The sequence below is a fragment of the Phytophthora ramorum genome (genome assembly GCF_020800215.1).
Source record: "Phytophthora ramorum isolate Pr-102 chromosome Unknown Phyram_PR-102_s0009, whole genome shotgun sequence".
Lineage (NCBI taxonomy): Eukaryota > Oomycota > Peronosporomycetes > Peronosporales > Peronosporaceae > Phytophthora > Phytophthora ramorum.
In genome coordinates, this window is record NW_027150655.1 from 232,653 (window position 1) to 503,838 (window position 271,186).

General features: G+C 55.3%; 76 protein-coding genes across 76 annotated transcripts; 40 read left to right on the top strand and 36 right to left on the bottom strand.

The window, feature by feature from the left end:
- Nucleotides 1–6,807: 6,807 nt before the first annotated feature.
- KRP23_9804 (uncharacterized protein) lies at nt 6,808–18,846 on the top strand (the record flags this gene model as incomplete). Its single annotated transcript, XM_067895405.1, has 1 exon — nt 6,808–18,846. The coding sequence occupies one exon, from the start codon at nt 6,808–6,810 to the stop codon at nt 18,844–18,846; it is 12,039 nt and encodes a 4,012-aa protein (XP_067741626.1).
- A 134-nt stretch (nt 18,847–18,980) lies between these two features.
- KRP23_9805 (C-factor) lies at nt 18,981–19,769 on the bottom strand (the record flags this gene model as incomplete). Its single annotated transcript, XM_067895407.1, has 2 exons — nt 18,981–19,577; nt 19,638–19,769. The coding sequence occupies 2 exons, from the start codon at nt 19,767–19,769 to the stop codon at nt 18,981–18,983; spliced, it is 729 nt and encodes a 242-aa protein (XP_067741627.1).
- A 1,610-nt stretch (nt 19,770–21,379) lies between these two features.
- On the top strand, nt 21,380–25,618 carry KRP23_9806 (Eukaryotic translation initiation factor 2-alpha kinase 1; the record flags this gene model as incomplete). The annotated part of the gene is made up of 1 exon (XM_067895408.1): nt 21,380–25,618. One exon carries the CDS (start codon nt 21,380–21,382, stop codon nt 25,616–25,618), a length of 4,239 nt encoding a protein of 1,412 aa, XP_067741628.1.
- Nucleotides 25,619–25,881: 263 nt separating this feature from the next.
- Nucleotides 25,882–26,463, top strand: KRP23_9807 (uncharacterized protein; the record flags this gene model as incomplete). The annotated part of the gene is made up of 1 exon (XM_067895409.1): nt 25,882–26,463. The coding sequence occupies one exon, from the start codon at nt 25,882–25,884 to the stop codon at nt 26,461–26,463; it is 582 nt and encodes a 193-aa protein (XP_067741629.1).
- Nucleotides 26,464–27,799: 1,336 nt separating this feature from the next.
- On the top strand, nt 27,800–28,294 carry KRP23_9808 (uncharacterized protein; the record flags this gene model as incomplete). Its single annotated transcript, XM_067895410.1, has 1 exon — nt 27,800–28,294. The coding sequence occupies one exon, from the start codon at nt 27,800–27,802 to the stop codon at nt 28,292–28,294; it is 495 nt and encodes a 164-aa protein (XP_067741630.1).
- Nucleotides 28,295–28,470: 176 nt separating this feature from the next.
- KRP23_9809 (Inversin-B) lies at nt 28,471–29,529 on the top strand (the record flags this gene model as incomplete). The annotated part of the gene is made up of 1 exon (XM_067895411.1): nt 28,471–29,529. One exon carries the CDS (start codon nt 28,471–28,473, stop codon nt 29,527–29,529), a length of 1,059 nt encoding a protein of 352 aa, XP_067741631.1.
- A 376-nt stretch (nt 29,530–29,905) lies between these two features.
- Nucleotides 29,906–34,795, top strand: KRP23_9810 (uncharacterized protein; the record flags this gene model as incomplete). Its single annotated transcript, XM_067895412.1, has 1 exon — nt 29,906–34,795. One exon carries the CDS (start codon nt 29,906–29,908, stop codon nt 34,793–34,795), a length of 4,890 nt encoding a protein of 1,629 aa, XP_067741632.1.
- Nucleotides 34,796–35,802: 1,007 nt separating this feature from the next.
- On the bottom strand, nt 35,803–36,714 carry KRP23_9811 (Myb-like protein J; the record flags this gene model as incomplete). The annotated part of the gene is made up of 1 exon (XM_067895413.1): nt 35,803–36,714. The coding sequence occupies one exon, from the start codon at nt 36,712–36,714 to the stop codon at nt 35,803–35,805; it is 912 nt and encodes a 303-aa protein (XP_067741633.1).
- A 1,405-nt stretch (nt 36,715–38,119) lies between these two features.
- Nucleotides 38,120–39,181, top strand: KRP23_9812 (Myb-like protein G; the record flags this gene model as incomplete). The annotated part of the gene is made up of 1 exon (XM_067895414.1): nt 38,120–39,181. The coding sequence occupies one exon, from the start codon at nt 38,120–38,122 to the stop codon at nt 39,179–39,181; it is 1,062 nt and encodes a 353-aa protein (XP_067741634.1).
- A 902-nt stretch (nt 39,182–40,083) lies between these two features.
- On the bottom strand, nt 40,084–41,915 carry KRP23_9813 (uncharacterized protein; the record flags this gene model as incomplete). The annotated part of the gene is made up of 2 exons (XM_067895415.1): nt 40,084–40,344; nt 40,416–41,915. The coding sequence occupies 2 exons, from the start codon at nt 41,913–41,915 to the stop codon at nt 40,084–40,086; spliced, it is 1,761 nt and encodes a 586-aa protein (XP_067741635.1).
- A 687-nt stretch (nt 41,916–42,602) lies between these two features.
- On the top strand, nt 42,603–44,142 carry KRP23_9814 (4-hydroxyphenylpyruvate dioxygenase; the record flags this gene model as incomplete). Its single annotated transcript, XM_067895416.1, has 4 exons — nt 42,603–42,938; nt 43,033–43,119; nt 43,192–43,686; nt 43,786–44,142. 4 exons carry the CDS (start codon nt 42,603–42,605, stop codon nt 44,140–44,142), a joined length of 1,275 nt encoding a protein of 424 aa, XP_067741636.1.
- A 772-nt stretch (nt 44,143–44,914) lies between these two features.
- On the bottom strand, nt 44,915–46,454 carry KRP23_9815 (4-hydroxyphenylpyruvate dioxygenase; the record flags this gene model as incomplete). The annotated part of the gene is made up of 4 exons (XM_067895418.1): nt 44,915–45,271; nt 45,371–45,865; nt 45,938–46,024; nt 46,119–46,454. 4 exons carry the CDS (start codon nt 46,452–46,454, stop codon nt 44,915–44,917), a joined length of 1,275 nt encoding a protein of 424 aa, XP_067741637.1.
- A 546-nt stretch (nt 46,455–47,000) lies between these two features.
- KRP23_9816 (uncharacterized protein) lies at nt 47,001–47,696 on the bottom strand (the record flags this gene model as incomplete). Its single annotated transcript, XM_067895419.1, has 1 exon — nt 47,001–47,696. The coding sequence occupies one exon, from the start codon at nt 47,694–47,696 to the stop codon at nt 47,001–47,003; it is 696 nt and encodes a 231-aa protein (XP_067741638.1).
- Nucleotides 47,697–48,814: 1,118 nt separating this feature from the next.
- KRP23_9817 (putative vacuolar protein sorting-associated protein 13A) lies at nt 48,815–65,674 on the top strand (the record flags this gene model as incomplete). The annotated part of the gene is made up of 4 exons (XM_067895420.1): nt 48,815–63,664; nt 63,736–64,529; nt 64,603–64,689; nt 64,765–65,674. The coding sequence occupies 4 exons, from the start codon at nt 48,815–48,817 to the stop codon at nt 65,672–65,674; spliced, it is 16,641 nt and encodes a 5,546-aa protein (XP_067741639.1).
- Nucleotides 65,675–65,761: 87 nt separating this feature from the next.
- Nucleotides 65,762–68,251, bottom strand: KRP23_9818 (Diacylglycerol lipase-beta; the record flags this gene model as incomplete). The annotated part of the gene is made up of 6 exons (XM_067895421.1): nt 65,762–66,368; nt 66,442–66,544; nt 66,623–66,793; nt 66,875–67,031; nt 67,114–67,881; nt 67,949–68,251. 6 exons carry the CDS (start codon nt 68,249–68,251, stop codon nt 65,762–65,764), a joined length of 2,109 nt encoding a protein of 702 aa, XP_067741640.1.
- A 214-nt stretch (nt 68,252–68,465) lies between these two features.
- Nucleotides 68,466–69,328, top strand: KRP23_9819 (Ras-related protein Rab-21; the record flags this gene model as incomplete). The annotated part of the gene is made up of 2 exons (XM_067895422.1): nt 68,466–68,514; nt 68,574–69,328. 2 exons carry the CDS (start codon nt 68,466–68,468, stop codon nt 69,326–69,328), a joined length of 804 nt encoding a protein of 267 aa, XP_067741641.1.
- Nucleotides 69,329–70,210: 882 nt separating this feature from the next.
- KRP23_9820 (uncharacterized protein) lies at nt 70,211–71,119 on the bottom strand (the record flags this gene model as incomplete). The annotated part of the gene is made up of 1 exon (XM_067895423.1): nt 70,211–71,119. One exon carries the CDS (start codon nt 71,117–71,119, stop codon nt 70,211–70,213), a length of 909 nt encoding a protein of 302 aa, XP_067741642.1.
- A 1,469-nt stretch (nt 71,120–72,588) lies between these two features.
- On the bottom strand, nt 72,589–74,151 carry KRP23_9821 (uncharacterized protein; the record flags this gene model as incomplete). The annotated part of the gene is made up of 1 exon (XM_067895424.1): nt 72,589–74,151. One exon carries the CDS (start codon nt 74,149–74,151, stop codon nt 72,589–72,591), a length of 1,563 nt encoding a protein of 520 aa, XP_067741643.1.
- Nucleotides 74,152–75,056: 905 nt separating this feature from the next.
- KRP23_9822 (Neutral alpha-glucosidase AB) lies at nt 75,057–78,119 on the bottom strand (the record flags this gene model as incomplete). The annotated part of the gene is made up of 1 exon (XM_067895425.1): nt 75,057–78,119. The coding sequence occupies one exon, from the start codon at nt 78,117–78,119 to the stop codon at nt 75,057–75,059; it is 3,063 nt and encodes a 1,020-aa protein (XP_067741644.1).
- A 150-nt stretch (nt 78,120–78,269) lies between these two features.
- On the top strand, nt 78,270–79,530 carry KRP23_9823 (uncharacterized protein; the record flags this gene model as incomplete). Its single annotated transcript, XM_067895426.1, has 4 exons — nt 78,270–78,318; nt 78,383–78,590; nt 78,659–79,430; nt 79,510–79,530. 4 exons carry the CDS (start codon nt 78,270–78,272, stop codon nt 79,528–79,530), a joined length of 1,050 nt encoding a protein of 349 aa, XP_067741645.1.
- A 1,294-nt stretch (nt 79,531–80,824) lies between these two features.
- Nucleotides 80,825–81,919, top strand: KRP23_9824 (uncharacterized protein; the record flags this gene model as incomplete). The annotated part of the gene is made up of 1 exon (XM_067895427.1): nt 80,825–81,919. One exon carries the CDS (start codon nt 80,825–80,827, stop codon nt 81,917–81,919), a length of 1,095 nt encoding a protein of 364 aa, XP_067741646.1.
- A 60-nt stretch (nt 81,920–81,979) lies between these two features.
- On the bottom strand, nt 81,980–82,483 carry KRP23_9825 (Myb-like protein J; the record flags this gene model as incomplete). Its single annotated transcript, XM_067895429.1, has 1 exon — nt 81,980–82,483. One exon carries the CDS (start codon nt 82,481–82,483, stop codon nt 81,980–81,982), a length of 504 nt encoding a protein of 167 aa, XP_067741647.1.
- A 1,084-nt stretch (nt 82,484–83,567) lies between these two features.
- KRP23_9826 (Protein REVEILLE 7) lies at nt 83,568–84,230 on the bottom strand (the record flags this gene model as incomplete). Its single annotated transcript, XM_067895430.1, has 1 exon — nt 83,568–84,230. One exon carries the CDS (start codon nt 84,228–84,230, stop codon nt 83,568–83,570), a length of 663 nt encoding a protein of 220 aa, XP_067741648.1.
- A 3,487-nt stretch (nt 84,231–87,717) lies between these two features.
- On the top strand, nt 87,718–88,518 carry KRP23_9827 (putative transcription factor; the record flags this gene model as incomplete). The annotated part of the gene is made up of 1 exon (XM_067895431.1): nt 87,718–88,518. The coding sequence occupies one exon, from the start codon at nt 87,718–87,720 to the stop codon at nt 88,516–88,518; it is 801 nt and encodes a 266-aa protein (XP_067741649.1).
- Nucleotides 88,519–88,776: 258 nt separating this feature from the next.
- Nucleotides 88,777–89,514, top strand: KRP23_9828 (Pre-rRNA-processing protein ESF2; the record flags this gene model as incomplete). The annotated part of the gene is made up of 1 exon (XM_067895432.1): nt 88,777–89,514. One exon carries the CDS (start codon nt 88,777–88,779, stop codon nt 89,512–89,514), a length of 738 nt encoding a protein of 245 aa, XP_067741650.1.
- Nucleotides 89,515–89,604: 90 nt separating this feature from the next.
- On the bottom strand, nt 89,605–91,215 carry KRP23_9829 (putative prolyl 4-hydroxylase 3; the record flags this gene model as incomplete). The annotated part of the gene is made up of 1 exon (XM_067895433.1): nt 89,605–91,215. The coding sequence occupies one exon, from the start codon at nt 91,213–91,215 to the stop codon at nt 89,605–89,607; it is 1,611 nt and encodes a 536-aa protein (XP_067741651.1).
- A 460-nt stretch (nt 91,216–91,675) lies between these two features.
- Nucleotides 91,676–92,986, bottom strand: KRP23_9830 (VIP36-like protein; the record flags this gene model as incomplete). Its single annotated transcript, XM_067895434.1, has 1 exon — nt 91,676–92,986. The coding sequence occupies one exon, from the start codon at nt 92,984–92,986 to the stop codon at nt 91,676–91,678; it is 1,311 nt and encodes a 436-aa protein (XP_067741652.1).
- Nucleotides 92,987–93,224: 238 nt separating this feature from the next.
- KRP23_9831 (VIP36-like protein) lies at nt 93,225–94,475 on the bottom strand (the record flags this gene model as incomplete). The annotated part of the gene is made up of 1 exon (XM_067895435.1): nt 93,225–94,475. One exon carries the CDS (start codon nt 94,473–94,475, stop codon nt 93,225–93,227), a length of 1,251 nt encoding a protein of 416 aa, XP_067741653.1.
- A 1,747-nt stretch (nt 94,476–96,222) lies between these two features.
- On the top strand, nt 96,223–99,210 carry KRP23_9832 (uncharacterized protein; the record flags this gene model as incomplete). Its single annotated transcript, XM_067895436.1, has 1 exon — nt 96,223–99,210. One exon carries the CDS (start codon nt 96,223–96,225, stop codon nt 99,208–99,210), a length of 2,988 nt encoding a protein of 995 aa, XP_067741654.1.
- Nucleotides 99,211–99,648: 438 nt separating this feature from the next.
- On the top strand, nt 99,649–101,598 carry KRP23_9833 (Cleft lip and palate transmembrane protein 1-like protein; the record flags this gene model as incomplete). Its single annotated transcript, XM_067895437.1, has 1 exon — nt 99,649–101,598. One exon carries the CDS (start codon nt 99,649–99,651, stop codon nt 101,596–101,598), a length of 1,950 nt encoding a protein of 649 aa, XP_067741655.1.
- Nucleotides 101,599–101,789: 191 nt separating this feature from the next.
- On the top strand, nt 101,790–103,188 carry KRP23_9834 (NLR family CARD domain-containing protein 3; the record flags this gene model as incomplete). Its single annotated transcript, XM_067895438.1, has 3 exons — nt 101,790–101,972; nt 102,031–102,909; nt 102,988–103,188. 3 exons carry the CDS (start codon nt 101,790–101,792, stop codon nt 103,186–103,188), a joined length of 1,263 nt encoding a protein of 420 aa, XP_067741656.1.
- Nucleotides 103,189–103,216: 28 nt separating this feature from the next.
- KRP23_9835 (uncharacterized protein) lies at nt 103,217–104,617 on the bottom strand (the record flags this gene model as incomplete). Its single annotated transcript, XM_067895441.1, has 3 exons — nt 103,217–104,128; nt 104,206–104,406; nt 104,486–104,617. The coding sequence occupies 3 exons, from the start codon at nt 104,615–104,617 to the stop codon at nt 103,217–103,219; spliced, it is 1,245 nt and encodes a 414-aa protein (XP_067741657.1).
- Nucleotides 104,618–104,732: 115 nt separating this feature from the next.
- KRP23_9836 (uncharacterized protein) lies at nt 104,733–105,815 on the bottom strand (the record flags this gene model as incomplete). The annotated part of the gene is made up of 1 exon (XM_067895442.1): nt 104,733–105,815. One exon carries the CDS (start codon nt 105,813–105,815, stop codon nt 104,733–104,735), a length of 1,083 nt encoding a protein of 360 aa, XP_067741658.1.
- Nucleotides 105,816–106,682: 867 nt separating this feature from the next.
- KRP23_9837 (uncharacterized protein) lies at nt 106,683–107,492 on the bottom strand (the record flags this gene model as incomplete). The annotated part of the gene is made up of 1 exon (XM_067895443.1): nt 106,683–107,492. One exon carries the CDS (start codon nt 107,490–107,492, stop codon nt 106,683–106,685), a length of 810 nt encoding a protein of 269 aa, XP_067741659.1.
- Nucleotides 107,493–108,684: 1,192 nt separating this feature from the next.
- On the bottom strand, nt 108,685–109,443 carry KRP23_9838 (uncharacterized protein; the record flags this gene model as incomplete). The annotated part of the gene is made up of 1 exon (XM_067895444.1): nt 108,685–109,443. One exon carries the CDS (start codon nt 109,441–109,443, stop codon nt 108,685–108,687), a length of 759 nt encoding a protein of 252 aa, XP_067741660.1.
- Nucleotides 109,444–110,371: 928 nt separating this feature from the next.
- On the top strand, nt 110,372–112,198 carry KRP23_9839 (Peptide-N4-(N-acetyl-beta-glucosaminyl)asparagine amidase A; the record flags this gene model as incomplete). Its single annotated transcript, XM_067895445.1, has 1 exon — nt 110,372–112,198. The coding sequence occupies one exon, from the start codon at nt 110,372–110,374 to the stop codon at nt 112,196–112,198; it is 1,827 nt and encodes a 608-aa protein (XP_067741661.1).
- A 2,851-nt stretch (nt 112,199–115,049) lies between these two features.
- On the top strand, nt 115,050–115,397 carry KRP23_9840 (uncharacterized protein; the record flags this gene model as incomplete). The annotated part of the gene is made up of 1 exon (XM_067895446.1): nt 115,050–115,397. One exon carries the CDS (start codon nt 115,050–115,052, stop codon nt 115,395–115,397), a length of 348 nt encoding a protein of 115 aa, XP_067741662.1.
- A 2,002-nt stretch (nt 115,398–117,399) lies between these two features.
- KRP23_9841 (uncharacterized protein) lies at nt 117,400–118,404 on the top strand (the record flags this gene model as incomplete). The annotated part of the gene is made up of 1 exon (XM_067895447.1): nt 117,400–118,404. One exon carries the CDS (start codon nt 117,400–117,402, stop codon nt 118,402–118,404), a length of 1,005 nt encoding a protein of 334 aa, XP_067741663.1.
- Nucleotides 118,405–119,712: 1,308 nt separating this feature from the next.
- KRP23_9842 (Anti-sigma-I factor RsgI3) lies at nt 119,713–151,553 on the bottom strand (the record flags this gene model as incomplete). The annotated part of the gene is made up of 4 exons (XM_067895448.1): nt 119,713–126,694; nt 126,758–141,524; nt 141,624–149,096; nt 149,165–151,553. The coding sequence occupies 4 exons, from the start codon at nt 151,551–151,553 to the stop codon at nt 119,713–119,715; spliced, it is 31,611 nt and encodes a 10,536-aa protein (XP_067741664.1).
- A 410-nt stretch (nt 151,554–151,963) lies between these two features.
- Nucleotides 151,964–152,459, bottom strand: KRP23_9843 (Phosphoglycerate kinase; the record flags this gene model as incomplete). Its single annotated transcript, XM_067895449.1, has 3 exons — nt 151,964–152,209; nt 152,278–152,339; nt 152,420–152,459. The coding sequence occupies 3 exons, from the start codon at nt 152,457–152,459 to the stop codon at nt 151,964–151,966; spliced, it is 348 nt and encodes a 115-aa protein (XP_067741665.1).
- Nucleotides 152,460–153,357: 898 nt separating this feature from the next.
- Nucleotides 153,358–154,242, bottom strand: KRP23_9844 (Interferon alpha-inducible protein 27-like protein 2A; the record flags this gene model as incomplete). Its single annotated transcript, XM_067895450.1, has 1 exon — nt 153,358–154,242. The coding sequence occupies one exon, from the start codon at nt 154,240–154,242 to the stop codon at nt 153,358–153,360; it is 885 nt and encodes a 294-aa protein (XP_067741666.1).
- Nucleotides 154,243–154,912: 670 nt separating this feature from the next.
- On the bottom strand, nt 154,913–155,584 carry KRP23_9845 (Interferon alpha-inducible protein 6; the record flags this gene model as incomplete). Its single annotated transcript, XM_067895452.1, has 1 exon — nt 154,913–155,584. The coding sequence occupies one exon, from the start codon at nt 155,582–155,584 to the stop codon at nt 154,913–154,915; it is 672 nt and encodes a 223-aa protein (XP_067741667.1).
- A 529-nt stretch (nt 155,585–156,113) lies between these two features.
- On the bottom strand, nt 156,114–156,533 carry KRP23_9846 (uncharacterized protein; the record flags this gene model as incomplete). Its single annotated transcript, XM_067895453.1, has 1 exon — nt 156,114–156,533. One exon carries the CDS (start codon nt 156,531–156,533, stop codon nt 156,114–156,116), a length of 420 nt encoding a protein of 139 aa, XP_067741668.1.
- Nucleotides 156,534–157,416: 883 nt separating this feature from the next.
- Nucleotides 157,417–158,058, top strand: KRP23_9847 (uncharacterized protein; the record flags this gene model as incomplete). Its single annotated transcript, XM_067895454.1, has 1 exon — nt 157,417–158,058. One exon carries the CDS (start codon nt 157,417–157,419, stop codon nt 158,056–158,058), a length of 642 nt encoding a protein of 213 aa, XP_067741669.1.
- Nucleotides 158,059–158,459: 401 nt separating this feature from the next.
- Nucleotides 158,460–159,341, top strand: KRP23_9848 (uncharacterized protein; the record flags this gene model as incomplete). The annotated part of the gene is made up of 2 exons (XM_067895455.1): nt 158,460–158,722; nt 158,780–159,341. The coding sequence occupies 2 exons, from the start codon at nt 158,460–158,462 to the stop codon at nt 159,339–159,341; spliced, it is 825 nt and encodes a 274-aa protein (XP_067741670.1).
- Nucleotides 159,342–160,866: 1,525 nt separating this feature from the next.
- On the bottom strand, nt 160,867–162,312 carry KRP23_9849 (uncharacterized protein; the record flags this gene model as incomplete). The annotated part of the gene is made up of 1 exon (XM_067895456.1): nt 160,867–162,312. One exon carries the CDS (start codon nt 162,310–162,312, stop codon nt 160,867–160,869), a length of 1,446 nt encoding a protein of 481 aa, XP_067741671.1.
- Nucleotides 162,313–163,578: 1,266 nt separating this feature from the next.
- Nucleotides 163,579–164,988, bottom strand: KRP23_9850 (uncharacterized protein; the record flags this gene model as incomplete). Its single annotated transcript, XM_067895457.1, has 1 exon — nt 163,579–164,988. One exon carries the CDS (start codon nt 164,986–164,988, stop codon nt 163,579–163,581), a length of 1,410 nt encoding a protein of 469 aa, XP_067741672.1.
- Nucleotides 164,989–166,234: 1,246 nt separating this feature from the next.
- Nucleotides 166,235–167,377, bottom strand: KRP23_9851 (uncharacterized protein; the record flags this gene model as incomplete). Its single annotated transcript, XM_067895458.1, has 1 exon — nt 166,235–167,377. The coding sequence occupies one exon, from the start codon at nt 167,375–167,377 to the stop codon at nt 166,235–166,237; it is 1,143 nt and encodes a 380-aa protein (XP_067741673.1).
- A 1,130-nt stretch (nt 167,378–168,507) lies between these two features.
- KRP23_9852 (2-acylglycerol O-acyltransferase 2) lies at nt 168,508–169,920 on the top strand (the record flags this gene model as incomplete). Its single annotated transcript, XM_067895459.1, has 6 exons — nt 168,508–168,711; nt 168,783–168,925; nt 168,996–169,138; nt 169,217–169,392; nt 169,460–169,563; nt 169,635–169,920. The coding sequence occupies 6 exons, from the start codon at nt 168,508–168,510 to the stop codon at nt 169,918–169,920; spliced, it is 1,056 nt and encodes a 351-aa protein (XP_067741674.1).
- A 66-nt stretch (nt 169,921–169,986) lies between these two features.
- On the bottom strand, nt 169,987–171,048 carry KRP23_9853 (uncharacterized protein; the record flags this gene model as incomplete). The annotated part of the gene is made up of 1 exon (XM_067895460.1): nt 169,987–171,048. The coding sequence occupies one exon, from the start codon at nt 171,046–171,048 to the stop codon at nt 169,987–169,989; it is 1,062 nt and encodes a 353-aa protein (XP_067741675.1).
- Nucleotides 171,049–171,630: 582 nt separating this feature from the next.
- KRP23_9854 (E3 ubiquitin-protein ligase UBR3) lies at nt 171,631–178,824 on the bottom strand (the record flags this gene model as incomplete). Its single annotated transcript, XM_067895461.1, has 1 exon — nt 171,631–178,824. One exon carries the CDS (start codon nt 178,822–178,824, stop codon nt 171,631–171,633), a length of 7,194 nt encoding a protein of 2,397 aa, XP_067741676.1.
- Nucleotides 178,825–178,995: 171 nt separating this feature from the next.
- KRP23_9855 (uncharacterized protein) lies at nt 178,996–179,615 on the bottom strand (the record flags this gene model as incomplete). The annotated part of the gene is made up of 4 exons (XM_067895463.1): nt 178,996–179,162; nt 179,233–179,365; nt 179,449–179,478; nt 179,601–179,615. 4 exons carry the CDS (start codon nt 179,613–179,615, stop codon nt 178,996–178,998), a joined length of 345 nt encoding a protein of 114 aa, XP_067741677.1.
- A 7,983-nt stretch (nt 179,616–187,598) lies between these two features.
- KRP23_9856 (uncharacterized protein) lies at nt 187,599–190,010 on the top strand (the record flags this gene model as incomplete). Its single annotated transcript, XM_067895464.1, has 1 exon — nt 187,599–190,010. One exon carries the CDS (start codon nt 187,599–187,601, stop codon nt 190,008–190,010), a length of 2,412 nt encoding a protein of 803 aa, XP_067741678.1.
- A 14,435-nt stretch (nt 190,011–204,445) lies between these two features.
- Nucleotides 204,446–205,597, top strand: KRP23_9857 (bZIP transcription factor 1; the record flags this gene model as incomplete). The annotated part of the gene is made up of 1 exon (XM_067895465.1): nt 204,446–205,597. The coding sequence occupies one exon, from the start codon at nt 204,446–204,448 to the stop codon at nt 205,595–205,597; it is 1,152 nt and encodes a 383-aa protein (XP_067741679.1).
- A 1,150-nt stretch (nt 205,598–206,747) lies between these two features.
- On the bottom strand, nt 206,748–208,001 carry KRP23_9858 (bZIP transcription factor 1; the record flags this gene model as incomplete). Its single annotated transcript, XM_067895466.1, has 1 exon — nt 206,748–208,001. One exon carries the CDS (start codon nt 207,999–208,001, stop codon nt 206,748–206,750), a length of 1,254 nt encoding a protein of 417 aa, XP_067741680.1.
- Nucleotides 208,002–210,760: 2,759 nt separating this feature from the next.
- KRP23_9859 (bZIP transcription factor 1) lies at nt 210,761–211,894 on the top strand (the record flags this gene model as incomplete). The annotated part of the gene is made up of 1 exon (XM_067895467.1): nt 210,761–211,894. The coding sequence occupies one exon, from the start codon at nt 210,761–210,763 to the stop codon at nt 211,892–211,894; it is 1,134 nt and encodes a 377-aa protein (XP_067741681.1).
- Nucleotides 211,895–212,799: 905 nt separating this feature from the next.
- KRP23_9860 (bZIP transcription factor 1) lies at nt 212,800–213,531 on the top strand (the record flags this gene model as incomplete). The annotated part of the gene is made up of 1 exon (XM_067895468.1): nt 212,800–213,531. One exon carries the CDS (start codon nt 212,800–212,802, stop codon nt 213,529–213,531), a length of 732 nt encoding a protein of 243 aa, XP_067741682.1.
- A 2,727-nt stretch (nt 213,532–216,258) lies between these two features.
- KRP23_9861 (Ankyrin-1) lies at nt 216,259–219,696 on the bottom strand (the record flags this gene model as incomplete). The annotated part of the gene is made up of 1 exon (XM_067895469.1): nt 216,259–219,696. One exon carries the CDS (start codon nt 219,694–219,696, stop codon nt 216,259–216,261), a length of 3,438 nt encoding a protein of 1,145 aa, XP_067741683.1.
- Nucleotides 219,697–220,487: 791 nt separating this feature from the next.
- Nucleotides 220,488–221,744, top strand: KRP23_9862 (bZIP transcription factor 1; the record flags this gene model as incomplete). Its single annotated transcript, XM_067895470.1, has 1 exon — nt 220,488–221,744. The coding sequence occupies one exon, from the start codon at nt 220,488–220,490 to the stop codon at nt 221,742–221,744; it is 1,257 nt and encodes a 418-aa protein (XP_067741684.1).
- Nucleotides 221,745–222,844: 1,100 nt separating this feature from the next.
- KRP23_9863 (bZIP transcription factor 1) lies at nt 222,845–224,119 on the top strand (the record flags this gene model as incomplete). Its single annotated transcript, XM_067895471.1, has 1 exon — nt 222,845–224,119. The coding sequence occupies one exon, from the start codon at nt 222,845–222,847 to the stop codon at nt 224,117–224,119; it is 1,275 nt and encodes a 424-aa protein (XP_067741685.1).
- Nucleotides 224,120–224,553: 434 nt separating this feature from the next.
- On the top strand, nt 224,554–227,925 carry KRP23_9864 (Ankyrin-1; the record flags this gene model as incomplete). The annotated part of the gene is made up of 1 exon (XM_067895472.1): nt 224,554–227,925. One exon carries the CDS (start codon nt 224,554–224,556, stop codon nt 227,923–227,925), a length of 3,372 nt encoding a protein of 1,123 aa, XP_067741686.1.
- A 344-nt stretch (nt 227,926–228,269) lies between these two features.
- On the top strand, nt 228,270–231,776 carry KRP23_9865 (EF-hand calcium-binding domain-containing protein 6; the record flags this gene model as incomplete). Its single annotated transcript, XM_067895474.1, has 1 exon — nt 228,270–231,776. The coding sequence occupies one exon, from the start codon at nt 228,270–228,272 to the stop codon at nt 231,774–231,776; it is 3,507 nt and encodes a 1,168-aa protein (XP_067741687.1).
- Nucleotides 231,777–231,812: 36 nt separating this feature from the next.
- Nucleotides 231,813–233,423, bottom strand: KRP23_9866 (uncharacterized protein; the record flags this gene model as incomplete). The annotated part of the gene is made up of 1 exon (XM_067895475.1): nt 231,813–233,423. The coding sequence occupies one exon, from the start codon at nt 233,421–233,423 to the stop codon at nt 231,813–231,815; it is 1,611 nt and encodes a 536-aa protein (XP_067741688.1).
- Nucleotides 233,424–233,513: 90 nt separating this feature from the next.
- KRP23_9867 (uncharacterized protein) lies at nt 233,514–234,067 on the top strand (the record flags this gene model as incomplete). The annotated part of the gene is made up of 2 exons (XM_067895476.1): nt 233,514–233,589; nt 233,685–234,067. 2 exons carry the CDS (start codon nt 233,514–233,516, stop codon nt 234,065–234,067), a joined length of 459 nt encoding a protein of 152 aa, XP_067741689.1.
- A 140-nt stretch (nt 234,068–234,207) lies between these two features.
- On the bottom strand, nt 234,208–236,208 carry KRP23_9868 (Long chain acyl-CoA synthetase 7, peroxisomal; the record flags this gene model as incomplete). Its single annotated transcript, XM_067895477.1, has 1 exon — nt 234,208–236,208. One exon carries the CDS (start codon nt 236,206–236,208, stop codon nt 234,208–234,210), a length of 2,001 nt encoding a protein of 666 aa, XP_067741690.1.
- Nucleotides 236,209–236,457: 249 nt separating this feature from the next.
- KRP23_9869 (putative feruloyl esterase C) lies at nt 236,458–237,306 on the top strand (the record flags this gene model as incomplete). The annotated part of the gene is made up of 1 exon (XM_067895478.1): nt 236,458–237,306. The coding sequence occupies one exon, from the start codon at nt 236,458–236,460 to the stop codon at nt 237,304–237,306; it is 849 nt and encodes a 282-aa protein (XP_067741691.1).
- Nucleotides 237,307–237,797: 491 nt separating this feature from the next.
- On the top strand, nt 237,798–239,795 carry KRP23_9870 (Long chain acyl-CoA synthetase 7, peroxisomal; the record flags this gene model as incomplete). Its single annotated transcript, XM_067895479.1, has 1 exon — nt 237,798–239,795. The coding sequence occupies one exon, from the start codon at nt 237,798–237,800 to the stop codon at nt 239,793–239,795; it is 1,998 nt and encodes a 665-aa protein (XP_067741692.1).
- A 3,460-nt stretch (nt 239,796–243,255) lies between these two features.
- Nucleotides 243,256–244,090, top strand: KRP23_9871 (Acyl-protein thioesterase 1; the record flags this gene model as incomplete). The annotated part of the gene is made up of 3 exons (XM_067895480.1): nt 243,256–243,483; nt 243,558–243,791; nt 243,857–244,090. 3 exons carry the CDS (start codon nt 243,256–243,258, stop codon nt 244,088–244,090), a joined length of 696 nt encoding a protein of 231 aa, XP_067741693.1.
- A 204-nt stretch (nt 244,091–244,294) lies between these two features.
- Nucleotides 244,295–245,344, top strand: KRP23_9872 (Acyl-protein thioesterase 1; the record flags this gene model as incomplete). The annotated part of the gene is made up of 5 exons (XM_067895481.1): nt 244,295–244,526; nt 244,603–244,652; nt 244,710–244,799; nt 244,884–245,024; nt 245,099–245,344. The coding sequence occupies 5 exons, from the start codon at nt 244,295–244,297 to the stop codon at nt 245,342–245,344; spliced, it is 759 nt and encodes a 252-aa protein (XP_067741694.1).
- A 5,182-nt stretch (nt 245,345–250,526) lies between these two features.
- Nucleotides 250,527–253,231, bottom strand: KRP23_9873 (UDP-glycosyltransferase TURAN; the record flags this gene model as incomplete). The annotated part of the gene is made up of 11 exons (XM_067895482.1): nt 250,527–250,566; nt 250,635–250,900; nt 250,969–251,143; nt 251,209–251,290; nt 251,417–251,471; nt 251,532–251,652; nt 251,723–251,899; nt 251,965–252,293; nt 252,356–252,565; nt 252,632–252,758; nt 252,852–253,231. 11 exons carry the CDS (start codon nt 253,229–253,231, stop codon nt 250,527–250,529), a joined length of 1,962 nt encoding a protein of 653 aa, XP_067741695.1.
- Nucleotides 253,232–253,399: 168 nt separating this feature from the next.
- On the bottom strand, nt 253,400–254,419 carry KRP23_9874 (Protein REVEILLE 1; the record flags this gene model as incomplete). The annotated part of the gene is made up of 1 exon (XM_067895483.1): nt 253,400–254,419. The coding sequence occupies one exon, from the start codon at nt 254,417–254,419 to the stop codon at nt 253,400–253,402; it is 1,020 nt and encodes a 339-aa protein (XP_067741696.1).
- Nucleotides 254,420–255,459: 1,040 nt separating this feature from the next.
- On the top strand, nt 255,460–256,365 carry KRP23_9875 (uncharacterized protein; the record flags this gene model as incomplete). The annotated part of the gene is made up of 1 exon (XM_067895485.1): nt 255,460–256,365. One exon carries the CDS (start codon nt 255,460–255,462, stop codon nt 256,363–256,365), a length of 906 nt encoding a protein of 301 aa, XP_067741697.1.
- Nucleotides 256,366–256,482: 117 nt separating this feature from the next.
- KRP23_9876 (uncharacterized protein) lies at nt 256,483–257,049 on the bottom strand (the record flags this gene model as incomplete). The annotated part of the gene is made up of 2 exons (XM_067895486.1): nt 256,483–256,887; nt 256,960–257,049. The coding sequence occupies 2 exons, from the start codon at nt 257,047–257,049 to the stop codon at nt 256,483–256,485; spliced, it is 495 nt and encodes a 164-aa protein (XP_067741698.1).
- A 222-nt stretch (nt 257,050–257,271) lies between these two features.
- On the top strand, nt 257,272–260,262 carry KRP23_9877 (Kinesin-like protein KIN-14Q; the record flags this gene model as incomplete). The annotated part of the gene is made up of 1 exon (XM_067895487.1): nt 257,272–260,262. The coding sequence occupies one exon, from the start codon at nt 257,272–257,274 to the stop codon at nt 260,260–260,262; it is 2,991 nt and encodes a 996-aa protein (XP_067741699.1).
- A 212-nt stretch (nt 260,263–260,474) lies between these two features.
- On the top strand, nt 260,475–264,440 carry KRP23_9878 (uncharacterized protein; the record flags this gene model as incomplete). Its single annotated transcript, XM_067895488.1, has 1 exon — nt 260,475–264,440. The coding sequence occupies one exon, from the start codon at nt 260,475–260,477 to the stop codon at nt 264,438–264,440; it is 3,966 nt and encodes a 1,321-aa protein (XP_067741700.1).
- A 1,860-nt stretch (nt 264,441–266,300) lies between these two features.
- KRP23_9879 (putative ribosome biogenesis ATPase nvl) lies at nt 266,301–266,720 on the top strand (the record flags this gene model as incomplete). The annotated part of the gene is made up of 1 exon (XM_067895489.1): nt 266,301–266,720. The coding sequence occupies one exon, from the start codon at nt 266,301–266,303 to the stop codon at nt 266,718–266,720; it is 420 nt and encodes a 139-aa protein (XP_067741701.1).
- Between the last annotated feature and the right edge of the window lie 4,466 nt (nt 266,721–271,186).

Here is a 271,186-nt window from a genome sequence, read left to right on the forward strand (position 1 = left end):
ATGGGAACGACGCCGTTAACACGACAGGTATGCCCTGCGGGGTTCTTCTGCCCGGAAAGCACCAAACGTGCATCTCAATACCCGTGCCCAGCTGGAACGTTCAACCGTCTTGCGGGGCAAAAGTCTGATATTTGCCAGGACTGCCCTGCTGGGAGTTATTGCCCAACAGGAACCTCGCAGCCGCAAGCATGTCCTCAGGGCTATTACTGCCTTCAGGGAACGCGCACCATGAACCAGTATCCGTGCCAAGCTGGAACGTACAGCGGTCAGACTGGTATGATTAGCGGTGATCAGTGCAACGATTGTCCGCTTGGTAGCTACTGCCCGGAAGCTAGCAGCACCCCAACCAATTGTCCGGCTGGCACATACAATCCTCAGACAGGGGCAGCAGGTCTTCACGAGTGTCTTGATTGTCCACCAGGCTGGTCATGTCCTCACGTTGGCCAAATTAACTACGTTGATCGCTGCACACAAGGCCACTACTGTCCTAATGGCACAGTACTCGCGTCCGACCACCCGTGCCCCGCCGGAACATACACACAGAACATTGATCTCATTCGTTCGCAGGACTGCACCATTTGCCCGTTGCGCCATGCGTGTCTTCAAGGCACAGGAGGCACAACCCAGACAATGTTGGATTGCGGGGCCGGCTTCTTTTGTCCGAATGGGACGGCGCACTCTAACCAATTTCCGTGTCTACCAGGCACATGGAGCTCCAGTACGTCGCTATCGACTGCAGCAGAGTGTGATATCTGCCCGAAAGGCAGCTATTGCCAAGGTGGCAAGTCCTCTATCGACGGGAACTGCGCCCCCGGCCACTATTGTCCTCTTGGAACGTACTCAGACTCGCAGTTTCCGTGCCCAAGCGGGACGTACACGGCCAACACATGGCTATTCGAGCCGAGTCAATGCGATGACTGTCCTCCAGGCTACTATTGTCCGGCTGGGTCTGTCGCACCGATCCCTTGCAAAGCTGGGAGCTACACGCCGTTGAATAACACGAAGACAGTAGGCCCGGCAGATGCATGGCCTGCGTGCACCACTTGTCCGGCCGGGTCCTTCTGCATCGAGGCCTCCGTAAACCCCAAACCTTGTGGCAAGGGCAAGTTTTCCACGAGCGGATCAAAAGCGTGTTCGGCGTGCGAGGCTGGGTACTTCTGCAACAGCGAGACGACGAGCGCGGCCAACATGAGGTCGAATGCGTTGGGCTGGTCGTCACCCGGAGCGCTGTTCGGGACTTGCTACAACGGAACGTACTGTCCGTCGGGATCGGATAGTGAGCCAGCACTGGAAGCGGATGCGTGTCCGCCAGGCTACTATTGTCCGACTGCGACGCCATCGCCAATTATCTGTCCTGCTGGGACTTACAGCAATTTCACCGGTCAAGACAGCATGAGTGACTGTACCCCGACACCCGCGGGTTACTACAGTCTTGCAGGTGCATTATCTCCTGCAGGAGTTTGTTCTCCAGGTTTCTATTGCCCACTGCGATCGACCTCTCAAACTCAGGTGCCATGTCCAGCGAGGTACTACCTCAACCGAACCATGGGCCAAAGTGAGGAGGACTGCGCTCTCTGCGTCTCAGGATCGTACTGCCCCATCGGCACCGCCTACCCGATCACATGTTCGGCGGGTTACTACTGCCGCACAGGAATTTCAAGTCCAGAGCCGTGCCCGATCGGCACCTATGCCAATGCTACCGGTCTACGAACAGTGGATGACTGCCTGCCGTGTACACCAGGCATGTACTGTGACTCCACAGCGCTCACCATTCCTCGGGGACTTTGCGACCCTGGATACTACTGCACCTTGGGCGCGTATACTTCAGCTCCGATGAACTACGAGTCCACGCTCTTTGGTGTGAGCAACCGACATACTGGTGATATGTGTCCGCAAGGCGCCTATTGTCCGCTAGGTTCATCAGCGCCAACGTTGTGTCCTCCTGGGACGTACAACAATTTCACTGGACTCGAGGCGGTAGGGCAATGCGTTCCGTGTCCACCGGGTGATTACTGCGAGACACCAGGGCTGCTCTTGCCAACAGGCAGCTGTCACCCTGGCTACTATTGCATCGGAGGTGCCGCCGTTCCGACACAAGTGGAGACTCCAGCTGGGTCCTTCTCGCTCGAGGGTGCCACCGCTCCGTCGCCGTGCCCACCAGGACAATACAATCTCTACCCAGCTAGAGACCAATGCGTGGTATGCCCTGCAGGTTTCTACTGCGGGTTGCCAGGTACCAAGACACCGACGGTGTGTCCCACTGGGAACTATTGCCCCGAGGGTACTAGTCTGCCTGTCAAATGTCTACCTGGAACATTTGCGGGCATTGAGGGCCTCGTGAAGCTAGACCAGTGCAAACCATGTCCGAGCGGACAGTTCTGCGATTCCTATGGATTATCTACATCGAGTGGGCCGTGTCTAGCTGGCTTTGTCTGCGTCGGAGGCTCCCCGGTTTCCAACCCCATGGACCAGTTGTATGGCTATGTGTGTCCCGTGGCGAGCTATTGCCCGGAAGGTAGTGGAAGTGCTATACCGTGTCCGATGGGCTCGTTTCGAGCTGCTACAGGAGGTAAAAGCCTCGCCTCGTGCTCCATCTGTTCCGGTGGGAAATACTGCAGCGCGACAGGATTGACCGCACCATCAGGATCATGCAGTCCCGGGTACTATTGTGCTGCGAACGCTTCGTCACCGACACCTACGGATGGTTTGACAGGCGCGATCTGTCCTGCGGGGTCGTACTGCTCCAAGGCAAGTTCTGCTCCTAAACAATGTAATGCTGGCACGTACGCCGCTGACAAGGGTCAAGACGTGTGCGACGAGTGCCCGATGGGATACTTTTGCGACGGCGTGGCTACCAGCACGTACGCAGATTGCCCTGCAGGTCATTATTGTCCTCCAGGAACTGCCGAAGTTCCCGTTCCGTGTCCTATTGGAACGTTTAGCAACACCATCCGACTTTCAAATGTGACCGAGTGTCAGGAATGCACACCGGGGTCATTTTGTGAGACTTTGGGCTTGGTGCAGCCGACAGGACTATGCGCTGCAGGATCCTGTTGCCCACCACGATCAGAAAACAAATTCGGCAAGAATACCGCGAATGACACACACGTCTGTCCTGTAGGTGCCTACTGTCCAGAAGGCACGTACTTGCCTATTCCGTGCCCTACTGGGACCTACTCAAACGATACGGGGCTTGTCAAGGCGGGGGATTGTGTATTTTGCGACGAAGGCGCTTTTTGCACCGACGCAGGACTAGTACAGCCTTCAGGACTGTGCGACGCTGGGTATTATTGCAAGCGCAACAATACGCGATCAAATCCTTCCTCTGGTATTGTGAAGGCTGTGACGAGTACCATGGATGGCGCTGAGTTGGTTGTGTACTTCGGTGGAGAGTCGTGTCCGACTGGTTCCTATTGTCCACAGGGTTCTACCAGCCCGATACGTTGCCCTGAAGGGTCCTACACCAACACCACAGGTTCACCAACGTGTCTTGCGTGTCCAGCAGGATTCTTCTGTCCGCTAGGATGCGAGGACTACCTCAGTAACGTTTGTCCGGTGGGACACTACTGTCCCGAGAGCACACAGAGAGCAACCCAATTTCCGTGTCGACCAGGGACTTTTGCGAACCGAACCGGATTGCAGAATCTCTCGCAGTGTACGCCAGCACCAGGTGGGACATACATCGATGGATATGCTGCTGTGCAGCCGACGGGCAATTGCCGAAGTGGTTTCTACTGCTCTGGCGGATCTCCTACCGGAACACCAGCAGAAACCACAGCAACCGGCGGACCGTGTCTTCCAGGCACAAACTGCCCCGAAGGCTCGGGGATCCCAATTGTCTGTGCTGCTGGGGCGTATTGTTCGTCGACTAATACAGACGGAGCATTGCCGTGTGAAGAAGGGTTCTACTGCGTGCAGGGATCCTACACAGCAACGCCCACAGGCCAAAACAACTCGTTAGGCATGATTGGTAACGTGTGCAAGCAGGGTCACTACTGCCCGAACGGTACCAGCAATCCCATTCCCTGTCCGCCCGGCACATATTCAGAGACTACGCAGAACGTGAACGCAAGTTTTTGCCTCGCATGTCCTGCCGGGTTCATCTGCAGCACGTCTGGAATCGTGATCCCCAGCGAGAAATGCCCGCCTGGTTTCTTTTGCACCGGCGGAGAGAGTACAGCCACGCAGTTGTGCCCGAAGGGGTCTGAGTGTCCCGAGGGATCATCCGAGCCACGACCGTGTCCTGCTGGGACTTTCGCCGATGAAAAAAGTCTCGCAACATGTAAGTTGTGCCCGGAGAGGTTCCACTGCGAGATCGGAAGTATCACGCCGGTGGAATGTCCTCAAGGCTACTATTGTCCACTACAAACGCCGTCGCCAACGAGGTATCCGTGCCTGGCAGGGTCCTATGGAGACAAGCCTGCACTTGCAAGTGCGAAGGAATGTGCGCAGTGTCCACCAGGGAAGTTCTGTTCTGGATTGCCACCAACGAATTCGACGTCAGGCCCGTGTGCACCAGGTCATTATTGTGCTGGAAACACTACGACAGCGGAGCCGGTTGACGGAGTAACTGGGGATTTGTGTGATGGTGGTCACATATGCCTCGGAGGAGCGTGGCTGCCCGATCCGATCGATGGCACCACAGGTAAGATTTGTGACCCGGGCTACTATTGTCCTAAGGGCTCAAGCAGCCAGATTCGCTGTGCCAAAGGTACTTACAACAGCTTTGAGAAGCAGAGCTCATGTTTCGTGTGCCCAGCCGGCGGGTATTGCGATACGAATGCTACGTCTCCAGCGCCATGCCCTCTTCGTTATTACTGCCCCGAAGGCATTGCGGATCCTCTGTTTTGTCCAGATGGAACTTACGGGCATGAAGTCGGTCTCATGAACGCGACCGAGTGCGCTCCATGCGGAGCTGGTAAATTCTGCATCGCGGGAACGATCACAGCTTCATGCACGGCCGGGTTTTACTGCAGACTGCGAAATGATCAGCCGAATCCAACGGCGACAACATCGAATGTGTCAAATGCTGATGTTGCGTGGAGGACAAAGCTTGGAGGACCGTGCCCGGTTGGCTACTATTGCCCAGAAGGAGTGCTCGATCCTATTCCATGTCCACAGAATGCGTCACGCCTCGCGACTTATGGTATCTCACTAAGCGACTGCGACGCGTGTCCTGCAGGAATGTCCTGCGATGACGGCTCCAACACAGTTGCTTGTCCTGCTGGATCATACTGTCCTTACGGGGTCAGTGAACTTCCATGTCCTGCTGGCACGTATAATAGCGAGAAAGGCAAGGCAAACCTGGAAGACTGTCTTCCATGCGACGAAGGAAAGCTCTGCAACCGAACTGGGATACTGAGCCTCACGGGTTACGATTGTCCTCCGGGTAGCTACTGTCTTCGTGGCTCAAGTGAACCTCAACCATGTCCTGCTGGAAGTTATCGAGCTGTTAAAGGCGCCAAAAGCTCGGACGACTGTGCGTTGTGCACGGCGGGCTCGTACTGCGAAGCTGGATCAATCCGTCCGTCCGTTTGCAAAGATAGTACGTACTGTCCGGTGGGATCGGGATCGCCGCTGCTGTGTCCGGGCGGCAACTACTGCCCGTATAACACTACGACGCCAGTAGCGTGTTCTGAAGGATTCTATTGCTCACCCGCCGTTGGCTCGCCTTCAATCTGCACGCTTGGCCACTACTGTCCTAGTGGAACCACAGCACAGATCCCCTGTCCGCTAGGATATCTCGGTCGCACGACCCCCTTGGACGGAGCATATACCTCGCAGTTTTCGTCCTGCGAAGCTTGTCCTCCTGGAACATTTGGCATTGACGTCAATCGAACTCGGTGTGACGAATGCCTAGAAGGCTACGTGTGTCTCGGTGCCACCAACTCCAGCCACCCAGGGAGCAGAGATGTTGACCAGGGTTATCCGTGTCCGCCAGGTTACTATTGCCCAGCAGGCAGCTCATCTGAAGTTGCATGCCCGAGTGGAACGTACCTGCCGAGCTCTAAAGCCTCCAACTCGTCCGAATGTCTGCTCTGCCCCGAGAATTCCTATCAAAATACAGTAGGCCAGTCAAGCTGCTTGCCGTGCTCTACGAGCGCATTCGCAGGACCTGGAGCCACCAAATGCACTTGCGTTGGTAGCCACCGCGCGTTCCAAATGACCGACGGATACTGCATTTGCGAGCCGGGTTTCGAGTTTTACGACCAAGACATGATCCTGCGTAGTGATGAAGATGGAGACGTGGATTGCCAGCCTATCGTGTACGACCGCTGTAGTAGCAGTCAAGTACGTTCTGATGATGGATCGTGCGTGTCTGCAAGCGGCAAAGCGTGCGACGCCAGCTGCAACAATGGTACCGGCACATATGTATCGAGTCTTGGTGTTTGCCAGTGCGACGACCAACCTGACCTCGATACGGTCTGCAACAAAAAGTGTCGAGATGAAGCCACACAGATTCAGGTCAACAGCACTACAGGCGAGCTGCAGCTTTACGATCCGCTCACTGGAGAAGTAACCCCCTTATCGGGCGAAGACACTACATCCGGCCTTGTGTCCAAAGTATCATGTACTGCAGGTAGCAACTGCCAACTGCACTCGATTGCAGTGTCCTCATCGGGTTTCTCGGGGTCGTACGACCTCCCGTCGTCCATTTCAGATGCTGCTTCACGAAGACGACGGCGATTGACTACCGATTCGGTCTCTTCTTCGATCGCAAACCCGATGGTTTGTTTGCCAGTGGGAAGCGGGCTATTGTTTGATTTGTCGGTGCCGCGTTCATATCCGATTTACCTGAAAGACTCCATGCTCAACACCAATCCAAGCTTTGACTATGGAGCTTTCCGTGCGCTGGCAACGAAAGCAAACACCAACGCTAGCACCGTATCGGCGTTCGCATTCTCGTTTACGGAACCAGGCACTTACGTGTTTGGGAACTCGCTCAACGCGGCAGCTCAGACGATTGTGGTAGTGATGAAAGCTGGTACCAGCTGCCCGACAGAGGCCGCCATCGTGCCGCTGAACGAGAAGAATCTGATCACTGTCAGCGCTAAGCGCCGCACGGATGATTTCATCTTAGCACCAGACTGGTCGCTCATCGTGGGGCTTCTAGGTGGGCTCTTTGGCGTGGTTGTAGCTGTCATCACCGGTCTGTATTACTTCCGTGTCAAAAGCTGGACCAACACGGCTGTGAAAAGTATCAGCGGATATCGCGCTAAGAGCAAGCAGGTTAACCTCGCCGCGATGCACTCAAAAGGAACAGTGGCGGTGAATACAAATGATAGTCCTGCTGGCGATGGCGATCTTTTGGCAGCTGAGCCATCAACAGCTCCAGTGATGAAGCTTCAGCTCGGGGGCCTGGAACCAACTAAAGGGGTTGCAATGGAATATCACGCAGACTTAGGGCGCTGGGATGAAGAAGACCTGGACCTTCGTGAACTCGTGGATCGACTGCAATTTCACCATGAAGCAGTGACAAAAAGCTTTGAGGATCAAAAGGGAGACGTAAAACAACTGATGCAGCACCTCCAAGCGGAGGCTATCGAGCTGAAAAGGCTGTTTGTAAATGCGCTGGTGGCCTCCGACTTACTGTCTTCATCACCTGGTGCGAAACGCGATGATAGAACTGAATTATCAAAGAGCGAGAATGAAGTGGCTGCAGAGCTCCCGGTGAGTGCGTTGAGTGGACGTCCTCGATCACACAGTGTGGCAGGTAGAGAAAAGTTTCTGTTGGAAAACCTCGAGCGTGATCTACAGGACCGTGAACAGTTTCTGCAGAAGAAGGCGACAATGCTGGGTAGTGTGAGCGAAGGACTGCGTGAGATCGAAGGCTGGGGCGCGCAGCTAGCTGAGCTGACCAGTGCGATCGTACAAGAAATGTCCTCCCCAATCGATGACAACGCACCGGAGCGAACGAGTACAAGCGACGAATCTTGTCTTGAACGCGCGCGCATGGTGCTTGGTGACCTGAAGTCCTTGCTAGGGTCGGATCCCATGGCTCAGACTTCCTCCTCGCTCATTCATCTCGCGGAGGCCGAAAAGGGTAGACGTGAAGTCGGCAACTTTGTTCTGGAGGTATCGCAGCGATATTTCATTCCACACCCCGGAGTTGCAAGTACGGACGCGGACAACTCGGCTCAGAGGTTATTAGGATTGCACGATGACGCAGAGAAGGCTCAAAACAAAGAAGACGAGGCGCTGTTCGTACCGCTGCCAACTCTGCAAAAGTTTGGAGCAGCTCTTCCCCAAGTACTCGCTACGCTTGATGATCTCGAGACAAGCTTTCGTCGCGAGTTGGATGCCGTCCGGGAGGAACAGAACCCGGTCAAAGAACGCACTGTTCAAGCGCAAATGCAAAGCCGCCTGAGCAAACTAATGAAGGAAGTAGCAGCCGGCGCCAAGAAGGTCAACGACAAGCTGGAAAAGGAAAGCTCTCGTGCTGGTAAACTCCGACGCGGAGCTCAACAGGCAGAAGACGCACTCAGCAGAGCTGTAGGCAATGCAAAAGAGCAATGGAGAGCAGCTGATCAGGAGCAAAGAGATCGTGTTGCTGCCGTGAGCGCCAAAGAAGTCCGAGAAACACAAGCTGTCATTCCGTCGGCTCCTCCGACCGCAGATGAAAAGGCTGCCGCAACACTTCGGGATGACACACTGTTCCAGATAAAGGAGCTGCTGGTTGGGCTCACAACTCACCTTCGAGCTAATGGAGTGCCCTCGATGGTCCCCCCAGATCAATTGGCACCGGGACAAGCAGTAACGAATTTGACCGACACGCGGGTATTAGCTAAACCAAAGCGCAAAATCGAGAATGAAACACAGCAAAGTGCTGCAGAGTACGCGTCAGCACTCGATGCTAGCTACCCGCAACTTTCGGCAGTGGAGAAGGAGCGGTTGCTTGACGACTTCGCTTCGGACCTGCGTCAAATTCAGTCCTCAATGAGTGTGGAGGCTACGCGCACACAAGCAGAGCTAGCAACGAGGCAGACAGCAACTGAAGTACTGCGTGAGGCACACAAAGCACAAGTGCAGCGTCGCGAGCAGGAAGATGCCTACGTTCTGCGTGCACAACATGACGAGGAAGCGCAGTCGCTTGAGTCGCAGTTCCGAGACGAGGAGCTCGCAATCGAGCAAGAGTACCTCAAAGAGCTGTCAAACCTGGAGATGGAGTTCGGCAGTGGCGGTGACGGCGACTTTGCTGAGCCGCCAGAGGGTATGTTTGAAGACTTTGACACAGCTATGGGAGGTGATGAACGCTTCCCTCCTGAGGTAGCCGAAGATGCAGTGGTGAAATCTCAGCTTGAAACGCTAGGAGACGACGATAATGCCGATATCATTGCGCAGTTAAACGACGTGTACTCGCAGGCTTGGAATGACCGTGTTCGGATCCTGGCAATGGAAGACGCACTTCGAAAAGAGCAGCTCAATGAACGTCTTCGTCGTAGGCGAACTGCTGAAAAGGGAGAACCAGAAGAGGGTGGTGCTATTCCGTCCTCGGATGAGGCAGTTCACGAGTTGTTGCTGGAAGCTGCCGAGCTCAAGGAAGCAGTGCTAGAAGAGGTCGTCAAGAAACAGGATGACATGGACGCTTTGCAGCAAGAAGCGGCGATTCGAGCGGTGGGCGAGCTACGGAATCAAATACAAGAATGCCAAACTCGTAGTGCCCAGCGCAGTGATCCAAATAATGACTCGCAGCAGCTTCGAGGCGAGGTCGCAGAGTTGACAATTGCTGCCAGGCAAGCAGCTCAAAACGACAAGGAGAAAGGTGAGCGCGTGATTGCAAAATCCGAAGCTGAGCTCCAAAAGCTTCAGCTTGAATACGATCGCGACTTTGTGGCTTTACGAGGAGAGATTGAAAACGAAAGGCTACGTCTGGAGGTTAAGATGCGAGATAGTGTGTCGGCAAAGCGCCGGCGCCGAGGCACAGTGGAGGGTGGCAGAAGGGAAGCAGACGAAGAGGCTGAAGGTAGCAGCTCTGATGACGAATTGGAGACGCAACTGGCAGACTTTACTGATCAAGCCATTGAAGGGCTGAGAGAAAAGCATTTCCAGTTGCAACAGGAGGTCGAAGGCCACAAGGCCCAAGCTGCCGTCGCTGTAGCCGTCGCAGAGGCTCAATTAGGCTACCTTGACGATCTGGAGAATACCGATAAATCACTTTCACTGCCGGCGAAGGCCACCGATCGGACGGAGACACCACGCAGTCGACTTCAGCTAACAGGGGAACTGCTGGAAGCTCTCGCCAGCCAAATCCCAGGGCACATCGATGAGCAAACCCAGCAAGCATTTGATGAACTGCATGCTGACTACGTTGTGGCGTGCACGGAACGCCGACGAGACCTTGAAGCCGATGCAGCAATGCGCAGAGCAAAACTCGTGGAGAAAATGAATCGTCGGCGGCTTGAAAAGGAGCTCCACAAGCCTGGGCTGAAGTCAAATACACAGTCTACAGGTTCTTTGCCTGACTCACTTGATGATCAAGAACGTAAAGCACTCGCGACTATCGACGACGAGTTGCAGACAGCATTGGCAGCACTTGACGAGAGCGAGAGACAGACTGGAAAAAGGCTGGCAAAGTCTGTGGCCTCTACCCTGCACACCAGCGGTAAAGCGGTTGAAGGGAAGCTTCGCGAGTGCCGACAACAGTATGAACTGTCAGTGAGCAAACTCAAACCAGGCGACGAAGTGGAGTTAACGAGGCTAAATAATGCCGTGGTAAATGTGTTGGACGCGTTGGAGGATGACGCAGTACAGCAGGAGAAGGCGACAACACAAGCGCGGGAGGCTACTGAACGCGAGATTGAGCGTCTAAAAGACGAAAGTGCGAACGCGTTGGCGGCGCTTACCAATGCTCTAGATGCGGAGAAGCGTCGCCAGGAGCAACGTCTTCAGCAGCGAATGGCACAAAGACGCGAGAAACAACGTAGCCAACTTCCAGCAGGATCCTCGGAAGAGGAAGTCGCTGAAATGAACGACGTCATAGCAAAACAAGAATTGGTGGAGCAGCAGCGACTGGAAGATCAGCTCGAGTCACAAGCGCAGCTTGCGTTTGCCGAAGAGCGCGGCAAGCAGCGTGAGCACGAAGATCGATTGTCACAGCAGCTACGCGATGTTTGTGTTGCAGAGGCCGCTGCTGTCGCAACGAAAGAGGCTATTGAGCAGGCTCGAGAAGAGTTTACGAATAGCGGAGCTGGTAACGATGAAGAGTTGACGGCTTTGATGCGACTGTGGACGGCTAGAAAGCCTCGGAGGCCCTCCATCAAAGAAGCTACAGGGATGATTGTGCGAAAACGAAGCGTGGTGGAGAGGCTAGCAGCACTTGCTGTGCCGTCCGTGGTGAACAGCAGTAGTGATCGAGTCGATAGAGACAAAGTTGTGGCTGACACCATGACAGCAGCAATGGAGCAGCAGATCAAGGCTTTGAGTGCCGATCATCTTCGCGCGTGGCAGCAGCGGCAGCAGGAGCTACAAGACGATGAAACTCGACGAAAGGCTGAGCTGGAAACCCGCTTGCGTCGTAAGCGCGAAGCAAGGCTTCATGCTGGGAGTAGTGACGGAACATCGCATCCGATTCCTGGAGGTCGTGAAGATGAAGAAGTGCAGCGACAGCAGCTCGAGACTGCTGCAATCGAGCGCAAATTTGCTATGGAGGCCGAGGCTGATTCAGATCTCGAGCAACTGGTTGCAGCAGTCCAAGCGGCAGGCGCTCAGAGCACGGCAGACGTTGAAGCGCTGCTTGCAGCTTGCCACTCGAACTTTGAAACGGAGACCGCAGCACTACGCGATGCTTTGCGTGCTCAGCGGCAAGCGCAGCAAGATGCACTGCGCAAAAAACTGATGCAAAAGCGCCGTGACAAACTGCAAGAGCTCGAGAGCAGTGGTAAGAAGCCTGATCCAAGTGCACTTGCTGCTTTAGATGACGGCTTGAAAGAAGAGGAAGAGGCGGAGCTTCGTGCCATTACCGACAATGAGACCCAACAGCTCAGCGCGCTGCACGATCGACTCCGTGGCGAAGTAGGAGCAGCTTTTGCTGAAGCCGAACGTAAGGTTAAATCACGCTGTGATGGCGCGAATGCTCGACTCGCTGTCAAAGAAGAAGAGCTGGATGGTATCTATCGGGATCATGAAGAAGGTAGACGTGCGCTTCGTGAGGCATTAGGCGTGGAGCAGCGAAGACAGCAAGACAAAGTTTTGGAGAGAATGGCGCGTCGACGCGCTGAACGACTTGCGGAGTTGAAGCAAGAGCATCCGAACGATTTAACAGAGGAAACTGTTCAGCAAGCGATGAAAGTGCTCGACGACGAGCACGAACGCGAGCGGTTGCGGCTGGACGCAGCGATAAGTGAGCAAACTACGCAGGCACTTCGGGACCTCGATGATAAAACTCGCGCGAAAGAGGCCGCTTTGCAGGTGGAGACACGACGCCTGCGTAGTGAAGCTGAAGCTGCTGAGGCTGCCCGCCAAGCTCTAGCTGCTGCTCATATCGCAGAAGCCGAACGAGTCACACGTGAATTCTACGCATGCTTGGGTCATGAAGGTGACCTGGATATCGATGGACTCAAGATGCAGGACCGTCGGCACAGACTCGAACAGCGTCTTGCCTCGAAGCGCGTTCGAAAAGCCCAGGTCTCTTCGTCTTCATCTCCAACGAATGCAGAGCCGACCAGTGCACAACCAAGAGAGGCCACGACGTTAGTACTATCACCCGATATGGAGTCGGCCGTAGTAGACGACCTGGAACGTGAGCTGCAGAGGCTGCATGACGAGCATGACCGAGAGTGGGGAGCATTGCAGACTCGAATTGATGACGAGACTCGGCTGCGTAAGGCACAGCTAGCAGAACGACTGCAACGCAAGCGTCAAGCGCTGCGCGATAACACCACGTTGTCTGCTAGTGAGAGAGAGAGAGCAGAAGCCGCTCTAGATCGAGAAGAGGAACGTGAAAACATGGCGATTGGTGCATCTGCCGCCTCAGCAACTCGGTCACTTGCGTTGACGGTGCAGCACACGCGGGAGCAAACTGCTGAGACTTTTGCGGAGGGCCTTGCTTCAAGCAGTGACGACTTGGATGCGTTGTTGGAGGTCACTCGAAGACAGCACGAGGAAGCCCAGCGGACGTTGCGCGAGGCACTCGAAACGGAGCGCCGTAAGCAGGAGCAGCTACTCCAGGAACGTCTGCGCCAGCGACGAGCTGCTAGAAAAGAGGGAACCGAGCCTATGCTGAAGGAAGAAGAGGAGGAGGCTGAGTTGACACGAGAATTGGACGACAAGCTTTCAGCTCAAGAGAACCAGGCATGGACAGCACTCCGTAAATTCGGGAAGCAAGAAGTCGAAGCCATATTGGCACCACTAGAAGCTGCAACAGGACAGCGTCTTGATGCTGCCGATTTAGCAGAACGGAAGGCTCGAGAAGAACTGGAGCGTCTTGCAGGGGAGCACGGCCGTCACTTAGCAGAGCTGCGTAGGAACCTTGACGCTGAGAAACAGCGCCAGCAACTCGCACTTCGAGATAAATTACGCCGTAAGCGTGAGCAGCGTCAAGCGGATGGTACTGCGTTATCCGGAGAGGAAGACAAGGAAGAAGAACATCAAGCGATGGAGGTGTTAGAGGCCACGTTTGAAGCAAATTTGGCCCGTATGGAAGCGGAAGCTCGTGACACTCATCGTGAGAAGGAGACCGAGTTATTAGCACAAGTGTGTGCGCTTTCTGCCAGCAGAGCGGCAGAGGAAGCTGCTCTGACGATGTTTGATGCTGCACGCCTTGAGGCTGAGCGTGTGAGGGCTGAATACGAAGCAGCTCTAGCCTCAAGACGGCAAGGTGCGGAAGCCGATAGAGTTCTTGGTCGAGATGAAATGGCAAAGCGGTTGGCTAGGCGACGGCAAAAGCGACGACAGGAACGAGCTCAACAGGAAGCACGTCATGCTGACGAAGCTGCTGGTGTAGCGAGGATGACTCGTTCAAGTGAACAGGTATCCAAAGAGCTCGAAGATGGTGGCTCAGTCGACCGAGAGATCGCTAGCGTGCAGGCAGCTCATGCCCGTAGTGTGCAATCTCGACGTCAGCAACTAGATACAGAGACGGCAGCTCGTAAAGCCGCGCTAGCTGCTCGCCTGGAGCACAAACGGAAGATCAACGCCTCATCTGCAGACAGTGAGCAAGCTTTGATGCTGGAAGAGCAGCAGGAGTTGGTGGCCATCGAGCAGGATCGGGCAGCTAAAGAAGCAGAGCTAGAAGCCGAAGCTGCGCGTGAGAAAGCACGTCTAGAGAAGACTTTGCGCGAAGCAGATGAACACGGCGCCGCAGACATTGAGCGACAGCTAGCGGCGTGTAAACTTGCCCATGAAGCGGAATCATCCAGGCTGGAGGAAGCGCTTCGTGCTGAGCGTGCGCGCCAAGAGATAGCGTTGAAGCAGCGGTTGGCGGCTAAGAGGCAGCGATGGAGAGCTGATGGTTCAGAAGCCAAGAACGAAGAAACACGAGCTACAGAAGAGCAAGAAGTCCAAGCCGCGCAAGCCGGGTTAGACGACCAAGAACGTGCTGCACGACAGCAACTAGCGGATCGCCAGCAACACGAGTTGGAAGCCGTAGCACGCAAACTTGAGCAGGAGGCCGAGGTCCAGCGTCGAGCAGCCTTCGATTTGCAAGCCGCTGCAGAGCGCGAACTCAAGCGGCTCGAAGAAGAGCATGCTCGCGAACGACGCGCACTACAGGAAGCGCTACTAGCAGATCAGCAGAAGCGTGAGGCGCAACTGCGCGAGAAACTAGCTAAGAAGCGAGCTGCACGTCAAACAAAAGGCGGTGAAAAGCAGCAAGAAGATGCAACTGGTGCTGGAGATGAAGTGGCGATGGCCGAGCTGCAACAGGACCTTATGCAGGAACAAGCTGCGGCGTTGGCGCAAGAGCGTGAAAGACAGGACGCTGCAATGCGCAAGGCTGCCACGGAGCTGCAGGATGCAGCGGCAGCAGCTGCTAAGGCTGCAGCAGCTTCTCGACAGGCTCAAGAAGAGGCGGCACGTGTAGCAGCCGAGTTCGACAAACATCGCGGTGAAACTCAGCAGCTTGAGGAAGCGCAGGCGGCACAATCCAAGCACAAACTTGCAGATCGCTTGGCTGAGAAGAAGCGCAAGCAGCAGCTCAAGCAGCAACAAGCCGAAAATGACAAGCAAGACAGCAGTGCTGACGACGCTGCTAAACGTTTGCAGGATGAAGCAGAACGGCTGCGACTCGAGGCTCAGATTGAAGCTCAATTGGCGACGTGCCGCGAGACACACGACGCTGAATCAGCCAAGCTACGAGAGTCTCTGCAAGCCGAGCGTGAACGTCAAGAACGTGCGTTGCAGGAGCGGATTGCTCGGCGAAAGGAGAAGCGTGCCTTATCTGAGGCTCAAGCATCAGCTAAGGTCGACGTGAAAGCCGTAGAAGAGACCGAGAAGAAGCAGCAACAAGAAGAGGAGGCTGCTCTAGCCGCAGCTTTAGTAGCACAAGAACAAGAGGCCTGGGAAGCAATTCAGCGCAAGCAGGACGAGGACCTGCGCGTGTTACAGGAGCTCAAACAGCAACAACAGCGCGATCGCGCGGAGCATCAGCACCAATTAGCTCAACAGGAGATGAGTCGACTACAGGAGGAGCACGAGCGTGAGTTGCGCGCATTGACAGTATCACTAGCCCAAGAGCAGGCACGGCAGGAAGAAAAGTTACAGCAACGCATTGCTCAACGACGTGCTCGTAAACAACGCCAGGAGGAGGAAGCTGCAGCCAACAACGCTCAAGAGCAGCAGACTAGCTCCGATGCTGAGGAAGAGGCTCGACTTGCTGCAGAGCGAGAGAAAGCCGAGGCGTTGGCTCAAGCCCAAGCTCAAGCAGAGGCCGAGGCGGAGGAGAAAGAACGACAGGAAATTGCTGCGCGCCTGGCGTCGAAGCTAGAAGAGGAGCGTGCCCGACAACGGCACGAGAGAGAAGAGCTCGAAGCGCGGCTGGCACGCGAGGCCGAAGTGGAGGCTGCAAAACGCGCGGCAGCGTTGGCGCTACAATTTCAGCAGCAGGCAACCGAGACGGCTGACAAGATGGCTCGCGAGTTCGACACAAACCTACGTGAGCTTCGAGAGACGCATAGCGCTGATGGTGCGGCGCAGAAAGCCCGACTCGAGTCTCGAATTGCCTCCAAGAAAGCACGCAAGTTACGTGAGCTGGAAGAGAAGCGCGAGCAGGAGCGGCAGCGTTTACATTCACGACAACAGCAAGAAGCCGAAGAAGCTGCCAAGGCTGAAAAAGAGCGCGAAGAAGCACTCGCTGAAGCAGCAAGACAGGCAGCCACTCCTGTTGTCGAAGAGAAGGCAGATGAACAACCACAAGTGGTGTTGTCTCCTGCTGAAGAAAAGGCTGGCGCCAAGATCCGAGCAGCTCGGCAGCAGCAGCGTGATGTCGCTGCAGTGCAACAACTTTTCACGTATAGTCTTGTGCCATTGAAGCTGTCACTGCTCGGAGCAGTGGAGTTGGTGGTTGGAGCCCGGCACGAGCGCGAGTTAGCAACCCAACTCGCAGAGCTCGCAGCAAAGACAATCGATAATGTCCGCCGAGCGTTGCAAGCTGTGACCCAGCAAAAAGCTGCTCGAAAGGCACAGGCTGTACAGGAGGTCTCGAGTCGACAAGGCAATGCTGATGCGGAGCAGAGTGAAGAGATGAAGGCGGAGACGGAGCGCGTACTCTCTCACCTCGACTCGGAGTTTGCAGAAAAATTGCATGAGGCGGAGCGAGCGGCGGCTGAGGAAAGCGAGGACACCAAGCGCCAAGCTGAAAAACGTCTGAGAGAGCAGCAGATGCGTGAGGTGGCGTATCTGCTGGCCCACTTCGACGCTCAACACACCGCAGCACTTGCCAATACATCCGCGGTTGTTGCGCAACCTCTGCAGCAGCAAGAGCCGCAACCGTATATGCTGAGTGCTGCGCAGCGTGAGGCTGAGGACCTCGTGGCCGAACTTCGTGCCCGGTTGGAGCTGGAAGCGGACGAGCGCCATCGTGAGCTTGAAGCGGAGAAGCGCTCAGAGCTTGAACGCGTAGCAAGAGAGGAACAAGATCAACTCGCACAAGTGGAGGCACGAGTTGCTGCATTGCTAGCGGAGGAACGAGCCGCGATGACGCAAATACTGACTGCAAGACTGCAGGCGTTAACTGCTGGTAAGACTAAACAGCGCGAGTCAGCGGAGCGTGAACACTCTAGACAACTTGAGCGTTTGACGCTGATGCTCGAAGGCCGTGGGCAGCAGCAAAAGACACGCGTTCGAGCTCGGATAGCCCAGCAAAAAGCTCTGATCGAAGACGAGTTCCGCCGCAAGGCACAGATCATCATCGCCGTCATGAACCAGCGACTTGTCCAGGAGAAGGCGGGGCTTCGCCAAAAGCAAGATCTCGTCACTCCACCCCCGGTAGAAGCAGCATCAAACGTCCAGCAACAAGGTGCAGATGTTACCCATTCAATACTGACCGCAGAGCTGGCTAAGCGCCTTGAAGACGTGCTAGAAGAGCGTCTTGCCAAGATTGAAGCTTTGGTGGCAGATTTCAAGCGCAACGACCCAGAAGTCCATCCCGAAGAGAGCAGCAGCCCGAAGCAGAGCAACCCCGAGGAAGAGATCAGCAGACTGAGCGCCTATCGACTCGCAGTGGCAGAAGCCATGGCGACAGGCTGTCGCTACGGTAAACAACCGACCTTGGACAGAGAGAGTTCCCTTGCTTCATCGTCGTTTGGAGTGCTGGACGCTAAGGTGCTGGATGTCGTGAAGCTCGCACAAGTCTCTGTCAACCAACTGGACGAGCGTATGCGCGCGCGACTCGACTTTGCGAAGTTGCTGCTTCAAACTGCGTCGACGAAAGAAGACTCAGCGATAGCTCTGACTGTGGTTGACAGCTTTGGTCGTGGTGACAGTGGCGGTGGAGACTATGCGAGCTTTTCGTCGCAGGATAACGATCAAAGGGAGACAGGAACGCTCTATCTATCGCTTGCTGCGTTACAAGAGCTGTCTACGGGGCAGTTAGCCGTCGTGATACTGCACGCACTGGCACAGGCTCGTGCGCACACGAGTGATCTAACTGAGCCCCAGTTCATTTCGCACCTGTATGCGCTCCTGGTGCGCTGCTATCAAGGGCTATTTACCCATGTTCAGCAGGAACAACGAGCTGCTTCGACAGCAAGTTCTTCTGGTCAAGTTGAGCACAAGAGGAAAAGCATGACTAGTGGTGAGGCGGGCAAAGGCGTCGGTACCAGCGACAAAGGCTTTAGTGGGCAATGGCAAACACGGCTACAGGAGATGGAAGGCTTTTTGACGCGTATGGACACTGGGAACGCAGCACCGGTGTCGAATCTCGCTATCAACCGATCACAGAGCAGCAGACTGACACTGCTGTCTGAACAGCGAGAAGAGCACAGCACAATTGCTTCCAGTGAGACTTTGCCTGGCCTGAGCACTGTTCTGTGGCGGCAAGAACAGGTTCAACTACTACAGGAGAAGCTCGACACCGCCGAAAAGCTGTACCTACAGGTGTTGCGTCAGCACGAGCAACAAACGCAGACAGTCGAGTACTGGCAGGATCTATTAGCCGAGCAGCGTGACGCTGAGTACGAGGAGGAGGCTTTCGACGAAGAAGACGAAGGCGAAAGCGGAAAAAAGCGCAAGGATGATGAGGATGCTGCAGAGCGACAGCGGCAACGCGAAGAGCGAGCCGAAGCAGCTCAAAGCGAGCTGGATCGAGCCACGCAAGCTCTTGAGGCGACGCGCAACGAGCGAGACGAGCTGTTCGCGCAGTGTCAACAGCTACGTGATCAGCTCAACGTGCTTCGAGAGAGTCGGGCGTGAGCGATACGAAGTGAATTCATGTTTTTGATTGTTATGCAAACGTGTTGGAAGCAGCTTGAGCAGATTCGAGTTGCCTTTTGCAGCTGCACCGATCGGAACGTCGAGATTGCAGCGACATTCAGCCTTCATCTGCTTCACCACGGCAGCTCGAAGGTGCCGAACGTCTTGTCAGCGTTGTAGAACTTTCCAGTGTCCTTCATCGTCAAGTCGTCCACAATTTTGGCCATCGACGCGGCCGAGACAGACGCCTCCAGCCAGCCCTGGTGGTTGTTCATGTCGGTGGCCACGTAGCCAGGATTGAGCGTCACGAACACGATGTTGCTGTCGCGCAGTCCGATGGACAGCGAGCGCGTGATCATGTTGAGTGCGGCTTTGGAGGGGGAGTAGGCGTACGAGTGGCCGAAGAAGCCGTGGTGCTCCTCAACGTTGCTGCCAAGACTTCCCAAGAAGGACGAGACTTGAGCAACGGTGGCAGAGCCGTGCTTCTTGGCCGCGAGCTCCAGGTTGGGTAGCAGGGCTCGCGTCACGAGGAAGGGGCCGACAGCGTTCACCTCGAACTGGCGCATGAATGCGTCCTTAGTCGCCGACTTGAGATCGTCCTCGATGTAGATACCGGCGTTGTTGATGAGCAGGTCGATGGGGACGCCCTCGAGTTCATGGGCGGCAGCGAGCACCGAAGCTTCGTCGCTCGAGTCCAGCGTGACAGTCTTGAAAGGCGAGAGCGCATCAAGCTGTTCAAAAGAAAAGTTAGCAGCAGCAACAATGACATTCTACGCCGCGTAGGTGCGTACGTCGTCGGTGTTGCTGTTGGCGCGGACCGTGCCAATGACGTTCCAGCCGCTCTTGGTGTAGTGCTCGGCCAGAGAGAGGCCGATGCTGCGCGTGCTGCCCGTGATGAGAACCGTCTTCTTGGTGGTCGCCATGATTCGAGGTGGAGGTGAGTAGTTGCGTGGCTTGGGGGCTTCGAGGCGTGTTTGGAAGTGAGTGAGCTGTTCGCCAGCAACGAACAGTGCAGCCATTGCTGGCGTCAGAACTTCGACGGGCGTCAGGAAAAGCATCTCACTGACTCAGTCAGTCACTCTGGTTGAATGACGTGATCTTGCACTCTGAGTGTTGGTCGACGCTGCGGTGTCGCAAGGAAGGCGCTGGTCGTGTGCTTCGTCCAGTGAGGTTGCACTGACGGTGACAGCCGCGAGCTGATGCCGCGTCCTGCAATCAACTGGGAGGGATACAGGACTAGGAATGCGGTCACCGTTGCGACCCCACATCCAAATCTTTTGCTGTGGAACGAAGTGAAGCGTTCTATGACTGGGCTGCGAGCGTTTCAGTTAATCATTGATGCCAACGCCACATTTCGAGCGTTCATGCCGATCTCCCCGCGTGCTTCCCGTTATGAGACGGCATTTTTGTTGTAGAGGGCCCTCGGATTGCCATGTTGAAAGCAGGAGCAAGCTTGAGCGGTTGCCGATTGCCGATTGCCGATTGCCACCACTCAGCTTGAACGTAACGTTGTTGTAAGGGGTCCAATAGGAGCTTTCACGCAAAGATGTGGTCATCATTCATTATTACACTATGGCAGCGCTCGTCAAAGACGCCCTTGGCCTTTTCATAGTGAGCCGGCCCAAACTGTATCTCGTGGATCTCGTCGTTACTGAGCAGCAAGCAGCAGCAACGCGAACAACCGTCTTCGGCGACTATAGTACTGCGAATACTCCGCGTCCAAGGCCATCGAGTGCGTGCATCGCTTTCCTGTACACCTTGGCTCTCCAAACTCGCGACCAAGCAATCGGACTCGTAGTAATGGTAATTTCCGAACGGATATCGCGCGGCACCACTTGTCAACTGGTCAGTCGACTAAAAGTCCCAAGTGACGAGCACACCAAAGCGCCTGGACGATGATACGCCTGCTGCGACAGAGCCTCCGTCCGGATCACTGCCGCGCAGCAAGAGCAACGCAGCGGTGGATTCTCGGCTTACGGCACCGGAGAGCGAGCGCGCAGTCTGGTTGCAGTGGAATCAGGCTGCTTGGTTTCCCTATTTTTCGACTTTGACGTTCTCGAAGTTTCTTGGAGCCACGACGACCCACAGAGGCCAAGATGGGTTCTCTTCAACCAGCGCTTGCTTCAACGCCGCGGCCTATCCATCGCCCCGGCACCAGGTGCGAGCTCTATTACAGAACAGGCGAATTAGCGCCCGCCGCGTCCGCGTGTCGTCGGAAATTCGGCAGTCAAAATTCACAATTCCGACAGCTGTTGCACAGCCGTGCGGCACCCCTCGTCCATCCTCCGTAACGACTTCTTCACTGAAAACAAACAGAGGCGAGCGTCAAAGCGGCAGCAAGCAAGCGTCGTCGTCCTCTCCCCCTCCTCTCGAGCGAGTCCGCAAGCGCGCGCTCCTTCGGCTGCGGCGTCCGTGGCCTCGTCTCGCCCCTTGTGTCGGCAGAGGACGCGTCGCGTGTCCGTCCGCGGCCACCGAACGCGGCGCAAAAGAGGGAATTTCTGCTTGTTTTTAGTGTTGTCGTCGTGTGTGGACCATGAACAGGAGTGGCGGTTCATCCAGGCTGCTGCTCGTCAGTGTGTTGCTGTTGCTGGGTGTTGGAGCGACATCTTCCGCCCTCCAGACGCCCGCTTACTCGTACGCAGCAAGTTCGTCCCCCGACGTGGTGGTGGCTGGAGGCCTGGACGGCCGCGTCTACGCCGTGAACGCCTGGTCAGGAGAAGTTTTGTGGTCTTTCGACTCGGGCGGCCCCATGGTGGACTCGTCCCAGTGTCTCCGAGCCACACCGAGAGAGATGCCGCCGAACTACCACTCGAGGGAACGAGCGGAAGCCGACGTGGACGTCGACGGAAACGTCCACGTGGCGAGCGGCGAGGAGGTGGAGGACCGCTCGGTGCTTCAGCAGCAGGCAGCGTCGGCGCAGGCTATGGCTGCTAGCGCATCCTTTATGTCGCAGTTGGTGCCGTCGTATGACGGCAGGCTGTATCACTTTGCCAAGAGCAAGGTGAAGGAGCTCGGCATGACCATGGCAGATATTGTCAACATGAACGGCCCGGTACGTGTCGCGGTGGGCCCTACTGCGATTGCGACTGGCCCAAGTGTGGACGCATCTGCAGCTGATATTTTACTGTTCGGAGAGAAGAAGCTCGAGATGTTCACGCTGGATGCAGCAAGCGGCTTCCGTCGTCCGTACTCGTCTTCCGCAGCAGCGACGGCCATGTCGAGTGAGATCCTGTTCGGCCGCTCCGAGTTCACGACGCGTGCGGTGCACTCTCGTAATGCGTCGTCGGCGCGGTGTTTCAAGATTTCCGAGTTCTTCCTGGACTTTGCACATCAAGCGCACTGCTCTGTTGGTGATGGCGGCCACAACATGGTTCCGGAAATTCTCGTGATACCGAAGGACCCCAACTCTGCATTGGATGATGAAGGCTCCACGATCGTGGCGTTCGATCCCTGGACGAATGAACAGTTGTGGGAGTTTGAGATTCCTGACTTCGACGTACTCGCTGTGTACGGTGTCTCGACAACGCGTGGAGCGACGTTTTACAAGTGGAAGGTGGATGGACCGTCCTCGACCGCAACGAAGCGAGTTCGCACTCCAGCCCAGGTTGCGGCAGGTGGGTTCAACCAACACGATCACCACATTGATGCAAGCAGCGCTCACCAAGAGCCAATGGATACGAACCAAGAGCAGGCAAAACAGGATCCACGAGTGAACAAGGAATTGGTGCGTGTGGTTCCACGCACGTGGGAAGCAATGGAGTCGCGATTCAGACTCCGTCTATTGGGGGACAATTACTTTTTGGAGTCCAGTGAAGATGACGGGGTGGCGAACCATGGTAGTGAACATGTCAAACATGGTAGCGCACCCACTTTTCACGGGAGGCAACCAAATGAAATTCGCGACCTACATTTACATGAGGAGATGGATGCTCGTCGCCGTCAACGAATTTTCTGGGAGCCGATTGTAAATGACGGCAAGCAAGGTGTTTTCATCACATATACTCATGTGGGTGCTATGCTGCTTGGCGTAGCAACTTGCGGCATGTTGTTGGCTTGGGGCTGCTACGTAAAGGGCCTGTCAGCTTCATTGGCTCAATCCGCGATCAAGACTATGGACCAAAGCCAGTTCTTCACGTCTCATGTGCACCGACTCACCATTCAGCGTCCAGGAGAAGAGGATATTACCATTTCAAGTGTTATAAGTCGCTCGCTCATGATGAACGCATTAGGTGTGGACGGCCAAGTGCCGCTGCTGGAGAACGGTGAACCCGTGAGTGTTCTGTCGACGGAAATACGGGCAAATGTTGACCCAGCGACTGAAGGGATGCTTATGGAGAAGTTTTCACGTTTTGCCGCCAATGAAGCTGCAGCAATCCTTCTCAATGGCAGCCGCGTCGGCGGGAAGCAGAAACTGCTGGAATGCGACCCAGATGCAGACTCCAATGCAACGACGGTGACATCTTCCTCCTCTTCGTCGTCTTCGACGGACATGATTGTCAGAGGTATCTCGACATCATCTTCTACTGTTCGGCTTTCCGGTCATGGATCATCTCCAGGAGGAGGAAGGTTGACTCTCCCATACGCTGGGGATAAGAGTCTGACCGAAGACGATGTCTCGGATGTTTACGAAGTCAAAATGCTGCCTGTGAGCGAAGACAACTCTGAGTTTCTATCACCTGATATTGATGATTTGTTCGATAACGGGCGGTTTGAGCTGGCAGATTCGGACGATGATATCTTCGTTGAAGAGGAAGAATCTGCAACAACGTTGAACGGGGCAAAATCAATAAGCTCATCTGGAGAATCAACTACTGGAAGCTGCTGCAGCGATAGTAGCAGCGGTCATGCTGCCAGTAAGGTTAGCAGAAGCGCGGGTTTGAACTCCCTAGATCGCGAAGATGAGACCACCGATGAAAAGTCCAGCGACGCAAAATCGAGCGTTCAAGAATCATCTGAGGTCTCCTCGTCTGATTCTGATGGCTCTCCAAATGAGGTAGAGGCTTTGTTCCCGTTCGTGTGCCAGAGTCGATTTTTGAACGAATTTGAAGAGCTTTCAGCAATTGGCAAGGGTGGCTTCGGCCAAGTTATGCTCGCTGAAAACCGCTTGGATGGACGCAAGTACGCGATTAAGCGAGTTGGGTTGAACCTGAAGAACCAGACTTCCAAGACCTTGCAGAAGTTCTTGCGCGAGGTTAAAATCCTTGCTCTGTTGGACCACCCTAATATCGTACGATACTATCAGGCGTGGCTGGAGAAGGTTGAAGAGAGTGATAAGCGAGTGTCGTTACCACCATCTTCGGTTGCTTCGGATACCAGCTCGTTCGGTGGCCTGGCGAATGCGAAGAACTACTCAACGAGCAACTTGCTTGCACCGATTTCGGAGCTCGAGTTTTCAGGAAATCAGCGGCAGTTGGAGACGTTTTACAGCAACGACAGCATGATCAGTGAGAACGATGATGACGACGGGTTTGACTGGGAGAGAGGGTCGTCTTCTGGCGTCGAAGACGTCTGGAAGGAAGAAGATCTTGTGGTCCAGAACAAGCCGCGCTCGAGGAACCCGCCGTCTCAGGTGCCTTCTTCTCACTCCCCGGGCGGTCTCGGTAGTGACGAAGACTCTTCGTTAAATGCGACGGAAAAGTGCGACCACTGGTTATACATCCAGATGCAGTACTGTGCTGGCCGCAACTTGGCGGATTATCTTGCAGTACCAACTCGCCCGATGGAGTTATCAAGGATGCTCAAGATTTTCGTCCAAATTTCGAGCGCGCTGGCACATGTGCATTCGTGCGGGCTGATTCATCGCGATCTGAAGCCAGCGAATATTTTCGTAGCCGACACAGAGAGGGACGAAATTAAGCTTGGAGACTTCGGTTTATCACGCTATGCTGCAAACGTGAACAACCTTAACACGTCGACGACACTGGATGACTCTCAGCAAGGAACCCCTTCGGGTGGATTGAGGGATACTCCCTTGTCTACGTCAATGTGGTCGAACATGTCGGAGAGCAACGAGGTCACAGCGGGTGTTGGCACATATTTGTACGCAAGTCCGGAGCAAGTTGCTGGCAAGAAGTACAATGCCAAGACTGACCTCTATTCGCTGGGAATGATCCTCTTCGAGCTGTGCCATGACCGGTTCGGAACGACAATGGAGCGGTATGTTACCCTTCGTGATGCACGGGACAGCAAGTTCCCCACCAACCTTCGCGCGGCAAAGAGGTGCCCTGAAATCCTGGAGATGCTTCGCAAATTGCTGAGCCACGACCCAAGCACACGACCAACCACAGAGGAGGTTGTGCAGTGGGCGCAGATGATGTATGAAACGAGTCTCGCTCAGAAAGCGATGGAGGTGGTGCGGTCGCCGCGCAATCTGGACATGGCGCGGGCTGCTGCTGGGCACCTGATTCCGGATATCGAGCATTTGATGACCGGTGCCTCTATCGAGACCGTCATGTCGACCACCTTCTCGCTCAAGGTGGAGGCTATGAAGGAGAATTCCGCCGGCGAGGAGGGCGGCGAGCGCCGCTTGCCCAACCATAATTTATTGAAGCAAGTGTGCGACGTGATCGCCGGTGTGAGCAGCGGCAAGGTCGAGATCAAGAAGTGCGGACTCCACATGGAGAGTGAGGGGGTGACGATCCTCGATTTCGAGCTGGACCCTCAGGCTGCGCTCAAGGACGCGCCTGACAGCGACGTAGAAGGGTCCGTAGTTCTGGCCATCCAGGCGCTGGATGGTGTGCAGATCGTGCGTCGTGTGAGCAAGATCGACTAAGCCCTCCGCGCCGAACGCACGCCAAAAGCAAGAAAGACGCAATTATGAGTTAGTAGTTCAACCGAGTACAATAAAAAAATACCCGACCTGGTCAAGCAGGCATGAAACACATCACCGTACATGTCCTTGAGTTCACTGTTTCGCCCCACGTGTGAGTCAGTGTATACAAGACGTATACAAGGCGTATACAAACCACTTCAACTTGCCGTTCCGCAATCGATGAGCATTTTCCCTCTGTGGACGCCTCGCTCCGACACTTTCCCATGTGCGCCGCAGCTCCCACCCCTGTCTCCGAGACCGCCAGAGCACCAGTTGTCGACATGGAGATGCTCTACGAGTCGTGGGGCTTCCAATACGCACAACAGATCGAGGCTGTTCTTGAGGCTGCTCCTCGTGTGTGGCGCTGGCTGCAGCAGCAGCTTCGCAAGAATGAAGTTCCAGTCGCCAAAGAGGAGCTGCCGCCTTTCCTCCAGCCCGTCGTGTTCCCGCTGAGTTTGCAGCACATGGACTTTATTGCGGACAGCTTCGCTGGTACCAAGACGGAGCTGCAGCTGATTCACGGCGCTGTGGACGAGGCCAAGACGGAGCTGCAGCGGGTTCGTGACATTGTGGACGAACTCCACAAGCGGGAGAAAGAGCGCGACTTGAAGCTCGATCAGCTACAGCGCCAGGTGAAAAACATATCTGCTAAGCCACAAGAAGCACGCAATCTGTCGCCTGGAACAGCAGCTGAGAAGGCTGCCACGATTGACAGCGAGATGAAGGCCAAGTCGCGAGATCGAGGAGCGTGCGCTTCCAGTGATATGTCGAAGCTGAAACTCGTTCGACTGGAAGCTCCAGTGTAGGAGACTTTTGGTATGACACTGCCGTGCGTCGAGCTATGAGTTCACTTTTGGGTTGTTTACCAGAATTCTGGATAGGAACCACATGGACGACATCATGAACTACTTGAAAAACTTCTTAAGCGACAGGTTAGTGGCGGTTAATATCCATGCGACGGCATTTACTGACACCTGATCTGTCTACAGATTATCAGATGTGCTTGACGAGGCTTCAACACTCGCCAGTCAAGAGCTCGCTTCTGAGGATCAGCCTAAAGGCCATCAGGAGGATCCACAGCACGCTAGCCAGCTCCTGCAACTCTATCAAGTAGCAGCTCGAGGTGACCAATGCTGATCTCCTTGAGTAAGCCGGAGGCAGCGACACACTTGGGCAAGAGAGATAAGTATTTCAACGACATCTCTCAGTCCAAGAGTGAAAAACGAGATCCATCTACGTTTTCCTTACCCTTCTGCAACGACGATTACCTTCTTGCTTCTCCCCTAGATTGACAATGTCACCAGACAAAATGTTTTCCTTCCAGCAACAGCGCCACTTCTCAACGGAGTGCGTCGAGCCCGGTGCGAGATTAACGCGACAACATTTGCGTTGTGTGCAAATATGCAGCCGCCGTCCTCACCAAACGACTAAACGCCTTTATGCGGTACGCACTTCTGGCTTGACACGAACAACAAGGACTTCGATGCGAGAGGTTTGCGTAGAAGCAAACTGTTTCCCTTGTCCACAGGCGTGACAAGCCACGTCCAACACTGCATGACCTTCGGCGAACTTCGTGTCGACAACCTCGCTCAAAGGATGCAAACTTCCAGCGTCACAACTCAACAAGAAGCCAACCGAACAGGCGCACTCAGCTCTTGCGTGATGAGCAAAATAACACCGCGTGTTCCCTATCAAGGTTGCAGCCACTAGTTCCAACGGCTACATGACGCGTTACTGACAGCTCTGTGTGTCTCTGCGTCGTCAGCAGCAACCACCATCGACAGCAGCGACCCAATCAAGCTCGATCGTCGCCGCGCACAGAATCGCTCGAGACAGTTGCGATATCTCCAGAAGAAGCGCCAACATGAGAGCGATCTCAAGGCTGCTGTTCGGAACTTGGGATCCGAGGTGCAGCGTCTGCAACTATGTCTGCGCCAGCTCCAGAACATTGAGTCACATCGTTGCATCTGCCCCATCTCAGCCAACAGCCCGTCGCTTTCAACACAAACTCCAGCCACCAATATGCAAACCGCTCGAGACCTCGTCCATTGCTTCCGCGCCGGTTTTCCAACCACCCAACCCGCGCCGTGGTTGCCAAATCCCTTGTCAGACCAAGAGCAAATACGCTTCGTCCAGCAGAAAATGCGCCACGACCTTTTACACAACGAACAGTGTGGGCAAAACTCGTTCCTCGAGCAGTGGCGGCGCTACACGACAAGCTTCGGCTCTCTCCAGCTGCGTCCCAGCAGCTTCAAGCAGATGACCGACTGCGTTTGTCACGTGGAGCTCACTCTGTCGTTGCGGATCATGTCTGCGAGTATCCAGCGCGTGTTCCCGCGTCTGCTGCAGCCTGAGCACTCGGTACTTCTCCACCGACTGAGAGACCAGCAGATCCATGTACCCATGACGCTGCAGCTGCAGTTGGACGCCCAAAACCGCGTTGTCCGCTGCGACTCGTGCCTGGACTTCGTCAGCGCCTTGCGACCGCTACTGAGCAGCTACGAAAGCGTAGCCACCGCGCTCAAAAGCTCCCGCATCTCTTCTATTGGTCATATTGGCCCCACCTCCACCAACAGCTGCAGCACTTCCCGCGACGCACGTCTCGCCCTCTCCTTCGTCCTTGGCCCCATCGAGTGAGCTCGTGCCACCTCAGCCTCGTCTAAAATCCGCGTCTTTTCAACCAATGGTAGCATTTTGATAACTTCTTTACAACTATCTAGTTTAACGTGTCGAAATGACTACACCGTACCACGTCACCAAACCACCGAGCTTCATTCCTCCTTTCGCTCCCTCGGCCAACAAGTCGCGAAGCCATGGCGGGCAAGCAGAGCCCTATGCGCATGTTCATCATGCTGCCCATGATCTTCCTCATGGGCAAGATCGACTTCGAGAACGAGATGATTCTCACAGCGGCGCGCACGTCCTTCTTAGTGTGCCAGGTCACCGCCATCCTCGTGGGGCTCTACCTCAAGCAGCTCATCGAGCGCAAGCACGACACGCGCAAGATCTTCATCCCGGGAACCAAGTCGCCCTTCGACCAGTCGCCCAACTACGCGGAGCTCACGGAGACGACGTACGAGGCGCACGAGCTGGCCAAGGCCAACGAGTTCCTCAAGCAGACGCTCATCGGCGCCGGCATCTCGTCGGTCATCCACTTCAAGATGGGTGTGAACCACGTGGTGCTCATCCAGAGTGTCATGATGCCCATGAACCTCTGGGACAACCCTCTCGTGCAGGCCTATCTGCTGGGGCGCAGGAACGGCCGCATCTGGAACGAGCGCCTAGAGGGTGAGTCGGCGGAGGACGCGGCTGCCGCTGCTGGAGCTGACGCGACGCCTGTGACGGCCAGCGCCGCGTCGTCCTCTACAGACAAGAAGGAGAAAAAGGACGCGACCCCCGAGGAGGCCATTGCCGCGGCGCTGGCCGCTGGCGCGGACGCCGACTTTGAGGAGCTCTGGACGGCCGTGAAGGGCAAAGTGAATGCCAAGACGGACGAGGACCAGTGGACGGCCCTTATGGTGGCCTGCGGCTCCCCCGTGGACACGGACGAGTTTATCCACAAGGTGGTGAAGGCTGGAGCCAACGTGCTGTTGGTGGACGGAGATGGGTGGACGGCGCTGCACTGGAGCGCCTTCCACGGCCGACCGGAGGCCGCGGGCGCCCTGCTGTCGAGTATCTCGGCAGCTAAGCGGGAGCAGCTGCTTGCTGTCAAGGCGTCCGACGGCCGTACGGCAGCGGAGGTGGCGAAGGGCGAGGAAAACGCCGACGTGGTCGAGATCCTGGCCAGCTTTGCCAAGGGAGGCGATAGCAAGGACGAGTCGACGCTGCGCCAGCGGAAGGCCGGCGCGTCGACGGTGGAAGACGTGGACTAGACGAGTGAGCGCGCGATCGACTTAGGTCTGCGGTAGTTCTCGCTCCTTGAGCTGCACTCGCGTGCATTCATTTGTAGACGGATGACGGAGCCCAGCGGCTGTACGCTTCAACCAACTGCTTGAAGCGGGCCTGGCTGTTGCTTCGCGCTGAGAAATACATATCGAGCTTTTGAAATGAGCTGGTGCAGCTCGTCTGCACCATTCATGTAAGTGGTGGCTTTGCTGCTGTGGTGTAGTTTCAGGCGGTTGCACGGCGGTTGATGTCTGCGGTGCATTGGCGACACTTGAAAAGGCGGAAGGTGTCGGCAGTTAGCACCTCAGAAACCTACTTGACCTGGTCACTTACTCGTCGGCGAAACCTCTCGGCTTCAAGTCAATGGAGGGTGCACGCGCGATATCGGCTGATGCAGCGCAGGATATGACTCTAGACACGACTGATACACCTCCTTGTTCCGGTGCACCGAATATGGTGGACAGCTCGTCGACGCCGCCATCGCCCGAGTTGATGCTCCGTCTGGACGATTTGTCCCAAGACGAAGCACGAGACGATCGACTTGAAATCGACGACGACGACGAGCACAAGGAAAGCAACGACGAAGAGGAGTCTCCGCTGCAGCGACCGGTTCAGTCCCGACAAGACCGAGATGCAAAGCGCATGGAAACCAGACTGCAGCGAAACCTCAAGCAGCAACAAGCACACTACGCCCGCCAGCGGGAGCTTTTTGCGGTGATGCGGGCAGAAGGATCCGCCTCAGAGTCAGGAAGTCCGTCGTATTCGAACAGTAGTCATTCGCCGCATTCAAGTGAGGGCCAAGAGATCCTCATTAAACAGCACACTAGCTACCCCAAGAAGCTAGTCGATGCTGCCAAGGCGAAATTCCGATCCCAGAAGGAGGAACTTACGAGCATTGGCACACTCACTCGCCAGAGCACCCGCTTCGCTCGCAACGAACGACCTCACCGCCAATCTGCGCCACCGGAAGATGATACAAACGATGACGACGACAGCCATGCTCAAAACATGCTCCGTCGTATCAAGGAAAAGGCTCGAGCCGAGTTTCACCGCCAGCGTCTAGCTTCTGGAGAGAGTTCCACCGCAGATGTTACTTCTGGAGCCCGACCGAACGCACCAACAGCATTTTACGAGGAGATGCAGCAACAGGAAGCGTCAAATGATGCGTTGCGCCGCCAGTTGGAGCTGCTCCGTCGACTACAACTGGAGAACAATCGTTTTCGACAAGAGTCACGGTCGCTACGAGAACGAAATGGAGCGCTTAAAGAACGCGACGAGATCCGAGAGCGCGAAGTGAAGCGTTTACGTGACGAGGTTCGCGAGCTGGATGCAAAAGTGCAGCGTGATCAAATGAGCCTGGAGACGGCAGCCCAAACAGCACAAAAGCTGAAGGCCACTCAAAAGCGGCTAACTGCTGCTCATGCCGAAAACCGTGATCTGCAAGCTGCGCTACAGGAGGTCCGTGAGTCACACGATCGGCTACAACATGAATCACAAACTGAGATTTCAGAGTTGGTGCTGGAGGTTAAACGTTGGAAGCGCAACACGAAGCAGCTTCGCCAGCAGGAAAGTCGTACCGGGGAAGAACTCGAGTTCTACAAGAAGACGATTGCTTCCCTAGAGGGAGAGATCGCTGAACGGCGCTCTCAGTTGAAAGACGCAAAGCACGAGGTTGCCGAGCTGTCTGCGATTATTGATGATAAGACTGCACAATGCGAGTCTGTGGAGACATCCGCGGCAGATTGTGTAAAGCACATGGAGGAAGGTATGGAGGCATTGCAGAAGACACACACGCAAGAACGTGAAAAGCGCAAGAAGATCGAGAACGCGCGCAGTAACCTGCAAATGCAAATGGAGCGCATGCAAGCAGAGAATGGCATGCTTCTGGATAAGCAGAGAGAGCTGGAGCGCCAGTTGGCTATTTTCCAGGAGCATTGGAAGGAGCGCAAGCTAGCGTACCAGGAACAGCTCCAAAGGTTTGTAGCTCAACTGGAAGAACACGTCTCGAAACACAAAAGCGACGCTACTACAATAGGCAGCATTCGTGAGGAATGTGAAGCAATGGAGGCTCGGTTATCAGAGTCTGAGGCAGCAGCGAACGATTTGAAAGTTGAGGTTGCCGAAGAAGCGCGCACCGCACAAAAGCAAGTCGAAGCTCTTCGTAAGTATGTCGAAAACGCTCTTCATACGTCTACGTCTAGCCAGGCAGATCCAAGTGATGCAGCTGATGCGGCACTAGCGACCCCAGTAACCTCTGGACGATCAGGCCGTGAAGAGGTCTGGCAAGAGGTGCCAGAGCTGCAGGTTGTTCAGGCCGCAATTTCCGCGCTGCGTAATGAAACCATGAATATTGTGCACGAATTCCAGCGAGCGCGTCACCTCGTTCGACAGCAAGGAAGCAAGCTGACACTAGCGGTAGAGCGTGCAACAGAGCTGGAACATTTACGAGCGGATGATGCGGCAAAGATGAAGGAGCTTCGTGAGCAGCGTAAGTTGGCTGAGCAGGCGCACGAGATTGTCAGTCACGAGAAAATGGAGGTTCTGAAGTGGAGCGAGCAGGCTTGCGAGAAGAGTGAAGGGCTGGAAGCAGAACTGAAAAAGTATGGCCAGTTTGTTCTCCGCTTTCGAAAGGAGCTGCATCACGCGCTGGAAACAGAAGCGTCCTGGGATGAACCTGAGCCCGTGAGTGCTGAGCCATTAGCCCGGTCATTTTCCGCTTTGGAAAAGGAAATTGATGCTCTAGTTTCGATGAGAGATCACTGGAGAGGCGAAAGCGACAAACAAGCCCGTGATATGCGTGAGACCCAAACCCAACTACAATCGCTGGAGAAAGAACTTGTTGCCAAGGCTGATGAGTTTAAACAAACTCTTGACGAAGTGGAGCGCGTTCATAGCAATAATGCCAACGAGCAAAAGCTGCACTTCGAGCAATGCATTGCAGACATGGATAATGAGCGAAGCACTTTGGAGAGTAGGCTCCAGGAGGAATCGGTCCGACTCGCTGAGGTCAAGGAACACAACGCAAAACTCCAGCAGATAGTGGGCGGCTTCGAGGAGGATCTGCCGGTATTTGCAACGATCCTGCATCTCTTTGTTCTGGTTGTGCAACCATTAATTCTCCAAGTTAGCGATTTACTCGCTCAAAAGCGGCTGCTTTGGCGTGAAAACGCTGACTACGCTCAATCTCACGAACAAATTGAGTGCATTGGCCAGGTGCTCAAAGAAATGATTCCAGCAGCTGCACCAAACCAGGAGAAGATGAAGGAGCGACAGCGTCGGCGAGTGTTCCGTCGTGTTGTCATTGCAGTGTTTGCCATGAATCGTTTTACGCATTTCAGCGCTACTCCGACCAGGTTTAATGAGCAGAGCGCGTATGGGCTCTGTGCACCGCTCAAGGTAACAAAATCCAGAAAGAGAACTTGGGCGTTGTCGTCCCAGCCTACAGTCATCAAAATACTGCCCCCTAAGGAGACATTGTCAACGCTTTCGCTTCGTCCACTGTTGGAGCGGCTCAAGAAGATGGATGTCACTGAGAAGGTTGCAGACGTTCTGGAATCGAACTCGACGTCATCGGGACACATGTCGTCTTCACTCGGCAATTTGATTCTGAAGGTAGTGATGGTCATCAACCCGGCTTCAAAAGAGCTCTTGGTGGCCAATACGAACGGAGCTTTTCACTGCCAGGCCTTGCTTGAGCGTCGACGACGCCAAAGTAAAAAGAGACTGGATCAGCGCGACGATATGATGGCTGAGTGCGATGGAACGCCAAGTTTTGAGGAGGATATTCCAACTGTGGCCTTGATTCGCAAGCGGATCCTGGCGCTTGGGAAGCGCGTCGAGGACTTGCATTACCAGCGCAACTCGCTGCAGAAAGAGAACTATGAGTTTCAGTTCCAACTCGATCAGCAGGCAAATAGTTTGAAGGACATGGAGGTTCTGCTGAAGAAGACGGCGGATCTACAGGATGAGATGGCTGCCTTGCGCAGTCAAAGTGACCAAGAGATACAGAGGACGCAGCAAGAGCACCAGGCCAAGGGCGAGGAGATGCAGCTTAAGGAAGAAGAGTTGGTTCAAGCACAAGCGAAGATGGAAGCACTGCAACTCGAGATTGCCGATGCTGAAGCTCGAATCACTCTAATGGAATCTGAGAAATCTGCGCTACAGCGTGAGCTTGACCAACTGAAGAGCGTTTCCGTCGAGGAAGAAGTGAAAGCGGACAAATCCAAAGTAGCCGCGCGTCGGCAGGAAGAAGAATTGCGCAGCCTTAAGCAGGCTGTTAAAAAGGCGCACGAGCTCTATCAAAAAGTGAGCTGGCAACTGGAACAAGAGGTTCAGGAGAAGGCGACATTGCAGACGGTAGTGAACCATCTAAGGTGCCAGCAGGAGAAGGCTGAGCGAGAGCTCCGTGAGGAGAAACTACGCGAACTGGAGAAAAGTTTCAACGACGGCAGTGACAGTGAAGACGATGACTTGGATGAAAAAACCTCGGACTATCCCAGGGCACAGGCAAACACATCGCGCAGATCGAGTGATACCACGAGGTGTGCTATCAAATGTGAAGCACCGCCGGCGAGGTTGAAAAAGAAGACTTCGTTTGCAAGGGTTGAAGTCGATGATCCGTACCGGTGCGACCAAGCACCTATTGGCACTTCTCCACGACGACGGTGTGAGAATAGCGTGGCCGATATCTCAACTCGAAGTGAGTGCGCAAGTCCATCAGCATCGGTGTCGCCTCTACCTTCTCGAATGGGGGTGAACTTGTCTCGCCAATCGGAGGAGGTAGAAGATTTCCTTATTGAGTGGCAACAGCTCAACATGTCAAAAGCTTTGAGTGATACCCTGCCGCAGGGTAGAGGGGTTCGTTTCCAGAGTGGCGTTAGCGATTCCAGCGCATCCTCGCCAGAGAAGTTTTCGGCTCCTTCGTGGGACGTGGATCACCAAGTACAAGCTCAGAAGAGCAAACGGCGCGTCGAAATTGACAAAGTCAACGCTGCTGTACACGATTACATGGACCGCATCGATGACAAACTAAGCAAAATGTACGGCATTCCGCCGTCATCTGCTATCCAGCGCCGCTCCTCCAGTCGTAGTACCAGCGAGAGAGGTGCTGGCTCACCTACTGCTGGTCGCACTCGCCTACGCATTAAGTCTTCCCCACATGACAACGGATGGAAAGCTTCCGGCAGCAGTCTCAAGAGCGACGAAATACGCGTTCAGCAGCATCAATCCGCCCTAGAGACTTACGATGACTAGTGTCTATGGATTGAACTCGTCGCGATATCCCTTTGCGTGCGAGTTGTGCTGTAGCACTTTTGGATCTTCACGCTACCGATGTTTTTTTCTGCTTCAGACGATGTTGCTACGAAAACCTCTTCATTGAATAATGGATAATTTGCCAACGCCACTATAGCAACTAAGCTTGACGATCTGCACAAGGAGTTCCAAGCACATGCCCTACGGTTTGTTTAACAGAAGTCACGTGGACACTTTCTTGACCACTAAGTATCGACGAAACGCGAGCCACTCTGCATTGGAAGGGTGAATGATCTACAGCAATAGGGCCAGACTGGTTTGGTTACCATTTCCAGGGCTACAGACCTCATTCTCAAAAAGACCTCGAGCTTCGCACCCAAGACACTTTGCCAAGTTTAACATATCGCCGGCGTCACACGTGGCATAGAGCTCGCCCTCGTCACAAACTACATGTACACGTACTCCAAGATGGGATGGTTTATTTTGCTTGTCCCGGTTCACTAGCTCAACGAGCTATCACCCTACAAGATCGTCACTGTGACGCGTTGACGCTTCTATCGAACGCACCAGGCGTTCCAAGGCTGGATGCAATCTATGTTATGTAGTGAGCAAACTCAACCTCGAATGCTGTTCCACGTGTACACGTATGTAGATGGCGATCAGCAGACACGGGGCTTCCGCGGTAAAGCACTGGTACTCACACATGACTTGTGGGCCAGCAGGACACACTCTCAATATGAAGTTAAACGCAGAAAGCACCTGAATAAAATGCACTTTAGACTTTGGCAAGCGCTGTGAGCGAGATGGCTACACGCTGTTTTCTGGACCTGAAGTTGAAGGCAAGTGGTAATGGCTACAGCGGGCGGAATGGGATATGACAGCGGGCGTTGGATTGCAAACTGCTTCTTATCAATAATTATTAGGCATGGCGGCGCGTCCGAGTGCAGTGAAATGCGCGCCGATACGCCGACCGCTTGATCTTCAGGCTCGAAGCAAGCAGCATGCGCTTAGCTCTCCTCAGGCCGAGGCTGCGTCGTCATCTCTTCCACCGGAGGCTTCTGTCCGCCGTGTGCGCTGCACTGGCAATTGCACTTGCAGTCGTCTGGCCGGGTCTGAGGCCCCGTCTCCGCCTCAGCGTCAGGCTTCTTCTCAGCAGCGGCGGCCTCCGCTATCTTCTCAGCGATACACTCCTCCTCCGTCTTCTTCTCCTCGTCCTTCTTTGGGGGCTGCGCCTTCTCGGTCTGCTGCACCTCCCCACTAAGGTGCAGGATCTCCGCCAGCGACGGCAAGTTGTTCGGCGACCCTTGGCTGGCCACGTCCTCCGTTGACACTGCGGCCATCTCCTCCTCCGTCGCGTCCTCCGTCGCCTCCGAGTCCACCTCCATGGGCTCCGGCTTGTCCTGAATCGTGGCCTGCTGGGCCAAGATATTCAGCAGCTGATCGTTCGTGGTTCCTGCCGCCACGGCCGCCGCCGCCGCCGACCCGGGTTTGAGCTGCAGGTCGGCGACGCCGTAGGGGGATACGATGGCCTTGGGCTCGCCCTGGACGGCGGCCTTGGTGTCCACCGGCGTCGGGCTGCCGTCGCTTGTGCTGGTCTTTTTCTGATTGCGCAGGCCGCGCTGGCGACGGCTGATCTTCTGGCGGTACTTCTGCGCGTGGGTCATGGTCTGGCGCGGGGTCTTGGTGCCGATGAAGTCGGCCACCTTCTTCCAGGGCCCGGCGGGGAACTTTTCGAGCGCCGCGAGGAAGCGCTCGTGCTCCTCCTTGGTCCACATCTGGATCTTGCTCTTGGCCGACATGACCACGGCGCCCGCCTTGGCCTCCGTGGGGCGCAGACGGATCACCTTCTCCTTGGCGCCGTCCGTGGCGTCCGGCGCCTGCTCGAAGAGCTGGTTGTACACGTTGCGCGAGATGGTCATGGTGCCTCTGCTGCTGCTGGCTGCCCAAACGATAAGTGGTGGATGAAGCCTCTGGGCGGATTCCGCGTATAGGGTTACTAACGCCAGCGATGTACCCATTCTACCCGCAATATTTGAGAACACGACGTGGGTTCAAACTGGATCTCTGGTGGGTACAGAGCTGATGGCTTGATATTTGTAAGATAGTCCGACGTCACGTCGGGTAGGCAGTGCGAATTGTGGCATTCGGGCATCGGAAAGGAGGAATATGGCTAGGCAAGGAACCTTGTTTTGGAAATAAAGTGCACCGTCTTCTGGCACGTGCAGTGGGTGTCACCTTGCTATTGGCTGAAATAGCTAATGGATTGATCTCGTCTGACAGAAGAGCTTTCAGCTTGTCTCGCTCCGAGTCCATCGGTGGGCTCAGAATGTGGGCACGCCACTAGCACTCTGAGTTGTCGTGGATTCTCTGTGGTGCCGCGATGAAGTTGTCCCGACGTTGAAGCCGCGGAAGGTGCTGGCTGCGAGCGGCTATCCCTTTGAGCGAGGCAAATCGCCGATTCCATCGCCGCGGGAGCAACGTGGTGGCAAACTGCAACTCGCTGCGATCACAAGCAAAACATGACGAGGATGTCGGACTGCGCACACCGACTCGGACCGAGTCTCGGTGGCCGAGCGGACCCTCTGGTCCTGCAGCTGAAGGTCGAACGAGCGGATTTTCTGGGCGCGCGTACGAGCTCAGGTGCTACGATAACTGAGACAACTGCTCTGGTCGAGAGTGTCGACTCGAGTCGAGACCGCTGCGCCGGCCTGTCGCGGCCGCGCTTGCATTGGCCGTCGGTAAGGAGAGGGCTCTGCCTCGGGGCAGACTTGTTGGCTTGTTGCCGCGCTATTGCTCCGCAGGGCCAACGCAAATGGGCCTCTGGAGCTGCCTGTTGGCTCGGCTACGTGCCACACGGTACCCATTTTCGGGTCAACCCATGCGCCGGACGTAATGTACTCATTTAAATGTTGAGACAACAAACCCATAACAATGGTTACTTGGATGAACTGATGTAAACGAACTCCGTGACGAATCGATGTAAGGTGCAGCAGCGTTTGTCGTCCCCGAACCACCAGGATGTCAGCGTAAGCTCGGCTGCTCCAGTGTCCGCTCTGCATCGAGCTCCATCGCCTCGGACCGAAAGCGTCCACTTGGGTTCCAAATACACATAACCGAGACGGCCAAAATGAATCCACGTCCCATCCCCCCGGCGAGTGATCCATCAAGCGCTAAGTGCGATCTGCTCTCGGCTCTCTCGTGTCGCCGTTGCGCTGCACTGGCCCTCGGGGCAAAGCCAGCCAATTCTCTCTTTCCCTCCTCTTCCATTGCATGCAGCGGCGCCAGGCGTGTGGGTGCTAAGAGAGACGCGGGGAGAGCCAAACCATGACGATCTCGGCCAACGTGCGCAAGGAGCTGTTCGAGATGACGAACAGCGAGGGCAAGCTCATCCGCATCAAGCCCACGGAGGCCAAGGCGGGCACGACCGTCTACTCGTCCAAGCAGAGCCAGCCGCTCAAGATGTGGACCCAGGAGGAGCACGAGAAGTTCCTGGAGGCCATGGAGAAGTACCCGGCCGGCCCCTGGAAGGTCATCGCCGCCTTCATCGGCACCAAGACGACGCGCCAGACCATGACCCACGCGCAAAAGTACCGCCAGAAGATCAGCCGCTGGCGCCGCGGTCTGCGCCACAAGGGCCGTAAGCAGCAGCAAGGGGACGACCAGCACAGCGAGGCCGACGCCGCCGAGTACTCGGCCAAGGAAAACCTCTTCAAGGCCATCGAGTACGTCTCGGGCGATGAGCTGCCCCACTACGCGGCGTCCGTGAGCCCCACGCGCTCGCTCACGGGTGTACCCGGCCACGAGGCGCCTCGCAGCGAGCTCTTCCGGCTGGCCGAGTTGGCCTCCATTGAGGTCATGAAGCAGGAGCCCGTGGCCGTCCCCAGCTCCCCTCCGGACGTGGAGATGGCCGACATGTCGAGCCCCATGGCCATCAAGCAGGAGGTCGTGGCCCACCCGTCCGTCGAGTTCAGCGACAAGATCCGCAAGATGGAGTGGGATCAGAGTGGCTTGATCCGATCCAGTCCCGAGTGGTGCATGCAGAAGACCGAGGTGCGGCTGAGTCCGCTACGAGCGTCCCCCGATGGGATCCCCTTCCCGGCGCGCAAGTTCGGCGGCGTGCTCAGTGCCATCACTGAGATGAGCTACCAGAACGCGCAGAACCGCGTGCCACTGCCCCTGGCGATGCACGGCATGCTGTCCCCCATGCGTGTCCCAGGCGCCGAGGAGCGCAAGATGCAGCAGCAGCAGCAGCAGTGCGCGTTCCGCCTGCCGCCGCTCAATGTCGCGAGCGGCCAAGCCCCCAGCGTGTACTCGATCCCCCCGCTGCGCTCGAAGATCGACCCGAGTGTGTTGAGTGGCCGAGCCTACTATACGTCCACGAACTAGTTTGGATGGGTGGCTGTTGCCCGACTGGATGGAGAGGAGGAGAGAGGCAGCGAGTGAAGAGCGGGTGAGATGAAACAGAGAGTGGTCGGAGCTGGAACGTGTTGTGTGGTATTTGCTGGTGCTGAAGCAAGAGAGGACGACACGGGACAGCGAGGCGATTCTCCGTGGAAGATGGACAAAAATACGAGAAAAATGAAGCAAGACGAAGACGGAGACTGCAGCGGTCAGAGCCGAGAGGTGGGGCGACGAGTGATCGCAGCTCGAAGCCGCCTGCTTGTGCGTCGCGTGGAGACTTCAAGGGGTTTACGATGAAGTTGGAGCGTAGAGCGGCGGCTGAAACGAGCGGGCGGATGCACAGCTTTGTGTCACGTCAAGTGTGAATTGTAAGCGAAGTCGGACCGACCGAGCGAGCATGAGGAAGAATCGCCCGCAGGCATGTGGAACTTGCGGGCGATTGGCGTCGTCGATGGACAAGTGTGCAAACTTTTGATTGTGATTTTTTTTAGAATTTTTGGACGAAATAGGAAGGAACTATTTAGCAAACCGGGGCGAGGTGACACTCGCGCTGGTTTCCGCCTTGGCGGAGCCAAGACATCAACAACAAGAACAGCAGTATGAGAAAACGAAATAAAAACAGCATTGTAACAAGCACAGCGGCAGTTCTCCATTCGCGTATGTGTCACCCTTGCGTCGGCTTGAGTTGGTGATAGTGGCATCGATGACTCTTGGTCGTTCGTCTACAGCTTGGAGCTTCGACCGCCCGTGAGAACGGGTCCTTGCTGAGTCATCAGATAAACATCTGAGTGGGTCCCGTGAGCTCGACCCAGTCGGCTTTACTCCACGACGGAAAAGTTGAGCACCATCCACGGTCACTGTAAATCTAGGAGCTGTATTAGACATACCTAATTGCTCGAAGCTCGGGTGCGCTTCGAGGGCGACATCTCGTCGCTCTTGTTCGCCCGCTTCTTTTTGCTCATCCGCTTCTTTTTGGACTTGCTCATCTTGGCCTCGTCGGCTTTTCCACCGGCGTTGTCCATGAAGAACAGGCTGGCAGCGTCAGCGACCGCTTCTTTCGTTGTAGCAGCAGACACATCCGCGTCCGTTGCCTGGCTGGGTTTGTCCAAGTTGCCTTCTGCCACTCCTTGCAAATAATCCAGGTAGCTCTGCAACACCAAGGCGATTGAAGCAAGTTAGAACCTGTACGCATCTCTCAAATAACAAGAAGTTTACTCACCTTCTGGATAAGCGGTAGCTCACCGGCTGTCACATCCGTCGAGCTCAGCAACATGTTGATCATCTGGGCACGGTCGGAGTATTTCTTCCACAACCGCTGCGTGGCCTTCTCTAACACGGATTTCGGACTAGCGGTCTGCTCCTGGTCCAGCCAAGCCACAAAGCTTGACGGCAGCGGCACGCCGGCCAAGTGCGCCATGGCCGTTGTAATGGCCGGTAGACTCGATTTGCGCTCGACTCGCATGAAATGCGCAGCGTGACGGAGACACACGACGGCCTCGAACAAGACTCGATCTTCTAGCGCAACCTCCGCCTCCGCAGCGCTCTCTTTACCCTGTTCGAACAGCGTCACGCTGGCAAACGCGCGTGTGTATACTTGGCCAAGGCAGTCCAGCAGTGCACGCTGGTCTTTCGTGTCGAGGGTCTCGTCCTCATCTTCGTCGAGATACCTTGCAGGCTTGGGCAAATTCTGTAGGAAGGAGAGCACCGACACAAGCCACTGGCCGCTCTGGTTGAGTCCGCGCTGGCGCATCTGGGCCCCAAGAAGAACTTGCCGAGTGGAAACCTGAGCCTGCGCCAGCACACTCAGCTGATTCCGCTTCTGAGCCTTGTGAATCGACGTTTTCTCCTCGTCAGAAGAAGAATCGTCCGACGTCTCCTCAGCCTCCTCCTCGTCAAACTCGACAGGGTAGTACACAGCCAGCGCCAGTAGGGTGCCGTAGATCTTGGCAATCTCTTCATCATACACCGTCTTCTTGAGCTCGTTGCTCTCTTCCGGACGGTAGAACGCTGTCCACGGAGCCTTGGGTCTAACCTCCACCTCACCAGCCAGCGCCACGGCGTCTTGAACCACCACTCGTTCCAACAGCGCGCGCAGCTGCTGCACCTGCTTCCCAGCGATCCCTTCTCCATCACAGCTCCAGCTGCCCTGCTCAGCCAACTTCTCCACCTGCGTATGCACAACGGCCGCCAGTCGTTGCAGCACGAGGCCGCGCTTGTGCCTCTGCTCCCGCGGTGACTCGTAGTTGCGCGCCGCAATTCGCGCGAACAATTGGACGAGCTGCTCCGCGTTCTGCTCCTGTGCGATGGTCGCGTGTTGGGCCACCTCTACACCGATGTCCAGAGCCAGAACTCCGGTCACTTGGCGCTGCTTGTCGGTGGTGGGGGCAGCCGCCGCCTGCGTCAGCTCCAGCTCCGTGAGCTCCTCGTTCAGCAGCGCGCCATGGGCCAGCGAACCTCGCGCCGCCTCCAGTGTCTGCTTCTTCACGTATTCCACGTGTAACTCGCGCAGCAGCGCAGCCAGTTGCGTCGTCAGTGGCGTCAGGTCGCGCGCGAGCTGCGTCTTGAGCTTCCCGTGCGGTAGCTTGGCCACGGCCTCCTCCAGCATGGAGCACAGGAAGGCGTCATCCTTCCAGAACTGCTCACGTGCCGGCGTCTGCGTCCACTGCTGGAACACAGCGCGGGAAAACTGCGTCAGGAAGCGCGTCGATTTGGCCTGCATGGTACTGCTGCTCGTCAATACTGTGGGCGATTGGCTGGCGATGGCGATGTGCGTCCTGGGTAGACGTTTCGTACTTAGGCGGATAATCCTGCTTAGCACGATGGCTACATGTGAAACACGATGGCTACAACAATTAGGGCAAGTAGGGAGGTTTATCTGACGCAGCGCTTCTTCATGCCGCAGCACCATTCAAGCGCAGACCTGGGCACGCGCGATCTCCTCAAAACAGGCTCCTCGGGACACGGAAGTGGCGAAATAAACTTGGAGCTGACGAGTTTCGGGGTGGAATTCTAGGTGCTGTCACCACTTTCATGGAGGGGGAGGGGGGGAGCATATGCAAACTACTCCCACCGTAGTCGAGGCGTGGAAGCACCAGTGCTCAGGAAACAACTCTTGGTCGCCTCCAGGCAGCAGAGAGGTCTCCCAAGACGGTAAGCCAACGATACAGAGCGTTCAGCCTAGTGCCAGCACAGGCAGTACACATGCAAGTTGATGCCGCTGGAGCTGTACCAGCTGATTTGCGCCGCCCTACTAATCATGCAGATTCGACGCTCGCCCGAGCTTCAACCACATTTAACTTCAACGGGTAACCCTCACAAGAACCAGCAGCGGCTCCCGGTGGTCTCTCTTCCATTTTCAATTCTCCTCCGCGAGTGCCACGAGCGTCCGCCACTAATAATAATAACGATGCCTCCCGCCACTGGAACTTCGAGCCCCTCCAAGAAGACCCAACTCGTGGGCTGCCAGAACTTCGAACGCTGCAACCCAAAGTCCGACCGCTTCGACGTGCACAAGTTCCACCACATCGAGTTCTTCTGCGCAGATGCCACCAACGTGTCGCGGCGCTTCGCCTGGGGCCTGGGCATGGCTCAAATCGCCAAGTCCGACCAGTCTACGGGCAACCACGTGTCGGCCAGCTACGTGATCCAGAGCGGAGAGGTCAAGCTGGTCTTCACGGCTCCGTACGCGCTCGAGACGGACAAGGCGCCGGACGCCGTGAGCCCCATTCCCGGTTACAACCCGGTACGAGACAGAGAGAGAATCTGCGCCAGTCGGTGGAGTCAAAGTGCAGAGACTTACGCAGGTGTTCTGTTGAATTTGGTCATGTGCTAAGTAGGAATTCGCGCACAAGTTCGTCATGAAGCACGGCTTGGCTGTGCGTGCAGTGGGAATCCTCGTCGGTGACGCCAAGGCTGCCTACGAGGTGCGTCTCTAACTGGTTGGAAGTGTCGAAGAGTGCGTTGAAGTCTGAGTGAAGTGCGCTTGTGTTCCCTAGATTTCGGTGCAGAATGGAGGTGCTGGTGTTCTGGAGCCGCACACGCTCACGGACAAGGCGTCGGGCAAGACGACGGTCGTCTCGGAAGTGAAGCTCTATGGAGACGTGGTGGTGCGCTGGGTGAGCGGCGACTTCGAGGGTCCGTTCGTCCCGGGCTACGACAAGTGTGAGGGCCCCGACATGAGCATCGGCATCCAGCGCCTGGACCACTGCGTGGGCAACGTGCCGAAGCTGCTGGAGGCGGTCGAGTACATCACGGGCTTCTCGGGGTTCCACCAGTTCGCCGAGTTCACGGCGGAAGACGTCGGCACACTGGACTCGGGTCTCAACAGCATGGTGCTGGCCAGCAACAATGAGATGGTGCTGCTCCCCGTGAACGAGCCGACGTTCGGCACGAAGCGCAAGAGTCAGATTCAGACGTACCTGGAGCAGAACGTGGGTGCGGGGCTGCAGCACATGGCCCTCAAGACGGACGACATTTTCCACACGCTGGCGGTGAGTTTGGCGATGCGGGCATTGTGGTGCAGATTGGGCATTTGTTGATTGACCCAGTTGGCTAACCGTTTGTTCTCTTGCTGCTCGTGAAATGCACAGGAAATGCAAAAGAGGAGTTTCGCGGGCGGCTTCGAGTTCATGCCGCGACCCAACAAGGTCTACTACGAGCAAATGCCAGAGCGGATCGGCGACGCTTTGACCAAGGAGCAGTACGAGCAAATTGAGCAGCTTGGCTTGCTGGTGGACAAGGACGACCAAGGTATCCTACTGCAGATCTTCACCAAGCCGCTGGGCGACCGCGCCACCGTGTTCTTCGAGATTATCGAGCGTGTGGGATGCATGAAGGATATTGCCGGGCGACTAGAGCAGGCTGCGGGGTGCGGAGGTTTCGGCAAGGGCAATTTCTCTGCGCTGTTCAAGTCGATTGAGGACTATGAGAAGTCGTTGAACGTCTAAGGGGCGATTTGCGTCGTGACAGTAGGGTGAGTTACTATCGAAATCCCTTCGCGCGCATTTTCAAGAAAATAATGAAAATACCTCCCTCTGTAGCAGGTTGTTGCAAAATATTTCGAAGTTAGGAGAAGACATTGGCGTAGTCGTGAGAAGCAGCTTAATCGTATAAAGAGCAATGACATCCTCTTTCTTCATTGATGGCATCAACATGTACTGTAGTGTTACCATTGACCAAACAGGAGTTTTCTGCATCGACACTGCAACAATGTTATTTTTGCGCAGACTTTCACCAAGTGCCGCCTGAAAAGTGGAATCGCTCGCCAAAGTATGACACGATCGCGCTAGCAATGCTGCCAATATATAGCGATCATTTTAGAGTTTTCGGTTAGCGGTGGCTACGTTAGTGTCTTGCTTGAATCAAAACAACACAAACTTTGAAAGAGGCAATATTGAATCGGTAGAGTTTCCATTCGAGCTATTACTTCGAAGTATTAATCTGGGGGGACGGACCGGCATCACGCTAACTACGTTTCCAGTGAGTTTGTCACTGACAAGGCATATTGTGATGCAACATTTGCACATGACCCAACTTCAACTAGTAGTTTACCAGCTGCAGTTCCACATTTCCATGCTGCACTCGGCCTTTTGATTTGGAGTATTTGCTGTACTTTGAAGTACATCAGTAGTAAAAGTAGTCGTATTCATTATTTTCTTGAAAATGCCGCGAAGGGGTTTCGATAGCAACTCACCCTACTGTCACGACGCAAATCGCCCCTTAGACGTTCAACGACTTCTCATAGTCCTCAATCGACTTGAACAGCGCAGAGAAATTGCCCTTGCCGAAACCTCCGCACCCCGCAGCCTGCTCTAGTCGCCCGGCAATATCCTTCATGCATCCCACACGCTCGATAATCTCGAAGAACACGGTGGCGCGGTCGCCCAGCGGCTTGGTGAAGATCTGCAGTAGGATACCTTGGTCGTCCTTGTCCACCAGCAAGCCAAGCTGCTCAATTTGCTCGTACTGCTCCTTGGTCAAAGCGTCGCCGATCCGCTCTGGCATTTGCTCGTAGTAGACCTTGTTGGGTCGCGGCATGAACTCGAAGCCGCCCGCGAAACTCCTCTTTTGCATTTCCTGTGCATTTCACGAGCAGCAAGAGAACAAACGGTTAGCCAACTGGGTCAATCAACAAATGCCCAATCTGCACCACAATGCCCGCATCGCCAAACTCACCGCCAGCGTGTGGAAAATGTCGTCCGTCTTGAGGGCCATGTGCTGCAGCCCCGCACCCACGTTCTGCTCCAGGTACGTCTGAATCTGACTCTTGCGCTTCGTGCCGAACGTCGGCTCGTTCACGGGGAGCAGCACCATCTCATTGTTGCTGGCCAGCACCATGCTGTTGAGACCCGAGTCCAGTGTGCCGACGTCTTCCGCCGTGAACTCGGCGAACTGGTGGAACCCCGAGAAGCCCGTGATGTACTCGACCGCCTCCAGCAGCTTCGGCACGTTGCCCACGCAGTGGTCCAGGCGCTGGATGCCGATGCTCATGTCGGGGCCCTCACACTTGTCGTAGCCCGGGACGAACGGACCCTCGAAGTCGCCGCTCACCCAGCGCACCACCACGTCTCCATAGAGCTTCACTTCCGAGACGACCGTCGTCTTGCCCGACGCCTTGTCCGTGAGCGTGTGCGGCTCCAGAACACCAGCACCTCCATTCTGCACCGAAATCTAGGGAACACAAGCGCACTTCACTCAGACTTCAACGCACTCTTCGACACTTCCAACCAGTTAGAGACGCACCTCGTAGGCAGCCTTGGCGTCACCGACGAGGATTCCCACTGCACGCACAGCCAAGCCGTGCTTCATGACGAACTTGTGCGCGAATTCCTACTTAGCACATGACCAAATTCAACAGAACACCTGCGTAAGTCTCTGCACTTTGACTCCACCGACTGGCGCAGATTCTCTCTCTGTCTCGTACCGGGTTGTAACCGGGAATGGGGCTCACGGCGTCCGGCGCCTTGTCCGTCTCGAGCGCGTACGGAGCCGTGAAGACCAGCTTGACCTCTCCGCTCTGGATCACGTAGCTGGCCGACACGTGGTTGCCCGTAGACTGGTCGGACTTGGCGATTTGAGCCATGCCCAGGCCCCAGGCGAAGCGCCGCGACACGTTGGTGGCATCTGCGCAGAAGAACTCGATGTGGTGGAACTTGTGCACGTCGAAGCGGTCGGACTTTGGGTTGCAGCGTTCGAAGTTCTGGCAGCCCACGAGTTGGGTCTTCTTGGAGGGGCTCGAAGTTCCAGTGGCGGGAGGCATCGTTATTATTATTAGTGGCGGACGCTCGTGGCACTCGCGGAGGAGAATTGAAAATGGAAGAGAGACCACCGGGAGCCGCTGCTGGTTCTTGTGAGGGTTACCCGTTGAAGTTAAATGTGGTTGAAGCTCGGGCGAGCGTCGAATCTGCATGATTAGTAGGGCGGCGCAAATCAGCTGGTACAGCTCCAGCGGCATCAACTTGCATGTGTACTGCCTGTGCTGGCACTAGGCTGAACGCTCTGTATCGTTGGCTTACCGTCTTGGGAGACCTCTCTGCTGCCTGGAGGCGACCAAGAGTTGTTTCCTGAGCACTGGTGCTTCCACGCCTCGACTACGGTGGGAGTAGTTTGCATATGCTCCCCCCCTCCCCCTCCATGAAAGTGGTGACAGCACCTAGAATTCCACCCCGAAACTCGTCAGCTCCAAGTTTATTTCGCCACCTTCGTCCAGAAGCACCACTATCCTGTACCAAGACGCCATCTGCAATGTTTCGTCCAAGTCAGCATCTACTTTAATAACCAGCTTCACCTCGACTCATTGCCTTTATCATATAAACACAAGTCCTGTGCGTTCGTACACAATAAACGCCACAGTGGAGACCAGCAGCATGATTCCCGCGGCGATCCACATCTTGTCCTGCTTGGCTTGCCACTCGAGCGCCTTGAGCCTCTTCCTCACCTCGGCGATCTCGGCCTGCACGCCGCCGTATTCCTCGTGGGAGCTCCTGAGACTGAGTCGTCCGTCGTCCAGCACTTTGGTCACGGAGCTCACCCGCTCCATTTCCTGCGACATGACCTGCTTCGTGCGCCTGAGCGCCGCCGTGACGTCCACTGCCGAGCCGGAAGCGGCTGTCGTTTTCCTGTCCTTGGGGCTCTGCGGCAAGAGGCTCCTGCGCTGCTGCTCGAGGCGCTCGATCTTCGCGCGTTGGCGATAGGCCACCAGTGCCTTCCTGCAACTCGCCACGTGGCTCTGCAGCTGCGTTCTGTGCCTCTCCAGACGCTCGGCCGTGTCCTGCGCCTCCTTGGGGTCCTCTAAGTCTTGGACCCAGTCATGTGCAGCGGCCAAGGCGCGCTGGTATGTGCTGATCCCGTCGCTCACCTTCCCCTCCAGCGCTTGCTCCTCGGCTGCAGAGAATGTGAGACGCTGTATCGCGCCGACATCGTCTCCACGCAGAGAGAGGTTGGCGGACACGTAGCGGGAGATGCCGCCCAGGTCGTGCTCCGCCTGCTGCAGCGCCTCCATGATACGTGGCTCTATTTTCGGATTGGACCGAAATTAAGGTGTCCGCGCGAGTTAACAAACGTTTGCCATGCACGACATGCATTTGCTGGCTCTGTACTTGGCAACAGAGTTCCAACAAGAAAGAGTTTACCTTCAGCTGGTTTGCCAGGGTCGAGTGCAAGCCTTGTACTGCAAGGTGCTGCGGCAACCAGTTGAGCCTACTTGTATCAGTACTACATGCAGTGGACGTGTTTTGTGAATTTTACTATTGTATTAATACACATCATCGAACTGTGAGCGATGTTTGTGAACGTGTTAGTGCTTTCATCAATAGTAAACAACCGCTGCTATCTCTTCGTTCATCGTGGTTCAGCGTCAAGATGAACCGAAGAGAACCGTTTGGCTCCATCAACGCGTCAGCTAGATTCGCTAGTAACACTTTGAAAATGGTAGTATTAGTAATATAATTACAATCTGTGCGAACACTAGTTGGGTGGCTCAACGCGAGCCTTACAGGGGACTGTGAATTGGCTGAGAAGCATTCTGCAAACGAGAGGAAGGGGCCTTTCATTTGTGATTCTCATGTGCTTTCTCAAGCGTGCGAGTAGAGTGGGGCTGGTCAAGTTGTTTATAGTGATTTACGTTCCGTTCACCAGATCCCGTCCCTGGTCAGATCGCCACGCTTTCTTGCTGCCTCTCACTCTGTCTGCTCGATCGCAGACAAGGTCTCATAATCGCGACTTCAACATGAGGCTTTACAGACTACATTCGTGAGCTTCGAGAGTGAAGAATGACTGGATCGAACGCGACATCGTCTGGTGGAAGTAGCCCAACTGTCGCATCGGGTAGTCAAGTTGGATTAACTCTACCAACGAGTTCACTTGACTTAGCTACCTTTGTGATTAGTAGTAGTAGTGCTATTTTCACTACTATTAGCTCTAATGGGCTCAGTACTACCGAACCCTGATCACAAGTATCACAAAATTCGTGATCCGAAAACAGTAAATCAGTTCGAATTCGAATGCCGCAAAAATCGAATCTCTTAATTTCGGGTGCGGGATCCTTCGGGTCGCATTAATTTCGGATACTAGTAGTACGCACTTGTACGAAGAACACCTCCGCGCGCGCGGACCGCGAGCATGTTCCTCCAGCGCTACGTGCACGTGGTGCTGGACGCCGTGCTGGGAAGTTATGTGAAGAACATCGACCCGGCGGCGCTGCAGATCAGCGTCTGGAACGGCAAGATCGAGGTGGAGGCCGTGGAGTTGCAGCCCGACGCCTTCCCGCTGCCCAAACAGATGCGCCTGGTCAAGGGGACGCTGCGCCAGCTGCGCATCGACCTGCCGTGGACGAATCTGGCCAACCAGCCCATCCGTGTGGACATCCAGGACGTGAGTTTACTATTACACGTGGGCGAGGACGATCGAGCGTCCTCCGACGAGCAACGACGCGCCGCAAGACAGAAGCTACAGACGCTGCAGCGCAAACGCGCGGCCGTGGACGCCGTGGAGAAAGCCACTGAGTTCAACGAGAAGAACAAGACGCAGGCGGCTGCGGGCCAGAGCTGGACGCAGAGTTTCCTGTTCAAGCTGCTGGTCAAGCTGCTAGACAACGTGCAGGTCCATGTGCAGCACCTGCATATGAGGATGGAGGACGCCGTCTCGGACCCGAGACATCCGTACGCTGTGGGTATTACGCTGGAAGCTATCATCATCAAGTCGGCGGACGAGGGCTGGAACTACACCATGGTGGGTAGAGGAGCAGGACAGGCCGACAGCGTGGCCTTCATGAGGAAGAAGATGGACATAAACAAGCTAGGCGTCTATTGGTCGCTGCCGCTCGTGCCCGTGCCGGCCGACGTGCTGAATGATGCGGAAGCTTTTGCCAACTTGATGAGGAGCAGCTTCTCGATGGGGAAGACGGACGAGAAGGAGCCGTCTGCGTCGCCTCCGACGTCCGAGAGCATTGAGTTTGTGAAGACGACGTTTCTGCCGCTGTTTCGCCAGAGTGACTATATTGTGCACCCGCTCACGGTCTCAATGAAGCTGACAGTGAATGATGGAAATGCAAAGTTGCCGATTACGCACCAGGAACTGAGTGAGCGAGTGCTGTCGAGACTGGGGACGCCGTGGATGGTGGAGACGATCGACGCGATTGGAGATGAAGCGTGGGGTGAGTTCTTGGGCATGATGCCCAAGTTGGCAGGAGAGCGCAAGTACACGCTGGGTTTCGTGTTTTCGGAAGCGTGGTCGGTCGCGAGAGAGCTCACCGAAGAGGAAGACGAGATTCCTTCGGTGGAGCAGTTCAAGGTGGCATTGTCGAGCTGCATGCAGTGGTCGCTGGAAGAGTTGGACCGCGTGCAGCACTGCATTGTCAAGTATCGTGAGGCTGTTGTCCATGTGATGGAAGAGAAGTCCACTTACATTGACGCCCAAGCTAGTATCGATCAGATCAGTACGTCCCTGCACCGTCAACAGTATTTGAGTGCGCTTTCTTTCATTTCATTTTTGACGGTGAAGCGACGTCAGGCTCGGTACCTTGTGCTGCGTCCAAAGAGGATCAACGTGAAAGACAATCCTAGAGCGTGGTGGAGATATGCGGTCAACGCGGTGCTACTGGATGTTCGTGAGCGATTGGCGCATGTGGATTGGGAAGCATTAGAAAAAAAGCGACAGCAACGAAATCGATACAAAGAGTTGTACCTTGTTCTCGGGCATGGGACTACATTTGCGGCATCACTCATCCCGGCAGACGTGCGGTTGCTGCCAAAAGAGATGGCGCGCAGCGAGTTGGACGAATTGGAATTTGCCATGGATGTGCAGGAGTTAATAAAGCTTCGCCGTGCTGTACGTAGAGATATCACCGACAAAGAGAAAGAGAAGGATGTTCTGAGCAGGCTTCAAAGTGATTTAAAGGGCGAAAATGTGCCTCCGTCTCAGGGTTCTGAGATTCCTCCTAGCTCCCGGCTTTGGTCGTATGCCTCATGGCTTACAGGCGCTGGTGGGGCGGCGCAAGGTGGATTTCCTGACACGGCAGCACGCAGAAGCGGTGAAGTGCGTGTTGAGGATGTGAAGTGGAGTGACCAAGACACCAAAGACCTTTACGAGGCAATTGACTTTCATCCAGAGGAAGATGACAAAGAAAGCCGAACGTCTGAAAGTGGCGAAGTCGAAGATGCCGCAGCACGTAAGAAGCGGTTGCTGCAAGAGCATCAACATATTTTGTATCGATTTCAACTTACTCTAGGTAAGTCCAGCTTCGGGCTCAACCTCGAAGATGTTCCTGCCGATCGCAGTGGACTCACTCTTCACGAAGGAGCTGGTAAGACCATTCGTTCCAAATCTACTTCATCGTCGTACCTGATTGCTTCGCTGGACGATGTGGAAATCCAGTTCTTGGTTCGATCGTCGTGCTTGGAGGTTGGCCTTCAGCTACGCGATGCATTCTTTTGCCAGAGCTCCAGCTCTTCGTTGACACTACACAGAAGGCGGTCAGTTAGTTCTTCCGAGACAGATTTTTTCCTCCAGCGGATGGATATGGACGAAGTATTGGAGTACCATCCATTTGGGGTGCAAAACCAAATGAGCAGCGTGCGCCTTCGCCATTGTGAGAAGGAACTTCCACTCATGCAACTTAGCATCGAGTCCGAGCGCCAGCCAAAACTTGATGTGGAATCGGATCCAAAACGAGAGAGTGGTGAATTATCCTCAACTGATGACGCATCTGCAGCCCATTTGCTCCGGGTGTCATTTGTGACTCAACCTATCAAGTGTAACGTCAACCTGATGTTCCTTCTGGATGTGGTCGCCGTATTTTCTCGCCCTGGAAACGTGGATCTATCGAGTCTTGAACACAGTGCATGGAAACGAGCGCAAAGTCTGCAACGCTACAGTGCCGCTCAGCTGCGGGACGCATTAGCTCGTAGAACAAAAGTTGACATGCGCTTGGATGTGATCTCGCCTTTGATCAACATTATCCAATCCCCACCAGTTGACACAGGGGTTTCAAAAGGCGATGAAGTGAGTCTGCTGGTCTTCCTTGGCCATTTAAAAGCACAGACGAAACATCCAAGTGACATTCTCGACGAAACAGACGTGTCAAGTAATCTTGGTGAGCATGAGAAGGAGACAACTGCGAGTCAGATACTTGTTCTCGGCTCACCGGAGGAAAGTCTTTATGATGTCCTTGAGATCAGTATATCGGGCATTGAAGTGCAAATTATCGACGGAGGAAGCAACGGTGCCTTTCGGGCACAAAATCATTCGGCCATGAAGTCTGCGTGGCATTACCTGCTTGAGAAAACGTCGCTGACGTTTAGTTTTTACATGAGTGTCACGCCGGATGACCCGAGTATTCCACTCCTGAAGTTATTCGGCGGTGTCGACAGCGTCAATCTGAACTTGTCGGCTACGAGTTTCCGCTCGATGATGCAGTTACTTCATTCCTTTGGAGACAACTTCTCAGTTCATGCACAGCGACGCATTGATAGAGATGCTGTCATGTCTGTCGACGTGGCAAGCCGTTCTCTAGCGCGTATTGGATCACTAGCAACAGGCACTCCAAGACGTAGTAAGCCAAAGCTTGTCCGGAAGACTTCGTCCTACGTTAAACCTGGAGGCGCTCCTCTTTCTAGCAGCGGTTCAAGTGGTAGACACGCAGCCACAGCCGAGAACAGTCCATATCTTGGTTTGGCAAGAAAGATTCAGCTTGAGCGGAAGAAGACATTCAGAGAAAAGGATATCGATGATCAGGACTTACTCAAGTTGTGGAAACGCGTGATTTGTCATCTTCAGTTTGGAGTGGGCGAGATTACCCTCACGCTTCAAGTGCGAGATATGGAAAACGGCTCCGGAAAAATCGTTCGTGTTCGTGCAGTTGATATTAACACACGATTGAAGGTAAGGTCTTACGACAGAAGACTGGAATTTGCGTTGGGCACATTCTTGGTGGAAGATATTCTTCTCACGAAGATGTCACCTTCGTCGAAAGTGGAGGAAAAGAAACGGTTCCTCGTGAAATCGGGAAATCATGGAGTCGTGACAAATGTGGAAGACAAACCACAGGAGGGCAATGCTAAATCCCCACCGTCATCGGAACAGCTGATTCACGTGGCAATTACGAGCATTGCTTCCGACGCAGTGATGATAAAAGACAAGAGCATGTGGAAATATGCTCGGCACTCGCCGCTCTCTCCATCTTCTGACAACTCTGTCTGGCAGGACCCACTGATTACCACGCTTTCGGTTGATGCAAGCTTGCGGGTGTTAACGATCGACGTTTATCAAGATACGCTAGCAGAAGTCTTCGTATTTTTCTTCAAGCATAACAATGAAGAAGCTTCAGAAGGAAACGTACAGGAGCACCCTGTTCCTCCTCCTCCGCCATCATTGCGAAGTGCCAGCGAGGGGAGTACCGCAAGCAGAAAGAGAACTGGAGATGTTGAAGAACAATCTGTCTTATCGGTGGACACCGACGAGAATGAAGGCACTTTTTCGAGGAAATTAGGCGTATGGATGGCATCTTCGTTCCTCGACAATCTCCCAGTCGCCAGCCCAGAAACAGAAAAGGAGCCTGAAGAAGAAGCGGGGAAGAATGGTAAAGATGATGTCGAGGAAGAGCTACCAGCCTCGATGCAGCTACGCCTTCACGTGGAAGGGTTGTCATTATTCCTGCACTTGGATGACAAGCAGCGACCAGAAGGCATGCCATCCGCATTTGCTAGTTTGACCGCACAACAGTTCTGTTGCTGCGTACAACGGTTCCCACGTTATATGAGTATGTTTGCCTACCTGACCTCATTGAAAATCTGCGACGTCTCGCTATTGGACCAGCATCTAAGTGAGATTGTATCTCACGGGAGCACATCAATCGAGCAAAATGACGACGGCACGTGGCTCCATCGTGGTGCTTCTGGGGAACGCGACGGAGGCATTGCAGTGGGGCATGTTCCAACGTTAAATGAAATCTTGAATATGCTTGACAAGGCCCCCGCAGTGTTTTCGTGTGTTGCGCAGTTTTACGGCGCAGACTCCATTCAGGAAGCTTGGCACCCGGGCTACAGTAGCCGATATTCTGTGCGCCTGAAATCGCCACGAATCCGCTTTCTCTACAGCTTCGTGGATGACATGCGCAACTATTTGATGAAGGGCGTGCTATTGGAAACGATATTGTCTATCTTATCTCGAGAGCAAGCCGACATGCTATGGGAAGGCGATTTTCAGCTTACAGATGCCCAAGGCGGATCACTGCAAACGCAAGTAAATGAAGATGAAGCAGAAGAACGAGCACCTCCTGGCGAATTCTTGGGCTCCGACGTCGTGTCGATGTTTCCACTCATTGATCTTCGTCTGGAAGACACGGTACTGGAGATGCCACCACACCGCATGTCATCCGAATCGTTGCTGTTACGGTTTGACAACTTCAGGGCATCAAATGAAGGCGTTGTCAACAGTTTCCTTGGCATGGAGAATCGCATTGTGGCAAAAGTACTTTTGAATTCATCACTAAAGCAGCTGCAACTGGATATGAAAGCGCTTCGAATTGTGTCAGTGATTCTTGTAGACCGCGATGATTTAGATAAACGGCTTGGTGGTGGAGGATTCGTCACACAAAGTCTGCTGGGTTTAACGAACTACTCGATAGCCGTGGATTTCCGATCGCATGCGGATCTGAAGTTGAGCGTAAGTTGTAACCCCGTCCGATTGGTATGCAATCAAGAGCAATACGCATTCGTACTGCGGGTGCCGTTTCAGAACTACCGTGAGCGCAGTCGCTACCATTTTTCATCAGCTGCTGATACGGCTGCAAAAGTCGTCTCTCGAGTTACCTCTCGCCGATTCTCATTCGCGCGCAGTCTTGATGGGGCCTCCACTTCAAGCAGATTTCTGGAAGATGAAGCTAGCAATGCAGCCAGTGTGTCGGAGGTACCAGAAGTTGTTGAGGAACGTCATATTATGTTGGATCTGCATGTTCCTGAGATAACGATGGAAATTCTACAGGGACAACACGGTTACCACCCCTCAAGTAGTGGTGATCTCGGCATGGCAGAGCAGGGTAAGACGAACGAAGGCTCGATATGCGTACTTGTTCTCTCCGTTTTATCCGGCCGTGCCGATTACAGCTTGGCCAATGGCAGATTGACTGCAGACATTGATTTAGAAGGTGTTCATATTCGAGATTCGCGTGTGAACTCGAAGATGTCGACCTCCTATCGGGATGTCGTAGTTTTTGAGCGGTGCAAGGAGGGTCTGCCGAAAGCTATTAAAATTCAGTTTGGGCGCGAAAGCTTTGACGTGGATATAGCGACGATGGGCTTCGACGCGGCCTTCACCTCCCATGGACATGGATTGCGGACGCCACGAACGCAGTTTAGGAGTGTCTCATCTAGGGCCATCGTTGGCTTGTTTGGATCCGAGCTTTCATTGCGACGAACAAATTCTGAAGTGTCTGCCTACTCACCGATGTCTTCAACGGTGACAAGTCATGGCGGTTCACGTTCCGACAAAGAAGAGGGCAAATCAGCTCCCGTCGTGGGAACTGAAGGGAGAATGGACTTGGTTATTGATATTGCTGGGTTCAAAGTAATCCCGTCAAATATTCACTACGATGTACTTCAGTTTTTGACGATTCCTTCGGGGTGGAGTACAGAGGATGAAGTTTCTGTAAGCAGTCAGGGAGAGGCAAAGGGTACCGAAGGAGGTGGGGTCGGTGAAGATGTAGCACAAGAAGAAACTGTGGAACCTCCTACCTATCGCCGAATTAGCCTGGAGCTGAATCTTGGACCGTCCGCGTTGTTGCTAGTGGAAGACCCTCACAAGCTGAAGTCTCGAGCGTTGATGCTGTCGTGGGAGTCCTCTATTATTCTCAACTATCTCCGTCAAACGAATGAAAATGAGTGTCCTGCCATCGAAGACAAGATCAAGCCATCTCCTGCGCACAGTCACAACCAGTTGCAGTTTTGTATAGCGCTGGAGAATATTCATGCTACGTCAAGGTTGTCCGAGGAGAGTGTCTGGGCGACTGAACAAGCTACCGCTGCATCTGCTGATTGCTTAAAACCCATTGATATGGAAACGGTCTTACAAATGGATTTGCGCTCTCACTTTCTCCGGTTCCGAACAACGTTTGACCGGGTTATGCAGCTACGCTTTGGATATCTGGACTTCTGCACGATGCTTGCAGCGTTGGAACACATTTTGCGGCGACCGACAATTGCAACGCCGCCGACAACCCAGGCTAGTCAGAAACGCCGCTCGATGTCGGGGTCTTCTATCTCTTCACTTTCAGGTGGTGGGACAGACAGTGAGGCTTCGTCTTGGACAGGTCGCCGGCGGCCACCTTCTTCTCCGCGTTCTGGTCTCGCATCAAAGAAAAATGAGAGCCAACGTACAGCTGCCCTCTACGGGAAGTCACTAATTTACTTGGTCTCAGCAAGTTTCCGTGGGCGTCTTGAGACGCGACCAGTAGTTGGGTTTTATAATTCAACATGGCGCAAGCGATACCTTGTATTGCCGTACACGACACAACAGCGACACCTTGTACAAAGTGTAGCCTTCAGGATTTTGCCAGCAACTGGAAGTCGTCGGCAAATTGGCGATGAAATTTACTATGGTGATCGAATCATATTGGAAGCTGTCGTTGATAACGCTAATGACGATGATGAGAGCACCACCAAGGAAAAATCGTCCACTAACGAAGAAGCAGTTAGTACACCAACCGCTGCTGAAAAATCAGCAACGCTGTCAACTATGATCCGGAAGTACGAACAGCTTGGCGCCTTTGGCTATCTAGGCCCGGAAGGGTCAGCGGGGGTCTTCGAGACGACGATCTGGAAGCACGGAAGCACGATGTTTAACTCAGACAAAAGCGTAATCTACGACCGCGAACTCATCGTGTTTGAGGAGCTCACGATATATCGCTCGTTCAGCAAAGGCAAGACATTTGGTGCGGCTAATGCTACCGGACAGCAAATGGATTTCAACTCGGCTCGATCAGGACCTCAAGCCGAGGGTGCACATACGGTTGACACAACAGGCGCTCGAGGAGGAGGGTATCTGATGTTCAACGGTGTTGGTGACGCACCAATTCCGTTCGCCTTATCGATAGCGTCAGCCAACTCTAGATCTAGATCAAGATCCCCGCAGCGCGAGGACAAGAACCACACTGATCTCAAGAATACAACCGATACCCCCGATACAACTGCAGCCGGGTATACGGCCCCACGAAAACGTCGGAAGAAAAAGCGAAAATCGCTCTTTGCATATGCTTCGTTCCTCGAGAATCTCAAGATACTGGAATTCACGCTCCCGGGGGTGAACGCGACCGTTGTTAATGATTTTCACAACATGCTGCTGCCGCTGCTTCACTTTCGTGTGGCAACACTCCATGCAGACATCCGAGGGAGGTTGGAAGACAAATTCACGGCAGTAACAAGTCTGCGGTTCGGAATTCAAGCTTACAACTCCCAACTAGCTGTTTGGGAGCCCGTACTGGAAGACTTTGAGGTGAACATGGCGTACCACGGGAAAGGCGGCGTGCTATGCGACTACTGCATGTCAGAGCGGCAATCTGTTTCCCCTACGGGTGCTGCGCTGCGGTGCGATGGGATGCCTTTGTGTCTCTTCCGCTCTTCGCGAACCGAGGTGTTCACCAACGCGGCTGCACATTCATGGGAATCGAAGAACTTCATCTACCGCGAGCTGTTGGAGCAGCCTGACGTACAGGACGGCGCAAAATTAGCGAACACCTTCATGATCGTGGTGAAGGACGACTTCAACATCAACGTTTCACGCAATGTGATCAATGTGCTGGTGCACTTCTTTGCTTTGGTGACGAAAGTGACCGCGGCTGATGAGGCCTTGTCGTCGCGCCTCGGTCCGTTCATTTATGTGGACAATCAATCAGGAATTCCATTTGTCGTTGCGACCCATCCATCGTCATCAACTGGTGCAGCATCCACAACGGGGGGAACTCTACCATCTTCTCGTAGACCTACTGGCTCAGTTGAAATGCCAACTGAGGTCCCAGGTGCTGACACCAATGACGACATTATGAAGGCAGGGAAGGCAATGTTTAACAGCAATGCCTGGAGTCGTCGTCGCCTGTCTACGATGCTAAATGATATCTCATCGTCAGACACTAAGTGGATTCGAGTTGAAAGCGGCGAGCGTATCGCAACTGAAATCGTTGCTCATGAGGCGCCTGCAGGATGCGTGACGTCTCCACTGCGTCGCTTGCTGTGGCTAAAGCCTCAGTCTCATTCACAGAGGAAAACTTCTTCCAAGGCGATTCCAGTGCCTATTGGCTATTCGAACCGCAGCTATCTTCACCTAGAGAGCAGCGGCAAACAACAGGATTCATGGCACGGGGAAAGCATTATTTGCGAGACCGTCGCGGAACAAGGTACTCTCGTTTTACGACTTCGAGGAAAAGTGCAGCTGACAAACTTCTTCAGTATTCCGATTCAAGTGATCTACAACGACCTCCGGGAGGAAACGATCGAGCCCGGTGGAAAGACGGCGCACTACATCCCCATTCAATATCTTGAGTCGGGTTCCATTGCATTCCGTCCATTGCTGTCAAACGGAAAAGTACAGCGCTCCGAGGCTCTTTCGATTGCAGCGCTATTGCGCTCAAATGATACGAAGCTGCGTGGTCGCTCAAACCGTCAGAATGTTGGCTCGCTGGAACTACGAAAAGCATTGACATTTTACTGGGATGTTCATCCAAGTACAGCTGGTGAAGGACGTGATGCAACGGATATTACGTTTGGCGTCTCGTTACCGCCGTTCCAAGTGATTCTGACGGCGCTGCGTAAATCGGAGCGCCACGAAACAACGATCACGTTGCGCCCGCCCATTGTTCTGGAGAACCTCGTGCCTTATGAGCTCTCGTACCGAACTGTCTGTATGAAAGCGGAGGCTGAGGTTGTGTGGGTAGCAAAAAATGCAGCTTCTTTTTCGGGTTCAAGTGGCAAGGTTGCATCGGGAAGTTCTGCCTGCGTGGCCGAATTGGATATCCTGGAACGAGATATGGATAACGGCGAGGTTGTGCAGACCCCGACGGTGGTTGGCCTGAGTCTTGCATTGCCGCAGATCCAACTGAGAAGATTCTCACGTTGGTCCAGAGATACGTTCATCTATGGCTGCCAATCCTTTTGTGAGCGAATTGAATTGAATATGCGTGACGACAGCGAGTTAGAAGCCCCCACTCCTGCGAACAAGCTGACGATCTGCGTTGAGATTACACAGCTAGAAAAGCTACGATCGCGTGCGCTTAATACGCTCTGTCCGGTGGTGTGCCGAGTATTCACGGAGTACTGGTTGATTGACCGAACCTCTCTGTCACTCGCATTCTATACAGCAGACGACTACCTTATTCCGTCCAACCACCCAAGCCGTCTTTACGACGATAAAACCGCTGCTGAAGAAGAGTCCTCCGCCGTATCGCTGTCTGTGTTTTCGTGCGAGAGCAAACAAGTTGTGTCGAAAATGAAGATCGGTATCAAGGGAGGCAAAGGTGAACGTGAGGTGCAATCCGAACCTTTTGATATCAGTGCTGTGGGCGTCCGTGGCCAAATTCTTGTGCCTACAAATCGGTCTCGCGATGCTAGATCGTTGCTTTCTACGATAGCTGAATTCGGAGCTCCATCAGATGGACTGAAGTCGACATTCAACCAGTACGAGTTCGGCGTGATGATCGAGCAAGGTCCTGAGAAATTTTCGCGGTCGCGTGTTGTGACCTTGGTCCCGCGTTACTATTTCATTAACACGTCGGACAGATTTGAAATCCGCATTCGACAAGAGCGCTCAACGGACGCAAATGCAGTGATCGTGATTCGCCCGAAGGAAACCAAGATTTTCCATTGGAGTGATTCACGTCTGCCATCGCGGGTTCAGATTTGCTTTGTCCTGCCGGACAAGCGCCACGAAGCACACGACACAGTCTCATATGCCAACTCTTCGCAATGGAGTGCACCATTTGAACTATCTTCAGTTGGTAACTTTGTGCTACGCGTGAAGTCGAAGGTCCGACCGGCCCCACCGTGTCTCCCTGAATGTTTTGAAGGAAACGTTTCCCAACGCAACCAACTTGACGAAGACGAAGAATCGGGCATGTTTTTCGATGAAGAGGACGAATACAGTGACGCAGAACGGATGCTCGCGGAAGGAATCCAGCTGAATGTGGCTGTTGAGCTTCATGACCCGTCCTTCTTGGTATACCTGGAGGAAGGCAATCAATCCATTCACTTTTCTCCTCCATCTTCGTATGAATATGAAGGGGACGATCGAGAACATACATTGACAGTGAAACACAAGGAGAACGAGGGCTTTGTTCCATTCAAGATCAAAAATGAATGCAGTAATTTGGCACTGATCGTTTGGCAGAAAACGCTGGTGAAAGACGACAAGGGAAATGTTACGATTGGCTTTGAAGGAGGAGAACCGGTTCTTCCGTTCCATACCATCGACTACGTGCCGTTCCGCTTCTCCGCATTCCCGACAGTGTTTGTACAGGTACAGAAGGTGGCTGGTTTAGGCATTGGAGCGCTGCGAAAAGAGCACCCTCTGCATGGCCATCGACCGAACAAGCTGAATTCGAAGTCTATAATAGATAGAGAAGACAGCGATACTCCGGTTACGGCCCTTTCTCGAGCGGCAACCGTGGGCCAAGCGCAAGTGGTTGCAAGTTTTGAGGTGCAGCTGAAGAAACTCCAACGCCTGCCGACAATTGATGTATCTGAGGGTGTGGCGAAGAAGCGATTGTGGGCTGAAGTGCTGCTTGATGAAACGACGAAAACGTTGCTGGTAACGGATATGCTGCCTGGCTTCTCTGGTGAGCACAAACGGCGGCGACGAGCAACTCTTCTTCGTAGTTGGAAACGCTACAACACATCGATTGTGTTCATTTCACACGTGCTGGCGGCACACACTGCTCAATTGACGGATGGATCCGACGAAGACAACATACGAGAGGCACCCGCAAAGAAGAAACGCGTGCGCTTTGCTGCAGACGTAACCGAAGCAAAGGGAAAACAGGGCACTAATGAAGTTGATACTATAGGTACAATCCGACAGGGTGGCGGCGTCGGTACGAAGCCGCCGATGATGGAAGAGGAAAAAGAGGCGGAAGCGCTGGCACTTAGTGTTCGATTTGTGGACGCAACATACCTGGAAGACGTATTCCTCCAAGCTGGACGCAGTGATTTGACATCGTGTCAACCGTTCATCACGTTTTCGTTGAAGACAGAAGGTGAGGAAGCGCGGACGAAGTTAGCACCTCAGTCTACCACAATGTTTCCCCGATGGCTTCCTGCATCAAATTCTCGGGCAGTGCTTAGTGCTTTGATGTTGAACGACAAAAGCGAAAGCAAGGACGAAAGCAGCAGCAGCGGATTAGGAGCCAATGCTGAGATTATTGTGGAGATACGAGAGGCAGACAAGATTCTTTTCGGGTCCTCCATCATCGCAAACGCTCACATTCCGTTGCAGGAGTATTGCGCAGCAGCTATGATTTCAGCTAGGGGCGAGACCAATTATGAACCCCAGGTAGTGGAGTTCTTGGCACCCGTGCGCGTGGCCCGAAAGGATGGAGGTTTGTCTCGCCCAACAGAGAATGAAACGCGCATTCGCTTCCAAATGTGTTGTCAGCGAACGCTTATGACTCGGTCTGCTGCTGCGTCCGCTAGCGGAGAGGGCATAGAGTCTCTCGAGACTGTCAAGGAACTCGTGGATTTGCTGTCCGCATACCAACTGAAGAAGGAATTGAATGTGCTCGTGAGTTCGAAGTCGCAATTGAAACTGCTGCTTGAGCGCGAAGCTGTAGATACTTCAACCAGCGGTACCAATATTCCCGCAGCGTTGCGTTCAGTACCCGATGTTTTGTCAGCAGATGAGAAAAAAGATTCCGGTCTTTCATATTTCATCGCTCGCTCTGCTGATACCAGCGAAGAAAGTCTAGGAACTCGCAGTAGAAGTACCAATTCGGTTCGAGGGTCCGCTGTTTCGGTGACGACGGATGAGTCTACAAGCGATGGCACATACGAAGAGATGGGTGACGAAAAACGGTTAACTGCAGTTCTTATTGGGGTGTCGAACCTCCAAATTCCTACTGATGTCATACGGAGTAATTTCAAGCACACGCATGGAACAACAGAGCACTTGGAGCCGAAGGTGTATTGCACCATCACATACCAAGAGTCAACGCGCTCGGCTCTGTCAGCAGTTGCAAAGTCTTCAGCCGCCTCGTCAGGACAAACAGACCAACACAAGAATGACGATGCTGGATCATCGGGGCCTGGAAGGTCATCGATTGCAGGGCCACCAAGTAACAATGCTCATCTGCAGCAAGTACGCACTCATGAATTCCCACGAGGCCAAATGTTGGGACTCGATCTAGTATATCGGAATGGTCGTGTACTTGTTCAGGGTGTGGTGTGTGATGGTTCGTGTGGAACTCTTGTTTACGAGGGGAAAATTCGGATTGGTGATACGGTGGTTGCAGCCAACAACAAGTCAATCGTGAACCTCCATCGTGACGCATCTTTTGCCGTGATCGAAAAGGCCATGCACTGGGGAGAGGGTGTAGGTCAAGAGCAAGCGCCAGGGGCAACATTCACGTTGTCGTTTTTGTATCAACCTACGACACCGGAACGCATGACATTTAGTGATACATCGAGACCTCCGTGTGCACAAACATCGGACGAAGACACAGCTGTCCGGAAGTACGACGCTGAGTGGAATCGGCGTGTGGAATTTGTTGAAACGGCCGACACAAAGCCTGTTGCAGGCTCTGGTGACGATCAAGTGCTGGTGCGTGTGTACTTGCGTAACGAAACATCAGACCATGGATTGTCAGCCTCCCAAGAGTCAAGTATTGTACCGTTCCTGTATTTCTTCGGTGACGACGCGATGATGGATCATCTTGATCACAGCAAACAAGACTCTCGCTTTGACGTGCTTTTAGCTGAGTGTTGGGTTCCACTGCCGCCGTCCACATTATCTAGCAGCTCCAATCCTATATCGATGGATGGAAATCCGATGGCCGAGCCGTCTGCACTCGCTTTTAACGAACGCATCTGTGCGTTGTATTCGCCACAGCAGCGCTCGCATCAACACTCGGCATTGGAGATGATAGGACAGCTGCGTTTGGCGCTGAAGTGGGATTTCATCAATCCGTTGCGAGCGGCTCATCAGCACGGTGATCTAAGCCTTCATTTCCAGCTGGAAGTCGCGCGTATCTGTATCTCAGTCGTGGACGATGGTGCGTGGAGCTCCACAGCATCTGCGGCGGGGCCGCAACAACCACAAGAGGTACTCTGTATTTCTCTCTCGGATCAAAACGCGTCATCGGGAATTCAGTTAAGCTACGGCCAGATTTCTGACGGAAAGCACGTGATCAACGCGCGTGTCGGCCACTTCCAGATCGACAACCAACTTCTAGACACGAACTACCCGGTGCTGCTTCGGCCAATGCGTCTATTAGATGCGCAAATGCAAGAAGAAGGCTACGGGATGGCGGGTGATAAAGGAGGGAAAAGCAATGCTGCGGGTGTACAGCCCGAGAGCCCAATGCTATTACCAACACTGCAGCTGATGGCAGTCTTTTGCCGCCAGTCAAATGTGATTCAGTTCGACTACATTTTCGGTCAGCTTCAAGAGCTAGAAATCAAGCTGGAGGACGCAACGCTTGTGGCATTGGCTCATGTATTCTCCGGTGTGGAATGGTCTCATACAGCATCAGGATCCCGTACAAGCAAGCAAAAGAAGTCTCCCGGTGACGAGTTTGGCTCTAACTTGGCATTAAAGCTTCTGGAGATCGAGTGGTCTACGCCTACATTGCTGTCAACGGCAGCAGGAGGGCGTTTGGGTAGTACCAGAAACGGTGGTGGAGCGAACATGAAGGTGCTTTTGCGATGGCTCCTGCTTTGTCCTGTGAAGGTCAACGTGACATTTACGAGCACTGCCGATCGGTCGCTGTTGCTCTCACTGGTAAGTGCATTGGTTACTCGTAGTTAGTTTACTTATCATACCTCTAACGCTGTGAGTTTTTGCGGCTGTAGCTTTCGCCGGATATGTCGTCTGTTCTGAGTACACTCATCAGTGCCGCAGCAGCTTTGGTATCAAATCTGGACAAGGCACCCATCCGGGTACCGGAGTTTTACGTCGAAAATTTGCTGGAAACAACGCACACACTGGCATTCTATGCCATGCAGCACTATCTGCATCATGGTTTGCGCAGTTGGTACAGCATTATGGGTTCTGTGGACTTCTTGGGTAACCCCATCGGCCTTGTAAGCACGTTGGGAACCGGTGTTAAGGACTTCTTCTATACTCCAGCGCAGATGCTGCTGGAAGACGAGAACGGTCTACGGATCGATAACTTGCGCACGGGTATGACCAAGGGCTCTAAAAGTTTGCTGCGCAATACGGCCGTAGGCATCTTCCACACTACAGGCAAAATCACAGAAACACTTGGCAAGGGGATCGCTCTGTTGGCAATGGACGAGCAGTACAACGTGCAGCGACAACGTGCGTCTACGCGACAGATTAAGAAAATCAACGACCTGGGAGACGCGATCGCAGAAGGCAGCAAAGGACTTGTAGGGGGTGTCTGGGATGGTATTAAGGGTGTTGTTGCTGCACCAGTACGTGGTGCAGAACAAGATGGTGCTGGTGGCTTCGTGGTGGGTATCGGAAAGGGCGTTGCAGGTTTGATCGTGAAGCCCACTGCTGGATTCTTGGACTTGCTCACCAGTTTATCGCGAGGAGCCAAAACAAGTGCAGAGTCTCTGGATGGTACCGACCGGAATGCTTTTGACACAGTCACGCGCTTCCGCCTACCGCGACGTATCTGGTACGTTAGTGAAAGAATGTTTTGTCTAAAGTTTGCCTTCTGACGATGATATTCGTTTCACAAAACTATGCAGCTCGGATGGTGTTCTGGTATCCTACTCGGAGCGAGAATCTCGAGGCTATGCGGTGCTTTTGCTCACATCACTGGACGCCACCGATGAGTACGTGTAAATTTAGCAGTGGCGTATTACTTGTTGACTATCTAGTTAACCTGCTCGTTGTTCCTGTTGGCATAGTTATGTGTATCACGTGGACTATGGTATCGAGCCTCACCGCGGGTTATTGCTGCTCACAGACAAGCGCCTGATCTGTTTGAGTGGCAAGACAGGGCAGAAGTTATGGGAAGTTGCGCTTGACTCGACGCTTGAGGTCGTAGTTGGAAGCACTACGCTGAAGATCGGCCAGTCGACATCTCCCTCTCGGTCTTACAATATCGAGTGCGACGACGAGGTGGCAGCTACTAACTTCCGTGTAGCTGTGGACTCAGCACGCGTCGATGTTTCAGCCACGCGCTACCTGCTCTTGAATTTGGAGAAGAGCCAAGAGGAATCGCGGAACGCTGGCGGTGGGCGTTTCGGTAGTGGGGCCACTGGCTTGATGAACAATGACGAAGACCGCACGGACCTCCATGTCCTCATGGAAAATGTTCAGGATACGACGGTCTCCGGGGTCTCAAACGACGACCTGCGCTCGCAGCCTCTCCGCTCTGTGCGCGTTGAGGTTTGTCATCTGCAGAATAAGGATGCCCACGCCAATGTCCCGGACCGTGCGATCGACAAGTTGTTATCGTTCAGCGTGTTTCAGATTCAAGTGTACGGGGGGCCTTACCAGTGGACAGTCTTTCGACGGTTTAGCGAGTTCCGAGAGCTATGCGCAAAGCTGGAGGCTGCAGGCTACGCTATAGATGGCCTTCCGTCACTACCGCCGCGAACATTTCTTCCGAGTACGCGAGCACCAGTGGCGAAGCACCGGCAGGAAGCGCTAAACATGTTCCTGCAAGCAGCGATCATGCATTCTGTTATCAGCCGTAGCGCAGCTATGCTCGACTTCCTCACGCGTGAAGCTCACGAAGTGCGTGTGAGTCTGCCACCACTGTCGCCTACTGGAGAAAGAGAAGCGTCTCAACGAGCAGGGGACTCACCGTGAAGCAGTTTTGCTAGCAGGTACATGTGGATATTGTTTGGATGAGTTTAGCATACATGTGAGCAGGGTGAACACAAGTTTTAGTTTTTCCTATGTGGGTATGGGCTCCAGTGCCTTCGCCTGTGACTGCAGAACTCGCTCGTAGTCGGTGCAGAGATGGTCGAGCAGCATGCGGTTCGAGAGCACAACACGACCAAACTCATCCGTAGCAACCTCCACGAACTCGACCACGTCTGGTACTTTGTGGTCATTATTGATGTTGTCAGCGGCGTTCAACTCTTTTGGTGAGGGCCCAGGGGCAATCACACGGTTCAGGTAGAGAATTCGCCCGGGGGGGAACAACGGGTCGTGGCACAGCATGTTGTCCTTTTCCCATTGACGTTGCTCCTTCTTGACCGTCTCCCACTGCTGCTCAGCCTCGTCGTTCGACTCTCCTTCGATCCGTTCCGACGCATTTGCATCAGCGAACACATCATCATTGCGGTTCTTCTGGTGTTGGACGGTTTCGTCTGCAGACGGCTGGTTCTCCTGGGAGTTGTCAGTATTGAGGCCGACAACAAACGGGAGGTTCCGAGAAATCGTATCCGCAACGTCGTCCAGTTCTTCCTGCACAATGGAGCTCAGAGCTTCTGTTTCTTCCTTTATTGTGTCTACGTAGCCCTTCACGTTCGAAGTCACTGCTGTCGAGACCTTCGAACTGCAAGAAAGGTAAAGCACAGATTAGTTCATCGGAAGCGCCAAAACCAGAGAAACAGGTCGAGAACACGCACACTTGTTCGCTGATCCGAGCCTTAAGCGACGCGCGCGTCTTGTCGATGATACCGTCGATTCGAGAACGAAAGAGTTGCAACTGGGTCGACTCAGGTATCGTATCTGTATACGCCAGTAACGTGAGCATCCAACCACTCAAAGCTTGCCGTTGCTCTGAATAATCATAGTAGACACACTTACCGGAATCGCAGTCGCTCTTGAGCAACCTCCTTGTAGTAGCGGACTTCTTTTGCAGTACCTCTCTCAGCTCTACTAACACGCGCTCCACCTCTTCGGGCTTGTTGACAGTCGTCGACAAACGCTCTAGCGCTAGAACAATTTCATCCATGCGCTTCCACCAAAAAGAGTCACCTGCCACACCATCGACATACCCACATAATCGTTAGGACTCACCACCGCTGCCAAACACGGACAGTCGAATAACCCGAATACCTTTCTTGACGTCCTCTAGATTCAGTAGGTTTTTGATGAACGTGACGTGCTCTAACGACAGCTTGTCAGTTTTGAAGATGGAGAAAGCAGCGTCCAGCTTATCTGCCAGTAGCGTGTCAACATCACTCGCAAACTCCTTGATGTTCGTAGAGGCAAGCTGCAAGAGATTAAACACCAAACGGCCACTATAAGTCGCCCTCACCTAGTAGAAATAAACAGATGACTCTCACTTATCGTACCCGCTTGACCTCGTCCAGCTTGGCAGTAGCTTCATTTGTTCGCTGTCTCAGCTGCAAGCCATCAATCTTTCGCAGCGCTGTCTGGAGCTCCTCTAACTTCGAGCGTTGCTGTTTCTCCACCGCCCGTTTCTGCTTGCGAATCTCGTCCGACACCATGTGCCGCAACGCCGTACGCCAATCAAAGCGGCTAATCTCATCCTGCAACTTGATCAGCGAATGCTGATGCAGTCGCGGTACACAATCGTACCCATTGACCACCGATGTCACCAAGTCATAACTCCCAGTGGCCAAGTCCCTCGTCACGCACGCCGGCGTTCCGAACGCATAGCAATGAATGTTCGGGAACTCGTCCTGCAACTGCATAGCACTCAGCGCTGCAACCGCCGCCCCCAAACTGTGTCCCGTGGCCACCAACCTATAGTCCGGATACTCCAGGGCTAGCTCCTGCAGATCGTCCCGTAGATGCCGCACCAGCCACGTCGCCGCATGCACCATACCGCGATGGCCCTGTCCGTCCTGGAACGGCTCGTTCTGCAAGCACAAATCCGTGCAAAAGTCCAGCAGCGACGCGGTGCCCCTCACCACGAGCACAAGCTCTCGCTGCTCATGATCCGCCAGAATAACGCACTTAGGCGACACGACGCCTCCCGGATGCGCGCGAAGCACGCAGTCCCGCGGCACGCCTGCCTCTTCACAGAACTTTGCGAGCGACGACGCGTACACGGCGTCGCATACCCTCACGTAGCGCAACAACCTCCCCAGTAATTCCTGAATAACACACAATCCTCGTCAGGAGCGCAAACCTGGGTATTTTCGACCGGAGTTGCACAAATACCTGGTCCACTACGAGCGGCTTCTTGTGTGCCTCATTGTGCAGCCTTTCCTCCCGCTGCTGCGTCTTGTACTGCGCCAGAACGGACAGCCCCACGAGCCAGTCGGCGGCGCTCCAGCTGCGCAGCGCCGGGCTCTGGCGCAGCAGCCCCAGACTCTCGGACAGCACCTTGAGCGCCGGCAGCATCTCCACTGACAGCTCCTTGGCCGTATCGCGCAGGCGTCGGCCCAGCAGCTCATCCAGGGGCGCGGCGGAAACCCAGCGCCTCCCGCGCGCGAGCCGAAGCGCTTGCTGCCGACCCAGCATTCTGAAGAATGAAGCGATTGAAGTGTGATTACACCACTTGGTTTGGGATTGGCGGAAAATACAGACCTGGTTTTCAGCCAATGTGAACGTGGCTGGATCAAAGAAGGAAAAGAAAGCGAGACACCTGTCTTCGCCTTCGGAGGCGAGCACCAAGAAGGCGTCGAGTTTTGCGCACTGCAGACGGAGGTAGAACCCCCCTCTCTCTTGTGTTGCAATGGGCGATCGCTCTACCAAGAAGTTCAAAGTCGTCCTATTGGGCGAAGGTAAGGCGTTCCCTTTGTCCCCTCCCCCCTCTCGCTCCTAACCATTCTGCGCTCTGCAGGCCGCGTGGGCAAGACGTCCATCCTTTTGCGCTACATCAAGGGCGAGTACGACGAGCGCCAGGTCTCGACCCTCCAAGCCTCGTACCTGGACAAGCGCCTGCTCGTGGACAACCGGCGCGTCGCCCTGTCGCTGTGGGACACTGCCGGTCAGGAGCGCTTCCACGCGTTGGGGCCCATCTACTACCGCGACGCGGACGGCGCGCTGCTAGTTTACGACATCACAGACGCCGAGTCATTCCGCAAAGTGCGCACGTGGGTGCGCGAGCTGCGCCGCATCGTGGGCGACGACATTTCGATTTGCATCGCTGGCAACAAGAGCGATCTGCACCGCAACCGCAAGGTGCCGGAGGACGAGGCGCGGCGCTACGCCGAGTCGGTGGGCGCCGCGCACTTTGACACGTCGGCCAAGCTCAACCGCGGGCTGGAGGACGTGTTCGTGGAGCTCACGCGCCGCATGTTGGGCCGCTCGTCGACCAAGAAGAAGAAGGCGGGTAGCGCGCTCATTGCAGACGACGATGATGACGAGCCGCCGGTGGTCAAAGCGCCAGCAAAGAAGCAGCAGCAGCAGGTGCAGGCGCAGCAGGTGGCACAGGAGCAGCCGCCCAGAAGTCGCGGCGGAGGACGCGGCCAACCCATTGAGATTGTGGAGGACGACGACGCGTTCAACCCGGCGGCGTCGAGAAGTAGCGGCCTGAGGGTGAGAGGTGCGACCACCCACGTGGACACGGGCAAAGCCAAGAGCGGCTGCTGTTGAGAAATTGGATACTTTTTGCAGAGGAGTATGGAGGGGAAGAATGGATGCATAGCTGCCTTTTTTGTTTTGCTGTACTGCCAGGAGTTATACGCGTTGCCATCGTGTTTTGTTGCAAGCGGTGTCTGATCTTGGGGCTCGGTAGGAATGGATGGAGCAGTGTCTTGGGACTGGTTGGCAGCAAGTGGTGCAGTCCAGGTGCAAATGCTGAGGATAGACAGGAGATATGAACCGGTGTTGATAGAGAACGCTTATCCCATTGCTGGTTTCAATAAAATGTATTGCCACTACATCATCTAAACTCATCGCGTAAGTGCAAACTTGACTTCAGACTGTCCCTAGCTTGGTCGCTTGCTCATCAGAATCTTTTGGCAGGCATCTGACGCAAGCACCGAGGCAAAGTAGGAGAGCAAGCGAGTGGGCAATCACAGTGGTCGACAGGGAGTCATGAGTCCCCGTCAACCACTACCACACTCGCACCTCACGCGAAGCACGCCAGGATCTACAGCTTCAACGGGGGTAATGAGCCCCGATCAACTGAGACTTCTGGTGCAACTTCACGTAAGGCCTACCAAGCCCCAGCACTCCACATCCAGAAACCTTCAACGGAGATTCGCCACGACAGAGAGAAATGAGTCTCTGCTCGCCAAACTGGAGAGAAAGGAGGGTAATGAGCTTCTTTTTCGTCTTGCCACCACCGCTTGTTACTGCGACGCAGTCGAAATTGCTTGGAAAACCGGCTGTACCTGACTCGCGGGAGAAGTGAGTCCCATGTCACGCAGCTTCCAGACCTTGGAGAGCTGATAAGAGGCAGAAATGAGTGCCTGCTAATGTAACAATTCACCACGCCAACCACTCCATCGATTTGTCTCCAACAGTGGTCTTCTACCACCACGCTGCAGCATCGGCCAAGCACGAGTCCAGTCTTCGTCGAATTAGTCGTAGGAAAGTATCCATGTCGTCGCTGTCATTGATCTTGTCGGACGTCCGCTTCTGGACACAGCGCTCCTGTGTCTGCGCCGGCATCTCCGTGGTCTTTCCCACGACCTCCATCAACGTCGCAGGCGTAGCTTCGTTTGTTCCATCCGACGCAGGCGATTCATGATCGCCAGCCATACAAAAGGCCAGCCGTCGTCGAACTTGCCGTAGGAAATGATCCATGTCGTCGCTGTCGTTGATCACGTCGGACGCCCGCTTCTGGACACGGCGCTCCTGCGTCTGCGCCGACAACTCCGCAGGCTTACTCACGACCTCCAACAACTTCACAGGCGTAGCTTCCTTGATTTCATCCGACGAAGGCAATTCACGATCACCAGCGTCCGTACGCTCCGGAATCGGACGCAAGTGAGGCATGCGCTGTTGTTGGCGCTTGAATCCCCAGTTGGTAAAGAGAACGTATCTTCCTCCGACCAACTCGCCCCCTTGCAGGCCCTGCGCGCGATAGCTGCCAGGGAGGTCAACGGGTGGCACAACGTAGTCGTCCGTGTCTTCGTCCGAGGCGCTAGAGCAGAGGCCGCGTTGGGAGACTACCAGCTGCGTCTCCAGGTCTTGCTTTTCCTGGCCAGCCGTCTTCACCTTGTTCTGCAGCGCCTTGATCTCCGTGCGGAGCGTGCTGCTCTCCTCCTCGTGCTGCATGGCCTTGGTCTTGGCCTCTTCGAGCTCCACGCGCACTTGCTCGTTGTGCTGCGAGAGCGCGGTCGCCTGCTGCTTGCTCGTGCGCAGCTCCGCGGCCAGCTCGTTGTACCGCGGGAATGCGGTCACCTGCTTCTCGTGCGCCTTGTAGTAGTTCGTCATGGTCCTGTCGAGTCACTTGTGCTCTGATGATCCAGTTGTTAAATGAGCAGAAGCCCACAGTGCCAAAAGCCGAGTGAGAAAGTGCAGAATTCCCACCGGAATGATTCGCGACTTGGGAAAGTGCCGCAGGCGACGTGGTGACCAACTTCGAGAACTCGGGTCTCACGTGTACACTAGGACAAGTTGATCCTGCATACGGTCCCAGATCAAGATGGTGCACGCTGCCTCCGAGGGCTCCGAGCTCCGAGGAACCCGTTCAGGGTGGTGGGCACCGCGTAAGCGATTTTGCAGGCTCGATCACGTGGATGAGATCAAAGACCCGAAGCGCGGGTCCAGCATTTGTCTACGTCTCGCAGAACGTTGGTGTGTGAGTGGCTGCTGGCAAGCCCAAGGAGCACGCGGGTGCATTGGCGGAGGAGCTGCAGTGTGCCGACCGTTGGTCGAGGAGCCACAAGACAGCAGCGTCTTCTGGACGTACGCGGCCAATGTGCGCAACAACAACGCCACTATTGGTGTCGTCGACTCGGATCTCAAGGATGCATGCACGCCCACCTCCACCTCCACGACTCCCAGATTCGCCACGGAGGCCCCGTTGGTGGTTATCTACTTGCTGTACCTGGCGTTCTTCGTGGCTTGGAGACTGGGCAGTGGTGCACCGGGAGAGTTCTTCCAGAGCCACATTGTTGTACCGAAAAGAGCGCCATTTGGAGGGAAATGTTGCGCGCTACTACGGCTGCCACGATGACCAGCACCACCCCTGCCGCTACGACGAAAGAGTCTGTCGATGTGTCTGTAGAGGGTGAGGCATCGAGGGTCCCATTCGTAGCAGCTCTGAAGTGACTTGCCTGCTGGATCACTGTGCTCCGCGAAGGGCGACGTTGACTGTCACGAGACGCTGCCCAGCTACACGAACTCTTGCACGTGCATGGCTCCTCAGGATGCCGAGTGCGGGAAGATCAAGACTGGCGCCTGGGGCTGCATCTTCAGAAGATTGCTCTTCCGGCTCCGACCACGACATAGACTGAGGGTCCTACGCCTGCTGCGATCAAGACGCCTGTCCCGACAACCACGGAAACGGAGAAGGCTACGCCGACTCCAACGACGACCGAGACTCAGATCCCAGCTCCCGCTAAAACTGAAACGGAGAAAACTTGCTCCTGCCCCGACAACGAAAGACTCGACCCCAGTTCCTACTACGCTGTGCCAGGAGAAAACGCCTGAGACGACAATATAGGACCTCTTACCCCCCAACACTGGTCAGCACAAAGCAGCTCGGTGTCCACTTGAAGACCTACTTGCATCACTCGCCAGCGGATCTGCATTGCGCGTTCTGGGTAACATAGCGCTACCAAGGTGCGAGGATGATACTAAAACAGCAGAAACCTTTTTATTACTAGTCAAAAGCTCGGAAGCAAAATGGACACTGACCGAGGCTCCTCTCGATCGGATAGATGCATCTTCTAACCTGCTTACAGGGCGAGCACCGCGGTCATGAGACCGACTGCTACGGAAGCAGCAGTGAAGGTCAGAGGTGCAGCAGCACTGGAGCTGTTTGAGCCGGCAGTCAACCCAGAACCGGCGTTGTTGTTGCCGGCAGCGCTGCCCAAGTCGGTCGTGGTCTCGTTCTCCGAGAGCGTCGTGTAAGCCTTCTTGAGCGTCGGGTACACGAAGCCGCTGCCGCTGGTGGCGCAACCCTCGCCCGCATCACATTCAGTGCACAGTTGGGAGTAACCCACACGCTTGCATCCGTTGCCAGATCCGCAAGCCTCCACCGTCTCGTAGCACGGAGGGTTCGTAGCAGCAAGCTCATCGGGGGTGGGCAGCGTGCGGAACGCCTTGACCAGAGTATCCTCGATTTGAGTAGAGCCCGAGGATAGAGTCTCCTCGTACTTGGAAACCACAGCCTCTGCACGCGCAGCGTTAGCAGTTGAGTTGAGAGGGTCCTCCCAGAAGGCCAGACCTTCCGTCATCTCGCCAGTCTCAGCGTCCGCCGCAAACTCCGTGTTGTTTGAGTCGGCCATGCACCACTCGGTGAAGTTGGCGTAGGTGGAGCCCGTGTCCGGGTTATCGATGGCCGTGATTCCCACAATGTCGTCGATGGCCACCCAACCCAAGATGTTGTACGCGAAGGTGCAATCAATTCCGTCAGGGCCCTCGCCGTAGCTGCACAGGCCCTTGCGAGTGCTGTTGCGGCACTCGTCGGTCTTGTTGCTACCCCAGCCTTCCAGCGGGCACGTGCTCGGGAAGGAGAACCAGTAGTTGTCCGGGTACGGGGCGCGTACATCGTCATCCTTAATGCCAGCGCCGACAAACGGGCCAACGTCGGGCTGGTCATTGTCACCGTTAAACTGCAGGCAGCCAGCAGGGAAGTCGCCCTCACCCGAAAGCGGAGTGCAGCGACCGCTGTCCATGGGCAGCATCGGGCCGTACTCGGGCGTCTTGCCCCAGGTCTCCTGGAACTGCGCAAGGGTCTCGTTCGTCTGCACGATGATCACCTCGTAGAAGACGATGTTGGCCATGCCGGTCTTGCGTTCGCACCGCTCTTCCTCTGCGCGGACGTTCACGTTGATACCTTCCGCCTGGACGTACATGAGAGAGCCCTCAACGGACGCTGTGTTGACAGTATCCATGGCACTGAGGTACCCAGCCTCAAGTTCGCCATCGCCGAAGCTTGAGACGAAGACGCCGTCCACTAGGATCGGGGCGTCACTCTGCACTCGGGCGTGCACCGCGCGCACCGCGGGCATGTGGTACGAGTCCGCAGAGTATTTGGTAGTCTTCAGATTCGCAAAGACATCGTCAGCTGTGGTGGTCGAGGTGGTGCTTGAGCCAGTCGCCGATGTCCTCGTAGCGGCAGCCGAAGAAGCGGTGCTAGTAGAGGCCAGTGTGGCATCCGTCGCAACCGTGCCAGGAGCGGAGGTGGCCTTCGAGGTGGAAGTTGTCGTCGCAGCGGCAGATCCAGCGGTGGACGTCGCAGCGGAGACCGAGGACGCAATGCCGGCGGCGGCGAGGAAGATGGCGCTGAGCTTCATCGTTGACAAGGAGTGGGGACTGGAGGCTTGCCTCAAGTAGGGTGAAAAGGAGAATGAGGTGGAGCAACGAGCGTCGGGGAGGAGGCAGACAACGCCGGTATGGCGCGAGCACAGGAGAGTGGCTCCAGACGTCGTGGTCAGCGGACTTTCCTCCCCGTCCGGACGCACGTGGTGAGGCTTTCGGGTGAGAGAGAGCAGCAGCGTGCAACCAGACGTTTCCTGCGGTACGAGTCTCTAGGACGCGAGTACTGCCGCAAGTCCAACGTAACGCTAATACAGGCGCAGATGGTTGATCAGGACGACTGATCTCCACGTGGGTGTTCGCCCTGCTGCAACCACAGCCAACGCTAGAGCAGATTCTGCCTTTCGTGTCTAGAACTCGCACGGCAAAGGCCGTTGCGAGCGCGACATTCATGAAACCAGCGTCGACAGAGCTCGATATCACTCGAGTCCAGCAAACTTTCAAGGTCGAACAGAGCGAAGTTGAAGTGCGTGAGTAACGAGCGTCCTTTCCTAACACTAAAAAGTCGAGGCATGAAACTCCACCGGACAGCAGGGACTCTGTTAATCGCAAGCTTGCCATGCTATAATAGTTAACCCATGGATGGTCTGCGGTGATCTTGTTCCTGCTCTGAATGGATCCGAATCGAGGACCATGACAAATGCCATCGATCGTCCCAACGCAATGCTAACTAGCGAACTACACTCACAATGCAGGAGTTCCTCGACTCCTAGCATCTTGGAATTTATTGGACTTTTGTGTTAGCTCTGTTCTGCCGCGTCATTAGACGAAACCCAAACTTGTTGCATATGATGGCTCACCTGCGGGCTTGCTCACCTGCTGATCTGACCCTTAGAGCTTCAACAACTGCTCGGCCACTTGAATGCACCCCGAGATCGACTGATTACTCGAGAGCTTGATCGTACGCGAAGCGGAGCTCCCAGTCATCCGTGACCAGCACCTGCGGCTTGCGCAGCACAAGACGGTCACTAGCGGCGTCGTACTGGAAGTCCACGGTGCGCTCCCCCACTAGCGCCCGCTTGGGGAGGTTGCCCTCCGACTGGAAACCGTACACCTCGATGCGTTCCACCCACATGAGCGACGTGTAGCGTTTGCCTTGCTTAGTCGCGGCTGTTGCCGTCGATCGCAGCCCATCCTTGGTCTGCTGGAACGAAACCAGTGTACCCTCGCCCTCCAGCTCTGCGGCTAGCGATCGCTCGTCATCGACGTAGAGCTCACCACGAGCCGCCAAGTGCTCGTCCAGCGTCACCACCAGCGTAAGTGGGTCGTCGCGCATGAGCTCCGAGCTGCGACGCACACGCTGCTTGCGAGGCAGGATAGTACCACCACGTTGGAACACCGGAATCGCGTCCAACGGCGCAGGAACGTTCTCGTGTGTCTTACCACCGAAGAAACGCTTATACCCGTCAGTAATCTGATACCACACCGTCTTGCCGTCCGCGCTGTCGGACGGTAGAAACACGTGCGTGGCCTCTACACCTTCCTCCACAACTGGTTTCACGAGTAGAGCGTCGCCTAGCAGGTACTGCTCCTCCTCGCTGAAGCTCTGAGGTTCCTGAGTGAAGTGCGCCCACAGCGGGCGCATGACAGGCATACCACGCGCGTTGCACGCGTGGAAAAGCGTGTAGATGTAGGGCAGCAGCGAATAACGCTCACGAATAGCAGCCCGGATGCGCGACGTCGTCGGCTCCCCAAACACCCAAGGCTCGCGGCGAGGAGAGTCGTGGTGCGCATGGCCACGGAAGAACGGTTGGTATGCAGCGGCTTGGTTCCAACGCGTAAGCAACTCGGTCGATGGGCTGCCAAAGAATCCGCCCACATCAGCACCAACGAAGGTAAGACCTGTTACCGACATGGACAGCAACATCTTGGTAGCATAACGCAGGTGACCCCACTCAGCCGTATTGTCACCCGTCCAGATCGCACCGTAGCGCTGCGAGCCGGCAGAGAATGCTCGAGAAAGCACAAACGGACGCCGCATATCCGAAGTCAGAACCAGCTCCTCGGCAAACGCCGAAAGCGGCTCCGGAGGAGGCTGCTGGCGAACGAGCTGACCCTCCATCGTTGATCTCTGGAAGAGGATTCCGTACATGTTGTGCCACTCGCGGTGCTCAACACCCGCAAGGCTCATGCATCCCTTACGCATCGACACTTCGGGACCATTGAAGACTGATGGCTCATTCATGTCGTTCCACGTGTACAGGTGATTCGTACTGCCCTGATAGTTTTCGTAGCGGAACTGGTGGCGCCACCACGCACGCGCCTTGGGGGACGTAAAGTCGACGTACGATGACTCGCCTGGCCAGCACCAGCCCTTAAAGTCGTTTCCCTGTTCGTCCTTAATGAACAGTCCAAGCTCCTCCGCCTCCGTGTGGATGTAGTAAGGCTCCTTGTCCTTGGACTGACTCACCTTGATATGTGGATCGATAATCGTCACCATCTTGCGGCCAGTACGTGCCACCCCTTCCTGCATGTCCTTGGGCGTCGGGAAGGCGTGTTCGTCCCACGTGAAGTAGCGCTTGCCGTCCGTGTGTTCAATGTCCAGCCACAGCACGTCGTACGGGATCAAGTGCTCGTCGAAGCCCGCGTCCACACGGGCCACGTCGACCTCGTTTTTGTAGTTCCAGCGACACTGGTGATACCCCAAAGCGAAGAGCGGCGGCAACTGCGCGCGTCCGGTTAGCAGCGTGTATTGCGAGAACAGATCCGCACTACTAGGTCCCGCCAGTAGGAATAAATCAAACACTCCCGACTCGCTCAGCCAGTGACTCGACTTGCTGTGCGCGTCCTCGTTGGTCCAAATGTCCACAAACGTCTCACTGGGGTTGTTCCAGAACATGCCCACCGTGTTGTGCTTGTTCGGCGCCACGAGCACAGGGATCGCACCATACAGGGCCATGGGGTTGTCCACCTCGTACTCAAACACATCCAGGTTGTACAACCGGTATGGGTCGGTCACCACCTTCCTCTTTCCCTCTCCTTCCTCATCGGCCTCAATAGTGTCCTTCAACGCAAAGTCCGTCGCGTGCTCGGGGATGCCGTACAGCGTGCGCGGGGACTCGGCGGAGCCATAGAACGACACATCGAGTCCAATGGAGCTCGGGCCGAACTTCTTCTTGTCCGTGTGTCCGCCGAACGATTCCTCCCATCCTTCCACCTTGCCGTCCACCCCGACCGTGGCCGTGGCCGTGGGCGAGTGCTCCTCCTTCTTCTGCACCGTGCCGTCGTCGTAGATGGCGAGTCCGTCCTCTCCGTAGTCCACAATGGTCTTGCCCTCGTGCGCGTCCACGGCCGCCTGGTCCGCGGCCGATCCGGCCTGCGCTTCGGCGTCCGCGCGGTCCTGGCGAATCTCATAGTGGAACAGGCCGTCACCATTGGTGGCCACCACCTTGTCTCCGTCCAGGAACAGGTCGACGCCGAACGCATCGGCCACCTTCAAGGCCGCCACGAGCTGCGGCGTCCCATGGCCCTCGGGAGCGAACAGCAGCACCTGCGTCTCGTCCACTAATGTCTTGAGGCCCGCCTCGGCCGCCGTGAGCTGGCGCAGCGGCCGCGTCTCGTGCGCGCCGGCCGTCAGCACGTCGGCGCTCTCCCAGCGCGTCTTGGGGTCGAGCGGATCCTCGAACTTTTCCTTGAGCCGCACGCGCAGCGCGGGCAGCCGCGCCTTGTCCTCATTAAGTACGAAGGCCAGTGAGCCTTCGAGGCCGCCGTTCTGGGCCGCGTCCTCAACGTGGAAGCGCACGAGGTTCGCATCTGAGTCCGATCTGATACTGTCGCGTCGCACCTGGAACCTGTTGGGCAGCGGCTCGCGCGCCACGTTGCGGAACTTGCTGCAGAACTGCGTCTTGTCACACGTACGGAACTTGCTGCGGTCCACGGCGTGCGTGCCTCCCACGGCGAGCGCTGCCACGCATAACAGCAGCAGACGCGTCGGTCGCCACGTCATTTTGCTTGGATCTCCACGCGGCGAAAGCGCAAATGGGAAAAATAAGATCACAAAATATGTGGCCTACATGACATGACACACTAGGAGAATGTATGTTTATCTAGTAAGGAGCATAAAATGCAGCGAAGGCACAAAATTAATGACGCACAAATGGAGATCGCGGTGGCTGCGAGCTCGCCTTTAGGACAGTACCTGGCAGGTGCGGAGCGCGCGTGAACACCGAGAGCCAGAGTAATTTATAATAACCGCTTGTGTGCACGCAGAACTAGACGCCGAGAACGATGGCACATCGGCCGCGCAGCTGCTATCGGCGACTCGACCGGGGCCCAAGAAGCGTCCGCGACGTCAACTGCCAAGAGTCTCAGGACGCTGGAGCTGCGAGCGATTGATTGCGTTGCTGTGTCGGCGCGTGGAGCTTCTGGTAGTGCGGCGGTTGGTTCCACAGCTGTGTGACATCCACCCGACGATCCGGTGAGCAAGACGCAGTTGAGGCGAATGAGTTGACAGAGTGGTGGAGTGACAGAATTTTGTGTGGACAGCGAGGAACTGCAGCAGGCGGTGGGTTGCAGTGATGTGGCAGTGCTGAACCAGCTTCAGTGTGAGGCTGAAGGGGGACAATGGAAGCGACGCGTTGTGCTGCAGGAGTTACTGAGTGGGGTGGAGGTGGGTGCTGCTGACGATGTCCGTAGATTCGTGGCGGTTATTGGGGGTGGTTTTGTGGCGGTGGCGGCTGCAGTGATGGCCACTGCAGATAATGGAGACGTAGTTGTGCTGCAGACGATGGGATGGGTCGTCGCACTCGTTGTGTTCGCTTTGCTGGGTCTTGAGCTGAGTGCACGACTGCTGCTTGCGTGGTATACGCGTCGTTCCGGGCGGCTTGTAGCCTCGCTAAGCGAATTTGTGGATGCACTGGGGAAATTCAACCATGTGTACGGTGACAGTCTAACGTTGGTAAAGCGCGCGGAGCTGGCGAGTCGAGGGTATCGGCTGGGGACTGGTCTGCTGCCACCGATCGGTCGGTTGGAAGCGAACAATGCAGAAACTAGTGCTGGCGATGGTAGTGAAGAGGATACAGCGGTGTTCACTGCCCAGCAACAGTTTCGATGTGTGCCGCTACGAAGGAGGTTGAGAAAATTTAACGATCAGTTGCAAATACGAGCCACTGCTGTGGTGCAGAACGACGCGATGAAAATCGGCGCAGAATCTCAAGACACCACTAAAGAGGACATCGTCGACGAGCAAGCACCGTCGTTGCTGCTCACTGCGCTTGCAAAGCAGCGCAGCCGAGCAATCCTGCTGCTGGAAACTGCGGTACGCACAGTGCTTGTACGAAACTTGGCGCGTGCTTGTTCATCTCGCGGTGACGCTGGGAACCTGTTTCGCTTGTTAGGATCACAACGAGTTGGAGTAGATGAGTTGGTTGGCACATTGGGCACATGGGCCGATGAACTTGAGGCGTGGAACACAACACGCGATCCTGAGTCAATGTTTACCTCCGTTTCTGGAGTGAATCACTCGGAGCGACAGCAGTCCGAGCAGCAAGTAGTGCCTTCCACCGCAAGTTATCCTCATCTGAAAAGCGTAGCTACCCACCTCCAGGAGCTTCGATCCACGAGCGAGACACTTGGTGCGCTGGTGATCGCAGCTCAGCATGATGTTTTGCCTGCAGATTCAGCGGCACAAAGATTATTGAGCTCCCGCGAAGTGATGAAAACTATGGTTCAACAACTACAGGAAGCGTGGAGCAGCTACGACAACGCCGTGAGTGTACTGACAGTTCGAGACGATGCTCAAGGCTCCGATGTAGCCGAAACGGAGACGGACAATGGTCACGAGTCTAAACCTGCCTCACTTGCCTTACCTTCAGCGTCAGTCCCAACTACTGAAGACCCCGACTGCACTGTCGTCTTCACTGGCACGAGCACAGGCGACGAAGGCTTCGACTTGCAGGCGCTGCTGAATCAACAGGAGGCAGACACTGCATCCTCAGCAGCAAAACCACATTTCGTGCGTGAACTGCGGGACGTATTGGCACATCGTCAAGCCCACGCACAGCCAGGTCTCACAAAACAAGTCGACCATGACCCTCCAGTGTCTTTTCCACCACTACTAGCAGCAGAACATGGAGCGCCACCGCCACCTCCTCCAGCTGATGCCATGTTTGCGCTACCTCGTGCACCTCCACGTGCGCGACCACGTCGGCCACCTCCGGCTTCTCCTTCACTAGGCAACCATGAACTCCCAGGTGTTGTAGCCAATGCGTTCAACATGGAGCTGCGGGCTTTGCTTCAGCGCGCCCAGCAATCACAGCAGGGAGACGTTATCGAATGCCTAGGCGAAAGCGATGAGGAAACTGAGCCTGGTGAATCCCATGCAAGACCAGGCTCGACCAACTAAGGCGTTTGGACGTGCAGACTCAAGGCGACGTGCATTCTTCTGTGAATCTGCTCACCCGTTACGAGCAGCAACGGATTAATGCAGCACTTGGTTACGGTTCAGCTCGGACTGCCTGTCCTCAGTATCCACCATCGCGTTACCACTAGCGTTCACGCTCCGTTTCGTCGTTCTTCCGACCTACTTGTTAAGCGTGCGTGGTGACCCCAACTCTTCGACACATTTGCAACGTCCAGCTTCCAGTCAAAGGCTCTTCATCGCTCGAGGGGTAGCGTGTGCATTGGCGTCCAAGTTAACAAACTCTTGTGGAGATGGCACCTTCCGTACCCTCGGCGCTGCCTACTGGTGACAGAACTCGGGACTCAGATGTTGACTTTGTGCTCCTCGATCTGACCAACAGCATAGATGAAATCAATGCGCGAGAGAAGCTGGCAACTCCCGTTCTACCGCTTCCGTCTGCAACTCGTCCAGACTACGTTTCTCGGCGAATTGAAAGCTGGCACAAGGGGTACGTCTCTGGGGAGCTACTGGATGTGAGCACCTCGCTTCCGTTAGGCCCTCAAGCCGCCTTCCGCAGGAAACTGCTGCTCGTCTTGGCGTTGCAACTTCTCGGAGTCTGGGTCGCAGTCGGCCTGGCCACCTTTTACCCGCCCGTGCGCGACCGAGTGATCCCATTCTTCACTAAGTACAACCCCTTGCTCTTGTGTGTGTCCGCTGTGCTGACGTTCACGCTGCTCGGGGTCCTGTACGTGCACCGCACGAGGCGGTACGTCAATGCACTGGTCTTGCTGTGGTTTAGTGCTGCAGAGGCCGCCACCTTCGTGGGTCTGGGCGTGAGCTTCGACACGCACATCGGCTTCTTCAACTGCGGCGCTACGTTCACGTGGGTAATGCTCATGGTGTGTCTGGTTAGTGTCCGGCTGAGAGATACAGACGGGTATATTCCACAGTGCCATCTCATATCGCCTCTGATTGCTGGGGCGTTGGCGTTCGCAGCAGTGGTGAGTGCGTCAGCCCTGCTGTTCATGATCTACGGCACTCAGTTTGTCACGAGTGCAGCGTTCGGGTACTCGCTGGCCTTCCAGTTCATCATGCTGGGGTGGTTCGCATGGGACGCCACGTGCATGTTCGACGTCATTGCCGCAGACGAGTTCGCGCATGGCGTCATTTACATTTACACCGACATCGTGCTGAGCTTCCTGTTCTCGGTGGCTCTTGCCGGCGTCGCGCTCGGGTTCTCCTCTCTGCTGGTGCTCATGCTCGCAAGCGGAGGAGGGGCCGACCCAAGCTGCTGCTGCGAGTTCGGCCTCAACTGCTGCATCTGTATCGACGACCTTAACTGCATATCCGGCACTAGAAACACAAGAAGTCGGACACGAGCCGCACGGGAGATTGAGCGCGTGTAGCGTATATTCAAGTACAAACATGTTTTGTGTAGCGATCCATATCCACCCCGACTGCATCTATCACGAGGAGAAGCTGTCAACGAAGAACCCGAGGCAGTCGTCGATCCAGGGCAGCTCGGGCTCCTCCGTGCACACAACGGAGCTGGTCGTCGTCAAAGGAATGGGCTCCATTAGCCGCCAGTCAACCGCCTGCCTCCAGGTCTCTTCAGTTTCTGCCGTTATCAACTGCTCAAAGCTCATCATGGGCGCGTGCTCGACCGTCTCCGGCGTGGATAGAATCGTGGGCTGGATCTTGGGGCGTTTGGCCTGCGCCGTACGCAGTCCTCGTCGCCGCCGCTCGATCTTCTGGCGGTACTTTTGGGCGTGAGTCATGGCTTGCCGCGTGCTGCGCGTGCCAATGTAGGCGGCCACGAGCTTCCAGGGCCCGTGCGGGTATAGCTGCAGGGCCTCCAGGAAGCGAATGTGCTCGCCGGAGGTCCAGACGCCTTCACCTTCTCGACTGAGACGAGGCCGGCCGCCTTTACGGCGCGTCTTGGTTGCTGTGGTGGCAGCTGAGCAGGACATGGCTACTGTTTATTTAGTCGTTGTAGTCGTTGCAGTTTGGTGCGTTATCGGGGTCTCGGGTGTGCTCAGGGCGGCGCCGATTGTCGAGTGAGCTGAGCTGCAGGCGATAGGAGATTGCCACTGCCGATAGAGAGCTCGTCGAAGGCGTATCAGAGCTGATGTTGAAAAATTCAGGCGCAGCGGACGCCGAGCCACGAACGTGGTGGCGGTGCCCACTGTCAGTCGCTCGGGGCTCATCTTCGGCACCGAAGCGTACGGTTCTCGTGGCGGCAAGAAGCCCCGAGCGGCGATGACCGTGGAGGTCGTGCGCTTCGATCGTCAACTGTGTAGCCTTCTACACGATATTGCGGCTGGACGCTCGCAATACGCATGACTCATGCCTGGTGTTCCATGAGCCCCATACCTCGCATTACCGCTCTGGCCACTTGACGTCAAGTGGCCAGCGCGGAAGTTCAGCTGCGGACAGCGCGCGACTATCGTGACGGCCGGGATTGTCGATACCTGGCTGTCGCGGCAGTGCACACGGATGGCAAACGCCTGCCTGCTCGACAAAGATCGGCGCCGGCAAAACTGGACACGGCAAACGATGCCTGCGTGCGCTGCATGGCGGGCCCTTGTCTTTTTGATCGCAAATCTCCGTGCACGAGAACGTGCCGCGAAGACCGCGTTCCCGTCTGCAGACAAGCTTGGTGGCTTCCCGCGCTATCCAGCCGAAGGCGGCCGCTTCCTCGGCATGTCGGTCGACCGCCTCGAACGGTTGGCAACCAACGGCCGACGCATATGTGAGTCCGAGTTGACACGCGTATCTTAGGCCACCTTGAAGTTTTTAACGGATCCAAACGCTGAATGGCATGCAGCACTCGGCTCGTGCAAGAAGACGTCAAGGAGTTCGTTCAAAACGGGCGGCTCTTTACCATAATATATTACTCTGCTTTTAACAATTCTCTCGCTCGCGAGGCACACACCAACACGCATCGCTCGCTGGTCTCACTCTAGTACTCCTCCCTCCTGTGTCCGACGCCCCACCGGGTCTCATCAAATAAATACGCTTCGATTCCGGGGGCCGGAAGGCGACAGTGGCCGCTCAGGACTCGCGGTGGAAGGTCTCGATGAGGAAGTCCATGCACTTGTCGAACTCGATGTCGCTGGGTTCGAAGGACGGGCCATCCAGGTAGTACGGATTGCCTTCCGTGGAGGAGAAGTCTATTGCCAGGGGCAGCTGCTTCTGGAACGTGTTGTTGGGGCCCATGTCCATGACGTTGGCCTGGACGGCGTCGGGATTCATGCCCATCTGCAGCTGCATCTGCATTTCCATCTGCATCTGCACAGGGGACGCGCTACCGTCGCCAGCCTCGCCCAGCAGGTCGAGCTCGTGCTCGGCCGCGATGGCCAGCGACGTGGCCAGGATCGAGTCGTTGAACTGCTCGTCGCTGCTCAGCAGCGCGTTGAAGCGCGACGACTGGTCCATGAGGAACGGCAGGTTGTGCTTGCCGCTCATGCGCACGTTGCGCAGCCGCCGCGCGATTTTCTGGCGGTACTTCTGCGCGTGGGTCATGGTCTGGCGCGCCGTGCGCGTGCCCACGTGGTTGGCGATGTCTTTCCAGGGCCCGGACGGGAACAGCTTGATGCCGTCCACGAACAGGCGGTGCTCCTCGGGCGACCAGAGCCCGCGGCCCTCGGGCGCCGGCTTGGCCTCCTCCATCTGCTGCTGCGTCCACTCGCTCGCCGCCGCGGCGCTCTCGACCATGTTGGTGAATGACATTTCCCCGCTTTTCCCAGCACTTGCCACGCGCGACGCAGATCTTCAACTGACACAAGATCGACCGCTCCGGGCGTCTGCCAGCGCTCCCTTCGGATGCGCTCCCTGTCGCTCGCGCCTCTCCCGAGTCGTGCCTATCACAGTCTCGGCCTCGAGGAGAGATGACGCGCGTGGCCAGAGGCTAAACAGCGCGACCCATAAGTGAGGCAATTAGCGCACCGCCGCCCGCGAATTGAGCCCTCCCAGGAAGAGGATAGCGCGGCCAGGACCACGCAGCTGCAGTACCGGCCCGCGCGCCGAGCGACGAGATAGCGCGCACGCCGCGGGAGATTGCTGAGCACTAGATGAGGAATTGCCCGCGGTCGCGGCTCCCGTTTTGTGTTCCATTTTCCAGGCGAGTGTCCCAGCTTGGTTTCAGTGAAGAGCGCACTCTACGGCCATACGAGAGTACCGTGCGCCCCCTCTTCACGAGACGCCATCGGACCCCGTCGCGGGCACTCAGATTCATTATGCCGCCGCGGTATCCCCTCGTGTAGGCACCGAAGACAACGACCTGCCGCCCTTTTGAGCCTCATCATGCCGACGCGAACCTGCTCATGATCCGTGTTCGCCTTCGCGGCCACTACACGCCTGGCCGATGGCCGTCCCACGATAAACAATTTCGAACGGGACCAGCTTTTCGAAGGCGGACTCGGGCCAGCAATTGTGTCCACACACTCGGCAGCACCAAGGCGAAGGTGAAGACTAGCGCAGGGATGACAACTAATAGCAGAGCACCAGAGCAACATCATCGGCCACCAGGCGCAGGAAACATGCACTCATGTCTCGCGCTCGAAGCCCCGCGGTTCAGCGGTGCACTGGAACGCTGCGTCAGAGCCTTGCCGCGCTTTGAGCCGCAAAAGCGCACCAAACCCCGTCTAGGTACGAATCGTCAGATGGGTTCAGCAGCGTTTCAGTGCTTGACCGGACTCCTCAGCGCAGCACCGGGCGCGCACGAAGCGGCGCGGTTGAAGTTGACGGCCAATCAGCGGCGCCCTGGCCAATTTGCCATTGCACCGCTCGATGAACGTGCGGCGCTCACGCACTGCCGCCGTGGGCACCACCCTTGCCACCACAGCAACAACAACTGCAGCTGCAGCAGTAGTATAATACTAGGTGCCCCGTGCCGGTGCTACCGTTGCCACGGCCCGCGCAATCAAGATGATGTCTGCATGCACGGCGCCAAGGCTCTTTAACGCAGTGCCTTCCCGCAGCACCAGCGACTTTGCTCCTGCCAGCAAAAGCGCTCCTCACATAGCCTGGACCCCCAGAAACCTTTACCCAGCGATAATCGAGGCTTTGCGCACGAAATGACGCGTTCCCTGAGAGCCCCGAGCAAATCCACCATTCACAATGCTCACTGCAGTCCAAACTTCGGACTCCGAAGATGCTCGAGTCGGCCGGCTCGTCCGCGGAGTCCGGTCGAGTTGAAGTCAGTTGGTAATTGGAGCCATATCACCTCGAACGAGCCGAGCCTGATAATAGCCTGCTGCTGCCGGACTCGTTGCAAGTGCTAGATCTTCCGAGGCTTCATATCTCAAAATCTCATCGGCAACGCAGGATACACGATGCTTGCGCGCGACCGCTAGCCGAGTCCTCTTTGCGGCAGTGGCGCTTCGAGCACTTCCTCGCTGGTGCACGCCCGCTCTATCTTGCCCCTTGCAGCACGTCGCAGACGCCCTTGTATCCGTGGATCCGATAGACACGTCCTTGGACTCCAAGGTTTGGAGGCACTCCACGGCGTCGCTCGATCGCGCGGGCGGCGGCGACCATAACCGATTCGTGCTGCCTGGGATCCAACCTCAAGTTTACCCGCGGCGGGTCAGAGGCTAGGCTCGGCAACGGAGCGAGCGCTAGCGCCAGCAGATTCTTCGCTCCGCCAGCACAAGTCGGCAAGGAGTTCATCTTGCACATCAGCAAAACGAAAACGCTGCGGCGCTGGAGCAGCACCAGGTCAGCCACGCCACCACACCGTTGGCGACTTTGAGAAGCACGCTGGATATGTGCGTGTCCGCGGCGTCATCGTCTTGTCGCGAGGCTGCAGCCAACTTGGACATTGTGCCTCCGGCTCAGCGGCGTGCTTGCGACCGTAGCGGCGGTGGAGCAGCCACTGGCTTCGCCGTCGCCACACCACTGTCGTGGTACCAACAAAAGCGCTGCGGCGGCACCGACGGCACCAACAGCGCTTGCGCGTCGTCAATTAACATGTCTCGCCGCGAAGAGCACAGACGACTCGGACACGGTTGAAGCGTGGCTATTTTATCGTCCTCACGACGGCCCGACAGAGGCCAATCGGGTGGCACGCGCCGCTAGGCGTTCTCTCTGCATGCTGCCGCTGCTGACTTGTCTTCTGCTGCTTCGCTGTTCGCATGCTTGCGCTTGCACCGAGCTGATGAAGTCATCGCGGCCAGCTGGGAGGATGAGGACGGGAATCTTCACCGTCCGTCCGCGACGGCCGTCGGCTGATGTGATCGAGCGGCCAGTTGGAAAGCTTCGCCCGGCAGCAAGATGATGGATCTCTCTCTCAGGTCCGACACCAAGCATCCTTGGCAGGATCCCCACACTAGCTAAAGGTATCCATCGCCGCTTCTGTCTGCGACTGTTGCAAGTAAACTCGATCCGAATCGCGTGTTCTGACGAACGCGCCGAGGGTACTCTTCAGCCTTGAACCAAGCAGCCCGAAGATCACCAGCTGCCACCAGTCTTGTATCCTTACTCATGTTCTTGCCCGAAGGTAAGGTGACGAGGGGAGCGCGACGCGGACGGCGTTGACTTGAGTGGGCTTTGACGTGAGTGAATGTCGTCCCAGCAACAGCTCGAAACGGCGCGATAGGATGCCGCGCACGGCAGCCCCAGCCGTAGCATACTTCTAGACCGTGCGGCGTGGCTGCATCCCCCGACGCATACGCACGTAGCAACGTGGCTTGCACCTCAGGGGAGCTTACCGCCCCATTGACCACTTCGATCCTCCCTTGCTTTCTCTTTGAGGCATACAAAAAACAAGTGAAGCGATAACCACGTGTAACCAGCGACACGACCTGCGAAACAATGTAGCCTGCTTATAACGGTAGTCAACGTTTTCAGCATGTGCATCACTTCTCTAAGCTTTCTACCTCCATCATCCAATTAGTGTATCCATCGATACGACACACTTCAACTGACGCACATTCGTGGTCGGGACGTGGGTACCCCTATAATACGATTCCGGATGTATCAAAGTGATTAAGAAGGGAATAGATTATGTAGATTAAAACTGTATTAGTTTTGAATGAATTCGTGAGCAGATATCATAGGGTATAAAAAGATAATGGCAAATATATGGCGTACCACCAGTACGTTGCCGTGAGTGTGGGTCTCGGCAACTTGCCACAGAGAACCTTGCGCCACTTCTCATTTTGCCAGCTAGCACAAGCTTGCCAGCCGCAAAGCATCCACAATGACGATCACCAAGCGCGTGCAGAAGGAACTCGTACAGGCCGTTGTGCCTGCCGACAATCAGGCGCTCAAGGCACTGCGCAAGAGTTCGCGCGCACTGCGGGCGGCGCACAAGGCGCGCTCCGCCGCCGAGAAGAACAAGGGCAAGGCCTGGACGCGTGAGGAGCACGAACGCTTCCTCGTGGCGCTGGACGTGTTCCCGTCCGGTCCCTGGAAAGCCATTGCCGAATACGTGGGCACCAAGGACTCGCGCCAGACAATGACGCACGCGCAGAAGTACCGGCAGAAGCACGAGCGAGCGCAGCGCGGGCTGCGCAACAAGAACAAGAACAAGAACTCCAAGAAGCCAGCAGCCAATGCTGCTACTCTCGAGACACAGACCTCAGACACATTAAAGCCAAAGTCCACGAGCGTCGTGGCAATGCACGAGGAGGCGCCCTCCGTTCCAGTATTAGACGTGGCCATGGAGGACTTTTCCGTTTTCCCTGCGCCTCTGGAAGCCCTGACACTGGTAAAGCAGCTGTCGGACTCGCCGCGCTCGGCCGATGACGGCGCCAGCGTGATCAATACCGATCCGTTCGCGCCCGTCGACGCTGACGACTCGCTCTTTACGCTGTCTTTAGACGCCGGCGCCGCCTGGCTCGGCGCCAAGACTGAGGGCGACTTCATGGAGTTCTTCGCGGACTTTAGCGATCCCGTAACCGAGACCGCATGGCCGCAGATGTGGAGCACCAACTCGCTCGAGGAGATTGTGGCGTCCTGCTCGCAGTTTGACTTCCTAGGCGAGGACGCCACGCACTAAGGCAGGCACACGCGATCTATTGCTGCGTACTGCATGAAGTGCACATAACCCCATAATTTAACATCGCCATAAACAAGTAAGTTAGGTAAATATACAGACGTGCTGGTTGTCGTTGCATGAAGGTTTCCGCTGTTGCCTTCGGCATGCGGCACTTCAACTTTCCGTGTAACCACACACTGTTTGCGGTTACGTAACCAAGGTTACTCGACCACGAAACGGTGCGGTCGTCGCCAGTCAAAACTAAGCCTAATTGAGCTCATGTCGTCTGACGCTGATCCCGCGACGCCGAAGGCCGCTGCGGCCAAGCCGCTGGCCGGGCTTTCCCGGGAGAAAATGGAGCAGTTCAAGGAGATGGCGGAGCGCCGCGGCGTGGTGTACATTGCGCGTGTGCCGCCCTTCATGAAGCCGGAGAAGCTGCGCCACCTGCTTGGCAAGTACGGCGAGCTGAACCGTATCTACCTGGTGCCGGAGGACAAGTCACTGCACAAGAAGCGCGTCAGTGCGGGAGGCAACCGCCGGCAGAAGTACACAGAGGGGTGGCTCGAGTTCGAGGACAAGAAGGTAGCCAAGCGCGTGGCCAAAATGCTAAACACGACGCTGATCGGCGGCCGCAAGCGCGACTACTACCACGACGATATGTGGAACCTCAAGTACCTCAAGGGCTTCAAATGGGATCACCTGACCGAGAAAATCGCGTACGAGAACCGCATCCGTGACCAGAAGCTTCGCATGGAGATCGCGCAGGCCAAGAAGGAGAACGAGGCGTACCTGGAGCGTGTGGACCAATCCAAGCAGTTCGAGAAGATGGATGCGCGCAAGGCCGACAAGAAGCAGCATAGCAGTGCGGCACAAGATGTCATGCAGCAGGTGCGTCGCACGTTCCACCAGAAGGCGCCCACCAGCAGCAAACAGAATCAGTCGCTGGGAGACGGCAATGGTTTGCTGGAAAAGGTTTTCGTCGCCAGCAGCAAGAATAAGAAACGCCGTGTTGCATAGAGGCAAGAAGATCACCATGCCATAAGATAAATGCACCTTTTTGACGATGATGAAAAAAATGCAGTACGAACTGTGTTGACGTTATGGTCTCTACAGCTCGTCCTTGGTTTTGGTTTTATCGCTAGCGGCCTTCGCATTGGTCATGGTCTGGGCGTTGGTTTCCGGTTTTGCTGCTGCCTGTTCCCCGGACTGCGGAACGGAAACTGACTGCTGCTGGCCGTCCTTGGCATCGACCAGGAACTCGAGCAGGACGCGATCGCCATCCTTGACTATCCACTTGTGACCTGTGAACGAATTGTACACGATGCTGCCGCCATTGGCTTCAAGCGTGGTCATGAGCGTGCCCGACCAGTAAAGTCCCACGTCGCGAGACGTCGGGTTTGTGAAGGTGACGCTGCAATCATTATCATCGACATCCAAGCCGTGGCGCCGCTTGTTCCAGACCCATAGATTGGCGCCCCATTTGGTGCCGGATATGACTGGGCACCCCCCATGCAGCGACAACGGGTCTAGCTCGCCATTTTCTCGCTGACTGTAGAAAAGAACCGCACCACCTTTTGACGGATACGACGCCAGCTTCGTCGAGCACTTGCGCACCATATCCATCTCCCAGCTGCCCGGTTCAAATAGTTCTGCTCCTGCCGACTCGTAATCGCGAGCTGCGTTCGCAGGATGGTCATAGTCAGCCGGGATGCCCTCAGGCATGTCTGCCAGCGGGAACACCGTCTGTCCGCCGCGCGCAACATCTGAGAGATACAGGAAAACGGTAGCGAAGCGGTTGGAGCCTCCCTTGTGCGGGTCAAAGTTGAAGTCACCGGTCGCGCCCACTGGGAAGTAGTCCTCGTGCGCGATATAAGCCTGCTTTTGCTGGTATCGCAGCAGTTGGAGTCCGTCACACATGTCATCCTCGTACTCTCCAAGTGACAACACATCGAATACACGCTTGCGGATAGCAACCGCCGTCTCTGATACAGTATCAAATGCGTTCTCGCTCGTGCGGTGCTTGGACTTTTCCTTCTTGTGCTTGCCATCGTTCGGACCCACGGTCGACTGCTGCAGCTTGTTGCTCGGGTCGTCAATCTCCAGCGTGCGCTTGATCAGATTGTCTGCTTCTTCACCACTGAAAAAGTTGTGCAGACGAAATGTCCGCGGAGACTCCGACATGGACTCGATGATCACAGGTTCCTTGGTAGGGCTGGCCTGAGACGTCACGGTCACACGATGACCCAGCTCCACAAAGGGCCACATAAATAGCAGTCCCGGAGCCACCAGATACAGTTTATCACCCGACAGAATGTCCACGTAAGTCTGCAGCAACTCTCCCTGGCCGTTGAACACACGGTTCGCCACGACGCCAGGCGTGTCGAAGTCCTTCTCCTTGCTGCGGCTCTCGGTCTCCACGGACTCATGCAGCCCTTCCACCGCTACAAACTGCGACAGATACGCAGCCAGTTCCCCCTCTCCAGTGCGCGCGGCCAGCAGCTCGGCACTGAGCTGCATCTGCACGCCGCCCGTCGAGTATCCGTTGCGGTAGACGGTGACGCTCTTGAGCGGCGCATCGCGGTCGGCGCTCAGCGAGCGGTGTGTGTACGTGAGCTGCAGCGTCTCCCGCGCCGTCTGCAGCTCCTCCCAGAACGTGAAGCCTAGCGCCAGGGCCGATAACACCAGCAACAAGCCGCCAACACGCGCAGTCTTCCCCATGGTTTTGCGAATGCTGGCAGTTGAAGGCAGACGACCGGTTACAACTGCACGACGCCCAAAGCTGAACGTCACGACTAAGTACGAGACAGAGGAAGAGGTACAGCTCTTTCAAGGAGAATCGACGCTTTGGAGCAGCCAAGACTGTCGGTGACGCTGTGAACGGTCTTGTGAGTCAGCAGTAGTGACTAGAAGCAGCACGCTCCAGTTGGAGGCAGTATACCACAGTATTGTGCTCAAAGTGATAGATAATTGAGTGCTGGGTCCCATGCACTTATTTTGCTAAGCCGCATTGCAGTTGTATTATCGGACGCCCTGGAGACGACAGATTGAATTGGCCTGTATCTATTTCTCAGTTATGCGTGAAGCCCAAGGAGGCGAACCTCTACACTCGGAGGCGCCATGTCCAGGTGCCTCGCCTGGCGAACACTACGACTGACCCACATCCAACGACTAGCAGGCCCTAATACAGGTGACTCTTGACGAGCTTGCGGTACTTCTGGTAGGCCACGCCTACGCCGCCGGCGATCAGCACGAGCATAATGAAGAACGGCAGGCGCCAGCTGGAGCGCGCCACCGTGAGCTCGCCCTCCACCTCCGTCGCGATCTTCTCGTTCACCTTGGAGCGCACGTCGGCCATCTTCTGGCCGATCTTCTGCTCCATCATGGTCGTCATGCGGTCCGTCAGAGCCTGGATCTTGCGCTGGTTCTGGCGCTCCTTCTCCTTCAGCTTGTTGATGGTATTCTCCGTCTGCTCGCGAAGCATCTCGAACCAGTGCTCCGTCTCGACCTGGAAGTTGGTCACGTACTTCTCCAGGATCGTCACCTTGCACGACTGGTCGCACACGTCACTCTCCATGAGCGACACAAAGTCCTTCGAGTAATTGTGCGACCACGTCTCGGCGTCGACTGTACCCAGGCCGGCATCGTTCACCTGGTCAAAGGACTGCACACGTAGGATGTCGTGGTTGTCGGCTAGCGCGCCCGTCGACGCCGAGATGCCGAAGGTCGCACGACGGAGCCAGTCGTTGGCAAACGGCAGGCTGCCCTTGTAGCACTCTGTCCAGGCGCCCGTGTTGTTCGGATCCACGTCCACCTCGAGCGAGTTGCCTTTGACCTTGACGCGGATGCGCGACGAGCTATAGACCGGGTCAAAGTTAGCGCTGTTTGAGTGGTAACGGAAGGCGGCGTCGCAACCGATCTTGTTCTCGTCGTTGAGGTCGTCCAGGCGCTTCTTGCCGTCATTCACCTGGATGGTCACGTCCTTGTGACCACCGCGGTGCTCTACGTTGTGGAAGGTGTCCAGCATGATGCCGAAGCCATAGTACTTGTCCGTGAAGCCGTGGTTGTCGCCGTTCTTCCACTGTGGCTCCTGCGTGAACCACAGCCCGATGCCGTCGCCGAACCACTTCTTGCCCTGGCCGTGGATGCGGTAGGTGATAACGGTGGCCAGCTCGTCTCGGTCCATGGAGCTCTTGCTCCAGATGTGGCCGCGCTTGCTCTGGCGGTCGGGCGTGAGGCGGATGAAGTTCTTCTTGACCTCCGTGGTGCCACCGACCAGGATGCTATCGGAGATCTGGCGACGGCCGTCAGAGTCGACGACCTCGTACGGCTGCTTGAAGGTCAGCGCCTGCAGCGGGGCAGCCGACACGGTGGCCAGCGAGCTCAGCGCCGCGGCGGACAGCAGCGTCACGACTCGGCGAAACATCAGGAAGCGGTTCGAGGAGCCAGAAATGCTCGAGTGACTCTGTCTGCCCGACACGTGACATCGCATGAGGCAAATATGCTATCTACTTCGAGAGGGGATCAGACTATCGTGGGTGGACCACACAGCGATCTTTGACTGAATCTGCGACGTGTGACAAGACCACATGGTGAAACTCGGGTGACGGCCACCTTGACAGGATGGGAAGGACGACAGTGAATGCGCAGTTTACTTGGTTAGGACACTATTGAGGCTAGCTGTCTGGACACCGCAGTGCTAGACAACCTAGCCGACCCCACCGATGGATCTACAGCAAGTGCGACTTCATCAACGACTGGTACTTGCGGTACAGGTACACAGCTCCTGCAGCCAGACCAATGAACAGCAGAGCGAAGGGCGTCTTCCAGCCGCCGCTCGCGATGTCCGGATTCTCCTCCAGCTGCTTGGTGATCTTCTCGTTCACCTCGTCGCCCAGCACCTTCTTGGTGTTCTCCAGCGACGAGTCGATGCCCTTGCGTACCTTTGCCTCGATCTCGCGCACGCGGCGCTCGTTCTCGCCCTCTTGCTTCTTGAGTTTCGCCACGGTATTCTCTGTCTTCTCCTTCAGATCGGAGAAGCGGTGTTCAGCGTCGATACGGAAGTTCGACAGCTCCTTCTGCAGCACGGCGATCAGACAGTCCGTGCCGCAGTTCGGCGAGTCCATCCACTTCTTGTAGTCCTTGGACACCGAGTTCATCACCATCTCTGAGTCCACGGCGCCCGTCGTAGCGTCCGTGAAGTCTGTGTACGCGTCGAAGCGGATGATGTCGTGGTTGTCGGCCAGCGCACCCGTGGACGCCGTGATGCCGATCGTAGACTCGCGTAGCCAGTCCTCGCTGAACGGCAGCGTCATCTCGTGGCAGGCCACCCACAGACCAGAGGCGTGCTCGTCCACCTCCACCACGAGGCGCGTCTTATCGATCTTGACCTTGATGCGCGAGATGCTGTGCACGGGGTCGAAGTTGGCGCTCTGCTCATGGTAGCGCACGGCGGCGTTGCATCCCGCGCGCTTGTCGTGGTACATTTGGTCATACGTCTTGGTGCCGTCGTTCACGAACACGCTCACGTCCTTGTGGCCACCCTTGTGCTCAGGGTTGTTGAATGTGTCGATAACTACGCCGATACCCTTGTACTTGTCCGTGAAACCGTGGTTCACGCCGGGCGTGAACACCTTCTGGCCGGTGATCCAGAAACCGATGCCGTCGCCGAACCAGCGCTTGCCCTGGCCGGACACGCGGAACGTCAGAATGGCCGACAGCTCGTCGCGTCCCACAGGGCTCTTCTGCCACAGGTGGCCACGCTTGCTCTGGCGGTCGGTGGTGAGGCGGATGAAGTGCTTTTTCACGTCCGCGTTGCCGCCGTGTGACCACGTGGTGTTGACCATGCGACGGCCCTCGGTGTCCACGACCTCGAATGGCGGCTTGAACGACACGTCGTCCATCTTGGCGGCGGTAGCGGGGCAGGACAGCAGCGCCATGCACGCGCATAGCAGCAGCAGCAGCAGGCCGCGGGTCTTCATGGCGTCGGGCTAGGAGATTGCGATTGACGTGGAGCTGTTTCAGCGGCCTGGTCGCACCACCACACCACAGCCACACTAAATACGTACGAAACATCACTTTTACGTCTAAGCCTATTTTTATTGTTTCAGCTGGGATCTCCGTCACTTTAGTCTGACTCGAGCGGTCTTCAATGCGGGTCATGAATCTCTAATACTCCCTCCGTTTCACAAAGTATAAACTGAGGTTTTCATGCGTTAAAAAAATATGGACACAGCGGGAATCGAACCCGCGTCCTTCCGCACAAATGGCGGTGCGGAGTACATGTAGTCCCCGGCATGAATTTTCCAGCTGATTGTACAATTTGGTTTTCAGGTGCTCGCGAGACTGCGTTTAATCGTACTGCGTACGGGTAATCTTAATAAAGTGAACGCCATGAGTTGCAACGGCCAAATATCTCTATTCGACCATGACTCATTCGTTATGCTCGATTAATTTGAGCATGCTGGCAGCCACAATTTGTTTTGCACGCAGAAACAAAATCCCATTGGCACAAGTAGATTGACTTGATGTTGCGGAACTTATTCGCTTCGCGGATGGAAGTTGCGTGGGAGTCGAGTAATTCTGGAGGTTATCTGTAGGCACCATTTTGTGAATGTAGACAGTGTTAGTACTGTTAAAACGAGGGTGCCATTCGCATCGTGTTCGGAATGCCTCCGAATAATCGCTAGCAATGTACTAACACGCCACCGTCACTACATGGTAGTGGTTGCGTAGCATTGTTGGAATCACAAACAGTCTATGTTTGTTAGGATAATACGTTTGCAGCACCACTTCCAGTAAATGAGTGTGTACAGTAGTAGAATTCAGTAGAACAACTCTGCAAGTCAGAGCTGCACGCGGCAAAAATGATCGACGCATGCACAGTTTGTATTCGCCTCTTCTGAGGCTGACTCAGCGGGGGCAACGCACTCTGCCAGCGACATACACCTGATAGCGCGCGTTCGCTGCGAGAACAAGGTGTTCCCTGCAGCGGTGGCGATCACTCGGGCCCAAATCTGGCCGCTTTGGATAATCCTTGGGATTGTGAGCAGAAAACCTTCAGCCAACACGCAGTCCTCCACCGAGAAAGAGCACACGCGCCGACCGCAAGTGGATAGACCACCGCCGGCATTTCACTCGCGTTTCGCTCCGTGCGGTCCACCCGACGGGCTGACTTGAAGCTCCCCCTCAATAAGAGTCTGCATCGGAGAGACGACTGCAACTTGCCACCACATGTATAATCGCTCATGGTCCGCTGTCGGCAAAGGCGACACGCACTGATTCCCGTGGCGCTGCTCGAATGCTTGTCGCCCGCCCACTCGGTCCACCTTTGCAGCGATCTAACGCACGCAACGCAATTGCAGCACGGCGAGCAAAGCTCGGCAGCATGCCCATCGAGCGAGTGCGAGTGCAGGCAGGTCCGCCGTAGCCGTGGTCCGGTGCGTCATAGGGCGCCGGCCTTTTCAGCCAATGCCGAGCGTCCAATTTCCATTTCAACCAATCGCTGTCGGCAATTAAAACCTCGCGGCCGAGGTTTTTCCGGCTGGAGAAGCAGGCGGGGGACTCATTTACAGCAGCGCTGCAGCAAGCGGACCCAGAGGCTCTGTGCAAGCAGCAGCCAGCGGCTCGAACGTACGTACTTGTCGCCACGAGAGCGACCTGCATCCAGAGGCTCACCACTCGTCGTTTGTTGCGGCCCGCAGGACGCGCTAGGAGACGCCCGACACCATGGAATACGAGGTCCTGTGGGGCGACGGCCCTCTGGGCCTGACGCTGCGCCCCGACCTGGGAGAAGACATGCCGCCCGTGGTGGGCCGCATCACGCGCCAGGACTCGGCCGCCGCCCTGGCCAAAGTGGCGGTGGGCCACATGCTCGTGAGCATCAATGGCATGGACACGGCCCGCCAGGGCTACGACCACGTGGTGGAGACGCTGCAGAAGATCCCGCGCCCGGCCACACTGCGCTTCCGCGTGCCGCGTGCCTTCACACCGGGCGGCGGCGGGCCTAGTGCCTATCGCGACCCGTCGCGTAGCAGCTCGCGCCGCAGCCGCGGCTCCACGGGCACCACCACCACATGGGCCGAGTCGGGCAAGTCGCCGTCGAGCGCCAGCACCACGACCCGTAGACGCGAGCAGTACACGGTTGTGTGGACGGAGGGTCCACTGGGCATGATCCTCCGCCCCGACGACGACGACTGCCACGTTCCCTGCATCCGCAAGATCACAGGTAAAGGAGCCGGTACAGGGATGGAGAGAGCCACGGTGGGGGACGTGCTCGTAGCTGTGAATGGTCAGGAGACCAAGTCGCTCGGCTTCCGAAGCACTATTTCTCTCCTCAAGACCATTCGCAAGCCCGCAGTGCTCAAATTCAAGCGCATGGGGCGTCGCATCTCGCGCAAGCGCTCGTCGCAGGAATCCCCCGGTGGCAGTCGCAGTGTGAGCGGAATCCCGAGCGATATTGGATCGTATGACATTGTGTGGCGCGAAGGGGATCTGGGGCTCAAACTTAAGCCTGGACACCGTGATGTGCCTGTGCTTAGCAAGCTCACGGGCAAGGGAAATGCCAGCGGTCTGCAGAATGCCAGTGTGGGTGACGAACTGGTGTCAGTAAACGGTACGCCTGTGGAAGGGGAAGCGTATCAGGATACGTTAAGGATGCTCAAGCATTCGCCGAAGCCAGCAGTGCTGCGTTTCCGTCCGGGCAAGAACCGCCGCGAATCGATGATGTCAGTGGCTTCAGTGACGTCTGTGCGCTCCAACCCCAGCACGCAGCGAGAAGTGACGAAGGTTTCGAGTCGCCAGCACATGCCATTGTACGAACAAAATGCGGTTCCTCCTGAGCCTGTGGGCCCGCCGCCGGTGAAGCCCGAACGGGCTGAACGGACTGACCGCGGCGATCCCAGCGATCGTGAACGACAGAAGCGGAAGAAACGGATTCCACTGGACGTAGCAAAGGAATTGGTGGCAGCGTCGCAGGGATCGGACTTGGGCCACGCCATTTTTGCTGGGATTCCTATTACTGCTATTGAAGACGGGACGAAGGAGGCACATTTACTGCGTGTTCAGGCCAAGCTTTGCATTTCAAACCAGGCTAAGGCGGAGCGTAACACACCAGCGAAGGAGGCGCTATCGCGTGCAGAACAGGAGGCAAAGGTTCTACAAGATGCGTTAGAGAAGGTGAAGAACCAGGCTAAAAAGTATGAAGAGATCCTCGAGGCGCAGTCACGCGAGCGTGTGCTGGCGTTGGCAGTGCGACACAAGCCTGAGGAAGTTGTGAAGCGCCAGAACAACGTGATTCACGAGCTGGCGGGCGTCATCTCAGGCTTCAAGCGGGATTCGTACGCTGATGTGGACATTGTGCCGCCTGTGATCGAAGAAGATGAGCACGTGCAGAAGATTATGGACGACTTGCAGAATGTGATGAGCATTCCTGTGGTCGTGCCTACGGCGAAGTTCTGTGCCGAGTGTGGTGCCACGGAAAACGAATCCAAGCTAGATATGGACGATGACGGCGAGTTTTACTGCAAAGATTGTTGGGACAAGTTCCTCAATCTTTCTGGCTCTGCCCCTGCATCCGCAGAGGGAGAGGTGCCTGCTGCTGAAGCTCCTACACGAGTGGTGGAAGCCGAAGCACCACCGGCGGTCGAAGAGCCTATGGAGGTTGCACCGCCAGCTCCTGCTCCGGTTGAAGTGGAGGAGGCACCGTCGCGGGCTGTGAACCACATGTCTATTGAAGACCGTGAGGCTGAGGAGCAAAAGGCACGCATTGAAGCTGAGCGTAAGTTGATGGAAATCAAGGAACTTCGTCGTTCCGGATCAACGATGCCCGAGCGACCACTACACAAGAACAACGCTGATCGTTCGCGGCGCGAGCGTCGTGGGCTGGAAGAACTAGCTCAGGCGCTGCTTGAAGAAGAAGAACGCGCGCGTGCGGAGGGCAACATTGGGTTGGCTAAGAAGCTGAGTGCCCAGCGCGCGCGCACAATGGCCGAAACTTCGGGCGACAGCAGGCACCCAGCACTGGCACCGTTTTCGTCGATGGGCAACTTGCTTACCACCCCTGACTCTGAATTCTCGAACGGGCATGGCAGCCCGTTGAAGTCAAATTCTGCATCTCCGATCGAGATCGACACACCGCTGGCGTTGAGCCGCTCGGTGAGCGCGGATTCAAGCTTGCCCCCTCCAGTGCCAGTGTATGTATCACCGCCTGCTTCGCCAGAGCCGATGCCGTCTCCTGTCGCCGACCATCACTACGAAGTGGCAGCGGTAGGAGCAACAGCCGCGGCTGTTGCAATGGTTGCCCCTGGCTCACCCGCCGAGGCGACAGCATCTTCGTCGGGTGGTAACGACTACGCGGATGTGAATTCGGATGAGGAGGCAGAGGATCAGATGCATATGAGCGACACCGAGGAGGACGTGCTCCGCGAGGTCGAGGAGAAAAACTTTGCGCTGGCGCGACAGCTGGACGAGGCTCACAGCGTTATCGAGCGTGCGCGCATGTCAATTAGCATGTCCGGGGACGACGACGACGAGGAGGTCAATGACGACGGCCTGAGCGAGGAGCAGATTAGTTTATTTAAGAAACTAACGAGTCAGGCGGAGGAGCGGATGTCCATGGTGGACCGCCTGCACCCGCAGGACGACTCGGATTCGGATTCAGACTCAGACTCGGAGGAGGAGGAGGAGGAAGAGGAAGACGAAGGCGTGTGGATTTAACCTCCCCAAGTAGTAGCAACAAGCAGCAGCGGCGGTGGCGGTGGCATATATCCCTGCGAAGTCGCAAGCTGGCAACGGAAGGACAGACGGCGGACCTGCACACGCATCCAAGCAAGCGGCCACTCCTCGCTTTAGATTTGGCGGCGTCGCGTTGCTGTCCTAGCCGGCAGCAGCAGCTTGGGTAGGAGGTTCGTGTCGCTGTCGTCCCGTAGTGTTAATGCCTTGTATGTGAGTAGCCTCAGCCTTTTCCCGTCATAAGACAAGAGAAGCCTTTCATATTCGTTCTGTTGCAGCACTATCTTGCTAGTCGCAGCTTGTACGTCACTCCCAGGAGCGCTTTCAATTGGACAAAATCCACTCAATTGTATCACGTTTTATCCAATCATCCCCAAGGTCTCTCCCTTCCCACGCTTTCACTGTTAAAACACGTTGATCGCCATGGCCGACGCTGCCCCCGCCGCCGCGCCCGCGCAGGAGTCTTTCCTGGACCGCATGTGGCCCATGCTGCGCATGCTGGCCATCTACTACGCCATCACATCCGCCACCAACATGTTCATGCAACAGCAGCATCGTGCCCCCGCCGCGCAGGACGCAGTCGACGTCGCCACTACAGAAAGTCCCATATCTGCTTCCCCGCAGGAGGTGCAGCTCTGGCGGAACTCATTCGACATGGGGGACCCCGTGAATCTCCGCGTGTACGTGACGCCCGAGCGTCACTTCTCCTTTGCAGACGCTGCGGACGCCGCCGCCGTCGAGAAGGAGCACGAGACGCTGCGCTGGTTCCAGGAATCGCTCGCGTACGATGCTACGCCCAACACCGAGCGCGAGGACGGCGCATGGACCCGCAGCCTCAACGTGTCGGTGGACGATCATCTGCTGACCAACGGCTCGCTCTTTGCACACGTGTTCGTGACCAAGGACGGCTTCTCACCCAACCCAGAGGACAGTTCCTTCGACGTTATGAGCTGTGTGCACCGCTCGGTGGAGCTCACGGCCTTCCGCCCACCGCCGAAGATCGTAAAGAAGCGCAACCTACTGGAGACCCAAGAAAACGCAGACGAAGCTCAAGAACAAGCGGAGCAACTTGTCAACACTGACTATGTGTCCATGTGGAAACCCTCGTTCTACATTAACGTGGTGCTGGACCACTCGACGTACTCGCCACGGCAGCAGCCCCCGCCCTTTGTGGCAGAGGAGATGGACGTGGACAACGAGGCCGGACTGTACGCCCCCGTGCTGTTCCTGAACGAGTTCTGGCTGCTGGAAGAGCACCTGATCCCGGTCAATGACACGCTGACGGCGCTGCCCCTCGAGATTTCCTTCTACCCGCTGCCCATGTACAAGTACGCGCTGTACACGCAGATGGAGCAGAATTTCCGCAACCAGGAAGCCACCGGGGCGTCGTCAAGACGCGACACTGACAACATGAAGAGCATGTTCATCGAGACGAACCCTTACCTGCTGGCGGTGACGATGGTGGTGTCGCTGCTGCACTCGCTCTTCGACTTTTTGGCGTTCAAGAATGACGTGAGCTTCTGGAAGAACCAGAAGTCGCTCGTGGGCTTGTCGCTGCGTACGATCGCGCTCAACACGTTCTTCCAGCTCGTGATCTTCCTGTACCTGATGGACAACGACACGTCGTGGCTGATCCTGGTCCAGTCGGGGATTGCTCTGCTCATCGACGTGTGGAAGATCAAAAAGGCTGTTGTGTTCTCGCGCGACGCGGACAACAAGCTCGTCGTGTCGGGCGTGGAAAGCTACGAGGACTCGCCGACTGCCGAGCATGACCGAGTGGCCGTGGCTCACCTGTCGTACGTGCTGTATCCGCTGATTATCGGCCAGGCTGCTTACACCCTCGCGTACGGCGTGCACAAGGGCTGGTACTCGTGGGTGGTCTCGAGTCTGACGAGCTTTGTCTACGCGTTCGGCTTCATCATGATGACGCCTCAGCTGTACATCAACTACAAGCTCAAGTCGGTGGCGCACTTGCCGTGGCGTGCCATGATATACAAGTCGCTGAACACTTTCATCGACGACCTGTTCGCGTTCGTCATCAAGATGCCGTGGATGCACCGCCTGAGCTGCTTCCGCGACGACCTTATCTTCTTCATCTACCTCTACCAGCGCTGGAAATACCCGGTGGATGCCAAGCGCACGAACGAGTTCGGCCAGGGCCCCATCGAGGAGGAGGCGGCGGCTAATGCCATTGAAGGTGCAGCGGATTCCTCGGACAGTAAGCCTGAGCTTGCGGCTGCTGAGGCTGTTGCTGCTGCCGTGGACGAGACAGAGGAGATTCCGCCGCCGCTGTCGACCCCTCCATCGACAGAGTACCTCATGTCCAAGCGTACCAACACCCTCGAGGAGGAGACTGTGAAACAGGAGGAGTAACCATGCCTCGACGCTGATGAAGGGAGATAAATAGACGAAGAAGCTGCAATCGCTGCTGCGCTATACAGAATTGGCTTGCGTGAATATCTTGCTGTGCTCTGATTGACACTGTTCTGTGAAAGGACGCTGGACGACTGCTCCTGCTAGTACATTCGGCAAGAGGCGCCTCAAGAAGAGAGCAGGCGCCCAAGATGTTGGACCTGACGCCTGGACTTGGCGTTGGGGGAAAGGAGCCGGCGCTGGACGATGATGCGGACATTGACGTCTCGCGGCTGTCGGCTGCGGACCGAGACGCCATCATGGCACGAGTAACGCCCGATGATAGCGCACCTCCCGATGCGTTTGCCCTGGCGCAGAACGAGATCCGTCGAGAGGTATACATGCCCTATTGAGTGATTCTGCAGCGTGTGTGTTCATTTGTTTTGCGTGCAGATGATCGATCGCGGCATCCAGCCCAAGGGCTTCTACAATGACGATGCGGCTCGACTGCAGGAAGAGTTCAACCGGGAACACGCGTCGGAGAAGGACTCGCGCATGCAACAAAAAGTTCAATTCGCAGCAAAGAGCTATCTCCGAGAGACTGTGCATCGACGGAGACTGGAGCGTGAGAAGGAAGTGCGTGAAGAAGTTGAGGAGATCGCCAAGAACCCGCAGCTTGAAGTGTGGCTTGGCCTCGCGAAAGCCGACGAGACTCCAAGACACGCAGATCTCCGTGTTAGCAGCATCGGTGCTCGAGCCCTTTGCAAGACTCTGGCATTCACGCACTCGTTGCGGTCGCTGAACCTGAGCCGCAATGCACTCGACGACGCAACGGGAAAATGGCTAGCTCTGCTGCTCAAGCGCAACACATCACTTCGACGTCTTGAGCTGGAGAGCAATTGTCTAGGACCATTGGCGGCGAAAGACCTGGCTGAAGCGCTGAGCACTAACGAGAGCCTCGAGTACCTGAACCTGGAGAGTAACCCGCTAACAGACGAAGAGAAGGATTTCTCAGGCGTGGCGGCATTGGGGAACATGCTCGGCAAGAACAAGACGCTGCGTACGCTCAATCTGTGGCGAACGCGGCTCGGTGGGGAAGGTGGCAAGCAGGTAGCTCTTGGTCTCGCTCGCAATACCACGCTGGTGTGTTTGGACGTAGGAAACAACCGTATCGGCACATCTGATGCCGTCGCACTGGATGTGCAGCTCAAGAAGAACCGCGTTCTGTTCGAGCAGGCGCAATTTCAGCAGCAAAAGTTCCGTGAGGCGCAGTGGAACGCTGCTGATAAAGAGCGCGAGCGGCAGGACAAACTGGCGAAGAGACTAGAAGATGTACGATGGTGGCAACAAGTCGATACTTGCTCGGTAAGGCCAGAACTGACTTTTGTGCTATCGTGTTTCTATCTGCAGGAAAAGTGGATGGACAAGCGTAAGCTGGAACGGGAGCAAGACCGTGCACTGCTTGAAGAGGAACGGCGACGCGCGCTCAAGATCGAGGAGGACCGAATGCGGCAGCTAGCAGCTCGCAAAGCCGCCGAGTTCGCGGCGAAAGCCGAAATGGAGAAGAAGAAAAAGAAGAAGAAGGGCGGTGGCAAGAAGAAGAAGAAATAAGCTGGCGCGAATGGTATACGCACTCTCGTCAAGGCTTCTTGGTGCGGGACTTGACACTGGTCTTCTTGGTAGTCTTCTTTCGTTTCGTGCTTGGTCGCTTTTTGCCCTTCGTTTCTTTCTTCTTGGACCTGCTTCGCTTACGGAGTGCTTCAAGACGCATACGCCGCCGCGCGAGGAAGCCTCGTACCACAGCTTGGATCCTCAGAATGAAGTGGAACAGGTTAACGTCACGGTTCCGGCGCAATCGCTCCTCGAGATCGATCGCGCGCTGCTCCTCGATCTGGTTCCGGCGGTTCTTGTCGATGCGAGCGAAGTACAGCTCGAACTTGGCATTTGCTGCGTCCAGGCGAGCGAGCTCGGCGTATTCTTCGTCGATCTCAGTATCCAACTTGCCCATGTCATCGTCGTAGCGTCCGATGAGCTCACGAAGCTCCGTCGCGTCGTGCTGCGTATGTTTTCGCTCGTCGGTCTCGGACTGTTGGCTGGCCTGGGTCACTCGCACTACGGTTCGCTGAACTGCTTCAAGCTGCTCATGTGCGTTGGAGTTCTGTGCCTCGAAGTTGGACAGCGACGCCTGAAGGTTCTCCTCTCGGTCGCGCGCGGTGGGACCAAGAATGTTGTCTGCGGCGCGCTTCGTGTCATGAAGTTGAGCTTCGAGCCTTGTCCGCTGAGCAGTAAACTTTTGTGACATAGTTGTACGTGCTTCGCGAGCCTGGACAAGCTCGAAAGCGACTTGGTCACGATCATCCTCCACCTCACGTAGCCGCAGCATGCTATCACGAAGTGTAAGTGCGAAGCGCTCGTCTTGCTCGAAACTCGTAGATAGCGCAGTATCCGTGTTAATGATCAGCTGTGTCCAGGCCTGTGTGAGTCGAGAGATTTCTGGTGACACGCTGGTGGCGCTGAGCTGTCGCAATGCGTCTCGAGACGTGCGGTCATCCTAGCATGGTTTTAACGTAGCGATACAAATGGTTAGCAGACAGTTGAGCAGCAAGTACTGACGTCCAAGAAGCGCACCTTCAGTTTGTGTAGCAGTTGATGCAAACTCTTAGGAAACAGACGCGTAGCTACCGGACCAGACAAGAGCGAGTTCGCTGCAGTATGATGCTGCAATTCTTCTTCACTGTCGTCGCCATCAGCATCTTCGGTCTCTGGACGATCGTCACCTGCAGACTTTTGCTGCGCTAAGAAATGGAGGAGCGCGCCTTCAATCACAAACTGAAGAAAGTGTGAGTCGCCCCTGCAAGTCAATCAGAGAAACAGCGCATCATACTTGACGATGAAGTGCCTCGCGTACTTCAGGCTGAAACACTGCGTCTGGATTAGCGATCTCTTGCTCAGGAACTGTTGCTAGCAGCTCCAGATCGCGGACCGTCGACTCGAGCACCGACAGAAGTCTCTCGCCGTCAAGACGGACAGCATGTTCCATTTCGGTCTGTCCTACGTTACTACGGCGTCAGAACGAAGCAGCAACACAAGCGTTCACACGCTTTCGTACCGTATTTTTAGTAAGCTGCAAACCTTCCCATTTCTTCGCTCACTCTTCATTTCTTCTTCGTGCCCGATATCTCATCGGACCCCTGGCTACTCTTACTGCTTTCACTGCTCTTGCTACTAGCGCTCTTGGAACTTCTTACACTGTCGCTGTCCAGCTCCTCATCGACATCAATTTCCTCATCCTCAATACCCAACGCGATCTCGTCCGTCACCTGCTCAATAATGCTGTCCACCGCACTCTTCCTGTCCACAACCTTCTCTCCAAACGCAGCAGCTGGTCCATTGCCCCCACGCAGTCGCCTCAACCTCTCCGCCAGATCATCCACCAGAGGCGCAGGGCCAACCTTTTCGTTCTTCAACACCGCCAATCGAGCTGCCAAATCTGTCGTATTCTCCTGTGGCATGCGAGTACTCTCCTGCTCCGCCGCAAACCGCTGCAGCTCCTCCAACCTCGCACTGATATCCATTGCGGGCGGTGCCGTCGCCACCTCCACCACACGAGGCGCCGGAAGTGTCTGCTGTATAGCGCCAGGTCTTTCCTCTTCCCTCCTCTCCAGCCCTCGAATGGTCCTCTGCAAGTCTCCTCTTCTCACCCTCAGTAGCTCCCTCGACCTGCCGTCAGGAAGCACTTGCTCAGCCTCATAGAAGCCTCTCTCTGCTTCCCTGTACAGCTGCAGAGCAGTCTCCCTGTCCCCACTTTGCTGAGCTCTCTCCAACGCCGCAAAGGCCTCATCCAATAGCTTCTTGCTCGGGTCCTTCTCTTCCTGCTCGCTCAAGCAGCGCAGCAACCGCTGGCGCGTGTGCTCCACATCCACGAAAAGCTCCAGAAGTTGAGCCCTGGCCGCCGTTTGGTACAATTGGGCGCGTCTCACGTCGTCCAGTGGCCGCACTGTCAATTGCAGCAGCTTCTTGGTCTCTTTTGGGTCTCCGCTGCGCTTGGCGGCGTCTTGGGGGCTACCATTGAGCACCAGGAACTCGGTTTGACCCAATTGCAAAATGGTCTGGGGCTCGTTCCAGAATGGGAGCAATTGAAGACGCACTGATAGCGACTCCTGGCTGTAGCGGGGCGAGTAGAAGGTGCTCTTGGGCTCTACCAGCAGCCACGCGGTGCCCTGGAACGACGGAGCCATGCCAGCTGTACTTTATTGGGAGCGGAACTGACGGTTTACGGTATTTCGATAATGGTCTTTTTCTGGTTCTCTCAACACAAGAAGAGCAACGACGCCAGCCCTTGTCGGTCGAGGGCGGAGCCGGCAGGTAGTGAAGCACCTGACGTCCCGAAAACAGCTCCTTCACTACTTCGGTGAAGGTCATCACGTGAGAGGTTGCGGATGCAAAATGACGGATGACTGGTGCAGGACGCTTGTGCAGATCGAAAGAGGACTCGAAGTATCCATATGAACTGCCCGTTGCGCTCGTTGTTTATGGTATGAAAACCGAACACTTGTTCGCGAGTGAGTGAGTGAGTGATCATACCGCTCCGTGGACAAGCGAGCGCAGGTCTCCTTTTCGAGCGCTCTGAGTAGCGCCAGCACGATTAAGCTGGCAGCAACATAGCCCTCTGCGACCAGCTAAAAAGAAAAGTATGCGGCAGTTGATGGTCCTTCAACTGGGAAGGATGCTTCGGCCAGGCTTGGCCCCAAGTTTGCGTGTGCTAATTTCAGGAGAACACCATTAAAGCTGACTAGCTGGAAATGAGAGTCGTGGAGGCGGTACGAGAACTCCATCGCCATAATTCAACGCGTGATACTGTCTGAGTGTCTAAGCTGTCAGGCAAGTAAGAAGAAGAAAAAAATGCAGTGTTGAGCCAAGCAAGTTACTTAAAGTAGCACCGACATCGACAAACATTAGCGTACGTCTGATTCATCAGCAGCGTTGCACCAAGAACAACAATATATTTCCGCCAAGCTACTTGCTGAGTGGATATGTGAACGTAACTTATATTTCTCTTACGTAACATTCATGACTGGCAAAGACATTCACCTCGTGGACTTGTTTCAGTTGCTAGATTCCTTGCTCTCCCAAGTGTGGTCGCTCCAAAGCGCGTCAGCCAGCTCATCGAGCAGGTTTCGAGCAGGAACTGGAGCATCACAGATCGGGTATAATGTGGCACCAGCATTGTCGTGTTTTGTCTCGCCTAAATCTATTGGCACGGCTGCTCCAGCAGGGCGGCTCGGAGCAGCTGCCTGGCCGAACAACATTTCCAGTTGTGAAGATGTGTCTACCAAGCCTCCCTGAGTGATTAAGCTCGCTCGTTTGCCTTCGCCTTGCATTGCGACGGAGTCAATGGAAGAATTAGCGGTGAATGACTCGTTCTCTTGGCGGAGCCTCTCATCTTTGTCTTCTACTACGAGGCAAACAGCACTCTCGTCTTGGCGCATTCTTGGTCGTGGTGACACTGACTTCATGCCTGCAGGTGATGCACCACGTCGTGAGAGTTCCACTAGGGCTTGAGGCCGAGGTGTCGACACTGCAGCGCTAACCTCAGCAGTGGAAACAGTCGAAGTTGAAATCGTGGTGACTCCATCCATCAGTGAGCGCGCTGCCGGGTTACGATGGAGACGCGCCCCCCAGCGCTTGAGCTTTTGCCGCAGTTTCTGGCCGTGCGTCATGGCCTGGCGAGTCGACTTGGTACCGATGAATTCGGCAATCGCCGTCCACGGTCCTCTCGGATAGCGGTCGAGCGCCAGCCAGAAGGCCTGTCGCTCTTGTGGCGTCCATCCATACTCGATCGAGGGCGACACCGGTAGATAGTGCAGCACTCGCCGCACCGACATCAATTCATCGTGAACTTTCTTGGAGATCATTGCTTGAGGTTGTGTGGTACAGGTTAAATTGACAAGTGCATGGTAATAGTCAAAGACTCTTTAGACTAGCAAAATGGCTGCTCAGTAAGAATCCGACTTAATTTTTTTGGTTTACGGCTTTATCATAATAACCACAAAATCCAACTTTTGGGTCCGGACGTGGCATTACGAAGGGCGCAGCGACGACTCCGCGACTCGTTGACTCCACAGTTACATAGTAAACATCAGGGCAGTTTGAGTCGGTGCATGGAGCCGGGTAATGGCGTGTTTGGAATCTGATAGAAGCCGAGCAGATAACCAATATCCACGGAGCAAGGCATTCGGCTGGCACTGTTACAAGTCGTTTTGGCACTAGCACGTCAACTGGGTCTCAGTTTCATACGGAGGTCATCCAACCATCTTTAAACGGATGTACTACGGTCATAGTTCATTGGCACCTCACCGACTTGCACCATCAAGGCACAACCCGCATCAAATGCGTTCAAGCAGGAATGCCAGTAGTCTGTTGCTCACAGAAAATAACCAACATGCAATTTTGCGAGCACGAAGGGGCGGGTGCTGTGGTCTCTCATATGGGCTCTGGGCTCAATGCTGCGTTCGTCACAGGGCAGTATTCACTCAAAGCGAAATTTTACGTTGTTGACCCTCAACTCAAGTCGCCGTCAGCTTTGCGCAAGTCACCTCAACTCGCAGCGCTTGCAGAAATCCGAAATGGGTTCAGCTCTGCTATACTTTTTCTTGTTAAAGTTAAGGATCTCATCTTACTTAATGTCGACCACAGAAATCATGACTTATACGAGTGGGTGCGGTGAAAACTTCAACTTCATGACCATCACTCACACCTCACAGGATACTTTTGACACTAACGGCTAACGGTTGGCGTTCATTGCTCTCACAGCGCTGAAGAAAGGCTGCAGATGGCAGGATGGCCCTACCGCCCCCATGACGAAGGCAACTCCAAGCCAATGATAGAGCAGTGGTTGGGCCAGAGCCCACGACCCCAAAGACCCGAGCTTGAAATCTTAACCGGTGTATTTTAATTGAATGTAGAATGTTAAAAGAACGGCACGCTACCTCCGCTACAGCACGCGATTTCAAGACGCTAGCTCGAAGATACCAACATGCAAACGATACGCCGTGCATACAGCTAGACAATAGAACTGCTTCATCCCCAGTTCTAGAACGTGAAGCCTCACACCATGTTCGCGTTGTGGTGATGGCTCAGCTCGTTGAGTTCGTCGTCAGAGAGAATCTCAAGCAGTTCGTCGAGGAGGTCCTGAGGCAGAATCTCTGGGTCGTCTGCAAAGTCCGTCACCGTCACTTCTTCAGAGTACTCGGACAACATCAGTTCCACTACACGAGTAGTATCGTCTGAGAGATGGTGGTGGTTCACAGTACTGTTCGGGTGCTGCTGCGGTGCCCCGATTCCGGGCCGTATGACACAGTTTGGTCCCAGCATGCTGATGTCACTCACGTGGAGACCATCCATCTCGACGATGCTCACCCCATCCACTATCAACCCCGGTTGTAGCTCTCCAGCATGCGCCGGAGAAGCAGGTAAGAGGCCAACGTTTCCATCCGTCGCTGCCTCCTCAGTCATTGCCGACATGGTTTCGATCGAAATGCCAGCGGTGACCGTAACGTCGGCGCTCGTTGACACATTGACTCCGTCCATCAGCAAACTCGCCGTGGGGTTGCTGCGTAGACGCTCGTTCCAGCGTTTTAGTTTCTGCCGTAACTTCTGGCCGTGCGTCATCGCTTGGCGGGCCGATTTGGTTCCGATGAACTCGGCGATCGTGGTCCAGGGGCCCGCAGGGTGTTGCGTAAGTGCAACCCAGAAGAGTTGCTGCTCGTGTGGCGTCCACCCTTTCTCCGACGAGGCAGACTCCGGGAGGTAGTGCAGCACCTGCCGCACCGAAAGTAGTTCTTGCATCACCTCGGGGGAGATCATTGCTCGTGCGTGTAGTTGCTGACGAATTGCCGAGTGACCCTCGAGGTTCGGCACGCATCGGCCATCAAGATGCATGTGGCGAGGTCACGATAAGCACCGACACGTTGCTGGTGGTCGTCACCAAGAGTATCCACACTTGAGTGGTGAGCTCCCCCCATCTGACGATCCCATCCAGCTCTCGAAAACTACAAAAATCCCTTTTCAGTCCAGCGATTAAATGTGGACAGACCATCATGCCTGGGGCAGCAAGTCCCCAATTACGGAGCACTCAACGCAATGCGTCGACCGCAGCTCGTGACTGGCCACCGAAGCCTATTAAATCGCGGTTCATCGAGGCGGCACAGCTGATACGTCAAGTCGTTTGGCAGCTCCAGCAATAGGCGATGAATAGCAGGCCGGCAACCTTATCAAAACAACGCCTTGGCAGAACGGCCAAGACCGCCCATCGCTGTCAATGAAGTACATGTAAGTATGATGCGCATGCTCTAACTCTTGAAAGTCTTGGGCGAATGTGAACTCCGGCGCCGGTGCCTGTCATTGTAACATGTAGTTCGCGTTTTTAGATAGTCGTGTCGTTCTCAACAAGGCAACCATGTCGATCTAGCTGTAAACGTCGACGCAGAAATACCAACACGAATTTGTGCATCCACAAGTGGTCGTCTCGCTCGCAGCGAAAGGCTTGACATACAAGAAAATTACAAGAACAATCCACAGACTCTGCAATAAAAAAATTGCGAAATGAGGATATCGACAGCGTTGACCGCCACTACACTCCTTTATCCGAGATCAATTCGAACGCCAGCCACGTTCACCCCGCCGCCGCCAGACTCCGACTCAGACAACTCGCTCAACTCAAACATGTCTGATTCCACTGCAGCCAATCAAGACGCGATCCAAATGAGTGAAGACGCAGAATCGAGTTGTATCAATGGCGGCGAAGCTCGGACGCCTATGGGACGCCACTGCGACGCTGCTCGCAGCGCAGAGCCAATTGCATTCTAATCCCAGCAGCGCCCCTACTGTGGAGAGGGCGGTGGAGATCGGGGGTCCTGCATACGCCAACGTGAGGGGGGCTCCTTGCGTCCTGCCGCTGGTGACGCACGACTTCGCCAATTCCTACTGGCATCCAGCAGTCGAGACGTTCGGGGCTCCCCCCTGTGAAGAGGACTACTCGGTCGTGTACCTGAAATGGTCCACGAGCTGCGACGCGGGGGTGCAATACGATCGCATTGCGGCGGTTTGGGTGAATGGCGTGGAGCTGCTGCGGACGTCCACTGCCGAGCCGTCAAGGGAATTTCGAGTGGCGTGGGAGGTGGCCAAGGACGTATCGCTCTATGAGGGCATCTTCAAAGCCGGAGGGACCGTGGTGGTCGCTCTGGATAATATCGTCAACCCGACGTACACCAGCAGCTTCAAAGTGGACTTGTCGCTCGAGTTCTACCGACCACTTGACTCAAGCAAGGAAACCAAGCACCCGGATCAAATTCTGCCAGTTTCGAGCAGTAATAAATCGTACGGGTGGTTCTCGGAGAAACCTACTGCAGCTCATACAGGACCACCGCATCGGATAGTGCAATTGCCGGATAATACCGAGGAGCTGTATCTGGAGCTCTTCCTGTCGCATCACCAGTGCGACGAGTTCTACTACTCGAATCCGCCTGATGACTTCGCTATGGCATTTGCAGAGAGATTGGCGAAACGCGGCAATATCACCCGTGAGAATATTGGAGACGCGGTGGATAGCGCGAGCTGTGGGGCTGATGGCGCTTTCCGGGAGGTGCAGGTGCTGGTGGATGATCAAGTGGTGGGCGTGGTGTGGCCATTCCCGTTGGTGTTTACAGGAGGACTGAGTCCATACCTGTGGAAACCAATCGTGGGCATTGGAGCCTTTGATGCTCCGACGTACATCCTGAATCTGACGCCGTTCCTTGGTAGTTTTCTTGGAGGCACTCATGCTGTTGCGTTCCGGGTAGTTTATGGAGAGGCTTTCTGGTTGATCGATGGGAACTTGCTGGTTTATCAAGATGCAGGAGCTGTCCGCCCAACACGCGTGGAAGTGCTGCAAAAGCGCTTAGAGCGCTACGTTGAGCCCGCCCTGGTCACGCTGCCTGCCATGGTCGGTGCTGGAAGCGAAAATATGACGAGCTTGAACAGCGCATTTTGGACTTCGGTCGTGCGCGATCTTTACGTGAAGACCAGTGTGACGACTTCAACTGGCAGAAAGGTATACACTCTGCAGCAGCATTTCGACTTTACTAACACGCAGATGTACTCATCCGACGGGTTGGACCAGTGGTTTGAAAGCCGCACCCACGTGGAGACCAAGATGGCAGTCACCTCGTTATCTGCTGCACATCCTGCGAACGACTCAGGTCAGCCTGATGAGCCAGCGAAGGTGGAAACGGTGAGCGTCTCGCAGATGGAAGACTACCCTCTCGCCGGGAGCGTGAGCTATCGCCTGGGTAGAAATGGATCTTTCGTGCTAGTGACGCAGTTCGCGAACTCCTTCTCGCGGTCGACTACGATGGAAGGCTACGGCACAGGTCTGCGATTCGACTATCGACCGCACGATGTCCACTCGGCATTGACGGCGTCTGCAGTGCTCGACTCGCGGCATGGTGGAGGTAATGGCTCAACAAGAGCAACGTATGCGTCAGCTTCTCCTACTGAAGGGTGCTTTTCTCGTGAAATGGCAGCGGAATCCGGGCATTTGACTGTCGACAACAGCAGCACTGAATGCAATGCGTATGAGTGAACAGGCCAGTCTTAAACATTGCGGTGTCCAGTTTGTAATAACCGGCTAGTACAAAAGCCTATTTGCAGGAAGCGCAGCAGGATTTTGACTGACCACCTGATCGACAAAAGCCGTGAGTGAAGGTGTGAGTGGATGCCATATTCAGAGCAATGCGTGTTTGGTGGTTGCGACTTCGTAGCTGTACGACAAGGGTCGTCATCTCGAGCGACTCATGACGAATGGCAGTAGCAGAGAATCCCTTTTTACCTTGCGTTGTGAGAAGTACCACTTGGAAAGAGCAACCCGACAACAGCCCATGCTGTGGTGATGCCACGCCGATTGATCGTCTCCGCTGGTATCAAAAATTGCGATAAGAGTGCAGAGCGAATGTGACGTCTCGAGTTTTGGAACCAAGTACTACCATTTTTTCCTTCGCAAACCGCATCCATGGGAATGGTTAGACTTCGATAAGGGCCACCCACTTAGAATCGTAGCGTGTCTTGCTACTTGCAGACGAGTCTCTGTAGGCATAAGTTGCCGCCTTCCAGTCGTCAAAAGTACGAACGCGAGGATCTGTTGAAGCTGCCACCCACTCAATGAGGATCCATTTAAACTTCGGTGATGAGATAGATAACGAGATCACATAGGGCTCCACTCCCAGCTCGCGATAATGCCATCCTTCTACAGTCGCGTCAGCGGTGGTGGGAGCGGCCATACCACGGAGCCAACTGATAGCCAAACCAACTGCGGCTCCACATTCTGCAAGTCCCAGCCCAATTGGCGTCGGCAATCCTACAACACCCAACGCTGTAAAGCGCCACGATGCCCCTCCTCGCAAATGCCTCCACCGTTTACGATGGCAGAAGCAGACATCCAGGATACGGCAGTAGAGCCTTCTGCTATGCCACTTGAGGTGAAACCAATCCATTTGGCAAGCAGAGAGGTTATCGCCCAGATGCCCAAACCAAACCCAGTGCAAACAGCAACAGAAAACAAAGACATTGGTCTAGCGGTTGTCGCTGTCGGTCGAACCGCCGTCATCGCAAATTCCCCCGCTACAGCACACAAAGCCATTTCTTTTCATCTTGGCCCGACTGCACTAGCTCCCCAGTCGCAGTACCCACAGTCAGTCTCTTCGACCTGCCCTCTTGGCACATTGCTCAATCGCTCACTCAAACACTGAACCCGTCCAAAAAAGCAGCGATCCTGGCCAAGGGGGCCAGTCGGTACATTGTCCACATCAGCAAAGTCCGCGATAATAGCAACGACGTGAAGTTGGCCATCGACTCAATCGCCAAACGGGGCCCCACGCAGTACAGAACTTAATTGCAGATGAACCGTTGAACGTCAGTGATGCGCCCAGACCCGCGTGAGCAACAGAACATGACCTGGGACAGACTAATGATCCCTATGAGCAGCATTTGAAGTACCATCATCCCCTGCAGCACGCTAAACACCATAGACCCGTGCATCGATATCGAAAGACACTAGTCTTCACCCGTGTGCGCCCTGGAGTGCAGTCTGCACCAGTGACCCATTTCCAGAGCGAGCTGTTGTAGCTACGAATGAAAATACAGTTGTGAAAACTGGGGTATCTTTACGGGCTGTAATATGAGTGCGTAGTTTAGCGAATGCTTGGCGATCGGGCACCAGACGTGTGCCTTCGACGACTACCCCTGTAGTGTTCACGTTGGAAACGCAACAATCTCTGTAGTAACTGGTTGACGGCTTTGACGTAGAAAATAGTAAGGCTGGTCGTTCCAGGCGTTCGTGAGACCACTGGAAGACTGCCGCTGAAGCTTCAAAATGTCGGGCTCGACAGCTACCAAGGCTTCTCGAGCGGTGAAAAATGCCTGCTTCTCGCCCATGAGACCTTGGTCATTTATTCACTGCTGGTCTGCAGTCGGAATATTCAAGGTAGACATTGAAATCTGGGAGGAGTAATAGTCGATGCTGCTCATCGCCGCCTGGAACATGAACAAGCTCAACTGAGCCTCAACCGCCCACCTCATGACGCATTCGCCCTGGGCCTCGATGCCTTTCTTGGCCTCTGCAAGTTCAAGCGGCGTCTCGGACAAGTTCATAATTCCGATGATCTCGACCACTTCTGCTGCTGTTCCAGACGCACCGAGAGCGGCGAACCCCACTCTTCCACGCCACCCAGCAAATGGCTCCACTCGGCCTCGTCAGTCAAGCGTCTGTAGGCGAAGTAGCTGTTCTTGCCGTCAAAAAGGTAGCCCGTGACCACAAAGACCGTCGTAAAAGAGACTACAATCCGAAGCCACGCTGCTCGCTGCTTCAACGCGCAGTCAAAACGACCACTTCAAGGCTCGTGCTTCTGTCAAGAAGTCGTACCGTTGATCGACGTCTTACAATCCTATCATACAGAATACAGTTCCATCGCCATTCAAATAGTAAATGCATCACTTTCGAGCCTTTTTTATAGCCTTCTCCTCCCTAACTCGTTAATTCCTCGGCGGAATGGCAGGTCTCCTGCGGCTTCAGGGCCCATTGACGCCAGTCTCCCCAGACGAGCTTGCGCGTGGACACTGGCGAATTTACCGCAACTGATCGACCATGGGCTGTACGGCGGCGCCATCTGCGGGTGCGCCACGTTCTTCGGCCAGACGCAATATGACCACATCGGCGTCGTGGTGCGCTCTCCGTCGCTGGTTCCAGACGCCAAATCGCCAGAGGACGAGCTATGTCTATTAGAGGCGACGCTCACGGGCGTCAAGTTGTGGCCACGAGGTCGCAGCGCGCAAGCTGCAGGCGAACCGCTCGCTGAAGCTGCAGAGCAAGGCCGTGCAATTCGGACGGCGCAGCTTAGACGCCCCCTATAGGACAACCCACAACCCGGCCAGGCTCCTCAATGCAGACGTGTCCGTGCAGCGAACCGATAATCACTCGCGAACGGATTGTTGCGACGCTCGTGGCCACCAAGACGGCGCTGGCGAGACTCAACATGGAGCCCGCTCGTACGGACAAAATGTCTGTCTTTGACAGGAAGGCGCTGCTCCAGGAACAAGACGCGGTGCATGAACGATACCAGGTATTAGGCGCCGAGTGGACAGGCAGGGAACGCTCCGTGTTCGAGAACGCAGTTGTGGAAGGAGAAGTGAAGACTACCGAGCTGTTCTGCTCCCAGTTGGTGGCGGGGTTGTACCAGCATTTGGGATTCCTTCTGCCGTACCCGTCGGCGAATTCGTATCTGCACTAGCACTTTAGTGATCCACGTTGTGGCGACTTCCTCACGCTGCAACAGCGTGCAACTTTCTTGTCGGAGATTTCGCTGCGACAGGAGCTGGAGAAGGAAACGAAGCGATTTGGACGCGTGTGCAGGTGACCAAGGAGCGCGGGCCACGGACTAGGACGGAAACGGCTGCTATTGTGCACTGCTGACGTCGCCACCAGCTCTTCCACACGCTCAGTGAGCCTGAACTCTTGGCGATAGCTTCCCGGTTTCGACGCCGCGTATTGGCAAAAGGAGGAGTTGTTTTCTATCGAGGAGCTCTGGGGAGTTGATTCTACGTTGTCGAGCGCGGGGATTGCGACGTCTTCATCGACTATGATCACCCCACACAGCGCTACAACATGCAGCAGACGGAGACAACTCCAGAGCTTCAACGGAGAGTGCAGTTTCGAATACGTAAAACCATTGCACTACCTGAGTTCAAGTCGTCGTCCAGTCTCGTGGATAAGAACCAGCGCCCACATTGCCACGAATGGTACTGGTTACGCTTTTGGAGAATGAACGCTCAACTACGACACCCCACACAGTTCAAGCTAGCACTTCTAACCCAGACGATGACGAAGGGGCTGTTGTGTTGTGGCAGCTCGACAAGCGTACGTTCCTCGAGATGTTAGCGTTCCACTCGGGAAACCAGCAGTCCTTGGAAGAACGACGGCGTTTGCTCGAAGCACTGGAGTATCATCCACTTTTTACTGAGCTGGACGCAGTGACGTCTCGCCTACGAATTCCAGTTCACGAGCAAAAGCAACTCGCAAATAGTTTCCTCTGAGCGTTCGTGCAGGAACAACAATTCTCCGGCAAGATAACCCGGGTGATTACTTCTACCTGGTTGAGAGTGGTCGCTGTGAGGTGTCACGTTGAAAACCGAAGGCAACCAAGCCTTCTGTAGATCGTGTCATTGGCCGTGGGGCAAGTTTTGGCGACGCTGCACAGCTGTACAATAGCCGCCGTGGCGCATCGATGAAGGCGCTTGAGGATGCTTGTATTTGGTGTATGGATCGCGCAAGCTTTCTCACTATCACTCGCAGCGGCTTCACTGCGCTGCACCAACTATTCAAGAAAGTGAGCAACACAGTCGTTTCCAGTTCCAACGAGAGTTTTGCTACAGAGCGCGACTTACACCATATGCTCACGGATCTGGAGTACAATAACCACCGTGTTACAGGGTGTGATTGCCGCTTTCGAAGTGGAGAACGCTCGATCTGATGACTATGGTCAACGTCGTGTGGGTGGTCTCGCCAGCAGTACAACTAGAATCTCCCTACAGATGCATCCTGGACTGCCCACGCTCTATCCGCGACAAGGAGGGCTTGCAGGGATTCTACGGGGTTGTGCCTACGAGTCTCGGTGTTTCCACGTATGTCGGCTGCAATGTTGCCCTCTGCGAGTCGCTGCGACGCCCTACGCCACAGAGGACACAAGCAACCAGCTCTCGAGCGTTCCCGGCCAGATCCTGTGCGCCACCACGGCCTCACTCGCATCGCAGTACATCTCGGTCCCGGTCGACGTTATCCGGTGATGTGTGCAGCTCCAAGGCGCGATGTGGCATCCAGAGCTCGCGTTTTCGACGTACGATAGCGTGTGGCATTGCGTACGATCGTCTGTGCTGGAAAAGGAGGTGATGGAAAACATTTTGCGAGTGCTGCTACTTGATGCAACACCCAACCAGCAGATGCAGACTTTCTGCAACAACGTTTTTCACACCATCCAAGGTGACACGACATCCTGCTAACTATGACCGTGTCGGGGTTGAGCTGCCACGCGGACGCCGAACTTGGGCAGGGTCAAGTCGAGCGAGATGGCTCTGGAAGGACATTCCCAGAATGGGTTCAAGTTACCATCATTCTGGCTTTGCTGGTCGCATTAATCCCAGTGTGGGAGTTGTGCACTTTCTCACTCGGCTTTGGCACTGTGGGCTTTTGCTCATTTAACAACTGGATCATCAGAGCACAAGTGACTCGACAGGACCATGACGAACTACTACAAGGCGCACGAGAAGCAGGTGACCGCGTTCCCGCGGTACAACGAGCTGGCCGCGGAGCTGCGCACGAGCAAGCAACAAGTGGCAGCGCTCTCGCGGTGCAACGAGCTGCTGCGCGCGCAGTTGCGCACGAGCAAGCAGCAGGCGACCGCGCTCTCGGAGCACAGCGAGCAAGTGCGCGTGGAGCTCGAAGAGGCCAAGACCAAGGCCATGCAGCACGAGGAGGAGAGCAGCACGCTCCGCACGGAGATCAAGGCGCTGCAGAACAAGGTGAAGACGGCTGCCCAGGAAAAGCAAGACCTGGAGACGCAGCTGGTAGTCTCCCAACGCGGCCTCTGCTCTAGCGCCTCGGACGAAGACACGGACGAAAGCACAGACGAAGACACGGACGAAGACACGGACGACTACGTTGTGCCACCCGTTGACCTCCCTGGCAGCTATCGCGCGCAGGACCTGCAAGGGGGCGAGTTGGTCGGAGGAAGATACGTTCTCTTTACCAACTGGGGATTCAAGCGCCAACAACAGCGCATGCCTCACTTGCGTCCGATTCCGGAGCGTACGGACGCTGGTGATCGTGAATTGCCTTCGTCGGATGAAATCAAGGAAGCTACGCCTGTGAAGTTGTTGGAGGTCGTGAGCAAGCCTGCAGAGGTGTCGGCGCAGACGCAGGAGCGCCGTGTCCAGAAGCGGGCGTCCGACGAGATCAGCGACAGCGACGACATGGATCATTTCCTACGGCAAGTTCGACGACGGCTGGACTTTTGCATGGCTGGCGATCATGAATCGCCTGCGTCGGATGGAATGAAGGAGGCTACGCCTGCGACCTTGGTGGAGGCCGTGAGCAAACCCATGGAGGTGCTAGCGCAGACGCAGGAGCGCCGCGTCCAGAAGCGGTCGTCTGAGGAGATCAGTAGTAACGCCGACATGGATCATTTCCTACGACTAATTCGACGAAGGCTGGACTCGTGCTTGGCGGATGCTGCCACCAGGTAGTAGAAGATCACGATTGGAGACAAGTTGCTGGAACGGTTGGCGCGGTGAATTGACACGTTTGGAGGCACCCATCTCTGCCGCGTATCGTAGCCACTCCGCGCAACGCGGGACTCATTTCTCCCGGTGTTCCAAGCAACTTGGACATCAAGCGGCGCGTTGGAAGTTTGACGAGCGGAGACTCATTTCTCTCTGTCGTGGCTGATCTCTCGTTGGAGGTTTCTGGACGTGGAGTGCCGAGGCATCGTAGGCCTCACATGAAGTGTGCCAGTAGGCTCAGTTGATCGGGGCTCATTACCCTCGTTCAAGCTGTAGCTGCTGGCGTGCTTCGCGTGAGGTGCGAGTGTGGTGGGCTGTTGCAGTGGTCGACAGGGACTCATGACTCTCTGTCGACCACTGTGATTGTGCACTTGCTTGCGCTCCTGCTTTGCTTCGGTGCTTGCGTCCGAGGCTTTCTACGTGTGATGTGCCTGGATTTCGCTCGCCGAATGGACACTGCTGCTTGATGCCAACAAGATATTGTGATGAACAACCGACCACGCCTGCGAAGACCAGTCCGAAGACAAGTTCGCGATTTCTATGTGTAGCTTTAGCTGCGTATGACTTTATCATTGCTTTTGTGCTTCCAAGGTTGTTGTTCCATTGAGTCGTGTCTTAACTACTGGTGCGCTACCAGCTACATTTACGAAGCAAGCTGCAATTTCTCTACTCCAACAACGGACACCACCTTCGTCCGAGCCCGACAGCATCGTCCGACAGCAAGTGGCCTGCGTGCTTGCTCACGATCTGCACACCTTCGCCGTCGGCCAAATAACGACCACCAGTCCACCACTGCGTCTACCGCAAGACGCGCGTCTGCACACCGGTCTTCGGTGGTTTGTTGTCGTGCTCGACCCAGTCGCTGCTCATGCAGCAAAATGTAACAGGGTCCATCTCGCGCCTGCTTGCCCCGTGACAAGAAGCTGGCAGGGAACGCGAGCTGTGGTGCTGTGCCCCAATTTGGGGGCATCGCTGCCGCTGTCTGTGCCGTTGTCGCTCTAGCGTGCTTCGTCATCTACAAGATGCGACAACGTGCCTCCACAATGCCCATTAATGCAGCCATCTCATACTGTACCCATTTCACCACTGAAGATGACCTTTCATTACCAGCACATAGTCTTCGCGGGTTTTGCCGACGGGGTCTTGGGTCATTGGTTAGTAGTACCGCTCTCACTGTTAGCCATACATGGTGGTGTAAATCCTCACACGGTGTTGATACTTCGATGACAATCTTCATTAACCTGGAATGTATTCACATATGCTCACAAAAGTCTACGCAGCGATGGTGGAGGCTGTTGCAAGTGCCGGGCCTTCGCCAAGCGTGGAATCGCCACTAGCGATGACGCGAACGGCGTATTCTCTCCCAGGCACCAGGTCCCGGATCGTATGCGCGCGCAGCTCAAAGCGCGAGATTCGCCACGCCTTGGCTTCGTACGTCGCAGGAAGCTCACACGCGCTGGGACCAGGGTCCGTTGGGGCGACAGTGATCGAGTTGAGCGTTCTAGACACGACCTTCATCACGCACCGCAGTGTCGAACTCGTGGTTGCAGTAGTCGGGGAATCCGCGACGACAAAATAGTCGTTGTCGTTCAGCACGTTCATCAACGACGTCGAGACTGTCAGCACGCCCCCGGCTGTCAATTTCTGGGCGCACGACTCACACAGCGCGGGGCTCGACAGGTCTGCGCTTTCAAAGACGCCGCTCTTGGCTGCCAAGTTCAGGATGTCCGGCTTTAACGCGTTGGCGACTGCAGTCGCGGTACTCAACGTTTGCCGAGCTATCGGAGCGGCCAGCTTAGCGGAGCATTCGTTAGTGACAATGACGTTTTGGCTATTAAGATCCACGCGTCCTTGGCCCCGTTTTTCGTCGAGACCAGGGCCATACGCCGTGCGCTGCGCAGTCACCGACACTGGAGCAGGATTCGAGCACGTTTGGTCACCAGAGTCCCAGAACAAGAGCCCGATATCCACAGGAGACGTCGCCACGGCCTCGTTTTCCACAACATCGTACCCCCCAGCAGGGACAACGACCGCTTGAGGGAACCGTACAGTGTATGTACGCCCAAAGTCGTACACCGCCGAGCCATCTCCTTGCGTTGCCAGTGTGGCTCCAAGGGTTAGTAGTGGTGTTTGCAACGTGGTCACCGTGTTCGTTGGGTCCACGCAGGCCAACTTTGCCCCTCCGCTGGCCTTGAGAAGAGTGAACTTCGTATTCGCGCTGGCAAGGGCTGCATTAGTTACCACGATCGTTTGCGTCTCGACGTTCTCACCGCATTGACTGGTAAACCCTGCGCCAAAGTCCCACTCGACACGGTACTGTTTCGTGTTGCTGTCGTCGCTGCGTGGAGCAGTCCACACCACCAGCACCCCGTGGGAATTATCAATCATCTTCGATCGAACACGCAGCGATCTCGGAGCAAGAGGTGGTCGTGCCACGAGCAGCAAACCGCTCGCATCCGTGGCTTCCTGGAACGGTCCAGAGCCTACGCTGTTGTACGCTGCAACTCGTGCGTGATAAGTTCCGGCGGTCGTGAGACCGTCGATAACGTACGCAAACGGTAGCCGCCCGGCATGCAATTGAGCTCGACCCTTCCGTTGTTCTTTGATCGTGACCCCAACATTTGTGGTCGTCGTGACTGCAATCGGAGGAATGTCACCTTGTGCTGTGCTGAACTCGATCGTCAGTCCTTTAGCGCTGGCAATATCAGAGCACACGGTCGTCTGTGCAGTGTCTCGGAAACGAACATTAACATAGCCAACGACACCGAGAGCTGTGATGGCTCTGGCCAGTGTCGTGGCATCAGCAGTCCCCGAGATGGAAGTTGTCTCGACACCCAGCAGCTTCAGCTTGAAATCCATCGTAGCGGTGACAGCTACGTTTCCAGTTGAGATGCACACGAGTGTCTGTAGTTCCGGTTTGGCGTCGATAGCTCCGCGTGCTGCCACTGTCGTGGCAAGTCTCGGCACGCACGTAGTCAGTTCTGCAGTGGTGCAAGCCAACAAGTTCATACCCGAGACCTCGAGCTTGTAGCCGTAGGGCTGCGTCGCAAGAGCCGATCGCCACCGCTTGTGCTGGTCTCCTCCGTATCTGCGCTGCAAGAAAGTCACCAACCACGTGTACCCTCCTGCGGTAAGTTCACGATTCACGAGGACGTTTTCAATCGTAGGAAGCGCGACAAGCGCCGTTCGCATATCCACCGCCGATACATCGTACGGAAGTTCGGCGCTCCACTGGCCGTCAAAACCAACACGGAATGAACCAGAGAGATAATTGTTTGTCCCCACCGTCGGTGCAGATACTGTGATAGTTGCAACATCGTCTGTCACGCCTTGAGACGCCGCCTCGAGTGCATGAACCACTGCAAACGGCTTCGCAGCTGTGGCGCTTGCGCCATCCGCCCACCACTCGACACGGAATTCCGTGACGGGTTCTCCACCGTCGTGAGCTGGAGCGTCCCATTGCACCAGCAATTGGGAAGCCGACAAGCCATCAGCGCGTGCAAGACGCACTGCATCCGGTAGCTGTTCTGCGAGCTGAAGCGATGCAGGAGTAGGAGCAGTCGCAACGCCCCACCCGTCTGCATTGTGAGCTCGCACACGGGCGTAGATAGAGACACCACCGCCTGTCCCAGAGAGCGAGCTCGTGTCCAGCTCGAGCAGTTGGAAGGGAGTGACGCTGATCCGTGGAAAATAAACAGCCTGAAGCGCAAATCCATTTGCTGCTAGTGCCGGGAATACGCTCCACTCTGTGTCCTTAGAAGGAGCTGGGAACTCCACAAACGTCACGCGCCAGTCGAAGCCGTTCTTGTTGACGCTGCGACCAGCATCAGCATTGCTCACAACACTCAACGTTTCAAGCGCTGCTTTCACGTCTTCAGCAGTGGCGTCGAACGGGATCGCGGGCGTCGTTAGAGCTTGGTATATGGTCACAAAGCTGTTCTGGTCACGTTGTACAGGCTGCGCAGCGGCTGTACCTCCACTGAACGCGCTGCAGCCATTTGCGCCAACGTCGAGGATCTCCAGGATCGGCATCTTGCCACGAACTTGCACGCCCATGAACTCCACCGTGTATTCGACCGTCGCACTGATGCCTGTGGAGACTGTAAGAACGCGTTTGACACGCACGTCGTCAATTCCGGCAAAGTTTTCGAGCTCGCGCTCAAGAGCCAACATGTCACGAGCGGCATCGTTTGATAGGCCCCCAGACGCCCATACCAAGCATCCGACATCGTCGTTGAGCGACACGCCGCCGTCTCCACCTGCACCGAGGGTTAATGAACTCACTTCATCACCAAACTTCACACGGAATCCCCCCACATTATAGGCAATCGTCGCTCCGGTTACTGTGATCACGATCCGTTGAATTTCGCGCGTCACGCCTCCATGTAGTAGGTCTAGTCTCGGAGACAGACTCACGGAGGTCGTTGGGTCTTCCAGACTACCCAGTAGCAATCGCTTACTCGCCGATGTCCGAACGCAGTCACACGTCGTAGCATCATCACACAACCCACGCACGCGGAAAGTAGCTGAAGCTTCGATTGCCTCCGCTTCTGGACCAGCTTCTCCGGGTGCTCGCCCTAGACGGATGTAGTCTCCGCAGTTGATTGTCATCGGATCCACGAGCGTCACTTCGTCGGTTTTCCCTGTCGTGCCGAGCTCAGTCGCTGCACTCACAGCGGAATCGCTGCGGAAAAGTGGCAGGGGCTCGCGGCCGCCTGACGCATCGAGACGGCCGAGTAACGTGGTGATTCGCGATGAACTCAGCACTTTCCAGGGGTCATCGGGTTCGCACAGCGGAAGAATGGCAGGTCCCCGGTGCACGTAAATGGATTTGGGAGTGGTGGCTGCTAGCTTCGCTGTGGCTTCTGCGCATGCATGGTCGAGGTTGATCAGTATCGAGTTCACCACCGTGATCACTGTAGCCCGGCACGAAGAAGCGTCGTCTGGCACGTCCCCAATTGAAATTTGAGTTCCTGCGACGATCACGTCATTGAGGCGGTTGTCGAGAGCTTGCGAGAGAGTGATGGCCTTGTTTACAGTGTCGTATGAGGTGCTAGTGATCCTCGCCACACCCTTTACGACGAAGATGGTCATCCCGCTAGCTAGTTTTATGCTGGGGTTGATACAGGAGTTCACGATGTCCAAGTGCATTTTATCTGCGTTCACCGCGGTCACAACAGCTCGACAAGCGGCAGGGTGCGCAGGGCCATTTGCAGCTACCCCGACTGCGATCTGGGTACCCACGACGACAACATTTTGCAGCGTTGAGCTCAGCATCGCTGAAAGTGTGATGGTCCCGGTTGCAGCGCCGCTGTACGTTGCGATGGTGAGACCCGTGTCTGTATTTCGTAGTGGCCACGCCACACTGCCATCGAGACACACACTCACTTGTTCATTGCGTATGCGTACTCTTTCTCCACGAGAAAACTTGTCGAGTTTATCACTCCCATATCCCTGTGTACTGTCCGGCTTCAGACGCAATAGGAATGGCGAACCTACTTCGAGCGCTTGTGCTGAAGCCAATGCATCCACTTGTTTGGTCATCGTGCCGTGGAATGACCGTGAATCTACCGCGGCAAGAGAAAACGTGCTGCCCGCAGTAAATGGGCCCGTGTGGGCGACGGTCGTGACACGTGCAAACTTGGTCGTCGGTGGCAAGTCCTGCACAATCGTAGAGTCTGTAAACTTCGAATTCAACGCGGCTTCGACGCGGTAGCCGTCCACCGTGCGCCCTCCAGAGCTTAGCATCTGGTCAAACGTGATTCCCATTAGCTGCGGTGACAATGCACGGGCTTCCACGTTTGACAGAGCGAGTGGTGATCGGGTAGGCGCAGTACCCGATGCTGAAGCCAACGCGAAAGCACCAGCCCCGCGTTCATTCGCTGCTGCCACTCGTACAAAGTAGACTGTCCCCGTTTGCAGCTGAGCGATGCTGTACTGCATACGTCCACCATCCACCGATGTACCCGAACCATTTACAACTGCGGAGCCGAAGGCTAGCGGAGGCTGGCCAGGTTTAACACTCGTCACTCCAACATTTGCATCGGGGTTCGTATTCGTTAGGAGGCGGTCGTTCGCAGTGAGCAACGGGAACGCTGGAGTCGTCCGCGGAACTTGGGACGTGAAGGTCACCATCCACTTGTAATTGTTCGCGTTCACAGTCGAAAGGCGCTCAACACGGACTAACCCAACGCTTGGCAGCAGCTCTAATGCTTCTTGCATGTCGGACGGAGTCACATCCATCGGTAATGGCGTAGTACGCCATGCAGTATACAGCTTTGCGCCGAATACCGTGTCTCCAGCGTACGTTGTAGCAACTGCGCCTAGCGCACTGGCGAGCGTGCCAGGGTTTTGGAAGTTCGCTGCGTTCGCGAGAGGTAACTGGGAAGCTGAGAAAGCGCCCGGTGTTGCCGACACCAAGTAGGGCTGGTTTTTGATATACACGACGTCACCTGCAGCGATAAGCCCCGTCAGATCTTCACTCGTTTTGAGGAACGCTGCACCGTATTCAACATCCACCGTTCCAGGCAAACGTCTCAGTGGATAGCGCTCGCTGCCATCTCCAAATGATAGTGTGAAGTAGCCACCTATAATGGACCCGCTCGACGCTACCTGCTGAACGATTGGTGCTCCGAACAATGGCTCTGTTGGGCTCTGCTGATACCATTCAATCTCGTACCGCGAAACATCAGCGGAGGATTCAGGCCACGATACCAAAAGTGCGGTCCCCGGTGGCTGTGCTGTCGGGTCATTCGTAGCAGTCACTAAGCTCGGTACTCGTGGTTTTCCACGCGGCATCTCTCGTGCTGGTTGGGTTAGCACTGGATCTCCAGGACCCACCTCCCCGTTCTCAGCAAACATGCGCACATACGCCCACTGACGCGTCGTAAGTCCATCGAGAGTGTATCTGTAAGCACCGTCAGCGTCAAGTACCAGCGAGCTAACTGCTATTGTCACTTGGCCAAGCGCGTCACCGTTTGATCCGCTGTCAAACTCCGGAGATGGATCCCACTCGATCACGTAGCTCGTGACGACAGCTCCGCCAGTAAATTGTGGAGCAGCGTAACTAATCAGCAGAGACGTTGGTCCAGCGAGCGTAAGGATAGGGGCTGTTGCGATATTGAACGGTGATCTCGGGGCCGAAGGAGTTTCAAACGGCACGCTCAACGATGTTGGGGCTGTCAAGCGTCGAGGACCATACCCCAGCGCATTGTAAGCTGCTACGCGGGCGTAGTAGGTCGCGCCAGGAGTCAGTCCGTGAATGACGTATTCGTAAGGAACAGGAGTGGTTTTGGCATCCACGACGACTTGCCCACAGTTTGTTCTCCCACTTACAACCACATTGTTGATTTTTGCAGGACAATACGTGGCACCATTGAGACTCCCCACCTGAGTAGTTGGCGTTATGGTAAGCGTAACCTTACCACCCGAAGCGTAGAGGCGACTCGTTGAAGTCAACGCCGGCACAACACCAAGCTCACTCAGGAATGTGATTATCCATGTGCACTGATTCTTGGTCACGCAGCCGTCCCGCGTGACGTCAACGTCTCCAACATTCGGCAAATTGCGTAGCTCCCGTTCCATGGCTTCTGCTGAGGCTGAGGCGCTCAATGCCGACGTGTCAAAGATGTCTTGGATTTGGCAGTATATGCATCCCCTTGTATCGAGTGAGAGGTAAAACGATCCAGAGACGCTACCAGCGGAACTCGACGCTGTGCTGATAGTTTGGATCTGCGGCAATGTGCTCGCAAACGCTTTCGTATCGATCCATTCGACCAGATACTTGGTCACAAGCGAGCCACCGTCCCCGTTCAAGTCTGTTGTAGGGGAGATCATCGGCGGTGGGAAAAGCACCCGAAGTGCGCTTACGCGTACGTTTGGGTCATCTTCATCCTCAGGAGTCAGAACAGTCAGCACCACGTTCGGAGATGGCGGTGGGTCGCTAGAAGTGATCGGAGTAATGGCAATGCTGTCGCTTGGCGCGCCATAGCCTAGTGAATTGTGCGCCGTCACCCGCACGTGAGTGGTGACACCCATGCTTAGTCCCGTTGTCAACTGGTACTCGTACGTTTCCTGGGCATCAAGAGCCAACGTCTGGCTCGAGATGATGTCTGCACAACCATGGCCCGCCACTACGGTGATTGTAGATGCAGTGGGCACTGTGGGCGCTACTTGGAATTGGCACGAAAGTGTTCCAGCGTCTACCATAATCCAGTCACCAGCACTAAGGCCCAGCGTAATTCCCACCCCTCCACTGACAGATAATACATTCGAAGCTAGAGCGGAGATACAGCTCGGGCAAAGGCGGCGAACCAACCAGAGCGATGGCGTGCTGGCCGAAGGCGTCACGATCGCCGTCTTCTTGTTTGAAGACAAGAAATCCGCAGTCCCGTCCCATTCGACACGGAACGAGTCCACAACCTCAAGTCCCGACAAGGTATTTGGGTCACTAAACGCAATCGCCAGCGTGTCTTTCGTGAACCCCAAAGTCGCCCCTACCCCACCTGCGCCCAGCAATCGAGAAGGTACGATGAGTGTGGGTGCTGCCGGTAGCTGTCGCGTGATGGCCAAGGTTCCAGTTGCGGCGCAAGACTCAATGCCAGATTCGCAAACGAATGTCGCAACCTGAGCCGCTCCGTAGCCTTCGCGGTTCTGAGCCCGTACGCGAACTGTGTACTTGCTGATTGGGGTCAACGCCCTGATTGTCGTAGACTCCAGTTGGGCATCGGGTTTCACCGCATTGGGCAAGACGACGACGGAGTTGTCGGTTGCAGAGTCATAGAGCGCATTCAGATTGCCGGCCTGAGCACTGAAGGCGTCGCAGCCGTGCTGTCCCTCCAAGTTATACACCGACTGGCCACTCACCGTGTTAACGTACGTTGCTGCATCCTTACTCACAGTAAGGATGCACGTCGGGGACGTGCTGCTAAGCACCACTAGCTGGCCACTCGTCAACACATTTGCACTAAGCGTCAGTGTCGCCGCCAACAGAGCAGTTCCAGCAGTCAGAGCCACTACACATCCGGTACACAGAGGTGGCTGTGCAGCAAACGCTGCGGTCGAGTACTCAACGAGATATTGCGTCACAGGCGCACCGTTAGTCGACGGCGGCGTTTTCCAAACAACGTTTAATGCGGTGTGGTCCGCGCGATTACTTGCAACCGTGACAGCAACAGGTGCCAAAGGTGGAGCCGCTGGAGCTAGCACAGCGTCACCAGCAGCGCACGGTACATCATGACACAGAGCCGTCGCCCGCAACGGCGCTCCGAGGCCGACCGAGTTGATCGCCGCGACTTGCACAGCGTAGGTAACGCCAGTTTTCACGTTGCCACCGTCCAACTCGGTACTGGTCCAGACGTTCCCTGCAACATCAACGCACCCTCCTGTGCCATCACTTCCCACCGCTTCCAGCTGCGCGACGTTCGCAGTATGAGCTGCCAAATTCCCCGACGCGCCAGAAGCACTCGACCCTGTAAATGTAATCCGAAAGCGGGTCACCCCACTGCTTTCTGCGTCAAGTGAGACTTGGACGCCATCACCGCCAACTAAGGTCGAAACTTCGGCTGCCAAATTCGCTGCGTTCGTCGAGACTGGAACACAGTTCAACGAAGTGGGCTCGACGTGGATGGTGTACGAGGCGGCGGCTTGTGGTAATGAACATGTTGTCGAGCCTCCTGCAGCAGAAACGAATCGCACAGGAAGCTTGTTAGAAGAGAGACTAACCACTGCCGCCACTTCGAAGACGCATGCGGCTCTGGCGGCGTCGACCATGAAGCGCGCGCTAGTCCCAAGTTTCGTTTGGAGATCGAGACCGGAGACGGCATAGTTCACGGCGATGATCTTGCCGTTCGTGACATCAAATGACAAGGAACAGGGCGCACTTGCAGCACACAAGACCTGCGAGTACGTGGAAGTGGCGAGTCGAAGTCGGAATGAACCAGTTCCTCCAGTCTTGACTGATAACGACTGCACCTCCGCACCCAGGCGGAACATGCAAGAAGTCGGTGAACACGGCAACGGATTTCCTGTCGGACCCACCATGCGCACATCATAGGACGCCACGGCTTGTGCATTTGAAGCCTCCCACCAACTCAACCGGTAGTGTGTGATTGTAGCCCCGCCGTTTCCAGCAGTGAACTCAAGAGCGTCATTCGTTGGCTGGTGAAAGCGTACTTCGAGTTGCGTCGGTTGATTGTCAGAACTCACTTGCATCGTCACAAAAGATGGTCGGAAGGGGGTCACCGCTCGCGGGATCACGCTCTTTGCACCTGCTACGACAGTAACGGTAGCAACTCCTTCAGGCGTGCTGGGCGTGCTAACTGTCAGAACCTGCGCGAGTACGGGGGAGCCGTAGTTGCCGTTGTAAGTCGATACACGAACGTACTGCATGGTGTTGGCAGGTAAGCTGCCAATCGGGAACGCCACTCGACCGTCACTTCCAATGCTTGAGGCTACAACCTGTGACTGAGCTGCAGCAGTCGCGTAGGCAGTTTTTGTGCCAGTGCTACTTACAGAACCTGCCCGGCATCCAGCAAAGTCAGGTGTCGGGCTCCACTCCACGAGATACTTGAAAGTCGATGGCGACAACGAGGGCAGCCAACTCACGCCGAGAGACGCCGAGTCGACAATCGAGACTCGCAAGTCTCGAGGTGCTGTGGCTGACACAGCTCTGGGGCGAATTGTCAGCGAGCCGTCTTCAATCGGAGACACCACTTCCGTTGGTGTCAGTGTCGTCGCTCCAGTTGGAGTCACAATCAGCGCCCCGAGAGAACTGGCCTTGACACCACTCGGGGACCCCGTGCGGAACGTAATGCTCCAGACCAGCAAGAAGTCGCTTGGGCCACTTGGATCGTACGGCGTGGCAGTCGGCCCTTTTGAGTAATCCGAACGTTTGACAGATAGAATCCCCACAACCGAAAGCCGCTGGAGCGCACTTTGCAGCTCCAGAGCGCTTGCAGTGACGCCAATGGACGTCGTCACCTTCGTAGGATAGTTTGTAAACTTCAGCGTAAACGACTCTGTGCCAAGCACCACCTCATCAAGCAGCGCGTTCTGGGCGGTAATATGCGTTACTCGTTCGTGTGCATCCACAGGCTGCGCCATCATCGGAGCTCCGTAGCCTCGTGCATTGTACGCTACAACCGCTACGAAGTAGTCGTTGCTCGAGCTGAGACCCGTGATAGTGTAGTCGAAGGCGTCCTCATCGTCCCCGACAAGGACGATATCCGAGCCACTGAATATACTTTGCAGGTCGAAGCTCGCGCTGACATCCCATTGAACTTTGTAGTGCACGACACGAGCTCCTCCATCATAAAGTGGCGCTTGCCACGACACACCAAGACTGACTGCCGCTAGAGGAGCCACTTGCGGGTTTTGGACTTCTAGCGGCGGTCTCGCAGACGGCTTGAAAGCCCCAGGAACGGTCACAAACTTGCTCGTGAACTCTGCATTGGACGCTGCGACGCGTACGACATAGTTGGTAGCATTGTTCAGCTTTCCCAGCGTGGCTTGAGTAGGTAACCCGCCTTGGACGATCTCCGCCGCCTCTACACACGGCGTGATACCAGACAAAGTACCGCCACAGGCACTCGGAGTAAACGTCAGAGTTGAGTCGGTTCTCACGCCCAGCAGCGGGAGATCATCTCCAGACGTCACGAAGGTCACATCCCAGTACACTCCGTACCGCATTGCAGGGAACGTTGACCGCTCGATGATTTCTCCTGTTACAGTCACAAGAACTTCGCCGACGGTCGACAATCCCTCAAGTGCAACGCGAATATCGTCTGCAGTAGCATCAACTGCAATTGCTGGTGTAGATTCTCCACCAACGCTCAACATGACAGTCCCTCCTAAGTCCACAGGCGATCCACTGTAGATGAAAACGCGCTGAACTTCGTGTTGCGGGGTAACAACGACGGTAGTGACCGCAGACGAGGTCAGGCTGCTGCCGTCCACGCTTCCTTTCACCAGTTCCGTCACACTAAGCGCCAATGCTGATGCAAAGTCTGGCGAGCTGTAGGAACCGTCGTAACTTTGCTCTGAGATCTCAACGGCTGGGACGTCTCCGAGTGAGTCGCTGAAAGTCACAACCCACTCGTAGCCGTAGCCTGTGAAAATGCCGACACTATTACGACTAACACTTGCAATTACTCCCGGGATCTTCATAGCGTTCCCCAGTGCTGTGCGGAGTTCATCACTCGAGCAATTGCCCTGCACAGTCGTCGATGCAATCTGGTCACCAAGGCGAATCTTTAGCACTAGTCGACGCTGCGGTAAATCACCGAGAGAACTATCTGCTTTAATCAACTGTTGCTCAGCGATGCCTCGACGCGCAGCGAACTGGACCGTGTAATTCATGATGGGGGCTCCCCCCGTGCTAAGTGGTTGTGTCCACGATACCAGCAGCTCTGTAGGCGACCTAGGCTCCACGTTCGCATCTAGAGGAGAGTCCGGCTGTAATTGCATCTCAAAACGAGCAGGCGTCGACGCCTGAGTCTCTCCGAAAATGTTGCCAACGCCATTCCACGCCGAAACTCGAACGTGGTATCCCACACCAGGTCGCAGACCAAGAACTTCGTAGCGAGCCACACCAGTGCTATCGATGTCCAAGTCTGCCTTGCTCACAACTGCAACGCCATAAAGATCGCTGTTCATCGCTGGGAGGCCACCTCCATGTGCCCGCGCAGTATCACACGAAGTCGTTGCAGTGGTGACCGATTTGGTAAGTTCCGTGCCAATGCAAGTCACAAGTGGTTGGTTCGGCCCGAGTCGAGACATATACACGATCGTATAGACAAACCCAGTCGGGGTAGCGCTTGCACGCTTGTACACGTCAATGTCGCCGACCAGCGACTCGGTGTCTTTGATCTCCTCCAGCGCCTGCCTCACTGCTGTTGCACTCGCACCCGCCAGGATAGATGCTGTTTGTTGCTGGTTGTAGCTCAGTCGAAAGTGGCCACCTAGAATTCCCGCGCTGGTCGTAACCTTCACAGTTTGCTGCTCAAAGCCATTGAACGCGCGAATGACCGTCGCAGTTGTGAGGTTGGCCCCTGTACCGCTCAAGGACGTCGTCGGTGTTGCTGGTGTAGTTACCTGCGAGTAGCTGAACTGTGCAAGGAGCTGCGCGCTATCCACTGAGACTTTCAATAGAGGTACGTCCCCATAGACACCGCTGCCAATCGTCGTGTCTGCCCGGAACGGAGCTGTCAAAAAGGTGATAAACCACGCGAAACCGTAGCCTGCAGCTACACGACGAATGCTAACTTGGCCCACCGTCGGAAGCGCCTCCAGTGCGTCAGTAAGCGCGTCCGACGATATATCCCAAGGCAAGCTAGGCGTCACGGAATCCAAGAAAGCCAAGCGGAATGACCCGCGCACGTCGTAGGCAGTTGCAGCGAGCAGAAGTAGCTGCGTCGTATACTTCGCGAAGAGCACGTCGTCGATAACCTCCGTCGAAATGGTTGCAGCTGTCTTGCCGGCCACCACTTCAGCCACAACGGTCGGAATCACAGCAGCGAGATCCATGGCATCCCACTCGATCTGGTACTCCGTCACATCGGCGCCACCGTCATCGAAGCTACCATCTGAGGTGTTAAACGCTACTGCAAGACCTCGATCGGTCGAGGATCTCAACGATTTGAGGAGTACATTGGCAGGAGGCTCCGGCATCGTCCTGGGCACGCCAAACCCTGGCACCACTGGATAACCAGCCTCGCCCGAGTATCCGAACGAGTTGTACGCGTAGATACGAACGTAGTACGGGGTGCCAACCACAAGAGACCCGATAACAGCCTCGCACGGAGTCAGCAGACAGTCGACGCCAGGGTTCACCACAGCCTTGCGCTCGTAACCAAGCGAGCTGCCTCGAGAAGTTTCTCCAAGTGCACTATCGCCAGAGTCAAACGTAGGCTTGGGGTCCCATTCGATGCGATAGTGTGTGATACTATCCCCGCCATCACTTGGCGGGTGTCGCCATCGAGCTCGTAGCGTCGATGCACTGTCTGAAAAGAGCGCGACATCTAGAGGTGTCGCCGGCTTCTGCTTCGGCGCTGCCAAGGTAAGCGGGGTGGCCGACGTCGGGGCATTGCACCCGAGCGAGTTGCAGGCACTAACACGCGCTGAATATGCCGTTCCGGGTGGTAAAGCATCAAGCACAAACGAATATGACTGAGCGTCGCCAGTCACATCTTTTGTGGCTGGAATGACCTTCGAGTGGTAGTCCGTTGGCAGCACACCCGGCACCGTCCATCCGAGATAGGCGGTGTAGCTATTGTCCGGTCCTGGAAAGCTCCCTGACAGCGTTAACGTTGCTTTGGCGTTTACGACAGACACACTCACGACTCGCCACATGCCAGACACCACACCGGCTTGAGCAATCGAGACGTACATGTCGGCTTGTGCATTCAAAGCGACTGCGTCAGTGCTGTCTATTGTTGCCAAGCCCAGCTTTGCATCGACAGTAATTTGGTCGCTGCCGAGGTGCGTTGAATCAAGCCAGGCTCCAGACGTAGCAGTCCATGACGTTGCCGACACTGTACCTACTAGTTTTGTTGTGTCAACAATGGTAAGTTTCCTGCCCGACACGGCTGGAGCCTCCGACAAGAAAGTCACCGCCCACTGGTAGCCCCACTTGCTTGCAACAGACGTGCGCTCCACCTCCACCTCGCGCAAATTGGGTAGAGACATCAGACTGTCTTCCAACTCCGCCTCGCCCGCGTTTACGGGAAGAGGTTCGGTGGTGGAGCCGCCGTAGTCGACGCGGAAGGTGCCAGTCACCGTGTCACTAGCAGTTTGACCAACGATTTGTAGTATCTGCACTTCGAATGGAGAGGTGTCGGCACTTTGCGGCTGGAACCAGTCCACTACGTAGCTCGTGACTGCAGAACCATTGGTATCTGCAGCACCGATAGGAAGCCACGAAAGCAACAGCGATGTACACGATGCGGACGTGGGCAGCGCTGAAGATGCAGGCCTCACACTTAAAGCCACGCCTCCGCCTGTTCCTTCAGGAAGTCGTGCTGCTTTACTTCGAGGCACCTCGAAAGACGGCACTGGTTGTCCTATCGGCCCAATGCCCATTACATTCTCAGCACGAACTTGGACGACATACGCTGCACCAGAGACAAGGTTCTCCACTGTGTATTTGTACCGCGACGACGAAGGGTGTGCCGTTAAGAAGGACCCCGAAGTTTCACGAAAGCTGGACAATTTGCTGGAGCTGGAACCGGTGGCTGGATCATCGAGACGTCCCCACTCGACTACGTAGTAAGCGATAAGAGCTGCGTTGGACGTTTTCGGTATGTCCCACCAAAGCCGAAGACTGGACGACGATCCGGCCACGAGCCGTAGCTCAACGTTTTCGGGGGCAGCAGGCACGGCCATCGGCTTCAAGCTAACCGTAGCACTTGGTAGACCGTAGCCGGCAGAGTTCTTGGCAAAGACTCGGACAGAGAACCCGGGGCCATTCGCGCCTGCAACCTCTCCGGGCGAGCTAGGCGCGACGCTAGCTGCTCCCTGGACGAGGCCCGAAATGAGGAACGCGTACGGATCCCCGCGCTTTTCCACGTCTGGTGTCGGAAAGTCGAAATGGCCTAGCAAGTGCACAGAACTTGCAGTGCTTTCCGATGCGGCGCACTGCATCCCGTTTGCCGGCGGTGGAGCTGCACCTTTAGAGCAGACAAGAGTAGCTTTTGTGCCAGCGAGCTGGGAAACGCCCACGTCGATTGTAGGGACCGTCGAGACGCGAGAATTGAACTTGATCGTGAAGTCTAGCGAGTTGGCAGATTTTGCCGACGTCACAGTCACGTCTCCTGCGCCATCCAGCGCTTCAAGTGCAGCTTCCACCTCGGAATAAAGTGCTGTCACGGATAAAGGTCCCGTGACTTGGCCATTGTCGAGCGTCAGCGTGAAAGTGCCGCCCGTGTTGGAGGTTGCGATCTTCACGACCTGCACCTCGGGTGTACCATACGCCGCGTACGTCCACCACTCGACTAGATAACTGGTAACTGGCGCGCCGCCGTCGTCGTCTGGGGCGTTAAAGTGAACCGTGAGTGCGTCAGCAGCACTGATGGTCAAGCTGGGGTTCGTAGGAGGAGATGGTTTAGAACCCTGCGTCGTCACAGTGAATGGGCTCAGCATAATCGCATCGGAGCGATGGAACAATCGAGCACTAGGAACCACGCTCTTCGGCTGTGTAGGAGACTTCCAGAGCAGCGAGACGGAGGCCACACCAGAATTCTCTCGATACTCGAGCGTGATCTCCGTCAATCGGTCCTTCGTCAAAGTTACGGACGTATTGGCTTGAAATTCCTCCGCTGCAGAGGTCTCGACGTCGTAGTCGTACTGGTCGATCATCAGTTGGTTCTCGATCCAGAGTCGAGCGCCGTCATTTACCTGCACAAAGAAGTCGTAGTCTTCACTGAACGATGGTTTGATGTACCCTTGCCATCGAACGCTCACGTGCTCTCGACTTGTCGGTATGATCTGGTCTTCTTTCCACGCGAAGTCGATCTGGGGATCCACTCGTTCGAGCGCCGGCGTGCCGTACAACCAGCGGTTGTCAAAGTAGCTGCCTAGCAAACCTCGAGGTGCAACGTAGCGAACATCTAGCGAGTAAGTGGCCTCACGAGGGGTATCGTAAATGGCCTTGTACGTGGCTCCACCCAGATAACTGACGTCTGCCACTACCGTTGAGGCACCACGCAGCACTGGAACGAACGCGTGCCCTTCGCGCCCACTAACCGACTGAACGGGAACATCCTCTCTCGTTTTCGTTGTCGGACACATGGGCTTGACCTCGATACGAGCTTGTTGTCCACGTAGCAAGTAGCCTTCAGCGTAAAGCAGCTCCAAGTCCTCGTCGTCGTGCTTCTCTGTAGATACAAGAGTGATTTGCCATGTGAATCCTCCATTTGATCCTGTCGGGCCGCTTACGCTCGCCGAGTGAATTCCATCCAAAGCCTCGAGTGCAGTGCTCAGCTCTGTAGCATTCACGTCCCAGTCAAGCATGGGCGTCATACTATCGCGATACGACAGCGAGAACGTGCCGCTCATCTGCGATGCTGCAGACGACTGAAGCTGCTGAGTGCGCAGATAATCGCACGCGGTGACTTTCGCTTGCCCTGTTCCCGAACTGCTGCCCAGCTTGGAAGTGTCAACAACAAGTGCCGGTACATCTCCGAGCTCAGCAGCAAATTGCACTCGGTACGTGTACCCCGCTCCTGGATCACGTTGTTTGTAGACTTTCGCTGCATTGCTCGAAACGCCCTGGTAAATACCCGACAATGTAATGGTCGTAGCAGTGATCGCAGTGATCGAAAAGACAGGACCACTAACAGAACCAACTCGAATCCAGTCGCCCGCGATAAAACCTGGAACTGTCAAGAAGCTGACCGCCGTCGTTAGGACATTTGACGTCTTGGTCGCAATGACTGAACTATTTGTCACTTCCGTCTGAACGTCAGGCGTGTCCACCGTGATGAATCCACTGAGAGCTGCAAGAGCTTCCAGCGCAGCTTCGACCTCTTGAACACCAGCGTTTGCCGGCAAAGCTGCAGTCTTCTGTCCATTCAGCACCAGCGCGAAGGTTCCAGTTAGTTTACTGCCTGGCCCAGCTGAGCTGAACGTCTCAACAATTTGAATTTCCTGAAACGGGGCGCCGGTACAGCCTCCTCCGGTGCCATCGAGCAGATTCCCGTTGATATCTCTCGCCTCGATGATAAAGCTTGATCGCGAGTGAAACGTTCCGGAGTGGAGACCAGCTTGGCCTTCAGCGTTGATCGACCCCGGCTTGAATGGGGTACTGCCATCCACCGCAGTGCACTGAGCTGGAACAAGCGCGCCATGAGCAACTGTCGTTGTAAATGGGCTCACACCATTCACCGAGACGATAACAACTCCGCCATCAGGGGTAGCACCGGCAACTAGAGTATTCGTCAACGACGGCCTCAGTACCGGGACATCTCCGACGAGAGCGGAGTTACGCACTAATCGGTTTGGTGTGTATAGCGCAGAATTCCAGTACGCAGTCTGAGGCGTGCCCAGAGTCGCCCCCATGAACGTGACAGCCCACTCGCGAAGTGTTGTGCTACTGGTCTTCAAACTCACACTCACGCCGTTCTTTCCTATCGATGGCAACTGGTTCAGCAAATTCTCGAGCGTCGCAGCTGGAGCGTTGTACGCGATGAGGTCTGTCGTGTGCGAGCCAAACTGTAGCTGGAAGCTGCCGCCTGTCAGCTGTGCAGTTGACGACAAACTCACGACTTGCTGCTCGTTGACGATGGGCTCACCTTGGGTTGCCGAAGTTTTCACATGCTCACGAGCCTGCAGAGTGTCCAAAGTAGCTGCCAGAGTCGCGCCACCGCCACCGTCGCCGCTGTAGAGATTATTCACGATCTGGACGAGACCCAGCTCCAATTCTGGAGGAAGCCGAGTGTACGTGATCATGTAGTCGAAGCCGTTCTGGTTGTTGATCTTTCTCGTCACACTAATCGAGGTTGTCTGCGCGTGGGTAGCATTTTGAGTACCTGCAAAGACTGGTAGGCTTAGTAGCGCCCGCTGCACATCCGTCGCGTTGGCTTCAAACACCAATGGGGCTGTCGTTTGACCAAATAGACGTAAGGCAAAGGTGCCACCACGACTCGTTCCTGGCATTGCGAATGTCGATGACACTTTGTGGACCTCCGGTGCCGTTTGTGCAGTCACCACGACGGTGTGGCGGCCAGACAGCACTGGCGTGTACGAAACGTTGTACAGTCCTTCGGAGACGTACACGACGCTCGCCACTTTCGCGACTTGCGAAGACAAGTACGACGTCCCCGCTGGGAAGATTCGGACCTGCAATGCATCGCTGTCACTCTCCTGGTTGTTGCCGTGGGTGTCTTTCATTTGGACGAAGAACGAGGCCAGAATTCCAGACGTCGAAGCGTACAATCCAGGTCCGTACGCGGTGCTCACGCTCGGATTCATGGAGCCAGGGTTTACACGCACGTTCTTTGGGAACCCATTGATCATCTGAGCCGCGCGTGGTCGTGTCAGCGTTCGAACAATGACCTGGGCGTTGTTCCCGGTCAAAGCCCCGTCGAACGTGGCTGTCAAACTCAAAGCTACAGCTTCAGTCAAGTGCCTGAAAGTCACCAGCCACCGACAGCCTTTTTTGCCTGCTACGTCCGTGCACGAACGAGAGGTGGCCACATTTCCTACTCCGACGGTCGAGAGACCAACCAGCGCTGTTTTGACGTCAGTGTCTAGAGCGTTCATCGGTATTGGGGTTGTTGTCTTTCCTGCCACCGACAGGTAAAATGTACCACCTAGATCCGAATCGGCCTGGGTAATGACTGCGTGGACAGCATGAACCGACGGCAATCGCACGCTCAACCTGTAAAGTCCTTTCACGTACGGCACCATCGCAACCGTTTGACGCCCAGTCGTGTCTCCAGCTTTGAACACAGGAACGAAATCGTTTGATGCTCCTCGATAAGGTTCCTGCAGTGGGATACTCACCGCACTAAGCACGCCAGCAGTGTAATGGACACGGTTAGTTTCCCTCCCAACCGTGACCTGATCACCACGGCTCAACGCGAAATTCCTACTGCAAGAACCGAGAGAAGTCGAGCCTTGCACAACAGCGCAAGTGCCAAGGTAGTTCCAATCCGTTGGAGCTATGGTCGATATGTCAAACTGCGATGCAGTAAAATCCTCGCAGCCGTTCGCTGCAACGACAATAAGCGCAACGGAGGCAGCTACCGCGTCGTAAGGCCCAGTCACGCTTTCTGTGACGAAGAAGCAATCTCGACGGTGTGCCCAAGTCCCGCTATTGACACTAATGGCTCGGAAACGCACTCCAACTTCCAGTTGACTCGCGACGTCGGCATTCAACGTCAGCGTGCGTGTACTTCCAACAAAGCTAACGGCACACGCCTTGCAAATGTACGTCGGGTCCAGTTGAGCAGCAGACCCAGGGGCGACGCCTTTCGCCCAGCCGTCAACGCCGACCATCGACACCTCAAAGGTGTCATGTCCGCTTTGAAAGCGACGATTGCCGAAGGTATCGTGCGATTCAAGTACGAAAGTCATCGGATCCAGCGCCTTCACTACGATAGGATTGTCACTTACGCTTGTTGTCATGAAACCATCGAACGAGTTTCTCACTTGAGTCGAGTTGATCACTCCGGGGTACGACCGAATCGTGAACGGTGTGTTCACCAGGGCTGTAGACGTGAACAGCAACTCCGTAGGCACAGCAGTGCGTGCCAAGCCTGCCGAACTGCAGCCCCATTCGAGTTTCACGAACGACTGCGCGTCCTTCGTGCGGTAGCTGATGGCCACCTCGTAGAATTTACCTTCCTCCAGCTCGATCGGAAGCGATTCAAACATGCTGGTGGTAGAAGACACGGCAGGAATCGCAAACAAATTCAAGAGAACTTTCCCATCCACAACGAGCAGTACAGCGTTATCTGCACGTAGCGTGAAAACGTGTTCACCAGAGACAGCAGCTTGTAGCTCGCCCTTCCAGCGGATCGAGTAGTTCTTGTTCGGAAACGGGTCACCTAGTGGCGAACTCTCTCCCCATTGGAACGACACGATGGCATCTTGACGACTCAAGTAGCTGTCTGCAAAGTCGGCAGTAGCAAAGTACGTCGCCCAAAGGCCCCCAGCCTGCCTTCGAACAAGTGATAATGTGTACGTCCCTGCCCGCTGCGGGAGGAAGTTAAGCGAGAAAATGCCGTTCGTGTTCGGCTGCAACTCCGATATCGTGACCGGGTAAGCTTCGACTTGAGCAGCGGGAGAAACGTCTGCAGGAGGTCCAGTCAGCTGAGCTACAAACGCGTTTGTGCCCAGCTCTGTGCTTGACTCCAGGAGGTTATTGAACCTGTCGATAGCCTGAACCGTAAACCACTCGGGGACACCCTGATTAACCACTGCTGGCGCTGTGTGTGTACTTGTTGCTCCACTGGCAAGTGATGGCTGCACTTGGAAGCTTGGCGGACAAAAGACTGCCTGGTTCAGAACCTTCACGCCCAAAGCGTACGTTCCACTAACGACTGGTGTGGCTGTCACATTGAACAATCCTTGATGCGTGCCGTCGTACACCAGCGAGTTCAGACCCTTCGTGGTCTCCTTCATTTCCGCGAGCAAGATGCCGTCGCGCACTTGAGATACAACGAGCGAGAGCTGATCACCCACGTTTGTAAAGGTGATATCAAGAGAACTCGCCGGATCTGTACACACTTGAACGGCTGTCGTTGTAACATCCACACCACCAACGCGGGAAATGCTCTTCATCCCATTGAGCTGCGTCTTGAGGGAGCTCGGCGCTGTATTGGCCCCCACCGTGATCCGTTCTCCAGCAAACGCAAGGTCGAAGGAAGCGGTAGCTGCCGCGGCAGCCGTGACTTGACATTGGAAGGTTTGCACCTCGTTATTGGCAATCGTGATTGGCGTCTCACTCGGCGCGACGCCTTTGACCGCCTCCGTGATGTACATGTCGTTTGTTGTCGCGCTCCAGGCGAATAGAAACGCCGCGTCTATCGGCGTCTTGAACACGATCTCAATCTCGCGCGGGTTTGCAACACTACACACAGGAATGAACATTGATGCAGTCGAGAGCTCGGCCGCAGGCCTTCGAACACCGTCCAAGGATGCGTACACCTGAACTCCCGGAGAGAATCCATTGAGTTTCGTCTCGAGCTCGCTGAGCGACGAATCTGGTTGGAAAACATCGCTGGGTACTCCGTACGACAGAGTGAACGGCTTATCTCCCCGACAGGTCAGCTTCTGCACTTCCTGAACGCCAGGGTTCTCCAAGGTCGTCGTCATTGTGACTGTGGTGTCACTCGTGGTGACAGAACGATTGTTGCCCACTGACCCTCGCACGAGCTCTTCCGTCTCCACGAAAGGGTTGTGCTGGCCATCGTCGTGCATGTAGATTCCCGAGAAATCTGGTACGAGTTCCGGGACATTCCCCGAATGGCTAACAAACGTCACCGTCCACTGCACCAGCGTCACTACCTTTGCAGCTGCCATCTCGGTGGTAATATCAAACCAGTCGCGAGTCACCGTCACTTGATCCACGAGCGATAGCGTTTCCAACGCATTTTCCACGTCGGTTGTTGACGCGTCAAACGGGATTGCCACGGTGGCTTCGCTTTTCCCTGGTAACGAGAGTTTGAACGAGCCCCACGCCGGATAAATGCCACTCACGGAGTTGTCGTTGCTGTCCTCGCTAGCTAGCGTAAGTTGAGACACCGCAGGCTTCGAGTACGTCAGCGGCGCCACATCTCCGAGGCGTTTAGTAAAGGTGATAAACAATCGGGATGATGAGGTTTGAGCGCACACTGCAGTCTGTACTCCATCTTCTGCGACCACAACCACCGGTGACCCCACAAGGGCAGAGATCGTACTCGCTAGCGTTGCCAGTGTGTCAGTCGCCACCACATTTGGGTTTGCCGGTGTTACTCCATTGTACGCGACGGAGAAAGACATAGTCGACGTAACGGCGGCAGCTGCAGTGCACGTCAAAGTCTGGGTCTCCTGTCTGATGGACGCGACACCGCTGGTGACGCGCTCAACTTTCGATTGCGCACTCGGGCTGCTCAGAAGAGGGAGACTGCCTACTTCCTTCGTGAAGGTGACGAAAAACGCGTGATTCACCGTTGGAGAGGCATCCGCTGCATTCTCCGGGGTCACCATGACACCATTAGTCGAAATTGTCCCTAGACCTTCCAGCGCTGACTTGATATCCGCAAATGTGCTACTGGTTGTCAATGAGATGAAGGGAGATCCACGGAAACTCAACGCGAACGAGGTGTCTAGGACAGTGACCTTTTGCACCTCCGGCTGCGACGCTAGGACCACCGCGCGCAGTCGGATCGCCTGCTCTTCAAGGCGGCGAGTGTCTTTCAACTGCACTTGGAAGGAGATTGGCTGTCCCGCTTTGATCACCATTTGCTGGGCTGCAGCACTAAAGTTTTCTGTTCGCCAGTCGCCTGTAGCTGCTTGTGCGCTCGGGCCGTTGGTGGCATCATCTGCCACCTCAACCTTGAATGGGCTGCCCTTCACGTGAGTTTCTCGGTCCCAAGTAGTGACTGCAACCGAGTAGGAACCGGCATAGTGGGGAGTGTACCGTACCGGATAAAGACCTGATCCTGCAGTGTATGTCACCTGAAGGGGGCTAGCGTACATACCAGGAGAGAAGCCGTTCGGATACTCCACAGCTAAATGAGCTTCACTCCACTCCAGCAAATGCGATAAGAACGTCACCTTCCACTGGTAACCATTTCCTGAAATCGTTTGTGTGACAGCCACTTTGGCGTTGGCGTGTAGGTCCTCGAGAATCGTTCGCAGCCCAGATGCACTGATATCCTGTGGGATCAAAGGTGTCAAGGCCTCCGTGGCTGCAGTGGACGTAGGTGCGACTTGGAGTGCAAACTGCTGCGCGGTAAACGCACCACAGCCGTGATTAGGCGCCACAGTCACTGTCGTTGACTGTGTCGGCGGAGACGTTCCAGCCACGGTGACCGCTGTGAAAATGCACTCCTGCACTGCAAGCTTTGTTCCTGGAAGAAGGATCCCCACGAGATTAGTATTCAAAGTCAGTGTGCTTCCAGCCAGTGTAGTCACGCACAGAGGACAAAGCTGCTTCCTGAATTTTCCAAACGAAAGCTTGAAATACGCGGGAGTCATTCTGTCGGCGCTTGTAAGCGTCTGCACTGCACTTGAGGTGCGAAACACTTCATCTTTGCCGGTGAACGTGACGAGGAACGCATCGGATCGACCGTCACCAGTAGTGAGCGAGTTAGTCGTTCGGTCGCCCTTCCTCAAGTTGCCAAATGTGTCACGGGCGTAGATGAAGAACGAGGTTTCGTGTCCACTCGTTGCCCTACTCAGTGCGCCCGTGACAGTGTCATCCACTGTGCAGCTTGGCCCATGAAAGGAGCTGTGCACCACAATCAGCAACTCGGGAGTATCCAGCGTTAAGCACGTAGATCCGCCCTTACACATGAGAATCGGTACACCATTCAAGTACGTCTGGATATCGTACCCCCCAGCTTGTGGGATCGAGTACTCCACAGAGTACAAACCCAAAGACCCTGGGATGAGAACGTTGCTGCGGTACTGCACGGTGCGGTCAGATTGAAGCACCATCTTCGTCTCAAACACGTCGTCGGCGTCTGCAACGTTTGCGTAGGTGTCGCGCGCTTGGATCGTAAAGTTTGATACCTGTCCAGCCACGGCTTCAACGAGGCCATCGATCACTCCATAACGCGTTACAGCAAGACCAAGAGCTTGACTGGTGTGGGGTGTTGCCGGGCCAGGTACTACTGTGAGAGCAAACGGACTGCACTTGTGCAGCTTGCCCAGGCCACAATAAATGTCAATGCCGTTCACTGTCTGCACCGAGACTGTGTACGTTCCGCTTACAGAGGGTAAGTACCTGACCGAATACTGTCCCTGTCCGATGTACTGTGGCTCGTCGAATGGTGCTAACTGTACTCCCTTCGCCGTGCCTGAGTTCGTACCCTTGATCTCAACGACGAACGCGTCTCCATCAATCGTTTTGTTGTTGTCGTTCTGGTCTTTAGCCTGAATTGTGAACTGCGCGGTCACTCCAGCCATGGCCGACGTGAGACCACTACCAAATGCTGTCGTGTACGGGAAATCGGTAGCTCCAGGCGTAACAGCTACGGAGTACGGACTACCCGCAATATGCTCACCGTGAAACAGAGCGCTGCTGGGAATGACTTGGATTGGGAGGTACGAAGAGCTCCACGACAAGCGGAACGAAGCTGCTCCTGTTGCTTCGTGGTACTCGATGCGCAAATCGTAAAATGTTCCTGCGTTTAATGGCTCATTGAAGTTTTCGAGAGTTCCTTCGTTGTCTTCGGCGTCCTCCCACGTATCGACACGTAGCTTGTGGTTCAACCAGACTCGCACACCTTCACTAGACGACACATAAAACACATAGGTATCCGTAGTCGGGACTGCGAGTTTACCAAACCACCGGATACTGATGTAGTCCCTTCCGTAGTTGGTGATTGCGCCTTGGCCCCAGTCAAAATTGAGCTGTGGGTCCACGCGCATGATCACAGGCTCATCTTGCAGCCAGAAATTGTCAAAGTAAAGCGAGAGTAGACCGCCAGATAGCAGCTGCTGCACCGACACGGAGTAGCTGTCTGCTGCTTCGTACGGGATGTACCGAGCCGTGTAACTCGGCAATCCACTCTGCTTCTTGAACACTGCAAGCTGGGGGGATTGTCCAGACAATGATTGCTGGTCACCAGCATTTACTTCCGCCACGCTCACGTCCGGGAAGCTACCAGTGAGCCCAGTAGCGTCAGCAGCGAGGTTTCCGATGTTGCCTAGCAGAGAGCGGAACGTAACTCGCCATTCAAAGCGGTTTCCAGGGTCGAGCTGAACTGTACGGGTGACGTCAACCAAACCAACCGATGGTAGAGCCTGGAGCGCAAGTTTCATGGCGACATCGGTGGCATCGTAAGCAATCGGAGCCGTACGCTCGCTCAAAAATGACAAAGTGAAGGTGCCTTCTAGCGGCGTAGGAGAACCCCCCATAGTTGTGACCTTCTGAACCTCGTACGACAAGGGATACGCCTCTAGCAGTGGCAGATCGCCCATCGTTTTGGTGAACGAGATGGTCCAGCGGTTGCCGTTGTAGCGCTCCTCCTTTTTGACGTCCACCTCCCGCACATTGGTTAGCGCAGCTTCCAGTTCTGTCTTCAACTCTGCCGCTTCGATATCAAAAGGCAAATTGTGCGTGGTTCTTCCCATGAAATTCAACACAAACGTGCCTCCTAGCGACAAACCCAGCCGCTTCACTTCGTTGACGATGACTTTGGCCGAGCTTCCAGTTAGAGCAGTCGCTGGGTCCACGGTGATGTCGGGCACGCTGCCCATGATCTCATTGAACGTCACGACCCACGTCTGCAGCCCTGTCGTAAACACAGTCGGAGCCGCAGAAGCTGCGTAGTCGGCGCTCTTCACCGTCACAGTGACATCGTCGATGCCGTTGAGGGCCTCAAGCAAGGATTTCATTGTGGGGGCATCCGTATTGTAGGGGACATTAACGTTTCCCATGCCTGCAAACGTCAGCTTGAATGACCCACCCAACGCGGTCGTTGCCCCTGTTACGTCGAGCCACGTGGAAATCGACTGCACCTCTGCAGTGGACTCAACACTAGCTGAGGTTGTCACAGTCTGCACTTCACACAGACCCTTTCGGACCTCTGTGATCACCACTGGCCCAATGAAGGCCGAATCTCCGACAAGCTGAAGGGGTGGCAAGTCGCACAAATTCGACACGAATGTGATCGAGTACGTCCACGAGGTGGTGCCTCCGGTGTGAGTTACTCGGGAGACCAGCACGCTTTCAACATTGGTGAGCGTCTCCAAGTTGGTCTTGACGATATCTGCTGCCTTTGCATCGCTTGAAGTGGATAGCGTGGCAGCACTCACGTCCGCAGTGCTGGTAGAAAGAACTCCGCCAAGACGAGAGCTGGAAGTGTTGAGTTTCAGGCGGAATGTGCCTGCTACTCCACTGAACTCCAGTGTCTGGATCTCGTACACTACCGGGTTGTACACTGCAAGGCCTCCTTCAGAGACGAAATCGTGCGTGCCGTCGATCACCGATGGAGGAGTTGCCCACAACTCTGTCCAGAAGCGATCCTTGCCTTGAAAGTTTGCAGGTAGCGTTGCATACGTCACTACGTTTCCTGACGCTTTCCGGGGTGCTATCGTGAACTCATTTGCTTCGCCCTTAACGAACTCCTCGACCGTGACGTGGGTATCACTGGCAACCAAGAGAGGAACGTCGCCGACAATCGACGTGAAGGTGATATACCACACACAATCAGCATTGTTGAGGTCGGCTCGAGACACGTAAACAGCGCCTAGACTTGGGACAGAGGTGGCCAGCAGGTCTGCGAGCTCACTTGCAGTATTCGCTGTGCTAATAGCAGAAGAAGGCGCAGAAGTCCCCCATTTCAAAGTGAACGTGTTAGAGAGCCCATTCGTCTTCACGCTTTGGACCTCGTACACAACACCAGCCATTCCCTGCAGCAATGCAGCACCATAAGCCTCTGTGTAGCTGCTAGAAGCTCCAGGCGACGCAGCAACGGCAGGGGTCGATACTCCGCCGATGCCTTCGCCCGCCGCATTGCTAGCTACCACAACAAACGCATACAGCGTATCTGGGACCAGGTTCGTCGATGTGAAAGACAAGATTTCGGGCGATGTTGAGCCGTCGTAGACAACTCGCCCCGGTGTTCCTTCCTGCGTCACAGCGACCTTAATGTTAGCGTTACCACCAGTGAGTCTGCCACTTGTCACTTTCATCAGCGGCAGGTCTCCGAGTTCCGTTAGAAACGTCACATCCCAAGTCATAGCATTGTCAGCTCCTGCAGTAGTTGAAACCTGCACTTCGCCAATAGACGGGAGATTCTCCAATTGTCGCGTCATTTCCGCTGCATCCGTAGTCACTGCGAGATGCCCCGTTTCGAAGCCACGGAACGATACTGTGAAGTCGCCTTCAAGTGCTCTGGCGCCAGGTTGAACCCGAGTCACTGTTGTCGTGTATGCGTCTGCGAGGACGGTGTTCCTGAGCTGATCGGGAACCACCACCATGGCAGCGAGTGGGCCATCCGACAGAGCAAAAGTAATCAGCCATGTCCTTCCTGTAGCCGGCGATGTGTGGGTTACACTGGTAGGATTCACACCGCAGGTCGCCAAAGCAGTCTGCACTTCCAGATCAGACGCGCTCGCTGACAGGAACGGTGTCGTCTGAGAGTTCACGTACAGTTGGAAGCTGCCGGACGCGTCAAGAATGGTGACGCTCTGAATTGCAGGCGTCGGGGGGCTTACAGTGGTCTTGATCTGCTGAATCTCGAAGTTCACGGGAGAACCAGACGCAGTGTAGTTTGCAGTCACACCCGCAAACTGCCACAACTTGTATCCGAGCAACGGAGACCCATTGCACCCTGTGAGCGTTGAGGTGCACGAAGAGGGTGGCTGCCACGCCACACTGATCGCTGTCGCCGACACATCAGTAATACTCGGAGCACTAGGAGCCGAAGGTACGTTGGCTAGTACCAACGCCAATACTGGACTGCGCCCGGATGGTCCAACGGAATTCACCGCAACAATGTAGAAGCGGTAGACTTTGCCTTCCACTCGACTTACGACGTTGTGCGAATATCCATAAGGAAACGCTCCTATCAACCTTTGTTGAACCCACCCACTCGTGCCGTCGTCCATGTAAAGCTGGTAGTTAATTACAGGAGACCCGCCATTGTCCCCCGGAGGCTCCCAATTAACGTACGCAATGCCGTCGTTTACTGCATTCGAGTTGATTGTAGTGCGAGAATCCCGTGTCAAGGACGCTGGAGGGTCCGGGACCACGGGCGAGCGCACAGAGTACTCCATAGGCTCGCTGAAGGCTCCATAGCACGCTGCATTGGTATTCTCTGACGAGCAAAAGTTCACCGCGCGCACCTTGAACAGATACTTGTGCCCCGATTCGATCACGTTGTCTGCATATGTCTGCAAAGTAGTTTGCAGTGTGGCAGCATCATTGGGGCGGTCGTACACCTTCCGGTACGACGACTCCGCCCACTCTGAGATCCAAAGCTCGTAGCCGCTTACGGTCGCGCCTCCGTTTTCAGTTGGTGCCTCCCACGCAACCGTGACCGACGTGGATGTCGAAGACACGAGTGTCACGGGCCAGGGAGCCCCCGGTGGCAAGTTTTTTGTTGTCACGAACTCTGGGTTAGAAAGCGCTCGGCGGCCAAAGCTCACCTTATTGCGAAAGTAAACCCGCGTGAAGTACTTGGTGCCGTACGTCAGACTCGAAATGAGCGTCTCGAACGGATCTCCTCCTGACAGATCAGTCACGAGCACGGTGTTTGCAGGGCCCACACCTCTAATAACCTCAGTCACAGTCACAGTAGAATCTCCAGCCGCAAGCCCACCGATCAAATTTGTGGTCAGTCCTGTAAGTTCATTCACGTTGCCGATGTTGCAGACCGCAGGGTTTAATCGGCATCCACTGTAGGTGACGAGCCAAGAGTAACCGTCTGTGTTCGTTTGCCGCGTGACACTCACGCCGCCGATCGAGGGTATTGTCTGCAGCGCCTGCTGTATCCCCTCCCCAGTCTCGTATGGTGATAAATTTGCTGTGGTCTGTGTAACTCCACTGAGAATGTAGGCTAGTTTAAACGTGCCATCCAGAGGCAAAGAGCCTTGCTGAACCACTGACACAGCTGCTTGGCTGTTCGTTCCTCTCAGTCTGGTCGAGTCTGCCACCAAGGTGTCAATATTGCCCGCTCCGATAGGAAAGCTGCCAGGGTTGGCCGTGAAGGTGACGGTCCACGAGTACTCGTTCTTCAACGAAGGTGCCGATCGCTTCACAGCGACCGTGCCGACATTCGGAAGAGCCTCGAGTTTGCTCTTGACTGTCGTGTCGGATGCATCGTGGTTGATAAGATCGGTCGTGTGGCCGCCGAGACTCAGTCGAAAGGAACCGAAAACTCGGTTGCCACTCTTAGAGGCCGGCACTGCTGGGTCTGGTGTAGCTCCTCGTGTGTAAACTATAATGCCAGCACCATTACCTTGGAGCAAGTTGTTTGTTGGTCGAACCAATAAGGCTGGAACATACCCGCTGTTCTGGAAGGTGACCCGCCACAAATGCTCCCCGATTGCAGCGTTTGGTAAGACGCCATCCGTAACCAGTACCCCCACCGATGCATCTAGTGCCGTCAGCGCTGCTTGCACGGAAGCAGCATCAGCATTGTACTGAAGAGTTGCAGTATCGGCATCTTTGCCTCGTAGGTAGGTCAGCTTGAACGTGCCACTAACAGGAGCCTGCCCCTTCGCTGCCTCGGTAATGTCAATGCGTCGATTTCCCTCCAGGTCGTACGTGTTCGCCACGAGTGCAGGCACATCGCCTTGATATCCAACAACTGCAACGAATGTCACCTTGAATCCAGCCGTGCAACCGGCGTTAGGACAAGGACTGCATGCTGTCGTCTGGGTGGGGGTGCCATAAAATGCCACTGAGACTGTCGTGATCGCGTTCAGCTCTTCTAGAGCTGCTTTAATGTTCGTAACATCAGTTTCGCCTGCTCGAATGGGGGCTGTAGTCTCGCCTGCGAACGTGAGAGTGAACGTTCCGGTGCTGCTATCTGCGTCGCAGTTCACCTGCTGCACTTCGCTTTGAGCTGTGCCAGAGTAAGTGCTCGTCAAGCGGACGAGCTGAACCTCCCCGACTGTAGTCGTCGTTGTAGATATCAGTTGAATCTCGTTGGTCACAGGAACTACCAGTCGGACCTGTTGCACCTCGTCCACAATCGGGCTCGTTCCGTACTCGACTAGGTACGAGTCCAAGGGGATCCCGCCATCGTTTTCTGGGGAGCTCAGTCGCACCGCGACGGTCGTGCCGTCAACCGCTGCTAGAGACACGTTCGTTGGCGCACTCGGAATTTGAGCCGTCGGGATGGCGTACTGCGGCGTCGAGAGCGACGAAGATCCCAGTCCCGCGGAGTTGATCGCTGACACGCGAAAGTAGAACGGAACATTTTCGTCCACGTGATACGCAGTCACGGACAAGTCGCTGAGATCGGTCACCACGAGACTGTCGAAGCTGAGACCTGCGACCACGACACAAACCTTGGAAGTCAGCACCATTTGAATGCATTCGTTGCGTACGATTCCTTACCATTTGCTCGATCTTTGCTGTTGAAAGGTGGCATCACGCCCTTCGTTGCTTCCGCGACGTCGATTTTGGGTGATGTACCCGTGAGAGCGAGTGCATCCGGGCGAAGCGGCTGGAGGTTGCCAAGGTTGTTCAAGAAAGAGACCGTCCATGCGTAGCCGTTGTTCGGATCTGCGTTGGACCTCGTGACCGCAACACTGCCGATTGTAGACAGTGTTTCAAGCTGCGTCGCGAGCACTGCGGCGCTTGCATCGTAGGGCATGTAGCCGGTGCGTTGGCCTTCGAATTCAAGTGCAAAAACGCCACCCAGTACGACAGATGTGCCGTCCGTGACATCAGCAATGGTTACCGTGTCTCCACTCGCCGTCGCTGTGGCTCCGTACGACCCTCCGCTGTTCGTGGAGACTTTCATGAGCGGGAGGTTGCCTGCATTGCCATCAAAGGTGACATGCCATGTGCAAGTTTGCGCTGCTCCAGCCGTGGCTGTCACTGTGACCTGTGCGACGTTCACCAGACGTTCTAGTTCGGTCTTGATGATGTCGATGGCACCCTCCGTGACCGTAGAAAGCGTGATGGTATCGTCCCCAATGTTGATCGACGTCGACGGGGTGGTTCCACCCGAAGAGGCGATTGCTTTAAGCTGAACGACATTACCCGGTTGATTGGCAAACGTCACCAGCCACGTGCACTCATGAGTAGCGACGGTAGCGCTTGATGTCACCGCTACAGGGCCAACAATGCCTTTCAGAGCGTTCAGCTCCGCAGTAATGGAAGCAGCACCCTTTGTACAGTCTCCATCGCCATCTTTGTCCACGTAAATGGGCTTCGTCTTCGAAATGGCTCCGCCTTCTGTGTTACTCGTGTAAACCAATTGAATCGCCGTCGCTTTGGAGACAATCTTATCTCCCCCTGCTGCTGTCGTATCAACCGTAGTCACTGCAATTTGCTGAACCTCGGCCTGTGTCGCCATGCAGGGCCCACCACTTACGGGGTTCGCATAAATCGGTTCTGTCGAGGTTGTCTGGCCTGCAAACGCCACCTGCAGCTGGAACATCGTCGTCTGCTTCACGTTCGAGTTCGTTGTGGTGACCTGGATGTCCTGTATTTCCTGAATTGTTCCTGGCCTTGTGCGGGTCACACGCACTCCCACAGATGGCCCTGCACTGTCCGTTCGTGTCTCTCCTAGATCCGTGACGACTGTGCCTAGCTGAAGAAGTGGCCCCTTCTTCGTAAGGAACGAAATTGTCCAAGTGTAGCCTCCCTGTAGATCGGCTTTGTCTGACCGCACAATATCAACCGTACCTACCGTTGCGGTTCCGAGCTTCTCTAACTCGCTCTTCATCGTCGCAGCGTCACAATTGTACATCAAATCATTCGTTGGAGCTAAATTGTAGCTCAATTTGAACGACCCCTTGAGCTGGTTGCCTGCAGTCTGCTCTGTGACGACAACATTCGCACCTGTAGCTTTCAGCGACTTAGATGGCACCGTCATGAGCGGTAAGTTGCCAGAGTTCGAGTCCCCTGTGAACGTAATATCCCAGTAGTATCCGTGTTGTACGTCGGGGCCAACTCGCGTGACATCCACAGATTCAATCGAGTCCAACGCCTCGAGCGCCTTCTGCATTCCGGCGTCACTGATGTCTGGCGCGAGGTCTTTCGTCGTGCTTCCCAGGAAACTCAGCGTGAACGTTCCTCCGTCGATCACATTGCCCTGCTTTGTTGTGCTCAGCACCACGTTGGCTCCGCTACCTGTAAGAAAACTACTCGAAAGCTTCAGCTGCGGCACGTTGCCCATTGCCGTACTGAACGTGATCGTCCACGTGATCCCTCCCTGTGCATCGGCCTGCGACTTGGTCACATCCAGCACACCTGTAATCCCTATATTCTGCATCGCATTCAAAATCTCCATCACGCCGGAGCGAGCGCCCTTGTCTGGTGCATTGAACCCGATGACCCCCGAGCGCTGTACGCTGCCTCCTGTCGCGGTAGTGTCAAGTTCCACCGTGAAGACTCCGCCCAGCATCTCTCCAGGCGCTGCACTCGTTGTGATCGTCTGCACTTCGGCCACTGCAGTTGCACTCGTGGTCACCCGCTGTTTCTCCCGCACAGTGCCCGCGTACGTCTGCACAGTTTGCACCTCGTTCGCCCCAGTGTTGGCCGTTGTCTGCACCACTTGCACCTCGCGCACGCCCGGGTCCGGGTCCCACTCCACCAGATACGCAGACACGGGCGAGCCTCCGTCAGTCGCGGGCGGCTCCCAGGCGACGGCGAGCGCGTCGGGCCCCAGCACGTCTAGCGCTACATTCAGCGGCGCCGAGGGCACTGACACGTCGGCGTAGGTGGCGTGGATGAGGCCCAGCGCCGCCCACGCAGTCGTCCGCATGTGTCGCATCGCTTCCCTATGCGTGCTGTCGGGCTGCCCTCGTCCAAATCTTTTGTGAGACGTCTGCGAGTATCTTGTGTACCTCCACATCGCGATCTTCTGGTGAAGGGGCGCGGCGTCGCTTGGGGACATGGGTGGCGACTGTCGAATTTCGCTGCGCGGACCCTTGTTTCGAACACCGAAAAGGTCTCGACAACGAGCGTCTCACCATCACCTCGCGCGATCTGGGTCCGGGGCGAACTAGTTGGTGAGGACGAAGTGCAGTGTCACACCCTTGACCTTTACCGCCCGATCTTGGGCGCTCTCGGCGTACAGCGAGTAGGCGATCTGCAGCATGTTGACCACCTTCTTGTAGGCCCGATAGCCACCTCGTCCAACTTGTCAAGCATATCCATGATGAGCAGGACCTTGTCAACGACCTAGACTCCACCCCGGATGGACACGAATGTTCGCTGCGGGGCGTCCAGCGCCTTGGCGAAGGACACGAGCTCTTTGTCCAGCAGGAAGTCGACGGACTTGATGGGGAGGCCCACACCCGCCATGGAGCTGTGCGCGCGGTGGGCCGTGCCGAACGCGTCGTCCACGTCACCGATCTTTCTGAGCCTGGCGCGGAAGGCCTCGGCCGAGGCCTTGACCTTGTCGTCCTCTGCGTTCTTGCCCTTGCTCTACTCCTCCGCAGGTTCTCGAGCAAAATCACCCTGCCCTCCGCGGGGTCGGCCCACGCAGCCTCAACCTCGGCGCCGACGCAGTCCTTGAGGAACGTCACCTCGCGGCCAAGCTTCGATGGGAGCAACCCTGCCACAGACCCAGTTGATAGCCAAACTAACTGTGGCTCCACATTCTCATCCCGATTGATGCAGTCAATCCTACAGCACCGAAATCGTTGTAGAGACACCACGGTGCTCCCCCCACCATTAGAGAAGGCCAACCCAGCCAACAGTAACAGGAAACAAAGACACTGTTGTAGAGGTTGCTGCTGTCCATCGAAACACCGACAGCACAAATTATCGTGTGTTGCCGGACTTATGCCAACCGTTGCAGCCCCGGTGGCTATTGGTGGCCCTGTTGACGGCAGTGGGTGGTTCAGCTGCGGTAGAAATTGGAGCGATTGAAGCGCCTGGGGTCGGGGCAATCGCGTCTACGGTCGGGCTCTGGTCCTTGGTTGTCCGTCACAGGAGTAGCTCCGCTCTCTGGGCCGTTTGTAGCTGCTCCGCTGGCGCTTGTTACTGCGGTGGGTGTGGGTGGATTAACAGCAATCGCTGGGGTGACAAATCCTGGCGACGGACGTTCACGCACAGACCTACCGCCCACCGTGAACCAGGAGACGACGAAAACTGGGGATGCCGCTGGTCTCAATGGCAACAGCTACGAGGACTCTTGTCCTTGACGACACGACGGCAAGAGCCCCATACTCTGCAGATCTGCTACTGCGCCCCCACTTGCAACGCACCTGTCGAGTTCCAGACGTTGTCGACTCGCCAATTTTGAATGAAAAAGTACTCTGAATTTTGCGTTAATAATACCTTATTTTTGATTGGCTACGAGAACAGCACTAGCGTCTTTCAGGAGACCGACTATCCTGAGCAAAAGCTGGCATCCATGTCCCGGGTGGTGGGTAGGCAACTTTGAAGAGTATGCGGAGGTGAATATGGTCTTCACAACAACAATCGACTCTAACGCACATTGACACGGAATTCAGAAGAAAGAAGAAAGCACTAGAATTCCGTCCTCTTGACTGGATCTGCTCGTCATTTGTGCCCTACACTTTCGTAAGAGGAGCCAGCCTCCGCATTAGCAGTAACTACTCGTCACGTTATGCCGCAACTGCGTCACGCATCTGTCCCTGGTAGCAGTGTACCAGCACCAGGCTAGCATCAGGATCAAACAGCGCGCGGGCGACAGCTGAATTGAGGTAAGCCGTGCGGCCATCCTCCTCGCTCTCGAAAGCCTGGCAGCGGAACTCGTCAGAATCCTTCACCACCTCGACAAGGATCCAGCAGTTTTTCTTGACTGCGGCGTCGTTGCGCTTGTGCAGAAACGCTTTTGCAGCAGGAACCGCGGCCCCAACGACTGTGCATGCACCGACCGCTACAGAGGCTATCGCTGAGCCGCTCGTAGCAGCGACAGCCACGGGTGCGGTCACGTAGCTGATGCCCAGGCCGATTGCAGCTGTAGTGCCGACGATTCCAAGCCCAACTGGGTTCGCCAATCCAAGAATACCGACACTTTGAAGAATCGCTACAGCACTTCCGCTCACAACGCCCCCACCGCTCGCGATAGCCGATGCGGACATCATTGACGCAGCAGCAGAGCCACCAGCTATTCCACTTGCGGTGAAGCCAATGGCGCTAACAGCGGATCCGGCAGCCGCCCACAAGCCCAAGCCTGCTGCGGCCCCAGCAGCGACAGGAGCAGCAGACATCGTGGCGGCTGCAGTTGCCGTTGCCGTAAGTCCAGCAGCAGCAGCCAGTCCATAAGCAGCCCCTCCTGCCGCAGCGCCAACTGCAGCTCCCTTCGCTATGTTAACGGCGGGCTTTTCTTCATCAGCGTTGTTGGATTTGCTGGGCTCGTTGAGCTCGTTGGGCTTGTTGGGCTTTTTGGGCTCGTTGGGCTCGTTGGGCTCGTTGGGCTCGTTGAGCTCGTTGGGCTCGTTGAGCTCGTTGGGCTTTTTGGGCTCGTCATTCTCTTGATTCCACATGACCTCTCTTGACGAAGCGCGACTTGTTTCTTCGATGGGGAGCTGCTGTCCAGGGCGCAGGAAATTCGCGAGTGAGACCTTGGCAATTTGAAGGCTAAGGTACTCGAAGATGTCGGCTCGAGATACCGCCAACTTAATTAACAGCCTCCCCCGAGTTGCCAACAGGGCAGTCTTCCAGCAGAAGCGTCGGTCTCGCTTGAGAGGATGGTGCGGTATCTAAGTTAGCATTGCTGACGTCCTGCAGCGGTGGCCGCAGAGAATGAACCCAAACAAGACTCTCAAGGGCATGAGTCTCTGCAGTTGCAAGTGAAGCACAGCACAGTATTTTGCAGGAGGCTGCCGGGAAACTATCATGCATCAGCTGAGTGGCCCGCCCTCTGCAGTAGTGTTTTGAAGGTAAGTTGATTAATGAGGAAAATAAAAGCAAACAAAAGACCTGAGCTAGCTTCTCTCCTACAGCTCTTGTGTTGTCGTTCAGGTCTGGTCTTCATGCAATTGTGGGCTCGTGCCAGCACCCACTGCTCGCTCGCCTCGAGCCGAGTGATATTCAGAGCGTTCACTGGCCAGCGGCATCACTCCGTCATTGCCGTTGGTCAGTCCCGATTGTTTATGCTGCACCAGCACCGAGAGCTTGACCGCAATATGGCGACATAGCAGCATGCACGCACAGTTAATCCGTATCCTTGTCGGACTCCTTCCACCCAAGCTCCAGCACCATCTTGCGCTCGGGGTCGAACAGGGCCTTGCTGGTAGCCGATGAGTTCAAGAAGGCATTGCGCGCCCTGTAGTCGTCGTCGAAGGTGCGGACCTTGGTCTTCCCGGACTCCGGGGTCAGCTCGACGAGGACCCAGAGACCCTTCTCGCTTTCCGCTTGAGCGTCATCGTCATCGTCATCGTCATCGTCGTCGTCGTCGTCGTCGTCGACGTCCGTGTCCGTGAACGCGGACAGTTTGGACTTGGCGAGGAGTGCAGCGCCACCGATGGCCGCTCCGCCGGCGACAAGTCCCAGGCCAATGGGCGTCGCCAACCCAACAGCGCCAATGCTCTGCATGACGGCAACAGCACTGCCACTGACGACGCCGCCACCGCTAGCGGCTGCAGCCGTCGACATCATCGACGCAGCAGCGGAGCCGCTGACGATGCCGGACGCCGAGAATCCAATCATATTGACGACAGGCATCGCTAGTCCCCAGAGGCCGGCTCCAGCTGCTGCTCCGGCTGCGACTCCTTTCGCCGCGTTGGCAGTGGAGTCGCTTCCTGCTTGGGCATCGGGGGATGCTGCACTCGATGGAGTGGAGGAGGGGTTTGCTGCTGGGCTGCATGCGCTGGTCTTCTTCGACATGGTGGCGAAATCGGAATGGAGGAATGTGGACGCGTCAGTTCTGCTTGTCTATTCCGCCCACTTTCTATCAAAACGGGGATCGATGTCCTCTTCTGGAAAGGCTGTTTCCATGGCAAGCTGCAGCTGGTTGGAGATAAACATCGCGGCGTGGTCATGTTGGGCGTATGATAGTGAAGTTAATAATCCTCACGCCTCGAAGGGAATAGCAGCGTGTTACAGCCGACGATAATGCACTGCACTGCACCAACCTGCAGAGTCTGCAGGTTTGTATCGTTACGATAAGCTCCCTCATCTTGGTAACTCATGCGCAAGAGTTTGATAGTGGCGAGAAAACGTTGAGACCATCATTCTTAGTAACTTCAAGTTGCACACTCGTATTTTACACGTTTACTTCCCTTGGTACATGTATCTCCTCATCAATATATCATCAGCACTACACTCAAGCGGCAGGAAGGCGGGGCATGGTCGCCTCAGCTCAGTAACCTGCTTTGTCGACGTGGATATCCCGCCATTAAATTCTCTCTCCAGGCTAGTGGGCAGCCTCAGCCCCAAGCTGGCTTTCAACGCTGCTGAAGAGATCGATGCCAAGCTGGCTGGGCCGATACAGAGGAGGCACGGATGCTACTCTTGGCAGTGAGCACTCGGATGGAGGCTCCACGGCGGACTTGCGTAGCGGAGTATCGACCCGACGGGGGGAGACCTTCTTGGCTTGTGTGGTTGGGGTAGTGCAGACGCCCAGAACGCTGAGCGACGAAGGCGTGCTGCACGAACTCCAAATGGACTCGACACTTGAGCTCCGTGTGCGCGATACGGCTTGCTCGTCCCAGTCGTCGTCGAAAAAGCCATGAACTTCCTCGTCCTCCTCCGTGTACGTGAGAATCGACAAATTTTCGGGGATTTGATCGCCCTCGCTGAAGCCTCCGAGTGCCTGAATTCCCTGCGGTGCCATGATTGCTTCAAGTCTGCAAATGTGAAAGTGATCTTCAGAGTACCGGACACGAAAGTCAAGAGAGGATTTACAACGCGCAACTCCACACCTCTGGCCACCCGCCGTTTCTGTCGCCAGCGCGCTTGCCTGTCCAGCAGCCTAGATTGTTCACAGCACCTTGCTTAGCGAGAAGAGCCCACATATTTCACTGAAGCGGAACGGGCCCGTAACGTCGACCACAAATTCTCATCTGCGCCAGGCCCCGCTTGGCGTGTCTAGCAGAATAAGCTTCGAGCTTAGCTCGCCTATTACGATATTGTTGCTCACGACAGAACGAGTGCGACACAACGGGAAAAGATTCACCGTGCTAATAACGTGATCCAGGAAACTTCTTGCTCGGCCACCGCTGCACTAACTTCCTGGCGGCGACCTCCAGCGCTTTCGAAAGGTTCAGAGCGGCTCCAGCGTCCCGACAATGGGCACAATGACAGCGCCGACCTGGCTTCAGTCTGCTGTCCAGCATCGGCTTCGCTCCGCTCCGGAACAATCATGTTGAGGGCAAGTGCGTGGAGTAACAGACAATTTGTTGTGTACTGCACACCACGTTGAAGTTCATAGAAACGTATCCATTTCTAAACTGGTTAGAAAATAAATCATAGTTGCGCTGCTCATCTGATACGTATCCAGTTTTACAGGTCTATCGCAACACACAGCCCTGTTCGTACACAAAATTCATCTTCAAAACGATAAACTATTCAAGGCTATGTGATATCTCCTCCCTTATTTTTAAAGCAGTCAAGATCCTTGACTCATACGCAGCTGAGCTAGTCAATCACAGAGTGACCGCTGCCTGCTGTACCATCCATTTCGGAATTTGCTCTCGAGTTCGTCACTCCAGTTCTCCATGAAGCTCTCGCTCTTCGTCGCCGCCCTGCTGGGCTTGGCGCTGCCCGCCGCCGACGCGAGCCTGCACCTACGCGTGCATATCCTGAGCGAGAAGGCTAGCGTGAACCAACAGTGCGAGTGGGAGGACAAGGCCGTCAAGTGTGACACGGGACTCTTCTGCCAGCTCAAGGAGAAGCACTTTGGCTGGTGCATGAAGAAGACGCCCGGACTCAACGACCAGTGCGGCGGCAAGGGCGTGGCGGGGCCCTGGGCCGTGCCCTGCAGCGGCGGCGCCAACCTCAAGTGCGTGCTCGTGTCGTCGTCGTACTCCAAGTGCCAGAAGAAGACGGACCGCGAGAAGATCAAGATGCCGTCGCGCCACCACAAGGGTGCGGACGACGAGAACAAGGTGGCTCTCTACGGCCGCTGCAAGTTCGAGGACGGCAGCAAGAGCTGCGCCAACGGACTGCAGTGCGTCGAGGACAGCGAGTGGTCCGGCAGCTGCATGAAGAAGGAGGCCGCCGTGTTCGACCAGTGCGCGGGCCAGGAGATCCGTGGCCTCTGGAAGGCCTCGTGCCCCAAGGGTGCTGTGTGCCGAGAGTCCGACACGTTCTTCAGCCAGTGTCTGCCTGAGGCCGTGTCCAAGGCCATGGACGCGTAAGATGACGGGCTCCTGTAGTGTGTATCAACCCCGCAATCTCTTTTTTATGAATGGTATCAATGCACTCTTGCCGAGGAATGACCTACTTGCTTCCTTTTCCAAGATCGCGAACTCATGTCGGTGATGTACCCATGTTGATGAGGCGCACACCCATGTTGAAATGGGATCATTAATCCGGTGATTAATCGACTGTTTTTTACTGTTAGAACGGGGCACCTGGATCGAGTTGAAGCGCACAAGGTCAACCTGGGCGCAAAAATCCTCCATGAACCCCCTTACGATAGATTAACGCCGCGCGTGGCTGGTTCGCTGCGCTGCGCTGCAGGCTTTCGGTCTCACTTTCAATTCCGCCCTGAACACGGCAGCTCTCCTCCTCTCTCCAACGCAAGCCAGCCAGCGCCATGAAGATTGTCGTTGCTTCCGCCGTCGCCTCGGTGTTCGTCGCTATAAGCGTTGAAGGCGACTCGCACGTTCACCTCCGTGTTAAGACAAACGACGCCGCGAAGGAAGCGACTCCAGCGCCGGTGAGCGAGTGGGGGCAGTGCAAGTGGATCGACAAGCTTTTCGACTGCGAATACGGACTCGAGTGTGTCGTGTCCAACGACTGGTACGGCCAGTGCATCAAGAACGAGGCCGACACGTGGGGACAATGCGGTGGCAGCGGGTAGACGTTACCCTGCAAAGCCGGCAACAAGTGCGAGAAGAAGGACGACTGGTACAGCCAGTGTGTCCCCAATCCGGACGCCAACAAGAAGGTCGGCGAGTGGGCCCAATGCAGTTGGCAGGACTATACTGCCGAGTGCGAGGATACCCTCAAGTGCGTTATCAGCGACAACGCGTGGTTCGGCTTCTGCGTGAAGAAGCAGGTCGATGTCTGGGGACAATGCGGCGGCTACGGATGGTCGTCGGACTGCGTGGCTGGCAGCGTCTGCAGTAAGGTTGACGACGCGTACAGCCAATGCATCCCTAGCAACGACGGAGGTGTCGTTGGGGAGTGGAGCCAATGCAAGTGGAACGACAAGCAGGTCGGGTGTGCGGATGACCTGCAGTGCGCTGTGTACAATGACTGGTACGGACAGTGCGTCAAAAAGGTGGCCGGTGTGTGGGGAAGTGCGGCGGAACGAATTGGAGCGGAGCGTGCACGGATGGAAACACGTGCCTGCAAAGGGCGACGCCTACAGCCAGTGCGTCCCGAGATGACGGGTGCAAGGCCCTGGGCACGAGAATTAGCCTGCGTGCTAGCAATTGTAGTTTTCATTTATCTCGGAACTTCTCCAATGTAGAGGGTTCGTAAAGCTGATGCAGGGACGAGAGAAGATGTGATCGTCAACATCGGCGGAGATCATGTACGGATCAAGCAATCGAGTGTTTGAAAGCAATTGAGTTCGCTTCATTGTTCCCTCTTGACTGCATCAGAGCGATAGTTAGGTTTGGAATGGGTTGATTCACAGGGATGACCTTTTGTTTTGGACATGCATGCGATCAAGCAGCTGAGTTCTCGCCTCGTTCCCCACCAAAAATACAGACGAATGCTTCATTGCTTCGCCAAGACACATTTACCGAAAAACTCGGACGGAGAACTTGCTTGGGACGATGAGAGCTGCTTGGGCTATGCTCGTGAGTATCAGAGTGGGCGTCTCAACTGCAGCTCCAGGGCTCTGGGAGCAGTGTCGCTCAGAAAATGGCACGGAAGTCGCTTGCAATAAGGGAATGGTATGTGTGCCGGACATCGAATACTACGGTCTCTGCTACACCGAAGTTGCCAATTTGGCTGGTCAGTGTGGAGGATTGGGCTGGAACGTGAGCTGCGCGGATGGGACGACGTGTGAACGACAAAACGAAGGTTGGGCTTCGTGCGAATCGATCGTCGATGGCATTGACCAAGCAGCTTTGTGGCAACAGTGCGATCTCAACAACAGCAACGCGTGCTCAGAGGATCTTGTGTGTGTCGATGACAGCGACTACCATGGCCTCTGTGTTTGGAAGGTTGCTGCCAGATGGGGGCAATGCGGCGGTGCTGACTGGACCACGGACTGTGAAGTCGGTAGTTCGTGTGAGGCCAAGACCTCCACTTACAGTCGGTGTGTTCCAGACGCCTTAGATTCGTCTTCTCGATACGACTCGAGCACTGAACATTCATCTTCTGCAGACGCGAGCGTCGAATATTCGGCTCCTGGAAATGAAGATCCGCTAGCCGCCGTTCTATCAGAAGAGTTATCAGAATCTCCAAGCTTCGGAATGTTTTTCGACATGTCCAACCTTATCAGACCACTCGAACGTCTTCAAAATATTGCAACGATGGCCAAAGAACTTCCTTGCTCGTTGACTAGAATGGTGCTCCCCAAGACCGACTGCGACAGCAAAGACTAAACCAATCGCGTTTACTGAGAGGTAGCGGCCGACAGCAACGTAGACCTCTCTAAAACACACAGTCGTTCAAAAAACAATTTGCTTGGTCTGTACTACCGGTACAATATACTTGAAGTACTACAGTAGAGCATAGTCGTCGGATACTGTTTTCGCCTACTACTACAAATGTAGTATCAACTAGACGGTAGTAGTGTACTGCACGCAGCAGTTGTACTACTGTACTATTCAGCATTTAACGCTAAAGTTAATACTGTATTGTTATAGTACTACTACGTAACCGAAAACATTACTATTACCAAACTCTCACGATATTACAGGTATTTTACACTGCAAGGCGCATGCTATTCGTACCAGTAGTGTATTAGGTGAACTACTACTCGACGCATTACTATGAGCACTGCTCCACCCTACGGCGCTGAACATCATACAGAGCCACGCTTACAGAAGGCTGCTAGCGACAAGCGTCACCAGAGCCACAACAGCCGACGCCGTCGTCACCGTCACGGCACTGCTGCTACCACTGCTGCTGTCGTCGGAAAGAGCTTGGGCGCCTTCGTTACTCGAGTCACCACCGGCGTCGCTGGTAGAGGTGCTGGCATCCGTGGAGCTGTCCGTGGAGCTGTCCGACGAGGAGGACGACGACGAGTTGGCGGGAAGCGTCAGGTCAGGGAACGAGAACGACGAAGTAGCCGCATCGCAGCCCGACGAAGAGCACACTGAGCAGATTTGCGAGTACAGCGTGCGGCTGCAGCCGTTCGCGGAGCTGGCGCACTTGGGGCTGTTCTCGTAACACTTGGGGTTGGCCGCCGTCAGCGTCTCCACCGACGGGAGCGGCGACATGTTGGCGCTGGTGCCGTTGCTGGCCAGATCGTTATACATGGTAACCATCTTCTCGGCGCGCTTTGAGTTAGCCTTCTCGTCACCAGGTTTCTTCCAGAAGTCGAGACTCTCCTCCACTTCGAAGCCGCTGCCAGTGTTAGTAGCCTTGAACTCGACACCGCCATCTTCACAGAACTCGGTGTAGTTGCTGTAGCCCATCTCGGTAATTCCCACCAGGTCGTCAATGTTCAGGTATCCCAGGATCTTGTAGCTGAACGTGCAGTTGTCGCCGTCAGGAGTCACACCCATGGCACACAGACCTCCAGGGTACTCTGCACGACACTCATCCGTCTTGTCTTCACGCAACTCCTGCGCGCACGAGTTGGGGAACGAGAACCAGTAGTTGCCAGGGTACGGGGCCCGCGGGTCTGACGTCTGCAGATTGCTGCCCACCATGGGGCCAATGTCCATCTCGCCGTCCAGGCCGTAGTAGACCTTGCAGTCTACAGAGAGGTCGTTGCCCTCGTCCGTGCACTTGGCACCGTCCATCGCCACGAACTCGCCGTACTCAGGGGGAGTGTGGCTCTCGTAGTACTTGATGCCGTACGTGGGCTGCACAATCGTCAGCTCGTAGAAAACCACGTACTGCATGCTGTTCTTGCGCTCGCACTTGACCGACTGCTCGTTCACGTTGATACCTTCCGCCTGCACGTACATGAGCGCGCCTTCCACGGACGCCGTGTTGACCGTGTCCAGGTTGTTCATGTAGGCGAGTTCCGTCGTGTCACCGTACTTGGACAGCCACAACTGGGCCTCGTCATTCCACACGGGAGCGTCACCCTGCACACGGGCCTGCACGGAGGTCACGGCCTTCATGTGCCAGCCACCGCTGCCAGAAGTCGACGAGGTCGCAGCCGACGCCGCCGAGATGGTACCAGACGTGGCGGACGACCCGGAGGACGCGGCGGCCTCCGTGGAGACCATCATCTTGTAGTGCGCGGCGCGGTCGGCCGAGATGAGCGGCGCGCCGAGCAAGAGACACACGAGGCCGAAGCGAGTCCACATCTTGAGGTTAGTTAGTAGACCGAGCGATGTCTGTCGGACAAGGCGGAATGGAGAATGGCGAGACTGGTCTGAGGTCGCGATTTGCTGCGCGGAATTTGTGTGGGTTCGGTGAGGCCATCTGATTTACGGTAATTCCAGGTTGCTAATAGGGGCTTGGTTGTTACTTGGGGTGCTTTAGTGGAAAGCAGTGAAATGTGTCGGGATGATGACAGCGAGAGGATTTTCCCGCGGATACCACGTTTTAGTCGACGATTTAGCGGAGAAGCCATTTCTCTGTTCGGCGTCTGGTTTGCCGTTTGCTTGATGTCGTTGCGCCGTTCGAAGTGGTCGCCGGTTTGAGGCGGGACGTCGTTGATCCTTGCGCTGCGGTGTCTTCGGATAGTGCGGAGAGCTCCGTGCCTTTGCTCCATGCAATACAAACGCGCGCCGTTGGGAATTGTACGAGGCGAAGTAACACGCGGCTCGACATCCAAAGTCGCGCACTTGAAGTTTCGCGCGATTTCTCTATGCCGAACAGGTCCTGCGTGTTGTTTGTGTTGTTTGTGTTGCCGTCGGGTGCTTGCTGTTGCAGTTGTAAGCATTGCTGGCTGGCGGATTGCTAGTTCTCAGCATCCTATCTGGGTGACGAATATTCTGCCACTCGAGTTTTGGATGCCAAAGCATGCTGGAGCGCGGGCACGCATCAAGTGAAGCCAGCGGTTAATTTTGCCAGATGCTGGCGGCCCAGGGACACTACATGCAGCATTAACTTCGCGGCCATTACGCTACGCTCAGCCAGAACACGCAACCTGTCAGCCTGGCGATCACCAAGCGTGCGGGGTGTCTCCGTAGTCTTGCACAATGCTGGTTTCGACCTTGTCCAAAACCTCACGTTTCATTGGGGAAAGTAAACGTAGATGCAATACACTATACCAACGTTTTGATCGTCCCTGCCAATCTCTCTCGGCGCACCGATTTGGATGGAGTCGGCGTCTCATGCGACCAAGTTGCCCCCATAGCAGTCAAATGTTGTGAACAAAGGGAGAAGGCACTAATTGAAACGAGTTAATATAAGTGGTCGCGACCACCGATCCAGGCGACGTCAGTGGGTCCAATCAAGTTTACTTGGGAATTCGACGCCAAAAACCTACAATGGCGCCCGACCTCGACGTGGAAGACGAGGAGTCCACAGACGTGCTGGTCTACGATGACGCACGTTCTTCGCCTCGACAGCGATGAAAGCACCACCAACACAAATGTCGTACAGGACAGACAGCGTCATCACGTTTACAGCAGGCTGCTGGCAACGACGGCAGCCAGACCCACGAGAGCCGAGGCCAGCGAAGCGGTCACGGGGCTGCTCGACGAGCCCGCAGTTGTGGAGTCCGACGTGCCGTCCGACGAGCTGTTCGAAGGCAGCGTCAGCGTCGGGAACGAGAACGACGAAGGAGCGGCCTCGCAGCCATCCGCCGCAGACTCGCACACAGCACAGATCTGGGAGTACAGGGTGCGGTTGCAGCCGTTCTGCGCGCTCGCGCAGGCGTCGCTGTTCTCGTAACACTTGGGGTTGGCTGAAGTCAACTTCTCAACCGTCGGGAGCGGCGACATGTTGGCGCTCGTACCGTTGCTAGCAAGCTTGTTGTACATGGTCACCATTATCTCCGTACGGTTCGAGTTGGCGTCCTCGTCACCAGGGTTCTTCCAGAAGTCGAGACTCTCCTCCACTTCGAAGCCGCTGCCAGTGTTAGTAGCCTTGAACTCGACACCGCCATCTTCACAGAACTCGGTGTAGTTGCTGTAGCCCAGTTCAGTGATTCCCACCAGGTCGTCAATGTTCAGGTATCCCAGGATCTTGTAGCTGAACGTGCAGTTGTCGCCGTCAGGAGTCACACCCATGGCACACAGACCTCCAGGGTACTCTGCACGACACTCATCCGTCTTGTCTTCACGCAACTCCTGCGCGCACGAGTTGGGGAACGAGAACCAGTAGTTGCCAGGGTACGGGGCACGCGGGTCCGACGTCTGCAGGTTGCTGCCCACCACAAGTCCAATGTCCATGGTGTTGTTGAGGCCATAGTAGACCTTGCAGTCCTCGGACAAGTCACTACCCTCATCCGTGCACTTGGCACCGTCCATCGCCACGAACTCGCCGTACTCAGGGGGAGTGTGGCTCTCGTAGTACTTGATGCCGTACGTGGGCTGCACAATCGTCAGCTCGTAGAAAACCACGTACTGCATGCTGTTCTTGCGCTCGCACTTGACCGACTGCTCGTTCACGTTGATACCTTCCGCCTGCACGTACATGAGCGCGCCTTCCACGGACGCCGTGTTGACCGTGTCCAGGTTGTTCATGTAGGCGAGTTCCGTCGTGTCACCGTACTTGGACAGCCACAGCTGCGCGTCTTCGTTCCAGACAGGCGCGTCACCCTGCACACGGGCCTGCACGGAGGTCACGGCCGTCATGTGCCAGCCACTGCTGCTAGAAGATGACGAGGTGGTCGTCGTTGTCGTACCGACAGTGCCTGCAGAGGACGACGAGGTGTCCGCGGCTGAGACTGTTCCGACGGTGGCCGAGGAGCCGGACGTCGCCGTGGCTGACTCGTCCTTGGAGACCATCATGGTGAGGTGCGCGGCGCGGTTGGCCGAGATGAGCGGCGCCCCCACGAGGAAGCAGAGCAGTCCGAAACGCGTCCACATTTTGGCCTGAGATATCCTAACGTCTTGTGAACGAGGCGAAAACCGGAATGAGTTCTGAATTGGTGTCGCGCGTGCTTTGGGCGTAAAATCAGGTCCATTGGAGGACCGCCTGATTTTTTTGTGTACGAGTTGCGGGATCAGGGTGGGTACAAACTTGTGATTAGTATGGAAAAGATACGACGTTGCTGGATTTGGGGGAGGAGGAAGATTTGTGTCTAAGCTTATGGCGTTTTTTGTTGGCTTCACAAACAGTCGTTACAACCGATCCCGATCATTTTCCTCTCGCCGCGAGCAATGGCGTGGGGATAGTGCAGGGCTAATGGGGTCGAGCCAGCGCCAGGCATTGCGTAGGACGAGTGAGCGATGCCTTTTTCACGACGACAAAGCGAGTTGGTTCACTCGGTCGGAAATTGTGAGCATGGAGACAAGGAAAGCTCCTCTCCGGGAGACTTGGAGGCGCGATGTGCTGCCTCGATGGAACGAAGTTTTGGCCGCTGCAAATGGCCTGCAACTGGCTTGTGGAGCGGCAGCAGGGGCCTGTCGCCCTGGTGGCAAACACCGAAGCCCCACCGAGCTTGGGGGCACTGGATTCTCATGTGTTTGATTGACTCAAGCTCAGATATGGACGGCCAGACGTGGTTAGGACAACTGCGGTTACTTGTATTGCGCTCGGGCCACAAACATACTTGACACGTGCCTCAAGCTGTGGCACGCCATGGCCGAGGGCAGCTTCACGTGTGTGGGACATCTTTCATACGTGGACAAACTGCTCTGCTTTGCCTAGGCAGGATGCACACGTTAATATAATGTACGAGTAAATGTTGTTTCTGCATGACGCGATTCGGGCAAGTAAAGGTACTTCTGAAGCACTACATGTCAATCGTACTGCCAACGATTTGGTGTAAGGCTGTGAGAAGGCATTTGCAATGCATTCCTCTCTGGAAGTTTGTCAGAGAAGCTCAATCTTGCAGAGACACTGTTCGTGAATGGAGCATTTTGCTCTCCACTTTCATGCCTTTTCTGTGCAGTTAATCATGACTCACCCTCGTCTCACAAAATGAACAGTGGGTGTCTTCACAAACCCGCACCAGGGTCTACATCGTATCAGGAGTCTACTTGCTGGTATAATGCCTGGCACAGGCGTGAATCACTTCTACCGGTAGCATGGTGCACACTTCGTATCTACATTGGTTTTTATTGAATTGAGTGCTTTCAAATGACCTCGTTGATGTATCTACTGACGAGTTTAGCTCGAGTTCGGCAGCGTCAGCTCGGGGAAGGTGTAACCCGAGGGAGAGACCTCGCAACCGGGGGCTGCAGAGGAGCATACCGAGCAAAGCTGAGAGAACAGCGAGCGGCTGCAACCGAACTGGGCCGTGGCGCAGGCCTTGCTGTTCTCGTAGCACTTGGGGTTGGACGCAGTCAGCGTCTCTACCGACGGAAGAGGCTGCATGTGCGCACTGGTTCCGTTGCTGGAGAGTTGGTTATACATCGCCACCAACTTGTTGGAGCGCTCCGAGTTGGCGGTCGTGTCGCTGGGGTTCTTCCAGAAGTCGATGCTCTGCTCCACTTCGAATCCATGGCCAGTGTTCTTGGCCTTGAATTCGATGCCACCGGCATCGCAGTACTCCTTGTACGTCTTGTAGCCCATGCTCGTGATACCCACCAGATCATCAATGTTTATGTAGCCCAGGATTTTGTACGTGAAGGTGCAGTTCTCACCGTCAGGCTGGACGCCCATGGGGCAAAGGCCGCCCGAGAACTGTTGTCTGCACTCGTTCGTCTTCTCAGCACGGTACTTCTGAGCACACGAGTTCGGGAACGAGTACCAGTAGTTGTTGGGGTACGGGGCACGCGGGTCGCCCGACTGCAGGTTGCTGCCCACCATTGAGCCGATGTCCATCTCACCGTCCAGGCCGTAGTAGACCTTGCAGGACTTGGGAAGGTCAGTGCCCGCGTTCGTGCACTTGGCGCCGTCCATCGCCACAAAGTCGCCGTACTCGGCGGGCGTGTGGTTCTCGTAGTACTTGATGCCGTACGTGGGCTGCACGATCGTTGTCTCGTAGAAGACGACGTACTGCATGTTGTTCTTGCGCTGGCACTTGACCGACTGCTCGTTCACGTTGATACCTTCAGCCTGCACGAACATGAGAGCACCTTCCACGGACGCCATGTTGACCGTGTCCAGGTTGTTCAGGTAGGCGAGCTCCTTGGTGTCACCGTACTTGGACAGCCACAACTGGGCCTCGTCGTTCCACACGGGTGCGTCACCCTGCACACGGGCGTGCACGACCGTGACGGGCTTCATGTGCCAGCCACTGGCATCAGCAGCGGTGGCAAGTTCGACAGCGCCGAGGAGGAAGGAGAGCAGACCGAATTGACGCCACATTGTAAACCTGTTTGGAGTTGGGACTTCCTGAGAGCGGCGTGCGATGTGTTCGAGGCTAGGAGAAAACCGGAATGAGCTCTTGGGCTGGATTAAATGCAGCGTCACGCTATGCCGTCGTGAATAGACATCCGGTAGACGTGCTTGCGTTGGCACGCTACATTGCATTACAAACGCACGCTCGCGCTGTTCGTGTGGCTCACCTCGCCGGAGATCTGCCAGCGGAGCGGGTTGCGAAATTGGCAGCTCTCAGAAAATGTGGCGCCAACAGAAGTTGTTTGGTGTCGGTAGACTACCATCACATACTACATGCTTAGCGGGAAACAGTCAACGCATACGGTACGGGTGGCCGTCTGCAGGTATGATCGAAAGCGCGTGCGTGTCAGGTCAGACATGTACTAAGTGAAGCTTAGAAGAAGCATTCGATGCAGTCTTGGCAATGCCAAGTTGGCATTGAGCAGTGCTCTCCAATGTGGCAATTGCCATGTTTCATGCAAGCTTAATGAGGACTTATTGTGGATAGTGCAGACTGAGAAAGCTGTGTTGTTCCACGTGACGCGCTTCGCAACGCCAAGTTCTGGTGGTCAACTGCTGGATGTTGTGTCCGCAAGCGTATGAACCGTGCAAGTTTCGTTTCCTTGAATGCAGGTGCGATCTGTCTCCATCGACTCGACGGAACGATGAAGCCGTTGTTGCTTGTGAGAGAAGTTGTCTTGCAGCACACCCCACCGAGCACACAGCTGGCTATGTTGCAACCAGCGCAGGTGCTTCAAGAATAATGCACAACAGTATTAATACATGTTTAATAATACCAGTAATTGCGGCAAATCCTAACTAGCCACATTCTGCTTCCTACGCCTGGCCTCCTTCGTGGCCACGAGGGTTGAGTCAATGCGATGAGCTCTGCATCGACACTCCAGTCATCATTCGATACATGAACACGCCAGCCATCAACTGCGAGGGCATCTCGCATTTGCGGTGGAAGTGAGAGGATCACCGAAACCATCGTCAGGATTCGTGGTCCGATCCGTACCACGGTTGGCGGTAAAGTGGTAGGATGGCGATCAGAATACGATCCATATCTCCTGGAGAGTCTCTCGAGCTCACTTCGACTTCTGCGTTGGACTAGCACAATGGCTCCGAACGCCGTCACGGAAGAGCGGACTCCTCCTCAAGGCAAGGACGTGCTGGTCTACGACGCGCCTGGGTTTTTCGCCAAGGACAGCAACGTGCCTCGGTGGGTGCAGAGCCTGCTCACCGACATCTTCAGCTTCGTGATCCTGCACTACTTCGTGTGGGGTGTCCCGTTCCTCGTTCTGTTCTGCATCTTCCACAAGGTGAAGCAGCAACGCGTCCTGCACACCCCTTCTCAACCTCCATTCTCACTACTTTTGGTGTATGGACCTAGTGCGGACTGGACTACGTGTCGATCGCCATGGTGGTGCTCTACTTGCCTTCATTCTTCAGCGGTGCTCAGAAGACTGGCAGGGGAAATGTATGGGAAGGTCTTCGCACCTCTAGTTTGTGGGGGCTCCTCAACAAGTTCCTTCGGTATGGTACCCGGTAGCTGCATCACTGTGTCATTGATGTATTGACGTTCTACACATTTAACGTCATGCAGACTCAAGATCATCCGGGAGCAGGAGCTGGACTCCAACAAGCAGTACATCTTCGGGTTCCACCCTCATGGGATCATTGTGCTTTCACGTATCGCAATCTTCGGCGGCAGCTTTGAAGACATCTTCCCAGGCATCACATACCGGAGTAAGGCAACGTGTGGCTGATGCAATCGCCCTTGGCTACTCGTCCTCAAGCTTATCTACGGTTTTGTGTTGGCTGCAGTTCTCGGGGCCTCGCCAATGTTCTACATCCCGTTAGGTCGCGAGTTGTGCTTGTGGATGGGAGGTGTCGACGCCTCACGCTCTACAGGGGAAAAGGTGCTGAACGAGGGCAACAGCATCGTAGTATACCCTGGCGGCGTGGCGGGGATCTTCAAGACGAACCCGAGCTCAAAAGAGGTGAGTTGCAGTAGCTCACTCGACGCCCTACTTGACGAAATCGTGACCTCTGTGTTTGTGTTTCCAGACGCAACTGGTGCTGAAGCATCGGTTCGGGTTCGTCAAGCTCGCCATGAACCATGGTGCGGACCTCGTGCCCACGTTCGTCTTTGGCGAGAAGTGGCTGTACAAGTGAGTGCGTGCATACCCGCGCCCTGGTTGTGTGTGCATTGACCAAAATCACGCTTGCTTTCGTTTTCCAGCATGTGGAACCCGCCAAGGGGTGTCATAGACTTCTTCCGCAAGACGCTCGGCATCCCAGTGTTGGTGTTCTGGGGCAAGTTCTGGTGGATGCCAAACGCGCCGGCAAAAGGCAAGCGTTACGGACTCGTGTATGGCAAACCCATTAAGACGGCGCTCACTGAGAACCCGACCGAGGAGGAAGTCCGAGCCATTCATACGATGTATGTTGCTGAGATCCAGCGTATCTTCGAGCAGTACAAGTCTGACTTCGGCTACGAGGAGGACGAGACGCTGGCCATCATCTAAGGCTTCTCTTGACACACAAAAGGGGTGAAAATACATGATTTTCACTTTTCAAAGGATGCAAGTATCCTAGGCTTCACTCAGGACAATGGAGACCGGGTAATGGTCGCTGTTGTAGCCGCTGCAAGACGTGGTGTACAGGTCGTGGTTGAACGAGACGCTCGTGAGCGCCGACGACAGCGACTTCGAGACCAAAATGTGGTCCAGACTGCTCACCTCCGTGTCCTCGTACACGCAGTCGTTGTCCTCGTCATACCATTCGGTGTAGCGATCCGACTGCGACACCTTGCTCGCCACCTCAACAAAGTTGTCGCCTGCAAGGATGGAGAGCACAGCGCTGATAGGAGCGTTGCCGTTCTTGTCCAGCACAGCGGAGGACCAGTCGTTAATGTCACCAGTGATGATGGTGTGGTGACCCTCATCGACGGCAGCGTTTGCCAGACCAGCGAGCACCGTCGCCTGCGCCTCACGCTCGAAGCAGCGCGGTTTGCTCTCCGGGTTCGCTAGCAGGTGAGCACCCACGAGCGTGATCGGCTTGGAAAAGCCAGTGACGTTAAACGTCGTGTAGAAGTGTTTGGAGACGCCCTTCGAGCTCGAGTATCCGCTCGAGCTTGGACACGTCGAACCAGTGACCGGGATCGTCGCGCGGGTCTCCGTGCGTTGTAGATCCACCACAGGGTCCACGCGGGTAAGCAGCGCCGAGTTCTGGCCAGTTGAGGTGTCCAGGCCTTTCACCAAGTACGGCTTGTAGGTAGACTCTCCCAGAGCTTCCAGCTTGGCGATGACGGAGTCCAGCACGGTGCAGTCTTCGACCTCGTTGATCTGGATGATGTCGGCGTCCAGGCTCTTGATAACGGCTGCGATTTGGGTCACGTGACTCTCAGCATCGGCCGTCGTCGTCCACGGGCAGTCTTCTCCGGGGCATGAAAGCTGGTGCGACCCGGTCCCGAGGAACAGGAAGGCCGCGTTGAACGTGGTCACCTTGAGTTGGGCGGTGCTGGCGCGGCGGTCTCCCGGATTGGCAGGGGCCTCGGCACAAGCAGCAAACGCCGCGTCAGTCGACTCCAGCGACGAAAACCGCGTAGCGACAGCGAGCGCAGCGGCAATTGCGACAGCGTAGATGGAGACCATGGTGAAGGTGCGAAGGGACCCGTTAGTCGGTGGTGGGCGGCGTGTGCGGGGGCTGGTAAAATGCAGACTGCGGTCGTCTCCGCTTGCTGTGGAGCCGTGCTGAGGACGACCCATGAACATGTACCTTGACAGAGGACGCCCCATGTACATGTGGAGTTAATCCCGCCTGGACGAACTGTAATCAGTCTTGGCATACTACTTCCCGCGTGTACTGTTTGCATGAATTCGAGTCGCGCGTGGTGAAGTCACTGCACGCACGGAGGAGATTCGATCACTAACGAGCAGTTCCTCGTGCAAGCACCGTCCATCAAGGCACGAAGAGTTCCCGATGCAGAGAACACGTTGCGAGGGTCACATCAAGACCCGACGAACAGTGGAAGACTCGAGACGTGAATGCCAACTCGATTCAACATCAACGCAGGCAGACAGCAAGACGGAGGGGATTGCGAGCTGTTCAAGCAGCGGGCATTCAGAATCAGATCGATCGCTGTGCGCGTGAATGCGAGATTCGAGCTATCATTACAGTTGTTGGGTCTCTTCTTGCATGATGCGATTAAACTGGTTGCTGCAAGTCTCAGCAGATTAATACCGACGACCATCCCGCCTCGAGGTGTTTTGCAGGATGGCGGTGTTCTGGGAGAAGCTATGCGAGACGAGCAGCGTTTCCAGCGCCAAGCGGCGGCTGGAGTCGAGGTGCAACGTCTTGCCGCGACGTAGATAAGGGTCCTCTTCGCCGTTCTTGTCCACGTAGAGACTACCCCAGACGCAGCGCCTTTCGTTGCCCAAGAAGAGGATCACAGTACACGCTCGCAGCAGCAGGAATGCGCCGAGACCAAGTCCGCAGCGCTGGGCGTGCTGCGTGCACTCACCCACGCCGCCGCCTTCCTTAGCTTCGCAACACGCCGAGAAACAGCACAACACTTCGCCACAGAACAGACACAAGCCCGGGTGCTGCGGGACCTGCGCGCACTGGTTGCACACACCCGTAGGCTTCTCGTTGTAGCGGATAAATAGGTCCATGTACACACGGGGCAGCGGGATGAGCATTCGGTAGTTTGCGCCAGCAGAGGCGACTGCAGCGGCTCTAGACGACAGCATCATTACTTGACGCTGTAGCGGGAACTCATCCACCTGTACGGGGGAGCCACCTGACACCAACGCTTGAGATCGAGCTTGCTGTCGTGAAACAGCAGCCTTCGCCTCGAGCTGAGCCCCCCAAAGCTGGCACAACGCGCGTTGGCTCGATGGGAACATCTGTCGATGGAAAAAGAGCCGCAGCGGAGGCAAATGAAGTCTCCGCAAACATTTATCCAGCAGCGAAGACGCTGAGGGCATTCCAGTCGACGTCTGCGTAGATATCGGAAACAGACCATCGCACACGGCGCACGATTCAGAGGCAACTTGAGGCGCCTTGGCATCGCTGTCTCCTAGGCTGCTATCGCTGTGATGTTGATGTGGCATCGGTAGCACGACGTCCATGAGCAGAAGCATCTGCTGTGCCAAGGGTAGACACAACGAGCTCACTTGTTCCTCCATCGCCGCAGCATTCCATCTCGTAGCTGGTTTAGCAGCGTCAGGAGTCACCACTGACTTACCTCCCATCAAGCGAGACCGCGCCAGCATCAGTGAAATCCACGCAGATGCGTCTCGAAGCGATTCTACCTCCTGGAAGTCGCCAATCTCTGCTTTAGTCTCGCCAGCTAGCCCTTCTTGGTCGCTCTGCATCGAGAGGTAGGCTAGTGCCTGCAATACCTGAGCCGTGAAGAGTACGCGTGCCGAGAAGAAGGCTTCTGTGAGAAGCTGCTCCGCTGCTACATCCGCGTTGGGCGTTGCAATGCTCTGTCGCCACATCATGCGCATTGCGAAACACGTCAATAGCTTAGGATGACACAATATAGGCGTGCCCACCAGCGCTGCATCTGTGGCGTCCTCGGTATCCCCCGTCTGCAGTTGGTCGCGAATGTTCCACTTGGTACTGCAAGCACTTTCGTCTTCTTCAAACAGTACTTGTTGCCCGAAGATAAGTCCGTTGAGTCGCGTCATAACGCTCTCGAACTGCTTATCGGCGGGGGCCTCCACCACGGTCCATGCTAGTGAGCTTGGCGTCGAGAAAGCCACTGCAGCTGCTGCAATGTCCGCAAGCTGGCGCATCGAACGAAGCTTTAACGAATCAACGACATCAGACCGCAGCAGCGTTTTCTCACGCGCTACCACACGCAACTGCACCTCAAGGCAATGCAGCAGCAATTGCCACGCTGGTGTTTGCGCACCGCACTCCGAGCTAAGCTGCTGCATTTCCAGGTCTAAACTGCCTTCGTCACGAATTGAGCTTGTGAGCAGCGTTGGTAGGTACAGCTGAGCGCGCACAGTGCGTAAAACGATTTCATGACAGAAGGCACCAATCTCACGCTCGATGCTCACATCTTGCTCGGTGCCGTCATGCTCGCCATGAGACGCCACAGAGCCTCCTGAGGACCGTGACCCAGGCGACAACGACGATTTCGACGCCGACGACAGCAAACGTCGTCTCAGTCGTAAGCTGGATTGCGTCCGTGAGCGCCGCCGCTTGACCACAGGAGAGTCATCGCGAAAGCTCATCTGAGTGTCAAGCCACTGAAGGAACGCCAAGGGGTCCTGACCATCGTCCTTCTTTTCCTCTTCTTCCTCTTCGGATCCAAAGTCTGCTCCCAGAGACTCACTGATTGAAGCTCGTTCTCGGAGCTCTCCCAGCGAGACGCGAGGAACCAGGCAATTAGAGAGTCGACGACAGATCGGGCACACAAACTCCATGTCGCGCTCACTGAGAAGCCGATCCTCACCAGTAGTCGTTTCCAAAGGACCACGACCGTGCTTTTGCTTCCACAACGACATCAGGTATGCCTTTAAGCACGAGTGGTGGATTGCATGGCCGCAGCTCCAGATCACAGAGTCCGCAAGCTGCATCCGCATTTCATCGGTAGTCCCCGGCTTCAGCACGCGCAGTGAAGGTAATCGCGACGAAACCACAGGACGCCCATCCGAGCTTGCAGCACTCGATGAGCCTTTCTCGATTTTCTGCGGCATGTTCGTCGGTAGGATCATACCCACAAAGCCAAACGTCGAGTCGCGGGAACGCGCATCGCATGGCAAACGACAAAGGCCACATTCTTCAGCTTGAGTGGACTGTTCGTCTAGTGAGGCGTAGTCGTAGCTTATAGAAGACGAACGCTCCCTTTCGTCATGCTCAGCGGTGATTGACGAGCTTCTGGTACTCCGTCTCCGTCGGCGTCTTCGGTCTTGAGTTTTCCGCTGTTTATCCCGCATCTGGGCGATTGCCGAAGAAACATGGTCCAGATACAGGCGCACATCTACCTGACCAGTTGGAAACCCCCACTCGTCTTCCTCTTCTTCGTGGTCCTCCTCCACATCCTCTTCGGATTTCATTGATTCATCGTAGCTATCGCTATCTGAATCCATATCCGCGTTATGACCTCCAGCATTATCGCGAGTATTTTCATTTCCTTCGTCGTCAACTGGGTCACCATTAGCGGACAGAAATTGCATCTGCTGTGACCGCATCTTCTCCAGTATTTGTTGCTGCCGCTTCCGCATCATCTCTTTTGCTGTGGGTTTTGGGGTTTCGTCGACTTTGGTGGCTCGATTAGAGCCATTTGGACCAGAAGCATCGCTCCCCGTTTTCGTATCAGACTTTGCATCGAGGTGTTTGCGCTTCAAGTCATCCAAATACGCTGCACAGGTTGACGATTTCTCGCGTACCGATCGTAGGATAAGGTTCACCACTGGCCGAGTGTCCTCCATCGCACGTCTGTGTTCAGTGAAGAAGAGCAGCAACGACAGCAGACTAGAAGGTGTTGTTTCTTTCTCAGCACGCTTTGGGCTTGATTCCTCGTGTTGAGTCTCGTGGTCTTCCAACTGTACTTCGACGCAGAGTTTGTCGAATAGGCTGTTTTCTTCGTCAAAGCACTCAGCAATGTCATCGAGGCTTTGCCTCACGCTATCGCCTTCGTGCGACAGTGACACTGCCGGCGACAACTGCTGGTGCTGGAGCTGCTTTGGCAACAATTCGACTGCCACGTACAGGCAGTGCAATGCAGCAAGCAACAGATTCTCGTTCGTGATCGAGCTTGAGCTCTCTTGGTCTTCGTTCTGCCCTCGCTGATTTGAGTGCTCTGCAGTTGCTTTGCGCTTGTAGTTCTCAAAAATGACAAGTAGAACACTAGCCATGTATGACGAGTTCAGCATCGTTTCAGCGAGAACCCCGTGCATGTCAACACCACTCACTCCTTCGTACTGTGCACGAGGCAACATCGGCAAGACAATCGGCGCCGTTGTAGCATTCTCCTGGTCAGTTGTGGGAGATTTGGGAAGATTCTTGCGGATATTCTGTTCGCATTGCTGCGCCTCGGATGGTGTGAAACACTCGAACAGCGGAGAGACTTGCGTCCAGAGCTCAGGCTTCAATTTCCACGACCCACTCATCTTGAGCCCATAGCCTGGTAGACTGCCACTTCGAGAAGTACGAGTGCCGTTGCTGCTGCCAACAGGGTCGTCATATGCACCAACACGTTCCAGCACGTGGGTTAAAATCTCCTCCTCTTCTAACTCAGCCCACTCGTGCGCTGGAAGCTGCTTTATCTGCTCCACCAGCTTCATATCTGTACGCATTATCACCTCACTACGCGTGAATGGGCCCAGCGTTAGCCAGTGCATGATCTCACGCTCAAGGAGCCATACGGCTGTCGTCTCGGGTGAGCTTGCAGAAGCGAGCTTGACTGGAGCTAGCACAAGTTGCAAGAAGAGGCGTAAAGCTTCTTCCACCACGTCCAGCTCTTGGCGCAGCACACGGCTGCGATCAGCTCGGACTGCAGCATTACTGTTTTCAGTATTGACATCCGTCAGAGAGCTCAATCCAAACACGGACGAATCCCGAAGAGCAAACGGCAGCTGATGGAAGAAGAGACGCGTGAAGCTTCCGTGTGGAAGAAAGCTAGCCCCCAGCTGACACAGGAACAGGTCAGAGTGGAGGCCAAAGTATCGCCAGTGTTTTGAGTGATAGTGGACGAGCTGCTGCAGCATTACTCCACCATTTCTCACCCATAGACCAGATTTAATCTCTCTAGAGAAGAGAAGCACGCGGAGCGGGTGATCTAAAGCACTGTACCAAAACGCCAGGTCTCTGCATCTTTCTCCATCGGTTGACCCCATGCCCAGCAACTCGCACCAATCGTCCAACGTTTGTGGACGCACCACACCGCATAGAGCATGAATCAAAGCTGCGTACATATGATGCAGCGGAAAGTGAAAGCTTTTTGCGCTTGCGCCTCCAATAGCCACCGTTCCCTGCTCATAATACTTCTCCAGCTGCGTACTCGTAATTAACTCCGTTTCAGTCGCAACTTCACCAGGATCAGTTGGTAGCCCTGTGGACTCGGATACAAATTCTGGTCGTCCATTGCGAGTTGCCCACTGCGCCAACGATGCTCTCACAGGTTGCAAAATCGCTCGAGCTAGCGCAATGGGTCGGAATGTGTCAGCCTCCAACGGATTCAGCGGCGTGCCACCCGTGATGACCCCCGTAGAGCCTTGATTCCAACTGTTATCGCCTGTAGTGATACTCTGCCAAACTTCGCGAGAAAAACATGCTGGAATACCTGTAAGAAACGCACTTAGCAGGAGCTTGAGTTCGTAGTCTGCTACAAACGCAAACGTCCAGTTCTGGGACTCGTACTCGATATGCCTGTGGACGTGGCGAGTCTGCAGATCCATTTGCTGAAGTAGCTCGAAAGTCTTCATGAGCTGCGTAAATACAGATGATTCGTGCAACGCGCAGTCATCACCTCCAATGCAACGGAAAGATCGCAATAACACCTCAGCCGCTATCTGTGGATGCACGAGTAGCGTTCGTAGATCTGAGCACAATCGGGCATAGATTCGTTTCTTGAACACATTTCGCCCGCAGTCCACAGCTTGAACAGTCCGCAGTACAGGTGGCGCCTCCGGTACAGTTCCAATCCCCACCGTAGATGTGCTACTCCCATTTATGCTGCCGACGCCTGTAGTCGAAGTTCCATCTATGAGCGGCTGCGGCAGGATTGTCATTAACCGCATAGTGCTTCGGAATAAATCGTTGAGCTTCTCCAGCAAAAACACCATGAGCCACTCAACACAGGACGAGGGTGTTGAGTCGCTCGCAAAGCCAGGGAGACCATTAGGTCGTCGCCGCCGGCGCCGACGAACTCCGTGCGTCTCGTTTGGGTTAAACGTAGGTCGCATGGAGGCGAAAACTGTTTCCAGCTCGCGCAATTGTGCATTGCTGTGGAAGAGTTGGCAAAATAACCGGTCAATAAAGCGCGAGAGATTTCGCATGCCGTCCTCGTTGTTTTCGTCGCTAGCGGACAGGTACAGCTCAATGAAGTACGGATACCACTCCACAAAGTGGCACGTGTACTTTTGCTTGAACGCCTGGTCAAACAGCAGCTTCAGGTACAAGACGCCAAGCACGTCGCACGTTTCAACCGGCAGCAGTACACCTGCCTTCAGGAAAACATCTAAGATCAACAACGGGCCGTGGCTGATGCCTCTTTCTCCCATCTCGTCCTCTTCCGATCCGCCGCTAGTAGGAGTCGTGTCAACCGGTCCTTCTTCTATTGGCTGCGTGGAAGAACTCGAAGCACTCGTCGTCTGCGTAGGCGTCGCATCCAGCTGAAACTCGGCCGGAAGCTCCTCAAAGAACATTCCGGATATCACGTTGCGATAATACAGACAGCTCATGGACAGCATCTGCAGCCACGCCAGCGTCTGCTGCAACCTGTCCACATGAATCTTCACCGTCGACGGTAAGGCCGACCGCAGCAGCCCCGTCCTGGGCAGCGCTCGTCTAGGATAAAACGGGTCTGGGTTTTCACTGGCATGCGGCCTCAAGCAAGCCAGATGTACTTCCCTCAGCACATCCACGCAGAACTCCATCACTCGTCGCACGAGCAAGTGCACAAGCTGCTGCTCCTCCGGGTGCATCTCCATCCTGCTCTCCTGCTCCTGCTCCTGACCTGATCTGTCTCTATTGGCGCTGTGTTTCTTGCAGAATCCCTGCGGTTTCCAGGCCAGCGGGTCGCCACAGTCGCAGCAACCGCCCGACGAGCAGCGATACACTCGGAAGTCGTGACCCTCGTGCTCCTCTGGGTCGAAGCACGCCAGACACATGCAGCTCGAGTCCGAGAGTCCGCACGTCCGGCACCTGTACGCCATGTGGTCTCCGTGCCACACTTCCTCGCATTTGAGGCGCTTGACGCTGCCGTACTGGGCGGCTAGGCACGTGTGGAAGGCCTCAGGCAGGAGGAAATCCACGGAAACGGCCCTCACCACCTCAGAATTGTCCTCCTGCAAGTGGATGACACAGCTTTGGGTCGAATTCTCGCTGTACGAGCAGCTGGAGGCGACTGATGCGCCGTTGTCAGCACTCTGGGCGTGCGATCGCGCGTGCGCCGCCATCAGGACGCGCAAGAAGAACTGCAGGAGGTTCGGGAAGCACTCGAGCGCCGGATTGGCTAGCAGACGCCGCGCCACGAGCGTCTGCGAGCTCCGGGAAGCGGCCAAGAAGGCGCGGATCAGCTGCTGCTCGTCGTGGGTGGCGCCTTCCGCGCTGCAGAGCGCTGTGAGCTGCGTCTCGAGGGAGGAGCAGGAGGGAGAGGTGGATGGGGACGCTGTGGACGCCTTGCCGGTCGCGCAGACGGCGCCGTGGAGCTGCAGCACGCGCTCGGCTTCTCCCGACTTGGCCATCAGCTTTGAAAGTGATCGCAAAGCTGAAGTAAATGATACTACTAACTAACACGGATTCGACGTGTCGAAAAGCAAGCCAATAACGAGGCAGCTGCCATAGCTGGTATCAGGAAACAAAGGGATATTGGGTTAAAGAGGTAGATCTGCGGCGATGTCCTTCTGAACGACACTCTAGAGCGTCATGTCGGCGGGCGAAGGCATGGGCACGTGCTGCTTGAGGTGCTGCACGCGATAGTTGAGCTTGTTCACCTGCTTGTGCAGGTCATCGCGCTCGGCGCGGGCCACATCGCGTTCCTTACGCAGTTGCTCCAGGGACGAGCCCTCCTTCTCCATCGTGTCTGCAGCAATACCAGCAACGAAGGAGCGTTTAGGACAGTGATTTTCCTAGCAACTACACAGCAGACGTACCTCTAATGGCGCGCAGCTTGAGCAGCATATGGGTCTGGTACTCGCGCAGGTCGGCGCCACCCACGGGGCCGTCCACCTGCTTGGCCTCGACCGCCAGTCGCTTCTCCACGATATCCATGCGACTCACGACGTTCTAAATAAGCAGAACAGGGAGCACGGACGGAGGCGTGAGCTATTAACACGTGAGCAGACGACGGGACTGCGAGTGTATCGTACGTTGAGGTCCGTGTTAACTTGGTCCAGAGTCTGCGGATGCAAGCGCGAGTCATAGCAGCAAGTAGAGTGAGAAGCAGCAGTGCAGAGTTAGCGACCGTATTGTTGAGGTGGAGAGGGCCCCGGCGTCCGTGGAGAGGAGCAGGTTAACACACCTTGGAGTCCGCCATTGTTTTCTGGTCCACTGGCTGATGCAAAAATGCGCTGAACACAAGTTGTACACAACTTTCAGAGATGGCTACATGCTTCTGGTCTCCCAGTAAGCTTTCAAGCTGCGCTCCCAGTTAGTCCTTACGGTGTACTTAGTAGTTAAGTAGTGTCAAGAGACAACAAATGAGCTATTTGCTGAGCTTCGAGAGTACACACTCTTTGATCACAAGATTGCAACACAAGAGAAGATGTATGAAAGGGTTGGCAAGTCAGCAATCGCATCCACAGTAATCACGCTGCTTCCGCTAACAGGCAAATTTAAGGCACTTGGCCATTGACCTGTATTTTGCATCACGTCCTATTTGTAAAAGCCCATTGGACTTTTACAGGTAAGGATTACCAACTGATGAGTAATTTGGACTACTTCTGCAGCACTTACCTTATATATTATATACCACCCTCGCGAACAAACCCCAATTTGTATGATAAAAGCCCTCCTTGTCCTATTGATGCTGGCTAACGTACAATACCCAGAGCGTACATCTGTATCTGAGATCTCAACATCGGCGTCGGCGTATACTATATTTTGTCTCAGTGACAGACCAAACGACTCCAAACCAAGCCTATGGAAATGTGAAGACAATGTTGTTTTGGCGTGCGTGTTCTGTCGTTGCTATGTCTGGCGCCATAAACCAAACCGTTCAATTGGAGAATCTCCGTCAAGAACTTGTCACGGATGCTGCGAGCATCATGCTGGGGACGGAATTAAACTACTAATTCGCTTTCGTATGCGTACACCTCCGGGTCTACCGCGTTGTCTTTGTCACGCTGGCTGTCCATAGTGATGAGGTTTGCATAGAGCGTTTGATTCTTAACTGATTCCAATTGGTACGGAAAGCTTTAGAGCACGATGAAACATATATCATTCGAATTAGCCAATACAGGAGGCAGCTATGGGACTTTGCATTTATCACAAGCTCGGTGAACTTTGGTGCTGCGTAATTTACAGAAAACATCGCTAGTGCCGCTACCACGCAACAGCACTACAATTCGCCGGGTCCGATCGGCGTTGTTGGTCTTGCGATTACCCTACAAGATATGCCTCTCGGGGAACGTCAGCAGACATAATCCAGCCCACGCAGGGACTTACCGGGAAAGTGTACGTTGTTCTTGGACTTAGAAGATTCTGCTCTGATCTGTGTGTGTGTGTGTGTGTGTGTGTGAGTTTTCCCGCTCGCAGATATTTGCGCACAGCACACGATCTCAATGTGTATGAAGTGTATATCGAAGGTTCTCGCGGAGTCGTTTCTGAGATTCTGTTCCACCACAAAACATAGGCACGCTTCTCCGAGACCGTAGAAAATTTAGAAGTGCGCCAGCTACTAGGTGGTCAGTGCAACACACCTCCGCCTTGACCACTGCAGCTTGCTCATCTGTAGCTTCATGAACGCAATCAGCCTCTTGCTCTGCAACGCGCATGTGCCTGAGCATTTGTAAAAGGCGCTTTCACCCTTTTCGCTAGCTTCATTTCCCGCTAGTTCTAGTTTTGTTACTACACCTTGAGGGTATATCATTCCTTGAATTTTTTTATTTGGCGTATTGACCTCTCGACGCAACGAATAGCCTCCGCCTTCCGTTGAAAAGTTATCCATATCGTCACGACTCCGACCGTTCGTACAACTCCGACCAGCATCTGACTATCGCAAAACTTTATATCGCACCAGGTTGTGGAGGTTTCGTAAAATATATCCTCTCAAATGATTGGCTCATTGATAGGTGGCAGATGTAATTACGCCTCGTAAATGATTGGCATACGTGCAATTTTGCTGCGCCATTTTGCTATGCGAGCTCAGTGCTCGATTGACCACCCGGCGCGGTGAATTGAGGGGGGGGGGGGGTACCGAGCATCGGTCACCTAAGAGGGTTGTCGCGGCCACGAAGAACTGTGGATCACCGTTAATTCCCCGTCGAGCACTCCAGACGAGTACCCCTGCGATGTTGTTGTCTAACCCCCACCGATGTAGCTCAATGGAAGATCTCCCGAAAGGGAAGAAGGTGGTTCGATTCCACCCATCGGTAAAGTTTCTATGCTCGAATGACTGCTGCAAACCTAACATCAATGCAAGCACCAATGGCCCGAAGTCACGGCTCGAGTACTAAGGAACGTGTCAGGTCAGTCTGACACCCAGCCGAGATACCATGGGTCGTCAGTGACCCCGGATGTGTGGGGACAACCACCGAGGAAATACGCCAACACCGGGGAGAACCCCCGGTGATGAAGGAGGCGTGGATGGGGATGAACCCTCTGCACCCTCGCCCGCAGCCAGAGGTGTGCCGGTCACAGACCGAGAAGTGGCCATCGAATCTCCAGCAGAGCCAGAAGAGGCAGAAGGAGTACCGCTAGCCTCCTGCGAACACGTACGAAGATTGAAGCAAGCACCGAAGAGTAAGATAAGGTTCAAGGAGTGCGAAGAGGAAACGAGAGATAAGGACACGAGCCTCTCCGGATGCGTGAAGAGCGGCGGCCGTAGCTCGGTTCAACAACGGCTAGCGGCGAGCCATTGTGGTGGGATCGAGAGACGCGCACTACTTGCGGGAGCTTGCGTCGAGGTGGGGGAAGTTGTGGCGTTGGGTTTTGGAGCCGAGCTGTCAAGGTCCGGCTGACGTTGCACCTTTCAGTGAAAGGTGACAGTGCGTCTTGATTGGCGGGTATCATTTCCCGCGTTATAATGACCTAGGAACAATAGTGACCGAGATCTCGGCTGGGTCTAATAAAACCCCGGCCGAGGTTAAAAGCCTCGTTTGTACCCATCTGGTGTCGTACCCTCGGCTGTGTAGAGCCGGCTATACGATTCCCCACAGAGATCTGTTTACACTTGATATTTGTAAATAGATATAGGACTAGCTAAGTGATGACCTACAGAGGCTTCCAGAGCTGTAGGATAAGAGAAATAAATCAGCAGTCTTCCCCACAAGCCACCAGGGTCAAGTCCGTCTTCGGTAAGTCTAGCTAGCTTGTCTTAGGGTCTGGATACGCTCGGCTGCGTGGGATGCCTGTCAGCGAGCTTGAGGTACATTGAACCGAGAGTTTGTTGCTGGTCAGTCCAAGAGAGAGGAGTGGCCGAGAGTTAGGGACGACAGGGAGTGTCGGTCCCTATATATTGGTGGAACCCGAGTGTTCCCAAGTGTATTTCACTACCCGCCGTGGTTACCCTCGGCAAACCCGTATTAGGCGTGACTGCTGGTACCCTTCCTCCTGAGGGGCTGCGGGGGTTCGCGCGAAAGCGCAATATTGCATTCTAGCCCTCGCTCGTGGCTGGTAGTGCAGGATTTTAAGGTTTACCGAAATCAACCTTGGTATACAGACGTGCTTGCAACCAACCCGGTATAAGGGATCGTTCCTGGTCTTCAGGTGTTGATCCAACGTTCGCTGACCTTTCGCGAGGGAAGCGTGTGTTGTTGGTGGGACTCATACCGTTCGGTAGTGAGATTTTCTGCGTGTTCCTACACGACATGAGCGTCGGCATTTCATCTTTTCGTATCTTCTTGTCGTGCCTGTCGTTGGTTTCCGCTTTCTTCCTCTTGCTGGTCCATCGGTTAACGCTGTTGCACCCGCGATACCCGCTGCTGGACGCTACGTTTCGACAACGCTCCCAACGAGAGTTTTGCAGCCTTAATATATCGAGGCGTCTTCGGAGATTTCGGCATGGCGCTTCCAAATCGGCAAAGGCATGCTTCGTAAAGCATGGGTGCCAATCCGTCTGCGCTACATTCGTAAAGATTCGTTGAAGTTGGCTTGTAGCGCATTCCGAAGACTCTGTAAATGTTCGTTGAAGTTGGCTAGTAACGCATCCCGAAGACAGTAGCCCAGGCATTCAGTGAATATTACGGCTACTGTATGCAGAGGGGTGTTGTGGGTATTTTCTGCGATAACTTCGACTACGATGAGAATTCGTCTACTTGTTGGTAGCATACCGCATCACCCGGTAGCTGCGAAGGAATACCACGTCGGAACGCTCGCAAAACACCACGTATTCAAAAGAGTTATGCCAATGGATATGGATACAAAAATGTGTTTGACGTAGTTGAATTTCATCCTTAAACCTCCAAATCCAGCGCACTGCCGATGGAATGCACCTTGACTGTGTCGAAGAAGCTTTCTAGCATGCAAGCATCTATTCTGCGACACAGGCAATATCACACGATTCCATTCCATTTTTTGACGACCCTTCTGCTCATCCAGAACTCCCAAGAATGCAGCGTATCTGTTGGTGCCACCGCGCTAAATCTAGTTAGACATCAAAGACCACCAACATGCATACGGCGTCAACGAATGAATACACCCAACGACTGAACGTGTAGAATGCGATGCTTGTTGGGCGCAAGGTCAACACGATTTAGCTGAACACGTGTCGAATTTGGGTCCACGGTCGTGCTGTGTATCGACGTCCTACATAAAACCTTTGCAGGATGGTGCCTTGCAAATGCACTTGACTTTGGCCTAGCATTTGCACAACAATATTAAGGATTTTACACTTGAGTGCAAATGGTGGGATTTAGCTTACCTTTGAGCGAACAAATTCGTGTCCATAGTCGATGGTGATTTCTTCTCCGATGGATATCTTCTGCTTAGCAAATAGCGGGCAACAGGTTTCACCTGCCACGTCCCAACACTCCACCAAACAATTTGGACAGCAACTATGGTTGGCAAATCGGGCCATCCCACCCATGTCGCGAGCGTCAATAACCTCTGTGGCCGTGACGGCCATACCATACGTGTGTGTCGACTTGGTTTGCTGTTCAGCAATACAACTTAAAGTTAATCTCTGCTTGAAGTATCACACAATTGAGCTTAGTATGTTGTACCTTTTGTTCTCGCTCCAGATACATTTCTAGGCTCAGCACTTCTCCGACGTACTGCGCAACCAGTTCGTCTTCTTCGATAGCCATTTCAGCAATCAACGCAATACCTTTTCCCTGGAACTGATCTTAATTTTAGTGCTATGTGTTCACCACGCTGCATACGTTGGTTACTGCACTTGTATTTGGTAGCACAGTGCCCCATGACACACTCCGTTTGTGTCTAAATTACAGAGTTAGTTCAAATACTAATCGCCCACGGAGCACGCAAATTGCAGAACACACCGCTCGATTTTCACAGCGTGTCAGGCAAGTTAGGCTCCAATCGGCACATTGATAGCACCGACAATACGAAACTTCGCCGTCCAACTAACCATCAGATTCGTAGAATTCATTTGTTCGCTGTTCACAGATAACGATACAGTACGCAAACCTACCAATGGGTTTCTGCGCGTTCGGTAGCGGTATACATTTTGAACTATGTCTTCATATTCACAAAATGCCTGCGACACAGAACGTTCTCGTTGCACCTGCACCTTGTTAGACGGCATCGTATTTAGCAAGCAGTGGAGTAAAAATCTCCATTAGTTCATACTGCCACGGTGTGTTGGTGCCTTGGCGGATACCGCCGCCGCGATCCAAATATTCGTCCATTTTCAGCTGCTTCATTCGGCGATAAAAAAAACTGCTTACTGGAGATCTGTCAAATCGAAAAGTGGCGCTTGCTTCTAAAACGCAAGCCTGCCAGCACCCACGTTTAACCCCGCAATATACTGATGCGAAGCAACATATTTTATAGCTGGTACAGGAGTAAGTGGTTTTACGGGTCATCCGTATGCACAGCAGACACCAAAATCGTATACCATGGGCGGCAATTGACAGGTGCGAACGCTTATTGGAATGAGATTAACTACGTAAACCAACTAACCGTGTAGCTGGCCCTACATGAATGCAGAATACCCATGCGGTCCTGCTAAAGGAAACAGAATACAACCACGCACAGAAATCATGCTGATCAACAGCATGAAAATGTCGTGCGAACCACTTCAAGCTCGAGGCTCGGTGTTCTTGCTGCGCATCGTCACTGCTTCACGAGGCCCGTCTTCCTTGTTCTCCACTGCCATCTCGATGTCATCTCCGAATAGATCACGGACGACAGAGCTCTTGTTCAACGGAGATGCTTGCAACTTGGCCTTCCCGTTGTTCTTGGGCACTTCACAGGTTGTTTTGCGCTTCTACAGCAGCGGCTCTGCCTCGAAGACCTTGCCACTCACGTCGCGTTCGTATTGAACGCTACCCTTCGCGATATCCGCGTAGAATCCAACCCCGTCCACATTGCGGAACGTGTAGATGGAACCAGGGTGGAATTCAAGGTTGCCCTTGCCATACGACCCCTTCTTTGGATTGGCATCCCACACCGTCATTTGGGCGATGAACTGCTTTCGTTTCAACAGCGTTAGGTCAGCTAGTGTATTTGCGGTTGGCTCGAACTCAGTCTTCTGGGTCGCATCAATAGCAGTAACACGCGTTCCGAGATTACCCATAAGCCGCTCTGCCGAGAGGCAACACAGTTTGAGCGTGACCGTCACGTCAGGAGCAGGGTTCGCGATCGTGATGAACTCACGAAGATCCGCAACACATGAAAACATGTTGTGAGCTTCTTCCTCCTTCTGTTTCAGCACGGCGTCTTGAATTGCGTTCAGGAGATCCATTGCGGTGGTTAACAGAGAAGTATTGGGAAGGTCGCAGAGTGGAGAATGATCAACAATGCAGTCGAGCGGCCATACCTGGTTTCTACTGCTTTGAGTTGCAGCTCCAACGCTCCGAACGATCCGAGCGTCGCTGCAGCTGTCGTCGTCAGGTTCAATGTCACACCGGTCAGATGCGTAGGATGCGTAGCTCGTCGTTAGCGGAGATCATATTTGCATTACTACGAGCTCAAGCCTGTGTTTGTATGGCGTGTTGCCAAACTCAATAGTATAAATGTTGACACCCGCACAACCATAGTTAGTGCAAGCAACCTGAAAACCGAGAACAAATTTAGTAGTTTGCAGTGTGTTCCATAACATACAGCTACTATCAACCAGCGATGATACGCTATTCGCTTCAAAAACCTTCATCATAAATTTCGTTCAGGATCGTTGAATAAGTGCTTTGTGGTGTAGGGAAACTCATATTTTGGGTAGACCACCCATTCTGGCCCAGCTAAGTACGTCGTACCTAATCGGAGTTCGCACCTAAGCGGCGAACTCGGCGAATCGGCCGGACTCGGCGAGCACCAAGACTCGGCGACTCAGCGAGCGTATTCCACTTGGGAGTTATTCCAAGTGGGAGAAGATAAATCAGGAATCGGAGCGAAGGGTCGGCCGAGATCCATAATGACCCGACTCGGCGAAGATCGACTAGGAAGCTGAGCAAAGAGTCGCAGGGAGATCTATAACGACTCCATTTCACTAGGTATTTGTATAGGATCGATAGGAGACCAAAGGGAGGAGCCCGAAGGGACTCCCCGAAGACACAGAGATAACAAAACAGAGCAGAATCTTCTAAGTCCAAGAACAGCGTATACTTTCCGGTAAGTCCCTGCGTGGGCTGGATTATGTCTGCCGTCGTTCCCCGAGAGGCATAGCTTGTAGGGGAATCGACTGGTAGCGCCAAGAGATCAAGGTCGGCCCGGGGTGGGCACTTCTCGCTACCAGCGAAGACAAACCTCGTCGAATCGACGAGTCGGTGGGTCTGCACAACCCAGGACACCGCAATCTTCTAGCTGAGCGTACTCTGCGCTCGGTGACCTGTAAAAGCGCTCGCGCGCCGACGTCCATCCTTTGGTGGAGGTCACAGGGTTTGAGAAACGGAAGCTGCCCCGCTCAGGCGAGCTTCTGGAGTTTGGATTGGTACTCAGCGAGAGCAGGGCCTCAACTGGACCCGGCTGGGCCGAACCGCAAAGGGAACCAACAGAACCCTGCGCAAGCCCAACAACGCCGACCTGACTCGGCGAATTGCTGTGTTGTTGCGTGGAAGCCGCACTAACGAAGTTTTTGTGAATCACAACACCACAACTGGTGCCGCGACCCGGGATTCAGGAGTGTGCTTTGTTTTCGTAGGTACCAAGTAACCAAGTTTCGAGCAAAAAGTGAGAGAAGATGGTCAAGGGATCGACAAGTCCGAGCGATGCAAGTCCGGCGACGGTCGGAGGATCGCCGCTCGCTGAGTCGAGCTCGACGAGGGCAAGCGTCGCCGCCATGGATGCGGATGTGACGCGGACCGTCCAGTTCGATGAGTTCGACGACGATGACCAAGGAAGAGAAGAAGAAGAAGAAGAGAAGGATGATGATGATGAGAAGACGGGGTACGACGGCGTGAAGACGGCCGCCGAACTCCGCGGAGAAGTGGAAGAAATGTCGCTGCAAGTCAGCCGCGTAGGGAACCCTCGACCTGTCGAGCGCAGCCTAGCGGCAGAACTCAGCGAAGATGCTGATGATGAACAAGGCCTGGTCCCGGGTGACCGACCGCCACTGGTTCCAAAAGCCACGAGGAACGCCGAGACTCCGAAGGCTAATCGAGTCCTGGCCCGACTCGTCGAAGAAATGAGAACTGGGAGCCGGTGGATGAACATGTTCGCGCCCATGTACATGTGCCAGGCAAAATGGCCGGAACTCAGCGAGGAGTTGAGCCAGCCGATCAATAGCCAGACTATTGAGCAACTCGTCGAGGACACAGTGCTGTTACTCCGAGCGATGGGCTACCGATGTGGCCACAAGCCCAGCAAACCCGCGCTGACAACGTGTAATGTGAGTTCGGTCGGGGTTGAGCTGATGAGATGGAAGCGCAAGCTGAAAGACTTGTTCGGCATGCAAGGGGGACTTAAGGGACAAGTGCCGAAGTCCCGCCGAGCTGATGAATTGCTCGACGAGCAGAAGGCACCTCCGCCCGCGACCGTACAACCGTACGTCACGGAACCGTATGTGTTCCCGGAACTCAGCGAGGACCCATCCAAGGTCCCGCTACCGAAGACCCCCGAGACCAAGCGCGGAGTGTTTCGACGCTCCGAGGGGACACCGTACTTCGCCGACTCGCACATGCAAACTCCCAATAAGGTCAGTGAGCAGCGCAGCCGACGTCCGATGGCGGAATTTCTAACGGATGAAGAAGCTGCAGAATTCAGACGCTTGGTGCGCGCTGATGCTGCAAGGACGTCAGGCAGAGACGACGAGCTGAGCGAGGATGACAATTACGCGGACCGACGCGAATTTGACGAGTCACCGTACGACCATATTCGTCAGCTCAGCTTCGATGGGGCTGAGAGCGACCGAGGTCAAGTACTGGAGATTCGGACGCATGCACCGCTCGAAAAGATTGCAACATTCGATGGCAAACGTTATCGGTCTGACGACGCACTGCAATGGATCAAGCGATTCATCTATGAGATGAAAGGAACGTGCAAGCCACAAGATGAGTGGTGCGAACCATTTTCGCTGAGTCTGGGCAAAGCTGCCAAGGGGTGGTATCGCCAGCTTCCAAAGAAGACCCAGCGAAAGTGGAGTCTACTCAGCGAAGCTTTCCTGGACTATTACTGTTCGCAATTCGACCAGTCGGCCAGGTCCCGCTACTACTCAGCGAGACGTCGAGAAAACGAACACGTCTGCGACTTCTTGCTGCGACTTAATGGTTATGCCCGGACGGCACAGATCCAATATGAGAGAGGGGGCGCTGACGCTGCTGATCACGTCGAGCATTTCCTGCTAAGCTGCGGAGATGACGACGTCATGGACCTATTGTATCCACAGCGACTCAGCGATATCCACAAAGTCGAGAAGATAATCAATCAGCGACTACTCGGCGAGAAGTGCAAGAAACAGCGTGACCGCCTGAGCACGGCCCGTAGCCGAGAACCTCGGCGAGGGGACTCGAGGAACGACCCAAGTCGTCGGAGCGAGTCTCGCAGAGATAACCAACGCGATGATCGCCGAGACGACAGACGTGACCGACGTGATGAACGCCGAAGCCGTCGAGAGGATGATCGCGATCGACGAGTCACTTTGGCAGACGCTTCTGTGAACGACCTGTGGGCCGCACTCGACAATCGCCGAGCAACGGGAGACACTGATCTATACGACTCGTCGAATGGCGGAAGTGATCTTGATCAACTCAGCGAGTCTGAATCTGACTATGGGTCCGACTACATCGACGCGGGTAATACCAGCGATCGACCCCGCTCGTCCAACGAGCGCGGGGAGTCATACCGGGCCCGTCAGAACTCAGCGAATCGCCCTGACCGATCGAATGAACGTCGAGACCGATTGGATCGCCGAGACCGTCAAGACGGGTCTCGCGAGCGACGAGCTTACGGCCCATGCGGAGCATGCGGAGCCCCAGGCCACGACGCACATTTTTGCCGCAAACGTTGCAAATTCTGCAAGCAAGTGCATGACGTAGGCCGGTGCGAGCTATTCCAGCGTTTCGAGAAACTCGCCAAGTTCGTCAAAACGTCGGTCGACAAGTCCACCGTCCCGGAAGATCTCCAGGACATTTACTCGTCGAGCCATTTAAACTAGTGGGCTCGCCAACTCTGACTGGGTTGGATAAAACCGGGCTGCCACAGTCAGCTGAACCAGCGGTAGAAGCGAATTTCGTGTTCGCTTTCGTTGGTGAAGCGGAACGGCCCGACGAGTGGAGGAAGATTGACGGGGAGACGGAACGGATGGATATGGATATGGATAAGAACGACGGACTCGGCGAGTCGAGCGAAGATGACGACCGAGTAATTGGCAGTATGGATATAACTCAGCGATCGATGATCTCGATTGGTCAAGCCAAGAAATGGAAACTGCTCCCTGGTGAGCGACTCGGTTGGTGGTCATCGAGGAAGTTCGATCGCCGAGTACGAATGCGAGCTCTTGTTATAGGAGCTGTGAATGATGAACGAACCAAGATATTGTTGGATACTGGAGCAAACGTCTCCGCAGTAACTGAAGCCTTTGCAAGGAGGCTACGGTTGAAGCGATTGACCAGCCTGGACAAGAGAATCGATGTTCAAGGAATTGCGAAGTCCAAAGTGGTGACTACTTCTCGAGCAATGGTTAATATCACGCTGGGATGGGAAGTAGCTTACGAATTCGAGGTGTGGATTATGCCCCACCACGCAGGGGTGGACCTGATCCTGGGCACCGACTTCATGATACCAGCTGGTATTAGGTTGGACCTGTACAACTCAACGGCAAAGCTTCCCGATGAGGTTGTAGTTCCTTTGATCAAGTCGTCGAGAGATTTCGACGAGACAGAGTACGGGCGCGAAGTAATCGGTGGTCCTCCGGAGTCATTAGATATTACAAGCCGAGCTATCGCCCAGTTCAAGCTTCGACGGAGGCAACCCAGCGTGTCAACTCACGAACTGTGGGTTCGACAGATGAAAGGGGTGATCCCGACGATCGAACATAATGCGAAGGGACGAGCGGTGCGAGTGTTGCTGACGAATATCTCGTCGAGACTCACGTGGTGTCCTGCTCACTTTCCGGTGATCATGTGGATTCCTCACGGAGTATTACCACGGGACGAAGGGTATGTGCGAGTGAACTCAGCGAAATATCGCGATTGGCAAATACTTGCCTACGAAGGCGCTCTCGACAACAGGCTTCTCAAGCGAGAGCAGCGTTTGTACATGGAATGGCTGAGTCGACAACCTCCCGCAGTCGAACAACATCATTACAACACTCCCAAGGCGATTCAGAAACGATCGAGTCGCAGCGAGTTCGCGAATGAAGCAGGAGTACACGCACCGGAAGAGCTCAGCGAGGCCCCGGACTTTCAAAGGAGTCCCGCGCTTGCTGACTACGGAAAAGAAATTGATGACTCGGCGAATCTACTGAAGTCAGACACAGCGAGAGTTCACGACGATTCGCCCCTCAGTGAACCCAGAACAGACTCAGCGAGTTGGAATCCGGGACTCTACCCGGTCAATCGCAAACAAAGTTCGCTGAGTCTCTCTGATGAACCACCGACGCTAACAGTAGCTACAGCCGATGGAAATATTGAAGAAGAGCACGTGGTAGGTCACGAACACCCTATAGTTCGTTCGTCTTCAAGCAATGATACACAAGAAAAGTATTCCAACGAGATGGACAGGGGTGACCAATGGGACCCGGGCGAATCCAACTCGAGCAACTCGATGAGGGAGAGTAAACCACAGTTACCATCTGAGGACGATGTTCAACAAGAAAAGACCGCTCAACAAACACTAGATAGCGGCAAACAATGTCTCATCGACTGTGGAGGGGTAGACATCGCTGACGACCCTGTCGAAAATCTCCGGTTACGATTCCTCAATGTAGTGAATGCTACCGAAGCGTCTGTATCAACGACCTCTGGTCCAGATGATGACACACGGCTCGCTGAGTTTGAACACTCGTCGAGCGACAAGAGTCTGACAGATTACGCGCACGAGTTGGCCTTCTTGCCCGATCTGACGGATGTCCAACCAACCGACCTCGATTATGACGGTGATAACGTTGTGTCGTCAGCGCATGACGCTGAGCAGAGAAGACAACTCATCGCCACCCTGAAACGGCATAAAGCGATAATGATTTCTAGTGGAAACGCACTCCCGCCTCCAGCATACGGAGTAGTATGTGATATTGACGTCCAAGGACATGAACCGATCAAGCAACGAGCTCGGCGAGTGCCATTAAAGAACCTGAGTAAACTATACGAGCTCTTAAAGGCACTGCTGAAAGCCGGACTGGTGTCGTTCTCGAAGAGCCCATGGGCATCACCCATCGTGATAGTGATGAAAAAGAACGGGGTCGACATTCGGCTATGCATCGACTACAAGATGGTGAACGCCATTACAGTCAACATGGAATATGCTATGCCACTCGTCGATGACCTCCTTACAGAGCTGGAAAGCTATCTCTGGTTTTGTTCGCTTGATGCAGCGAGTGGATTTTGGGCAGTGATGATGACTCAGCGAGCCCGAGAAATATCCGCCTTCGTGTGCGCTCTGGGCCATTTCGAGTGGCTGCGCATGCCGTTCGGCCTAAAAAATGCGCCAATGATCTATCAACGACTCATCGATAATGCCCTTTGGGGGTACGTACAACCGAGGGGTGGATGGACTGCATTTGCCAAGAACATGCAACGAGCGGAAACAGCAGCAACAGCTCAGCGAGCGCATCGACCAACTCGCCTATTCCGAAGTAATGATTCACCATGCCACGGGGCTAAATTTGAAGCTGATTATCGTGCCCTCGCTGAGACAGACTCACTCCAGGAACTCATAAACAGCCCCGAGAGTGACATGTTTAGCACCGGCGAGCCCGACGAGTCCGAACTCATACCCGTTTTCGGCCGAAGATCGTTCGTAGACGACATTTGTTTCGGTGGTGCTACCTTCGATGAGTGTCTAGCCACACTTGATCGCTTACTGACAAGATTCGCTGAGTGCCGAATAAGTGTGAGCTTTACGAAGAGCATATTCGTTCAGCAGAAGGTGGACTTCCTGTCTCACAAAGTGACAGCCGACGGGATCGCAGCTGACCCGAAGAAGCTGGCAGCTATCGCTGAACTACCATTTCCGAAAACGAAGAAAGGCATGCAAGCCTTCCTTGGGGCATTGAACTATTACAGCCGTTTTATTCAAAACATGGCACTATATGGAGCAGTCCTCTATCAGCTCAAGGAAGACGATTTCATGGACGAAAGCCAGCTGACGGCTGCCAAACATCTTTCGCTGAGTTAAAACGGAAAGTGTCTGAAGCACCAATACTGCGACACTTCGACTCGGCGAAGGATGTCCATGTCATGGTCTTTGCTAATGCCTGGGCACTAAGCAGTACAATGATGCAGTCCCACGACAACAAACTCCACCCGGTTAGATTTCGCGTGCTGAAAGAAAATGAAGCGAACTACACGCCAGCGGAGAAGGAAGTGCTGGCATTGTTACAGTTACTCAAAATATGCTACACATTAGTCGCTGGGAAAACCATCCATGTCTACACGAGGTTTTCGACGCTAGAATGGTTATTCTCATCAAAAACATTATACGGGCGCGCTGTGAGTTTCGCCGTCCTGCTGTCACCCTATCACTTGAAGATCAAGCGTGTACGTGAACGAGATGTCGAATTCGCTCAGCTTTTACAAGCTTCGATCACTCCTTTCATCGGACTCGACGAGTCACTAGCTCACATTGCACCCATGCCTAAGAACTCAGCGAGTATCCGAATGGATCCCGAGTTGCTGTACGCGTGCGTGCCGCGCGACTTCGACGGACATGTCCTGTCTTTCGATGGGTCGGCGAAGACCGAGAAATACGGCGGTTATGGAAGTTGCTCGTGGATCTTGTGGCGTTTACCGAATTGGGACATTGTGATCGCCGCGAGTGCTCACCTGCCGTCAACAACAGTTAATATCGCTGAGTACACCGGGATGAACCACGGAGTCCTCGCGGCACTGGAACGAGGGGTGACTGACCTGATCGTTGTGGGCGACTCCAGGCTCGCAATCCAGCAATCCATGGGGGTGATAGCATGTAAGAAGGAGACCCTGCAAAGGGAATTAGCACGCCACAAAGAACTCGTCGAACGCCTGAATTCAGTCCGCTACCTGCATGTAGTCCGTTGCTATAACTCGGCCGCAGATGCATTAGCCACTGAAGCTCTTGAAGCCATGGCAGGACGCGTTGTCCTCAGTGGAGATCGAAAAGCAGAGCTGCGAACGCTAAACAGAATCCAAGAGAAGGTGTATGCCGTCACAGACTTAACCGAAGGAGAAGAGATTCCTAAAGTCTCGGCAACCACACGAAGCCAAGCCCGTCAGACTCGCCGAGTCAGATTCGCCGAGGACGAACAAAATGACTCAGCGAATGAACCAACAACGCCAGTAGCGTTAAGGAGAAACGATTCGCCAAGGCTCACCGATGACAGCGATAAATACGACGAGTTCGAAGCAATGTACAAGCCTCCAGGAACTCAAAGAGTGATTGAACAAGGTCACACTACAATTGAGCAACAAGAGCCACCAAGCGCCCAGAACATTGACCCGTTAGCCGTTCAGACAGAACGGCGGGAACGAATATCGGCAGCACAAGACGAAGAATGCAAGTGGTCAGACCTAAAACAATACTTACGAGGTGAATTCGATGAGCTCACTCGACGAAGAGCTGGAAATGCAGGCAAAGTTGCTGACCGATTCGTGCTCAGCGAAGATGACCTACTGTACTATCTGGGTTGCCGACGAGAGCGAAAAGAACCCAGCGAAGAAGACATGAAGCTGAGACTAGTAGTTCCGACAACGCTCATCGACGAAATCTTAGCGAATTGTCACAACTCCATCGAGGGAGGGCACCAAGGAATCGTGAGAACGTATCACAGGGTGAAGACAGACTACTATTGGATTGGGTTGTATGCCGATGTGGTCAAGCATGTCCAAGTGTGTGAAGACTGCAATACCAGCAAGAGTAAACCCCACCTGCGAGGGTATTCGCCAGGTAACGTAGTATCAGACAGACCATTCCAGATCGTGTCCATGGATTTCGTTATTCCACTACCAAAGACTCAGCGAGGGAACACTGCACTGCTTCTCTTCCAGGATCACTTTACTGGATTCGTGATCGCCAAGGCAATGAGCGACACAGGGGCACTTGAAGTGGCAAAGGCATTTGAAGAATGCATTTTTCGTCGGTTCGGAGCTCCTTCGCTCATTCGACACGATAGAGATCCAAGATTCATGAGCGAAGTCTTCCAGACGTTTTCTGAGATGATGCAGTCTAGGTCACGAGCCACCCTGAGTTATCGACCTCAAGCAAATGGTCAACAAGAGCGTAGCGTCAAGACGATGATCCAGACAGTACGCGTCTACGTAGAAGACCCGTTACAAGCTGACTGGGATGACATCGCAGAAAAACTCGTCCACGCTATCAACAACTCAAGAGATTCGACTCGGCGAGAAACGCCATTTTACTTGGTACACGGCTGGGATGCTCAGTCTACACTAAAATCGATGACTTCATCCATTCGCCGAGCCTCAAAAAGCCCAGCGAAACAAACGACGTCAGCAAACGCTATAGAATGGCGCAGAGAAGCAAACCGGCAGCGAGAGATCGCGCTCATTCTTGCCAAAGAATACCAACTGAAAGAAAAAGCCCGGCGAGCCAAAGAGCATAACGAATCGTTGAACCGAGCGGAACAAGGAGCTGTTCCTTCAACGAGTAACGAAGACAATAGACAATTAGACGAGACAAACTCAGCGGGAGATGGCACAGCAACTGCAAGCGCGAACGAAGAATTAGCTGAGTCCGTGCAGTCACTATTCAGAGAAGGAGACCAAGTCTGGTTGTTCATGGAACGGGTGAAACCCGGATTGAAGAAGAAACTTGCACACCGATGGCACGGACCCTTCCGGGTCAAGCACAAGGTAGAAGAATTCGCGTACGAGCTAGAACTACCGGACAAGAGCGGTTATCGATTCTACCCCGTGGTTCATGTATCACGGCTGAAGAAGGTGACTGAGCTCAGCGAACGTCCCACGACTCAGCTAGTCGATGGTCTCAGCGAAAACGATCGATTTGACTTTGACGAGGAGTTGCTGCCGGAAGACAGCTGGGAACCTGACGAACGAACTGGGCGATATGAAGTAGAAGCCATTCTCGATGATGAAATGCCGCTTTCGACGAGTACCGACCGAACTCAGCGTCTGTTCAAAGTAAAATGGGTGGGATATGATGAACCCACGTGGGAACCCTTGTCGAATTTATCATGCGGAGGCCTTCTGTTTGATTACCTTCGCCAGAAGAAACGTGAAAACCGTCTGCAAATGGTGCAAGTTGCAGACGAGTGTTAAAGGCTATTGCATACGAAGATTGACTACCAACCTGTGAAGACAGCAGGCAGGTTGGATGGATGGATAATGCTACTGCGTCATTGCATAAATTGATATTACGAAATGGATGAAGTGTGGATTACGAAGAAACAAGAAAGAACCACCAAGACTCATCGAAAACAGCGACTAAAAGAACCTGGGCCTTGGCGATAAGAGACAACTCGTCGATGAAGAACACCAGACGAAGTCTGCGACTCGACGACCTACGACTCGTCGAAAATACCTTCAAATATGCGAATGCCCGCACGATTAGCGGGAAGAGCTGCACTCCCGTCGACAGATGGAGGGCATGGTTCATTTGGATCCACGTCCTCCTCGAGATCGAGCTCGATCTCACCGATCGAAACACCCTCGGGAGCGAACATAGGGAATTCGGGATTACGCGGACGGAAACAGGTGTTGTACGGGTGCTTCTCCGGATGGGTCAACCACCACACTCGCCACGGTTCCTGGTCATCCAACTCGTCGAGCTCGGCGAGCCAATCTGACCGTGTAGGAAACCACGGCTGATTAACCAGAGCATACATCGGGACAGTTGGCTCGAAATATAACTCCGGGTCGAGGGTCGGTGCGGGACCAGCTGCTGAGCGAGTCGCCACAGCTTCATGAAGAGCCGTCTCGAGAGACTTCATTACAAGTCTCAACAAGTCCCCACGACGTTTACGCTCGGCGCTATACGAAAGCCACAGCGTTAGGAGCTCGGCGAGCTCAGCGACCGATCGACCAGGGTTCAACTCGGGATGCAACCCAATGATTACACTCGAATCCACCAACCAGTGGTTCCGTTCCCAGAGCGCCACGAAAATCTTGGTCCGAGTATCACTGTCCTGAGCCTCGTCGAATTCGCGCGAATCTCCAAGAAATCGGGCCCAAGCATCACACAAGATAGCCACTGGGTCAGTTGACTTCGCTGACCTCTTCTTCATGTGAAGACGATGGCGAGCCAAGTCAATAGCATTCTCCGAGATGAACATGGGAGTCTCAGGAAACTTGGCGAGAACGTGCTGGCAGGGGTGAGACGAGTCGAAGACCTTCATCATCTGCCGAAGGCCATCGAGAGACATCGGAGTCGACATAACTTGAGGCTTCCCGTCGATATCTTCCATCTTCACGGGAGATCGACAAGCCGTAATTTTCGCCCAGCACCGAGCAGAACCATAGTGGAAGAATACCACGTCACGAGTCTGGCGCATCGCCGGAGTCTCGCGTGCCTCACGAGCAATCGCTTGTGCTGCGCGAGCACGCAATTTCGCGAGTGGCAGAGCGAGAGTCGGAGGCAATTCGACGACTGACGTACTCGCCGAGAGTGTGGAGGTACTCGGCGAGGCCAAAGTTGGTTTCGCTGAGCGAGCTTGACGCGAGCTGGTCGGCCGATGAGAGACCGAAGAAGAGTTAATCTTTTTCGAAGACCGAGGTCCCGACTTCTGAGGTCGCCCCTTCGACACCTTTCGCGGAGCCGTTGGTTTAGAGACGGGTGCTGGAGATCTCGCCGAGCTCTTAGCTTTCTTGGTAGCTCGGCGAGGGACCTCAGGAGCAGCACGTTTCTTCCGAGATGACTTGGGGGAAGCGACAGGGGCACAACCACGCTTCACCACTGACGGGACAACTCGGCGGGCATCGGCGTAACTCTGAAGTTTCCCGCGAGGTGGAGTTCGCTGAGCTGAGAGATCCATAGTGCTCGTTGACGACGGATAATCGTCATCAGACTCAGCGACCATACTTGCATCCGGAACAGGAGGCAGTATCTCACTCGACGAGACGGAAGGTGCTGCGGCTGTACCCAGAACGTCGTCATCGGCAGCGTCCAGCTCCTCGAGGACAGCATGTGTGATGCATGTAGCATTACGCGCAGCTGCTCGAGATGGACGACATCGAAGCGAAGCCGCCGGTTGGAGAGGCATCAGTGCCGGGGCAACCGAAGGAGGCGTGTAGACGATTATCGCCGAGCTGCTGAGAGAAGTACTTGAGACAGAACTCGTCGAACGGGCCGGGACTGAACGCGATCCAGCTGTAATGCCCCTCGACGAGCTCGGAGAGTGTGACGGCGAAAAAGCTTCACTCGACGAGTCCAACAGCTGCGTAGATACGGAAGCCGAACTCGACGAAGGCTAGAGCTGTCGAGAACTGTAACCTGAGCCTGAGACAAGCTGGCCAACACGACCGACGAACGGGCCAGGTCAGAATCGGCCGTACTGGGCGATTCGGGTGACGGTTTACCAGAGTCAGTAGTCGTTGGCGGATCGGGGCTTGGCGATGGACTCAGCGACGGTCGCTGAGGGCGATAGCCAGGCGATCCAGGCCCGAGCAGACTGGAGGCCGGAGCTCGGAGGCGCTTCCGACCAAAGATCAGGAGAGAAGGAGAATACTCGTCGATCACCTCAGCACTGAGCAAAGTGGTGGCGGGATCGAAACCCTCTTCTCCAGGAACCGGACGTTCGTAGAGACCACGTGGAACACTCTTCGAGCGACTCCGACGAGAACCAGCAGCTGTGGGGGAAGCTGGATTCGCATATCTGCGAAGACGCTCCGACGAGGTCAGATCGCGGAGTGGTGCGTTCCGCAACTGGGAGACCGAACGGCGACTTTGACGACGCGACTGGCAACGGGAATGAGTTGAGCGGGAACGACCAGATAGAGCCCGAGAAGCTGCACTCGCTGAGCTCGGTGAGAAATCACTCGCTGAGCTCGGGTGGGCAACATTCGCTGAGTTTGACTGAACCCCGCTCGGCGAACTGGCAGAAACTTGAATCGATGAGCTGACTGGGCGAATCCGGAGAGTGATTTCGCTGGGACTCGTCGAGCCAGCCAGCTCAATCGACTCTGGGAAGCGCTCAGCGAGGATCCGGCACAACCGAGCGTTCAGATGAAGATCCCGTGGATCCAGCCCAGGCACGTCAACTCCAACAAGTGCAGCGACCGCTAAGTGAGGGTCGTGCACCGGATAACGGCCGTTGTGGCGAATCACCGCCTTCTGGCTCAAGATCACCTCAGCCTGTCTCGAAATGGTGCGCTTAGCGTTAGCCAGAGCGTAGTCACCACCCGAACACGCCAAGACGGCGGCCTCCTGAGCGTCGCGAAAGTATTTCGTCGCCACCCCGCGGAGAACAGTCTGCGCAGCATTCGCTTCGACGAGCTGTCGACCAAGCTGATCGATGGTCCGCTCTCGAGCAGCTAACTCGGCATTGAGACCTTGAATGGTCCTTTCGGCAGCCTGAGTTCGCTCGGATTCAAGCTGCAAGTCCACCTTAGCTTGAGCTTTGAGCTGAAGGATGGTCTTGTTGAAGGACTCGACGAGCTCAGTAGTCCTCAGCGATGCTGCCCTCCACTTCGCTGTTTCATGCGTAGCGGTATCCAACCGGTGCTGGGTGTTAGCGGACTCGGCGATAGCGGACTCCATCCTCTTGAGGCGGGCAGCGGCGACTCGCTCGGACTTGGCGAGCTTAATCCGAAGGTCGGCGACCTCGCTCGCTGTATCAGGAAGCGGAGCCACATCTTGTCTCACAGCCAACAGTATGTCGGCGAGTGTATTAGCGCCCAAAATGGATTGGCGCAACGACGCATCGTCAGGAAGAGGAGCGCTCGTCAAAAGGAGAGAAACGAGCGAGGCCAACGCGGCGTCACGCTGCTTCTGGGACTCCTCGTGCTCGGCGAGCACGCGCCGAATCTCAGCGAGGCCAGCGAATTCGCCTGCCGCGAGATTCGACGAGTCGAACCCAGCGAGGCGAGCCAAATCAAGAAGAGGAGTCGCCGGATTGAGCGAATGGGAGCGAGCGGAGGCTCCAGCTCTACCAGTCGTCGACGAGACCTCTGGGTGTGGAACAGGAGCCGGCGTAACTGGCGGTCCAGCACGGCTCGGCGAATGTACCATGCTAGCGAGTCGTCGAAAAGATCACCAACGTAAAATCTGCTGCGAAGAGACTCGACGATGAATCAACAGAGGTCCGGAGAAGACGAACGTAGCCAAACGCCACCGCAACGAAGTCGGACGAGACACAGCGAGTGTACACCGGCGATGAGCGCAGCAATTTAACGAGAAGCTACCATAAGCACAAGAGGGCGGTATTAGCACGTCACGAACAAGCACAAGTGGCGCCGAAAGCAACAGTACACACCTGGTCGACGGAAGAAGGTGATGGAGTGTTCGACGAGCTCGTGGACCGGTGGTAACGAGATTTCGAACGAAGTTCCGACGGTTGGAGAATTGGAGAGCTGAATGATGGTCGAGACACTTACCAGCCTGGCTCGTATCACGCCCGGGGCAGTTGTGGTGTAGGGAAACTCATATTTTGGGTAGACCACCCATTCTGGCCCAGCTAAGTACGTCGTACCTAATCGGAGTTCGCACCTAAGCGGCGAACTCGGCGAATCGGCCGGACTCGGCGAGCACCAAGACTCGGCGACTCAGCGAGCGTATTCCACTTGGGAGTTATTCCAAGTGGGAGAAGATAAATCAGGAATCGGAGCGAAGGGTCGGCCGAGATCCATAATGACCCGACTCGGCGAAGATCGACTAGGAAGCTGAGCGAAGAGTCGCAGGGAGATCTATAACGACTCCATTTCACTAGGTATTTGTATAGGATCGATAGGAGACCAAAGGGAGGAGCCCGAAGGGACTCCCCGAAGACACAGAGATAACAAAACAGAGCAGAATCTTCTAAGTCCAAGAACAGCGTATACTTTCCGGTAAGTCCCTGCGTGGGCTGGATTATGTCTGCCGTCGTTCCCCGAGAGGCATAGCTTGTAGGGGAATCGACTGGTAGCGCCAAGAGATCAAGGTCGGCCCGGGGTGGGCACTTCTCGCTACCAGCGAAGACAAACCTCGTCGAATCGACGAGTCGGTGGGTCTGCACAACCCAGGACACCGCAATCTTCTAGCTGAGCGTACTCTGCGCTCGGTGACCTGTAAAAGCGCTCGCGCGCCGACGTCCATCCTTTGGTGGAGGTCACAGGGTTTGAGAAACGGAAGCTGCCCCGCTCAGGCGAGCTTCTGGAGTTTGGATTGGTACTCAGCGAGAGCAGGGCCTCAACTGGACCCGGCTGGGCCGAACCGCAAAGGGAACCAACAGAACCCTGCGCAAGCCCAACAACGCCGACCTGACTCGGCGAATTGTTGTGTTGTTGCGTGGAAGCCGCACTAACGAAGTTTTTGTGAATCACAACACCACACTTTGGCGCATCTTGAAGTCAGTAGGCCGTACTCCTACGAGGAAAACCTGCATGCAGACACGAGTGCTGTGCTTTTGATCCCTAAACGTACTGCTGTGCGCTACAACGCCTTCATTTATCGTACTCGATGCATCGCTGCGTTTTGAGCACAGCACACCTTAGAGCTATGCATGAAGCTGGTGTTAAATCTACTTTTAGCAGCGCAGCATGAGCTTCGTCCAAGGGGTTACCCATTCCGTCGAACGATCCTTGCCAGCTTCAACGAAGCGCAAGACATGGGGATCGCTGCTATCATCGCAATTTTACAGGGTGAAATCACACCTTCAGATCGCACGCAAGCCAACCCATTAGGCACGCGATATTCTGCCGCATCTTGGAGAACCGAACCTACGACACGTTCGCAGATCCTTGCACATCCTTCGAGCAACTGCGCAGCTAAACCTCCACGAAAGCGACCTCAGCTCAGCAACGCGACATCGTCGTTCTCGCTATACAACACAAAATCGAGGCTCGACGAAAGCAAGCTCAGAGAGCACCAGCTGTAGTAGCGTGTACTACAGAACATCAGCACGCTCGCGATCCTCCGTAAATCTACAGGTAGTGCCTTGTTATTGGCGGAGAAACCTCACGAACCTTCCTCGTGTATTCACAGTCGAATTGTACTGCTCCTGTAGCAATACCATCGTACAAACCAACGTACGCCACGCGGTGAAACTCGTACACCCAGCTAGGACGAAAGTTCATGTTGGCCTCGTGCACCGTGTGCGACTTAGTGTCATCCCACACCACGACTTGAGCAATCCGCGTATTCAGTACTGGTAGATCGAGCGCACGCATCGAATCCTGCTCCTCGTGGAACTCGATGCATTTCATTCTATCTATGCATGTGGCGCGAGTCCCGCAGCATCCTGTTAAGCGCTCCGACGTAAGGCAGCACAACTTCACAGCCACGATCACGCTGGAGGCAGGGCGCGTACCACAGATAAACGCACGTAGGTCAGTCACAGTAGAAAATAGGTTCATAGCGTCTTGCTCCATTTCCTCCAGCACAGTGTTTCGTATAGTCGTCAGCAGCTCCATCACGCCTGTGCCGCAGCACGCCAAAGGGGAAGTGTGGCTTGAAATACGACCGCTCACGAATCGCGTGGACCACAACCAAAAGGTGTACTTATTCCTTGGCTCCAAAACCAGTAGTGTCAGCGCGACCACTGGCAGTACACTGGCAGTGCCCTCCTGGGAGTTCTTACGGGGGATGTGCACCCTGCCTTACTGAGTTTTCGGACAAAATAGACTCAAAAGCCATACAAATCAGGGCCGGCGGGTCGCAATGGCTAACCATTGTCCCCTAACCACCGATCACAAATCCTATCGAAAATTTGGCTACATTGGGTAATCTTCTGGTACCTGATACAAAGCGACCCTTCGTGGGTTCCATAAAAGTTTGTTCGGACTTTAGTGACTGCTAACACATTCGAGATGGGTAATTTTCGTGACTTTCCGTATGAAGCGCCCGATCGTCGCCTTGCGACGTCGTTAGAAGGAGTTTTTTTTTTTATCGAAACTGTTCCCTAGAGGGGAATTATAATAATAACCCCTAACCTGAATGGTAATACCACGTAAAAAAAAGAAGCTGTAAAAAGGGTAAATGAAGCAGTAAATCAACGGTAGAAGGTGTGTGTCGTACACACATTACGTTTGATTATAATGCTACTTTTATAGTTGGTACTACGTGTAGTACACTACTATTCTACTCCGTATTGGGCAACTTTGGCAACGCTAGCGTTACATTACCGGATGACAACTTTGTAGGCCCGTAACACAGTTCTTCGAACTGCGAATAGACGATGAAGGCAGCAATGGCAGCATGCGATCACATTTTACTCGAGGAGGGCAAGCATGTTCTCTTTCAAAAAGATTGGTGGCTGTGTGCTGTTGCTACCCATGCCCAGACTGGCTTGAATCCTGCCGAGTTACCATTGCTCAGTCGACCACCGTGTTACCGAACCATGCACATCGAGTCCCTCGTTTGCTTGGTGTTGCTCGCTTTTGGTTGTCTCTCGAATGTATTTTCATCACTGTAACTACGCAGATGCAGCAAGTCAAGTTAGCTAGCCGAAATGTTCTATCGTACTGAAGAGTCTTGGTTCAGTGAAGACCACCAACACAAGGCACTGTAGGCACACTACTGACTCGGACTGCCCCATAAGCAGTAGAAAGCTAAAATGGTCGAGGAGGACGTTCATTAGTGACCTCGATTGATGCTAATCTACTCGTCACCTTGAACGATTTCGTCAAGGACTACATCAGACACCGAAGTCAACATGCCTCCTTAACACAACCTCCCCCCTCCAATATCTTGAGCTTCAGAGCGATCCTGAGAATAGGGACAGCACCATTTTCTTGAATTCACAGAGCTCATTTTTGACAGATATTTCCAGAACTCGGATCTCAGAAACTGACGAAGTTAACACTGGTTGTGATTCGACCGAGACCTAGTGTTAGGATAACCCCCCCCCTTTGACCTTCCTCTGGACGAAATATTTGTTTGAAGCAAAAGGAAATAAACCCAGAAGCAATGAGACTAACTTAACTTGGGTTAGTACGTGTAGTTTGGTTTCCAGGATTTCAAACTGTCGAAATGCACCACTGCACCAATGGTTTATCTAGGTCAAGCACGCTCGACGTGGGGGTGGTTCGGTTCACCCAACAAAACCGATACGTTATCGGCGATGACATCCAACTTGTTGGCACACTCAGCATCCACTCCAATGTATACGGCTCGTCTAAGTCGGTCCTATCGTCTCTACCTACTGGCGGTGATTAGTCACAGTACGGAGCCTTCGTCGTCGTAGACAATTTTCCTTACGCGGCAGACAGCTGGGTTACACCAGGACGGTAGTCGCTAATATCGCGCTCTGCGTCAATCCTGCTCACAACTCAACTTCCGCGGAAGATGACAAGCCAATTCGAGATCTCAGGAACACGATTCCGTCGCCTCGACAAAGCGCGAGCACAGCTGAGTGACAACCTGGTCGGCCTGGTGCGTCCACGTGCCCAGGCAAGTGACTGGCACTCCCCCAACCAGACAAGAGGTCTTGAAATCACTGACGTGCGCGACATCAAGGTGTCGAACTTGCCCCGCTCGGTCCACAGTGAAGCAACGAGGGCAGTACTGTCGCTACCAGAAAAGCAGGTTATGGGAGACTTAAGGAAGAGGCCCCGTTACGACCATCTCACATCCATTAGCACTTCGACTTCGCGGCGAGCGCGTGACGCCGCATCGGCCAATGTAGACGTGATGAGTTCGCACTCGAGCCAGGGTTTTACCGAGGTTCAGCAGATGCACTCGAAGATAGAGATCCGCCGCGAACAGTGTCGCACCAGCCAAGCCCGCTACCGCAACAAGCAGCGCCTCATTCAATCGCAGCTGGAGTCGAGCGTTCAGCAACTACGCCGAGAGCTGGAGGGCTTGAAACGACAGCGCCAAGATGTTTTGCTCGCGGAGAAGACGGACCAGAGTCCATGGACCATTGTAGCCGAAGTGTTCCGTATCGTTGAAAGCAGTCTTCGTTCCTCTTGGAAGCTTGAAAACGAGGAGGACATGCGCAAAGACATCGAGACACGGAGGAACCTGACGTTCCTGAACAAGGCGTTCTCATCCAACGTGGCGATGGGCAATCTGACTGGGAATGACACGCTCGTGGACCAGTGGCGACGCTACTCGCTGACATTTGGGGACTCGCGTCTCCAACTCCAGCGAGTCGAGTCGGTGTCCGATGGAAGGATAACTGCTACTGCAAGGCTGCAGGTGACTGTCACGGAGCTTGTGTTGCGGTGCATGTTCCCTCATCTGGCAGAGATTGAGCCGCAGAGCAAGTACGACATCCACCCGACCCTGCGCGAGCGGCTTTTGGGACAACACCTCGACTGCAGCGTGTTGGTGGACTTCCTGTTCGACGACGACAATGGTCGTGTAGTACGGCTGGAGCCCCGCGTGGACTTGATGCCAGAGCTTCTTCGTGTGCTGGGGGATCTAAAGGACGTATCGGAGGTATATACCTCAACACCCAACGACGGAGGTGTTACCCAAAATGGCAAAAGGTAATCATGCACAGAACTAGCAAACGACCTCAACAATGTCGAGGTTCGATCCTTCACACGACATATTCTGGATGCTAGCATGAGGATTCGTTCTGAGACCACTGGGTGGCTCTGCAAGTGTAGTGTTTGCGTTGTCTATCACGGAGTTAGAGGCTCGCTTGGCCACTTGTATTGCATTTGTATTTGTATTTGTTGCGGTTTATAAGGCTAACTACTCCCGAAGTCGCGCTCAGCAGCAACTTCTTTTGCAGCTCTTGGGCACGATTTTGCGTTTATTACTCTTTGTTTCTCTTCTTTGGCCTGCACTTCTTCCGCTTAGCTGTTGCAGTTCGTTTTTCGCCCTCTCGTCTGCAGCTTTCTGTTTCTGCGCCCTTCTCTCAGCTGCTGCTACTCGTTGTACAGTTTTTTCTGCTTCGTTACGGATCTCTCGCTCTGCGATCTTGACTTTTTTGCTAAGATAACCTTCAAACCGCGTCTGTGACGTCTCCATTAACTCCCTCACCAGCTCAGCCTTCGTTTCTTCCAAAACCACGATGTAAGACGGTGATTCCCGAAGATATACTACGACAATCATTGCATGCACACGCGAGATGAGCACCAACACGGCGACACTAGGAAACTTTTCTGCTACGTCTTGTCTTGAAGCAAACTTGAACGGTGCTCAGTCTCGGCATGCAGGTTGCGTGACGTGACATCCGTTGAGCAGCTCTCGAGTCGACCCAACATTCGCCTCGAGCCTCACGTCCGCGCTGGGAGGTCCGCCAAGAATAACATTTCTTGGAATTGGCTGCGGATGCTGCGGTCATGAGAACAATGTTGAGGTGCGTACATGCAACAGGACAATGCGTGCGGCCAGCAATGCGTTTTGAGCTGGAAGGCAATTGTGTAGGTGGTGTACAATACGACTTGAAGTGCAGATCTTTAGGTTAGACTTGAGAGAGCTGCACAGACAGACCTTCCCAATGTCTGGACTGGGCAGCAAGGCCAGCCCCCCCTCGCAAGTGCTTTACACTTTCCTACTCTGTGAATCATACGAAAGTTCATCGATCACTAGCCGACATTCACGTGTCGCCTCTCGATCTCAGACTTGTCGTACCCCCTGACATCAGGGAATGAGGGGGGGGGGGGGGGGGGGTAATGTACGTGTAAAATCACTAGTTGCTGCTGTCGGCCGCGGAGTATCCAAACCGTTTTTCAACAACACTTCCGTCGTTGGGTGTTGAGGTATATACCTCCGATACGTCCTTTAGATCCCCCAGCACACGAAGAAGCTCTGGCATCAAGTCCACGCGGGGCTCCAGCCGTACTACACGACCATTGTCGTCGTCGAACAGGAAGTCCACCAACACGCTGCAGTCGAGGTGTTGTCCCAAAAGCCGCTCGCGCAGGGTCGGGTGGATGTCGTACTTGCTCTGCGGCTCAATCTCTGCCAGATGAGGGAACATGCACCGCAACACAAGCTCCGTGACAGTCACCTGCAGCCTTGCAGTAGCAGTTATCCTTCCATCGGACACCGACTCGACTCGCTGGAGTTGGAGACGCGAGTCCCCAAATGTCAGCGAGTAGCGTCGCCACTGGTCCACGAGCGTGTCATTCCCAGTCAGATTGCCCATCGCCACGTTGGATGAGAACGCCTTGTTCAGGAACGTCAGGTTCCTCCGTGTCTCGATGTCTTTGCGCATGTCCTCCTCGTTTTCAAGCTTCCAAGGGGAACGAAGACTGCTTTCAACGATACGGAACACTTCGGCTACAATGGTCCATGGACTCTGGTCCGTCTTCTCCGCGAGCAAAACATCTTGGCGCTGTCGTTTCAAGCCCTCCAGCTCTCGGCGTAGTTGCTGAACGCTCGACTCCAGCTGCGATTGAATGAGGCGCTGCTTGTTGCGGTAGCGGGCTTGATTGTTGCGACACTGTTCGCGGCGGATCTCTAGCTTCGAGTGCATCTGCTGAACCTCGGTAAAACCCTGGCTCGAGTGCGAACTCATCACGTCTACATTGGCCGATGCGGCGTCACGCGCTCGCCACGAAGTCGAAGTGCTAATGGATGTGAGATGGTCGTAGCGGGGCCTCTTCCTTAAGTCTCCCATAACCTGCTTTTCTGGTAGCGACAGTACTGCCCTCGTTGCTTCGCTGTGGATCGAGCGGGGCAAATTCGACACCTTGATGTCGCGCACGTCAGTGACTTCAAGACCTCTTGTCTGGTTGGGGGAGTGCCAGTCACTTGCCTGGGCACGTGGACGCACCAGGCCGACCAGGTTGTCACTCAGCTGTGCTCGCGCTTTGTCGAGGCGACGGAATCGTGTTCCTGAGATCTCGAATTGGCTTGCCATCTCCCACAGAAGTTGAGTTGTGAGCAGGATTGACGCAGAGCGCGAGTGGGTAGCCATGCTATTAGCGACCACAGCCATGTGCGGCGAAGCTCGTAATCGCGTGGCCCGGTAATCAATCAGCCCAGCTGTCTGCCCCGTAAGGCAAATTGTCTACGACGACGAAGTCTCCGTACTGTGACTAATCTACGCCTGTAGGTACTGTAGGTAGAGACACAAGCACCGACGTTTCTACTAGGAGTGAACGACAGTGCTGAGTGAGCCAACAAGTTGTACGGTTGTCAGCTCTGTTGGTCATTTCACTGCGAATGCCTTTGGAGGGCGATTCGACGCGCAGATACCACCTCTTCGAGCATGGCCCATAAACCATAGCTCGTTAATTCATGTCCTTGATAAAGCCCCAATGCAGCTTCACAAGTGCAGTTCTTGGGAAGCAGAGGCACGCCCATTGTAAGTTGCTACTAGAGAGCGCAATCCTGAGAGTGCACAATCTCCTGGTACATGCACACATGTAGCTCAATTTGCTGCGAGACCTCCGAAGGCTAGCTGCGTGAAAGCGAGCTCATATTTTTTTGTTTACGTTCCTTCCCTCACTGATAGATTTGACAGTGAATACTTACTGTCAAATCTATCCCAACACCAAGCTGTCGCCTTCTTCCAACCCGGAATTGGTCTGTCTCCTCTCCTCTACTGCCAACTTTGTCGACAATGAGCACTCATGGCGGCAAGGAGCACACACATGCTGAGTAAGCTGTGACAAGGTATATGGTCGGCTGTCCTCATTAGAGGTACAGACGTCCGGTATTGAAGCCGCACAATCAATTAATTCAAGCCAAATAGGTTTATGCGTCAAGAATGTGGGCTATGTACACGCTGTTATAAAGCGTTACATGTACTTGATCCCCGCGATAATCCCTGATACTGCCGCTCTTGGCGAACCCCAGGCGCCGTTTGGGCCTCGCTCTTCAGAAGCCTGGCGGTTATGGGGTGGAGCCGATGCAGAGCTTCTGGAGTTTAGTCTGGCAAGCGCGTATGGGCAACGCCGCATCGCGTCGGCGCAATTGTAGGCTGGGCTCTTGGTCGAGCATGCGCTGTGCATGGTGGTGAGGTTGGTGCTGCATTGTTTGGCTTGTGGCGCGAAAATTGACTTTTGAGTGGAGGTCAGAGTGAACGTCGCGTCGTAGCACTCCTTCAAAGAAATAAGATGCTGCACAACTTTCGTACATGTACCGGTATTGCGATTTTCGGCCAAACCTGACAGAAGCAGCAGAAAATTTTCAAGGTATTTGTGAATTGGCCGTGGTGTTACTTCTCTTAAGTCCGCAATCGATCACTGCGTAGTATACACTCGTGGAGTTTCTTCAACGGCCAGTTAGTTGTTTGCCTTTTCACTCTTATAGTATGACAGAAATCCATTCCTGTCAAACGCCTTTATTATTCTACGCTCTACTCGAACATTTCTCAAGCGTTTGTGGTTGCAATGTGCGCGGTTTCTTTTCTGGGTAGGCATTATTAATAGTATATTTGTAGTATTGACGAGCGTAAAGGCGAACCACGTTTCCACAATTATCGCTCTTTGATTACGGTTCCCCAGATTACGGGTGGTGCCGACGCCAAGCGATCCGGCTCTCCGCAAATAACACAGCCTCGCGTGATATCGTATTTGACTGTTTCTTCGTTTCGTTTTCAGTGAGGTACATTGATGTCACTGAGCTATGCTAACGACTTCCTACGTCCGTTCTAGCTACCGTCCTTACGTCGATTGCTATCTTTTCTCTGCGGTCCAAGCTTACACTTCCCCACTTCGTGCCGACGGCCATGTCGGCTGGCGGCCACAGCATCCGTCTTGTGCTGTGTATTCCATGTTTTCATTGACCTTGTTCGCGGTTGCCACGCGCGAACATGAGTATGTAGTAGGAGGCGAAACTCCCCACCACATACGGCAGCCGCCTTGGGCACGTCGCCAAATTGACGAATAATGCTGGTCGCGGTGAATCCGACTGCTTCTTCAGCAAGGCTAAATTGATACGATAGAAGCACCAACGCTATGGTGCCAAGGCGCCAATTTTGACCGCACCCGTGCCACCACTTTGCACACTGCGTGCGGTACGTATAAGGTGCATGTATCCTGAACCTGCCTCGATCGACTACCAGAGCCGTCAAACACTAAGTGAAAAATGAAGTCCCCACGGGGCAAATGTAAGCTTCGTGGTGAAAGTCAGCCCAACTCTCTGTATTGTGTGGCGGCCTCCATTTGCTACGTATCAAACGCGTGTACTAACATGTAGTTACAGTACACACAACACGGAGCCTCAAATCTGAGGAACTTGGACAAACAGCTGATACTACACATGTGGACGTGCTTGACACATAATCGACTGGGCACCTCGTCGTTCACGGGTAAAACCTACGCATACTTAGTAAAAGCCTTTGTCACGATAGATAAGGTAAACCTGTGCATACCCAACAAACAATTCCAAGTAGTTACGATCAAGCAAGCGCTGCGTCGGGCCTGGAACTTCCAGTGGAAGAGGTTGGTTCCCAGTCAGTCGCCATGGTCACGTTTAAATAGTCTCGTGGATGGAGGTCGGTAGGACTAAGCCGCCAGACGAATGATCAATACCGGTATATCGGTTTGTCCCATACATACCTCAAGTGATTGCGGGCCATACGCTGCCTGAACGTTTACGAGCTTGAAATCCTGGGATCTGCTGCCATTCTCACGCAATCGTCGATTTCTCCCTCTCTCTCTCTCTCAACGCCACGTGATACTTCAGAAGAGAAACTCCCAGCCAGCCCTCCAGTCGCCAACCACACCAAGACTCCCCGCCGCACTCATCATGAACCGCTACCCCCTCGCACCCAGGCAGCTGAGCGACAGCCTCGTGGGTCTTGTGCGCCCGCGCGCACCCACAGGCCGCCACCAGGGCGACGGCGCGGGTCTCGCTACGCCTTTTCAGGCGGCAGTTAGTCCGTACACATCCATAAAAATCGAGGCTCCTCGCGCGCCGATCCACGACCAATACAGAGCTGCCGGGGACGCTCTGCTCTCATTAACTGGCGTCGAAGTCGGTGGACCAACGGCAGAGAAGCCGCATTCGACCTCGAGAACCGAGATGAAGCTCAGTCCGGATAAACTTAAGGAGACGCACAAACGCAAGCGTGTGGATGCCGGAAAGTCGCGTCGTCGTGAGCAATGCCGAGCCAACCAAGCTCGCTATCGAGACAAGCAGCGCAACGCCCAGTTGCAGCTTGAGAAGAGCGTCGAGCTGCTCCACGCAGAGCTCGACACGTTGAAACGCAGATATCGAGATCTGTCGTCTCGGGAGAGAAGCAACCAGAGTCCGTGGTCAATTGTGGCCGAGGTCTTTCGACTACTTGAGAGCAGCTTCCGCTTTCCGTGGCGCACAGCAAATGCCCAAGAGATGAGTCACCACCAGAACACGCGGCAGATCTTGGCAGTTCTGGAGAGGTCGTTCGCACATGACGCGGCTATGGGGGAATTAAGTGGGGCCAATGCGCTCATGAAGCAGGTACGATGTTATTCACAGTGCTTCGGTGACCCGGTCCTGAAGCTCCAAAGGATTGAGTCCGTGGCCCCTAGCGTGATGACTGCCCGAGCGAAGCTGAGTATGACGATAACAGAGTTTACGTTGCGGCACGCGTTTCCTCATTTGGAAAAGCCCATCTGTGGACGCAACGGTGAAGATGGTCGTGGCCTTCTATACGAACGCATGCTAGGCAAGCGTCTCGATTTCAACTTCTCGCTGAACTTTCTTTTCGATGAGGACAGTGACCGTGTGGTACGCTTGGAAACTAGCATTGACTTGACGACTCCCTTACTCCGGCTGCTCGGAAACTTGAGAGATGTAGCGAACGTGCTTGTGCACGCCCAGATTTCGTCCGAGTGCATTATTGGTGATCAAGCGACCGTTGGTGATGGTTGTAGCAGTGACAGCACCACAACGGAGTAATTAGCAGTTTAGTTTAATAAAAAGAAGACATGTGAACAAATATCAATAGCACGTTCCTCGCGAAGCACAACTACGGCGTTCCGATGCTCGGACCCACGGTTAATTCAGAGTACAGAAAGCTTTGCTGAAACAACCATTTGGCTTGGAAATCGGAGAGTACGTTGCACGGAGAACGGCAGGCAATACTACAAAGTAATTGTTTTCAGTGTTCTTGTTTTGTAGCTTTCGGTCGCGCAGGTGCTCTATTGGAACCAGCAAAAAGGGATTCACTGCGAGACACTTCAGGGTGCCTCCAGGAACACAAGTCAAGGGTTTAATATCTGTGCGTAGGGTCCCAGTGGGGGGCCGTGGTGTTGTTCCCCGAGCAAACTGGCTGGTCATCAAGATGAAGGCAAAATTTCAAACACCGGTAAACCGGTTGTATTCATACTTAACTCAAGTTAAAATCTCTTGGTCAACAATCACAATCTTGTGTTTACGATTTTGTGCGATTATGCCATTCAAGCAATCCTCGGATTGTGGCCATTGCCTCTCTCTCCGCTCATTGACGATTCTCCAACATACCACGTAGTAACCCCCTGCAGCCCACCATGGCACATATCTCCGGAACGTTCACGGCTCCGTTCCGATTCGTCCATCCTACTCGAGGAAGATTGAGCGACGACCTTGTGGGGCACGTGCTTCCGCGTGCTCCAGGAGCTCGAACGCATTCCAACGTTGCCGGGGGCTGGAATTTGCCGTACAAGTCACTACCAAACGATACAACAACTCGCACCGCGGAGTCTAAGCGCATTTCCCCTCCTACAGATAAACTGCCGAGCAAAAGAACAAGTACCAGGTCTACTCAGCCAAGTCTGACACTGACCAAGGCAACTGCGCCATCTAGCACGCCGAAGCTGCACCGGATGGACAAGAAGGTGACACGCAAGCGCAGAGAAATCAGTCGACAAGAACAGTGCAAACTCAACCAAGCTCGCTATCGCAGCAGGCAACGAGTCCTCCAGCAGCAACTCGAGGAGAACGTGAAGCAACTGCGTTCGGAAGTCGACCATTTAAAACGAGAGTACGGATGTATTCGTCCCGACAGAAAATCCAAGCCGAGTCCATGGGCAATCGTGGCCGAGGTGTTTCGTCTTTTGGAAGACAGTATTTGGCGCACGATGGGCGCTGACAGCGTGAACTACGCCGATACACAGAAGAACTTCGCGTTTCTACAAGAATCTTTCTCACCCGATGCGGCTGTGGGCGACCTCTCCGGGGTCGACGTGCTGGAGGAGCTTCGACGCTTCCCAATGAACTTTGGAAGCCCTCAGCTGCAGCTCCAGCGGATCGACTCAGTTGCTCCAGGTGTGCTAACGGCCACCGCAAGGCTGAGTGCGACTGTGACAGAACTCACGTTCAGAAATGTGTTTCCGAGCCTGGTCAAGGAAATGCGCCGAGGCTCCGACGATGAACGGATGGCACTTCGTGAACGGCTCTCCAACCAGAGACTCGAATGTAGCTGCACGGTAAACTTTTTGTTCGACGAGGAGACTGGCCGTGTAGAGCGTGTGGAGCCCAACGTCGACTTTACGGCTCCATTGTCTGAGGTCCTTGGCAACCTGGAGAACGTGGCGATCGCACTACTAAAACTATAGATTGCGCGGGTGCGGAGGAGTCAGCACGAGCTGGAGTAGACTTCATTGTTGCCCGCAACTCGCCGACCTGGTGTACCACAATCGATATTTCATATTTTTTCTGACTTTGCGTCCACTCACCAACTGTGACTCGCCGCCTGTGAATACCGGTAGCGTTGCCTGAGTTCAAGTGGCTGGACGCCGCGGAGGGATACATGAACGGGGCGATTGTCGTCGGCACGTGTTACTGATACCGGAAAAAATGCCGAATGAACCCCAGTTAGGCGAAATGATTGCACCACCTAGGTCCTTTTCATGAAGGCATATCGAAACGAGGACGGGTATCATCTCTCTACACAGCACAAAATCGGAGATGCCGACAGGAAATCTACACCCAAGCCTCACCTCAACCCCCCTGGGAGCACGGTGGCAGAACCCTAAGCCGAGAGAGATGTGGCCATGCTTGGTCCTGGGTTTGAGATCCGCGTGCGCAGCACGCGGATCTCAACCACAGGCGTTGTTTCGGCTCCCGCTTGCCAAGACCCAGATACAGATTTTCAAAAAAAGGAGTTACAGAAAGTCATACAGGGTTCCGGTATTAGTAGTGTGTTCCATTGTCGTCTGCGACGACCAGATGCTGCTCGTTTCCCATGATTTGTGTCGAGCCTCGCCACCATCGCCACGAGAGCGTTCCCCAACACTATCAACGTCCAAGAGCTACATGTAGTTTCTTCCCCGTATGAAATCGAATATTCATGTACATGTGTAGATCGAGTTTAGCCACTACGGGGTCGTTGGAGCGCAGCAGAATAGTACGAAATGGAAATGGAGCCAGTGCCAGATCACGCTCAATTAGATGATGGAACGGTCAGGCAGGTGTGATCTCTCTGGCCATAGGGTCTTTGGCTCAATAGTGCTGGTCTAGCATCTATACGGATTAGTGCACCTCCACAATGGTTGATTTGTCACATTGAGCAAAGGGGTTGCACTTGATGTGATCGACATGTTCCCCACTGGGTTTGTGGGCTCTTGTGCTCGTGTACTTCTCGTTTACGACCGTTTTTAAGTCTCGTAATCACCTATCCTTCGTCTCCGCTCATAAGCTTCACGCACTCATAACCAAATCGTCGCCCACCATGGCAAGTCTCCTCGGTGATAACCTCATTGGCCATGTGCTTCCCCGTGTCCCCATTAACCGTAGTCAAGCTGGGCTAGTAGGAATCACTCTGCCAAACCTGGACGCTTCAAGGAGGATCAATGCACCGCGAGACGAGCGACAAGCGACCAACGTGGTGATTGGAGACCTTCTACCGCTGGTCGACACGGCAAGATCGACCCCATCCGAGAAAGCGACGACCAATTACTACAGCACCGACGAACGTCGTCAGCAGTGCCGAACCAACCAAGCTCGATACCGCGCCAAACAGCGCAACGCCCATATTCAGCTTGAGAAGAGTGTAAAACAATTGCATCAGGAGGTCGACGGTTTGAAGCGCAGATATCGAGATCTGTCGTCTCGGGAGAGAAGCAACCAGAGTCCGTGGTCAATTGTGGCCGAGGTCTTTCGACTGCTTGAGAACAGCTTCCGCTTTCCGTGGCGCACAGCAAATGCCCAAGAGATGAGTCACCACCAGAACACGCGGCAGATCTTGGCAGTTCTGGAGAGGTCGTTCGCACATGACGCGGCTATGGGAGAGGTAAGTGGGACCAATGCGCTCATGAAGCAACTACGCTGCTATTCTCTGTACTTCGGTGACCCGATCCTGAGACTCCAAAGGATTGAGTCCGTGGCCCCTGGTGTGATGGAGGCGAAGTCGAGTCTGAGCGTCACGGTGACAGAGCTCACTTTGCAGCACATATTCAAGCGACCGAAAAAGTCGAGCGACGGAATCGATGAACAGCATCGATTGTTGTGCGGTCATTTCCTTGGACAGCGCCTTCAGTTGTGTTGCTCAATGCGATTCCTCTTTGATGAAGAGAGTGGCCGTGTCGTGCGACTAGTGACCAGCATTGATTTGTTGACGGCGTTGCTTCGTGTGCAGGGGAACCTGAACGATGTGTTATGCATGCTTGAGCACGCTTTCATTTCTCCAGAGTGCGTAATTGATCTCAGCAATAGATAACTCGTAATTCAAACCGTTGGATAAAGATGATCTTGCCATTTGGATCGCGAGCAACAAGCTTGTCCCCGTCGTCCGTCTGTCAATCTTGGCACGGTGTTGAACGTGCACTACATCATTGGCGCCCACTAGGATGCTGGATGGGTCGTTTCGCTGTCCAATAGCTACAATGTGCATTCCGGCCAAACTTTCCGATCAGGGACGGTGCCGCAAGCTTCCCAAATAGGGAATTGGCCTAGGTAATACTGAGAGGCTTGTTTTAAGTCCGAACTTGTACTTAGAAATCACTTTAGTAAGTTGATACCACTGTAGTTGAGATTTCGGTCTACTGGGGCAGATGTGTTGACAATGAGTTTGTCCTGGTCTTGAAGTCAAGGCTCAAGATGCGACGACGTGAGCATCGCTGTGTCAGCCAAGCTTGGTATCACGACAGACAGGACGTCCTGTGACGGATGCAATATTTACTACTCGAGCTTCAGGGCTTGAAAGAAAATATCGAGTGTTCCGTCGTGCGTCAGCTCCCTGGAGTGATGCAAGAGCCCCATTACTTCGGCAATAACGGCAACAATACACTCTGCGAAGTGTTCTTTACCTGTATGTTCTACTAATGTTTGTTAAATTATCGCCGCTACATTCGTATGCGGGTGCTGGACCAGTCTAAACGATTGTCTTCAAGGCTTTCAATGGAATCCAAATTTCGAGTTTGTTCTGCTTCGCTGCCTGTGATTGACCCGTAGCCGTCATCTTGTTCATCGGCATTGCATTGTTCACGCAACATCCGAGCCAACTGATCAAAGCTGGCCTTGAAGTTCATGCCGTTCGCCATAAAGTGGAATAATTCGCTACGCACGAGTGAATAGCGTTTGTCTAGCCCAGGATCCAGATCATTCAGCACAATGGGGAAGATAGGCCGGGCCTTGTCCTCAGCGAATGCCAATTGGTCCCGCACCAACTCATTGCCCATGGTTTGCCTCGATATCAGCACCACGAAGCATGAGCACCGGACAATCGTTTCCTGCGCCACCTGAATACGCGCATAAAAGTCCTGTCCGGCGACGCTCCGGTCACTGTAACAGGCAATCCCTGCTTCCGAAAGCTGGGATACGAGCCGCTGTACTAATGCCACGTGCTTGTCTCCGTGTGAGAGGAACACGAATGGACTGCTTTGGGGATCGCTTGGAACGCTGGATGAAGCACTCGAATCCAACGTGTTTGCGACTTGTGAGAGTTGTGCTTCCCCCAACGTCTGCAACATTGTTCCTCGAGTACTCAGCCCAGTCCCACCCTCGGCATCCTCGGCATCGCGGTCAAGGTTGCGGCTACTAGCCACATTCTTCTGCTTCGTGAAATATCGTCGTTTCTCGACCTCATCTCGCACTCCGTCAAGCAACAAGTGGAACTGAGACCGATACCTGCCCTCGTCGTAGGCGTACTCAACTCTTCCTTCATCATGACGAAGATCCACAATAGCAGGCTCGAACGGAATGATCTGCCGCGTATACAGATACACTTGCATGTTTTCGTCGACGATGGCGCCCTCCGTCGAGACAGCCAAGATAGGAGTTCCCACCTGCTTGGCCAGCGCCAGCTCCTTCAGACACCACTCTGAAGACGCGTAGTCCTCAGTCAGGATACAGAGCACAATGGATGCATTCGTGATGCCACGAGCGATCTCTTCACGCCACACGGCACCTCCGCCGATGCCACTCGGGTCCATCAGGTCCAACCACGTCGTGATATTGGCTTCCTCGAGCGACTGGCGTAGCTTGCGCGCGAACTCCAGATGCGAGTGCGTGTAGCTGATCATGACATCGCGTTGACCAGCGGCGCGCTTGAGTTCGAAGAGTAGCCTCGTATTCGCCGTGCAGTCGAGTGGACGTAGCCCTTCGTTGTTCATTCGCATGAGGTCACCACCATTCGCCAAGACAGCAAGTGCTGACTCCTGGTTCTCCTCTCGCACAGCAACGTGCAGCGCAGTATCACCTGTCGTCGGGAGCTGATAACCAACGTCCCCTCCTGCGTATGTCAGTTCACTGAAGAGTTCTCGAGAAGCGTCAAGCGCGGAGGCAGCGCACATCAATGGTGTCAAGAACTCGCCGTCCGCTAGATTGGGCTCAGCACCAGCACGTAGCAGCAACTGAACCACCTCTAGTTTGTTGAGCCTTGCCGCCCAGTGCAGAGGTGACCTACCGCGTACGTCTTGGAAATTCGGGTCAGCTCCTGCTCGTAACAACACGTCAACAGCCTCCGCTGAGCCACTGATCGCAGCCCAGTGCAGCGGTGTGCGGCGATTGAGACCCACGTAGCCCATTTCACCCAGACAGTCCACGTCAGTCTTGCGAGATAGAAATTTGCGGACGGCCAGCACGTTGTTGCGAGCTGCTGCAAGGTGAAACGGTGTCAGTGCAACATCTCCACCCCACTCCTCAAGCTCTTGAGCCACGGCGTAATTGCCGCGAACATAGGCAAGCTGCAGCGGCGTCATAGTGTTCATATACCCTGGATCGGGAATCACAAGCGGGTCCGCCCCGTGCATTAGAAGTTCCCGAGCAATTTCAGCATGCTCAGCCAGGTAGAGTGGCGGCACTCGATTCGAGCGGAAGGAGGCCTGAGCAAGTGTTCCTGGAGATGCTCCTCGCCCCAGCAGCCATCGTACAGTCTCCACTTGACCAGTGGAGACAGCGCAGTGCAGAGGTGTCATTAACGTAGTTTGGAAGATGGACACGGCCGTATTCTCCAAGCTGTTGCTTGGACGCTTGACAAAGATCCTAGCGAAATACCAAAAGAGGCTTCCAGTCGAGAAGTGCACGCTATTGTACTTGTCCAGCGACGCCACATCGAAGCCGTACTCTTCCAGCAATTCAAGCGCACGGATGTTGCCGTGGTAGGCAGCCACATGCACAGGATTTCGTCGCGTTTTCGCGAAAAACTTCAATTTGATCTTTGGCGATGCGTAGACCTTGCGAGGAAATCCGTACTCCGCCTTGGTCAGTCCTCCGGCCTCAGCATAGTCGAGAATCTCGCGCATTTCCTGTAGATCACCTCGCCGCGTAGCGTAATAGAGGCGGGTTCGTACGATATTTATCATTTTCTCGGGCATCGTTGACTTCGTGTCGCGGCTCAAGTCCACATTGTGCTTGCGCGTGACTCCAGTTTGGTCGCTCTCCGTAAACGCACCAAGCTGCATCTTGATATGCTCACGATAGCGGGCGAAGTAGTAGAGCACCACGAACAGCCCAACGTAGCAGACAGCACTTCCGACCGTGAAAAGGTGCATTTGGTAACTGTTGCACGCGTATATCGCGCCGGTGAATAGCACTCGCAGGAAGTAGACGACCAAACCTGCATCGTACAGCAACGCCATCACAGCGAGAACTTCGCACAGTTGGAACATAAAGCGACGTCTGATCTGGGGAACGCTTGTAAAACTGCGCTCTCCTTGCTCGAGGTTTGAGCGCGAGTTTTCAGTTGTTGTACCCGTCGAAGCAGGTGTCGAGTCAGGATCTTCGCGCTTGAACGGCTCGAACGTGCGCAGCCCCGACCCGGGCAGAAACAGCAAAACAGCAACCGGCAGCATGTGGTAGATGAGACCGGAGAAGATGACCACCATTCTGCAGTGGCCATAGTCGTCGGGGTCGCTCTCCTTGAACGCTGCGAGCCACAGCATAATCTTGATGTTGTACACGGACACCCCCCAGGCGAGTGCGATGCTCAGCAATAACCCCGAGAACACGAGTCGTTTAGCGAAGAAGGAATTGTTGAGGAACCGTGGCCAAAGCCAGAATCGAGGCACGCGGGAGATTTTGCCGCGCAGCTCGCGGATGTTGGCGTAGTGGCGGTGTCGAAGCCCCAAGAACGTCGAAGGGGGCGACCGAGCCGACGAATTCACATGCGTGTGCGACGCGATGCTCGAAGCCGGAGACCTGGCAGCGGGGTCTCTGGCAGAAGCCAGCAGCGGACTCCGGAGGGTGCGTTGGGAGTCGTCTTCGCGAGGAGCTCCGTGGCCGATGAATGGCCGACGCCTTTGACTTTGCTCGTCCGAAGTGGCGGAGAAGTCTCCGGCCATTGGGGCGCTCAGTGAGCAGGTTGCTGGAGTCGGTTATCAAGCTGCGCTACGTGGGATGAAAGGCAGAGGCGCTGAGGACGACGAGCAGTGCTGGGAGTTCAGGCTTTGCATGTCACAATTGCACACGAATGATTATTCACAGTCTGAGGACCCTGGTGATTACCCATTTGCTGCCATATGAGTCCGCCGCCTGACTCCCTCTCTCTCTCTCTCACTGTGGGGATTTGTGGTGTGGACGACGTGATCGCTCATAAATAGGTACCCAGTATTTCTTGGTCGTTGTTGAGGGAGACTTTCGTGTAGTGTTCCTCTAGTCTCAACTCAACATGAAGACACTCAAACCGCCAAAACTCACAGAGCAGGAAAACTAAGCGGATAAACACCGAAACATCGCTTCGTAGTGCGGTGGTTGCAATTTGCGACTCACAAACAGGAACACGCGTCATCAAACATTGCGGGAATTCTCGTTTTCATCATAATCGCCCGCTAAGCATAATCAGAGCAGTCAATTGCACAGCGTAAGCAGACCTCTGTGCCGACAAAAGGTTGTACCATACAGTCTGTATGTATTTTAATACCCAGAGTTCAACTCGGAGCAGTTAGCAGCCACGCGATCTCGTTATGGACATGGACGTTGGATGACGAGTGTCGGGTTTCACCATCAACAGTGTCCATCTCCACACGATTGCTGGCAAACGAGGTCCTTTGCAGGTACACGTACAGGTACTGTACCGACAGTGAATCGTAAAAGACTCGGAAGTTCCTCGATCAGAATCAATTCGTCCAGCACGATGACAAGCCGCTTCGAGACGCCCAACATCCACCTTACGCAATTCGAGCGCACTCGCGAGAGGCTGAGCGACGATGTGATCGCTCACGTCCTGCCTCGTGGTCGGCCGAGCCGAAGTATTGTCGACAGTGGCGTTGCCCTCACGACCCCGCTTCATGTTGCAGCTCGCTCATCAACCGTATCCCAGCAAACGTACACGGCTCATGACCAACTGCCTGATTCGAGGACATCAACAATGACCAGGTCACCTGCCCTCGAGCGCACAAGTATGTTGACGTTTGGTGACAAATTGGTCGGTGGAACTGCGAGGGCAGCGTACAACGGCAACCCCAACAGCAGCTCCAAGCTCACAGGAAAGAGCTCAAGTTCACTTCTCTATCAAGCCAGTGCTCTTCAAGCGAGGAACGTACGGAAGCAAAAGGACGAGGAGAAAGCCAAGACCCTTGAGATCAAGAAGGCAATTCGTCGGGAACAATGCCGCGCCAACCAGGCTCGATACCGCAATCGACAGCGCAGCCACCAGCACCGTCTTCAGCAGGTCGTACAACAACTGCACGAGGAAGTGCAGGGCGTGAAACTCAAGCGCGAACGCCTGCGCTATGGCGAGAAATCCAACCGCAGTCCGTGGACCATCGTGAGTGAGGTCTTCCAGCTGCTCCAAACCAGCTTCCGATCCCCGTGGTACATGAATGAGTTGAAGCGCCACGCCGGAACGAGACAAAGTCTGCGTGTGCTGCAGAAGTCGTTTACGCATGATGTGGCCATGGGTGAGTTGAGCGGCGTGAAGGCGCTGCTGGAGCAGTTGCGCCGCTGCTCGCTGTACTTCGGGGACCCGCAACTGCATCTGCAGCACGTCGAGGAGGTTGTCCCCGGCGTTCTGACGGCCTCTGCCCGACTCGGCGTGACGGTGTCAGAGTTCACGCTGCAGTGTGTGTTCCCGCATCTGAACGAGGCGAAGGAGGGTGAGACCGAGGATGAGGACGAAGACGAAGAGGGACGCCGGTTGTTGCGCGAGAAGCTGCTCGGCCAGCGTTTGGACTGCAATTGCAAGATCACCTTTCTGACGGACGAGGACACTGGTCGGGTGGTGCGTCTGGAGACGAGCGTGGACTGGGTGGGGGCGTTGTGTCGGTTGCTGCACGACGCGAGTGTCGTGGCGAGTGTTCTTAGTCAGGCGTTACTAAGTGCTGATGGTGCGGTTGGGGACTTGACAGACCACCCGGGGTGCGAACGCGATGCTGACACTGCCGGTATGTAGGGTTTTATTTGAATATGGAATCCGTTGTACATCATGAGTATTTTATTTCTTGGTTCCAGCAACACCTCCTGGCGTGTTGCTCCATCAGAAACTTCTGAAGATACTCGCCCTGAGTGTTACCAGCGTTAACCGCATCAAATAAATTAAGAAAAGAAGTGTTTACCGTTCACCACCAATTTGACGGCTCGGTATCCGAGGTGGGGCCTTACCTACATGTAGGTGCATTATGCTGCCTCCCACCACTGCAAAGTTGTAGGGCACCCACCCTACAACTTTATGTGTCACTCTTCTTCTACTATTGTGGTGTTTTACGCTAGTTAAAACGATACGAGTGAAAATCCGTTTTTCATAATTTTGAGTTGCTGTGTTAGTTTGGGCTCCACGTATACGAAGGTATGGGTTAGTATGACCACCTCCAAGAACTCTGGACCCTACATCCAGAGAATAATCAATCCCATTGCAGCGCGAACGATGCAGCTCGCTGCGACGAGGACGAAAGATAATATTTTCGCCAAGGTTCACCCGCAATCGCGCCAGAGGCCGCGAAGCTGTCCCGCAACCGCAGCTGATCCATGTACGCGTTTGAAGCAGCTCACAATACCGTTCATTTGAATCTCAGAGATCACCTGGACGCGCGCACACGGCGTTGAAGGAAATCGTGTCAGCAAGTATTGCCGGACCCCAGTTCGTGTACATGTAGACAGCGTAAGCAGAGGTTTTAACCCGCACGTGGAAGTGACGAAGTATACAGGTAATACATGAACTTGTACAGTATGCCGACGGCTGTACTCTGTGTTCACATGCCAACTCAACCGATGCCAACACGTGCATAATCGTCCGCTCAGCGTAAGCAAGGCTTTGCTAAGTGTGAGTAAGTAGTCGAAATGGGCAAGGCTTTCCGGTACTCTGAGATTGGCAGTTAGCAACCACGCGATCTCGTTGTGGACGTTGGATGACGCGCATCAGGTGTCACCATCAACATTGCCCAGCTCGACACGATTGCACTCCGTCCGTTGCAGCTGCCTGCAGCTTGGACAGTACCAATGGTGCACCATAAAGGACTCAGAAGTTCCTCGATCAGAATCAATTCGTCCAGCACGATGACAAGCCGCTTCGAGACGCCCAACATCCACCTTACGCAATTCGAGCGCACTCGCGAGAGGCTGAGCGACGATGTGATCGCTCACGTCCTGCCTCGTGGTCGGCCGAGCCGAAGTATTGTCGACAGTGGCGTTGCCCTCACGACCCCGCTTCATGTTGCAGCCCGCTCATCAACCGTATCCCAGCAAACGTACACGGCTCATGACCAACTGTCTGACTCGAGGACATCAACAATGACCAGGTCACCTGCCCTCGAGCGCACAAGTATGTTGACGTTTGGTGACAAATTGGTCGGTGGAACTGCGAGGGCAGCGTACAACGGCAACCCCAACAGCATCTTCAAGCTGGCAAGAGATACTCCAAGTTCACTTCTCTATCAAACTAGTGGACCGACATCAGCACTGGCAGCAACTCCTGCGGTGAGGAACGTACGGAAGCAAAATGACGAGGAGAGAGCCAAGACCCTCGAGATCAAGAAGATCATCCGTCGGGAACAATGCCGCGCCAACCAGGCTCGATACCGGAGTCGACAGCGCAGCCACCAGCGTCATCTTCAGCAGACCGTGCAACGACTGCACGAGGAAGTGCAGGGCATCAAAATCAAGCGCGAACGCCTGCGTTATAGCGAGAAATCCAACCGCAGTCCGTGGACCATCGTGAGCGAGGTCTTCCAGCTGCTCCAAACCAGCTTCCGATCCCCGTGGCACATGAACGAGATGAAGCGCCACGCCGGAACGAGACAAAGTCTGCGTGTGCTGCAGAAGTCGTTTACGCATGATGTGGCCATGGGTGAGTTGAGCGGCGTGAAGGCGCTGCTGGAGCAGTTGCGCCGCTGCTCGCTGTACTTCGGGGACCCGCAACTGCATCTGCAGCACGTCGAGGAGGTTGTCCCCGGCGTTCTGACGGCCTCTGCCCGACTCGGCGTGACGGTGTCAGAGTTCACGCTGCAGTGTGTGTTCCCGCATCTGAACGAGGCGAAGGAGGGTGAGACCGAGGATGAGGACGAAGACGAAGAGGGACGCCGGTTGTTGCGCGAGAAGCTGCTCGGCCAGCGTTTGGACTGCAACTGCAAGATCACCTTTCTGACGGACGAGGACACTGGTCGAGTGGTGCGTCTGGAGACGAGCGTGGACTGGATGGGGGCGTTGTGTCGGTTGCTGCACGACGCGAGTGTCGTGGCGAGTGTTCTTAGTCAGGCGTTACTAAGTGCTGATGGTGCAGTCGGGGACTTGACAGACCACCCGGGGTGCGAACGCGATGCGGATACTCTGTAGATTTTCTTTTGAATACGTTTTGCACTATGATATCCGACATTAGCGTTTTGTTTCTCGGCCTCATCATGACCAGACATGACCTTGCCTTGTTGCTCCAGCAGGAAACTGCTCAAGAGGACCTGCCTGCCTTGAGCCACGCAACGCCACCTTCGGCCGTCTCAAGTGTTTATTACCGTTCATCATCATGTGGGCAGCTCAATGGGCACAATCGGCCAGTGCGCGTCGTAATCGTCCGTACAAACCTCGCTTCAACGACAACAGCAGCTGTGACATACTCCACCTGGGGCCCTTTCCTCTCTCCTAGCCTCGGTTTAAGGACTTGTCGCCTGCATTTATCCATCTCGGAGATTTGACGCCACTTGCTCTCCACGGTAGAGTCCGCACCACACGTGATCAGTTGAGTATTTGTCTGTTGCTCGCCCACCCCCAACGCGATGGTCGGAGGCGAAAGCCCCACGTCCGACTCCACTGCTGCCAACGACAGTCGCCGCCTCCATTTTGGTGGCCACGGGGCTCCACGCGACCCCGATGAGTCCGTCAACACCCAACGCAGTCTCCGGACGCCATTCGTCGACTCCACTGCGCGGTCCGACATCTCCAGCGCCACGTACCAACTCACACAGTCTCCGAAAAACCAGCAGATATGGCCACCACTGCAGGAGATCAGGCGGCGTCACCTCGCCAATGTCCAAGCGCTACACGGGAAACTGGCCGAGGTGCCCCGCCACTGGCTCATGATCCGGTTCCTCAACAACTCCTTCTTCGCGCGTCGCCTGATGCGGTCCGGTATGCTGTTAACTGGAGGTCTCTTCGCCGGCCTCGTCTTCTACAACGTCTTCGTCGAGCGGTGGCTCAGCCGCCACAAGGACGAGGACTCGGACGAGTACGAGAACTGCAGGTCGGTCGCCAACTTCTCCGTCCTTATTTATCAAACGCTGCCGGCCGCCATCATCTTGTCGCTGCCAGGGTCCGGCTTGCGCGCCTTCGAGCCGTTCAAGCGGGAGGACGCGAGCGGCGACGAAAAACCAAGCGAGGACAGCGACGAACATTCCGAGGAGGAAGTGAGCAGCATGGCAATGATCCGACGCTGCTTCGTCTTCCAGCTATGCGAGGTACTGGCAGTGTTCATGCTGCTGTTCGACATTGGTTTGGTGCTGTACTTCCTGTATATTCTCTTGGGCGGAGCCATCAGCTCTTGCGGAAGCGCCGCCACGCAGATATTCGCGCTGGGGGCGGCTGCGTGCTACGGTGGCCTGTTCACGGTGCTCTACTACTTCACGCGCTACCGAGAGCACATCAAGATGCAGCTCGGCGCCTTCATGGAGACTGCGCAGACCGGAGACTTGCGGAAGCACGTCAACTTGCGAGCGGACCGGAAGCTCAACACGACCAAGAAGATCATCCCCGTCGTGCGAACGCGACTTTATTACGCTACACGTCGCGGTGATCTGCATGAGATGCGCGAAATTCTAGAGTACGCCAAGGACAAAGGACTCACGAGCAGCGAGATTGGATTTCCCCGCAAGATTTACGCGGCTCCGACCATCAGATGGCGGTTCTTCGCAAGGTCGAGCGAAAACCCGGTGCATATAGCTGCTAGCCTTGGCAATATTCGCGCTTTAGAGCTCTTACGAGAGTTTGAGTTTGACTTGGCAGCACTAGACAAAGTGCAGCGAGTGGTGATTTCGACCGGTGGGTTCTTCTGGCACTTCATCCAGCTCGTCGTCAAGCGCCCCGAGCGCAGCGACGAAGACTCGGCGAACTCAATCTTCCACACAACGCTGGTCACGCCGCTGCATTGTGCAGTTGTTACAGGCCAGCTGGAGACTGTGCGCTGGCTGCTGGAGCGAGGAGCGCCTCCAGGAACGCTTGCCCAGGCGTCATTCAGATCGAACCGCATCCCGCCGCTCTATCTGGCTGAACATGGTGAAATCGCTCGAGAGCTGCTGCTGCACGGCGCTGACCCGCTCGTGATCCCCGACCCAGGATATATGAACACCATGACGCCGCTGCAACTCGCGTATGTCCGCGGCAACTACGCGGTGGCTCAGGAGTTGGAAGAGTGGGGCAGTGACGTCGCGCTCACACCATTTCACCTCGCGGCAGCCCGCAATAATGTCAAAGCGGTGCGAAAGTTCATCGCGCGCAAGACGGACGTGGACTGTCTGGGTGAAATGGGCTACGTGGGTCTCAATCGCCGCACGCCGCTGCACTGGGCTGCTATCAGCGGCTCGGCGGAGGCGGTGAAAGCGCTGTTGAAAGGGGGCGCTGACCCGAATTTCCAAGATGTCCGTGGACGCTCGCCGCTGCATTGGGCAGCAAAGCTAAATAAGCTAGAGGTTGTACACTTGCTACTTCGAGCTAAAGCTGACCCCAATCTGGTTGACAGTGAGTACATGACGCCGCTCATGTGTGCTGCCTCCGCGCTGGATGCGTCTCGGGAACTCTTCAGTGAACTGACATACGCAGGAGGCAACATCGGCTACCAGTTGCCGATAACGGGCGACACTGCGCTGCACGTTGCTGTGCGAGAGGAGAACCAGGAGTCAGCACTGGCTGTCTTGGCGAATGGTGGTGACCTCATGCGAATGAACAACGAAGGGCTACGTCCACTCGACTGCACGGCGAATACGAGGCTACTCTTCGAACTCAAGCGCGCCGCTGGTCAACGCGATGTCATGATCAGCTACACGCACTCGCATCTGGAGTTCGCGCGCAAGCTACGCCAGTCGCTCGAGGAAGCCAATATCACGACGTGGTTGGACCTGATGGACCCGAGTGGCATCGGCGGAGGTGCCGTGTGGCGTGAAGAGATCGCTCGTGGCATCACGAATGCATCCATTGTGCTCTGTATCCTGACTGAGGACTACGCGTCTTCAGAGTGGTGTCTGAAGGAGCTGGCGCTGGCCAAGCAGGTGGGAACTCCTATCCTGGCTGTCTCGACGGAGGGCGCCATCGTCGACGAAAACATGCAAGTGTATCTGTATACGCGGCAGATCATTCCGTTCGAGCCTGCTATTGTGGATCTTCGGCACGATGAAGGAAGAGTTGAGTACGCCTACGACGAGGGCAGGTATCGGTCTCAGTTCCACTTGTTGCTTGACGGAGTGCGAGATGAGGTCGAGAAGCATCGCTTCTTCACTCGGCAAAACAACGTGGCTACGAGTCATCGACTTGATGGTGGCGATGCAGACGGAGGCGGGGAGCGAAGCAATCGCGGCACGATGCTGCAGACGCTAACCGACTCGCTACTCTCCGAAACGACCGAGTCTGCTTCGCCGAATGACTGGCAAGAGGGAGGATTTGTGTTCCTCTCGCATGGTGACAAGCACAAAACCTTCGTGCACCAACTTTCATCCCGACTCATGGACGCAGGCATCTCGTGTTACAGTGACCGCAGCATCGAAGGCCAAGATTTCTACACACGGATCCAGGTGGCACAAGAAACTATCCTACGCTGCTCGTGTTTCGTGGTGCTGGTATCGAAACAAACAATGGGCAACGAGTTAGTGCGAGACCAATTGGCCTTCGCGGAAGACAAGGGGCGACCGATTTTCCCCGTCGTTTTGAACGATCTCGAACCTGGTTTGGACAAGCGCTACACGCTCGTGCGTAGTGAGCTGTTCCACTTCATGGCAAACGGCATGAGCTTCAAGGCCAGCTTCAGCCAGTTGGCAAACGTGCTCCGTCAGCACTGCGACGTTAGCCAGCCAGACAGCGACCCGGAAGGTATACGCAACTTGAGTTCCATGGAAGGACTCGAGGACACCCAAGTGGACTTATCCAGTACGTGCATTCGCATGTGAGTCTCTCAAAGAGATATCGAAACACCAAGAACGCCACGCCAATGCAGGTTCACCACCCCAAGAATAGCGAGTCCTGCGTGGCATGGCGGAGCTGTCCATGATTCATGAGCTTCTCTCTTCCTCGATTTAGCGGCGGTATTCCTGGGCGTGTCGCCTTCGTCGACTCTTGTCTGCATCAGACCGATTCCGTCCTGTTCTCGGGTCTATCACTTCGGTTCGCCTGGTGGAGGCGGCTTTGGTGGAAGATGCAGAGCAACTTGGCACCGGCTGTCACGCCTCGGCCGGTAAAGGGGGCGGCGGCGAATGCACGCTCTGGTCGGACATACGCCCTCAGTGCGTCCCCCATGAAGGTGCTCGGTGCTGATGCCAAGGCCCAAGCAGTGATACGCCCGGCGGACTCGCCGATCCCGTCGACGCTACGGAAGAAGCCGCTGATCTTGAGCGGCGACATTCGAAACCTCGGGAGCAATTTCCAGCTAGCCACAGCTCGCGAGGCGCTGTCGCTCACGCATTTGGGCGACGTGTTTGCAGCTCATGGGATTGTCATCACTCGCGCAGAAGCTCAAGCGCTTCGACACGAATTCGAGGAGAACAACGACCGCGGACTGAGCTACGTCGAGTTCGTGGATGACCTCGCGCGGTCTCTCCGAGGCCCCACTACCGGCACTCAGGACACTGGCGGTCCGATTGAAAGCAGCGGTCTTGTTGCAGGCGCTGCGAGTCGCGCACTCGTGAAGAAACCCCGACTAGCAGAGCATCTGTCACGACTGAGCATACGGCACACGCAACTTGTTGGAGAGCTGCGGATACTGCTGGGCGCGAATTTGCGTGTTTCGTGGGCTGCAGTCCGTGATGCCTGCCGCGCGGCAGACACTGGTGCTTTGGGCCCCGGGAAACTTTCCAAGCCAGCGTTTGCGCGATTGTTGGCTGGACTTGGGATCCCCGCGCTATCGACAGCAGCTCTCGAAGAGCTTTCGCAAGACGGCACGACTATCGACTATCATGAGTTCCTCGCTCAATTTTGCAGCAGCTTCCAGCACGGCGATACCAACAACGTCGGGAACTCGCTAGTGTTTGATCGTCCAGCTGGGAAAGCTATCGCCGAAGTGGCTGTCGGTAGTGGCGCCAACAACATCACAGCAACAAACAAGACGCTACAGTCTCCAGGAGTGACGGGCGTGCTGGGAGGACACTCGCCCAAGAAGGTCGCGAACCAGAATGCGAGTGGGCTAACCGCGTTAGGAAAGGACCCGCTTCTGCTTGAGCAGCTTCGCATTGTGGTGGGTGAAAAGCTTTCAAGTAGAAATGCAGAGATTGTAGCGACTTTCGCGGCGCTGGATCCCACCAACTTGGGGTCGATTCCTGCTGCTGTGTTCACGCAGGCGCTGCGAGACCTTCACCTCGTAGATACCGAGGAAGAGGTAGCCACGGTGCTCGTTGCGTCTTCCGGAGACCATGGAAAGGGTAACGTTGACTACCGCAAGTTCGCGGCGAGTTTTGGGGAGCTGACGCCATCTCGAGGTAAACCAGGAGCGGCAGCTATGACGTGCAGCTTGCAGGAAAACAGTTCGCTGGTGTTCGCTGGCAACAAGGACGTCAAGGGGGCCCACAAGAATCGTGTGGCGTTGTCTTCACCTGGAAACGAGCTGAAAGAAGCGTTCTCACGCCTACCCGATGCAAGCTGGAGGGCTATTCACGTTGAACTGGAGCTGAGTGATCCACGCAAAGGCGGACTTGTGCCGCCAGCCGAGCTGCTGCGTGTGCTGAGCAAGCACCTTGGACCATTACCGTCTCGACACTTCGGCTCGCTCTTTCGAGCCTGTGGTTCTCACGCGCACCAACTCATGGACTACCGCTCGCTGGTCAAAAGCTACAGGCCGCGCGTAGCCGACACGGAGAGTTTCTTCACTCCGCCACTTCAGGGAGAAGGTGCAAAAGGGGCGATTGCTGTAGGTCGACAGCACAGCCAGCAAGCCACGGCACCCACCGAGTCTCTTGTTCTTGTGTGGAGTGTTCGCGTTGCGCGTGCTCGTCTTGGGGCAGTGCAATGGCGAGCATTGCAAGACCGACTTGCTGCGTGCGACCCGCGTCGGCAAGGACGAGTTTCGACACCAGCCTTTGCGCTCGCAGTGCGTGAAGTGCTGTCTCTGACTGAGGCACAAACGGCATTCCTCTGCTACTTCTACGAGGACCGCAGCGTTGCTACCGACGCACCGTTAATCCGGTACGCGTCATTCTTGACCGACTACGAGGACCCCGGGCTAGAAGCGAACGATCCCAATGACTTGGACGATCCGAATACCCAGGTCGCCAGTAGAGCTGCTGGTGCTGCTGCCTTGTTGTCTGGAGGTCCTTCGTTAGGCGACACTGAACTCGACGTGGGCACTGAGCTTGAGCTTCTACGTCAATTCTTCCGAGCCAAGGTTGGTGAACTCGAGAGGATGCTGGTTGACGTGGATGCGGACCGACGTGGGTTTGTGAGTCTGCCTGTATTCACGCGACTGTGTGCGAAGCTGAGCGTTGATGCAGGCACCAAATGGCGCGAAACGCGAGCTACTGCAAAGCTCTTTGCCAGGTATATCGCGCGCGGGGGGCAGTTCTACTATCGTGGGTTCCTTCTGGACATGGACGGCAAGGCTGGACTGCAAGCTCAAGCTCTTGTGCTGCAAGAAGACGATGAAGAGGATCGAATTGACGGCGAGGAGCGAGACAAATTCATGAGCATCGCTACCAAAGACCGACCACTTGACGTGCACGAGGCACGTGTGGCAATCCGTCACCTCATGACTACCACGCGATCGCAGCAAAATGCCGTCTACAAACTCCTAGCGAACATGGATCCGAGTGGGTCTGGATTGCTCACGTACCCGGAACTACACCGCGCGCTGGAGCGACTGGGAATTCAATTGAGAGGCGATGCAGTGGCGCAGGAGTTGCTGGGGTTCTATGAAGAAGAAGACGCGCGCGGTGAACGATCCACAGGTCAGGTGAAGTACCTGCAACTGTTGCATGCACTGGGTGGACGAGACCCAGACAAAGTCGGGAAGGATTCGTCTATGAGCGACTTATCTAGTCACTGTTCATACTACAGCGCCGTGGGCATCAGTCCTCGAGCTGTGCGTCGGTCTCAAGCTGGTATTGTGGCTTCGCGACAGCTTACAAGTCGCGCAGGTTACGTTCTTGCAGCGCAGGCTGTGAGTCACGCTGTCGAGAACCCTCGAGCTGCTCTTAATGCTGGCGTTGGGGCTACTGGAGGTGCCGGTGCGGTCGAACAGAAGCTGCAAAAAGCCCTTCAAGCCCAAGGAAAAACTGCGTGGAAGCAGCTCACGCGCAAATTGCAGGCTCTCGACAACGAGCATCGTGGAAGTGTGACGCCTTCTTCTCTACGAAAGGTGCTGGGAGAGCTGGGCATCGAGCTCGACCAGGAAGAAATTGTCCGACTGCAGCTCAAGTACGACGCGGAGCAAAATGGCCGTCTGAATTACCACGCTTTGCTACGGCAGCTCACGAGTGCTTTGAGCGATCTCGGTTCTAGTGGCGGTGGTGGTGGCGACTTGCTACCGAGTCTGTCACTGACGTCCCCCATCAAGAACAAAGCGAGCGGCAGCGAAAGCGTTCCGGAAGATCTACGGCTGGGCGTCCAGGCCAAGTGGAAAGAAGTGTACGCATCGTTTAAAACTCTGGACAAAACCAACTCGGGGCGTGTAAGTGCTGCCCACTTTCGCCAGCTGCTCGATTGGTACGCGTTGTCCTTGACAGACTCGAGCTTCCTAGCGGTTCTGCGAGTTTTTGACAGCGACGACGGCCTTGTGGACTACAATCGCTTCATGCGCGCGTGCTTCCGAGGGTAAATAACAAGACTATTCGCTTCATAAATATTTTATCAATCAGTTCGGTGGATGTCTGCGCCTGGGGCTATGTGTCCTTGGTGTCGTGACCACGGGATTGCAGGTGCTCGTAGTGCTTCGACGATGAGACGAAGGCGAGGCATTTCCGTTCAAGTAGCGGCGTTCCTGGCGCTCAATACGTCGCTGCTCTCGGAAGTGCGCTGCTACGATATCTGCGTCAGATTGATGTTGTGAGGGGGGCCTCCTTTGCTGTTGCTGCAGCTTCTTGGCTTCAGCAGCTTGGTGTAGGATAGCTTCAGCTTGGCGCAGCGTCTCCTTCTCCTGCTTTTTGATAACGCGTCGCATTACAGAGGCGTCACGTCGCTCTTCATCGATCTCATCTTCGCGACGTTCACTTGTGTGCTTGTTGTCTCTTGCATCAGAACTGTTGCTGTCCTGCCGATCATCTTCAGTGTCGAAGGGTCCGCGCTGGACTTGGCCCTCGGGTGCGAACTGTTCAAGGCGAGCAACTTGAGGCACCGAGTAGCCGAGAGCTGGCAGCTTGAGCCATTCGCGCTGCAAGCCTCGACGGCCCATATCCCGAGCAAGGAGAATCAGAGTCTGCAAAGCGGGAGCTACACTTTTCAAGGCCATTTCGGCCGGTTGAGAGCCTCCCATGCCAGTTCGTGCAATAGTCAGCACTGACGCTGGAGGCGACAAAGCCATTCCTGCCCGGTCTTCTAGACACTGCAAGAGCTCCACAATATGCAGCACTCCTTGCTGGACGTAGACAAACGCTTTCAACTGAGCGTTCACACGCTCTCTCGCGTGGGCCTTTGCAAGTTGTTGCGCGTGAATTTCTCCTTCCAGGCGATCGCGCAGTCGTTGACGACGCACTACTACATCCGTTGGCCCTGACATACGAAGACGCGACACCATGGCGCCGTGCGCGTGCTGTTCACGAGTTAGACGAGCTCCTTCACTACGCAACTCGACTGCAATTTCTCGCAGCCGCGCGGTGCTCTCACGGTACGACTGAAAGCGCTCCACCACCAAATTCAAATCCACTTCTCCCGTTTCTCGCAGCACGCGCGCGTACTGGCCTTCGTAGACAGCAAACAGAGTCTCACGCTTGTTCTCGTCTGCATCGACCACCAAGATGTTGTAACTATCTCGACGCTGCACTCGAGTAACCGGTGCACGCTCTCGTGTGATCGCTGCAGTGGCGCTGGTAAGGGATCGAGTCGAGACTTTTGACCCTCCGTTCGGCCGAGAGCCAATGAACCGAAGAAGTTCGTCACGACGGCGGTCGGCATCTCGTCGCCGCTGGGTGATCACCAACCTGGACGCCAACTCGTCTCGATACGACTCGAGAACAGGAAGCGCATTGCTCTTGAAAGCCGCTTGCTGTCCGTGCAACTCGCGAAGTTGCTGCTTGATCAAACAATTCTTGTCGGCCTCCGTCTTCACTCGATTTCGACACAAAGCTCGCTCTCGGTGAGCCGCCCTCCGTCTTTCGGCGAGCAGGTCGGCGTTCGCTTCCAAATAGCGCACTTGGCGCATCAGTCGCCCGTGCATGTATCGCAGACGCTTCTTGTACGCGTCCTGGTGTGCGATTTCATCTTTCAAACTGGCCGCGACATCGGTCGGAGGTGGTTTCTGCTTAGACATTTGCGTAGCACCCTCGTTCACCGATGTTAGTGCTGTTGGTGCGGGCTTTGCGGAGGTAGTTGTCGGTGAATCAAACGCTTGAAGGTGTCGATGTGCGAGATCCAGCTCTTCTTGGCGTCGCGCGTTGGCGGCCTGCAGCTCATGGAGCTGGCGCTGCGCCTCGAGAGTGACGTGCCGCTGCTCGTCGATCTCTTCCCGGACAATGCGCTGCACAATGGAGTTGTGGCAAGAAGCAACTGGTGTCCCTGGTTGTCTCCACAGCTGTATCGCGGTGGAACACGGCCTCGGTCTCGGACTTCCTGTCCCTGAAGACGACGGTGGTCGTCGATATCGACTTGATTGTGGACGTCGTGGTTGACTCGAACTTTGATTTGAACTCGGTGCCTGAGTTCGACTGGAGCTGGGTGACGCCGCCACTATCGCCGAAACCAGTTTGCGATTCGCGGACGGGAAGCCACCGGCGGATTTGGGGCGTCTGCTTCCTCCAGGAGGAGCGGCGGCGATCCCCAATGACGGCGACGCATTGTCTAGCCTCGCCATTTGATTTGGCTCCGCTGAGCCGAACAACGGGGCTATTATCCACAGAGGGTGAGCACGGAGGTGCCTCCATCCAGTCCAAGAACGAAACCACTATGCTATTCTAACCAACTCGATGCGTGGGGGCGTCAATCCAAGAAGCGAGCGGTGCGTTGTTGATTGAGGTGCAGAAGGCTGCATTATACAGCTAGAAGTGCTGAGTTTGACCTTGCTTCTGCCTTCGCACGAGTAGTTTTGTCGCGATTTTCTACTTGGGATCTGTGTAGAGCTTGGTAATCTGCGGCTGGAAGAACTCCTTGAGTTGTGGACGTTTGAGCTTGAAAGTGGGCGTGATGAGGCCCTGCTCAAGCGAGAATGGGTCCGGGTGGAAGTGCACTTTCTTGACAAGCTCGAAACCTCGCAGCTGTGCCTCCTGAGCTACCCGAGCCATGTCTGCCAGCACGGCCTTCTGGAACTCTGGGTTGTGCACCAGCTTGGCGCTGGACGCGTCTGCTCCGCGCAAACCCTTCTCTTGAGCCCAACCTTCGGCCACCTCCGGGTCTGGCACTAACACGCCTACCAGACAGCTCTGCAGCGAGTCACCGTAGGCGAAAAGCTGTCCCACGTATTTGCTCTTCGCGTAGATGTTCTCGATCTTCTCCACGGCCACGTACTCGCCCTGTGCCAGCTTGAAGATGTTCTTCTTGCGGTCGATGATACTCAGCGTGCCGTCCGCGTTCCAGCAGCCGATGTCGCCCGTGTGGAACCAGCCGCGCGCATCGATGGCCTCGCGAGTCTTCTCTGGCTCCTTGTAGTACCCAGCAAAGACCATCGGACCTCGCACACAGATTTCCCCACGGGGTCGAGGCTTATCGTGGCTCGTGTAATTCATTTCTGCCACGTCTTCCAGCTGCACCTGGCCGTACATGAGTGGCGCTCCAACATGAGCTCCCATGGGCATATCGACCGCCCCCACAGCCACCGCGGCCGCCGTCTCGCTGAGTCCGTAGCCCTCTGCGACGTCGCAGCAGAAGACGACTTTCATGAACTCCTTCACTTCAGCGCTCAAAGGCGCAGAGCCCGAGAAGATGAGGCGCACGCGACCACCAAGCGCCATCCGAACCTTTGAGAACACCAGCGCGTCCCACAACGCGTGGGTCTTGTGTCCATCGGGCAGGCCCGCGAGCTTGGCCGCAAGCGCTCGATCGAACAAAATCTTCTTCAGTCCACCGGCAGCGGCCACACCTTGCGTGATCTTGTCGTACACGCGGTTGAATAGTCTCGGCGCCGACACGAAGACCGTCGGCTGAAGCTCTGCCAGGTCGTCCATAAGCGTCAGCAGATCTCCTTGGTAGAACCCTGCCGACGCACCATGAGCATGGAGAACGCCAAGCACAGCGCGTTCGAACACGTGCGCCAGCGGCAGGTACGAGCAGTGCACGTCCGAGGCGAGGATGGACATCCGACCGCACATTTGTCGCACCACGTACGTGTAGTTCCGCTGCAGCAAAATCACTCCCTTGGGGTCTCCCGTCGTCCCCGACGTGTAGCACAACGTCGACACGTCCGTCGGCAGCGGTGGATCCGCTGGACGCGGGTCTGCTTCGCCCAGCAGCTCAAGGTCCTGGAGACTGCGCAGCTCCAAGCCCTTCTCCTTGGCTTGCTGCACCTGCTTCTCCGTGACCGGCTCAAACTGCACCACGAGCTTCAACGTCGGACAGTCCTTGGCGCAGTCCATAACGACGTCAAACTGCTTCTTGCCGCAGAACAGTACGCGCAGCTCCGTGTGATTGACGATGAAGGGCACGGCGTCGGGTCCCAGTGTGTCGTACAGCGGCACAAGCACGTAGCTCATGCGGTCGCACGCGTGGCCCACGAGACACCACTCGACCTGGTTCTTGGAGAAGACGCCCACCATGTCCTGCCTTTGAAGGCCGCCCACCGCTTTGAGGCCACTGGCCACGCGCTCCATCCGCGTCTTCACCTCGTTGTACGTCAGCCACTCGTACGCGCCCGCCTTGCCCGTCTCGGGGTCAACAGTGCGGCGACCGTAGCACGGCCTCTGTCCGTTCTCGATCTCGCAGCCACGCAGGAAGTTGTGGTACAGCGTCATCTCGCTTTCGTTGAGCGATTCCTTGTCTGGCGTCTCGTAGGCTGGACCGTGGGACGCATCGCGTGTGTTGGGAATCTCGACGGTGTAGCGCTTGCCAGTGTACGAGTCAAAGTCCACTTGGCTCATGGGGAGCTCCGAGCTGCTGCCTGCGCCCATGGTGACGACTAGTTACGGATACTTTTGCTATCTTCTTGAAGACTGCACGACGGACCCAACGAGGGGACACGTTGTGGTATTGTGCACACAAGGACAACACCATTTTGGTGTGGTAACGTGTGGTACTGAGCTTTGCGACTTGAAGCTCTATGGTTTCCGTGTGGGATATCAGCTGATCCCTCCCTTGACCATTTGTGTCATTATTTCACTCCCTGTCTCCGACTCGGACCGCGCAGCACTACAGTCATAATGGCGTTCAAGGCAGCCTTCCTCTCCTCTATGCTGGTCGCACTTGGAGCGTTCCAGACAACCGATGCTGTGACGTACTCTTCCGGGTGTGGCAAGACGCCCGACATCACCAGCGGCACGTACACCACCGCAATCAACGGGACGGAGCGTGGATACATTGTGCGCGTGCCGGAAGACTACGACTCGAACGTGCCGTATCCGTTCATCATCGCCTACCACTGGTTCGGTGCTACTGCGTTCAATGCCACGCAGAACTCGTCCAGGTACGGCAACGGCAGCTACTACGGCCTGCTGAGCTACGCCAACGAGTCTGCGATCTTCGTGGCGCCGCAGGGGCTTGATAATGGATGGAGTAACGTCAACGACGACGACATGACCTTCACCGACTCCCTCGTCCAGACCATCGACAATGGACTGTGTGTGGACACGGAGCAGCGCTTCGTCGTGGGCTTCAGCTTTGGTGGGTCCATGACAAACGCGATTGCTAACTCGGGTCGTGGCTCGACGTTCAAGGCGGCTGCCGTTCTGTCGGGCACCGACTACACGACTGCGGTGGGGGAGCCTGTACCCATCGGCTTCCTCGTGATCCACGGCGTGAGCGACCCCGGCAACTTGATCTCCAAGGGCCGCTCCATGCGGGACGTATTCGTCAAGGTGAACGGCTGCACGAACCAGACGGCGCTGGAACCTGCCGCCGGGTCGAAGTCGCACATCAAGACGTCGTACGCGAACTGCTCCAAGCCGGTGACGTTCATCCCTTTCGACGGCGTCCACGAGTACAGCCCCGTCGACGCTGGCGCCTCGTCCTCGTGGGTGCCTGGCGAGATCTGGAGCTTCTTCTTCCCTTGAGTGGCTGCATGCATACAGGCACAAGTAATGGACTTCCCCATTTACCAAACCACCTCATTGTCTTGATCTATGCTCAGACTTCTCAAGTCCCACTCACAGAACGACAGTTGTCACAGCTGCCACCAACCCGCCATAGCCTCTGATCAATGCACGATGAAGAATCCATGGCCGTCGATGCCGCCATGAAAGAAAGTTGTGTCAATGCGACGCCTGCAAATTCGGCAATGGGCCTCGCCAGTCGCAAGTTGAAGTGTGTATCTTTTCCATTGGTCGAAATCCATTTCGACCAATCGATTAACGCGCGCGTAAGCATTCGCCGAGATTTCGCCGTGCGAAACAGACATGTATAACCTTGCAGTGTAGTGCGTGTCTCGAGTGGATTTGTCCTGGCGGACTGGAAAGAAACCCGGCATCCATTCGGCATTTCGCACTGCAGCAACAAGACAAGAACCTCTGCGTTGCAAGCAACTTGCACATCAATCTACACACCAATGGGCTCAGCACACAGCACTGGTGGCTCTCTCGCCGACGTGGACTTCGAGTCGTACACTGGCAAACGCTACACCGTCGAAGTGCCCGACACGCGCGACGCCAGCCACGGCCCCGCATACGAAGTGTCCGACAAGGAGCCGCTCAACGAGGACGAGATGACGCTGTACCACAACTTCCTCATTGGCTGTGGCATTGAAAACGGCTCCCGGCCGTGCTACGGACAGCGCAGCATCGACCCAGCCACAGGTAAGGCAGGACCTTACGAGTGGCTGACGTACAGCCAAGTGAAGACCCGGATGGACGACGTGGCTAGTGGAATGGCAGCCACGTTCGGCCTCCAGCGACAGGACAAGGTCGGCATCTTCTGCAAGAACCAGGTCGAGTGGTGTCTCGTGGGCCACGCGTGCGACCGCATGAGTTACGTGATGGTGCCGCTGTACGACACGTTAGGACCTGACGCCGTGCCGTTTGTCATCAACCACACACGACTGCGCGTCTTATTCTGCGGCAGTAAACAGTTTGACGTTGTCATGAATTGCGTCACCAAGTGTCCGTCCGTCAAGACGATCGTGATGGTCGACGCCATTTCCGAGCAGCAGAAGCAATTGGCGGCTGCAAATGACATTGAACTGAAGACGTTCGAGGAGGTTGAAGCGCAGGGCAAGACGCAGCCGCGCCCTGCAGACCCCCCACTGCCCACGGACGTGTCGACCCTCTGCTACACGTCGGGGACGGTGGGCGACCCCAAGGGCGTCGTGCTGCTGCAGCGTAACTTCACGTACGCCGCGCGTCAGGCCAGCAACCGACTGAAGATCTACCCGACGGATGTACACATCTCGTACCTGCCGCTCGTGCACGTGTTAGAGCGCGTGGTGCTGGCGTTAATGTACTTGAACGGCGCGTCTGCGGGTTTCTACCAGGGCGACCTGCGACTTCTTATGGACGACATTGGCGCACTGCACCCGACGGTCTTCGTGACGGTGCCGCGCCTCGTGAGCCGCGTGTACGACAAGATCACGCAGGGAGTGGAGGCCGCTGGCGGCATCAAGGAGATGATCTTTGACCAAGCCATCGCTTCCAAGCTCGCTGGTGTGGAAGTTGGGCAGAAGACGCACGTGTTGTGGGACCGCTTGGTGTTCAACAAGCTACGAATGGCTCTTGGTGGTAACGTGCGACTCGTCTTCTCCGGTTCGGCTCCTATGAGCGCTGACGTCAAGAAGTTCATGCAGGCTGTCTTTTGCTGCGACGTCGTGGAGGGCTACGGACTCAGCGAGTCGGCCGCTGCTGTGTGCGTGGGAGCGATTGACATGCCCACGGAGTCGCACGTCGGTACCCCCGTCATGTACGCGCAGGTGCAGCTCGAAGACGTGTCGGAAATGGGCTACACCAGCCTCGACAAGCCCCGTCCGCGTGGTGAGATCCTGGTGAAGGGCCCTCAAATGTTCACCGAGTACTACGAGAACCCAGAGATGACTCACGAGTCGTTCGACGAGCGTGGCTGGTTCCACACAGGCGACATCGGCTGCTGGAACGCCGATGGCACGCTAAGTATCATCGACCGCAAGAAGAACATCTTCAAGCTCGCGCAGGGCGAGTACGTGGCCGCCGAGAAGATCGAGAACGCGTACGCCAAGTCCAAGTACATCGCGCAGCTCTTCGTGTACGGAGACTCGCTGCAGAGCTGTCTGGTGGGCGTAGTGGTGCCCGACCCGGAGGTGACCAAGACGTGGGCGCAGGAGCACGGTCTGAGCGGCGAGGACGCGTCCAAGAACAAGGTGTTGCAGAACGCCGAGTACCAGAAGGAAGTGCGCGCGGACATGGAGCGCGTGGCGAAGGAGGCGCGACTGCGCGGTTTCGAGCGCGTGAGGAACGTGCACTTCCACCCGACGCCGTTCTCTTCCGACGACGACCTGATCACGCCGACGTTCAAGCTCAAGCGTCCGCAGCTGAAGAGGTACTTCCAGCCGCAGATCGACGAGCTGTACCGGGGGCTGTAAGCGTCGGTATGGCTAGCAGGCGGAATAGATTTTTACTGAGGCTCAGCAGGGAATTGATTGGGATTCTTCTATAGCGACAGCTATCTCGATATTCACGTGACCCATGGACCATGGTCGCGTCCAGGACTAAGTACATGTAAGCCGATTCAACTGACGGCGTAGGTGTGGATTGTTGGGAACGTCAGCCTATACATTTGTACTGCTCATGACCGGAGATTTTGAAAGGAACGGCGCGTATTCGTTTTTTATAAAGTGTCGCCTACAGGTGCCTCATGCGAATGTCCTGCAGGTGGTCCACCCACGGCTGGGACGGCACATACTTGGCGATGGCGTCGATCTCAGCCTTCACCTCCGGCGTGATCTTGTCAACGAACGCCAGCGCCTTGAGGTTCTCGCCCAGTTGGGAGGATTTACTCGCTCCGATCAGCACAGTCACCACGTGTTTGTTGGCAATGCACCACGCGAGCGACATTTGCGCCAGCGAGCAGCCGAGCTTCTCCGCGATGGCCTTCAGCTTGTCGGCCTTCTCCACGTTCCTCGTAAACGTGTCACCGCCGAAAATGCTCTTCTTGATCGACTCCTTCGAGAAGCGAGAACCCTCCGGGACATTGACGGTATACTTGCCCGACAGAGTACCGAAGGCGAGAGGAGACCACACTGTCACGCCGAAGTTGTACCTCCTGTACAAGGTCGTGAACTCGTACTCGACGCGGTCCCGTGAGAAGATGTTGTACTGGGACTGCTCGACAATCGGGCGGATCAAGCCGAGGCGATCCGCAATTTGACAGGCCTCGAGGATGGAGCTTGCAGGCCAGTTGCTCGTACCCCAGTAGAAAGCCCAGCCCTTTCCGACGATGTAGTTCATCGCTCGCACAGTCTCCTCAATCGGTGTGCACGGCTCGGGGTGGTGGCAGAAGATTACATCCACATACTCCAGCTGCATGCGACGCAACGCCGCCTGGGTGCCCTCAATCAAGTGTTTGCGGCTCAATCCCTGGCTGTTGGGCGTGCCGTTGGTGAAGCCCTTGGTCCCACTGAAGATTTTCGCAGTGACCACGAGGTCTTCACGACTCCATACGCCCTCCTCAATGCCCTTCTTGATAGCACCACCCAAAAGCGCGTCAGCTTGGCCCAGCGCGTAGTTCTCAGCAGAGTCAAAGAAGTTGACCCCATGCTCGAAGGCAGTCTTCATCATGTGGTACCAGGCGTCGACGGTGTGGGTCTGGTCAGGGTACATCCAGGAGCCGAGAGCGAGCTTGGACACGAGGAGGCCCGAGTCGCCGAGGAAACGGTAGGTCATCTTGGCAGGAGCAGTCATTGTCGACAATAGAGCTTAGTGTGTGGAATACTTGCCACGTAGGAAGCGAATTGCAAAGTACTTTACTCGACGAGTGAGATTGGAAGTGCACCACCTTTTGGGAAATAGTGGCGGGCGAGCCGCATAATCCCGGCGACATTTCGGTCACGGTAGCACCTCGCTATCTGTATTACGATCCTCCATTTCATCAGAATGACGCGAATGCATTGTCATATACAATGAATGACCCCGCTCATCTGTTCAGGAAGGTTTCTCTGTGGTCCATGGGCTCTGTTGAATGATTCACGATCTTACCTAGTTGGGCCGTCGACATGCATGTATCTGGTTGACTCGGCTCAGAGAGCTTAGCTCTTCATTGGCTTGATTATGAAGTGGTTTGAATGCATCGACCTGTCGGCTGCTGCAATATGAAGTAATACCGCAAATGCATAATCCTCCAGCAACTCGAAACTTCACCTCACTATCCTGTCGGTTGATGTAGTCTGGTGAAATGGCGCCCAATACATAATCTCCATCGCAGTACACTGTAGAAACGCTCAAGCTCTGGCAACTCGATGCTCCGCCTCATTCTTGAAATTGCTTCAGAGTGAGCACAAGTTACCAAATGCCCCAAGCTACCCCTTCGCCTTCACGATGGCCCCTGCGATTGGTTCCCCCGCCAAGATGACCTACCGCTTCCTTAGTAACTCCGGTCTGCTGGTGTCCAAGCTTGCTGTCGGAAGCTGGATGCACCGTGAAGAGTATCAGACGGTGGACGCCTGGTATGAAATGATGAAGACTGCCTTCAAGCACGGAGTCAACTTCTTCGACAACGCCGAGATCTATGGCAACGGCCAGGCGGAAGAGATTATGGGCGGTGCCATCAAGAAAGGCCTCGAGGAAGGTGTGTGGAGCCGCGAGGACCTCGTGGTCACCACCAAGTTTTTCGTCGGATACAAGGGCTTCACCGAGTCTGGCCCGAACGACCAGGGCTTGAGCCGCAAACACATCGTGGAAGGTGCTCGCGCCTCACTGCGCCGCCTGCAACTGGAGTATGTGGACGTCATCTTCTGCCACCGCCCGGAGCCGTACACCCCGATCGAGGAGACTGTCCGCGCCATGAACTACGTCATTGAACAAGGCTGGGCCTTCTACTGGGGAACCAGCGAGTGGCTGGCGTCGGACATCCAGGAAGCCTGTGAGATCGCAGACCGCCTTGGACTCATCCGCCCCATTGTGGAGCAGCCGCAGTACAACATCTTCACTCGCAGCAAGGTGGAGTACGAGTACGTGGACCTCTACAAGAAGTACAAGCTGGGTCTCACGACTTGGTCACCGTTGGCGTTCGGCACGCTGACGGGCAAGTATAGTGCCGGAAGACCGGACGGTTCGCGCCTCACGAAGCCTGCGTTTACTAAACGTGAGCTGGTGCCTACCTACGACGAGCGCGTGGAGATTGCCGACCAGCTCAAGCCGATTGCTGCTGAGATCGGCTGCTCGCTGCCCCAGCTTGCTACTGCCTGGTGTGCAGCCAACGAGCATGTGTCAACGGTACTTGTTGGAGCGAGTCGTCCGGAGCAGTTGGAAGAGAACCTGAAGGCGATTGAGTTCGTGGACAAGATCACGCCGGAGGTGAAGGCCAAGATCGATGCGATCTACACTGTTACTCCGACTGTGCCTGAAATGAACCCCCTCGCTTTCCTGCGCAAGCGCCACCTGTAAGCTTTTCACTGAGATGGAAAGCATTGTAGTGCTGCAAGGAATTGTAGTGTGAGCGAAAAGGAATGACGAAACGATAACGAAATCGATGAATTTGTTTGTTGGCGCTGTTTGCTCTCTCTACGCAGGCGCGGTCTACTCACGTAGATGATAAAGAGGAATCTGACGCTAGTCAGCACCCAACCTCCCCGTCTTATTAGAAACGAACCCGAGGTGAGCGAATGGATCAATTGGTAAGCTCATGAAGTTCTCATGAAGTTCTCCTGAAGTACTTAAGTATGCACCTTGTATACACGCCTAAATGTTACACCCTCCATCACAGACTGCATCATCTTCCACAGGTGTATCCATTTCATGTCGGTGTCTGTAGCCACACGGTCATTTGGCATGCTGAGCGCACCTTGTCGAGGAGCTACCCGCCGCCCCTTCGCCTTCCGACGCGCCATGAGCTCCACCTCGCGCGTGACGACGGACGCGGACAACAACCTTGTGCTGTCCCCTGCGCAGCCCACGGCCGCTGTGGTGTTTCTGCACGGCTTGGGCGACACGGGCCACGGCTGGAGTGACGCCATGGCCATGCTGGCCAAGGGCCTTCCGCACGTCAAGTTCGTGCTGCCCACGGCCGCGTCCATGCCCGTGACGCTCAACATGGGCATGCGCATGCCCGCGTGGGTGCGTCATTGGCCGAAAACGCGGCTCTATAATAGCAGGAGGTGACGTACTGAAGATATGTTATTTTGCCGCAGTACGACATCAAGTCGCTGGCTCGCGTCAATGGCGACAACGCCGACGGTATCGACGCGTCACGTGACCGCGTCATGGCGATCATCGAGAAGGAGGTGGCCGGCGGCATCCCGCTCTCCCGCATTGTGCTGGGAGGCTTCAGTCAGGGCGCAGCGCTGTCGCTGTTCTCGGGTTACCAGAGCAAGACCGTGCTGGGCGGGATTATCTCCATGTCGGGGTATCTGCCACGTTACAGTGTGAGTGGGTGGACGAAAGGAGAAGGAGGCGGTGTGGGTTATTGATGGGTTTTGTGCTGTGGTAGTCGTTCCAGTTTGAGCCGGAGACGGCGGACGTGCCGCTGCTCATGTGCCACGGAGAGAGGGACCCAGTGGTGCGCTTCGAGTTCGGCAAGATGTCGAGAGAGAAGCTGGAGGCGGCGGGTGTTAAGAACGTCGAGTTCCACGCGTACCCGGACATGGAGCACGGCGCCTGCATGGAGGAGCTGGACGGCGTCACCAAGTGGCTCCAGCGCGTGCTCCCCGAGACGCAGAAGTAGAGGGAAAACGACAAGTGCAGGACTCAACATAAGGGCAAACGTGTTGCTGTGAGCGTCTTTGAAGTGGCTCTACATTTTTGCCACACTCTACCTCTGCTAACGTCACCAGGATTGCATCATCTTTGGGGGCCCGCAAACACCCCGCGAAATCAGATCACAGTCTGTGGCCGAGGAGCTCCATTCCGGTAGTTACATCGGACAAGCATGGGATCCCTCTGCGCATTTCTCCATTTGCTTCTCGTTGCGCTCTCGTTCAGCAGCTCCAGCCCCGTGAGGATGGTCGTCGACAAGCAGAACAGCGTCGTGCTATCGGGCGACAAACCCACCGCCGTCGTGTTTTTTCTGCATGGACTGGGAGACTCGGCGCACGGCTGGGCCGACATGTTCGGCAGCATCGCCAAGGACATGCCCCACGTCAAGTTCGTGCTACCAACGGGTAGGCGCTGGAAAAAGCCTTGCAACTAATCGAAGTGTGGGAGCTAACGATGCGACGACGTTTGGTGGTCATGTAGCTGCACCTCGACCGGTGACGATCGCAAACGGCCGGGAGATTCCAGCCTGGGTATGTGCAGCAGCCTTTTATTGGGGTTGTGTACAGTGTTCTCATTGTGTTGTGCAGTACGACATCGAGGCGTTTGTAGGGGGTGCTGGGTACGCGGCGGGGATTGACGAGACTCGCGATGTTCTGCAGTCAATGATCGCCCAGGAGGTGAGCCGCCAATTTAATCTGCATGCCGACCGATTGCTGTGACTGGTTGGAGACTGATCAACCATTGGCGGGTGTGTCCGACAGGTCGAGGCGGGGATTCCCCGTTCGCGCATTGTGCTGGGAGGCTTCAGTCAGGGCGGAGCGGTGTCGTACTTCACGGGGTTCCAAACCAAGCAGCCTATCGGCGGCATCATGGTGCTCTCGTCCTTCATCCCCAGAGAAAAGGTCCTTCTTGCTGCTCTCTTTGCGTTGATAGAGGAAAAAGGGGGAACTGACCCGCACGGTTGTTGCTTTGTTAGGAGTTTGAGTTCGCGCCCGAGACGGCCAATGTTCCGCTGTTGATTTGCCACGGCGACGCAGACTCACGCGCTCGCTACGAGTGGGCCCAGAAGTCCAAGCAGAGACTGGCCGACGCCGGGGTGAAGGACATCACGTTCCACACGTACCCGAACATGGACCACACGTCGTCTCCGCAGGAGATCAAGGACGTCCAAGCCTGGCTGGGCCGTGTGCTGCCTGCCGCAGCACCAAAGCAGGAGCTCTGATAGGGCTGCAACCCTATTGACGTTTGCGAAAATAAACGCTTGTAACTTGTCTTTGGCGCGATTACTTCAGATATTCGATTACTTGGGACTCTGCCCCTGCGATTACTTGAGATGCTACCACTGCATCATCAGGTGTCCATGTGCTTGTCGAGCCCTGGGCAGCTCTTCTCGTTTGGGTTTCATTCTCAAAGTTCCTCTCTACTGCACAGCAACCTCCTACCCCATCAGCCATGGCTGCGACGACCAAGATGACCCACCGCTTTCTCGGCGACTCTGGCCTGCTGGTGTCCAAGCTCGCGCTCGGCTCGTGGATGTTCTACGACGACAAGTACACGGTGGACGCCTGGTACAAGATGATGACGACAGCCTTCAAGCACGGCGTCAACTTCTTCGACAACGCCGAGGCCTACGGAAACGGCCACGCTGAGATCCTCATGGGCGGCGCCATCAAGAAGGGCATCGCCGATGGCGTGTGGAGCCGCGAAGACCTGGTGATCACGACCAAAATGTTCCTCGGCTCCAAAGGCTACATGGTGTGTGGCCCCAACGAACAAGGGATTGGTCGGAAGCATATCGTGGAGGGCACGAAAGCGTCTTTGCGCCGCCTGCAGCTCGACTACGTGGACGTCATCTTCTGTCACCGCCCGGAGCCGTACACGCCGATCGAGGAGACTGTCCGCGCCATGAACTATGTCATTGAACAAGGCTGGGCCTTCTACTGGGGAACCAGTCAATGGCTGGCGTCGGACATCCAGGAGGCGTGCGAGATCGCAGACCGCCTTGGACTCATCCGCCCCATTGTGGAGCAGCCCCAGTACAACATCTTCACTCGCAACAAAGTGGACTATGAGTTCGTCGACTTGTACAAGAAGTACAAGCTGGGACTCACGACTTGGGCTCCGCTGGCATACGGCACCTTGTCGGGCAAATACAGTGCTGGTATCCCGGACGGCTCCCGTTTCTCCGACAAGGCATTTGCTGCTCGCCGACTTGTGCCGAGCTTCGAGGAGCGTGTCGAGATGGCTGGGAAGCTAAAAGCAATTGCCGACGACCTCGGCTGCTCCCTTCCGCAGCTTGCTACTGCGTGGTGCGTCTCCAACGAGAACGTGTCTACCGTGATGATCGGTGCCAGTCGTCCGGAACAACTCGAGGAGAACCTCAAGGCGCTGGATTTCGTGGAGAAAGTGACGCCGGAAGTGAAGGCCAAGATTGATGCCATCGCCAAGTTTGTGCCCACTGTCCCGGAGCTGGATGTGCTTGCTAACATCCGTGGCAGGCACCTGTAAACGATTCCGTCCTCGCTCAATTGAGCCACAAGGTTAAGCGAATTCAAAAACAGTAAGCGACATAATTGTTGCTTGAGCTGAAGTACTTTTGTCTCGCCTCTCATTGAACTATACTTCCACAACAGTTGATCGCTGCTTACAGGTGACGTCTGCGCAGAGTCGCCAATACATCCTGCTTCGGAATCGTAGGCACATAGTTGACGATGGCATCGATTTTCGCCTTTACCTCGGGCGTCACCTTGTCGACAAAGTTTAGTGCCTTCAGGTTCTCCTCGAGCTGCTCCGGACGACTGGCACCGATCAGTACAGTGGACACGTTCTCGTTCGAGACACACCAAGCGAGCGCGAGCTGCGGAAGGGAGCAGCCTAGCCCAGCTGCAACCGGTTTGATCTTGTCAGCAATTTCCACGCGCTCTTCAAACGTTGGGGTGAGCGCCATATCCTTGAACGTCGGCGTCGTGAAGCGAGAGTCGGCAGGTCTCCCAGCCGTGTATTTGCCCGACAGCAGGCCAAAGGACAGCGGCGAGAACGTCGTCAGTCCCAGCTTGTACTTGTTGTACAAGTCTACAAACTCAAACTCCACCTTGTTGCGGTCAATCAAGCTGTACTGAGCCTGCTCCACAATGGGGCGGATCAGGCCAAGACGGTCAGCGACCTCGCACGCTTCCTGGATATCCGACGCCAGCCACTGGCTGGTTCCCCAGTAGTAGGCCCAGCCCTGCTGGATCACGAAGTTCATAGCCCGCACAGTCTCCTCGATGGGCGTGTACGGCTCCGAGCGGTGGCAGAAGGCCACATCGACGTTGTCGAGCTCAAGCCGGCGTAACGATGCTTTCATGCCTTCAATGATGTGCTTGCGGCTCACACCCTGGTCGTTCGGACCCGCTCCCGTGAAGCCTTTAGTTCCAGCGAAGATTTTCGTTGTCACGACCAGGTCCTCACGAGTCCACACTCCGTCTTCGACACCTTTCTTGATGGCGAGGCCCATGATCTCCTCCGAATGTCCATCGGCGTAGTTTTCGGCGTTGTCGAAGAGGTTGATACCGTGCTTGAAGGCGGTCTTCATCATCTTGTACCAATTGTCGGGCGTGTACTTCGGATCGGTGGCATCGTAGAACATCCACGAGCCGAGCGAGAGCTTGGAGACCAGCAGCCCCGAGTTACCGAGAAAACGGTACGTCATCTTGGTGTCGGCCATCGTGGCTTGGCGGATCTTAAAAGGACTGAAGTGTTCGGGGATCTGCTTGAGACCGAGTAAACAGAAGAATGAGCTGTACACTACGAGGCTCACGCAGTACATGCATTCTGAGTTGAGTAACTGCCGCACAACCAAAGACGATTGTGCGCCTGAAATGATCAGCCTGGACCACCGGCGCATAATCTTCGTGATTGTGCGGCAAGCAGCTCACACGGATGCGCGCCAGCTTCAAGCTCGTTGGCATTGCTCAGTCTTCAATCGGCTGCTTCTCGCGCAGAACTCCAGGCACCATGGCTCCCAACTCTTCGACCAAGATGACGTACCGCTTCCTCGGCGATTCCGGACTTCTTGTCTCCAAGCTCGCGCTCGGCTCCTGGATGCAATACAGTCCGGAGCAGACGCCGGATGCATGGTACAAGATGATGCTACTGGCGTTCCAGCACGGAGTCAACTTCTTCGACAACGCTGAGATCTACGGCAACGGCCAAGCGGAGGAAAACATGGGCGCCGCCATCAAGAGAGGCATCGCTGATGGTGTCTGGAGCCGTGAGGACTTGGTGATCACCACGAAGCTTTTAAGCGGCCACAAGGGCTACGAGAACTCGGGCCCAAACGACCAAGGATTGAGCCGCAAGCACATCGTGGAGGGCATCAAGTCGTCTCTAGCCCGCCTACAACTCGACTACGTCGATGTGGTGTTTTGTCACCGCCAGGAGCCCTACACGCCCATCGAAGAAACCGTCCGCGCCATGAGCTACCTCATTGAGCAAGGCTGGGCCTTCTACTGGGGAACCAGCGAGTGGCTGGCTGCTGATTTCCAAGAGGCCTGCGAGATCGCCGACCGTCTCGGTCTCATCCGCCCCATTGTCGAACAACCGCAGTACAACATCTTTGAGCGCAACAAAGTGGACTATGAATATGTCGACCTGTACAAGAAGTACAAGCTGGGCCTCACGATTTGGTCGCCGTTGGCGTTCGGCACGCTGACGGGCAAGTACACCAGCAATGTGCCAGCCGGCTCGCGCTTCACGACGCCGAGGTTCAAGGAAGGACCTCTTTCCGTAGGCTTCACTGAGCACGTCGCGATGGCCGACAAACTCAAGCCGATTGCGACTGAGCTGGATTGCACGCTTGCACAGCTCGCGACAGCGTGGTGTGTCGCGAACGAGAACGTATCGACTGTCCTTGTTGGTGCCAGTCGCCCGGAACAACTGAAGGAGAACCTGGCGGCCTTGGACTTCGTGAACAAGGTGACACCTGACGTGAAGGCCAAGATCGACGCTATCGTCAACTTCGTGCCCAAGCTCCCAGTGATCGACCAGTTCTGCTTCAGACGCAAGCAATTCTTGTAGGAAGTGCATCGCTCAATTTAGTGCAAGCTCAAGTAAGCTTTGGGACGGAAGTCTATTCCATTCAAATGTATTGAACGACCCATGAACGGTGCTTGGTATTATGTTGTGGCCGTCGGGCGCAGTACTGGTGTCTTCACAGGCTGGAGGCAACAGGTTGATGGTTTCTCTGGCCGCATGTGGAACAAGTTCAGGTGAAACGTCAAGTACAGGAATATCCAAGGACGTTGTTGCAAGCAGCAAACTCTTCTCGAAGTTCCTCAGCGACACGCGGTTGGTGTTCACCGAGGACAATACTCAACACCGCAGTCTCAACAACTTCCACTTCATTCAATTAGCTATGTCTGAAAAGGCTCGTGAGGTTCCGACACCAACAAAATGGTGCATCTGAGTACTACTTGGCCAACACTGCGTCAAAGGGGTCGACAAGCCCAAGTCTCGGGATTTGCGACGTTCGCTCAAGCGGAAGACTTTCTAGGCAGACTCAGCATGAAGGTGAATCCACAAGGTCAAATGAGCACGGGATCAACTTCCTTGACAACTCCGAAAGCTGCGTTGACAAGTAGTGGGTGGGTGCCAAGCAACGCCTGGACTTGGAGCACGTTCACCATTCCCGCTGATTGAAGAGACCATACACTTCATGATCCAGCAGGGCGTTATACTGGGGTGCTGGCGAGTGCCTTGCTTCCGACGTCCAGGAGGCTTGAGAATCGCTGCTTTGGCTTGGTCCGTCCTACCGTCGAACACCCGCAGTGCAAGATGCTCACTCCCAGCAAGGGGGAGTTGAGTACATGAAGTACAAGCTGGGTCTCACTCCTTAGTCGACTTTGGCGTTCAAGCGGTGATCAAGTGGAGTCGTCTCGCTTCACAACGCCGGCGTTCAAAATGTTCTCGCTTGTGTCTTTGCAGCCATAGCTACAAAATCAAAGCGATCGCGGACGAGACTGCTTGTCCCTCAACTGTGGTGCGGTGGCCAGTAGCGTGGAACGACCGGACGAGAATCTGAAGGCGCTTGACTTACGGACTAGGCAGCACCAGAGGTGAAGCCGAAGATCGACGCCAACTTCCCGTTTGTGCCGACAGTTCCCAAACTGAACGGGCGACATCTATGAAGCGGAGGACTCAACAAAAAGCTTCGGCGTTCGGAAAAATATGCAGGCATCTACACCACACCAAACACACACTTGTGCTCGAAAGCGCGTCATTCATTATCAACAGCACCACGCCAGCGACGCGGAGTGATGCAAGCAGCGAGTGCATGGAGTAAAGAGAGTGACAATCAGAGGAGGCAGAGGCACTCAAAAAGCTACCGTCGACACAAGACGCGGCTGCACTACTCCTGGAGAGACCTACTTGTGTCCGCCCACCACCGGCTTGACATTGTTGAGACTACAAGACACACAAAACCATCAATCAGCCCCCATCCAACCATCCACCTGTCACCTCCTCCAACATACTTGATCGTGATGCGCAGGTTGCTGCCCTTGGGGACGTCGAACTTCTTGGGGTGCGTACGGAAGTGGTTGATAATGTTGGACACGTCCAGGCCGCCCTGGGTCTTGCTCTTCTTGTTCTGCTTGCGCGCCGCCGATGTCTTGTGGGGCCGCAGCTGCACCGTGGGCGCTTTCTTGACCTTCTTGGCGGCCAGCAGTAGTCCAGGCCGTCGCTTGTTCATCACCGACTGCCTCTTGGCCGACGCCACGGCCGCGTTGGCCCTGGCGCGCTGTGCACAGTTCACACAGAGAGGCGTCAACGTCTCATCCCCTTTTCCTGCTCTTCCAGTCAACGTACAGCGGCCTTGGACACGGGAACGAGGATCGTCTTCTTGACGTTCTGCTGCTTGTGGGATTGCGTCTTCTTCTGCGTCTTCTGGGGCGTCTTCTGGGGCGCTGGGCCGGTTTCTTCTTCTTGTCGGTGGGTTTGGCCTTGGGTTTTTGTTGCTTCTTGGCCTTCTGGATGAGCGTGTCTGATAGAGCAATACAGAGGTTAAGGTAAGGTAGGTGTAGTGGTTGCTAGGGGAGGGCGACGCACCGAGAGGAAGCGAGAGCTTCTCCTCCGGGGAGATACCGAGCGAGAAACCTCCGGGTGTCGCCATGGTTCTTGGTGTTTGGAGCTGCTAAAAGTTTGTGTATGGAAGATTTGGAATGCTGTTACGGGGGATATGATGGAGGAAAGGTTTATGGTGGTTGCTACACGAGGTGGACTGCCACTAAGTAGACAATGAATACTTAGCGGAGACGGAGTTGCTGCTTGAAGAGAGGAGCGGCGACGCGGTTCCAGTTCTCCGGCCAGTGCTGTGAGATATGGGGATTAGTGTGAGAGGATGTCAAGGAGACGTTGATGTGAGGACGCACCTCCACAGTCTTCAAGGACGCTCGGAGACGGTTGAGCTGCGCGGTGTCCGTGGGATAGCCCTTGAGCAGGCTGTAGAGCTGCGCGGAGAGCTGCTCCGATGAGTCGAACACCAAGCCGTTCCTACGCAGAGTGATAAAGATTAGTGCACTATAGCACTCAAAAAGCTGGCTTGCTGCTGCAGCAGACGTACTTGTCGTGCTTCACGAGTTCGTCCAGGCACTTGAATCCGATGGCGCACACGGGAAGCCCGCAGCCGAACATGTCCAGCACTTTCATCGGCAGGTCCAGACCGGACGACGAGGTATGTAAGCACACGCCCAAGTCAGCACTGCCAAGTACGAGCGGGTAGTCGCTTGCCTCGAGCCACCTACAGAATCAAACGTGAGAGTATGAGAATCATAACGCTTTAGCTCAGGCAACCGATGTGCGTACATTGTAGCGATTCGGATGCGCTTGAAGGCGAGCTGTCTGATCTTGTCGAGGTACATTTCCTTCTGCGGTCCCTTGCCTGTCACCACCACGAGCAGGTTGGGGAATTCAGAGACGCCAAGCGACGATGTGCGCTTGTCGAGAAGCTCGAGTGCTTTCAGCAGAATGCCAAAGTCTTCGTCCGCAGTCCAGCTCGTGGAGCTGATGATCATAGCCGGTCGGTTCTCACGGGGCTGTACGACAGACTTGCCCTTCTTGCCATTTAGCCCGCGAGTCTTCCGCGTGAGAAGCGTCTCCTCCAAATTCGCCGAGTTCTCTCCCCACATGACCAACTGCAGGCGACAACGACGTCAAACAACCAACCCACATGTGATGAACAACTGTTTGAACCTACGTCGTTGCAGTGCTCGAGTTGGTCGCCCACGCGACCCAATAGCTCGTGCTGTGTGTCAAGCGGCGTGGGCTTGAAGAAGAGCGGGGGCTTGTCATGCAGCACCGTCGCCTCGATCTGCCAGGTGTCTCTTAGCCACGTCTGCATGACATGGGTCACGCACAAGTTGGCGTCGGCCTTGCGTCCAAAGACGCGCTCGATCCACTTGGCGATCTGTCCACCAGAGGCACCACAGCATCAGTCGATCTCGTGCAACTCCACTTCGTCTGCCTTTCTCACCTTCACCACTGGGTGTCCACCTCCCAGCGACAGCGCCAGCAAACTGTATCCCAAATTGTGCCAGTCGATGACGAACTTGGCTCCCTTCAGTCGGCAGCAGAGCCACACGACGACGAACGTCGGGATCCTGCAATGCCAAAGCGTCCACCACGGTCCACATGGGTCCGCCCCTATTAATAACTGCGAGTCCCAACCCACTTCAGCTAGTCGAGTCCCTTACGTCGGCGGGTTCTGCAGCAGCACGAGGTCCACGCTGCCGGCCGTCACGAGCAGCAGCCAGAGCAGCTGCAGCAGTTGCAGCAGCACCTTCACGGGTGCCAGCAGCAGGAACAGCTTGCGCGGAAGACGCTGTAGGCGCGGCGTGAAGCTCAGCAGCTCAATGTTGGACTGGCGAACCACGTCGGGCACGCAGCGCTCGCCCGCGTAGCCCAGCAGCGTCACGCGCAGGTCCGGAGACATGCGCGCCAGCGACAGCGCGTGGTACTGCATGCGCGGACTGCGGCCGATGTCGCCCAGCACCATCACGACGGCGTGACGACGGGGCCCATGACGAGGAGCAGGCGGCTTCTTGGCCGACGGGCGACGCCGCGTGGGCGCCATGAGCAGCAAGACACGAGGAATGCCTCCGAGTTTCTACCAATCACATCGGACGAGGGATACTTGTAGACGATTCATTCATGTGGTCGTGGGGGACTATAGACTTGTAGATAGGCAAATAGGTAGGATACATGTCCACTCACGGACGCTACGGCACAGTGGACATTCACATCAGGCGGCGCTGCGGTACAGCAGTTTGTTCATGGACGGCAGCGACTCGGTATCGGAGCTGCTGGCGGCGGGGGCGGGTCCAGCGTCGCCCATCTGCAGCTGCGTCAGTTGCAGCGACGCAGCGGTGGAGGTTGGCGACGCCAGTGGCCACTGCCTGGCGTCATCCGCAGTCCACGACTGCGGCCACTCCTTGGTCATCACAGGTCCATTGGGAGGCGAGGGGTACCCACCAGTGTACCCCCTCGGCTTCATGTCGTAGGATGTTGGCGGCGGGTACCTGGTGGCGACCTCCTCCTTGAACCGCTTGAGACTCTGTCGCGGGCTGTTGCTGGCCGACGCCAGACGCTTGCGAGGCGACAGCGTAGCCGATATGGCCGAGCTGGGCGCGCTCTGGGCCGTGGGCGTGACGCTGGCACCTTGGGTCACGAGCCGCGCGCGCTCCTTCTGGATCTGCACCTCGAAGTGGGGCATGGTCTGGTTGAGTCTGGCCAGCTTGGTGAAGAACTTCTGCGCGTGCGTCCGCACCTGCGTGGACGTGCGCGAGCCGATAAGTCGGGCGATCTCGCCCCACGCGGGTCCCTGGAACATCTCGAGGCCCTTGAGGAACCACTGGTGTTCCTCGTTGTTCCAGCGCCCGATGGCGATCTGCTTGTTGCGCCGCAGCACCGTTTGAGCTGGGGCCTTGTGGTCCTGCTCCTGGGCTCGGTCGTAGAGCTCCGACTCGAGGGCGAGCGGCCGAGAGTACGTCGGGGACGGCAGGAACTGCGTCGGCGGCGATTGGGGGTGCGGCTCCGTCGGCCAGTGGGGAGGCGCCGACGCGTACATTGGCGACGAGGCGTACGCGCGCTGGTCTCGACTGGTAGCAGCGTCCTGCAGCCACCCGCTTTGGGGCTGAGAAGCAGCGACTGGAGACGACTGCTGGGTCTCCTGCAGTGGGAACCAGCCAGTCTGAGATTGTGGCGGGGGAGATGAGCGCTCTGGGTAGTGCTGCCACGTTGGGCGGTCCATGCCGGGGTACATGGCTATCGGACGAAGCTGCTGTGGAGTCGGCGTCGAATTGGCAAATGGATTGGGTGCAGCGATATCGTTCTTCTCAGACGCGCCTGGGTTGCCTGCTCCTCCCCCTTGGTCCTTTCTTCTCATGTAAATGCCGCTCAGTTCCATTTTCCAGAGCCGAAACGGCCGCGACTTCGACACGGAATGTGCGGTCAAGCCAAGCTGCGATCTTGCCCGAGGCTTGTGCCAGCAGTGTTTCTGTTGGGGATCCCACGTCATCCACCTTGGCGTGGGATCTGCTTGCAGCGCTTTGGCCACCCGCAGCACTTGGCCAGCATCGAAAGCGACGGTGCTAGTGCTGGTGTATACGCCGCTGGCGTCTGCACAGCCGCGCAAGGCTTTCGCTTCTTGTGCTCCCATTTACTTGACAGGATGGTGGAGAGTCGTCTCCAAAAGATACGCCCTTGAAGCAACCGCCGAAAGATCGTCGCGATCCTTGAGTCAGTTGTAGCTGTAGTACGTGTAGCTCTTCCGAGCATGCACTCGGCACTCGCCATTCGCTGCCTAGCATGCACGTGCTACAGGCTGTAGCCTACAGCCCGAGGCCTACTTCGTTGCGACACTCGCCGAGTACAGAGCGCATCCACGCAGCTTGTTTGCAGTGCGAATCAGTCTCCGTTTGCAGGGGCCGTCCTCACCGCAGGAGGACGCACGTATCCAGCCAGAAGATCTCGTTGCTGCTCGGTTGGACGTCAGGCAGCCAACTCGCCGATCAGGCACTCGCATGCACAGTAATACTATCAAGCATAAACTTTGTGCGATAAAGCGCAGGTCCTCCGGCGCCGACAGCAACTGCCATATTGAAGCCATGCACAGTGGTCGCTTGCCTTGCACCTCCGAATTTTCAACCAATCACCGAATTCGCGCGTTTGATGAACATGTACCCATCAGGCGTCTGCATTTCAATCAGTACAATTTCAGCCAATCACAACACGTGTCACGCTCCCATTCGTCGAAAATGTGAAGCGATACCAATTGCATGCATTTTAGAGAAAGAATTCAAGATGGCGGAGCTGTCCTTCCTGGCCCGCCTGGTGCTGACGCTGCTGCTCTCGGCGCTGTCGCTCTTCGTGTACAAGTGGCTGCACCCACGACCCCCATCGCCCTCCCAAGCGCCCGCAAAACGCTCCAAAAAGCGCAGCAAGAAGAAATCCGCCAAGAAATCGGCAGTCTCCGACTCTCCTCAGCCGTCGCCACCTCCGTCCCAAGCGTCCACAGCTGATACGAGTGCCCCCGCTGCTGCTGCAATTGCTCAATATGATGACGTAAGCGAAAGCGATTCGGACGACGGACTTTCGGCCGCACAAGTGCTGGCCACGCGAAAGTTCAAGCCGAAAAGTCTCGGCGGCACTCGCCTGGCTCGAAAGATCAAAGCGTCGCTGCCTTCTGCCAATGCCCCGAGGTTTGCGGTGGATCAGCAAGTGTTAGCGAGGTTCGGAGGTGGAGACCGGTGGTTCCCCGCTACTGTACTGGAGCAGCGTAAAGGGAACGAGTATCATCTGAAATACGACGACGGAGAGGTGGAGTACCGCGTCCCGGCCGAGCTCATCAAACTGCGGCCGAGCGATGAAGATGACAAAAGTGATGGCAATAAATATATGCAGGTTTCGGAAGAGCAGCAACTGGTTGCAGATGCCGAGGAACAGGAAGCCCTGTCGGACTCGGACTTGAGTGGGTCGGACGATGACGACGGATGGCAGGTGGTGGGTACTTCAAGTGCTGCCAAGCGTCAGGCGCGCCACTTGCAAACTGCGGCTCCGGCGGAACCGCTAGTTGATGGACTTACTAAACGTCAGCGTGAGAACCGCCGCAAGAAAGAACGACAGAAAGAGAAGAAGGAGCTGCTGCGCCAGCATGCCCAGAAGGACGACCTGGACGCCCGAGCGCGTTGGCGCTACGTACCGTCGTAAGGTGCTTCTGCGTGACACGTTCAAGCTGAAATGACTGCGATCTAAACGAATCAGACCGACCAGTGTACTTAACTAATCGAAGCGTGAAGTGCAATGAAAATGGAAGGTTATTCGTAGCTACATGATAAACACTTGAGGAATGGTTGCAGGCCCGCGACGTTTGCCACTTGTGAGCTGGTTATCAGTCTCGGGGTCTTCGCTTGGCGTGGAGGTGGATAGATTTTGTGGGATGCAGCTCACCTGCCGAGGCTTGGTTACGTACTCATCCTGCAGAATTGTCTTTGCTTGCGTGCTGATCCCGCGAGTTGGGCGCGGCTTCAGCGAGTCGTACGCTTTGGTTGAAAACTGCTGCTCGTACTGAATACTCGCCAACGTCTTCCGGCTTGGGCGTCCTTGGTTGCGAGTAGTGTCCTGAGGGGAAGCCACGCGACGGTAGATCTTCGTCATGGGCTTCGACGTTGCCTGGGACTTTGCAGCTTGCTGTTGCTCTGGTCTATGAGCATACGCTGCCGCTTGGGCGAGCTATTTAATGCAAAAAGTGTTGGGCATGGATACTGCACCCTGAAGAGCAGATATAGCCATTTCGGTGCTCACCTGGTTACGGAGCTGCTCCATTTCCTGGTTGCTCAGTCGGCCTTTTGCACCCAGCGTAAGCTGTCGCTCCGTTGACCGTGTGCTCCTCATCGACTTCAAGTACAACAAATTGACTTGCCTTGAGCCCAAGAGAGATCTCGTTAGTGTCGCCGCTCACTGTGCAGCTAGCCAGCTATACTTGGCAACTTCAACGTACTATAAAAAGCTGAGCACTGCCCAGCGCACGCTGTCGAGATGGTCTCCATACCGAGAAACCACTCAACTCACTTACGCTTTCTCGGTTGAGAAAGTGTATTCAATCGTACCGTGCTCATGAATCTCTCCAGCGTATCACTTGACGAAGATGAAGACCATCATGCGGTAGCAGAAGAAGAGGAAACGGAGCAGCAGGAACCCAGAAGCGACGAAGAAGGAGGTGACGAGGATGACATTCGGGACGGCGAGATTTCGGCGCAACCGGCACCTGGTTCCGAGTCACTGGCTAACCTTCTCGTGGACATGACTGCGAAGGTCCAAGAAGAGCGAAGCAAGCGCAGCGATGTGGAGAAGCGAAACCATTCGCTGTTGATGGAGCTGGATCAGTTGCAGAAACAAGTGTTGACACTGCGAACTGCTGCTGAAAGTGAACGGAAATCTAGCAATGAGGGTACAACAAAGTCTGACGAGACTTCAGGGCCAACTGTAAATGGTAACTCTGCGAAGTCTCAGCTGACCCCTGCAATACTTAGCGACGCGGAAGCTGGGGAGTTCTGCTGGAAAGAATTGCTGGACGCAAAGAAGGCCAAAGAGAAGGCTCTTGCGGAAGCCCATCAACGGGCCATGCAGGTGATGGAGCTAAATGCGTGTATCTCAATGCAACACGATGAACTGGCGGCTCTGCGTACACGTGCAAGAGAGGATCGCGAAGCGCTCGAGCAAAGTGAAGCTACTGCCAAGGAATTACGCCAAGAGCGTCAACTGCTAACACAGGAAACGAAATTGCTACACGACAACGTTGAGCATTTGACTGCTGAAATGGGCAAGCGCGGCTCACACTTCAAATCGATCATGGAGAAGTGGACGGAGGCGCAAGCTCAAAGCGAGCACCGTGAGCGAGAGAACGCAGCACTACGCGAGCAACTACAAGTTGCTCGTCAACGCGCTGAGCTTCGGGAGCGCGAGCTAGAAACGTTACGAGACGAGCGAGATGCACTCCAGCACCAAGCTAATCAGCTCAAGGGGGCGGTGGCTGCAAAAGCTGCCGAGTCTAAGGCTTTCCAAGCTTACGGAGCTAGCGCTAGGGAACATTTACAATCTCAGCAAGCGGCCATCCAACGGCATGCTGTGTACCGACGCCAAGTGAGCGGCATGGCTCGTGATGCCATTACTTCATTGCGTGGGATGCGAGTAACACTAGCACAGACTCGAGCACCACTTGTGGCAATTCAAGGGGACTTCCGGCGGTTCCTAGAAAGACTGCGGGCCCCAGTGATGACTCTCGTCGAACGCTCATGTCGATATGCGAAGTCAGCGCATATTGAACATGCTCCACTTCGGTTGGCACTATACAGCGCCGAACTTGCGCGCCGCCACCTTCATGAGCAGCTTTGGCGTGCAAGACGTGATGCCCTTATTATTTGCCAACTTCAAAACGTGGAGCCACCACCAGACGCTGTAGTTGGCAATGAAAGCGAGTCGGAAAAGTTGTTGCTTCGTGCAAACTACGGGAATGGTGAGCTGTTCCTGCGTGAAAGCACTGTTGGTGGTGCTACCGAGGGTGGTAACGAAGTACTGGGAGTCAAATGCGATGCCGTCTTCTCAGACCGAGCGCGTGAATGGGACCGTCATGAATCAGTGACCCCGCTTCTCCAGTCTGTGTTAGACGGATGCAATGCTTGTGTCACCACTTTCGTCGGCGCGCCTCCTCTTCGCATTGCAGGCTCTACTGGCCAACAATCTGTACCGGAGCTACTACTTCGTGAACTGTTCGCCGCTGTAGGAGCTCATGGTACTGATACGCGTTTCCGCCGAGCAAAGTTCACCATCAGCTTCCTTGCTGTTTTCAACGAGACTGTGTACGATTTACTCGGTCTTGAAGCGATGACAGCACCGCCAACGGAGGCAAACGCCTCCTCAGCGCGACATATTGTGGTGCTAGAGGTACAGAATGCGGAGGAAGCTCTAATGGTGCTTGCGGGTGGACGCGAGCACCTCACTGCAACGGCTACCCAGCCGTTTGGTTCGACTGAGTCGGTTCCGTTGTTGAACGGATCTCTCACCCACACGGTCGTGACGGTATGTTTGACCTACGAAAGCTTGCTTACCGGTGCAGTACCCGTCAAGTCGAAGCTCCAAATCGTCGAGGTAGCGCTAGGGTCTGGTACAGGACCCAAATCCACTGCAAAGGCCTCACTCCCATGGTCCGACAGCCGTGACGAGGTGAGGCAACGAGTTGCTGTGGAGAATGGATCTGAAGCACTCGTGAATGCTCTTGCTGAGGTCCGACTGAAGGATGTGGCCTTCGTGCGCTATCACAGTTCCAAGCTGACAGTGCTTCTTCAAGATACCGTCAAGCCTGGCGCTAAATTCCTCGCACTCGTGGCTCTGCCTTCTTCCTGTTCAGCTCGAGCGCCCTCTAAAGACTTCAACCCGGCAGCTATTGTGCGTGTTCTTCAGCAGATTCGTTCTGCCGTCGGAGGCGGCGATAGTGCTACGAAAAGCAGTTCTCGTGATCGGTCCCTCGAAGGCTTCATGAACCGTTTGGCACTACAACAGTCGCCGCTTTCCAGCGATCTCACGCTACCCTTCTCGTCCCTCGACATGCAAGACCACGCTCGCCACCGTGCAGGCTCGGCGATCTCGTGGGAAACCGAGCTAGAAATCATGACCAAACGGTACGGCAAAGACGCCCTCAACTCCATCGACGTTGCCCCCGCCTCTCCTTATCACGAAGTCGAATACAACCAGCACCAGCACCAACTGCCCACCCCAGCAGAAGTGCACCCTATCATCTACTCAATCAGTTCTACCACGCCACCTCCAGAGCCCAAAGCAGCCGTACGCAAGTCAAAACCGGCTCGCAAAGTCTCCAGAATAGCTCCTCCTGCAGCCAAGAAGCAGGCCGCCACGATCCTCCTGCCGCCCTCTCGCGCAGTTCGCTCCGTGTCGCTCTCTCGCTCCAACTCTGCCCTCCTACCTTCGCCAGTATCCGCCCAGTCCACTATCGGCACCGTGCTCAAGATCCGGCGAGAGACTACGTCCAGTGCGCTCAAGAAGACGCTCCTGAGCCGGAAGCTGCAGGACAAGCGCACCCCGTTCCGCTAAAAAAAAAACTTCAACAAAATGACCTTCACTCCTATTTTCTTGCTTTTAGTATCCTTCCAAACCAATACAAACACCAAGTCAGTTAGCCCAGTTATCTAACTGTTACGTGTCAAATACTGAGCGGCCGCTGTGATTGACGCGCAAGAGCGATCATTCGTGAAAAGATCCCGTTCGACTCAAGTGGCCCGCCCTACCTCCGTTCTACCCTCGCCATGTCCACGCCCAGCGACGTCGAGATGCTCCAGCAGATGCAGCAGCGTCTGGAGAGCGTGACGGCCGCCAAAGCGGCCAACGCAGCGGCCGGCAAGCAGCTGGACGAGAAGCTGCGCGTGGCCTTCAAGAGCCCTCCGCGGCGGCCCAACATGTCGGCGGAGCGCGTCAAGGAGGAGATGGAAAGCAAGGAGTGGCGCCGCAACACCACGTCCATGTCCGCCGGCGACGAGCGCGTGCTGCTGCGCGAGCTGCAGCAGCTCAAGGACAAGCTGGCGCAGCAGGAGACCTGCGACGAGTTCCAGGCCATGGTGGACGCCACGCGCCAGGAGCGCCAGGAGCGCTTCGAACGGCACAAGGAGCTGGACGCCACGCTGCAGCAGCTGCAGCAGGGAATCCGTAAGCTCAAGCTCGCGGCGCACCTGGACAAGCCAGTGGCGGACTTTGTCACGATCGAAGTGACGGTCCCCGCCGACCGGATGGGCGCTGTCATCGGCAAGCAGTTCGCGCACGTGCACCAGATGGAGAAGGCATGCTGCGCCATGCTCGAGGTGGACAACAAGGAGAACGTCGTCAAGATCACGAGCGCGCCCGAGCAGGCGCGCGCGGCCAAGGAAGCCATTGAGGACATCACGCTGGCGACCAACCACTCGATTGGCCTGCACCCTGACACGGTCAAGGTGCTCATGTTCCAGCAGGCCAAGCATCTGCACGAGCTGGAGAAGTCGCTCAAGCTCAAAATCGACGTGAGCAAGCTGGAAGGCATCCTGACCGTCATGGCCTCACCCGCGAAGGCCAAGCAGCTGGAGAAGGCCATCAACGACCTGACAGACGGTAAGGTGGACATTCAACTGCCGTCGGAGATCGTGCCCAAACTGATTGGCAAGAAGGGCGAGACGATCAATCAGCTGATGGAAGACACTGGCGCCCTGGTGGACATCGACAAGGTGACGAACAATGTGCGGCTGGTTGGTACCAAGGACAGCGTCGCTAGTGCCGAGAAGTTTGTGCGGGAACTCATTGCGGAGCAGTCCCAGCGCGAGAAGACCTTCACGCCCGACGACAAGCAACTATTCAAGGGAGATGAGTTTGCGCAGTACAAGTTCGTGTTCTTCGTGGAGTTCCTCATGGCCAATAAGGCAGCGCAGCTTCGTCTGCTGCGCACGGATGCCTTTGACGCCCGCATCAAGGCCTTTAAGAAGGAAAAACGCATCCACGTGCTCGGTAACAAGAAACAGATTGATGCGATGGAAGACGCGCTTCGTGAGCGTCTGAAAGAGTTCGAGCAGCACCACTGGGTACAGGAGGTGGCGGACAACCACTTGCTGAGCCTCATCATTGGCAAGAAGGGAAGCAAGATCAAGGAGATCGAGAACGAAGGAAAGGAAAGTAACGTGCGCATCGACATCCAGGACACCCACGTGTGCGTCTTCGGCGACAACGAAGAAGCTATCGTCGCCGCTAAGACGAAGATTATGGAGATTGTGGACAACAACCAACGCTCGGTCTTCGTCACGTCGCGATATTTGATCGCTGTGCTGATGGCATCGAAGCGCGAGAAGCTATCGGAAATCGAAACTAACAGCGGTTGCAAACTGCACTTGCCCCCGCCACCGCGGGATGGTGCCTCGCGTAGTAGCGAGAGTGAATCAGATCAAATCAAGATCTCTCTCACCGGTACGCTCGAGGCAATCCAGAAGGCGAAGCAGCAACTCGAGGAGCTGGATGAAGCTCACCATGTCCGGTACTTGCCGCTGGATAACGATGAGATCCCGACGGTGATCGGCAAGAAGGGTGAGACTGTGTCGGAGCTTGAAACCAAGAGCGGAGCCAAGGTGCGCGTGCTTCGAGGAAATGGCGGCCAGCCCTCCGAGTTGGAAATGATTGGCACCCAAGAGCAACTGAAAATCGTGCAAACGGCTGTCGATGAACTTTTGCAGACTCAGAACCGTCAACTTCTGCAACTCGATGCCTTTGCTACGGGCTGCTTGATTGGCAAAAAGGGCGAACGCATTAAGGCGATGCGTCTTGCACACCCGGACGCCACTTTGGACGCGTTCCCGAACCGTGGCCAGGTCCGTGTCAAAGCAGCATCTCCTGAGGCACTTCAAGCCTGTGTCGATGATGTGTTGAAGACACTGCAGGAAACACATGTGATCGATAGTGTCCACGTGTCCTCCCCGCAGGAGAAGCAAAGTACTACCGGATTGCCGCGTGGTGCTACCGGATCGGCTCCGACCAACTTCAACACGCTTCTAGAGAAGCACGAGTCCATTGCCATGCGTCTGCAGGAGTTGGAGGCTGAAGGTGGCGATGGCATGAGAGTGGCCTTCCAGGATGATGGCAAGGTGGCAAAGATCCGTGGACCTGCCATTGGGATTGGCAAGATCAAAAAGTTCTTGGAGATGCTGGTCTCGCCTGACTCGCACTTCGTGGAGACGATTCCGCTTCCCTCACTTACATTTGCTAGTGCTCTGGAGGTCAAGGGTGAGGCTGCCAAGTTGAACGATAACGCGTTGCGGATCTGCAAGCAAACTGGGTGTGAGCTGCGCATCAAGCGCTCACCTGCAGCTTCGGGCACAGGAGAGGAAGGCACGATTCGTATAGAAGGCACCAACGCGTCCAAGGTGTATGAGGCCAAGGCTGAGGTTGAGAAGGTGCTCCAGTTCTACTACACTGACTGTTTCCAGACGCTGGAGGACCTGCCCCCGTCAATTGCGACCCGCATGTATGAGCTTCTGCCCACCCTTCGCGCCAAGTACAACGTTGTGTTTTCGCTGCCTACGAAGACGAGTCTCAAGGTGTTTGCGGACTCCAAGGAGAATGCCAAGGAGATCTCCAAACAGTTGAAGAAAGACGTCGAGGCCTGGAAGAAGCAGCACGTGGAGCTGCCTATCGCTGGCTGGCTTGTGCCCATTCTGGTGGGCCGCAATGGCGAAACTATCAAGAAGCTCAGTACGGAAAGCAACGCCCGCCTGGATTTGAGCGCGCCTTCCCCTACGGGTTCGCGGCACGAGGACCGAGTGCTGACCATCAGCTCGAGAGACGACGCGGCCATCAAGTTAGCCGCTGAGAAGGTGGAGGAAGTGCTCAACCACCACAAGAATCTGTCGTCGGTAGTGGAGGTGACGAAGACCAAGCTCGACGTGGCTCTCTCTGCTAAGAAGGACGCTGCGAAGGGTGTGCAGTTCCACGTGGTCGATGGGAAGGAGAAGGGTGAGCTTCAGGTTGTGATCTACGGCGAAGACCACGAGGAGCGCGAGCGCATGGTGGAGAAGATCGAGCACCTTCTTGAGATCTACGTGGTGGAGACAGTTGCGTTGCCGACCACCGTCTCGCCTGCCTTTGCGAGTTCGATGGTCGGATCTCTAATTGGCAAGAGCGGCGCCAACATTCGCGCGCTGCAGAAGCAGTTCCCCGACGTGATGATTGACATTCGTCGCGGTGATAGCTCCATCACGCTGAAGGGCCCCACGGAGGAGGTGGAGAAGGTGCGCACTATCATGGAGGACAAGGTCCAGGAACTGCTGCGCAGCGAGGAGGAGTTCCAGCAGCGCCGTAGCGCTCGCTATCAGCAAGATCCCGACGAGCAGGACGACAATGAGAAGAAGACGAACGGCTCACGTGATGCCACTGAGGTCAGTGACGAAAACGCTCAGCCGAACACGCAGCAGCCGCGACAGTCGACAAAGTCCGTGGGCCCTGTGGGCGGCACGCCCGCTATGGGGGAGACCAAGCTCACCAAGAACCAGCGCCGTCGCATGCGTAAGCGCGCTGAGAATGAAAAGTCCGACGTGCTGTCGATGCTGGTGGGCAATGACCAGGATGCCGCGACCACGACAACCACGGCCGTCAAGACCGTGAGTATCAATGGCGTCTCCTCTAGCTCCACCACTACGACCAGCTCGACGAAGGGAGCCAATGGCGGCTACTACCATTCCTCGAGTGGGTACTCGCTGCGCCTGTAAGCAAGTTATGCAGCTGTGACAACGAGAGCTCCTGTAGTTTCTAGGGACAACTGTAAATGCATCTACATTCCGTTACAATGTGCTTCGGTTGTTCGTCAATTCCTGCGCTAAGTTACATAAAGGCAAAACAGAGCCAACAAACAAATTGATCGATTTCGTTATCGTTTCGTCATTCCTTTTCGCTCACACTACAATTCCTTGCAGCACTACAATGCTTTCCAGCTCAGTGAAAAACTTACAGGTGGCGCTTGCGCAGGAAGGCGAAGGGGTCCATTTCAGACACAGTCGGAGCAACAGTGTAGATCGCATCGATCTTGGCCTTCACCTCCGGCGTGATCTTGTCCACGAACTCAATCGCCTTCAGGTTCTCTTCCAGCTGCTCCGGACGACTCGCTCCAACAAGTACCGTTGACACATGCTCGTTGGCTGCACACCAGGCAGTAGCAAGCTGGGGCAGCGAGCAGCCGATCTCAGCAGCAATCGGCTTGAGCTGGTCGGCAATCTCCACGCGCTCGTCGTAGGTAGGCACCAGCTCACGTTTAGCAAACGCAGGCTTCGTGAAGCGCGAACCGTCCGGCCTTCCGGCACTATACTTGCCCGTCAGCGTGCCGAACGCCAACGGTGACCAAGTCGTGAGACCCAGCTTGTACTTCTTGTAGAGGTCCACGTACTCGTACTCCACCTTGCTGCGAGTGAAGATGTTGTACTGCGGCTGCTCCACAATGGGGTGGATGAGTCCAAGGCGGTCTGCGATCTCACAGGCTTCCTGGATGTCCGACGCCAGCCACTCGCTGGTTCCCCAGTAGAAGGCCCAGCCTTGTTCAATGACATAGTTCATGGCGCGGACAGTCTCCTCGATCGGGGTGTACGGCTCCGGGCGGTGGCAGAAGATGACGTCCACATACTCCAGTTGCAGGCGGCGCAGTGAGGCGCGAGCACCTTCCACGATGTGTTTGCGGCTCAAGCCCTGGTCGTTCGGGCCAGACTCGGTGAAGCCCTTGTATCCGACGAAAAACTTGGTGGTGACCACGAGGTCCTCGCGGCTCCACACACCTTCCTCGAGGCCTTTCTTGATGGCACCGCCCATAATCTCTTCCGCCTGGCCGTTGCCATAGATCTCGGCGTTGTCGAAGAAGTTGACTCCGTGCTTGAAGGCAGTCTTCATCATTTCATACCAGGCGTCCACCGTCTGATACTCTTCACGGTGCATCCAGCTTCCGACAGCAAGCTTGGACACCAGCAGACCGGAGTTACCAAGGAAGCGGTAGGTCATCTTGGCGGGGGAACCAATCGCAGGGGCCATCGTGAAGGCGAAGGGGTAGCTTGGGGCGTTTGGTAACTTGTGCTCACTCTGAAGCAATTTCAAGAATGAGGCGGAGCATCGAGTTGCCGGAGCTCCCGAGTGGTATGTTTTGGAGCGCTATTACTCCAGCCTGCATCAACAAAGCGGACTCACTTCATAATCAAAGCACAATGAAGAGCAGATCCCAAGTCAGCCACGATCGTGTTCATCCGTCGTATGGTTCAACCAAGCCCAATTCAATCAGCGTAGCGAACCGATGAGATTGTACAGCGATCCATGAAAATGCAATTGTTGATGCAGACTCGAGACTTGACGCCGGGATTATGCAGGCAAACTGGTCAGACTGGCGATCGTTGACAAGATCGAAGGCTGAGATCGACACCATTGTCAGCGTATGTGCCTCCCCAGACTTGCGTGCTCAGGTGGAGCCGTTCATGGAGGCGCAGTTGGCCCCGCTTAGCATTACCATGGCTGATTTTGAAGCTGCGGTTCCGAAGGAACAGCCGAGCTCCAAACGTGAGGGCTTTGCTACAATCCCCGACGTTACGTGAGATGACATGGGCGCGCTTACTGAAGTCCAACGAGCACGAGCGTCCTCTCCGTATGTCGTTATCTTTGACGACCTGGATGCTTTGGGGCCTCGTCGCTCCGGTGGTGCCGGTGGTGACTCTGGTGGCAACGGAGTTAGCGAGCGTGTCGTGAACCAGCTACTGACCGAGATGGACGGACTGGACGGCCGCCGTAATGTGTTTGTGATGGCTGCAACGAACCGGCCTGACATCATCGACCCAGCCATGCTGCGTCCTGGCCGTCTCGACAAGCTCCTGTATGTGCCTTTGCCTCGGGCATCGGAGCGCCACCAGATCCTGAAGACGATCTCCGCGAAGTGCGCGATGGCACCGTCCGTTCAGTTGGAATCGATTGCTGCCGATCCGCGCTGCGAGGGCTTCTCTGGTGATATGTCTATGAAGCTGTAGTGATGCGCGTACAGCTTGGTGTCCCCCGGACCCAAGTCATCCAGCATGTCGTCGAGTCCCGATGGTCCCACAAAGATGTCCTGTACTCAGCTGGGTCTTGGCGCGTAGATGCAGCAGTACAAGAAGGAGGAGAGAGTGGATGCGTGGTATGAGACGATGGAGACTGTCTATCATTACCAGCTTCGTCGCCACGTCCTACATGCATGTCAACAGCGACGATGATGAGGTGCAGGTAGCGATGTTGCGTGCATGAATTGTTTTGTGGCTCAAAATAGTATAGTAGTAGTATTATGCACTAAAGCTTAGGCTGCTTTTGTAAATAGATTGTGTACTTTTTTCGACTCCAAGAGCACTGCTAGTGCTACAGTACCCAATAGTACTTTTGAGCTACATAATCACCAGTCGCTTCCTTGAAGATTACACTGATCCATAGGATATTTCTCACAAAACGCGGTAGGTTGAATTACCACGTTCCTGCTGTGCCATTCTGCAATTTGCTTCCAACCAGCAACACCACCCAAGTGCTGTCAGTTTACAATGGTACCTGCACCTCCGGCCACCAAGATGACCTACCGTTTCCTGGGCAACTCAGGCCTTCTCGTGTCAAAGTTCGCCCTGGGCTCGTGGATGTTCCAGGACGAGAAGAACACGGTCGATGCCTGGTACCTGATGATGAAGACTGCATTCCAGCATGGGGTCAACTTCTTTGACTCTGCTGAGAACTACGCGCTGGGCCGTGCCGACGACCTGATGGGCGGTGCTATCAAGAAGGGCATCGAGGAAGGCGTCTGGAGCCGTGAAGACCTCGTGGTCACTGCGAAAATCTTTAGCGGCACCAAGGGTTTCACCAACGGAACGCCCAACAGCCACCGGTTGAACCGCAAACACCTCATCGAAGGAACCCAAGCCTCCCTGGGTCGGATGGGGCTCGACTACGTGGACGTGGTTTTCTGTCATCACCCTGACGCCTTCACCCCCATTGAAGAGACTGTCCGTGCCATGAACCACATCATCGGACAGGGCTGGGCGTTCTACTGGGGGACCAGCAACTGGTCCACAAGTGAGATCACGGAGGCTTGCGAGATCGCTGACCGCCTCGGTTTGATCCGTCCCATCGTGGAGCAGTCGCAGTACAACATCCTTGAGCGGAACCGCGTCGAGTTCGAGTTCGTGGACCTGTACAAAAAGTACAACTACGGCATCACTGCGTGGTCTCCACTCGCTTTTGGTACGCTCACCGGCAAGTACAGCGCAAGCTACCCGGACGGTTCTCGCCTGTCCACTGAAGACATGCGAAATGCTACGTGGGGAAGGAACTTCGCCGAGAGAGTGGAGACGGCCGACAAGCTCAAGCCCATCGCGACGGAACTGGGCTGTTCACTGGCTCAGTTGGCTCTCGCTTGGTGCGCCACCAACGAGCACGTGTCGACCGTCATTGTCGGGGCCAGTCGCCAGTCACAGCTGGAGGAAAACCTCGACGCAGTCGACATCATCGACAAGATCACTCCTGAGGTGAAGGCCAAAATCGACGCCATCGCCTCCTTCACCCCCACGCAGCCTGTGCCCGACCATCTGCGCGAGGTCCGCAAGCGCCACTTGTAAAGCGCAGCTTCCGTCAGTTGAATCAGTTGTGGTCTTAACGTTGATGAAGAGGTGATAATCAGACAGCCAATTCAATTCATTTTTCGGTTGTTATGCTCCTTCAACCAGTCCGTTAGCGTCCTAGGGGCCGACATATACAATAACGAACGACTAGCACAATGAGACTTGGGCTCCCTGTTGCCCTGACGACCACTTCACAGGTGGCGGCCTCGCAGCAGCGACAACTGGTCCATCTTCGACACGGTCGGCACGAAGTTGACGACCGCATCGATCTTGGCCTTCACCTCGGGCGTGATCTTGTCCACGAAGTCCAGCGCCTTGAGGTTCTCCTCCAGCTGGGACGGTCGACTCGCGCCGATCAGCACCGTCGACGCGTGCTCGTTCGCGACGGCCCAGGCCATGGCCATCTGCGCGAGCGAGCAACCCAGCTCCTTGGCAATGGGCTTGAGCTTGTCCGCCATCTCAACGCGCTCCGCAAAGCCCTCTGAAAAGGGGCCCCCTTCCTTGAACAGCGGCGACGTGTAACGCGATCCCTCGGGCTTGCCATCACTGTACTTGCCCGTCAGCGTTCCGAACGCCAACGGAGACCACGTCGTCAAGCCCAGCTTGTACTTGTTGTACAAGTCCAGGAACTCGAACTCCACTTTGTTGCGCACAAAGATGTTGTACTGCGCTTGCTCGACAATGGGGCGGATGAGGCCCAATCGGTCGGCGATCTCGCAAGCCTCTCGGATGTCCGAGGCGAGCCACTCGCTGGTGCCCCAGTAGAAGGCCCAGCCCAGGTTGATGACGAAGTTCATAGCTCGCACCGTTTCCTCAATGGGCGTGTACGGCTCCGGACGATGCGAAAAGATGACGTCCACGTACTCGAGGTCGAGGCGTTTGAGAGACGCCTTGACGCCCTCGATGATGTGCTTGCGGCTGTTGCCCTGGTCGTTGGGGCCAGCCTCGAAGAAGCCTTTATACCCGTTGAAGACTTTGGTGGAGATGACCAGGTCCTCCCGGCTCCAAACTCCTTGAGCGATGCCCTTCTTGATGGCACCGCCCAGGAGCTCTTCAGCTTGGCCGTTGCCGTAGATTTCGGCCGTGTCGTAGAAGTTGACTCCGTGCTCGTAGGCCATCTGGACCATCTTGTACCAGGCGTCGACCGTGTACTTCTCGTCGTAGTTCATCCAGGACCCGAGTGCCAGCTTGGAGACGAGCAGCCCGGAATCGCCCAGGAAGCGGTGACCCATCTTGGTTGAGGAAGTGTTGGGCGCCATTGGTGCTTGGAGGCAAAAACGAAAGTGAGCTCTACTCGCTTGAAGACATGGAATACGCTGGCGACCCTCAACAATGCATCCCCTGCGAGATGACATACGGCTTGGATGAACTGGATCATGCATTCGAGACTGTGTAAATACATATACTGGCTAAATGGATGAAACAGGATTGGTAGCATAATCAGCTTGGGAATGCATGCTGGGAAGGCATTTCAAGTTGAAATGCTTCAACTTGACCGTCACTTCGCTAGCAGCTACGCAGATCAAGTAAACAAGTAAGCCCGCAGCGACAAGTTCTGGTACGTTCTCAGCGAGAACGTACCAGATCGGAGGCTGTATCCTCGTCGTCGTACTGAGCCACAGGCTACTATGATAACTTAAGGCTGCTAGCTTGCATTCGTCCCAACGTGGGCATTTGAACAAGATTACGCCGGAAGTCAGGGTCGCGGTCGTGAACTTCGTGATCGCTACATGCGTGCTACGACAAGTAGCAAATGGCAGCGCTAGATTTGTGGTCGTCATCCAGCAATCCTGATCGCCTTCAATCTTCGAGTCATTCTCAAATTTACTTGAGCTTCTCATCACTAACTGCACCGAAGTCTGGCAACCATGGGGCTTTCCTCAGACGCTGCTACCCCCTCCGAAATGACCTACCGCTTGTTGGGGGGTCCCGGTTTCTCGTGTCCAAGTTCGGTCTTGGCACGTACATGAGCGACGAAGCCAAGTACGAGGGCGATTTCTGGTACAAGCTCATGACTCTGGCCTACAGGCATGGCGTGAACTTCTTCGACTCGGCTGAGACTTACGGCCGTGGCAAGGCCGAGATCATGCTGGGCAAAGCCATCAGGAGAGGCATCGAAGAAGGTGTGTGGGGTCGTGAAGACCTGGTGATCACTACCAAGATTTTCCAAGGCACCAAGTCCGGGCCGAACTCCACCGGAGTCGACCGCAAACACGTCATTGAAGGCACGAAGGCTTCGCTGCGCCGGCTGGGTTTGGAGTACGTCGACGTCGTGTTCTGCCGCCGCTCAGACCGCACACGCCTATTGAGGAGACCGTCAGGGCGATGAACTACGTGATTGAACAAGGTTGGGCGTTCTACTGGGGAACGAGCGAGTGGAGCTCAGCCACCATCATCGAAGCCTGCGAGATCGCGGACCGCCTCGGACTGATCCGACCGGTGGTCGAGCAACTGCAGTACAACATCCTGGAGCGTTCCAGGGTGGACTTTGACCTGGTGAAACTGTACAAGAAGTACAACCTGGGCCTCACGATTTGGTCGCCGTTGTCGATGGGTATTTTGACCGGCAAGTACAGCACCGGCAAGCCCGAAGGCTCTCGCTATGCGTCTCCAGCGTTCCAGGGAGGCTGGATGCTGCACGGCTTTGCAGCAAATGTGGAGATCACAGACAAGTTGAAGCGGAGCTAGGCTGCTCTCTCGCCCAAATGTCGATCGCCTGGGCAGTGGCGAACCAGCAAGTGTCGACTGTTCTCTTGGGGGCTAACCGTCCGGAACAACTGGAAGAGACCCTCAAGCCGATCGAGTTTGAGAGTAAAATCACACCAGAAGTGAAGGAGAAGATCGACGCCGTCGTACAGTTC